A 218,966-nucleotide genomic window follows, 5' to 3' on the forward strand; every position below is an offset into this window, starting at 1 on the left:
CAGTTGTTAGAGCATTTAAGCTCAAGCAACCACATAGAGGTAAGAAGTTTCCTACCTGAAAACTGGGGGAAAAAAAATTATTTAAAAAAAGCAGAAAAATTAAGGCAGTTTTGAACTCCCCCTTTAAAGCAGTGGATGAAGGGTCTTATATGGGCAATGATCCTAATTCAAAGGAGGACAATGTAAGTATCTGAATGTGGGGAGTCAGTGAGAAGGAAGATTTGAAAACCACTTCTAACCATGGATTTTCTGGGAACTGGGAATTATGGATGTTATCAACACTGACAGGCATGTTTAGAAGAAAATCATTTGTAGACGGGAAAAACATTATCTGGCCAGTTTTTGCCATATAAAGATAACATAAAGGAAAAGACTTGACATGAGAAGGGAGTGCCAGTCTGGAAAGAAGAGGTAGATTTTGTATCAGTTCCTTGTTCTCTTACAAAACAACACAACATCACTATTGTAAATGAAAAAATCACGATTATATTTTTTCTCATATATCCAGTATTTTTCAACAATCCAGTGACTGGAAGTATAGCTGAATTAGAAAGAAAGTGACTTTATATATTTCAATTATTTCATTTAACCAATTATATTATTGCAATATTCGTACAACCCTTCCTCCACTCTAAGAACATCTAGATTATGGCAAGGCTACTTACCCTGAACTTCTCATGCCCCCTCTGGAAGCAGACTGAAAATAAGTAAGTTTGTTACTCTAATTCAGGAAAAAATGTGAGATAGGTACCTTATAGGAACCATAAACAAAGGAACTAATTACCCAGTGCAAAGACAGCATGTAAAGAGCTGCTTGATTGTTTGCAGGTATGTCTTTAAGAATCAGTGTGTGCCTTTCTATGTCTTGCAGCATAACCAGGGAATATGTTTCTTGATTTTTAAAGTGTCTTTCTGGAGGTTCATGCCATCCCTTCTGAACTAGTGAAGGTGGAACTTAATGCTGTTAAAGAGATACTGACACCAGAAATTAACCCTTTTTTTAAATCTATCCTAACATTGTCTTGGCATGATATTTATAAATTTGCCATAAAAGCATGTCCAATGCATCTCAATGTGGGGGCAGCCATAACTGTGCATCAGGAGTCCATTAGCATTAGAAGCTACAACTGACAGGTTATAAAGGGACAGTCAGATTGGCAAAACAGTCAGGTTTAGGAATTTCAAGTAACAATTTCTTACAAAAGCAGTTGTATCAAGAAAAGCAATCTACATGATCTAGGGTAACTTTTAATGTACATGTAAATGTCAGTATCACTTTAAGAGCCTAGGGTGAATTCATTATGAGGGCTCTGGCACACGGGGAGATAAGTCGCACGCGACAAATCTCCCTGTTCGCGGGTGACTAATTTCCCCGAATTGCCATCCCACCGGCGAAAATGTAAGTCGCTGGTGGGATGGCACACGCTGCGCAGGCGATTTCGGCAAATCGAAGTTGCCTCGCGAGGCATTTTCGCCGATTTGCCGAAATCGTGCCACCGCGTGTACCATCCCACCGGCGACTTACATTTTCGCTGGTGGGATGGTAGTTCGGGAGATTAGTCGCCCGTGACAAGGGAGCTTTGTCGCGGGGGACTAATCTCACCATGTGCCAGAGCCCTGAATGGTGTTTCTAAAGTGAGACTTATTAAGGTAATCTCAATGATAAGACCGTGTGATCTCCCTAGGCTATATAAGAATCTGCAATAGACAGGATTAAAGGACAGACTGACAATAAAATTCCAAAGGAATGTGTCAGTATTAGTGATGAGGGAGTCTGTCCTTTTGGACAGATCAAGTGTAGTATCGAAAGAGAAACACTTGGTCCTCTGGCCATTAGGATGGCAAACAGAAGCTAGATGAAAGCAGAAGAGCTTTGTTCCCATGAGGGAGAGCACCTGAATTATTTTTAGTCAGGGGCTATGCACATGCACCTTCTGCCTAATTATGCTTCACTTCCTTTGCCCCAGCCATTGGCGGGCAGGAAGTTTTTTTTTTTCTTTTTTCTTTCCGCTCGCCAGCTGGAGCCTTACCAAAAGGCAATCAATGGCATTGCACCCACACACTTCAGCACTTTGTGTTTGATTTGTGCACCAATGGATGGGTGTCATGGTCCTTTGGGCTTGACCCCAGGCCAAGACTTACGCCCTGGGGAAGCTTTGGCAGAGCGAAGGGCAGTCCAAAGACCTGGTGGAGCTCACCCTAGCTTCTGCGAAGGTGGACCATGTTGTCCGTTGGCTGGTGCCTGGAACACATGAGCATCGGAGTCCATGGGGGGAATTCACAAAAGTGGTGAAATTGAGACAAAATAAAAGTGGAGATAGAATTGGCGGATTTTCCACCTTATTCACAAACCTCTATCTCCACTTTTGTGAATTTGTCTTTTAAACAGACAGTTTTCAGATTTTGTCATTTTACCAACATTTTTTATGAATTTGCCTTTAGCTCTTAGTAAATCTGTCGGTGCCATCAAACCCAGTCCCACATCTGCATGAGCCTTGGGGTAATGATTTTACCAGCAGAATTTTGCATTTCATATGCAATTTGTCATTTCATTTTGGGGGCATTTCCTGAAGGGTCATTTTAGTTTGCCCAGTGAAACTATACATAATTTTTTTCAGGACAAGCTGGGCTTTCAAATGTTTTCTATATTTCTGTGTAATTCCACTTCTGTAACAAGATTTAAGGGTCTAAATACCTTATTCTTTAGCCCCTACTCATTACTGGTCAGCAGCAATCCCGCCCCCACACCAACATACCCGGTGAAAAGAGGTCTAACGGGACTAGGACCCACTGGGTTTTTATCCAGTGCCCTGTTAGGCCAGTCCAACCCTGTACCCCAATATCCCAGTTCGGGTGCCAGTGTGCCAATATGGCTGCTGGGAACAGAAGCGACACAGTTAAGGTGGGGGGCAAATGCTGTCTCGTAGCTCTGTAGTTCTGGACATGCTATGGGGGCACAAATAAGTTGGGGCAAATGTCAGTGAAGTGATTAAAGAGGGCTGCTACTAAAACTAAAAATTTACCTGGGAGGCTTTACTTTTCCTTTAAATAAAAATGTATACAATATATTCACTCAAAATGTCATTGCCTCATTCATTAAACTAAAACTAGCATAACAATGCAAATGTAAGGTGAAAACTTTTCATAAATATAAGATATAAACTTTTTTTTTAATCAGTGTTTTACTTGTTTATAAAATATTAATGATGCTTTTTGCACCTATTGTTACATAGTAACATAGTAAGTTGGGTTGAAGAAAGACATACCTCCATCACGTTCAACCATAATGCCTATATATAACCTGCCTAACTTCTAGCTGATCCAGAGGATGGCAAAAAACCCCATCTGAAGCCTCTCTAATTTGCCGCAGAGGGGAAAAAATTCCTTCCTGACTCCAAGATGGCAATCGGACCAGTCCCTGCATCAACTTGTACTAAGAGCTATCTCCCATACCCCTGTATTCCCTCACTTGTACTGAGAGCTATCTCCCATACCCCTGTATTCCCTCACTTGCTAAGAATCCATCCAGCCCCTTCTTAAAGCTACAGTGGAGGAAATAATTATTTGACCCCTCACTGATTTTGTAAGTTTGTCCAATGACAAAGAAATGAAAAGTCTCAGAACAGTATCATTTCAATGGTAGGTTTATTTTAACAGTGGCAGATAGCACATCAAAAGGAAAATCGAAAAAATAACTTTAAATAAAAGATAGCAACTGATTTGCATTTCATTGAGTGAAATAAGTTTTTGAACCCCTACCAACCATTAAGAGTTCTGGCTCCCACAGAGTGGTTAGACACTTCTACTCAATTAGTCAACCTCATTAAGGACACCCGTCTTAACTAGTCACCTGTATAAAAGACACCTGTCCACAGAATCAATCAATCAAGCAGACTCCAAACTCTCCAACATGGAAAAGACCAAAGAGCTGTCCAAGGATGTCAGAGACAAAATTGTAGACCTGCACAAGGCTGGAATGGGCTACAAAACCATTAGCAAGAAGCTGGGAGAGAAGGTGACAACTGTTGGTGCGATTGTTCGAAAATGGAAGGAACACAAAATGACCATCAATCGACCTCGCTCTGGGGCTCCACGCAAGATCTCACCTCGTGGGGTGTCAATGATTCTGAGAAAGGTGAAAAAGCATTCTAGAACTACACGGGAGGAGTTAGTTAATGACCTCAAATTAGCAGGGACCACAGTCACCAAGAAAACCATTGGAAACACATTACACCGCAATGGATTAAAATCCTGCAGGGCTCGCAAGGTCCCCCTGCTCAAGAAGGCACATGTGCAGGCCCGTCTGAAGTTTGCCAATGAACACCTGAATGATTCTGTGAGTGACTGGGAGAAGGTGCTGTGGTCTGATGAGACCAAAATAGAGCTCTTTGGCATTAACTCAACTCGCTGTGTTTGGAGGAAGAAAAATGCTGCCTATGACCCCCAAAACACCGTCCCCACCGTCAAGCATGGGGGTGGAAACATTTTGCTTTGGGGGTGTTTTTCTGCTAAGGGCACAGGACAACTTATTCGCATTAACGGGAAAATGGACGGAGCCATGTATCGTGAAATCCTGAACGACAACCTCCTTCCCTCTGCCAGGAAACTGAAAATGGGTCGTGGATGGGTGTTCCAGCACGACAATGACCCAAAACATACAGCAAAGGCAACAAAGGAGTGGCTCAAGAAGAAGCACATTAAGGTCATGGAGTGGCCTAGTCAGTCTCCGGACCTTAATCCAATAGAAAACCTATGGATGGAGCTCAAGCTCAGAGTTGCACAGAGACAGCCTCGAAACCATAGGGATTTAGAGATGATCTGCAAAGAGGAGTGGACCAACATTCCTCCTAAAATGTGCGCAAACTTGGTCATCAATTACAAGAAACGTTTGACCTCTGTGCTTGCAAACAAGGGTTTTTCCACTAAGTATTAAGTCTTTTTTTGTTAGAGGGTTCAAAAACTTATTTCACTCAATGAAATGCAAATCAGTTGCTATCTTTTATTTAAAGTTATTTTTTCGATTTTCCTTTTGATGTGCTATCTGCCACTGTTAAAATAAACCTACCATTGAAATGATACTGTTCTGAGACTTTTCATTTCTTTGTCATTGGACAAACTTACAAAATCAGTGAGGGGTCAAATAATTATTTCCTCCACTGTATATAATGTATCAGCCAGTACGACTGATTCAGGGAGGGAATTCCACAACTTCACAGCTCTCACAGTAAAAAATCCTTTCCGAATATTTAAATGGAACCTCCCTTCTTATAAACGGAGTGGGTGCCCTTGTGTCCGTTGGAAGGACCTACTGGTAAATAAAACATTAGAAAGGTTATTATATGATCTCCTTATATATTTATACATAGTTATCATGTCACCTCTTAAGCGCCTCTTCTCCAGTGTAAACAGACCCAACTTGGCCAGTCTTTCTTCTTAACTGAGACTTTCCATACCCTTTACCAGCTTAGTTGCCCTTCTCTGGACCCTCTCTAACTCAATCATGTCCTGTTTGAGCACTGGAGACCAAAACTGAACAGCATATTCTAGATGGGGCCTTACCAGCGCTCTGTAAAGGGGAAGAATAACCCCCTCCTCCCGTGAATCTATAACCCTTTTAATACAGCTCAAAACCTTGTTTGCCCTTGCAGCTGCTGCCTGGCATTGCTTGCCACAGCCAAGTTTATTATCTACAAGGACTCCAAGGTCCTTCTCCATTATGGATTTGCCTAGTGCAGTCCCATTAAGGGTATAAGTGGCTTGCATATTTTTACATCCCAGGTGCATGACCTTACATTTATCTAGGGTTAGACAGAAACTTGTCCCCTAACAATAGTCTGCTTATCCCCATTAATATGTTAATGACCCCAATGAGACCCCTACAGAGGTGTGAAATGGAGACTGGGTGAAACAAAGCAAAACAGAAGAGCTTAGAATTGGTCTGACAGAGTGAAACTGAGCTTTGCTCCATTTTGAAAATGGCCGGAAAAAATTTAGTTAAAACGACATATAAATGCAGTTTAAACGACAAATTCACAAAAATGTCTGTAAACTGTTTTTTTTTCACCAAAAATTGAAAAGGGGTGGTTGAGTTGGAATTTAGGCGGATTTCTGTTTGTGAATCTGGAGAAAGTGTTTTCCACCAGTTTTTCTACCGCTTTTACTACAAAAAAGGGCTCTCTCCACTTTTGAATCCCCCCCCCCCCCCATGTCTTCAGGTTGGACTCACTCAATATCATCTGTCCTGAAAAATTAGTGACATGCGGCTATGTGATCAGTGCCGCGACAAGTAGCTACTACTAAGTAGCTCCATGTGTCTTCACCCTAAGGAGTGTTTGTAAAGTAGTTGTTATCTGTCCATTAAGTTGGTTCCCAGGGATCAGGCATAATCTATTAAGAGAAATGGGACATCTGTAGAAGTCATCTGAGTGGTACATAGGGTGATGGTTCCAAGTAAGAGACAGTATTAATAAGCAAACAAATTAAGCTGTTTTACAAAAATCATGGTAAAGCTAAAATTGATTAATTTTCCTTATTTCCTTATATATCTGTTTAGCAATATGTTTAACATTATGGTAACCACAGTCAATAGCTCATATCATTTCTGTCCTATTTTAGAATTTATATTATGCCTTTAGCAAGGAATCTTAATGGAAAAACTGTAAGTCTTCAATTACATGCTATGTTGCCTGGCTCAGGAAATTAACTTTGTTCAAGTGAATATACACAGAAGGTTACTCAGCAGCAGAAGACCTTTTTTTAAAATGATTCCCTACCAGTTTAAACCATCTGGAACACCATTTGTTGGCATCATTTCAACATCAACTTGTGAACATTATATTGATGTAAAAATTGACTAATACTGTCAAAGTGTTATTTTGCACAATATCTGCATAAAAATGAAACTGCAAATAAAAAGGCTGGTGTTTCATGCATCAAATAATTTATAATACATTATTATTTTGTAGCTACTTTTGTAATAACATGTACAAAAAAGGGAGGATTTATCCTAAGCAGTCTGGTGTGCACATTTCACTGAGTCAGCCTTATGTAGAGTTTAATTCTCCTGGATTTATCCTCTGATTCTAAATTCTGTTGACCATTCTTTTCTATTGAAAATGATCTGTTCTCTTGATATCAAACTGCATCCTGATTCTCTTCCTTCATTTCAAAAAGCATTTTCTAGATTTGCTAACAAACCCTCCTTCAGGTTCAGCTTAGTGTGCAGGGTCTTTCGGGTTTGGGTACTTGGCCACCTGTTGTTCTCCCCATACCTGAGAAATATGTTGTCATTTGGCCTTAAATATCACTTATGTGCAGATAACATTCAGATATATTTAGACACCCCTTCATAAACCTCTGACATTCAGACCCAGATCTCTGTCTGCCTCCTAGCCATCTAATCCTGAATGAACCAATGTGATCTCAAAGTGAACCAAGCTAAAACACAGTTCACTGTCTTCCCACCCAAACCTAGCTCTTATCCTCCTGTTTTCATTACTGCTGACCATTACTTACTATTAAAGTTGTTAATTAAGTATATTTCCTGGGAGTTATGTTTCAGTCCCTATCCTTGCTCAAAACATATTAATGCTATTGCCAAAATCTGTTGTTTTTCCTTGTAATTTTGACAAGATGGGCCCCTTTCTTTATCAACTAACTGCTTAAAAAATATCCATGCCCTTATCTTATTCAGCTTAGACTACTGCAACCTCCAGTCTTCCAGACTCCCACCTCCCTTCACTGCAATCAGTCTTAATCTGCTGATAGAATCATCCTGCTCTCTGCTAAGAGGGACCTGTGCACCCTATGATAAAATCTCTATCATGCCTGCTTGTTAAGAAAAGAATAGCATACAAAATCCTTTTGTTAAAATTTAGAGCCCTTCACTCCTCTGTTCCTCACTATATTTTTGTATGTCTTTCTGTACATTTCTGCCTGTCTCCTCTGCTTCTCCTTGAGCCTCAGTCTTTTCACCAATTCGCAATCACTACCATCTACCATCTCTCATCTTAAATCATTCTAGGTTGCTGCTCCTCACCCCCTGGAATTCCATCCCAGAAACTCAAACACTCAAACTTTTGGAGCACAAAACATTTTCTGGTCCAAACTTAGCACTTTAGGGCCAGATCTGCATATCCTAATAGCGAATTCAGAGATACATACATTCATTCAATGCACATTTCCTGTTTATGCTTTGCAAGTACATACTGTATATTTTCAAACACTGGGATTTTTAGTTGCAAGTTTATAATCACTGTATAATAGTCATACTTTTCATTATCTTGTGCTTGAATTCCCTTACAGCAGAGAATCCACACCTATACTAAAAATTAAAACTCTTATTTACTAAACTTTTATATTGATCTTGCACATATGTTTACTGTATATATACATAGGTTTATTGTATTGCCTATACAATATGACCAATAAAAGCAGGCAAGTTAATTAATCTTTATGCTTGTATTTGTGTCTCTGTGACAATCAGAAACTCTTACTGAAATTATTCTAAATCTGAGATTATAAATGGTATCTTAGTTTCAAAACAATAAACATTTTGAAACTCAGTGGGGCTTATTTCCTAAAAAAAAAATACTTTTATTTTTCTACCAGTACTAGGTTGAGCTAAGCGGTGATTGCCTACTGGATAATTTAAAAGGGTTGCTACCTATGACACCCCTGGTAACTTGATGGTTACACCATCATGAAATATGAGAAAAGAGAACTATGCTTGTCAGTCAGTATTTTTTATTTTTTTAAAACGTAAAAAAAGTATTAAGATTTTTTTTTTAATCACAACCCTTGGTTGGTCAAGGGTATGAGGCTACAAATTTTAAAGCTGTATCATTCTTTTTATAAATGCATTTTTCTCCTTTTCTGGAAAAAATGGACTTCCTCACTCTATCACTCTTGCCTATTAATAAATTGGCATCAAGAGTTATCTTTTCTGGCTAGGACTGTAAAATGTCAGCCAGATGGCAACTAATGCCAAAATCAAAAGCAGCACAGAATCTATATGGATTTATATAAGAATTCGCATCTTATCCACCTACATGCAAGATTTACATTTCTTCTGTTTATTGCTGGCCTTTATTCACACAGAATCTTTTCTCCTTATTTATTATTTTTTTCAAGCATTCTTGCTTGTAATTTCAAAATATTACCATTTGACACTTTTTCCTTTTAGTCTTTGTGTCACTAGTTAAGAACCCTTCTGCGATTGTTCCCAAGACTACTATAACCTTGACAACACATTTACTTCACATTTTATATTACTTTCTGATTTTGCTGTCACCATGGTTACTATTCCTGTTATATTTTTCACATACACAAATCTTTATTCTTGCTAGGAACTATATTTATTGACTTGCTAATTATGCCATTAAGTGCACAGAAGGCACCATTGTGCATATCTTATGTATTGGGAATGTAAAAATAACTTAATTTGGTAAAATTCATTTTGGAGCTATTTAAATCATTGTATAGACAGATTAACTGAGATAAGGTTAGGAAATTATAGTTACCAAATCAATGAATACTTATTGAAAGGGAAATACCTATTCAGTTTTGTACAGGTTAAGTTAGGGATTTTTGGGTATGATCAACAATTTCTATGCCTAATATTGAATTAGTTACTATTTTTCTGCAGGTTTACAGTCTCATTGAAAACTCATTGAAACTGAGTTGGCCTAAATTTAGATAGGGAAAGAAATACCTGTACAGTGGAGCAGGTGAAAGCAGGGAAGAACCTGTAAGGAGCACCGTGAGGCCGGCGTGTGTTTCTAGGCACAGGGCCCCGGGCTCGTTCTTTGAGGCATGCTCCGGTGCGCACTGGCCCAAGGCACGCATGTGCAGTAACACTGGCACTTGGCGCTGCATCATGACATCAGCGTACCTGCTGCCATCATGTTTAGCGCAAAATTTACATTTAAATAACTCTTCTTTGCTTGTTTTAGTGCCCAAGCTGGTTTAGAGTATTCTGACTTGTGCTAAAGCCTTTCTTTTTTCTTGGATGTGTGTAGGATCCCTGTCAACTCCACTGCAGAAAGTCCAGGGCCCCAAATGGGCGTCGGTGGATACCTAGGTTGGCAGGGCTTCACCACTTTGGGAACAAGATGATCCCCTAATTCAGTGCTGTCCAACTTCTGTGGTGCCCGAGGGCCAGAATTTCTCTAGAACACATAGTGGAGGCCTGCTAATGGAAGCCAGTTTCGACCACTTCCCTTTTTAAACCACACCCACTTCAAACCACACCACATGTGTCATGCCTCTCTCATCTGCACTTTGGACAGGATGGATGGGATGAATTGGGTCATCCAGGTCCTCAGCCACAAAACCAGGTAAGCCATGCCGGTTAGCTACATTGTGCAGGACAGCACAGGCTACAACTATCTGGGCAACTTTAGTGGGGCTGTACATGAGGCTGCCTCCCGACTTGTCCAGACAGCAGAAGCGGCTTTTAAGAACCCCAAAAGTTCTCTCACAGACCACGCTCTGACATGTGCTTCGTTAAAAGCACATTCAGCCCGTGTACGTGGTCTGGGAGTGGGGGTGATCAGCCACCTAGAGCAAGGGTAGCCTCCTGAAAAAAAATAAGATGGAATAAGTTGCTGAAAACAAATAAGCTGCTTCCAGTCTCCCACTGTGAAAAGAGGGCCCTTTTGCAACAGATGTGATAGTGTGAGACTAATAGCTGACACTACAAGTAGATGCTTTGACTGTCCCACTTCAAAAGAGGGCCCTTTTGCAATTGCAAACCATGCTTATGGCAGGCAGGCCCCGGTTGTGCTAGACATGACACAAATACTTACCTAAAAGCCACCCGTGAGGCATTTGTTCGGTTTGAAGCCCATCAAGTCTGGACTGCCTTCGGATGTAAGCATCGTGTGAGGAGCCTGGAAAGACACGATGCTCCTGATGTTCATGTTAGCATCACAGACCACTTGTATATTCTGTGAATGGTAACTTTTCCTGTTCCTGAATACATGCTCCCTGTCTTGGAGGGGATTTAAAGCCACGTGGGTTCAATCTATGGCACCCAACACATTGGGGATGCCACTCACACCATAGAACTGCCTTCTGATGGTGTTCCACTCATTTCTATTGGTGGGAAATGAGATGTAATTGCCAGACACCGAACATATGACATCCAGGAGCTGGCAAAGGCAACATGAGAATGTGAGCTGTGCCACTCCCCCGTAGATCCCTCCAACCTTCTGAAAACTTCCCGTGGCAAAAAAATGCAGGGAGCAAAGTTTAACCATGCCAGGAGCATGGCTTCTGCGTGTTAGTGGCTGCAGGTAAGGCTCCAGTACCTCATACAGGCTGTATAATGCTGCTCTATTTAGCCTGTAGCGCCTCACTATTTCCTCCTCGTATAATCCCTCTAGAGTTGACCTTTCCCTGAAAACTCTAGGATGCATCACTCTAGGACGTTCACATACTTGCTGATCTTTTCTTCCAAATCCATCAAAAATCCCAGTGCAAGCTTTATCGTGTCTTCACAAACGCTCAAAAATCGCAATGTTGTTTAAGTACCGCCTCCCTCAATTAGGTGTTAATATTAGCACTGATATTTTGCGCGTTTAACGCTTCATATGCTTTTGTAAATCATGCGTTAGTATTCTTTCTATTTGATAATTACCGCATTGCGGTAATGCGCTTTTTAACACATGCGATATGAGTGATAACGCATGCGAAATAACATTGATGAATCGGTACTCATTTATCACATGCTTTTTAACGCAAAAGCATGCGATAAGCGTTATCGACCTTTAGTGAATTGGCCCCAAAGAGTTAAAATCCTTCAAAACTATATATAGTTTTTATAGAATATAAAGTGCAATGTCTAGTGCAGAATGGGATAGGGGAGGATGGTAGATGAAGCAACTGGAGGTGAAAAAGTTGCGGCCAGAGTCTATACAAGGATGCCTGATCTAATTTGCACACAAAGGACAGAGGGTGCTAGTCTGGAGGGACCCATGGCACCTGACTCGAGTATAAACCGAGGGTGACTTTTTCACACATTTTGGGTGCTAAAAACTAGGCTTATACTCGAGTATATACAGTACCTAATAAGTTGATCTACTAGTGTATGGCCAGCTTGACATTTGGCTTATTGAGCTACAATCACATGGCTGGAAAGTGATAGACCCATGTGTACAAGGAACATAGAAGCTGAGCTTACATGTCATGTATGTAAAAGTCAATTTAATTTAGCCTGTGTGAAAGTAAAATACAAGACATTCTAAAGCATTTGGAGAGAAAATACTTGGAAAGGAAAATAAATATGACTGACCCATTTACTGTAGCAATGTTCTGACATAATTACTACATTTTTGTGAAAGTATGGGAAAGAGATATTTTTAATAAATGTATACTTTTTTTGGGTCAAAATTCACTTGGATTTCTTAATGCTGAGATCTACTAATCCTAATGGATCTGTATGCTTGTATATGATTAACATTTTCTTGCTAAAGAAAAATGCCAAACTAAATAAATTGTTAGTTTTGTACACTGTCTGACAGTACTTTACTAAGAAACATGAGATATGACAGGTTATGTTCCTAGTTTTAAACAGCTTGCCAACTGGCTACAGCAGAATAGGGACCAAGGTGCCATTTATGTGAGTGCTAAGTTTCATGTTTGATTTAAAGGAAACATCAGGGGCACATAGAAGACCTATAGAAATTGAAATATGTATTGTATTTTACTTTTCATTTCTCTGTTTGTGGGTTATATATGACTCATTGCAGATGCCACACACAAATCTGGAAAAGAACACTGTGGCACAGCAGACTAAATTGTGGCACTGCATTATTTCTGACACCATGGTATTTCTATACTTTTTCTATACTTTTGTCTTTTAGCAGAAAAAATGTATACATCTAGCTATACCCGACTAGCTTGGCTATACAGCTTTTTAGAGTAGGTTTAGAGGGAATAGATTTAGTTAGTGGATTAAACTATATTTCTCAATACTAGAAGTAGAATAAACATGTACCCATATGTAGACCTTTGGCAACCAATCTTATGCAAGTTCTGTATGCCAGTGACTACATTGCAAAAACATGGAGAAACCCTACTCTCACAATGTACATCTTGACACTTTCAGGTAAGGGACTAAGTCATACCTTGTTGATTCTTCAAAATGTCCTTTATGCAATGGTGGATAAAGCATTAATGAAATGTCATGTAACAATCCTCTTTTCTTGGCAAACTGCTGTGTAAGCAAGCTGCCCATATTGTAGAGATTGATCACCGGAGTGCAGATCAGTTGGTGTCTCAGGAGAGGAGAGAAAATGTGATTAAATAAAGAAACAGCAATAGGAGCTGACTAAGGTGTCATACATTTACCTTAGCTTCTTTTTTAAAAAAAAAAAACAAATTCTTGTAATAATGAGAGTTATTTATTCCTCCATTATTACCTTATGATTTCAATTCAATATGTTTCTGGTGAGTAAATAGTAAAACTTCATTATATGAAATTTAAAATAAGGGATATAGTAATATTTTAAAAATATTATTGACAAATCAGTGAAAACATATGTATCATTGATGAACTAAGCTAATATAATGCATTAAAAAAATATTGTATTGAAATGATATATTTATGAAAAAAGAATCATAGTTTGCTGTGTCCTTTATTCCAGAATTACCTGCCTATAGCAACGGGGAGGCATAACAAATGCATCCATTTAATCTTACCTATTCCTCATAAAACTTGCAGTGATACCTAAACTTACTATTGTTAAGGTTAGGTTGTATCACTACATAAAAAATAGAGATGTGTTCAGTTAAGTAAGAAACACAGACTGAGACAAATGGCTGCTTGTCTCACTTACAGTATATAGGTTTAAGAGTTAATCTATAATTCTAATAATTGCCTGTCATGATATGCGGGGGGGGGGGGGGGGGGCTGCTCTGTGTCTGTCATGAAATACCAGGGGCCACACTGTGCCTGTCACAAAATGAATAAAAATTTAGGGCTGTGAATATACTAACAGCTGTACACCAGAGTGGGGGACTTCACTAGCTACCTCCCACCTCCTTCCCTGTTTAGCAGATAAGCCAATGCATTCTATTTGCAACAATGTCAAAATTCACATAAAATGTATCCTGCCATTTGGCCACACTTACTTTCAACTGTGAGAACAAGCACTAACACTCTATCACTAGGATTAAAAGTCCTTACTGTTGCAGACCTGTTTTAAATCCTACTTTGGGCTCCTAAGCTTGGGCCATATGTTCCCTTACTATAGGTAACAAAGTTGAAATATGCTCCTTCATTTGAGCGGTGTGTTCAACCATAGTCTTATAGGGGGTAGACTCTTGTTCCCAAGTTTCCTTAGCAATATCTAGCAGCCCCCTTGAGTGTCTACTATATTGTAACTCAAAGGGTGAGGGCCTGGATTTGTGGGGAGACCTCCCCACTGCTCCGTATGGGAGTTTAAATGTCAGTGCATGCACGTTCGTGGCAGGTGGGGGTTTGTGTTCACACATAAGCGGGGTGGGGGGGGGCTAGAATGGGCCCAGCCTCAGGGCGCCTGGATTAGAAATATGGCACTGCTGTTGAAGCTTTGGGTACCTTCTTGATTTAGAACAACAGAAATGGCAGTAGACAATCCCATTTTTTCCCATCTTTGTCTACAACCTTTTTCAACATGGCCTACAGGGTTTTATTAGTTCTTTCCACCAATCCATTAGTTTGAGGGTGGTAAACTGATGTGCATGTTTAATACCTAAGAGGCGACACAACTCTTTGGTTACCTTGGACATAAACAGGGTACCCTGATCTGTCTGGATCTCTTTTGGTATCCCTACCTAGGAAAATAAGTGAACCAGCTCTTTAGGAATACATTTTGCTGAAGTATTTCTTTAAGGGACTGCTTCAGAATATCTGGTGGCATAATCCAATATGACTAGTATGTGTTGGTGCTCTCTAGCTGATTTTGGTAGGGAACGGTCCTTTCAGATAAGACAGTTCTTTAGCATGGAAAAACAAAACCTTTGCCATACTTGGGCTCTAACTATTACACAGCGTACTTTCCCTCTCTGTTACTGGTCATCTACTGGGATTCCTGGCTAAACCCAAAAATACAACTCCACAGAGTCACCGTACCTTCACAGAGACTTTTCTTTGTTTGGGAGAAACAAGCAGTGCTCCAAGATATTCCATAAGGCCCAGGCCTTCCCTCACTCAGGTCTCAGTTCTCTGTCAGTCTGGGCACTCACACTCTCTGGCTGCAGGCAGATCTAACCTGCTAATTATTACCCTGGTGAGACCTATTTGGGAAATTAACACACTCAGAACTGCTATACATGAGTGAGTAGGAGATGAGCCTAGGGGAAATATATCTCTCTTCAAACTCTTTCCCAGTTACCAGTTCACAATATACAGCATATATATCATGGGTAGATGCAAAAAATATTTAGTGTTTATCTTTACTGTTTATTTAAAATGCTCACAATTCTTTCCCTATAAGATTAACTGTAAATTATATCCCTATGCAGCTTATATACAGTTTATATAAATTATAGAAGTGTTTCTGAAGCAAACACTCAACTTTTACCAATGTCAGGGTAATAGTATGTAATATATTAATTACTTTAATACACTTTCATTTTTTGGTGTTACTGTTCCTGCAACTTTTCTTCCAGCCTGTCCCCTCCCATCTGATTTCCCCAACTTTGTTACTTTAAATGGTGCATTTTCTTGCTCCTACTTCTTCAGTCTCTCTCCCTCTTTCCTTTTCTTCATTATTCTTGCTTTTCCTCCTGCCGTCCATCAATCAGTCTCAGGTCTCTTCGTCTCACGTAACACCTTGGTGACTTCTAATAGCTGTATGTATTACAGATATTATACAGAAAAATACTAATCTTGACTAGAATACTAGGGTAGAGAACCGCAAAAAAAAATGTCTCGGAAAGCTCCCATTGACTTCTACATGACTTTGCAGGCTTTCAGATGGTGTATATTTACATTCTTTTTTTATGCAGTTTTGATGCATAATAAATAGCCAAATATTCATGTTAATCATGGCTATTAGTGCAAAAAATGAAATACAAATAGCAGAAAAACATAAAACCATTGATAAATCTCCCCCTAATTTTTGAAAAAAACATATATCTATGCATAGAGCAAGCATTGCATCTGTGCTGTCATTACCCCTATAGAATCTCAACTATAAAAAGTACCGTCTGACTGTTACAGACATAATAAAGACATAAATAAATTGCCTCTTTAGGTTTAAATGAACTGAAAACAAACACAATAGCCTCTATTACTGTAGCTGGACTAAGAACAATACACTTTTAAAGGTTATATAGTGAATTATGTACACCTATATGTCTGACATTTATTAAGTGCAAAAACCCTGAAAACTCAAATATAAAACTTTGGCATCTGAAAGCTTGTAAATTTATGTAGAACTCAATGGGAGTAGTCCTAGGCAAAGTCAAGCCATTTTTTTCAACTTTGTAAACTCACAATTTCAAGATATTTAATCTTTTTTATTCAAACAAGTTTTCCGTATATGAGTTTTGAGTTTTGAGATTCCTAGAGTCTTTGCTTCTCGTATAGATGTACACTGTACTTAAGCTGCAGGCAATCCATCTTGACTTAAAAAGAAGGAGTTTGCCAGTGCAAGATTGCCAGGTTTTTTCCCAGTGTCTCAGAGGCCCAGTCCGACCCTGGTAGATAGAAGCGATATTTGGCTACAGTCATCTTGTCCTTGAATAATTCTTATAGCTGCTGGTTCAGGGCTGCAATCAGAATAATTTTTTATTCTAGGTCAGTGTACAACTGCAGTTTTTTCCTTGTCCAGGGCCCCAGAATAACCTCATGTAATGTTATACTGTGGCAGCAAACAGCAACCTTGTGCCAGGGGGTAAATCTACAACTGACCACATGGAAGATGCAGCAGGAGCAAATATTTGCAAGAGGAGGTAAAAGAGGAATTTCCTTAGACTTACCCAAGCACATGTAAAGTTGTTGTTACATAGTTACATAGGGTTGAAAAAAGACCAGTGTCCATCAAGTTCAACCCATCCAAGTAAACCCAGCGCACCTAACCCACACCTACCAATCTATACACTCACATACATAAACTATAAATACAACCACTAGTACTAACTGTAGGTATTAGTATCTGTAACTGTAGTAATAGCAGTGATTGTAGTGTTCTGCTGTATTGGGATGTAGAAGGATAACTGTGACAATATTGAAGAAAAAATTGTAAATATACAGTATTTACTGCTGACAATTCTTTATCAACTTTATATAACTGCAGTAAAACTATAGTTAATAGGTCACAATGTAAGATGACAAATGTTGCCTCATAAGTCAATTTACTCTATATAATATGGTCCTGCTTACAAATCATTGCTTATTGGTTTAAGGAATATTGTCACAGGGAAACATTTTTTTTTCAAAACGCATCAGTTAATAGAGCTTTTCCAGCAGAATACTTTGTCATATTTCATTTTGAAATTTCATATTCTTCATTTCCCAAGGTGCCACAGCCATGTGACCTGTGCTCTGATAAACTTCAGTCACACTTTACTACTGAGCTGCAAGTTGAAGTGATATCACCCTCCCAGCAGCCAATCAGCAGAAAAATGGGAAGGTAGCAAGATAGCAGCTCCCAATAAATATCAGAATAGCACTCAATAGTAAGAAGTCCAAGTCTTGCTTGTTACAGTTACATGGAGTAGGAGAAACTATAGGTTACCTGAAAGCAGTTCTAATATGTAGCACTGGCTCTTTCTGAAAGCTCAGAATCAGGCACAGTGCACTGAAATGGCTTCCTACACACCAATATTACAACTAAAAAAAAATACATTTGTTGGCTCAAGAATGGCATTTTAACTGGTAGAGTGAATTATTTACTATGTAAAAAGTTTAAGCATAAAAATCATGGCAGTATGCCTTTAAATATAATCAAATTGCTACCAACATACTTGGTATTAACCTATTAACCTTGCTATCAATTGATAGTACTCCACCAGCCATTTCTTCCTGGGTCCTTTTAGTTAACATATGTATATGTCTTCTGGACATCTTGTGGGAAATCAAGCCTCTCTTTCTAAGTGGAAGAATCTACATTAACGTTTGCTAAGAAAACCCCAGACAGCAATGCTGCTATGTAAACCTCTTTCTTTCTATTATCATAAATACAACTTAGTTTTGTTTGGGAACTAAACTGCTAAATCTTTTTTTGTACCTGCTGTGAACTGTGACACCCTATTTGAACTTCTGTACACTTCTGCATGAATTCAAAGTACCGATAAAACATACTTACCATTACATTCAACCTTAGTGTACTCATTTCTAACAAACTTGTCCACATATTTCAACGTCAAATTGATACAATGTCTCTTGATGAAAGAGCAGGAACTGAACCATTTCTGTGAAATACAAAATGTTTTTCCTGAATCAAATCACCATAGGAGTCATGGAACAGCAGATGGCAAAAATTGGCACATCACTCTAAAATCCGCATGAAGGCCTTATGTGTGACTGCATCCTTGCTGTTCTTGGATTAGTATAGGAAATGGGTTCAACCTGCACTCTACTGGGTTTGGTGGTTGCATGAGACAAGATAAAGATTAAAAGATAGTTGCAGCTAAAGTTTTTTCTTTACTCATGTAGCTGATGACCTGCATGTAAACTGCAAATATGGAAGTGTATAAATACTGTAACATAAACCACACTACCAATAGTTATTATAATGTATACAACATACAATATTACAATATTGTACAATATTCTGTATCTATTTCATTACTGTTAACTAGAATGTGCACTACAAACTCATTTTCCAGAGTATCCATTGTTATATAGGTGCAATTTTAGAACACAATAGCAATGAATTATATATGTACCATCTGGCTGCTACAAATGCTTGAGCTTGCTCACATATGTTCACACAATCACACAGAACCAATAGCAAGAAGAAATTTTTTTTGGCTTTCGTGTATTGTTATTACATTACATTACTATATAAAAGTGTCTACAATATATACTGTAATGGGTCCCATATTAATACCATGCATGATTTTATTCCCTTACACTCTGCACACATTGCGCACTGTTTGTTCAAAGTATACAAAAAGATACATATGTCACAGCAGCCTATAGAGCAAATCATTGTGTCTCTGTTAGTGAGTTCTTTCATTTATAAGAAAGATTTTCTAACCTTTGAAAAAATATACATTTGATGTAATGTTTTCTGGAAAATGCTTTATATTGATTTATGAATGTTGCTCTGTTCTATCTTAGATATTTAATCATCATTGCTTCTTGCAACTATAATTCTAGAAAAGGAAAGGCAGCTTTTATAGTCAATGATCTGTGTTGGAATATGTTTTCTTGCAGATGGAATATTGAGTTTTACCCCTTTCCTACAAATATGTAAAAATAATGTGTTAGGTGTTCTTCTTACATTTGTTGACAATAGCTGCCAATTTAGCCAATCCAGAGCAAGTTAGTAGTTTATTGGCCGTGTATGGGGCCAAAACAATAGCCTGCCTAAGTGTTTTTTATTGGACAGGTATAAAAATCCCATTGGGAAAAGGCCACATTTGCAACTTTACCAAATAAGCGGCTTTGTCATTGTACAGTTTTACAGGTTTAGTTTGACCTCTTTGAGACTATAAAACAACCAGTGTAGGTGTCTTTTCACAAGAATAGTTCACAGATAAGGTTGCATTATGTCATATGTCTTTGGAAGAGAATAAATAAATACATTTATTATAAAGGTAAACTCAAACTGCATAAGAACTGATAGTTTTGCAGCTTTATTTCTGAATTCTGTGTATGGATGTATTTTGTGATCTGTGTTGCATATGATACTGCTTATATAATCTCTTTTTGAAGACATTGTTTGTTTTTTGAGGCCCTAACATGTTTCCTTGTAAATCTTAGAGAAAAAAAAAGTAAAGAAGCACCTATAACAACGACAAATGCACTGAAATACTGAAAAGACATCTGATTGTGGGGGCACAAAATCATTTGGAATTTTGTTATATTAATGTCACAACATCTGTTAGCATAGTGGTTGGTTGTGAGAGAAAAAACACATTTCCATATGCTGGTGGATTTTATCTCCAAAAATAGATGGATGTTGGGTTATCACCTGCAGTCATATGTTTCAAACTTATATCCTTTCTGTTAATAAAGCATTTGTCAATGCTATAGCACCTTCCAACCATACATGTGTACAGATTACAGTAATCTTAACCCGTTTTATTCACTCTCATGTATATATACCAGAATAAAGCTCTCCACAAAGCTGACTTTGTACATAAACAGCTGTTGCATAAAGAGGTAAGGCAATAATGGCAATGGGGATTTATATTCAGTGGTTCCATAGTAAAGGTCCTATGCTCACCTCTCACCCTGACCAGTAGATGCACAGTACAGCATGTGCTGATTGCATAGGAAATATATAACTCCCATCCCCAAAACCTACCTCTGAATTTAGCCACAATTATCTAGCATCGGGCAGGATTTTTTGTTTTAAAAAGTGCAAAATAAAAAAAGCACTGTGAGTAGTTAGGCTTGATTTTATTAATATTTTATATCAGGCTGCCTAATATGCAGGCTTCATTTGATAGTTAACTGCAACTTCTATCAGAACCTGACAGATTTCAGGAGATACTGAGTGTTGTAGCTGGAGGTTATTTTGCCTGTTAGGGCAACTAGAGATTGGTGAATATGGTCTTCATTAGGTCAAATTCAGGCAAATGTTCATGGCAGGTGGCAAACTGTGTAGTCAGGATCAGAGTCAAAACCAGTAGGTTTTTCAATGATTTACAATCTTCCGACTTGTGTGGAGCAGACGTTTGGTTTCTCACCTTTATGAATGAGAGCCAGGATAGGCGCTATGTGAGAAGAGAACCCCTTGATGCATTGTCTGTAGTAGTTGGCAAAGACAATAAATCTCTGTATGGCCTTGATGCTTGTATGGAGAAGCCAATCCTGAACTGCAGAGATTTTAGTGAAACCCATCTCAAACCCTTCATGATCATATAACTGAGAAAGGGAATCTTGACTTCGAAAAAACATTTCTCCAGCTTGGTTTAAAGAGAGTTTTTCGTCAATCAAGAGTGCACTTCTCCACCTGGGCTCTATGGCTGATTAAGTCCATGGTAAACATGAGAACATTGTCTAGATGCCGTTAATGAACTCTTGGAAGACAGCTGGGGTGTTGCAGAGCCCAAATGGCATAACCAAATACTCATAATGCCCCACGAAGATCTAATTTAGTGAAGACCCTAGCTCCTTTCAACTGGTCAAACACTCAGAGATGAGGGGTAGGGGATAATGGTTCTTAATAGTTATCTTGATGAAGCCCCCGTACTCTATACAAGGACGAAGACCTCCTTCTTTCTTTTCTACAAAGAAGAATCCAGCCCCAGCAGGTGAGTTAGATGTCTGTCATCAATCACCAGAACCTGCAAGGGTGTAGACATAGTTAAAGGGAAATACCTAGATGCTTGGCAAAGGCCGAGTCCATGAAATTCCCTGCAGCTCCGGAATCAAGGAAGGCTTGTAAATCAACAGTTCTGAAAGCCAGTTGGAACTGCACTGGAAGCAAGAATCTGTGGGAATTCTTTTGGGGAGAAGGTTCAGTGCTGCTCAGACTCCCCAATATCACCTAGGCATTGGCAATACCCTGGTTCAGAGGGTAGTTGTTGGCAAAATGGATCTTGCCACCACAGTACAAATACAGGCAGGTAGAAAACTTGCCAGTTTCTCTTGTTCAGAGAGGGGTTCCCTTCCAATCTGCATAGGTTCCTCAGAGGAAGGGAAAGGGAGCTGAGGAGCAGATCTATGAAAAGAGGTCTTTGGAATTGCAGTGCTAGGACAGGCTGAAACCTCTTGCCATGCTCTTTTTCTAGCTTGGTGCTTTTTGAGACAGGTATCAATCTTGATGCTGAGAGCAATCTTCCAGCTGCTCAGAAAAGTCTACAGACAAAGTCATCTTTTAACTTTTTAACTTTAACAACCCCTGCCAATAGACCGCCAGATATGCCTCATTTTTCAAGGTGGTCTTCGCAGCCAGAATTCAATGACGTACTGGCTAGCACCACAGTTTCTTTGGCGTATCTGCATGAGGTGTGATGAGGCAGCTGCTACACGGCCAGTGGCCCAGTTAAGAAAGTCTGGAGAAAGGCTTTGGCATCATTGATAAGGGGAGAATTATTTTCCCATTCCAGTGCTTTGCCTTTGTACACATGAAATAGATTTTATGAAGTCCAACCAATATATATATATATATGCTATAATCATAATTAGCCACAGCCTTAAAACATGAAAGAGACAAAACAATATTGGCAGAATATATTTAGTCATTCTATAACAAATATTACCATGCATCAAGTACGAGTATAATGACAATCATTACCGATTAGATTATAATATAATATAAAAAAACTGCAATATCTGAACTTATTAGTGCCATATCACTACCGCCCTCCTGCATGGAGATGACGTATCCAACCGTGGCATGCTCAGAAGCATAATGAAATGGCTGTAATTCGCAAAAGATGAGGCACTGGTTAACAAACCACCTAAAGGCCTAAGGATCCCTGTTGTAGAATTGAGGTGGTAGAATACTAGGTTCCTTGGCTGCTGCCTTTCAGGGTTGAGAAACTGCTGCGGCCAGGGAACTTCCAGACACCGAAGGAGTGGTTGGCATCTGGGAGAGTAGGGCTTCCAAGATTTATGCAAGCCTGCCAGCCTCCATGCGAGTTGCCATGTTGCGTAAAGTCTTTTATTTTATCTTTTGATTTTGAATTTGGTGCCAAAGTGCAACGTGATGACATCACATGCTGGTGTTCTGTTGCTAGGAAACCACGTGTTGCCTATGGGTGCTGCCATCTTGGAGGACGTGCCACTGGGAAGACACAGTTACAGTGTATAATAAGCCTTTCTGAGAGTATGACCACAATGGCTGCTTTTTTTCTATTTCTTGTGTTTTTCATAAAGAAAACTGGGCTCATGTACATCCGCAAGTGCATTTGCAGTCCCCGCAACTTGGTTGCTTGTAACACCACTTTACACCAAAGGTACTTGCATCAAAAATGTGCTCCTTGCACTACTGTATAGTTGCGCTCAGCACCACTCAGTACTTCCTGTCTTCTGTTATGAATTGTTCACTGGACCTATTGACGCAGAGGAACCCTGGAGCTACCGGCACCCCCTGTCCAGGAGGTAGCTCTAGGGTTCCCTTCACATCCAGTGTCAATAGGTGCAGCACACCTACACAGACATCACTCACACACTGAACACTAGTAGTTACAGCAAACATAAACACATCCAACTTGCAACAGAATTTGTGCACAGTTCCGGTAATTTTGATGAATTGCACGCAAATCCACCAGGCGCAGCACAATTGTGTCAAAAGAATTGCCCCCTGGCGGGAGGAGGGGTGGCAGTTGCACTCAAAATTGCCCTTTGTTTAATGCAGGGTATGTTTATGCAGTCCAAAAACACCTTACCATTGAAGGGAAAAATATATATTACAGCACTGTACCATATCATAAAGCTATGTTTACTTTGCAAGCCCTGAGCAGTACAGAGGTCCAAGCCTAGTTAAAACACCCAGTTAGCTTTTTTTTTTCATTTTATTTTTATGGTCTGTTTGCATAGATGTCTCTGATCAAATAGCTATTTTTCTGTTCCTGCTGTTATTGTTTGAGTGCTGATTGCTGCAGAGATGGTGATGTATACAATTAGCATATTTAAATACATGCTGTGAGACCTAGAGAATAGAAGCCATAGACAAAGCTTCAGAGGCATTCCAGAAAAAGTAGAACCAGTTTTGCCAGAAGAAGCATGGCATTTTGATAGGCCCCACAGAGCGCTAATCAACAGAATCCTAGAGACATTATAAAGTAACATAGGTTAAAAAGACACGTGTCTTTCAAGTTCAACCCTTTATAAACCCAACATTAACCTTCCTAGCTGCTAATTGATCCAGAGGAAGGCAAAAACCCCATCTGATACCTCTCCAATTTGCCTCAGAAGGGGAAACAATTCCTTCCTGAATCCAACATGGCAATCAGACCAGTACCTGGATCAGCTTTATACCAGGAGGTATTTTCAGTAAACACTTGCAAAAACACCTTACAACCCCTTCTTGAAGCTTGTAATGTATTTGCCAGTACAACCACTTAAGCGAGAGCATTCCACAGCTTCACAGTTCTCACTGTAAAAATCCCTTTTCAAATATTAAGATGGAAATTCCATTTTTAATATAAATAGATGCCCTTGTGTCTGCTGGAAAAATGTACAGGTAAATAAAGCATTAAAGAGTTTATTATATGGTCTCTTACAGTATATATTTATTGTGACTTACCTAAAAATGTACAGGAATGTGTGCATTTGAGGTGGATGATATGAACTGCAAGAGGATTCCTAGTGCAGATAGGGTTAATATTCCCTCTCAGTCAGGTAATTAAGTGGCTGCCTGAAGAGGCAAAAAGGGGTGTGTTCCCACACCTGGGGGTCATTCAAAGCAGGGCACATAGCAGGGTAGCTACCTGCATGTGTTAGGAACTCCAAGAGGGGCTGGGGGTGCTGCCTGCCACTGCAAGGAGCAGAGGGAGCCATGACCAAGTGTACAAGAGCCAAAGCATCAGGGCTTAGTGAGAAGCCAAAACATTCCAGAGGCCGGTGAGCTGGTATCCCAGGAAGGGAGAGTCAGCAGGGCTGATTGAGAAGTCAGAGTGTTCAGAAGTGTGAGAGTCACAGCGCATGCGTGAAACTGGAGATGGTGAGAAACCCTAAAAAGGTTCCAGATTGTGAAAGTTACCCTGGAAGGTAAGTCCCAAAGAGGGGACAAGTCTTGAATAAGTTCTGCTGTAATGCTGATCAACTATTTCCTGTGATGTTTAAGTTGGGAAGAGTTTGCCCAAAATAAATGTGTGTTTTTTGCCAGAAGGCATTGTTTTCCCTGCCTCTGTTCTCCAGATCCTATACTTATCTGCCTACCTGTTAGAGATTGGACACTGATTATGAAATCAGAAGCCAGTGTGCTGGTTAACTACCAAAGATTTATTAAAAAAAACTATAATACATGGCAAAAGCAAAACCATAGTCCACAAACAGGCAGAACTTGTAAGGCAGGATATAGGACAGGAACTCAAACAGGATTCAGATAATACAGGATTCAGGTACAGGAATCAAGAGCCACGATTCAGATACAGGATTCAAGAGCCACGATTCAGATACAGGATTCAAGAGCCACAATTCAGATACAGGATTCAAGAGCCACGATTCAGATACAGGATTCAAGAGCCACGATTCAGATACAGGATTCAAGAGCCACGATTCAGATACAGGATTCAAGAGCCACGATTCAGATACAGGATTCAAGAGCCACGATTCAGATATAGGATTCAAGAGCCACGATTCAGATACAGGATTCAAGAGCCACAATTCAGATACAGGATTCAAGAGCAACGATTCAGATACAGGATTCAGGAGCCAATGATCCAACACACAGTGTAGTAGGGAATAATTGGGCTATTGCCTTCAGCTGGATTGGTGGTGTGGACAATGGTAATACTGACAGGGGGAAGGAGTAATGATAAACTGCCGGTTCCCAGTTGCTTTGCCTCCTGTGGCTCAAGCAGGAGGAAGAGCAACTTAACAGGTCCCAGGTTCAAAACTAGGGAGTACCTGACACTACCATAGCTAATTTCCCCCAAAAATTACATGGACAGTATAGGCAGACAGCATGTCACATTATATTGAGTTATCATATTCCTTCTTAAAGGACATGTAAACCCCACACACAAATATGTAATCAGTGAACAGCTTCTTTGAAATCTTTCAATACCTGCAACACTGGTCCAGAGGTTAATAGTAAGGCTGCAACATCTTCTTAATCACTTAGATTTCCTTCTCCTCCTGTAACCCACTCGGCCCACTCCCTCAGGAATTTGCTTTGACTTCTGGCTTGTGGGCATGCTCAGTTGTTCTCACCTCAGATTACTAAACACACCCTCCAGTCTAGCAGCCAGTGAAGAGATGGCATTGCTGGTTCCCATAGAAACTCAGCTCTAGCTGTCTGCTTCAAGTTTTTTCTCCTAACTTCCTCTCCTGAGCTCAGCTCAAACAAATCAGACCTTTTATCAAAAACAGTTCTGCCTGTGTGAGCCTGCATTCTTGATAAAATGTACACTGAATAATGGTCTGTGTGTGTGTATGCTGTTTGCAGATTTAAATGTATCTTATTTTGTATCAGAGGAAAAATGGCCACCGGGTTAAAGCTGCTATGTGCTTTAGGAAAATGTATTGGTAGCTAGTGGAAGGGATATATGCAGTACAAATGATGCCATTTGGGTGGGGGAGACGTGCCCAACTGATAAACATTGTAGGCAAATGTAGGCTTTACATGTCCTTTAAAGAACAAGGAAAGTCAAAATCTATTAAGCACACTATTAAATAGTACTGTGTAAAACGCTATATTTCTGGCTTGCCTAATGAAAGATTAACAGAGATACATTTACTACAAATATTTGTTTCAGTGAACGGCACCACCATCTTTAAAAATGGATGCCCATACCCTTTCCCTTCACATCTCTACTGCGCATGCGTCCCCCCGTCTGCTCCCGCTGGGCTACTATTAGCTGATCCCAGACTACACAGAAAGCAGCCTCTGCACCCCGTCACCCTCCCTGCGTCTTTGTCCGTCTTTGTCCCTCAAGAATGCTAGGAACTCCCTCCCCCCCTTAGGAATGTGTAATCTGAGCCAATCAGCAGTCCTCATAGTCTTACAAACTGAGCATGTACACCAGTCTTGGTCTTGGTGCAGGAGTGAGGCATTGTGGGAACTTTCATTACAGAGCTCAGCATTTTTCCTATGAGGCTTCTGATCATCTGAACAGGAGAAATATGGGGTGACTTAAGGGCACTATTGAGAGAACTGAAGGTATGCCTGCAGCTTGAGATTAACTCTTTATTAGCCTTTCCTTCTCCTTCTTAGCATACTTGAGGGAGGGGGGAGCAGGGGGGAGCAGGAAGCTGAAAGCTGCATGTCTCTGGCAGAGGAAAACAGACACAACTAATCTTTTTACAGAGAAGTCACTGCAGCGTTTCTGTGAGTGCTTATGGCTGCATTTACATAGACCTTTCTGATAAAGCTTACTTAGTTTTTGCCTTTCCTTCTCATTTAAGCATTTCTTCTCTAGTGTAAACAACTTCAAGAAGTCTTTTTTCATAATTGAGACTTTCCATACCTACTTTGAGAATAAAGAGAAAATCTGAAAACCATGAAACCAAAAATCTAAAACCATGACCCTTTCACAGATAGACTTTCAAGGTTCAAAGTATTTTTAATTGCATTTCTCTGATAACTCTCGCTAGGAGGATGTAAAATAATACAATGCCTGAGGTCAAATAATGTTACCTATTGATGGGTATATCCATTCCAAACTAACATGATCTCTTAATGGTGAGCAGTTTTTATTATCACGATAGGGTAAATAATTTCTTACATCTTTGGGACTACTGGCAATACTTTAAAATAGGTAAGATCTTAATGGATACTCACTAAAAATGACCCCGGAATTTGACAAAATTTGGATACTCACTAAAAACATCCCCTCCTTTTTTCCCACTCTAACTACATTTCTACAACTAGTTTCATGGAAAAATTTGCCAATGGTGAAATGCAGAATTTTGCAGGAAACCCATGTCTGCCGAAAAAATGTGCTCATCACTACTGATGACCCACTTCCTTCAAGACTGTAAGTTACCAACACAAATGACAGAGTACCTGGAGTAACTTAACAAAGATTTTACCACTAAAGAAATCCCAAACCCCTCTATTAGCATACCTATTTAACAACTTTTTTAAATGGTAGAATCTACGTTCTGTGGATAAAAGGACTGATCTGCCACAGAATGTAGTTCATAGACTCTGCAGTACTTATGGGTTTGGGAGCGGAGGATGCTTCTAAAGGCACTCCTTTGCTCCCCACTCGTTCCTCAGCCCCTAGGAAACGAGCAGAGACAGGGAACAAGTGGTCCCTAGAGCGCGATCGCCCAAGGGCCCCTAGGCAACAGCAGGCAAGTGGCTACTACGTGCCTGCTGTTGCCTGCATTTCTGCTCCCCCCCCCCCCCCCAGTGTGACTACTCTGGTTCCTGGGTCCCTCCTGCCTCCTCCTACTCTGGATTTCCAGCCTCCTTGTCACCAGGTTAGTATCACATACACACACAAACACACACTTATTACACTAATACATACTCATACTTACACTTAAACACATACATTTTGGGGGGTTTCACACATTCACAGCACTCACACTTACTTGTTCACACATGCACACAACACGCATTTTGCTAAGTATACACACACACACACAATTTTGTGGATTTTTTTTTTTGCATCATTTAGATAGTGTATTCACTAACCGCACTGTGCAATCCCTTTTTATGTTATTTTGGAGCTTTTATTACATTTTCTGTGCTTTAGGTGCATTTTTAGTTATTTTATTCAATTTTCAGTTCAGCATAGGTGTTGTTTGCTTAATTTTGTCTGTAAAACTAATTTGCCCAAGCCAAAATACTCAAACTGTGATTCTGACTGCAGATTACACTAGATCAGGGGTGGGCAAACTACGGCCGCGGGCCACATCCGGCCCGTTTACCTTTTTAATCCGGCCCGCCGACTCCTGATTGGTTGCGCCCCGTGCGTGCACGTGATGTCAGAATGCACGGGGAGCGCAACCGTGTAAAACTTCAGATGCAGCGGGAGCCGGGGGACTGACACAGCCGGAGGAGGCAGGAGGTTGCTGGAGGATGGAGCATGGAGCCAAAGGAAGCTGTAGGTCGCTGGGGGGGGGGGAGCTGGTGGGAGGAGGATGATGGGAAGGATGCTGGGGGGAGCTGCAGGATGCTGAGTAGGATGCTGAGGGGGGAGCTGAAGGATGCTGGGGCGGAGCTGAAGGATGCTGGGGGGAACTGCAGGATGCTGGGGAGTGGAGCTGGAGGATACTGGGTGGGATCCTGAGGGGGGAGCTGGAGGATGCTGGGGGTGAGCTGAAGGATGCTGGGGTGGGGAGCTGCAGGATGCTGGGTGGGAGCTGAGAGGCCCCGTGATTTCTAATGGCGGCCCTGGGCATAACGCTGGTCCGGCCAGGCCCGGCCCGGGCCGTCTGTAAGTCAATGTGGCCCCTGAGCCAAAAAGTTTGCCCACCCCTGCACTAGATAGTGGTTTTGTTTTGGATTTTCATGATTTTATTGCATTTAACATTGTTCTTTGTTACTTGTCCTTGTCCATGCTATATATCAATTTGGTGCCTCTGTACACCACATAGTTCTATGCATATTGAGCATCAAACTGTTCAGTAGAACCCTGACTTTCATAATTAGGATGTCTTATGTTGATACTTTAAAAAATGTGGGGTATATAATGGAGTAAAATGCAAGCTTTGTGACAATTTTCAGAAATTTCTGAAAAACCGCAAGGTTTAGCATAGCTTTGTAGTTTGGTAGTTTGTAGAAGAAAGATGTATTACTGACTCTCACAGTTTGGCTAACAACTCCTCCTGCCTATGACTGGGCTGGGATTCACCCAAGCAGTAACATCTGTAAATAGAAAAGGCCACACACTTGATCTTGTGTTCTATTTAGGCCTCAAAATCACTAGCACAGCTATAAACCCTGTTGTTTGGACAGCCCACTATCTTGTGCACTTTGGTACAATATTTCCAGTTAAAACAATGCAAAATACAGAACTTATAAAAGACTAACTTGTAAGAAAATGGTCATTTCAGAGCAGGGATCCCCAACCTTTTTTTTTTTTTTTTACCAGTGAGCAACATTCAAATGTAAATGCATGAACAAAAGCATGAAAAAAATGTTTCTGGGGTGTCCAAAAGGGCTATGTTTGCCTATTTGGTATCCTCAATGTGGACTGGCATCCTACAGGAGGTTCTGTTTGGCAGTACACCTGGTTTTTATGCTTCAAAAACTTTCCTGCAGGACAGGAATTTAAAAATAAGTACCTGCTTTAACATGTTGCTCCCAAGCCAGTGGTTGGGGATCACTAACCTACCCACAAGAAGGACCCCAACTTACTAGTTGACCTATCTAACAAAATTGTTGTTTCCACATTGGGTGCTATTGCACCTATCCAGGTCAAACCATTTGCTTTTCTCTGCTGAACCCCCTTAGTTTCATAATTCCATGAGAGTAATAAAACAAACAAGACATAGAATACATACAATTCATGGCTGATTCCACCTATGTATTTATGTACAAATGCTTTTCACAGGGAGGTGTTGCTCCTTACTTTGCTGAAAGGTGACTTCAATTCTGGCTGAAATTAAAATTGAAAACTCACTGACTCAAGTTCTCAAGTATATATCAAATTACATCCCCACACAGTAAATAACAAATAAAATGCATGGGTAGTAAATATCAAATCAAATTCCCATTATTCAATAGTACTAGTTAAGAAATTATTAAAATCTTTAAATGACACTGCCCAACCACCTGCAACCTTGACCCAAGCCCAACATTTATATAATTAAAATGTGTGAGTCACAGATCTTAAACCTTTCTTTTCTAGGAAAGGTAATAGAAAAAGAAAAGGCTGTTACTAGCAGGTAAGACAACAACATAGTACTATAGGTAAAAAAAAAAAAAACACAGGTTCATCAAGCGCAAACTTTTTGTCTGAAAAACCTGCCTAACCATCATATTCTAGATGGGTCTTAGTAGTGCTTTGTAAATGAGAAGTTTGACCTCCCACAAATCTATACTCCTTTTAATACAGCTTAAAACCTTGTTTGCCCTTACATCTGCTGACTGGCATTGCTTGCTACAGACAAATTTATTATTAAGTCAAATTTATTAGCACCCCTAGGTGTTTTTCTAGAAAGGATTAATCTTAATAAAGCTATAAATGTCTTGCATATTTTAAAATCCCAGGTGCATAACTTTACATTTATCAACAGACTTGGCTACCCAGATTGAGAGTTTTGTTAGCTTTTGGTGCAAGGATGCCACATCCTGGATAAAATTAATTGGCCTGCATAATCTTGTGTGACCAGAAAACACAGATATATTACTTACAATGTCCACACCCAAGTCATTAAAGGAGAAGGAAAGGCTAATAAAGAGTTAATCCCTTAAGTCTCCCCATATTTCTCCCATTCAGCCAAACTGTAAAGAAAGTTCCTATAATCCCTCACTGCACCAAGAGCAAGACTGGTGCACATGCTCAGTTAGTTAGACTATGAGTCAGCTTCCTGCTGATTGGCTCAGATCACACATTCCTAAGTGGGGGGGAGTGAGTTCTTAGCATTCTTGAGGGAGGGGGGAGCAGGAGAGGGGAGAGAGCAGAGAGCTGTGTGTCTCTGGCAGAGGAAAACAGACACAACAAATCTTTTGATAGAAGGCTCAATGCAGAGTTTCTGTGAGTGCTTATGGCTGTATTTACATAGACCTTTCTGATAAAGCTTACTTTAACTTTAACTTTTACCTTTCTTTCTCCTTTAATGAATTAAATAAAAGTTGACTCAATCCAGAATCCTGTGGGACCCCATTAGGAATCCTACTCCGGGTAGACAATGTACCACTGACAACCTTTTTTTAGAGCCTGCAAGGCAATCAGTTCCTTGTTTCTATTTTTTGCCTTCCTGATTGCTGATTTACTTCATTTGCTGTAGTATTTCCATTCTTTAAAAGCAGCTTCTGTCCCCTCTAACTTGTAGTTTTTAAATGCCAAGACATATAATGTGGTTCTTAATACTTTTAAGTAGTTTTAGTGAGAAACTAGAAAATGAATAGTAGAGGGTCTAAATAGCATGATGAATAATAAAACTTGACAATAACAAAACTGTAGCCTCAGGCAGGAATAGCTTTTTTCTCTTTGGGTCAAGGACTCCCATTTGAAAACAGGAGGGCAAACTAAAAAAATTATAAAAAATGAAGAGCAGTTGAAAAGTTACTACAAATAGGACATGCTATAACATACTAAAAGTTGACTCTGCTTTAAATCCCTTAAAGGACAATGAAAGGTTAATATAAATTAAAAGTAAGTCTAAAGGCATTATTTTTAAGTACTTACTGCATATCTAAATTCCCAGATCCCTGCTTGCTTCTCTGAGATATGGTGCTGGCAGCCTGCAGCAGTGTGAAGACTACAGTGACATCACTGAAATCTCTCTCCCCTTCCTGTAGGCTGCCAGCGGCAGCCTTCCTATTCTCTGAGCATGTGTGTAACTTGATCCTGTCTGCTGTTCTGAGCTACACATGCCCACCAGCCAATCAGAAGCGGATCTGCCAGAGGGGAGGGGGGGAAGAAATGAAACACATTTGCAGTATGAAGCAAGGAGGGAAAGGAAGGGAGAATACCTTTTTAGAGATGGCTGCCTGTTCTAGAAAATGTGAAGTAAGTGTGACTGAGTAAATATTTGATTAGGTGAGCCAAAAGTGTGGCGTTTTTACTAAACAACAGGAGGACTATTGGGCAGTATACTTTTTAAATTTTGACTTGCATTCTCCTTCAAAAAATCAGATTCCCCATATTCCCACTCTTTTCTATTATTCTTCAGAGTTTCTCACACTAACTAGAGTCACACTAAAATTCTTTGGACTTTTTGCTTTTGACTTCACACCATCCACAGTTTGAGAGGGATCTTTTTAAAATTTTTGTCAAAAGAAGATATATCTGCTCATGCACTTCTGATTATAGTAAAAAACATCTCATCAAGTAGTAATGCGTTAAAGGAAAACTATACCCCCAGAATAAATATTTAAAGGGATACTGTCATGGGAAAACATGTTTTTTTCAAAATACATCAGTTAATAGAGCTTCTCCAGTAGAATCCTGCATTGAAGTCCATATTTTTATATTTAGTTTTGAAATTTCACATGGGGCTAGCCATATTCTTCATTTCCCAGGGTGCCACAGCCATGTGATCTGTGCTTTGATAAACTTCAGTCACACTTTAGTGCCGAGCTGCAAGTTTAAATGATATAACCCCCCCTCCCAGCAGCCGATCAGCAGAACAATGGGAAGGGAGCAAGATAGCAGCTCCCAGTAGATATGAGAATAGCACTCAATAGTAAGAAATCCAAGTCTGGCTTGGGACTCCTCCAGTTACATGGGAGCAGGAGAAACAATAGGTTACGTGAAAGCAGTTCTAATGTATAGTGCTGGCTCCTTGTGAAAACTCAGACAATGAGATGACTGCCTACACACCAATATTACAACTAAAAAAAAACATATTTGTTGGCTCAAGAATAAAATTTTAAATGGTAGAGTGAATTATTTGCTATGTAAATCAGCCCAATCCAAACGAGCGGATCTTACAGTGTATGGCCACCTTAAGGCTAATGCCACACGAGGAGTAGGGTGGAAATTTTCGGCAAGCGTAAAAGCACTTGCTGAAAATTCCGCCCTACGTCTCCTGCCTGCACCCGAATTAATGAGATACGTTTGGGTGCAGGCACATGTAGCTGATATACGCATGAAAACGCGAGATAATGCAAAGTCTCGCATTTTCATGGGTATATCGGCTACATGTGCCTGCACCCGAACGTATCTCATTGCAGGCTCATGTAGGAGGCGTAGGGCGGAATTTTCAGCAAGTGCTTTTACGCTTGCCGAAAATATCCGCCTCGTGTGGCATTAGCCTAACATAAAAAGTACATGGCTTGTTCCATTTGGAAAGTTTTCTGTGACTGCCATTCTATGCCTTTTGGCATGGCACAACATCAGTCAATGCAGCTGCATCCTCATTCACTTCACCACAGCAAAACTATGACAGAAAAATTTAGATCCAAGAACGGAAGTGGTCATTTTTATTCGTAAATATACACTTATGATCACATTAATAAAAGATCATATACAATAAGAGGTATACCATAATTTGTAACATCTCAAAAGATAAAAACCAAACTATTTATAGTAAACAAAGGAAAGTACAGTGTACTTTAAGTTGTCTATTTGTAAATGGGATTACTCTTATCATACTGCAAGAGAATAAAATAGAAGGCATCTGAATAGTGCATTAATAGGTAGAATTCACAGTAATGCAGGTTTTTTTTTACAAATTGACAGCTTTCTGCATTCCTCCTTCAAATTATTTTATGATGAAATGAAGTGATTTATTCTACAGTGTCTTGAGCAGAGAAATTTGATTACCCATTGCAGCTGATCTGTATGATTTTACCATTCTTAGGCTGATGCCACACCAAGGGGCAGATTTACTAGACCACGAATCCGAATCCCAAAAGGGAAAAAATCGTATTGAAAACGAAAATTTTGCGACTTTTTCATCGCCGTCATGATTTTTCGCGACTTTTTAGTCGCCGTCGCAACTTTATCGTATTTTGCGTGACTATTTCGTCGTTGTCTCGATTTTTTCGTATTGAAATATAGTAAGCGGCGGAAAAAACAATCTGATATTTTTGCGACAGCGACGAAAAAGTAGTGGAAAATATACTAAAAAGTCGCGCCGGCAACGAAAAAATCACGGGACATACGAAAAAGTCGCGCGGCGACGAAAAAGTCGCAAAAATACAGATCATTACGAAAAAATGCATTCGGACGCCTTCAGACTGTTCATGGATTAGTAAATCTCCCCCTATGTGTATGGGTGATATTTTCGGTAAGCATTTTTTCGCTTGCCGAAAATATATGCCATACGCTTGGTGTGGCATAGGCTCCTACCTGTGTCTGCACTCGAATGAATGAGATACACTCGGATGCAGGCACATGTAGCCAAAATACTTTGCATTCTCTTGCGCTTTTATGCGGATATCAGCTACATGGGCCTGCACCTGAGCGTATCTTATTCATGCAGGCACAGGTAGGGCACATATGGTGGGTATGGTGCATATTTTCGTTTTTTCTGCTTGCCGAAAATATACGCCATATGCCTGGTGTGGCATCAGCCTTAGAGCATAAAAAAGATCACCTTCGTTTTTTCTGAGAAACCAGAAAAAACATGAACTGAATGCAAGTGTGAGCAACGAACACATATATATATATACCCAAATGTGCAATTGTAGAAAAAGTGCATAAACACTATAAACTTTCAAAAATACAAATGTTTGTTACACAGACATACCTGATTTTACAGATTAAAAACAAACCATAATACTTAATAATACATGGTGTCCAACCCCCCCCCCACCCCCCTTAGTCGTACTGCGTATTGCAGCCCCTCCCTGCCTTGTTCCACCGTGAAGAGACATTCTGCTTTCCATACTGGGTTGTGCATAGATTCTTTAGCAGAGGGCCTTCAAGTTCTAGAATTACATAGTTACATAGTTACATACGGTTGAAAAAAGACCAGTGTCCATCAAGTTCAACCCATCCAAGTAAACCCAGCACACCTAACCCACACCTACCAATCTATACACTCACATACATAAACTATAAATACAACCACTAATACTAACTGTAGATATTAGTATCACAATAGCCTTGGATATTCTGATTGATCAAGAACTCATCCAGGCCCCTCTTAAAGGCATTAACAGAATCTGCCATTACCACATCACTAGGAAGGGCATTCCACAACCTCACTGCCCTCACCGTGAAAAACCACCTACGCTGCTTCAAATGGAAGCTCCGTTCCTCTAATCTAAAGGGGTGACCTCTGGTGCGTTGATTGTTTTTATGGGAAAAAAGAACATCCCCCAACTGCCTATAATCCCCTCTAATGTACTTGTACAGAGTAATCATGTCCCCTCGCAAGCGCCTCTTTTCCATCGCTTCAAAATGGAACATGGTGAGGGAAGTGTTGGGTCACTTTGTAAGCCTAAAAGCATGGGGAAAATGGTCACTGTGAGCCAGGCAGACTATCATGGTTTACTTTCAGTCTGTGTAATAAGGTATGTTTGTGAAAAAAAAATATATTTATATTTATTTTTGACAGTTCCGAAAGTATTTATTCACCTTTGCTATTTTTTACACTATTTTATAAATAGAAACAGTAAGAGTAAATGTTACTTAGGCTATTTAGGTGGCTTGCCAATATAGAAATTATGTATCTGTGATAGCATATGATTATTGTATGGGTGAAGAAGTACAGCAGCACTATTCACTTGTTGTTGCTTATGTGTTGCTCTCTTTCTATGGTGCTTCTTTGTAGTAAAGGGCTGAACAAAACAGTTTGAGAAAAAGAATCTTCTTATTTTTGTAATAGATAAGACACACACTCTTGGCATTTCCAATTCTTGAGATTAGCATAATTTCTTTCAGTTTATTCTTACGTGCTTCAGTCCATCTTTGGTCTTTTATCTCTTAGTGCATCACCTAAAAGACACAGATTTAAACACAGCTAACTATAGTTGCCGCAAAACAATTCTGTTTAAATTCTTCAGACTGGTCTTTATTAATTACCAATACAGGTTGTGCCTGGAGGCTGGTACAGTAAAGCCTGTGTACAAGGTACCTTACTTTTAATGTAAATCGCAATTGCCGTTAGGCCTGATTGATAGGGGGAAACTCACAAAAGTGGAGATAGCCCTTTTTTGGATTAAAAGTGGTGGTAAAACGAGTGTAAAACACTTTCTCTATATTCACAAATAGAAATCAGCCTAAATTTCAACTCAACCGTCACTTTTTAGTTTTTGGTGAAAGAAATACAGTTTACACACACTTTTGTGAATTTGTCTTTTAAACAAAATTCAGAGGGGATTTTAACATTTTCCCCGCCATTTCCAAAATGGAGTAAAGCTCAGTGTAACTCTGTCAGATGAAATACAGGATGTTGATTTCTTTGGTGTTGTTTTGAAATGTTGTAGTGTACTAAGTTTTGACACATACAAGTCAGAAATCTCCATCATGAGACATGAAGATTTCTTCTCTCTGTTGCATTTCCACAAAATAAATAAAACATTTTTGACATACATATCCCTATATTATGCAAAAATGGCAATTTCTTTTTTTTTTTGGTATTTAGACTCTTAAATCTTTTTACAGAATTGGAATTACACAAAAATGTAGAAAAATTAGAAAACACAGCTTGTCCTGAAAAAAATGATGTATAGTTTTCCAGGGCAAACTAAAATGACCTTTCAGAAAATGCCCCTGACTAACAAATAAAATGCAAAATCCTGCTGGCAAAATCCTTATTTTCTCATGTAGATGTGGGACTGGATTTGATGGCACACAGACAGATTTAAGCGTTAAAGACAAATTCAGAAAAATGATTTGGTAAGATTTAAACAACAAAATTTAAAAGACAAAATCTGAAAACCGTCTGTGTAAAAGACAGATTCACAAAAGTGGAGATGACTTGGAGTTTGTGACTAAGGTGGAAAATTCCGTAAATCTATCTCCAGTTTTGTTTTGTCTTAAAATCACCACTTTTGTAAATTCCTTCAATAGAGTTAATATTATTGGTATTTTTCATGATGAATACAGGAGTTGATGTTGCTGAACTAAATATTGCATCTTTTGTTAGGTACTATGAGGGCATAGTACACTGTACTGTAAAACCTATTCAACAGTTTACTGACCTTGATTAAATATTAATCATATAACAAGATAACATTTTGACTTGCTTTCTATTTGTCTGGCTGGCAGAGGCAGTGTTTCTTACCTAAGTAAAATACTCAGTGTAATGTCTGTTTAAGTCATCTTTTCATAACTCTTGGGAATGGCTACAATCTTTCAACAGATGTTTTTTAGAAGCCCAATACCATTTGCCTGGCAAGATATTATTGAATTTAGAGGAGCACAGAGCTGAAGGAAAAATATACCCTAATAGCGGTTCCATTCAAGCCTCAACATGAAGTATGATTTAATGAGCATTCCAGATGCAAGCCTGCAACAGGATATTTCATGTGTCAAGTAAGTTCAAACAATCTAGCCCATTTAAAGGACAAGGAAAGGCTAAGACACTTGTGGGTGCCAAAATGTTAGGCACCCCCAAGTGACTTAAATCACCTACCTTGTACTCCAGGCTGGTGCCCCTGTTAGGAGAAAACTGCACCAGCCAGTAGTTGTACAACCAGTAGTTGTAGCGAGTGCTTCCTCCTTCCAGCTTCGTTCTGCCAGCAAATTCCCAGGACCGGCACATGCGCATTAGAGTGAAAAGCCGACTTTATAATTTAAGTTCGGCTTCTTCACTCTACTGCGAATGCGCGCGAGTGAAGCAGGAAGGTGGAAGTACTGCAACTACCCTGGGATGGTGCTTTTCTCTCTGAACAGGGGCACCAGCCTGGGGTAAAAGGTAGGCGATTTAAGTCACTTGGGGGTGCCTAACATTTTGGCACCCCAAGTGACTTAGCCTTTCCTTGTCCTTTAATAGGTCACTTGCCACTTTTTGGGTTCTAAATAAATATGAAAATGTACCATAGATTGGCACTGATGTCACTCTTGATTTTTAAGGGCCCATTATCTTGTTACCTTGTTATTGGTCCTTAATTCACTTAAATCATATATGCATTGTGATGATATGTCACTCTTATTTGGAAACCAAAGGGTTTGAGTTGGCAAGGTAACAATAGCTTTATGGCACCATCCAATTGGCATACTACACTTAACTACATAACAGTTGTCATGCTGGAAATGGCATCTTGTAATAAAATAAAGTGCAAATTGCTATGTTCATAAATAAAGCCTCTCTCCTCTAGTTTTGTTTTAATCAAGTAGATTAGTTCATTAATTAAAAAGTATGCTCCAGCACAGAAATATTGCGGGTTCTATATAGTATGTTTTCATGTCCAAAAATCTGCAGCATGGGTTTAACAAAAATATTGCCAATAAGCTTTATTTGTTGCTAAAAGAGTGATCGATTGTATATAGCATCCATAAAAGCTATAGTATCCTTGCATTGGACTCACCTGCAGAAAAATCAAGTGAGCACCTCTTCTTCTTGTGGATTTTCTCTATAACGCCAATAAAATCTGTGACCAAGGTTGTGCACTATAGTTGGACTGAACTTCTAATTCAACATTATTACATATTGGTGTTCATAACAATTCTGTTTATAGGTGTGTTTAGGTTGGAGGGAGGGCCCCACCCCACAAGTGGTGTCTGTTAATTGTTTTATGGGTTAGGGCTGTGGCACACGGGGAGATTAGTCGCTGTGCAAGAAATCTCCCTTGTCGCGGGCGACTAATCTCCCGAAATGCCATCTCACCGGCTAAAATGTAAATTGCCAGTGGGATGGCATATGCAGTGCGGTGATTTGTCGTGCGGCGACTAATCTCCCTGTGTGCCACAGCCTTTAGGGTTTTTAACATTTGCTGGCTGTATTGGCAAATACAGATTGTTATCTTATTATGTGTGACTTTTAATGTGTCTATTACCTCTGGGGTCATTAGGTGCCATGCTTACTTAAGATTAACACTTCTTCCTCCCTGCCATTTCTGGGATTTTGTGTATACTGTCCAACTACTTTCACTTTAACAGGGAAGTCATGATGAATGCATGTTGTCAGTACCTTTTGGATGCTACATGGTAATATACATCTGCAGACTGCCATTACAAGTAAATTATTGCTGTTATCCAGAACAAGGGTAAGACTCTCCAAAATCTGATTCTAGGAATAAATGTAATGGCTTCCTGCATAGATAGGCATTTATCAGTTTCCAATAAGGAAACAATCTTAAAGGTGTAGTATACCCTACTCAATGGATAGGGCTTGTGCTGGACATACTTTGTGCTTTTTTTATTTCCAAAAAATATATTTGCTATTTTGTGAGCTAAACAGGCCAAACAGGGAAATTAAAGCAACACTGTGATGTTTTATGATTAAGAAAAGTAGACAAATAATAAGTATAATGATTGTTTCTTTCTGCAATTATCAAGTTAAAAGCCTGCAAATACAAATAGATCCCTATCTAAATAACTTACATTTTTCTGCTTCCCAAATGAAGTTGTTCAGTTTCTCTCCCAGAATATAAAACATGTTAATAACAACAGTCACTATGATAAAGAAGACAATTTTTGCTCCTGGACTGATGTACTCCAGAAGGGGGTACACCCACATTCCTGTCATATGGTGAACCCAACACACCCTGAAAAAAAGCACAAGAAAATAATTAATTGCAGCGTATATTAAAGATGGTGAAAGCTACAGATGTTTTTGGACTTAAATGCCTTGAAAGAGACCATTCACGTGGACAAATGCAAAGAATCTGGAGAATCTTAATAGGAAAATTCTTTACTACTAAGTAGCCCATGGAGACTACAAAAACCCTATCTGCAGTAGCCACATAAAAAAAATAATATTTATTTTGTGGTGAAGGCTGCTCAGACTATATGGGACATACTGTACATTTACAAGCTTATTAAACTAAATGAAAGAGTGACTTATGCAACCTAAATTTGTATAACATTTCAAAAAATAATAAAACCCAGCATTTATGACAGTTGATAATACATTACACCATTAAATAACTGTGCATGAAAAAATACTTGTAATGCTATAGGTTCTCATTGTAAGAGATTGTAACTATTGACCACACTCTTCACAATGCTGCCCTGTCATATTGTGACCCAATGCAGGAATGCCCCGGTCAAATCCTTATTTTTTGTTAGTTTAACTAACCAGTGGTCCTCTGACTTGAAGCATACTTAGCTCATAAAATTGAACCATAAAAACAGCAATTCACTCCTTTAGATAAGCTTAACAGTGTGGGCAACCTAGGGTGCTAGACACACAGGGGCTGATTTACTTACCCACGAACGGGTCGAAATGAGTCCGATTGCGTTTTTTTCGTAATGATCGGTATTTTGCGATTTTTTCGTATGTTTTGCGATTTTTTCGGATTCTTTACGAATTTTTCGTTACCAATACGATTTTTGCGTAAAAACGCGAGTTTTTCGTATCCATTACGAAAGTTGCGTAAAAAGTTGCGCATTTTTCGTAGCGTTAAAACTTACGCGAAAAGTTGCGCATTTTTCGTAGCGTTAAAACTTACGCGAAACTTTGCACCTTTTAAGTTTTAACGCTACGAAAAATGCACAACTTTTCGCGTAAGTTTTAACGCTACGAAAAATGCGCAACTTTTTACGCAACTTTCGTAATGGATACGAAAAACTCGCGTTTTTACGCAAAAATCGTATTGGTAACGAAAAATTCGTAAAGAATCCGAAAAAATCGCAAAACATACGAAAAAGTCGCAAAATGTTCGTTTTCAAGTCGGAACTTTTCCAATTCGGGTCGGATTCGTGGGTTAGTAAATCAGCCCCACAGTGTCAGAACCAAATAATTCATTGCTCTCTTTCCATCTTTCCATGCCATAACTGCTGTGTCAGGAATTCCAAAAAGAAAAGATTATATATATATATATATATATATATATATAAACAAAAAGTCCACTTTATTGCAGTTGGACACCTTATGAAAACACATGCATTCATAAAGCTGTATTTTGGCAAAAATCTGGTGCAGAAAGAAGTGTCATCTTCAAAGAAGTTTAAACTGTCACCTTTATGAATGACTGACAGTGTTTTGGATACAGATGGAGTAGAGATTACAATAATATTTAATTTGAAGCACACAGCACACCATTCTTTTAAACAGCAAATACGGTGTGCAGTGCAGTGTGCCAGGCACAAAATTGTCCAATTACAAAAAAAAACACCTTTTCTTTCTCACATTAACACTATGCCTAGTCTGTTGTATCCGTATCTTATAAATATTTTCTGGTAACATGCTGTATTTAAAACATTTATAAAGCTCATTTTGGTGATTCAATCAGTCCTCTATGACTCAGTCTCACAGCTAGTTATTTTATATGTTTTCTGGGTTGGTTTCTAGAAATCCATTACTGGTTTCTAAAACTGAATGAATTCAGCTTTGGCAGATTGCTTCCACAGGGGTTTGGAATAAGCTATTAATGTTGTAAAATACTTTTCCAGACCTATGCTTGTTAATTCTGAATTAATTTTTTGTTGCAAACCATTTTTTTTTTAAAATCTAGCATTTCTGTGATTAACAGATACAACTCTTATTAGCTCACATTTTATCATATAATTCCAATTGAATCCTTTTGCCTGGAATCTGAACTTTATGTTCTTCTCTATAAATTGTGAAAAGGCTTCAAAAAGGAAGGTAGTAGGAGAGATTATAGTGGTAGTTGCAAAGCCCCTGAAACAACAAATTATAGATATGAAGGAATTAGAAATGAAATAAATAAAATAATGGTGCCTTCTTGGTCTCAAAGTTATAGATGCAGATACACTATGCAGATCTGCTCCATATGTTGCCTTCACAAATGCCCATCATTCTCTTAGAAATACATTCACTTTACATAAACATATTTACTTAAGGACATGGTGAATGGGGAAACATAGAAAAAAATAAAGCGACCGATTTTTTTTTTTTTCATCAAGCATTAACTTATTAAAGAAGAAGCTTGAACCAAAAACTTTTTGTCACACATAAGCGAAAATCATATTGTTCCATTCATTTTCAATGAGGCTAAAAATCTCAAATGTTTTCATAAACTGAGAAAATAAATAAATAACGTTTTTTGAGACAATTTCCATTGACTTCTATAGAAACTTGGCAGCTTTTACTTGTCGAGTATATTCTGGCAGTTTTTTTGCCTTCATGTTGCTTAGAGTTGTTTTTTTTTTTATCAAAACGAGAAAAAACAACCCACTTGATTTTTGCTATTCTCCTAAATGTAGCAAAAAAAAAAAAAAAAATACATATTTGTATATTTAAGTTTAAACTTCCTATCTTCTTATCTTAATGGATGTCCTTGCATCTGCTCAAATTTGCTACCAGTGAATAAAGCATTAGGGAATTTATTTTATGGGCTCCTTGTATACACAGTTATCCTATTCCTCTTAAGCACCACTTGTCCAGTGTAAACAATCCCAACTTATCAAACCTTTCATAAATGAGACCTTCCATACCCATGCACTGCAAATTCTAGATGGGCTTTACTGCTCATTTATAAAATTGAGAATAATCCTTTCCTCCCTTAAACCTATATCCCTTTTAATACAGAACAGAACCTTGCTGGCCCTTAACGCTGTTTACAGACATTACTTGATACAGCTAAGTTTGTCCCATTAAGAGAATAAAGAGGTTGCATATTTTTAGATCTCAGGTGCATAACTATACATATTTTTCAAAATTGAATTTCACCTGCCATGTAGCCGTCCACAGTGCCAGTTTATCCAGATACTGTTGCAAGGATGGCATATTCTGGATTGAATTAGTTGTCTGGTATAGTTTTGCCACATGTGTAAACACTGATACATTACTTTAATTATTTCAATGATACATACAATGTTCACACATGTAAACCACCATAAACCATAAAATCTACAGTTAGTATTGATGTTAGTTTATATAGTTTATGTATGTGAGTGTATAGATAGGTCAGTATAGGTTTGTGTGTGCTAGGTTTACTTGGAAGGGTTGAACTTGATGGTCTTTTTTCAACCCTATGTAACTATTTAATACAGTACCACACAGAAGGTTAATGGTAAAATTAAAAAGATATTGGCACAATATTTGTACTTGGATAGAGGATAAATTAGAGAGTGGTGATAAATGGAAAATTTTGTAATTAAATCAGTGTTGGTAGTGGAGTACTACAGGGGTCAATCCTAGGTCCTTTGTTTTTTAGCTCGCTTATTAATAATCTGAAGGTGAGCATTAAAATTGCTATTTGTTTTTGCTGATGACACTACATTGTTCAAAACCATAAGTTTCATGCAGGATGCTGTCTCTTTGCAGAGTTTGTTTTCCTGATATTTTGGGGCAGATTTATCAGTGTGAAATTAGCCCCTTAATACCTCTTACATAAAGGGGTCTGTAGTAATCTTTCCATCTGTAGTAATCGTTCCATCTGTAGTAATCTGCCCCATAAATCTTCAGCACATTCATGCTCCTCCACAATTTAATTCTGAGTTTTATATCAAGCTTAACATACAGACAACAAGTATAATGTACATCCATTTTATTTGTACTGAAACATATGATGGCACGCTTGTGTTATCATAATGCTTTATTATTAATGTTAAAAACATGTTCTGTTCTTCAAAATTCTTTATAACTGTCTGAAACATTTCTCAGTTTTCCAATATATTTCCAGGTTTACACTTAATATACCAGGCAGCTGGATAGTGAGAGCTGAATAAACACTTCCTTTTGGTTGCAAAACAGGGGTGAAGTGAGACTAAAAATCAGGCCTGACATGTTAAAAAGTTTTATTTTTGGAACACAGAGGTGAACAGTGGTTCTTACGGCATGTATATATGGAAAAATATAAAGTATTTACATGTATCGATTACATTTCTCACAAACAGTTATATTGTATCAGTGTGATCTTGGTATAATACAAGATTCTAGATTATTGAAAATATAGAAGGGGAGGTAAATCATAATATTGTTATTTATATTTTCATAAACTTTTCATTTGTAGTAGTTGCCTAACTTTATATAGCCTATCCACTTAACTATATACTGTATATCCCAGTCACTCAGCTAAGTAACTTTGATAAGTAAGGTGCTGCCAATTCGGGCCCTTCAAACCAATTCGGCAAGGTCATCTGCCCATGTCTGGGCATCCTCCTTTAAATTAGCCAGATCTCGATAGGGAAGATTTGATTTTCGGTTGGATCGGTGACTGCATCTGCTCATTGATGCGGTCCTTGATCCGATGGTGCCTATGCCCGCCGTTGTAATTCAATTATTTTGCCCTAGGGCCAAATTATTGAATTGGTCCAATGCCACCCACTGCAGGTGTGCATATTGGGAGAAGATCCACTCATTTGGGGATTTATAATTTTGCAGATATAAACAGTTGGTTTCTGATTGCATCTCAGATTACTGTGGTCTAAATGCAGTAATAGTTATGCAGCATATAAATATACTCTGAGCCATGAAGCATGACAATGCTATTACTCTCAGAAAAAAAAGGAGGTCTATACAACCCATGACACCTGTATTTACATTTAATAATGGTTTAATGATTGGCTAAATCTCATGTTCATTACCCAAATGATTCCCCATTTAAAGTAAGTGCATTTAAATTTTCTAGTGTCTGGCGAGATACAGTGGATATAAAAAGTCTACAATATAATGATAAAATGTCAGGTTCCTGTGCTGTACAAAAATGAGACAAAGATAAATCATTTCAGAACTTTTTCCACCTTTAATGTGACCTATAAACTGTACCACTCAATTGAAAAACAAACTGAAATCTTTTAGGTGGAGGGAAGAAAACCAAAAAAACTAAAATAAAGTGTACACACCCTTAAACTAATACTTTGTTGAAGCACCTTTTGATTTTATTACAGCACTCAGTCCTTTTGGGTATGAGTCTATCAGCATGGAACATTTTGACTTTGCAAGATTTGCCCACTCTTCTTTACAGAAACAGCACAGCCCTCTTCAGATCACTCCACAGATTTTCAATCGGATTCAGGTCTGGGCTGTGGCTGGGCCATTCCAAAACTTTAATCTTCTTTCGGTGAAGCCATTCCTTTGTTGATTTGGATGTATGCTTTGGGTTGTTGTCATGCTGAAAGATGAATTTCCTCCTCATGTTCAGCTTTCTAGCAGAAGCCTGAAGGTTTTGTGCCAATATTGACTGGTATTTGGAACTGTTCATAATTCCCTCTATCTTAACTAATGCCCCAGTTCCAGCTGCAGAAAAACAGCCCCAAAGCATGATGCTGCCACCACCATGCTTCACTGTGGGTATGGTGTTCTTTTGGTTATGTGCAGTATTGTTTTTGCGCCAAACATATTTTTTGGAATTATGGCCAAAAAGTTCAACCTTGGTTTCATCAGACCATAACACCTTTTCCCACATGCTTTTGGGAGACTTCAGATGTGTTTTTGCAAAATGTAGCCTTGCTTGGATGTTTTTCTTCGTAAGAAAAGATTTTCGTCTTGCCACTCTAGCCCATAGCCCAGACATATGAAGAATACGGGAGATTGTTGTCACATGTACCGCACAGCCAGTACTTGCCAGATGTTCCTGCAGCTCCTTTAAAGGAGACATATCCTATAAAAATTAACAATGTACCAGTGAATTATACTCCTCTAGATATAGAAGGAATGTGCTAAAAAAGTTGTGTTTTGGACTGAGAAATTCGCCCAAAACCCCACTAGCCCCGCCCATCCGTTTCACTTCCTGCTGGCTGAATTCTCTGGATGAGCTGGGGAGCCGGTGGCCCTCAGTACACTGCAATGTAGGATAGGAACCAATCAGCAGCTAGGCTGACCTGATAGGGAACTGAAGCCTGTCTGTGCTTGTGTGACTGCAGGGCTGTGATTGGCTCTCCCCCTCCTACTGTGCTTCTGGCAGGGACCGTTAGGACACGCCCACCCCTTATTTCAAACTCTGACAGAGAAGTGATATGATCTATAGGGAGCTCCAATAAAGGGGCCATTTTTACAGATAGGATTAATTTTTAGCACAAACTGAAACCAGCACCATATATTCATAATTGCCTACAAAATTAGGGTTTATCCCATTTATCCAATATGTCTCCTTTAATGTTGCTGTAGGCCTCTGGGTAGACTCCCTGACCAGTTTTCTTCTCGTCTTTTCATCAATTTTGGAGGGACGTCCAGTTCTTGGTAATGTCGCTGTTGTGCCATATTTTCTCCACTTGATGATGACTGTCTTCACTGTGTTCCATGGTATATCTAATGCCTTGGAAATTCTTTTGTACCCTTCTCCTGACTGATATCTTTTAACAATGAGATCCCTCTGATGCTTTGGAAGCTCTCTGTGGACCATACCTTTGGCTGTGGGATGCAACTAAAAAATGTCAGGAAAGACCAACTAGAGCAGCTGAACTTTATTTGGGGTTAATCAGAGGCACTTTAAATGATGGCAGGTGTATGCTGACTCCTATTTAACATGATTTTGAATGTGATTGCTTAATTCTGAACACAGCTACATCCCCAGTTAGAAGAGGGTGTGCACACTTATGCAACCACATTATTTTAGTTTTTTTGGTTTTCTTCCCTCCACCTAAAAGATTTCAGTTTGTTTTTCAATTGAGTGGTACAGTTTATAGGTCACATTAAAGGTGGAAAAAGTTCTGATATGATTTATCTTTGTCTCATTTTTGTACAGCACAGGTATCTGACATTTTACCAGGGGTGTGTAGACTTTTTATATCCACTGTATGTGCCACAGAGAGACGATCAATTTTAAAAACAACCCTGCACTGCAGCCTTCTAATAAGAAACAAAAAAAGGAGAAACCCTCAAATTTATTATTGCGGGGTGCTCAGTGTAAAAAACACCAAATTAACCAGATACAGAAGTACACAAAATATGTGGCAACGTTGTAGATTTTTTAAAAAAGTAACCTTTCTTAATTTGTTTAAAACTCAGTGTTTATTATGAAAATTGTTGGTGTTCTTTCTCGATTTGGGAATAAATGTGGCAAAAAATGCGAACATGAATATACGTATGGGTATTTTCTAAAACCTTAAATAGTTCGATAAAGAAATTTGATAAAGAAAAAAATGTCAGCAGGTAAAAACTGCCATTTTTCAATAAAAGTTGATGGCAACTAACTTTTTTATTTCCCTACTTCATTAAATGATTCAAGATTTTCAGCCTCATTAAAAATTAATGAAACAATGTCATAATTATTACTTGTGTAAAAGTTTTTTCTGAATATTTTTTTCTTTTAAAAGGAGAAGGAAAGGTAAAAACTAAGTAAGCTTTATCAGAAATGTCTATGTAAATACAGTCATAAGCACTCACAGAAACGCTGCACTCTGTAAACGCTCTCTGTAAAAAGATTAGTTGTGTCTGTTTTCCTCATCCACAGACACTCAGCTTTCAGCTTCCTGCTCCCCCCTTCCTCAAGAATGCTAAGAGCTCACTCCCCCCCCTTAGGAATGTGGATCTGAGCCAATCAGCAGGAAGCTGACTCATAGTCTTACTAACTGAGCATGTTCACTTGGTCCCGGTGTCTGTGCAGGAACGAGGCATTATGGGAACTTTCTTTACACAGCTCAGCGTTTTTTCTTCCTGTTTAGCTTCAGTTCTTCTGAACAGGAGAAATATGGGGAGACTTAAGGACACTATTGAGACAACTGAAGGTATGCTTGCAGCTTGAGATTAACTCTTTACCAGCCTTTCCTTCTCCTTTAAATGAGGTAGTCATTACAAACAAATGTAACCATGCGGATGCTCCAAAATTGTTCCTATATATAACATATATGCTTTTCTTCCATTAGCCTGAATTATTTTTAAATACCTTTAATGACACGTATTATAACAAGATAGCCCATAATTCACTTATAAATGTTAATATGATTAATTTTTTTTATGCTCTTGTAGGTAGGGCGAAGCGATTGACCTCCCATCTGATGTGAATATCTGAGGTTCCCAGATACACATCTGCAAGATCTATCTTTGCCATCCAATCTCCATGGCAGATGTGTTGTGAGATTTGTGAGAGTTCTGATTGCATCCATCTTGAACATACCTACCAGGAGCCGTTAGGTTCAAGATGACAAAAAACTAATTGATTAATTGGCTTTATTTTCAGAAAAAGATGGGAATAGATTCTCCAAAAAGTTATTGCTTGGGTATTTCTGCAATGACCCCCTTCTTCAGGAGTTCTGACAGGATGGATTTCAATCCTTGAACTGCATCTACTGATCTGTTCTTTTCTGAAGAAATGAAGCTTCTTTTGGGATAATTATTAACTCCAAAGCATATCCCTCCAAAATAGTATTGATTACCCAGGAATCCTCTGTATATTGAGCCCACACTGTCCCAAATGCACTCAGTCTGCCCCCCTTTTGTGATAGAGGGGTTCGCGCATCTTCATGCCAACTTGTCTGTTTTTTTGTTCTCTCTTTTCTGAATTCTGGAATCTAGATCTCTATGGTTGTCAAGAGAGGGTTTGCCTGGTTTGGAATCCCGAAAGGCAAACTTTTATATGTCACAATAATATATTGTATATGAAACTGATTTTATGTAATTATCTAAAATTAACTACATGCAATCTAATTTATCTTTGTAATCACAATTTATTGTTTTTAAATAAATGGTGTTTTCATATTATGTTGTGAATAATATATTTTGTTTATTTAAGCTGATAAGTATTGACTTTGATAGACAATGAAAGCATTACCAATGACTAATAATTTTTAAATAACTCATTGGGGCACATTTACTAATCCACGAACGTCCGAAAAGCGTCCGAATGCGTTTTTTTTTAGTAATGATCGGTACTTTGCGACTTTTTCACGAATTGTCGCGACTTTTTCGAGCTCTCAATACGAAAGTTGCGACAATTCGCGAAAGTCGTAATGGCTATGAAAAAGTTGCGACAATTCACGAATGTCATAATGGCAATGAAAAAGTCGCGACAATTCACGAAATTTGTAATGGCTATGAAAAAGTCGCAACAATTTGCACAAGTCGTAACGGTTACGAAAAAGTCACGACAATTTACGGAAAAGTTATAACGGCGACGAAAAAATCGCAAAAAATACGAAAAAGTCGCAAAATGTTCGTTTTCCAAACCGAATTTTTCTCATTCGGATTCGGATTCGTGGATTAGTAAATCAGCCCCATTGTATCAAGCAAAAAAAATACTAAGCGTTATAGGGCTTAAATATTTTCACAATTATTTATGCACAATTAAAATATATTCATGCAAAACAAATAATCTGCCTCAGGATATGTGAGGTTTGTGGCACTTTTAGACATACACTTCTGAGGTATTTGTGTAATACTAGAATGATTATTGCTAACGTCTGCAAATACTTTAACTTAAGGATGCAAATGAACATGTTACTGAATATAGTAAATTACATTAACAATCTAGACAATGTAGATATCTTACCATAATATATAGCAGATGGAAAACAAACAGACTGTAACAATGCCACAAGTCCTACTTGGATACTGATGATGTGTAGTCCTCATCTCAATTAAAATGAAAGGCAAAACTGTAGTATGCTAGAAAAAGAATAACTATTTTATTTGAAATCAAAATTATATATCTCACCATGTCTGATCTGCAATACACTGTAACATAAAATATGAAAATACAGCAAAACAAAATTGCACAAAATTACACTACAAATGAAATATGCTAGTGGCACTCATCATCATTATTGTCAGTAATAATCTCACAACGGCCCCTGTCACCATTCTAGAACAATGAAGCAAGGCTCAAAATCAGAGCCATAAAAAAGAGGTAAGCTTAAATTAGTTTGATTTTGTTTCAAGAATGAACATTTACTTAACCAGCATTCGTGTATAATTGGAATCACAATAATAATATACAAAATTACACACAGGGAGGACAAGTATTATAATAAATACAATAGATAGAATAGTCTAAATACACAAGATCAACTGCCATGTGGTATGAGACAGTAGGGTGGAGGTCCCTGCCCCGTAGGGCTTACATGAATGTTTATACAGGTATGAGGCCCCTTATCCAGAAACCGGTTATCCAGAAAGTTCTGAATTACGGAAAGGTCATCTCCCATAGACTCCATTATAAGCAAATAATTCTAATTTTAAAAAATGATTTTCTTTTTATCTGTAATAATGAAACAGTATCTTGTACTTGATACTAAATAAGATATAATTAATCCTTATAGAAGGCAAAACAAGCCTATTGGGTTTATTCAATATCTAAATGATTTTGAGCAGACTTAAGGTATGGAGATCCAAATTACAGAAAGATCCCTTATCCGGAAAGCCCCAGGTGCCAAGCATTCTGGATAACAGGTCCCATATGTGTACTGTCTGTTTTTCAAATTAATTTTTATAAAATTCAAATGAATTAAATAAATCCCATTTTTTTTCAAAAAGCAGACTTAAATTTAAATTCTATAAAACAGGAGTGGTATATAGCATGAAACCTTTTTAATAGTATATAAATAAAAAGATTGCCGCACACAATTTAAAAGCCATCATAGTGTTTTAAAACAGTCTCCCCATAGGTGTCCGCATCTGTTCCACTGGTTAAGGTGTTGTAAGCACTATGGTTAGTCCCTAACTTGCCTGGCTTACTGTTGTACAAGTTAGGGAATTGGTTGCACTTACTTGCCTCCCCTACCTGCCCCTCATTAATACAGTACTGATGGACAAAGCCAGAGTTGTATGCACAAATGTAGCTAGTCAGCAGTGTAGCAGCTGCTTTGGGGGAAAAGATGGCTAGCGGGTTGGAGGAGATTTTAAACTAGGAGTGGGGGGGGAGGGTGCAGTGGGAAATTCTGTGGTAGACAGGATAGATGAGGTAGTGGGCATAGTAAGGGAAAATGGGGGAGGAGACTTGCTTCGGGATACTGATAATGGCAGGGAGGCCCATAAGTTGTTTACACGTCATTCTCACGCCGTAACCAGTATTAAATGTATGTTTACCAATGCAAGGAGTCTGACTGGTAAAATGGGAGAGCTGGAGGTACTGGCGTTGGAGCGGAAATATGATGTGATTGGAGTTGCTGAAACTTGGTTGAATGAGTCTCATGACTGGGCTGTTAATATTGGGGGGTATACATTGTTTCGGAGGGACAGGGGCAATAGAAAAGGAGGAGGAGTGTGTCTGTTCATTAAGCAGGAATTAAAAGCAAATATTAGGGAGGAAGTGATGGGGTTAACAGAGGGAGCTGAATCCTTATGGGTTGAGCTTCTCACAGATAGTAAAGAATCTACCAAACTAATTGTAGGGGTATGCTATAGACCCCCTAATGTAAGCGAAGAGGAGGAGGCCCAGCTCCTGTTGCAAATAGAAAAGGCTGCTAGTTTGGGGCAAGTGATAATAATGGGGGATTTTAATTACCCTGAAATTGACTGGGGCAATAGTACTGCCAGGACAGTAAATGGGAACGAGTTTATAAACTTGCTGCATGACAACTTTATGTCACAAGTTGTTGAGGAGCCAACCAGGAACCATGCTATACTAGATCTAGTGATCTCTAATGACCCAGAACGTATAGCAAATGTGCAAGTGGTTGAACCCCTGGGTAATAGTGACCATAATGTTATTTCATTTGATGTTTGGTGCAGGAAACAAATTTACACGGGGGCAACAAAGACAATGAATTTTAGGAAGGCAAATTTTAGCTCCTTAAGGGCAGCGCTTCAGGGCATAGATTGGGGCATTATGTTTTCTGATAAAAACACAGAGCAGAAATGGTTGTCATTTAAAATGATATTAAATCATTACTGTTCTCAATTTATTCCATTAATAAGAAAAAGTAGAAGTGTTAAGAATCAACCTATGTGGCTTAACTCTGAGGTAAAGAAGTTAATAGGGAAAAAAAGGAAAGCTTTTAAGAAATATAAGTCAGAGGGGACAGTAGATGCGTTTAATGATTATAAACACTATAACAAGTGTTGTAAAACAGCAATCTGGAAGGCAAAGATAGAAAATGAGGAGCGCATCGTGGCCGAGGCCAAGACTAACCCCAAAAAGTTTTTTAAGTATATTAATAGTAAAAAGATGCAGGTTGAGGGTGTGGCCCCATTGAGTTATAATAACAATATGGTTACAGCGGATACAGAAAAGGCAGATGTGCTTAACCAGTTCTTTTCTTCTGTGTATACAGTAAAGGAGCCAGTGGGCCAAGTCCCACCCAATAGCTGCACTGTTGCCTCAGCTCCAACTACACAGTGGTTGGCACAGGATATGGTGCTTAAAGGGTTACACACGATAAATGTAAACAAGGCACCTGGGCCAGATGGAATACACCCTCGGGTACTGAGAGAGCTAGGGGCAGAATTGCAGTGGCCCTTGTTTCTGATATTCTCAGACTCTCTTTCATCAGGTATGGTACCTAGGGATTGGAAGAAGGCGAATGTCATTCCCATATTTAAAAAGGGAGTAAGATCTCAGCCTGGCAATTATAGGCCTGTAAGTTTGACATCCGTGGTGGGCAAGTTATTTGAAGGCTTGTTAAGGGATCACATTCAAAATTATGTAGTGGAGAATGCCATTATGAGCAGTAATCAGCATGGCTTTATGAAGGACAGGTCATGTCAGACCAATTTAATTGCTTTTTATGATGAGGTAAGTAAGAAGCTGGACAGTGGGGATGCAGTAGATATAATCTATTTGGATTTTGCCAAAGCATTTGATACCGTTCCCCACAAACGACTGCTTTCTAAGCTAAGGTCTATTGGTCTTAGTGAAGTCGTTTGCACATGGATAGAAAACTGGCTACAGGATCGGGTACAGAGGGTGGTTGTTAATGGTACATTCTCTACTTGGAGTAAGGTTCTCAGTGGGGTCCCTCAGGGTTCTGTACTGGGTCCACTTTTGTTTAATTTGTTCATAAATGACTTAGGGGAGGGTATTATGAGTAATGTATCAGTGTTTGCAGATGACACAAAACTCTGCAGACCAGTCAATTCTATCCAGGATGTGACATCCCTGCAGCAGGATCTTGACCAACTGGCAATCTGGGCAGCTAAGTGGCAGATGAGATTTAATGTGGATAAATGTAAGGTCATGCACCTGGGATGTAAAAATATGCAAGCCCCATATACCCTTAATGGGACTGCACTAGGCAAATCCATAATGGAGAAGGACCTTGGAGTCCTTGTAGATAATAAACTTGGCTGTAGCAAGCAATGCCAGGCAGCAGCTGCAAGGGCAAACAAGGTTTTGAGCTGTATTAAAAGGGGTATAGATTCACGGGAGGAGGGGGTTATTCTTCCCCTTTACAGAGCGCTGGTAAGGCCCCACCTAGAATATGCTGTTCAGTTTTGATCTCCAGTGCTCAAACGGGACATTATTGAGTTAGAGAGGGTCCAGAGAAGGGCAACTAAGCTGGTAAAGGGTATGGAAAGTCTCAGTTATGAAGAAAGACTAGCTAAGTTGGGTCTGTTTACACTGGAGAAGAGGCGGTTAAGAGGTGACATGATAACTATGTATAAATATATAAGGGGATCATATAATAACCTTTCTAATGTTTTATTTACCAGTAGGTCCTTCCAACGGACACGAGGGCACCCACTTCGTTTAGAAGAAGGGAGGTTCCATTTAAATATTCGGAAAGGATTTTTTACAGTGAGAGCTGTGAAGTTCTGGAATTCCCTCCCAGAATCAGTCGTACTTGCTGATACATTATATAACTTTAAGAAGGGGCTGGATGGATTCTTAGCAAGTGAGGGAATACAGGGGTATGGGAGATAGCTCTCAGTACAAGTGAGGGAATACAGGGGTAGGGGGATAGCTCTCAGTACAAGTGAGGGAATACAGGGGTAGGGGAGATAGCTCTCAGTACAAGTGAGGGAATACAGGGTTATGGGAGATAGCTCTCAGTACAAGTGAGGGAATACAGGGTTATGGGAGATAGCTCTTAGTACTAGTTGATCCAGGGACTGGTCCGATTGCCATCTTGGAGTCAGGAAGGAATTTTTTCCCCTCTGCGGCAAATTAGAGAGGCTTCAGATGGGGTTTTTTGCCTTCCTCTGGATCAACTAGTAGTTAGGCAGGTTATATATAGGCATTAAGGTTGAACTTGATGGACGTATGTCTTTTTTCAACCCAACTTACTATGTAGTCAGCAAATCATGTGGCAGGGCACAAGTATGAAAAAAACCTGGTGGTTATTTTCAGTACAATAATAACTTCTTGGAATGCTTAGATTTTATTTCACCAATTCTAAATAACTTGTGTAATTCATGTCCCAAGTTATCCAACAGTAATATATAGATTAGCAAAATGTCTGCTCTCATTGGCTCTCGCCTTTGTCTGTAGGGAGTGGGGCCAAAATGGAACATGGATAAATAGAAATGATTATACAATAACTATTTTTCCTGCCAAAAAGGTTTTCTGTCAAGGGGATGAATTGGAAATAATGTCAGAAGCTTGTCACTTGAAATGTTTGCCAACATATTTCTCCCCTCAACATGCTAGGCAGAATTTAGTAGTTCATGATTCAAAAAAAGAATAGTTTTGCTGTAAGTGTGGGCAAAACACATACTAGAAGCCTGTGACATATATATATATATATATATATATATATATATATATATATACACACACACACACACAGTATATATAGAAGAAAGGGGAAGTTGCTCTCACCACTAAATTTTAAACCATTAGGTGGGGGTGCAATGAGGCATAACAAATATTTGACACTGTATGCTGGCTGCAAGCTGCAGCTAGTTACAGTGGTGTGTCAGTGCATACTAGAGTGGAATGTTTTATGCTTTCCTTTACAGTTCATGATAACGAGCATATTCACTGTTGTAAGCAATTGGTTTTCTACTTCTCTTTGCCATATAAACAAGCTTTATTTTCTGTCCTTTTACTATTTTACAGAACCCAACAGAACCAAAGAACATAATCCTGATACTTTGCACGTTTTGAAGGCCCTCGACTTGGCAGAAAGAGAGAATCTGCTTGAAAGACAAATAGAAATCCATCATGGTATGTGGAATAATGTACCCCCTGCAGTTAAATATAACAATACTAGAAGGCACCAAGAGGTTCTGTGACCATATAAAGGTACAATGCCATCCTCTGAAACGTAGTGAAACATCCATATCAAGGACAAGGCTGACTTCTTCACAGTAGATCAGCTTTAAGTAGTCATTCCCTGTTCTATTTAATAGTGAACATGGCTTAAGGTCCCCATACACAGTCCGATTAAAGCTGCCGATATCGGTCCCTTGGACCGATATGGCAGCTTATCGGCCCGTGTAGGGGCAGAACCGAGGGGCCTGGCCGACTGATATCTGGCCTGAAATTGGCCAGATATCGATCGGCCAGGTTAGAAAATCCAGTCGGATCGGGGACCACATCGGCTCGTTGATGAGGTCCTCGAACCGACTGCCCCATTGCCGCGTGCAGAATTCGATCGTTTGGCCCCAGGGCCAAATGATCGAATTTGCCTACATGCCTCCCCGATATCGCCACCCGTAGGTGAGGATATAGCTGTATGGCCAGCTTTACATTCTGCCTGTCTGCCTTAGCCAGTCACTGTCATGTTTCATATCACTGCATATACTGTATCATTTGTTTCTAGTATCCTCATCAATGAGGATTATGTGGTTGTGATTGTGTGGAGGAAGCTTGTCTGGATTAATTATCTAATATGAATTCGAACTTTTTACTGGTCATTGCTTAGTATGTGGCTGTTATAAGAATGCAAGAGTGAAAAAAATCAAATAACTATTGTTTTTGCTGCAAACACTTACAGGAATTACATAGGTCACCATTTTCTGGCAGAAGTACTTTCACAGAAACTTCTTCTCTGTTTGCATTTAGTGTGCACTTCTCTGCATTACAACTATTTACTGCTTATCCCAAGTGGAAACAGAACCAGGTGGTTTTAATTTGTATCTTGTTTATCATGATGCAAATGGCATTCTGATTGATCTGTAAGAGTTTTGAAAACCACAGCAAAGACAATTAGCTGTGACATTATCAAATTTATCATCAGAAAGCTTGCATCTTAATGCCTCTCTCTAAGTTTTTTAGGTCAGTCCTTCACACAAAAGCATTAAGTTAATGCTGGGGAAGCGAGTTAGCTGAACTTGGCCCATCCTAATTAATCAAGGAAATTTGGGAATAAATGATCTCTAAGAGGGTATGGATTAGCTGTCTCTCTGTGGTTCCTTGTGTTGGTGTTCCGGTTCTGTGATGAGGTGGTGTCCTTTCTTACTTTCTAATCCTTTATCTCTTTATTACGTTGCTGCCATATATTCAATGACACCTGCATCCATTTATGTCTGCAAAACACTATTGTGGAGTTTCATGATGTCCTGCTTGATTAGACTTCAGGATAAGAAATTCCAGCACATGCACATGGAAGCAAATGCTTTTTTTTATATTATTTTTTGATTTATAAATTGTACAGTTGTGGATTTTTCATTAAAACATAATACATCCAGTTATGCTGACACTAATAAATATATTTAATACATTAGACAACAATTGATATTCCAATAATCTGTGATGTTATACAAACTTTGGCCTTTACAGTACCCTTCCAGCCATTGTATGAAGTAGTCCCGAATGATCATGTAACTTATATTTCAGCTCAATAGCTGCCTTCCCAGACTAGTACCAGTAGAATATGGGTTACACTGTACTCTCTTACCCAGAATGGGCATTCACTATGCAGAAAAATGAAAACAGAGGGCGCCAGAGATTCTTGCAAATAACAAAGTAATAAGTGTTTATTGAACATCCACAGGGTTACTCACAATACAGCTTCAGAGGCCAGTGGTACAGGCAACACATACAGAGTGTAATACAGACTGACACTCCCCTGTGGGCAGACTGGCAGGAATCTCACTTCACCTCTGCGACACACCCCGTAGTGGATCCCTCAGGGAGTTCTCTATCCTGATTCCCTATATTCACTTGGATCCCTACACTACAGGCAATGTGGCCTGGGAGAGATATCTCCAAAGCTGCAAGTCCTATGCAGGAGCTCAGTGCTGCTCATTCTAACTCAGCCCAAACTGCCTTACACTCCTAGAGTGTACTAAAAAGGAGCTACACCTGCCACTATCTAATGCCTCATTCACAGGGCCCTGTTCCCCGACTTCAACTGGGCCAGGGCTCACAGCACACATCCACCCTGTCCCTCAGGTGGAAGCAAACAGGAAGGTGCCACTCCTCTGGGCACTATACCAAAGTGAGGCAAGATGTGGTCATCATACCTTCTAACCAATAGCACACATATGTTAATAAACTCACTTAGATACATTCCCTTCTGCCCAGCAACTAAGGGAACTGAACCTGTAGGGATTTAAAGCCATAGGGGCCATTTAACCCTATGGGTCCCCAACAATCATTTCCCATCATTTAAAATAGTTTAAAATGTGAGCTGGAAGTAAAGGGAACTAGGTGTAGTTTACTTCCTTTGCTGTTCTCATTTTAAACATATTCAAGTTGAATAAACTATCACAAGTAATATGATCTCAGGATCTTATTAAGCCAATGGAATACAATGATTTAGTGGTGGCTCTCCCATCATAGAGTGCTATATAAACCTCAGCACAACAAGTGATCAGCAATGCTGGCTCAAACTTTTACAAAAGGATGCACAGAAAATCCTAATATTTCTATACTAATTAGTAATTAATTTAGATGCTTTCTTTCCTCTGCATTAGACCCTAAGCAGATATTCATCTATTGTAATTGCTACTTTCACTTGCAGCATGAAAATTTTTACATCTAACTTTAAACTCCCAGCTCCTGGGTTGGCAGCCTAATTCATGTGGTAAATTGATGTGCTGCTTCTTGCATAACTAATCAGATATATGTAGATATAGCATGCTTCAGAACACTAATGATACCTAGGCTGACACTCCAAAAAAAAGACACAATTCACTGAAGGTATGTTTTATTTTACGCTGTCTGGTGCTGTTATTTCCACCCGGAAGTCACTAAAAAAATGCATTAAAAGATTATGTTTTTTTACGCTTCAAAATCTGTCAATGTGTGCAGTTTTTTATACTGCATGATAACTCTTTCCCTATAAATAAATTAAACATCTTAACAATATTGCTACATTTAAAATAAGTCCTAAAAAGTGTATTTTTTGGAGTTGGTGTGTTGCTATGTTTAGTATGGTGTGTTGAGCCCCCTACGCTGGATGGCTCTGGGAGCCTAGCGCCTATAATAGGCAGCGGTGCCAGACACCCCCCTTCGAAGTTGGGGCCCAAGGCACAGGATGGGTGAGTACAGGAGGAGCGTAAGGTTCCCTCTGGCCTCCTCCGGCCCACCGCGCAGAACCGCAGAAGCGGGATGGAACAGGGGCTATGGGCTCCCTCCTCACATGGGAGAACTCCCCCCCACACACACACGCAGCGGACAGGCAAAGGGTCAACGGGTAGCCCCGGTCTACTCCCTCCCTGCCTTCTCACACGGCCCACTACCTGTCGCGCGCCGCGTGAAGGGGGAAGCTGAGAGAGAGAGAGACGGAAGGGTAGGTCTACAGCGTGCCTCTCCGCGCACTCAGGAGGTGCACTTGGGACTTCCGGCGGAAAAATTTAAGGGGGTGCAGAAAGACCCAGTTTGCAAGTCCTGCACCACTGCTGCCACAGACGCAGAGCTCCCCACACCACAAGTCCCTCCGGGTACCCCATTAACAGGCCAAGGGGAGAATGTACAGGCAGCACTAGAGAAGAGGCGCTTAAGAGGTGACATGATAACTATGTATAAATATATAAGAGTATCATATAATAACCTTTCTAATGCTTTATTTACCAGTAGGTCCTTCCAACGGACACGAGGGCACCCACTCCATTTAGAAGAAGGGAGGTTCCATTTAAATATTCGGAAAGGATTTTTTAGAGTGAGAGCTGTGAAGTTGTGGAATTCCCTCCCCGAATCAGTCGTGCTGGCTCATACATTATATAACTTTAAGAAGGGGCTGGATGGATTCTTAGCAAGTGAGGGAATACAGGGTTATGGGAGAAAGCTCTTAGTACAAGTTGATCCAGGGACTGGTCCGATTGCCATCTTGGAGTCAGGAAGGAATTTTTTTCCCAAATTAGAGAGGCTTCAGATGGGGTTTTTTGCCTTCCTCTGGATCAACTAGTAGTTAGGCAGGTTATATATAGGCACTATGGTTGAACTTGATGGACGTATGTCTTTTTTTCAACCCAACTTACTATGTTACTACGGTATATCTAGTATAAATAAATTTGAAGCAACTGGACTTGTTTGGTAATCATTGAAGACGTTTCACTACTCATCCGAGAGAAACTAGTGTCACCTAATGTAGTTAAGAGCACAACTAAGTGTAAGTGCCCATTACCTAATTTCCTCACCTGAGTCCCAGTCCGACCAGGAAGGGCTCAGCGAAGGGGAACTATCCCCCTCCACATCTGACGGTGAGTCTGCCTTGACAACCCCTGATTCTGCCAGATCAACAAATGACCTAATCGTGGCAGTCCTTCAGGCCCTAAAAAGTGAGGACCCTGATAAGGGGGCCAAGGCCGCCAAGGGCCTCTTTGGCAGAACAGCCTCACACGAAATAAACTTCCTGGCCCATGAACAACTCCAGGCCATCATCCAAGAGGAATGGAACCTTCCAGAACACAAGTTCCAAGTCACTCGAAAGTTTTCAAAACTCTATCCCTTTCCTAAGGAGGCCTTAGGAAAATGGAGCACTCCACCTTTAGTGGATGCTCCGGTATCGCGACTGTCCAAGGCTACCGCTCTACCCATTCCTGACGCATCCGCCCTTAAAGACGTGACCGATAAGAAGCTGGAAGGTTTCCTTAAAGCTATCTTTACCTCAGCAGATACAGCCTTTAGACCCGTTCTCGCGATGGCATGGGTAAGTCGAGCTCTGGAAGTCTGGTCTGACGCCATCCTCACGGGCCTACAGAGAGAAAACTCTGTAGAGGACGTGGAGTCCGTCGCACTCCCGCATCCAGGAGGCAAGCTCCTTCCTCGGTGAGGCCTCACTGCACGCTCTTAAGGTTCTGGCTCGCACCTCTGCTCTCTCAGTAGCGGCCCGCCGCTCCTTGTGGCTTCGACTATGGTCAGCTGACCTTAGCTCAAAAAAGTCTCTTACCTCTCTTCCCTTCAAGGGTTCCCGCCTCTTTGGCGAGGAACTAGAAAAAATTATCTCACAAGCCACGGGGGGTAAAAGTACACTCTTGCCCCAGCAATGGCCCAAGGGCAGACCAACTACCACATGCAGGATGTTGCCGCTTTGCAAAGCAATTTGACAAAATTGGAAAACTGGGCAGCAAACTGGAAAATGAGGTTCAATGTTGATAAGTGCAAAGTTATGCATTTTGGTAGAAATAATATAAACGTGAACTATCTACTGAATGGTAGTGTGTTGGGGGTATCCTTAATGGAGAAGGATTTAGGGGTTTGTGTTGATAACAAGTTGTCTAATTCCAGGCAGTGTCATTCTGTGGCTACTAAAGCAAATAAAGTGCTGTCTTGTATGAAAAAGGGCATTGACTCAAGGGATGAAAACATAATTTTGCCTCTTTATAGGTCCCTGGTAAGGCCTCACCTTGAGTATGCGGTGCAGTTTTGAGCTCCAGTCCTTAAGAAGGATATTAATGAGCTGGAGAGAGTGCAGAGACGTGCAACTAAGGGGTTAAGGGGATGGAAGAGTTAAACTATGAGATTAGACTGTCGAGGTTGGGGTTGTTTTCTCTGGAAAAGAGGCGCTTGCGAGGGGACATGATTACTCTGTACAAGTACATTAGAGGGGATTATAGGCAGATGGGGGATGTTCTTTTTTCCCATAAAAACAATCAACGCACCAGAGGTCACCCCTTTAGATTAGAGGAACGGAACTTCCATTTGAAGCAGCGTAGGTGGTTTTTCACAGTGAGGGCAGTGAGGTTGTGGAATGCCCTTCCTAGAGATGTGGTAATGGCAGATTCTGTTAATGCCTTTAAGAGGGGCCTGGATGAGTTCTTGAACAATCAGAATATACAAGGCTATTGTGATACTAATATCTACAGTTAGTATTAGTGGTTGTATACAGTATATAGTTTATGTATGTGAGTGTATAGATTGGTAGGTGTGGGTTGTGTGTGCTGGGTTTACTTGGATGGGTTGAACTTGATGGACTCTGGTCTTTTTTCAACCCTACAGTATGTAACTATGTAACTATGTAACATCTTCGAAGAGACAGCGCTTTTTTCCATGGCCAAGGATCACGCTTCTCAAAAGGATCTTCACCATCCAGATCCTCCTCTTCCTCTAGAGGTGGTCCCTCCTCCAGAGGCAGAACAACCTGGCAGTCTCGCAAACCATTCACCAAGACCTCCACCGAGAAGAACTCCTCAGCATGACTGGCCGGCCACCACTCGGCCATACTCTGAGGTCGGGGGCAGACTAAGGCACTTCGCCACCACCTGGGACAAACTCATAGAAGACTCCTGGGTCACAGACGCAGTCTCTTCCGGCTACAAAATAGAATTCCACAGAACACCCCCGCAGAGGTTCTTCATGTCTTGGGTTCCCATGGAACCCCAAAAACAAGCAGCCTTCCTCTCCATTGTAAAGGATCTGACCCAGACTGACGTAATTATCCCGGTTCCTTCATCACAAAGGTTTTAGGAATTCTACTGGAACCTCTTTGTGGTCCCCAAGAAGGACGGCTCATACAGTCCAATTCTGGACCTAAAACTTCTCAACAAATGGGTCTTCTACAGACGATTCAAAATGGAATCACTGAGATCAGTAATCCGGCCACCATGGCAGCCTTTCTCCGAGTCCGTGGGGTGTATATCATTCCATACTTGGACGATCTTCTAATCAAGGCGCCTTCACTACATCAGGCCCAGGAGGATCTAGACCTGTCCATCCGAATTCTCCAGAGCTTCGGCTGGACGATCAACTTGACCAAGTCATGCCTTGTCCCATCTCAGAGAATACAATTCCTCGTGCTCCTCCTCGACACCCATCAAGGGAAGGTTCTCCTACCAGAGGAAAAGGTCCACAAGACACACTTGCTGGTCCGGCAGCTCAGGTCCACTCCAAAACCTTCCTTCAGGTTTTGCATGACGGTTCTGGGGATCATGGTTGCTTCCACGGAAGCAGTCCCATTTGCACAGTTCCACCTGAGGTCCCTCCAAAGGGCCGTTATCTCAGAGTGGCGTCGACATCAATCCACCTATCGACTCAGACGATCGATTCCCTGAATTGGTGGCTAACCCCACCTCACCTGACACAGGGGAAATCCTTTGCGGACCCAGACTGGCATATCATCACAACCGATGCCAGCCTGTCCAGCTGGGGAGCCACATTCCACAATCTTTCGGCTCAGGGCCTATGGACCACAGGGGAAGCCAAACTGCCGATAAACATCTTAGAGATCAGAGCCATAATCAGAGCTCTGACCCACTGGGAATCCCGATTGGCGGGACTAGCCATACGGATTCAGTCCGACAACGCAACAGCCGTAGCGTACCTCAATCGTCAAGGGGGAACCAAGAGCGTGGCAGCGGCAGGAGAAGTCAGCAAGATCTTACGCTGGGCAGAGAAGAAGGTTCCACAAATCTCTGCAGTCCACATTCCCGGTCTTCTGAACTGGGAAGCGGATTACCTCAGTCGCTACCACATAGACCCAACGGAATGGGAACTGAAACCCGAGGTCTTCAACCTCGTAGTGAAACAATGGGGCGAACCAGACTTAGATCTAATGGCGTCTCGCCACAACCGGAAGACTCCATTATTCATCTCCAAGACCAGGGATCATCTTGCGGTAGGGGTAGATGCCCTAACTGCACTGTGGGGAGTCCCGCTAGCCTACGCCTTCCCTCGCATTGTCATGCTCCCACGCCTCATAAAGAGAATGAGAAAGGAAAGGGGCACATTCATAGTAATTGCCCCAAATTAGCCACGGAGGTCGTGGTTCACAGACCTTGTGAATCTCTCAATCGATCCGCCCATAACTCTTCCCATTCGGGCAGACCTACTTCGCCAGGGTCTGATCTTCCACCACAACCCTTAAATGTTCCATTTGATGGCTTGGCACTTGAGACCGCTATTCTAACCCGAAAAAGGTTTTCGGCAGTAGTGGCACAGACCATGATCAAGGCTAGGAAGGAGGTATCCTCTAAGGCTTACCATAGAATCTGGAAAATTTTCATTCGATGGTGCTCTGAAAAGCAAGTATCTTATCAGAGGGCAGGGGTCCCTCAGATTCTCCAATTCCTTCAGCACGGCCTGGACAAGGGCCTGAGCCTGGGGTCCCTAAAGGTTCAGGTTTCGGCCTTATCCATTCTACTGCAGAAGCAACTGGCAAGGCTAGAAGACGTAAGAACATTCTTACAGGGTGTAGCTCACGTGTCACCGGCTTGGAGGCCCCCAGTACCACCCTGGGACCTCAATCTCGTCTTGACAGCATTGTTGGAGGCCCCCCTTTGAGCCTATCCAAACAATTGAGCTCCCCTGGCTTACCTGGAAGATTGTCTTCCTGACGGCCATGTCTTCAGCAAGACGCGTTTCGGAGCTAAGTGCGCTGTCGTGCGACCCTCCTCACCTGATTTTCCATGAGGAAAAAGCAGTCCTGCGTACAGTCCCCACCTTCCTTCCGTAGGTTGTGTCACCCTTTCACCTAAATAAGGAGATAGTGCTCCCATCCTTTTGTAGCTCGCCCAAAAATCCTAAGGAAACCAAACTACACAAACTAGATGTAGTTAGATCAATGAGAGTCTATGTAGACAGAACAGCCCACTTCTGCAAGGTCAGAAGTCTTTTTGTGATTCCGTCAGGCAGCCATAAGGGTTGCTCAGCTTCTAAGGCCACAATTTCTCGCTGGATCAGGGAAACTGTTCGCCAGGCGTACATATCCCTGGGGAAGACACCCCCCTTTGGGATAAAAGCACATTCCACTAGAGCACTCGGGGCATCCTGGGCATGCAGGAACTTGGCCTCTGCGGAACAGTTGTGCAAGGCGGAAACCTGGTCCTCTGTGCACACCTTTGCAAAGTTCTATCGCTTTGATACCTTTGCCTCGCCCGAGGCAGCCTTCGGGCGAAAAGTTCTGCAGTCTGTAGTTCAAGGTTAGACTGCAATATGTTAATAGCCCTGTTTCCTCCCTCCCAGTTGGGGACGGCTTTGGTATGTCCCCATGGTGCCTGTGTCCCCCAGGACGCATGAGAAAAGGGGATTTATTACTTACCGTTACATCCTTTTCTCTTAGTCCTATGGGGGACACAGGCCACCCTCCCTGGAAACCGGAGAGACATGCATACCTTCTCACTCAGCCATGTTATAGTTACTGTTATAATTTCTATTGTTAAGAGCACTGTTTGCTTGGGCTTGTTACATAACTGAGGTGCCTGGGAGTGGGAAGAGGGTTATAAAGAGGGAGAAACAAAAATTGTAAAGTGTCCTGCCTCCTGATGGGAGGGATTTAACCCCATGGTGCCTGTGTCCCCCATAGGACTAAGAGAAAAGGATGTAACGGTAAGTAATAAATCCCCTTTTCCCTGTAGACAGAATTAGATTAGAACATTCTGAATTTTAAAGCAATGTAAAGTACCTTATTCAGTGCCCCACAAAAAGCTGGGACACACAGTCTAAGCAGGGCATTTATTACTGTTTGATTTTTCTTTTCACAATTCGTATTTTTTTGCACAAAAATATGATTTTATCAGTGGCAGTCAATGACAGCTGTCCTTTTTACAACTGGAAGATCTTTCTTTCCTTTGTGGTTTTAGAGGTTTTCGGGGTATTTTACGCTTTCATTTGTGCAACAATAGAAAATGCTGCATTTTTTCCACATCTTTTTTCAGTCATGCATTTTTAATTTAGATCTTTTAATAAATGACATTATGGCTTTAGTGGAAATTTGTTTAGTTGTGGTTTCCAGAAACTCTAAAAGATTTAAAATCTGAATGAAGAGATCAGATAGAACTAGAAAGGGAAGTTTGGGAACAAACTTCATGTTGGTTTGAAAAAGTGAAGTCACTGAATGCAATCTGATTGGCTGTTGTTGGCTACAGACAGTTTTTCAAACCTAAAAATGCAGTCCTCTAGTGACCCTGGGGTTAATACTGCGAGAATGGCAGGAGGTTGAATTTCCCCATTGAAAGTTAATAGGTAAAATCTGATTGGCTGTTGGTGGCCCCACCTACTTTTTCTATCTCTGAACCGCAGTTACATGGTGACTAGCTCTGCAAAGTTTGGGGGACTTAATATTAATATTTAAAGAATGACAACAGTTTAAATTTAAACGTATGAAGTCTATAGGTGCAATCTGATTGGCTGTTGTTGACCCTGCCCACTTTTCTAAACTTGAAATGTAGCCATCCAGTGACAAACTGTGGAAAGTTTGGGGACCCTGACATTAGACGTGTGAGAATGACAGCAGTTAAAATTTCCCCACTGAAACAATGAAAGAAATGTGATTGGCTTTTGGCAGCCCCATCCACTTTTTTTTTAACCTTACGTACATAGTCACCCAGTGACTGACTGCAAAGTTTTGGGAGCGCTGGCATCAAAACAATTAAATTCAATAGGTGAAAACTAAAGCTGCAGTTTCCTAGTGACCAACTGTGAAAAGTTTGGGGACCCTGATGTGAGAATGCCAGCAGGTTGAATTTCCCCCATTAAAATTCAATAGGTAAAATCTGATTGGCTGTTGATGGCTCCACCCACTTGATATGTAGTCACCCAGTGACTGGCATCAAACCAATAAAATTCAATAGGTGAAATTAGATTGGCTATTGGTGGCTCTTTTTTCTAACCTTGAACCACAGTTACCTGGTGCATAACTCTGCAAAGTTTGTGGACCCTGGCATTATTACTGTGAGAATGGCAGCAGGTTGAATTTCCCCCATTGAAAGTCAATAGGTAAAATCTGATTGGGTATTCACAGCTCTGCCCACTTTTGGATATCCAACAATTATCAAATTTTAATTCAGGCTGACCCCATGACTATGAAATTCAAGTTTGGTGAGTGTAGCCTCAAAGCTGTAAGATTCGCAGCAGTTCAATTTCCCCAGTCAATGGGTGAAATTTGATTGCTGTTGTTGGCCCCTCCCACTTTGTGTCATCCAACAAATGTCGCTGTTTCATTTGAGGTGACCCCGTGATTATGTTATTCAGGTTTGGGGAGTGTAGCTTCAAAGTTGTAAGAGTGTCAGCAGTTTGAAACTCTTCCCTGTCTTAGTCGATGGGAAAATTGGGGTGTTCGGAGCGGCGCCACAAAAAGATGGGGGGCAGGATCGCTTAGAAAAGCACAAGCAACCTGCTCTGCTATTGGTTGAAGAAGTGTGGAGAGTCTGGGTTTTGTACCCCTAAAACTGTAGGAGGAGTAGCGTTTAGAAAATGGGGGGCGCTAAGAAGAAGAAAAATCGAAAGAATAAGCTGAAGTCAAAGAACAGTATGTTGGGTTTTTCAACCAAATACAGTGGCTTGCAAAAGTATTCGGCCCCCTTGAACTTTTCCACATTTTGTCACATTACAGCCACAAACATGAATCAATTTTATTGGAATTCCACGTGAAAGACCAATACAAAGTGGTGTACACGTGAGAAGTGGAACGAAAATCATACATGATTCCAAACATTTTTTACAAATAAATAACTGCAAAGTGGGGTGTGCGTAATTATTCAGCCCCCTGAGTCAATACTTTGTAGAACCACCTTTTGCTGCAATTACAGCTGCCAGTCTTTTAGGGTATGTCTCTACCAGCTTTGCACATCTAGAGACTGAAATCCTTGCCCATTCTTCTTTGCAAAACAGCTCCAGCTCAGTCAGATTAGATGGATAGCGTTTGTGAACAGCAGTTTTCAGATCTTGCCACAGATTCTCGATTGGATTTAGATCTGGACTTTGACTGGGCCATTCTAACACATGGATATGTTTTGTTTTAAACCATTCCATTGTTGCCCTGGCTTTATGTTTAGGGTTGTTGTCCTGCTGGAAGGTGAACCTCTGCCCCAGTCTCAAGTCTTTTGCAGACTCCAAGAGGTTTTCTTCCAAGATTGCCCTGTATTTGGCTCCATCCATCTTCCCATCAACTGAGAAGCTTCCCTGTCCCTGCTGAAGAGAAGCACCCCCAGAGCATGATGCTGCTACCACCATATTTGACAGTGGGGATGATGTGTTCAGAGTGATGTGCAGTGTTAGTTTTCCGCCACACATAGCGTTTTGCATTTTGCCCAAAAAGTTCCATTTTGGTCTCATCTGTCCAGAGCACCTTCTTCCACATGTTGGCTGTGTCCCCCACATGGCTTGTGGCAAACTGCAAATGGGACTTCTTATGGTTTTCTGTTAACAATGGCTTTCTTCTTGCCACTCTTCCATAAAGGCCAACTTTGTGCAGTGCACGACTAATAGTTGTCCTATGGACAGATTCCCCCACCTGAGCTGTAGATCTCTGCAGCTCGTCCAGAGTCACCATGGGCCTCTTGGCTGCATTTCTGATCAGCGCTCTCCTTGTTCAACCTGTGAGTTTAGGTGGACGGCCTTGTCTTGGTAGGTTTACAGTTGTGCCATACTCCTTTCATTTCTGAATGATCGCTTGACCAGTGCTCAGTGGGATGCTCAAGGCTTTGGAAATCTTTTTGTAGCCTAAGCCTGCTTTAAATTTCTCAATAACTTTATCCCTGACCTGTCTGGTGTGTTCTTTGGACTTCATGGTGTTGTTGCTCCCAATATTCTTTTGAAAAACAACCTCTGAGGCCGTCACAGAGCAGCTGTATTTGTACTGACATTAGATTACACACAGGTGCACTCTATTTAGTCATTAGCACTCATCAAGCAATGTCTATGGGCAACTGACTGCACTCAGACCAAAGGGGGCTGAATAATTACGCACACCCCACTTTACAGTTATTTATTTGTAAAAAATGTTTGGAATCATGTATGATTTTCGTTCCACTTCTCACGTGAACACCACTTTGTGTTGGTCTTTCACGTGGAATTCCAATAAAATTGATTCATGTTTGTGGCTGTAATGTGACAAAATGTGGAAAAGTTCAAGGGGGCCGAATACTTTTGCAAGCCACTGTATAAACATGGCCTTCCTTTCAATTGCAGGAAATTCTCCCAAGCTTTTTCATTGTCCTTACAGAAGGGTGCTACGTACCTATAAGGTAGCAGGAGCCTTGACGGTGCTAGGAACAGCAGGGGGAGTGGAGAAGGGGTTAATTAATAGAGGCTAAGACTGGAGGAAGGAGGGCTTGTAAAGTAAGAGGAGGGACCAGGATAGGGAAATTTACAGCAGAGGAAGAGGCGGTACCATTACTTCGTGGATTGTCCCATCTGCCTGCCCATGAATACAAGTAAAGTGGACTGGGTAACCTCCTCGGACAAGGGTCCCAGGAGAGTAGTGGATTCTGGTTGCCTGCTCTCACTTGCCCACCTGAAGCTGCTGCGGAAGGTGGCCGGCATGGCAGGCAGCCATGGTTGGTGGTTTAGAGTGGACAAGCATTCCAATGGGCATAACATGGATGGTTATTGTTAAAATGTTGATCATTTTATAAATTATTTTGTATTTATATATTTTCTGTTAATAAAGCTGTGGCCTGTTATATCCCATCCTGGACGTCATTATTGTCTCTGAGGTACAGGGGGTGGGGGATTAGAGCTAATGTAAGGAAGCCTGCGTAGTTGACACTGCACTGTCAAGATGCCACAAAACTATTGCAGCATAAACTCTAAGCCACTTTTGGCAGGAACATTTGAGGTAAGACCATTTACTAAAGTATTATCATGTAGGTTAATTATTAATAACTCAGTCCATGAGAGGATGCTCTTTTATTAGATACTAAGATGCAAAATAACAGAATGAGGTTGTGTTATGTATGCAAACAACATATAAACACACCATATTCTGCCAGGTAGCTGAAATAAAAATATGTTTCTGATTCATGTGGGATTCACAAAGGAGATAAAAGCATCCGTCACAGTCACATGTAACAAATAAATTGGTTGTGAAGTATGTTATGACTTTTTTCTATTTTTACCATGTTAAGTGGCAATAAATGTTCTAGGTGACAAGATATTTTGTCATGATGGCTCCCTTGAGGGCTTTTGAGGCCATACCTATGATAGGCAATCTATCTTTATCTATAGTAGCTTAAAACATAAAAAATAGCTCTGAAAAAATAAGAAATATTCTTCTCCTTAATAAAGCCATATACGGCAACTCTAATACATTTAAACAAATCTAGTGCAGTGTTTCTTATTTAAATGAGACCCAGAATTAAGATAGTTAGACCCAGGGTAAAGTTAGGATTATCTGACAGATTGCTCCATTAGTCACATGGTTGAATATTGTGCAATTTAGTCATCCATGGTGATGGAAAAATAGCTGTATTCCATTCACTAAGGCCAATGGTAAGAACAAGTATATTTGACAAAGATTGAGATGGTAGTGCTCCATGATTCAATAATTTATCAATGCTCATTTGTCTGCAAAACTCATATGTTTATTAATTAAATATGTTATAGCTCTAGGGATTACAGTCATTCATGATAAGGAGTAAATAGGCAAGAGAAAAAACTAAGAGACTAGAGAGACAACAAATACTGGTATATAAGGACCATGAACAAATAGAGGGAAATGAGAGGTTTGACTTTATAACACAATACAATCCTCAAAGTAAGGAAATAAAAAAAATAATCAAAAAACATTGGGAAGTCTTGAAATTAGATACAGATTTATATCAACAATTACCAAGTGAACCGGGAATAATATTTAAAAGGGCAACCAACTTGAAACAAAAGGTGACAAGAAGCTGTATACCACCGGAAGCAAAATCAAAGGATTAAATCATAGTGGGGTATTATCCATGTGTCACCTGCAAAGCGTGTAAATATGGCAAGAAAACAAAAAAATTTACATCATAAGTAACAAATGAGGAGTTTCAAATTGATACAATAATAAGATGTACAACTAAGAATGTTATCTATATGCTAGAATGCCCCTGCGGCCTACAGTATGTAGGAAAGACAAATCGAAGCATAAGAGAGAGACTAGGAGAACACATTAGTAATATTAAGAAAGGTCTGGAGACACATTGGGCCTGATTCACTAAAGTGCGATAAAAATTATCGCACGCTTTTTTGTGTTAAAAAACGCAAAATAATTTGCGCGCGATTCACCATAGTATTATCGCGTGCGAAAAATCGCCATTTTCGCATGGGTTATTTCTTGCACTAGTTTTACCGCATGCGTTAATTTCCGCGCTGAAAAGAATACGATCGCATGATTCACTATAACTTTTGCGCTAAATATCGCATTCGGCTATGCGAAAATTAACACCTACTACAGGCAGGCGAAAAATTATACAAAAGTACAGTAAATGATTTTTTGCAATAAAATATGGACTTACAGTGTTATTTATTCAAGTATGTGTTTCCCCTAGAGTGACGCAGCCGCCAGTTTGCAGCAAAATGTTCATTTTTAATACAGTAATTTTCTGCAAGTATTGGCGTGTATGGCTAACATGGTGTGCGTTCATTTGCGCTACTATTTATATTTGGCTACAAGTGATGAAATGTTTCGCCAGGCATGGATTTGCAGCGAATTTTTGGACGTGCGTTGAATTTTTTTTGCGGCGGATTTTTTCATACGTTTCGCAAAACAATCCGCCAATGGCAAAACTCATGAAAAAATTTGCCACGCAAAAATTCACCGCACATACAAAAATTTATACAAGCGTCAAAAAATAATAGTCACAGCAACAATTTTTTTGCCCGCACAACATTTTTGCCGTTTCGTGGATCTTTCGAAAGATTTGCTAATTTTTCACTAAAGATAACCAGAACACATTTGCTCATCACTAGTGGCTACTATTTATATGTGGCTACTATTTATATGATACCATTTATATGCTACCATTTATATGTGGCCAATATTTATATACACCATTTATATGCGGCGACAATTTTTATACACTATTTCTAAGCTACCATTCATATGCGGTGACTATTCGCGGGTGTAATTTAGTACATGTACCAGCAAATACCGCATTGAAATAGTCTTCGCGAGTTAAATAACGCATGCAATATCGCGCATAAAAAAGCGCGAGTATGCTTATAGTGAATCGTGTGAAAAATCGCCAAAATTAAGCCGCGGTAAAAATTTTAGCGCACAATAAAAATAGCACACGTTTTATCGCCCTTTAGTGAATCAGGCCCATAGTGTCTCCAAACATTTCAAACTGGCACATAACCAAAACCCAAAGGGGCTAATGTGCTACGGTATAGAGATAATAGAACCAAATTGGAGAGGTGGAGATATAGGGCCCGATTCACTAAATTGCGAAATAACGTGCGCTAAAAATTTTACCGCTTCTTAATTTTGGCGACTTTTCGCACGATTCACTATTAGTACACTTGTGCTATTTATCACATGCGCTAAATGTCGCGACATTACGCACGCGACAATCGGCAGCATAAAAATGGTGACATTTTGCCCTGGGAGAGCACAGAGTGCTAGAGAGTTGTTGTATAAATGTTTATTTGCAAAAAAACCCCCCAAAAGAACAATAAAAATATAAGTAAGAAAAAAAAAGAAGTGCTAGAGATAATAAAATGGGGGGGGGGGGCATTTAAGAATATTTAGCCAAATACTTAGGGGTCCGTTTGCTAAAGTGGCTTAAATTAAGTGGGAGATTTTAGACACAGAATAAACGGCAAATATGTTATGGGCACTTTATTAAACGGGAACAAATATAATATTGCAATTATTCTGGCAACACACTCGCCAGAAAATACGCTACATACTAATTAACGCAAGTTTTACTATTCAGCAAAATGGGCTAAAGACAAAATTGTTGCCAGAATATTTGCAAACATTTAACCCATAAAGCATATTGATGCTGTTACTGCTAAATGTAAGAGTGTAGGGGAAACTACATGAAAGTATAGAATACCATATCAAGGAAGGATAAATAATGAGACATTACTCAGTTCAAAAGTATAAAAATCTTTAATTTTACTCTAACAATAAAAGCTTAAAATAAAAATAAAAAATGGGGAAGGGAAAAAAAACTTAGGGCTTGCTGCCCTTGAGTTCCTCAAAGTCCCTCCTCAGTTCGGCCACTTCCCCCCCGGAGCTGGACCAGCTCAGCCTTCATATTGTCCAGGTCGTCCTGCATGGACCAACGTGATGGGCCTTTCTTCGGCAGGAGAACCTGGTGGCTGGCATCCGGGGGGCTGGGAGGGGAACTCAAGGGCCGGGGAAACTGGGGACAAACTGGGGGAGGAGTAAAGGGGGGGGTGTCTGGGGCCTCCATGGCCTCCTCGGCCTCGGGGGCCTCCTCCGCCTCATCAGAGTCTGGGGCCTGGGTCAGTCCTGGGGCCTCAGGGGCCTTGCTGGGTCCTGGGGCCTGGCTTGGTCCTGGGGCCTTGCTGGGTCCTGGGGCCTGGCTTGGTCCTGGGGCCTGGCTTGGTCCTGGGGCCTTGCTGGGTCCTGGGGCCTGGCTTGGGCCTGGGGCCTTGCTGGGTCCTGGGGCCTGGCTTGGTCCTGGGGCCTCGGGGGCCTGGGCAGGTCCTGGGGCCTCGGGGGCCTGGGCAGGTCCTGGGGCCTCGGGGGCCTGGGCAGGTCCTGGGGCCTGTTGAGCCTGGTCTGCCTGGGGTTGTGCCTCCGGAGGGAGGAGAGGCGCAATGTCGATGTTGAGTTCTGTGAGACAGTATTGCAAGATGTTAGTTAAATCTATTATACATATATAGTAAGTTGGGTTGAAAAAAGACATACGTCCATCAAGTTCAACCATAATGCCTATACCTAACCTGCCTAACTACAAGTTGATCCAGAGGAAGGCAAAAAACCCCATCTGAAACCTCTCTAATTTGCCTCAGAGGGGAAAAAATTCCTTCCTGACTCCAAGATGGCAATCGGACCAGTCCCTGGATCAACTTGTACTAAGAGCTATCTCCCATAACCGTGTATTCCCTCACTTGCTAAGAATCCATCCAGCCCCTTCTTAAAGCTATATAATGTATCAGCCAGTACGACTGATTCGGGGAGGGAATTCCACAACTTCACAGCTCTCACTGTAAAAAATCCTTTCCGAATATTTAAATGGAACCTCCCTTCTTCTAAACGGAGTGGGTGCCCTCGTGTCCGTTGGAAGGACCTACTGGTAAATAAAACATTAGAAAGGTTATTATATGATCCCCTTATATATTTATACATAGTTATCATGTCACCTCTTAAGCGCCTCTTCTCCAGTGTAAACAGACCCAACTTGGCCAGTCTTTCTTCATAACTGAGACTTTCCATACCCTTTACCAGCTTAGTTGCCCTTCTCTGGACCCTCTCTAACTCAATAATGTCCCGTTTGAGCACTGGAGACCAAAACTGAACAGCATATTCTAGATGGGGCCTTACCAGTGCTCTGTAAAGGGGAAGAATAACCCCCTCCTCCCGTGAATCTATACCCCTTTTAATACAGCTCAAAACCTTGTTTGCCCTTGCAGCTGCTGCCTGGCATTGCTTGCTACAGCCAAGTTTATTATCTACAAGGACTCCAAGATCCTTCTCCATTATGGATTTGCCTAGTGCAGTCCCATTAAGGTTATACGGGGCTTGCATATTTTTACATCCCAGGTGCATGACCTTACATTTATCCACATTAAATCTCATCTGCCACTTAGCTGCCCAGATTGCCAGTTGGTCAAGATCCTGCTGCAGGGATGTCACATCCTGGATAGAATTGACTGGTCTGCAGAGTTTTGTGTCATCTGCAAACACTGATACATTACTCATAATACCCTCCCCTAAGTCATTTATGAACAAATTAAACAAAAGTGGACCCAGTACAGAACCCTGAGGGACCCCACTGAGAACCTTACTCCAAGTAGAGTATGTGCCATTAACAACCACCCTCTGTACCCGATCCTGTAGCCAGTTTTCTATCCATGTGCAAACGACTTCACTAAGACCAATAGACCTTAGCTTAGAAAGCAGTCGTTTGTGGGGAACGGTATCAAATGCTTTGGCAAAATCCAAATAGATTATATCTACTGCATCCCCATATATATATTCATACACAGAGGGCCACCATCCTAAATAACGGGGCCCCTCACAACAACATTTTTTGGGCCCCACTCCTCCCATGCCCCCACTGGCCCCTCCCCCTGTGAACCCTCACATCAATCCAAAGGACACACAGACATTGTTAGCCAGGGCCCCCTAAAGCATTCGTGGCCCTTCCCCCAAATGACTCATACTATGGCCCGCTCCCTGCTGCTTCCCCCCTGCTTTTAACTCATTTATGCATATGTATTAGAAAATGTGTGTGTGTGTATATATATATACACAGGTATGGGATCCCTTATCCGGAAACCCGTTATCCATAAAACCCCAAACTACGGAAAGCCCGTCTCCCATAGACTCCATTTAAATCAAGTAATTCATAATTTAAAAACTGATTTCCTTTTTCTCTGTAGTAATTAAACAGTACCTGTACTTGATCCCAACTAAGATATAATTACCCCTTATTGGGGGCAGAACAGCCCTATTGGGTTTATTTAATGGTTAAATGATTCCCTTTTCTCTGTAATAATAAAACAGCACCTTGCAATTGATCCCAACTAAGATGTAAATAATCATTATTGGAGGCAAAACCATCATATTGTGTTTAATTCATGTTTTATTGATTTTTTATTAGACTTAAGGGATGGAGATCCAAATAACGGAAATACCCCTTATCTGGAATACCCTTGGTCCCGAGCATTCTGGCTGTATATATATATATATATGTGTGTATATGTATTTGTTTTTCAAAATGCCACAACATATTTAAAATTCCCTCTTTATTGTCAACTTTATTGTGTATTTTTTTTAAAAACATGCATATATACACATATATATATATATATATAGAGAGAGAGAGAGAGAGAGAGAATATACATTTCAAGTTCAAATTACTTGCTAAATCTTTTAAGAAACGTATTGTGTAAAACCATATTAAAGTAGAATAATTACCTTCAGCTATTTCAGCTATCTCCTGAAAGCTCCTGCGCTTCAGGTCTGACCAAATCCGCTGGAGCAGGCGGAGGTCCATTTTGAGGCGAAAGTCCCTGCGCAACCCAGCTATTAGGTTGTGCAGGATAGCCCTCTTCCTCTCATGGACCCCTATTGGCCCCAGCGGCAGCCTGTCATACCCTGAGCGCAGGAGGAACTCTATAATATAGCGCCTCTCCTCCATTAGCAGCTCTGACACCCCAGGCATGATGCTCTCAGTGTGGTGACAGCAGGTTCAATGACACAAAATGGCCACAAGTCGCACATGTCACGAGATTCCAAAATCGCCACAAAATGGCCGCAAGTCGCGCGTGATTACGAAGTCGCAACAAATCGCCAACATATACCTAGTAATGTATTTTGTGCGACTAAATATTTACCGCTATATAGTACTGTATAATATCGCGATTAAATATTTACCACTATTGTACTGTATAATATCGCGACTAAATTTTTACTACTATTGTACTGTATATTTTGGCGACTAAATTTTTACCGCTATAGTACTGTATATTAGTAGCGAAATTCCATACATGCCAAGACTTTAGTGAAATTGAGTAAAAAGACACATACTTGAATAAATAACACTGTAAGTCCATATTTTATTGCCAAAAACTCATTTACTGTACTTTTCTATAATTTTTCGCCTGCCTGTAGTAGGAGTTAATTTTAGCATAGCCGAATGCGATATTTAGCACGCAAAAGTTATAGTGAATCATGCGATCATATTCTTTTCAGCGCGGAAATTAACGCATGCGGTAAAACTAGCACGAGAAATACCGCATGCGAAAATGGCGACTTATCGCATGCGGTAATGCTGTAGTGAATCGCGCGCTAATTGTCGTGTCTTTTTTTACCGTAAAAAAGCATGCTATAATTTTTATTTAGTGAATCAGGCCCATAGTGAGAAATACATTGCGTAGAGAAAGCTGGTGGATATACAAAATAAAAACATTAAACCCGCTAGGCCTAAATATTGATTACAATCTGAGGGCATTTTTGTGATTCCTAAAAAGTGTTTTTAAAAAAATGTAAAAAAAATTTATGAATGGGTTAAAAAAAATGTTTTTACATGAAAGGGTTAAAAAAATTTTTTTTGGCTATTCTATGCTGTTTTGTGCTGATATGGAAATCTATTGGTTTTTTATGCTGTTTTAATATCTATAAAGTTGGAATTAATTGAATTCTCTAAGCACAAAGTGAACACATGGACTTAGAGACATTGTGCAAACAAATGGTACAATAAAGTTTGGACATTTTGAACTGTGGGATATTTAAGCATAGCCAGGATGTAGTGAGGTCATCGCTCAGGAGGAAGCCGGAAGTGGCGAAACGCGTCAGCGGTGAGAGAAGACGCAGAGGAGGAGCACTATACAGGGCAGGACTGCTGAACCCAGGAACGACACTGCAGGTCGGGAACAGGGAAAGAAAAAGGAGCAGCCACCTGATCCGTACCAGTGACTCCTGACATGCGCATCCTATACTCTGTTTGTGAGTGTATTGGGAAGTTTTATTTATATTAAAGTATTACACATATGGCGTATGCATTTATCCCACAGTAAGTGCACAGAAGGGGAAGGGAAACAGAAAGGTCGTGGAATTAACCTAAAGTTGCTAAAGTTGGAAATTTACCTATGTGAAGTGGTTCCTAACACTGCCTAAAATTAAGAGGTGGGAAACAGAGAGTCGTGAGCTACAAGCGAACCAATTGGATGCCATATAAACCCAAGGGGGTCTGTAAGTAGATTGGCAATCGGAAAGGGATATCACAACTGGGCACAAAAGGGTGATATAAGTAAAAGTCATCACTGGGACCTGTACATGTACCTTTATTGCACACTTTTATTATATTTAATATTTGTTTTTTTTTGTTTTTTTTATGTAAAGTTGGGAGGAACACGGGTCAAAAAAATTTCATTACAGTAATGATGCTTCATTGTTATTTGTATATGACAATAAACTTGAAACTTGAAACTTGAAAAAGCACATGAGAGTGCACATTGTGAAGTAATAACAGTATTACACTATATACTATTATATAGTATATATAATATTAATTATAATTATAATATTATATTTTTTTTTTCTCTTTTTTCTTTTCCTCATAAGACCTCATCGCTAAGTCTAAAGCAGAAGAGGGCACTTTGGAGTAATTTATCAGAAGCCACATGTTAAGAGTCTCTGCCCTAGTGGGCTGCATGTTATTCACTGAAGGAATGTGATAAACTAGTAGAAGTGTAGTAAGTTCTTGAACTATCGACAATTTGTATGTATACAGTTTGTATAATTATGGTATTACTGCTACAATGTAGATATTCTATGCTTGTTGATTTCATTTTATGACTATTACCTGAACATCACAAAAAGTCACTTTTTGTTACTATTTGGTAAAGTCATTAATAATTAAATGTACATCTGGCAACCTTAGTATATGAGGTTTATTTAAAAACTATGCATACTATTACTATGCATAAACAAATGTAAATGTACATACTAAGCTGAATTATGATAAAGCATAAACATATTCTGTTTGTCCTACTATAAATAGTTTAACATATATATGTGTATGGATTGCTTGGAACTCTTATTTGTAGAAAGGGTTTTATTTTGTTTTAATTAAAATCTGAGCATTTTATTCAGACTTTGATGATGGTCAGCACTACAATACAGTTTACACTCTTGAAAAGAAGAAGGCTTAAATGAGTTTCCCTGAACCCTCTTATTAACTGTGGGGTGCTAAACTATTGACCCCGCCTATCTTTCTTCCATGTCGTATGATGTATAATCTCTGTAAAGCACTAAGGTATATCATTGCTATATTAATAATAAAAATAGTTTATTTTACACGTTATATATTTACTTATCTTTCTTATTTTAAATTACTTTTTATACTATAACTTCTATCCCACCAGTTCATTTTTTAAAAGACTCTTTTGTGCCAGAAATGTTAGTTGGTCTCACCTCCCCTGGCTAAAGCCATATTTAATCTGATGTATAAAGAAAGCTCCAGTTCTGTTAGGATAAATGGGTGAAACTTAAATATACTGTATATTTTTGAACTTTCCCTGTAAATTCTGCAAAATGAAACTAGATATTTTTAAATACAAATGTCATTCTTTGTAGAAATGAAAACACATATTAAGCGGTCATTATATGTAAGGCAAGTAGTCACGTGGTGGTGACAATATACTGTAGGAACACACTTGAAGTTTGTAGTCACTAAGAGATTAGTTACTGTTTACACATAAAAATTTTGCACACTTCATTGACTCTTGGCATTACTGACAACCTTATAGTTTAACATAGGTGCTCACTTATGACTGAAGTAGCAATTGCTTTAAAGAGCTTTAAAAACTTTAATGATTTAGACTTTAAGGATTTAGTTTGGGTAAACACTTGGGAGGGTATTTACTAAAATTAATATATTTTTTTTTATGATTCCTAATTTGTTATGATTTATTAAGCTTAACCCCCCCCCCAAAAAAAACAGTAATACAAAACTATGGCATCTTAAAGACGTCAAGGTCATGTATAAGTCAGTGGGAGTTGTCCTAGGCAAATTGTAAAAATCTTTATTAAACTTGCAGTTTTAGATTCGTGGAAAAATGAAAAATGTAAAACCCACAAAAAATGTGTGGCTTTTGTGTTCCTTTTGTTTTCATTCTGTGTTTTAATTGGCTTGTGGGTTTTTTAATTTGGATCTTTTAATAAATTAGATTTGTGGTTTTAGGGAAAATTAGTTTAGTCGTGGTTTCAAAAACTCTAAGACCATGGAAATCAGAATGTTCATAAATGTGCCGCCCCAGAATCTGCTTGGTATTGATTCTATACATAATTGCAAATAAAAAGAAAGAGAGCAGGCATCCCCTGTATTTACATTTTTTAGAGAAATATAAAGAAATATTTTGCCTTGGCAATGGGGGATGAGAACAATCAATGAAGTGCCATAAGAAAGGAGCACTTAAAGCCTATTAGCCTAAATACCACCTGAACACTTGATGATCAAATGCCTTTCTTGCTTCACTGCTCACTACCAAGGTTAAGGTTTGAGACCTTATTGCTAGGTTAGTTAAAGCTACCCTTAAGGCTAATGTCAGACCAGGCGTATGTCGGTATTTTTGGCAAGTGTTTTTCAGGTTGCCGAAAATATACGCCATACGCCTGGTCTGACATTAGCCTAAACTATAACTAAAATGTCACATGCACTGCTTACATTAATGAATCCTGGTCCATATAAATTCATTTTGGCAGATTTTAATTTAATGAGGCTGCAAGGAGTTTTATGAACATTTTCAAGCCAAAATTATGGAGATCATTGTCCTGTAATTCTTTTTTGTAAATCCTTTTATATATGAAACTGAAAATATTAATCAGTGTTCCTGTCAGAAATTCATATCATATATATGAGTGCCATACATCTCTCTCTCTGAGAAAAAGTTATTTGATTGTCTTACAAGCATAATAAGCATCTAGAGAGAGTTACAGTACACTTTCAGAACAGAGCCTTCAGTGTGCTAGTCCATTGATTATTTCCATTAGCAAACATCTCTGCACAATCTTTCAAAGATCCTTCCCCCAAATCTAACATTGGCAGCATGCATTCTTCCAGTATAGATGTTCCAATAAAGTCATTAAACCCCATGTCAAGCCAGGGGAGAATAAACAAGCACGTATATCTTGATCATCCTATTTGTGTAGGGCCTATGGAGTTATAAGACATTTTCCAAATGATTTTTTGTTATGAATTAAGAATACTAGAGAAGCAGACCTGTTATTGGAGAGACTTGGATATAAAATCTGTGCTGAAAATTTTTGATGTTATGGTTCCTTTAATTACTGACATTTGGGGGTTTGCTGTATTTTGTTGAATCTGATGGGTAAGTATCATAAATATCCACAATGAAAGGCATGCTTTTGCAACAAGAATCTAAATTAATTTTTAATTAGCTATATAGCATGTTTTGTTTGAATTTTGGTTGAAAATACCTAATTTATAAATATAAATTCATTCAGTTGCGCTTATGTAAAAAAAGTGCAGAAACGCTCTCCAGACAAAAATAGATTACCTCTTGTATTGGTTTTTTTGTTGTTTTGTATCTTTTTTATGTTTAATGTATACACTAGTGATGAACAAATTTTTTCACCAGGCATTGAATATTTGGAATGCGGAATATGTTGGCATTTTATAAATAAATGTTAATTATAATATGTATGTATGTATATCTTTATTTATAAGGCGCTATTTATGTATGCAGTGCAGTACAGCAAAACAATAAATGAATATAACGAACAGGGGTTGCTACAATAATACATAAATACAAAGTATTATAATTAATACAAATAAATATAAGGCACAGTTGCAATAAGTTCAGAATCAAAGAGACAAGAGGATAGAGGCCCTGCCCCATAAAGCTAACAATCTAAGTGGGAGGGTAACTTACAGACACAAATAGGAGGAGAATAGTGCTGCAGGTTACATATTACACAGACATATCTGATTCAACAGACTGAGAAAAACCAAATAGTGTGCCTAGTATGAACCATCTCCAAAACCCTGACAGGGTCATTTAACTCCACATTTACCATTGTGAAGTGATTGAATATAGGACTTGAAGTCCTCCTGCTTTCCAGAGAATCTGTACACCAACTACTATAGAAAGCAGCTTTAAGAGTTACGCTAAGCTGTGGAGTCTACACCCCTCAGTATGTTTTACAGGTCATACTATATTCCTCAAGTAAAGAGATACTAAGTATACATCCAGAAGCCCCAGAAGATTTCATAAGATGAAAATTTACTTTTTATAAGTGTTCAAGTGAAACTAAAATAAATTATAGGATTTCAGAATAAATGGAGTCACACAACATGTTATAAATTAAAGGGGACCTGTCACTCTGAAAATTATTCCAAATCTTTTTCTATTATGTTAGTTGAGCAAAATAAACAGATCCCTTTAATACAATCTTTATCAAGCTTTATCTCAATTTATTCTGACAATAGTAGAAAGCAGAATGAGCAGATGGTTGAAGAACAGAACAAACTCAATCAAACAGATAATGGAACTCTACCAAAGACAAATTGCCAGAAATATCTTAGTATCCTAAGAGTAACAAAAGCAAATAAAAGGGCTCCAGAAGGTGATAGAGCTGTGGGATTCTCTTTTGCAGCAAGGATAGTATACATCTCTTTTGGTTACTTCATTAAATGCTCTGTTTTTTCATTCATTATACAGAATTAATTTTAAATTTTTCTTGATTTAGATTTAGCTGACTGCAGAAACACATTAATTATAAGTGAAAATGAGGGCAACATCATTCTCACCAATAATTTATATTATTTGTATTTTAATGTATTGTTATGTGTATTGTTAATGTAATGTATGTGTTAATGTAGCATTGTGAGTACCAAATAGTTCCCCAAGCCATTGCCTTGGGGAACTATTTGGTACTCACAATGCTACAGGCATGCATTTTGCACAGTTATCGCAATTCTAGGCAACTTGTACTGTAATATTCACAGCTGCATTGTATAGTATATAGACTTAACCAAATATAATGCATTATTTTCAGTTTAAGCTTTATTATTCTTTCTATGGTGGTTGCTTTTCATTTTCTCTTAAACATATGCTATTAATATTATATAAGTTCCAAAGTTAGTGATGAAAAATCTCTTATTCCAGTCTGCCACAATCCAGTAACATACACCAAAACACCCCTTCTTCAGTTTGCTTCGGGGGGTAAAATAAATATCTGTCCTGACTTCAAGATAGCAATCAGACCTGTTCCTGGAGATATTTTCAATAACCATGTATTTTCTCACATGCTAAAATGCTATCCAACCCCTTCTTGAAGCTTTCATATGCATCTGCCAGTACAACTGATTGCCAGAGAATTTCCCAAATATTAAGCTGGAACCTCCTTTCTTCTAATTGATATATATACCCTTGTGTCTGCTAGATAGATCTACTGGTAAATAAAGCATTAAAAATGTATTATACGATCCCCTTATATATTTATACATAGTTATCATATCCCACCCAAGTGCCTCTTCAGTGTCAACTACCCCAACTTGACCAGTCTTTTTTCACAACTGAGACTTTCCATACCCTTTGCAAACTTAGCTGCCAATCTTTAGTCTCACTCAAATTCAGTAATAATAATAATATCCCGTTAGAGCACTGGAGTCCAAAACTGCATGGCATATTCTATATGGAGCCTTACCAGCACTCTGTAAAGTAGGAGAATGGCCCTCTACTCAATGTAAATCTGTGCCCCTTTTAATATAGCTCAAAGCCTTGTTTTCCCTGGTAGCTGCTGACTTGAAATGGCTGGGTTTGCTACAGCCAAGTTTATATACAAGGAGTCTTGTATATATATATATATATATATATATATATATAGTCTTGTAAAGAATCGGCACTCACCAGTATCGGGCACAGGCTGGGTGCTGACAAAAATAATGCATCAAACTCAACAGTAGAAAGCACTCACAGCTACAGCATCAATCAGGTCAGTGATTTATTTCAGCATACCATTTACGGTATAGAAAATCACATAAAGAAAATTGGTGGGCAGTTGGATGACTTTCCATTCCTGTGTGTACTCAATGTTACACATAGCAGGACCATTTTTACTCAACAAAAAAATACCTATGCCGCATAGGTTACTGGTCAGCATAATGTGTTTGGTACACAAAAAGATAACAAACTATCTAATAACACAAGGATGTGAGTTTACTTTTATCTATAAGGTTTGAATTATTTGGAAACTGTAGCTTTGTCAGCAGTTTACCCATTCTAACAGAAGCAATAGATTAAACTTTAAAAATAGAGTATAAATAATATAAGGAAATAACTGCCAAACATTGTCCTTTATTGCCAGTCAATGCTAATAAATACTTTTACAACTCAAAATTCTGTTTTGAGGTGTAATGTGAAAGTTATTTAATATTTTGTAAATTTTAATATTTTTTTTTCATTGGAATATTGGAATATAAGTAACAACTGCAGTTTTGCAGTTTTTTTTAGGTGGGCCACCATATAATTTCATCTGCATGTAAAACCAAGCATTTATGAAGTTTCTAGAATTTTTCAGTTGCAAAACCATGCAAAACCAAAACAGAGACAAATAAAACTTGTGACCAACATCCACACCCAGGCCTGACCCAACTAATATTTGAGACTGATAGGTCAGGATTTGGTTGGGTTTGGGCAGTTAGGGCAAATGTGGGTCAAAATTTCACACACTTGCAGATCCTCAAAAACAAGTAAAAGTGAATTTGATTGCAAAAGCTGCCCCACTGCTAATTTGCTTTCAGGCCTTTGTTCCAGCTCTGTATTCAGCTGCAGTGCAATTACCAAGAGAAAATTAACCATTTGTTCCTCAGACAAATCTTTGCAACCCAGATCAGGCACCATAAATCCACACATCTCTATAAATTTCAAGACCACACATACATGTTTTCTACATTGTGTCACATATTATCTACCTCTGTTTGACAATTGGAATAAAACACTTGCAACCCAAAAAGAAGGGGTTAGATTTAATGGTTATTTTTCACACACTTAGGGGCAGATTTATCAAGATGTGAGTTCAGAGCTTAATGCATAAAAACTCACCCACATTCTATTCATTCCTAGGGGATTTTAAGAAGTGTATTTATCAATGGGTGAAAGTGAGAGTTCACCATTTGATAAATTTGCTCCTAAAAATCCCATAGGAATGAATAGAATGTGGGTGAGTTTTTATGTATTAAGCTCTGAACTCACATCTTGATAAATCTGCCCCTTAGTAATAGAAGTGTAAAAGCAAAAACTACAGTTACTACAGTCTATTTTGCTGCATAAGGTGCAAAGTGCAAAATACTGGGTGTAAAAAAAAAAGTCCTGGGAGCCCTGGAAAAAACACCTGATTTTAGGAAGTGTTACTTCCAGGCACCTTCTGTGTGTTGTATCTACACAGGCAACTTACTTACCTTATAAAGACTCATGCTGACATTGGGTTCTGTGCTCCCCTGCACTGCAGGAAGCAATGCACCCCATTCTTCCTTACAGGGGTGTACTCACAAATACGCAGGTAAGCACCAAATGCAACGAGTACCTAGCTGCATATTTGTTCCAAACATAACCCTTTATGCTATAATATTTTTTAATGTATGTCAAGCGCACGAAAATGCAGCATGTTGAGTGTAACAAACCACAATTAAACATGAATGAATGAAACGCAACTTTGGACACTTAGGAGTACAGCCAGGGAAAATACAATGGAATCAATTAACTGATGCGTTTGGGTGTGCTCAAACCTGCATGTATGTCATATGCACAAAAAATGCCGGTGTGTAAGAGCCCTTATTGTCTGTTTGGTTATATTTTGCTATTGAAAGTAGACGTGTGTATACAGGAGACAGAATTCTGTTAATTTAAAATATCTCTATCTGTGAAAAATGTTGGTGTTTATTGCATTTTTTAAATAGTATAAACTATTCAATTCTCAAATTACTGCAATAGTTCATATAAGTAAACAGAGTTAATTTCATTAACTGCATCCATCTTTTCTCTCTGTTCATTTGAGGGACACCCGAGCTACACTGAAATACATTTGTTTCTTTTTGCCACTAGATGGTAATGTAGAGCTCGCACATAATGGTTACTAATGACAAAATTAATCAGCAAAAAGAGTGTTTCCAAAGTTGCAATCCATTTTGGTAAGCTGGCATATTCTGCGTTTAATATTAAGTACTCTCTTCTTTTGTAATTAATTTTGTCTGTGGCAAAACTTGGAAATAGTGAAAAGAATCTGTTTTTCTTGTATTGTCCTGTGTATTTAAATACAGTTTCATTAATAAAATAGTTGTTGATTTACCATACAAGTTAAAATTGTGAATGTTATTACAGGTATGGGATCCCTTATCTGGAAACCCATTTTCCAGAAAGTTCCAAATTACCAAAAGGCCATCTCCCATAGACTCCATTATAAGCAAATAATTTACATTTTTAAAATGGTTTCCTTTTTCTCTGTAACAAATAAAACAGTACCTTGTACTTGATCCCAACTAAGATATAATTAATTCTTATTGGAGGCAAAACAAGTCTATTGGGTTTATTTAATATTTAAATGATTTTTGGCAGGCTTAAGTTATGGAGATCCAAACTACAGAAAGATCCCTTATCCTGAAAACCCCTGGTCCCGAGCATTCTGGATATCAGGTCACATACCTGTACTTGTATTTGTATACTACACATAAATAAGAATTTAATCTGTGACATGAGTGCTGCTGCTGATCATACACAGTAAACCTGAATATTTTATGTGCTGCTTTTAATTCTAAAACCAGTACATGTACATGTCAGGGTTTTATATATCGTGTTTCCAAAATGCACTTGCAAGCAGCAGTCCCTGACTTCTAACACAATAGATGGGAAGTGGCCAATGATCAGGAATTAATTTTTTAATTGTTAGACCCATAGGCCAGACTGTCCTCATTCGCACACAATCAATCATGTGCTTTTAAAAGAAAAAAAAGAGAATTGTACAGTTCACTGGCCAGACAAACAATTTTACATCTGGCAAAATCCCCAATGCAGTTTCCTAGCTCTTAAAAATACAGTATGTGGCCCTAAACCTGGCTTAAACTTAAGGTAATCACAAGAGTAGTCTAAGTTAACTGGCTGCTAACTATTTTCACACTATCTAGTCCTGCCATCCAATAAAGCACTAATTGTAACAAATCACTGGCACTTTATGTAAATACAGTGGCTTGCAAAAGTATTCGGTCCCCCTTGAACTTTTCAACATTTTGTCACATTACAGCCACAAACATGAATCAATTATATTGGAATTCCACGTGAAAGACCAATACAAAGTGGTGTACACGTGAGAAGTGGAACGAAAATCATACATGAATTCAAACATTTTTTACAAATAAATAACTGCAAAGTGGGGTGTGCGTAATTATTCAGCCCCTTTGGTCTGAGTGCAGTCAGTTGCCCATAGACACTGCCTGATGAGTGCTAATGACTAAATAGAGTGCACCTGTGTGTAATCTAATGTCAGTACAAATACAGCTGCTCTGTGACAGCCTCAGAGGTTGTCTAAGAGAATATTGGGAGCAACAACACCATGAAGTCCAAAGAACACACCAGACAGGTCAGGGATAAAGTTATTGAGAAATTTAAAGCAGGCTTAGGCTACAAAAAGATTTCCAAAGCCTTGAACATCCCACGGAGCACTGTTCAAGTGATCATTCAGAAATGGAAGGAGTATGGCACAACTGTAAACCTACCAAGACAAGGCCGTCCACCTAAACTCACAGGCCGAACAAGGAGAGCGCTGATCAGAAATGCAGTCAAGAGGCCCATGGTGACTCTGGACGAGCTGCAGAGATCTACAGCTCAGGTGAGGGAATCTGTCCATAGGACAACTATTAGTCGTGCACTGCACAAAGTTGGCCTTTATGGAAGAGTGGCAAGAAGAAAGCCATTGTTAACAGAAAACCATAAGAAGTCCCGTTTGCAGTTTGCCACAAGCCATGTGAGGGACACAGCAAACATATGGAAGAAGGTGCTCTTGTCAAATGAGACCAAAATGGAACTTTTTGGCCAAAATGCAAAACTCTATGTGTGGCGGAAAACTAACACTGCACATCACTCTGAACACACCATCCCCACTGTCAAATATGGTGGTGGCAGCATCATGCTCTGGGGGTGCTTCTCTTCAGCAGGGACAGGGAAGCTGCTCAGAGTTGATGGGAAGATGGATGGAGCCAAATACAGGGCAATCTTGGAAGAAAACCTCTTGGAGTCTGCAAAAGACTTGAGACTGGGGCGGAGGTTCACCTTCCAGCAGGACAACGACCCTAAACATAAAGCCAGGGCAACAATGGAATGGTTTAAAACAAAACATATCCATGTGTTAGAAAGGCCCAGTCAAAGTCCAGATCTAAATCCAATCGAGAATCTGTGGCAAGATCTGAAAACTGCTGTTCACAAACACTGTCCATCTAATCTGACTGAGCTGGAGTTGTTTTACAAAGAAGAATGGGCAAGAATTTCAGTCTCTAGATGTGCAAAGGTGGTAGAGACATACCCTAAAAGTCTGGCAGCTGTAATTGCAGCAAAAGGTGGTTCTACAAAGTATTGACTCAGGGGGCTGAATAATTACGCACACCCCACTTTGCAGTTATTTATTTGTAAAAAATGTTTGGAATCATGTATGATTTTCGTTCCACTTCTCACGTGTACACCACTTTTTATTGGTCTTTCACGTGGAATTCCAATAAAATTGATTCATGTTTGTGGCTGTAATGTGACAAAATGTGAAAAAGCCACTGTAAACCACTGTAGGGTTGCTACCTGGCTGGTATTCTACCAGCCTGCCAAGTAAAAGTGATAAGCTTAAGATGCTGTCTGGTTGCCATGTTTGTTAGAATCTGGTAACACGGGGGCCTTTTTTCTATGAAGAACAGTTGTGGAATAGTGGAGCAGAGCTTCAGCAATGTAATTTCCTCTTCCCAATGACTCCAATGCATTTTAGCAAAATCCTCTGTGGTTTTGCAACTTTTTTTGTAAAGCAAACACCACAAGTTTACTCACCATTAAGTGCAGGCCCTTGCACTCCAGACTGAAGCAGTGCTGTATATATGAGAGGTGTTCATGGGAGATGAGTTTGAGCAAGGTTACAAAATCACTTCAGAAATAAGTATACTAAGGGGCAGATTTATTAAGACACAAATTTGAATCCCGAATGGGAAAAATTCGATTGGATACGATAATTTCTGAAGATCGCAAAAATCACGAAAATGCTTACGAAAAAAATGTATTAGTCACGATAATATCATATTGGCGAGCCAAAAGTCACAAAATTTTCGTACAGAATGATTGTAAACAGCGGCAGAACCTTCCCAAATTTTTCACACTAGCGTACGAAAAAGTTGCGCAAGCGTACGAAAAAGTCGCGCGGGCGTATGAAAAAATGCTCCAAGCATTAGTGTCTTGATAAATCTCCCCCTAAGTATAATAAATGTTCCTGGGCTGCACTGATTGCTTTTAAAATAAATCATGTGAGTGCAGCATTTCTTTGTAAATTTTTTTGTTATGTGGTAATGGCGATTTGTTCTTGTTATGCCTTATTGCTATATTGCTCTCTGCACTACAAAAGCCAATCGGAATTTTGATTCTTTATGTTACCAGGAGCAGCATTTTGCGATCCTTAGTAACTTCAGGGGTGCTGCCAACTGAGGCAAGTTTCTCAACTTGCCTCCTTGCAGTGGAGCCCCTATGCCCGATTCTTTAGCTGCATAGTCCCTGCATCTATTAATTCAGGTCACTGTGGAAACCCTGAAGCCAATTGCAAGCAACATTATGAGTGATATTGCATAGCACCAAATCAAGCTACAAATTAGATAATAAAGTCAGAGGTCTATTGGTCTTAATGTACTTGTATAATGAAGTGCCCTTCTAGCATTATTTAGTAGGGGGAAAGAAACAGAACAAGAAATAAAGTACTGTAATTGACTGTGGAGTGCAGCCATGCATGGATCATATTAAATGTCAAAACCAATGGTGTGTATATTCTAATATCATTTAGTTTTAAATGACAATACTGTCACAGCAAATAGTGTGACAGTCACACTTATTAATAACTATGTAGATATACATTAATACAATTCTGTACCCATATGAGAAATGATAAAATATTTTGTAGTCCATTAATTTCAGTGTTAGTATTTTGCAGAAAAGAACTATATTCCCCATGGACAGTATCTCTTCTCTTTCTAGTACAATATGTGTTACATATATATAAGTTCTTAATTGCCTGGCTTTGTAATCTACATTTCAATAAGTCAAAGGGTTAAATCGTAAATTACAAGTAATTGATTCACATATAATACAAACCAGTTGCTTTAATTTGAAGCAGCGTAGGTGGTTTTTCACGAAGAGGGCAGTGAGGTTGTGGAATGCCCTTCCTAGTGATGTTGTAATCGCAGATGCTGTTAATGTGCTGGGGTTCACTTGGAAGGGTTGAACTTGATGGACTTTGGTCATTTTTCAACCCAACTTAACTATCTAGTATGAAGTTTTATGTCGGTAACTAATGTGGGGGATAAAATGCTGTAAAATTAATTAAGAATTAAGGCGATTTTCAGAAATTTCATGAAAACTTAAAGGGGTAATTCAACTTTAAATTTACTTTTAGTATGATATAGACAGTAATATTCTGAGACAGAGTGCAATTGTTCTTTATTTTTGTATATTTTTATTCAGTTATTTAGCTTTGGTTTTTCAGTTATTTATCTGGTTGCTATCTTATTTCCTGAGCAACCAGACTGGTTTGAGACTGGAATAGATATAGTAGAGTGACAGAAAAAGTAGATAAGCAATAAAAATAACAATAACAATAAAGCCTGTAGCCTCATAGAGCAATTGTTTTTGGCTGTTGGTCTCAATGACCCCTTTTAAAGCCAAAAAGGGGTAGAAGAGGAAGGCAAAAAACTCAAAAGAATAATAAAGAATAAATAATGAAGACCAATTGCAAAACTGGAAGGAATAGGTCATTCTATAACACAGTAAAAGTGAACTTAAAGGTGAACCACCCCTTTATGCTTTCCGCTTTGGTAGTTGGAGTAGAAAGACATTTTTATCCATTTTGGATTTGGCAAAACATGTACTATCCAAAAATATTTCTGGGGTTAAAGTATTTTTTGTGGCTTTACCCCAAGTAAAATACAGTATATGTGTTCATTTTGCATTTTAATTTTCAGGTCAGTAAGCATAATGGGCACCAAACTGTTCAGCAGACCCATGGTGTTCATGTTTACAAAGTTCTATCTTTGTATATAATGAAGTGGGATATAAGATGCTTTAAATGTTGTTATTATTATTATTATTATTATTATTATTATTTATTTATAAAGCGGCAACATATTCTGCAGTGCTGTACAATAAGTGGGTTTCATATATTGGACATACAGAGTAATATATAAATCAACCAATAACCGATACAAGAGGTGAAAAAAGCCCTGCCCAAAAGAGCTTACAATCTACAAGGTGAAAGGGTTGAGACACAAGGTGTGGAAGTGGGCAAGACCAGAGGTGTGGCACAGGTTATTGCTTTTAGCAGCACACTGAGGTTATGTTAAACTAAATTAGGGTAAGCTAAAAATGTGTTTTTAGAGATTTTTTGAATGCAGAGAGATAGGAAGAAAGTCTGACAGATTGTGGGAGCGAATTCCAGAGAAGGGGGGCAGCCCTTGCAAAGTCTTGAATGCGAGTGTATGAGGAGAGAATGAGAGAGGAATTGAGGAGCAAGTCAGTAGAGGAGCGTAACAAGCGGGTTGGTTGGTATCTAGAGATAAGTTCAGATGTACGGTGGGGCAGAGTTATGGACTGCTTTGAATGTGAGAGTCATTAGTTTGAATTTTATCCTGGATGGTAGGGGAAGCCAGTGCAGGGATTGGCAGAGTGGCATGGCAGAGGAGGAGCGGTTGGAGAGGTGTATGAGCCTGGCAGCAGTATTCATTATGGACTAGAGAGGGGACAGTCTTTGTAGGGGAAGGCCAATTAATAGGGAGTTATAGTAGTCCAGGTGAGATATTATAAGAGAGTAAATGAGAATTTTGTCAGCATCTTGGGTGATAAATGATCGTATTTTGGAAATATTTCTTAGGTGAAAGTGACATGATTTGATAAGTGTCTGAATATGAGGAGTGAAGGACAGGGCAGAATCGAGGATAACCCCAAGGCATCCAAGTAAACCCAGCACACAACCTATACTTACCAATCTATACACTCACATACATAAAATATATATACAACCACTAATACTATCTGTAGATATTAGTATCACAATAGCCTTGGATATTCTGCTTGTTCAAAAACTTATCCAGGCCCCTCTTAAAAGCATTAACAGAATCTGCCATTACCACATCTCTAGGAAGGGCATTCCACAACCTCACTGCCCTCACCGTGAAAAACCACCTACGCTGCTTCAAATGGAAGCTCCGTTCCTCTAATCTAAAGGGGTGACCTCTGGTGCGTTGATCGTTTTTATTGGAAAAAAGAACATCCCCTATCTGTCTATAATCCCCTCTAATGTACTTGTACAGAGTAATCATGTCCCCTCGCAAGTGCCTCTTTTCCAGAGAAAACAGCCCCAACCTCGACAGTCTAACCTCATAGCTTAAATCTTCCATCCCCTTTACCAGTTTAGTTGCACGTCTCTGCACTTTCTCTAGCTCATTAATATCCTTGTTAAGGACTGGAGCCAAAAACTGCACTGCATACTCAAGGTGAGGCCTTACCAGGGATATAGGGAAAATTATGTTTTCATCCCTTGAGTCAATGCCCTTTTTTATACAAGGCAGCACTTTATTTGCTTTACTAGCCACAGAATGACACTGCCTGGAATTAGACAACTTGTTATCTACAAAAACCCCTAGCCCCCAACAAACTACCATTCAGTAGATAGTTCGCGTTTTATATTATTTCTACCAAAGTGCATTACTTTGCACTTGTCAACATTAAACCTCATTTTCCAGTTTGCTGCCGAATTTTCCAATTTTGTCAAATTGCTCTGCAAAGTGGCATCATGCTGCCTGGAACTTATAGTTTTGCACAATTTAGTGTCATCGGCAAAAATAGAAACAGTACTCTCTATGCCCACCTCCAGGTCATTAATAAACAAATTAAAAAGCAAAGGACCAAGGACTGACCCCTGCGGTACTCCACTAACCACACTGGTACAATTAGAAAATGTTCCGTTTACCACCACTCTCTGTAATCTATCCTTCAGCCAGTTCTCTATCCAATTAAAAATATTATGTTCTAGGCCAATAATTTTCAGTTTGATCATTAACCTTCTGTGAGGTACTGTATCAAATGCTTTAGCAAAGTCCAAGTAGATGACATCAACTGCCATTCCAGTATCAAAGTATTAGTAGTGAGTAGTGTTTAGCAGCACTTACCCAGAGTGTAACATTAGGATTGAGTACATCAAGCTGTGGTTTGTGCTGTAAGCACATTATTAAAATTGTGTACTTTCCAAAAATGTATGAAGGGGTAAACCTACTGTTTAGAGGAATTTTTGGCCTTGCAGTCTCAAGTATGTTGATTTATGGAGTGGCGCTTTAAAAATATCAGATGTCAGAAATTTCCATAAAACTATAAATATTTGGTATTGGCATATTCAGGAGTTAAGGGACTTTCCAAAACAGTTGTGTTTTCATGCAAAATATGTTTCTCATATAAGTACCTTTTTAGTATTTAGTGCCTTATATATTGTTACAGATGTGGAATTACTCAACAATTGAGAATAATGTGCTCACTGCCAGCAGGAATATTATCAAGGGATGGCTCATCAAGCAAATGCAGAGAGGTCTCAGCGGGAGTTAGCACATCTCTTGAATGATTTGTGCTGGTGGTTTTGGAGACCATGCACCATTTTTGAAAATGGATTTATAAGGGGGAACCATGTGATTTATAGACAGGAAAATATATTAATAAGCATATAAGTAATAAGTATTACCCATGTATGAGATTGTTTGGCCTGTGTGTCTGTTTGGCATCTGTTTAGTATAAATTTAATCAAGAGACTGGTAGCATTATGAGGATACATGATTGAGAGCAAGTGTGTATGCATGTCCTTAATTAAGAATTACTTGCTAAGAGTTGTGTATATTATTTGTTTCTATATGAGAGAAAGATGTCAGATAGAGAAACAAAGTTTGAGTGTGTGACATTTGTGTAGGAATGCACAGTTATAACATTAATCAGTAATAGGGCTAGGGCAAACTAGAAGAAGGAAAGGGTTAACGATTTTAGAGTAGCAATGGGGATGGGGTTACTGTGCGGGGAGAAGGAAGCTCTCAACCAGAACTCCTCGCTCTGTTCAGCAGCTTGTCGGTGCTGCCTCGTGCACTTGTCTTTTGCACTGGCTAGCCAGGCAGGGTCTGGGTTTTTGGTAGTAGGGGAATGCTTTCTAGAGTGTGGAATGGGCAGTATTCCCCTATTGGTAGAGTTGGTTAGTACCGCTTTGGGTAAGGGTCCCGGGAGTTAAGGTTTGAGCAAGGCTATCTTCACTGTTACTTGTCCTTCCAAGTGCAGCAGCATTTGGATGGCCAGCATGGGGGTGGTCTGTTCACTCGGTGAAGGTTTAAGCGAGCAGAGAAGAAGAGAAATATAGGGATTTAGTAATAATCCCACACATGACAAGCTTCTTATTTCACATAAAATCTGATGTGTCACGTGGGAGAAAAATAAATATTGTCAAAGGAGTTCAATAGATGTCAGATCCATTGATGGCATTGATGTTAAACTGTGTTAGCATTTCTCTGAATTTAGAGGTACAATAGTATTCAAAAACCATTAAATTCTGTAATTCTATTTCATAAATCCAAGTTTCAAATATAGCATTGAAGAGTATTAAATAAGCTGAAAGATGGGACATTTCACTACTAATCATTTTAAAAGTATTGTTCAATGACTGGATTATGTTTTCTTTGCATGTTGACATTATATGTGCTAGGAATAGTATTTTGCATGTTATAGTCTTGCAAATAGAGACCTGGAAAAGGGTATTGTACAGAGTACATTCTTAGTATACAGTTTTACTTTGGTTGTAGATCATATTTTTTTTACTGTACTCACCATACTGCATATAGAATATTGTTACCAGTGTCGATCTAAAATAATAAAGAAGGAGGATTCTATTTGGGGCTTCCGTTATGGTACAGTAGAGGTTCTAAAATTTAAAAGGAGCAGGGCTCCAGCTTGGCAATGGAGATTTCTTACAGAAATAGCACAGAACTATTTGAGTGTAGGTATTTGCCTATACTTAGTTACGGGGACCAATATTCATTTATAAGTATTGCATACAGAGCAATATCAGTTATCATTCATTCTCCTCATGTATTTTGCTATCTTACAGACTTAGCACAGATGAAAAGAATATTCATGCTGATATATTTATAATTCCACATTGATACATTTCTGTCTGCTTCCTGACACTGAAATAACCTGGACCACTAAAGCCATAATTATATGCCAGCGTTCTAAATTTTTACTGCCCAGTTGTATACACTAGTACGTCTTCATCAGACTACTCCAACATACTGTTCATGGTGACCTCACTGTCCAGTTCATGTATTAAATTCGCTGTTGACATTTATACAGAAGTAAATATTTTGCAGTTTCCCTTATTACTCAGGAAATGTGGGGTTTCTTATTGACATGAATATCCCTTGGGCCATTTTCCTAAATTAGTTAAATAGCATCATCTGATTTTACTGAGACACTTGCCAACCTTAAATTACACTTTTAATAGTCTTTCTGCTGCAATGTAATAGATGCTACAAAGCCATCGAACATACTAATTTCCCAAATTAACCTTGGCTTTTAATGAAAGCTCAAAGCCAGTCAAATGTGGTAAAACTTCTCACTACAGTGATTAAATCCAATCATTTTTGGAGACTCATGCTTTGCTTGAATGTATTATGCGTAAGTTAAATTATTGTTCTGTGTATTTAAACATATCCGGTACAACATATACAACATATACATATATACATATATATCTCTATATACAGTATATACTCATAGGTATAACAAATATGAGTGCAATGATTTCTGTTTAATAAAATCATAATCCTAGGTGTAATCAGCATGAACATTTGTTATTTAATGTGATACATTTCCATCACATCTTTTCCTGCTAATATTCTGTGTTCTGAAAAAAACCCCTCCTTTATGATTACATAAAAAAAGCACCAAATGTAATGCATGTGAGAAAGGGTTGGTTTAATCAACATAACCGAAAAAAAACACACTGGCCGATGTGAACTGACATGTAAGTGTGCCCTTCATTTGTTTGTGTGCACTGTACATAGTAACATAGTAACATAGTAAGTTGGGTTGAAAAAAGACATACGTCCATCACGTTCAACCATAATGCCTGTTTATAACCTGCCTAACTACTAGTTGATCCAGAGGAAGGCAAAAAACCCCGTCTGAAGCCTCTCTAATTTGCCGCAGAGGGGAAAAAATTCCTTCCTGACTCCATGATGGCAATCGGACCAGTCCCTGGATCAACTTGTACTAAGAGCTATCTCCCATAACCCTGTATTCCCTCACTTGCTAAGAATCCATCCAGCCCCTTCTTAAAGCTATATAATGTATCAGCCAGTACGACTGATTCGGGGAGGGAATTCCACAACTTCACAGCTTTCACAGTAAAAAATCCTTTCCGAATATTTAAATGGAACCTCCCTTCTTCTAAACAGAGTGGGTGCCCTCGTGTCCGTTGGAAGGACCTACTAGTAAATAAAACATTAGAAAGGTTATTATATGATCCCTTTATATATTTATACATAGTTATCATGTCACCTCTTAAGCGCCTCTTCTCCAGTGTAAACAGACCCAATTGGGCCAGTCTTTCTTCATAACTGAGACTTTCCATACCCTTTACCAGCTTAGTTGCCCTTCTCTGGACCCTTACTAACTCAATAATGTCCCGTTTGAGCACTGGAGACCAAAACTGAACAGCATATTCTAGATGGGGCCTTACCAGCGCTCTGTAAAGGGGAAGAATAACCCCCTCCTCCCGTGAATCTATACCCCTTTTAATACAGCTCAAAACCTTGTTTGCCCTTGCAGCTGCTGCCTGGCATTGCTTGCTACAGCCAAGTTTATTATCTACAAGGACTCCAAGGTCCTTCTCCATTATGGATTTGCCTAGTGCAGTCCCATTAAGGGTATACAGGGCTTGCATATTTTTACATCCCAGGTGCATGACCTTACATTTATCCACATTAAATCTCATCTGCCACTTAGCTGCCCAGATTGCCAGTTGGTCAAGATCATGCTGCAGGGATGTCACATCCTGGATAGAATTGACTGGTCTGCAGAGTTTTGTGTCATCTGCAAACACTGATACATTACTCATAACACCCTCCCCCCAAGTCATTTATGAACAAGTTAAACAAAAGTGGACCCAGTACAGAACCCTGAGGGACCCCACTGAGAACCTTATTCCAAGTAGAGAATGTACCATTAACAACCACCCTCTGTACCCGATCCTGTAGCCAGTTTTCAATCCATGTGCAAACGACTTCACTAAGACCAATAGACCTTAGTTTAGAAAGCAGTCGTTTGTGGGGAACGGTATCAAATGCTTTGGCAAAATCCACTGTGAATCATATGATCTCGGGGGCAGCCCTTAATACTTAAAATAGCAGTTTTGCATTTAGGATTACCCAATGGCACATAGTACTAAAAAAATATTTTTTTATGAAAAGGGTTTATTTAGCAGAGTTTTACATATAAGATGCTTTATGCAATATATTTTTATAGAGACCTACCTGGTTTGGGGGTATAGTTTGCTTTTATAAACCCTTTCATAATTTTTCTAAAATATCTAATAATTGGGGCCTTGCAGCAGTGGGGTTTAAGTTTAGATTTCAGCCAGGGCAGTGTGTCAGTATGTTCTCCATATGGAAAATTTTTCACATGGAAAGTGATCAGTTTACTCCCTTGATTTTAGGATTATGTTCCGATGTAAAAAAGGTGCAAAAACATTATCTGAACTGCCAACTATAAATATACATATATACAGTTAAAAATAAAGGTTTCGGCTCTCGTTGCTAAATTAAATATTTAGATAATTTTGCAAGTAATAAGTTGTAAATAACTGCTGCAGGAATCAGTGTGGTAAAGAACAACATATTTACAAATGTTAATGCACAGTAACATTTTAAAAAATGTGGACACCTTAGTAAATCAGAATTGGTAAAGATTAGAGTTTGTAAACACCTTGTCTATTTTCAATTCTTGTAGAAAATTTTTGGCAACTCTTCTTGATACATCTAGAACCTGACTTCAACACCTTTAATTTTCCACTTACTGTGGCTTTTCATCTTTTATTACATAACCTAAACAAACACATTTATGAGGCAGATTTATGAGACCAAGACCCTCAACATCACAGGAAAGAAAATAGCAATATCTTTGTTGATCAGATAAACTGTCATTCTTTAGCTATCAAGCTATGATAATACAAAGGCATTAAACCATATTCACATTGAGTAAACTGCCCTGTGTTTAACAACAGTAATTTTTTTGCTAATAACTTAATTAGGGTCACGAAAACAAAAACAGTGTTTATTTCTGGGCAAGTGAATCAATGTCCAAATTTTTGCACATGTACAATTACTATTTTCTTTGTTATTGTGTTTTAAAAATCAAAAAATAACATGTAAATTTTTTGAGTAGTTGCAGTAGTTGTTTACTACTTTTTACTAACAAAATGAACTAAGTATGTAGAAAATATATCAATATGTCTATAGATAGACAGGCAGTGATGACATACAAAATGATGTTCTGGAGAATTGCATTATGAGCAGTAATCAGCATGGCTTTATGAAGGACAGGTCCACTTTTGTTAAACAATGTTTAAAAATCATAAATGACTTAGGGGAGGGTATTATAAGTAATGTATCAGTGTTTGGAGATGATACAAAACCCTGGAGTCCAGTCAATTCTATTTATGATGTGGCATCCTTGCAGCAGGATCTTGACCAACTGGCAATCTGGGCGGCTAAGTGGCAATGAGATTTAATGTGGATAAATGTAAGGTCATGCAGCTGGGATGTAAAAATATGCAAGCCCCTTATACCCTTAATGGGACTGCACTAGACAAATCCATAATGGAGAAGGGTTAGAGTCCTTGTAGATAATACACTTGGCTATAGCAAACAATGCCAGGCAGCAGCTGCAAGGGCAAACAAGGTTTTGAGCCATATTAAAAGGGGCATAGATTTGTGGGAGGGTGTTATTCTTACCCTTTACAGAGCGCTGGTAAGGCCCCATCTAGAATATGCCATTCAGTTTTGGTCTCCAGTGCTCAAATTGGACATTAATTATGAATTAGAGAGGGTCCAGAGAAAGGCAACTAAGCTGGTAAAGGGTATGGAAAGTCTCAGTTATGAAGAAAGACTGGCCCAGTTAGGTTTGTTTATACTGGAGAAGATGTGCTTAAGGGTTGATATGATACCTATCTATAAATATATAAGGGGATCATATAATAACCTCTTTAATGCTTTATTTACCAAAAGGTCCTTCCAACTGACACTAGGGCACCCATTCTAATTAGAATGGGTGCCGAATATTCGAAAAGGATTTTTTACAGAGTTGTGAAGTTGTGGAGTTCCCTCCAGTCTTACTGGCTGATATATTAGATAGGTTCAAGAAGGGGTTGGATGGCTTTTTAGCAAGTGAGGGAATACAGGATTCTGGGAGATAGCTCAAGTAGAAGTACAAGTTGATCCAGAGACTGGTCCGATTACCATCTTGGAGTCAGGAAGGATTTTTTCCCCCTCTGAGGCAAATTAGAGAGGCTTCAGATGGTTTTTTTTGCCTTCCTCTGGATCAACTTGCAGTTAGGCAGGTTATATATAGGCATTATGGTTTCAGTCTAACTTTATCATTTAGTTTACAAATCACTTATCCTAGATGAATGTAACTACTCCTCTGATGGTCTGTTTTCCCTTAATGATACAAAATATAAATCCTGAACTACATTTCCCTGATACATACAAAATAAAAAATATCTGCCAAACTTACTTCTTGTTGAACTTTCTGGTGTAAACTGAGATTATAAACCAGAGTACATATTTCTCTAACACATTTGCTTTTTATTTTTTTTATCACTTTATATTTCCTTCTCAGTTTTGTATTTTTACTGTGTTAACCCACATGCCTTATTATTTTAGAGTACTCAAGTACTTAATTATTTTTTCAACATGTTCCTAGTTTGTATTTATTTGGGGAATGCAACCATGCTGCCTAGAAAAGCTCTATTTACAGCAATAAAAACTGAATTAAAAGAAAATAATTAGTTTAAGACACTGATTGTTTGTCTAATGATTTAGAGTTGTTGTTTAGAACTAGTGATGAGCGAATCTGTCTCATTTAACTTTGTTGAAAAATGTATTGAAGTTGTTTTTTGTGGCAATATTTTCTGTACAAAATACATTGGAGTTTGTAGGTCGTTTTTCTGCAAAGACCTTTTTTCACACACTTTTTCCGTGCAGATTACATTGGAGTCTATGGGCATTTTCGTGGTGACTTTTTCAATAGGAGTTTTGTCACGGTGTGTTTTTGTGGTGAAAATTTTCGCCGCAAATCTATACATGGCAAAATATTTTACTTATTACAGGTACTAGGTAGCTCAGCTGTAGCATCTCATCAGATGACACAAAAATCCAACAGACTGGGTAGTATGCAGTTTAAGTCCCAACAAGTACTTAGATAGGTGTATCTATATCAAACAATTTTTTAATACCTCTAATAGTAGTGCAAAGTTGTCACCATTAAGCCAAGGAAAGGCAGGATTTCCATTTAACTTAACTCCTCCCTTAGTTTTATAAATTTGTATTATCCATGCTACCAGAATATTTATGTATATCTGCAGAGATTTATGTAAATATAATAAGATCCTGATGCCAACTCACAACTATAAAAAACACCATAAGCCCTCAGTTAAGCAAGGTTCCATTAAACATTCAAACAACAACAAAATACATATATTTAATTTGGGTGGCATTTGCTATTCTTTATATTATGATATTCACTGCCAAAATGCATGAATATTTAAAATTCTGTGTTTGTTTAAAAAAAAAAAAAAAAAAAAAAATGTACAGCCAGTTATTTTTCTCATTCTCCTTAAACAACAACATGTTTTATTTCCATAACACATTATATTCTATGCATAACTGTCAAAGCTGATATTTAATTATTTCTAATTCTTACACTGAAATAAAATATTAATAAGTAACTAAATATTTTTAAAAAATTTAAAAAGTTGAAAAAATATTTATACCTGTATGTGTATTTTGTTTTACATTTCTGTTTCAGACTGCTTTTTTTTACCATTGGTACTGTGATAATTCAAATTGCTTATTTATTTATTCCAGTTCTGCTACCAAAGAATTCATTGCAATAGTTGCTTTATTGTGAACAATGAAAAGCTCTGATTGGTTATTTGCTCATTCAAGCCATGTCCACTAAAAATGATGACAATATAAGAAATATCTCTCTAAATGCAGATTGGACTTGGGGATATTCCAGGTTTATACTCTGGATATTTATTATAACAGACATGAAGATTAAACCTGAACTGTACATATAGCTAATATCAGCAATATTATAAATGTATAGAAATTTGTTGTTTTTAATAGTGCACTGATTTTGTTTTTTAAACAGCCATTTCCTATTCACAGAACATACCGAATTCCTGCAATTAGGACTAAAATCACAACTAGGAGAAAGGCACAAAGCCTCTGCCTGCAGCTGTCACATTGTGTCTAAGCCAGGCAGCTGTGAGAAGGGGAACCTAAAGACAGAACCCTGCACCAGCCTTTTCTACAATCTGCATACAGAATATTGATTGGGTGAACTTTGTGCGTATACTTATATACATTTATTGTCAAGTACAGCAAGCTGGTGATGGGAGTAGTGAAAAAGCTGAAGTAAAATAATAATAGTATATAACTGTTTTAGGAACTTCAGTACAATGTGTAGCCTTGCGTTCTCCTTTAAATATATATTAACCAAATCATTTACATGTCTTCTCTTTAAGGAATTCAGAAATAATTTAAGATAATAATGTTACAATAGTTCAAAGAGTGCAGTAAGAGTAGTAACCCATAGCAACCGCATGCTTGCTTAAAAACAGTAGACCAGTAAATGTTACATGCTTATTCGTTATTATGGGTTTCTAGACCTAAAGCAAACTTTTCATCTTTTATTACATAACCCAAACATTTTTCAAAATCACAGTTTTATGAGACCAAGACCCTCAACATTACAGGAAAGAACATAGCAAGAATATTTTTCATGATAGCTATGATATTACAAGCAAAGACAGTTAACTACCTTCCCATAGAGAAAAACCATCCAGTGTTTAACATTAGTGTGAGTAGTGAAGTAGAAGGTACTTTCTTTCAAACAGGCTACCAGACTGTCAGTATGTGTGATTTTATGATAACAATTTTCTGTGTGAGGTTGCAATTGTGCAAACTGTATTTTTGTATTTAAACCAATATTTTCCATACCAAAATGTGTGTAAAACATTTGGTAAGGGCTATATCAAAATGCTCTTCATGTTTCATTTGTACTATTAAAAAAATTCCATGCAAGGATATTTTCTTGGAAACCACTTTAGCGCCTGAAGTGTAGAAGTCCAACTTATTTTTGTGCCTTTGTCTGTGTTCTGAATTCAGTTTTGTATAATATTTTGGAAAATGTTATCCATTTCTACACTGAGCCGAGTAAATATTTTGTCAGTTGTTAAGGATGAGCTAGAGACTTAATGGTGTATCCAAATTCTGCAGTGACTGTTGGATCAGATTTGGAACTTTTTTTTCAGTTTGTGTTTTGTAATGTGATTACGGAGCCAGAAGAAATACCAACTCCCAGCAGCAAGAGGGAAATGCTAAAGAATCTCCACTAAAGAAAAAGATTGTTTTATGGGTGGGCAAGAAAATTTGTCTTCAGTTAACTAATAAGGTTTAATTTAAAGTTGGGAAGACACCTTAGCATCTGGCAGTTCTCAACCTGTAAGCAATTAAGAGCCATATTTTTTATAGTGTGTAAGCCAACATCACCGGTGATGTTGCCCATAGCAACCTATCAGCTCTCTGCTTTTGTTTTCTATAAATATGTATTGAAACGCTGCATGTAACCCTTCCCTCTTATTCGCCTTTCAAATAAATAAACACAGAAAGAAAGTGTATAGACTTAGCTGCAGAAAACAGTGTGACTTTATACCTGCCTTTTCCAGAAATGCATCATCAACAAAAATCTTTGCAGTTTGAATATATTTAATAGTGGGAGTTTATGTAGCGTAATTAATAAATAAATCAAGAATAATATGTTCATTATGTTGTTTTTCTCCTGCATGTTATTTTTTGTTGTATTGAGCTCAAGGAGCAACATATTTAACCAGTAACAGGTGATGAAATGCTTCTTATCTCAGTGGCTTGATCAAAATATTTTTCCAGAATATTGTGCAGTTATATTACATCTATGGGCATATTTAGCAATTTTTGAATTTGTGAATTCTAATTAGGAAAAACTTGCACTTTGAATGCTTGCTTATTTAATAATATGGAAAACTCGTTCAGATAACATGACTTGGGGTGGGGTATGATTTCTTCCTTCTAACCACTGCATATTTAAAGTTATTCCACCTGTTTTCTCTTTATTATTTTACTTTTTTAAGGGTTACAGTATTGGGCTCTTTTCTCTCCTTGATTTTATTTCCTTTTCTCTGATGCCTCATCAATCATTCTAGGTGATGTTAACATACCAGTTAACAATTGTAATGTCTGTAAACTGTCTGAGACTAACATCCTTCTTTGGCTTATCTCTATGTTTAGAATTCCTCTCTCACTGCAGTGGATGATCTTGAGCTTGATCTCTATTCTGAAAAAGCCCTCTCTTGATCCCTCCAATCTTGCCAACCTGCTTCCCTCTCTAAACTACTTGCGCTTAATCTACAACCAATTTATGTTATTCTCCTTTGACCATAATCTGCTGGACCTCCTACAATCAGGCAACAATACTCCACAGGAACTTCTCTAACTCAGCTAGCAGATGACCCGTTATCAGCTAAAGACACTAAAACACTTCTCACAATACTCTTGATCTCTCAGCTGTTTTTGGCACTGTTGAAAAAAACCTCTACTCCTCCAGTCCCTCTATTTTCTTGTCCTCTGTGACACTGCCCTTTACTGGTTTTCCTTGTACCTCTCAAATTGCTTTTTCAGTGTCTCCTACTATGGAGTTTCATCTTCTCCCTTAAATCTCTGTTCAAGTTCCACAAGTCTCTCATCTAGGCCTTATTATATACTTTATATTTCCTCTCTTGGCAACCTCATCAACTTAAATGGTTTCCAATAACATCTTTATGCTGACAATACACAAATCCATCTCTCTTCTTCAAATATCAACCCAGTGCTTTTAACTCAGCTCTCTTATTGCTTGTCTGCTATCTTTACCTGGATGTCCCAGCTATACCTTAAATTACACCATTCCAAAACAGAAATTGTTCTCTTACCCCCATCCAACACCCATAATTTCTCAGAAGTGTCTATCACAGTTGACAACTCCTCAGACCACAGAGCTAGCGGTAAGCCCAAGGCCCCATTTCGGCCTGTGCAAAATAATGGCAGATTGCCACTTTGAACACTGCCTTATGCAACACAAATTATTGTATAAGGCATATTTTAAAAAGTAGCTCAGGTAAAGCAAGAACTTACTGATTTAGTTTATTTTGGAATGTATATGTGTAAAAATCTAAATGCACTAGAGAAGTCAGTATTTTACTTTGTTGATATTGGCTACAGAATAAAAGACAGATTATATTATGGTAACACCTGAAAAGGAAAACATACTTTATGTACCCACAAATATTTTCTAATAAATTCAAGGGTTTTAATAAAATGTATTCTGAATAGAGGAACTTAAAGATTGTGGGCATGTAAATATACCAAAAGTGCAGAGAGCAATTTATGACTAATTTAGAGATTAAATTTATACATTTGTATTTGTTCAAATTAAGAATTGTATTAAAGTACCAAAGGTTTAAAGAAATAGTTGTGAATTTTATAGAAATATAGTTTTAAATTCATTTTAAAATGATCATTAGGAGGAATTCTATAGCATTCATTGGCACAAACAGTATACTACTTTAGAAAGTGTGAGAAACACATGTACTAGGTACTCAGCAAACTTGTTTGGCTAATAGAATAAAGGAGTTTAACAACATGTTTCTTTCACTCTAAAATTCATCGATGGTGTGGTATGATGGGAACTGCAGCTCAGTAAAAGTTTTTGACCTTGTTTGATCATAGCTTTGGTTGAAATGTGTGCACCCACTCTCAAGTCAGGGTATTTCATATGCTATATGAATGTTTCTTAGAAGTAAGTGCACAGTTATATAATAATACCGCCGTGCATATCACGGTCAGTGACTGGAGTCAGAACGGAGGGAGTTGTGACATGAGGTGTGGACATAGCAAAATAAATCCTTTTGCAGCAATGACTTGTGTAGTACAATTTGTAAGGTAGCGACAATGTATTAATGAATGCTACTGCTGAGCTGTTATGCTAACTTTGTGTCAATGGTGTTTTGTTTTTTAAAAACAATGCAGTACTATTAGTAAAATTATATAATGTGCAGAAGAATTTTATTTAACACAATGAACAAAATCCGTATAGGTACATACACAAGTGCATAATTGTATTTACTGTCTATTCATGTGCATCTTAATTGTACAGTATACCTATAGGGATTTTTATTGGTAAAAACTTAACAGATAATAAAATCTCAAAACAATGTACAACTATTTACAAACTGTTATCAAAAAAATTAGCCATTTTTACTTGATATTGCCTTTCCATTGTCCATGGGATAAAGCACTTCCATACAGTACACATCCCCATTCCCCTCACAAACTGAAAGAGCATAAACTGCAGTTTACCTATAGGGCTAAGGTATTTGCAAGACCAATGCACCAATCATGAACAGTAGGATAATGCACTTGAATGCATTTTAAATCAACTAACTAAATTAAACCCAGGTTTAGTATTTTAGTGCATCTGTCATTTGCCAATCACTGGTCCTATATAAAGAACTGCTTGCATACTGGGTGGATATTCATGGTGCACCTACAGGCAAACACTAAAGTATTTTGGTTGACCTAGCCTTAAGGTGGCCATACACGAACCGATTCCAGCTGCCGATATCGGTCCTTTAGACAGACATCTGCTGCTGACAGACATCTTGCCTGAAATGAGCCAGTTCTCGATCGGGAAGGTTTGATTCTTCCGTTTGTGATGGTGCCTATGTCCGTCATTAAATTTGATTGTTGAATTAGCTAGATATCGCCCACCCGTGGTTGGGCATATTGGGAGAAGATCCGTTCACTTGGTGACTTCGCCCAATGAGCAGATCTTACAGTGTATGGCCACTTTTAGGGACCTATTTATTATGCTGTGTAAAATGAAATTTACCAAAAAAAATGGTGTAAAAGTGTAAAATAAATGGAGAAGTTTACCATCCAAACAACAGATTTTACGCTGTTATTAATATGGCAGAGCCTGCCATTTTTTACACATCGTCTTCCAAGGTAACCTACTATAGCAGATTTTCAATTCACAAATTGCTAGTAACCATGGACAAATACATATAGGTAAACTATATGAATAACAGATCATGAACAGACAATGTGAACTGTGGCAAAGATTTTGCTACATACAGTGGGTCTATGTTCTGTTAATAGTGCTTGGTGGTATGCAGTAATTGCACTAATGACTACTTATAATTATGGCCACAAAATACACGTCCATTTAAGAAAATTAACATCATCCCTTTCTAAATACTAATAAAGGCAGGTCAGTAATCACCATACCATACCTGTACAGGGACCATCCTTTTGTTTGAATCATGAAGCCAAATATTATGCACTGTTTCATATGAAAAACAAAGCCTACTTTTATGGGGCTGTATTGTAAAAGAGGGCTTTTGATAGTAAACCGAGCAATGGATAAATGGTTTAAAGAGTGGTTTTGTAGACACATAGTAAAATCAAACAGCAGGCACAGCTGCAGAGCTGTCAACCTGAGATATATGTTGATGGTGGGGGGATGCTGTGGTGCTCTCCAAAGACCGGAACTGATGTCATACACAAGCAAGCACCCTCAGAAGGGACATCACACGCATTGCACAAATGCGCCACTGATGCTGAAAAATTGCTTATGCATGTGCAATTGCTTAAGATAACATCACTGTGCATGCATGCCCAGAATTTGAGCAGAAATTTGGGACTTTTAAGAAAAATTGCCAGGAAGACTGAGGGAGGGGCTCCAATATCAGGTAATGCCCAATAATATGTGGGGGGGGGGGTTGACAGCTGTGCAGCTGTCCCATCTGCAAGATTTAGAGCCGTGTCTCCATTTATTAGTTATGGCATGAGATAGAAATACAGTCTTTCTTCCCAAATGATTCAAAATCCCACTAGAAACTAATAATACTTATTACAATATTTAACGAAAAAAAATTATCTGAATGCACTCAGCAGCCTTGCCATTTTTTTGTCTGACCACATTTTTCCAAAATACATTAAAAAATGTCAGAAATGCATAGCCTTAAGTTTTGAAAATTATCTGTTATTTGTAAAAATTGTTAAAACTATTTTATGGAAACAAAGACAAAACTTTTTAGAAAATAATCAAATGTAAGACTGGTATTTTTACTTTTATGCTTATTAACATGATATTAAAAATATAACTATAATGCTAAAGTGCATTTTTTATATATCTGCTTCATAAAATTGACTTCCAAATTATTTTGGTTTGGTCTCCTAGATCAGTATTAAAATTACAGCAATTAAATCAAAGTGCATAATTTATTTGAAACCAATTCTTAGGTCACAATCTCCAAGGCTTAATCTTGGCAACCTAAAAATGGGTAAGAAAACATGATTAAATGCACAAACATGATATTTATATATTATATACAGAACAATCAGCTAAAGAAACGGTGTAGTGTCTTTGATAAATATTACAGTGTTTCAGACAAGCTAGTGAGTTATATGTCCTCTATAATAAACTAGCACATAGAGAACAAACGATAGACTTCCATTTTAGTTATGTTTATACACACTGTAACCTAAATTATATTTCTACATAATGGTGTTTCCAGAAAAAAGCAAAGTACATATTAATGGAAATATAAAAGTATGCAGGTATCCATGGCTACAGTTGTGTACTCAGTAACATCTTTTATACAGCTGTGAATATTTGTTCTTCTGCCAGGCCATTTAAAGACGTTCCTTTTTCTTTTAAAATTAAAATGAGGAGTCGAAGAAATAAAACCTCCTATTTTATTTCAGTTCTATATGGTATATATTTATAGCATAATTGTTATCTATAAATGCCCGTATTAGTGAACTGTCCTATTCAGGTGCTTTCTGATTAGAAACTGTTTTACATAGAAATTGAGCAGAATAACACCAAATCCAATTTTGCAACACATCAAAAATAAATACAGTCTCAAATAAGGAACATGATCAGTTTCAGATTAAGACTGTTTTACTGGTAACTCCTTAGCATACAAAAAAGTGCACATCTAAAATTAAGAGGCATTTAAATGTGAAGTTCTTGTTAAAACAAACATGCATAATAGAACATTGCTTTGATTTCATTAAATTTGATAATACTATTTTGGGGCCTAATTGCAGATATTCTTTTATATAACATAGTAAAGCTGAGAATTCCTTTGTTTATTTTCATAGTAACATAGTATGTTAGATTGACAAAAGACACACATCTACTGCGATTTAGAAGTCAATGGTAGATATTCCTTTTACAACTGGAAGATCTTTCTTTGGTTTGTGGTTTCAGAAATTTTTGACACTCGCTTTTCTACGTCAATACGAAAAAGTCATGGTTTTCCCGTGTTTTCCACATTTTTTTCATTTAAGCTTTTTCAATTGAGATTTTTTTGATAAATGACTGACATGGATGTGGAAATGAGTTTGGTTGTGGTTTCAAAAATCTGTAAAACCATGAAAATCCAAACATTAATAAATGCCACTGTTATGGAAAAGTCTGATACCAAAGGTCATTTAAGGTAAAAAGGTAGGTCCATTAGGTGGGACATAGGAAATCTGCCCCCCCCTGCCACAAATGTGTACGCCTTTTAATACAGCTTGTAAACCTTGTTTACCCTTGCAGCTGCTGCCTGGCATTGTTTGCTTCAGCCAAGTTTATTATTTACAAGGACTTCAGTTATGTGTAGTGCCTTCCCATTAAGTGGCTTGCAAAATTTTACATTCCAGGTGCATGACCTTACATTTATCAATACCGACACATTACTTACAATACCCTCAATCCCCTCCAAGTTATTCATGAACAAGTTAAATATTTATTGTTAAATTTTGGACCCAATACAGAACCCTGCAGTACCTAACCAAGGACCTTAGAGAATGTAACAATAACAACAACTCTCTGTTCCCGATCTTGCAGACCGTTTCCTATCCATGTACAAACAACTTCACTAAGACCAAGAGACCTTAGTCTAGACAGCAGTCAATTGTGGGGCTCATAATGCTTTAGCGCTATCATTTTCCATAAGCAATTTTTCCTATTATATGTGCTTGTAATACTACCCACTTTCAGCACCAACCCTCTCCATATAGGCTATGCATAATATTTTCTGTTTAGGTGGTTGTATTCTGGTCATTATATGTATAATTTATTTTACTATTTGTTAAAGATTTTCTTTCCCCCTTTGTTTAAATATTTTCATCAGGCCTGGACTGGCTAGTATTCATAGTATTACATATACATAGTATTCTGTACAATTTCTAGTACAGGTATCGGACCCCTTATCCGGAAACCCATTATCCAGAAAGCTCCGAATTACGGAAAGCCTGTCTCCCATAGACTCCATTATAATCAAATATTTAGGATTTTTAAAATTGATTTCCTTTTTCTCTGTAATAATAAAACTGTACCTTATATTTGATCCTAACTAAGATATAATTAATCCTTATTGGATGCAAAACAATCCTATTGGATTTAATGTTTTATTGATTTTTTAGTAGACTTAGGGGCCCATTTACTTACTCACGAACGGGCCGAATGTGTCCGATTGCGTTTTTTTCGTAATGATCGGTATTTTGCGATTTTTTCAGAAAATTATCGCGACTTTTTCGTTACCAATACGATTTTTGCGGTAAAACGAGTTTTTCGTAGCCATTCCGAAGGTTGCGATTTTTTCGTAGCGTTAAAACTTGCGCAAAAAGTTGCGATTTTTTCGTAGTGTTAAAACTTGCGCAAAACTTCGCGCCTTTTTAAGTTTTAACGCTACGAAAAAAGCACAACTTTTCGCGCAAGTTTTAACGCTACGAAAAAATCGCAACTTTCGGAATGGCTACGAAAAACTCGGGTTTTTTCGCGCAAATCGTATTGGTAACGAAAAAGTCGCGATAATTTCCGAAAAGTCGTAAAGGCGCCGAAAAAATCGCAAAAAATACGAAAAAGTCGCAAAATGTTCGTTTTCCAATCGGAATTTTTCCAATTCGGTCGGAATTCGTGTCTTAGTAAATCAGCCCCTTAAGGTATAAAGATCCAAATTACGGAAAGACACCTTATCCGGAATACCCTTGGTCCCGAGCATTCTGGATACAGGTCCTATACCTGTATAATCATATCTCTTTTTAAGGCTCTTAGGACTGGAGATTACACTATAATTAAAGGAATACTGTCATGGGAAAATATGTTTTTGTTTTTTTAATGCATCAATTAATAGATCTTCTACAGCAGAATCCTGTATTTAAATCTGTTTTATAAAAGCGCAAACAGATTTTTTTTCTATATTTAATTTTGAAATTTCACATGGGGCTTGCCAATTTCCTCATTTCCCAGGGTGCAGTTTTCTCGTAACAGGAGCACCAGCTTGATTAGTGCTACTTTATCTGAAGCTGCTATTACTCTGCATTACATTAAATTTCATATTTAGCTGCTGCTTTTTATGGTGCCAATGTCAGGTGTACCCAAAATGTTGGGTGCCCAAAACCTTATTACCAAAGAATACACAATAATGCATAACGTTTATCCAAAAATCATGAGACAGAATATACTAAAGCATAATGAACAATCTCTACACAACACCACTATGTACACCTTACAACTGACACCAAAACATCAACAGTAAATAATAATATCAATTGAATATATCCATTGTCTTAGATACTAAGAATCAGTGAAATTTTTCTCCCAAGGAGAACTTTTCTCAGAAGGCATTCTGGGAGTCCCAGGATTACTCTTGAAATTTATTTTACATGGAATACCCTAGCTTTGCATACAAATGGGGATGGTATCTTCTAAGCCAAAATGCTTTTTAGGAGTTCTCTTCTCCTACCACTTGGGAAATTTGAGGCTGACATGAAATCTAAAGCATATGCATCGTATTTCCCTACTGAAGGTTGTATAATTATAATCAAATATCAATAAACAAAGGTTCTTTCTTCATCAGCGCATTAGACACATACTGTTTTATTCTGTACATTTCTGGCTTGTTCAGTTGCACTTAAACAATGTCCCTTCTATATCATTTACCTTTGAACTTTCAGTATCTCATTCCTTTCAAATTCCTCTGCAGACTTCCTGCATTACCTGCATAATTATTCTACATTGCACTTTCCTGTATTCCTACTATTAACACCGGAGCTTTGACTCCATCAGTTACAGCAATTAAATATTTATAAATTGCTACTTATCAATTATTTAAAAAGTAATGTATTGTTAAAGGTCAGGAAACTGTTTAAAATGATTTGGGATCTGCATGCTCTGTAAACATATACAGTACAGGCAAACAGATTCTGCTTCTATAATAGTATATTTAAATATAGACTATAGAAGACCTGGGTTCATTTCATGTTTATGTTTCTATATCCTATTTACAGTTGGCAAATTATACTTCAGGCATAAGATTTAAAATACATGGAAACCTTTCATTTTCCTACCATGTATACAAGTTGGGCACATCTCACCCAGCAGCCATTTTCCCTCGCACACATCTTCAGTGAGATGTACATGTGCAAACAGATGTAAAGTTCATGCAATGAAGAATGCAGGCTTATACAGGCAGAAAATACTTTGATAAAAAGTCCTGCTTGGGTTGAACACTGTAACAGTTAAGCTGAGCTTAGGAGAGGATCAAAACCATGTTTCTTCAGCATAGTGCACAGCTAGAACAAAGTTTCTGTGGAATCATGTCACCTCTTGGCATTTGTGAGAAAAGAAGGGGTGTAACAGCTCTGCCCCTTATGTCCTTTATGGTACATAAGGTTATGTGCACCCTGAGGAAGGCACTGCTAAACAGGCTGGCACACAGACAGCAGGGGCAGTATGCCGCCCATAGAGCCTTCACCTGGATAAAACATATTGGTACATAGGGCAGGTCCCTATAATATATGCACTGGTTCTACCCAGTCCATATGAGCATGGGATGGGGCTATTGAGGCACTGCACTGGGCATGAAGAGGCAGGGGATGATTTGGATTTAAATCTAGGGCAAACCTGCCCTCTGGTTCCCGGAGGCGCGACTTTTCTATGCTTCTGGCTGAAAGCGTGGCAGTGATCTTTCCCTTTAATCTGGGCTCCTATATGTGTGAGAGTCACCTAACAAAGGGCCCTCACCACCCCTCCCTCCCAGTTGCACCCAATTTTGCAGGTTTAGGTGCAATCATTGGCCTCCCTCTGACCATCAGACCTCTCAAATAAGGGTGTCTTTTTCCTCTCTCTGGGTCTTGTGACATGCAGCTCCCAAAACGCAGGCACAGAACTGGCCCCATTGGGCATTGCCTGGACACAGTGTCGGTCAGCCCAGAGCTGCTGCACCCCTAACAACCACTGCGTACTGCACTTTCTCCTTGCAGCTATGATGGTAGGTGAGCACCAAGTACCCACAATTATAGGCAACAGGAAGCAGGCCTGGGTTAGCAGGTGCCATGGGCCCACAAGGGTAGGAGCCCATCAGGTTTTTTCCCAGTGGCCCACCGGCCCAGTCTGAAACTGCCGGGAGATAACGTCTCCGACATGTGGTTTGAGCTACTTAAATACCATGGCATTCAGTGCAACTGAAATTGCCCTCCTCTGCCATAGCCCTTAAATCTCAAATGTCAGACCCCCCAACGCCATCTTGGCACCCCAAAAAATATGCCATGGAACTGGGAAGGTACATCTATGGGTGCCAACTAAGAAGGTTTGCCAAATACTTTGTGGCACTGACAACTGGCAGAATGTGCTACCCTGGCACTACTATGGGAAGTCCTTTCTAAGGGCACCAATCCCAGACCAGCAGATTTTATTACGGAATATAGGGTGAATGTAAGCTGTGGCTCCTCGCCCTAAAGTACCTGACATTCAGGGTTGGACAGGGCCACCGGGAAAAAGGATTTGGGGTTCAGCTGAATACCAAAATAGTGGATTCGGTGCATCCCTAGTTTCATTAATGTTTATATGATTTTTTAGTAGAATAAAGGTATAGAGACTCAAATTACAGAAAGACCCATTATCTAGAAAACACCAGGTCTTGAGCATTCTGGATAACAGGCCCCATACCTCTACTTGCTTAACACCTAACTGTTAAGGGTAGCATATTCATTTGAGTTATCAAACTATAAAAACTTAAAAAACTGGAAATATTTTTAGAATTTGGCTTGACTGTGCCTATGCTATCTCCACTTGACTTCTATAGAATCTTTAACATGGCAAATTTTTACATTCAAGTTTTCTGTTTTTTGCAGACATTTGGGTTTTCGAACCATAACTCGAAATCGAGTTATTAAAGCGTAAAAAAACTTGAAAAAAAAATCAAACCCAGCTGTTAATAAATCACCCCCTTAGGGGTAAATTTTTACAATTCAAGAAAAAACAGTGAAAAACACAAATGTGACTCAAGAATATTTTTAAGAGCCGCGAATAGTCTGTATTTATTAAAGAAAAAATCCTCCCATAGTCGGCAGAAAAAACTTGACAAGTAAAATCTGGCGAGGTTCCATAAAACTCAATAAAGAATTGTCTTTATCACCTTTATTTATTTATTTTCCAAGTTATTAAAACCTTTGAGTTTTTTAACATCATTGAAAATGAATGAAACAATGTTATTCTCGCCAGCTAGCTTATTTTTCACTTCTGCGTTTTTTTTATGAACTCGAATTTTGACAAATCTTCCGTTTCTTTTCTGTGAAAATTTTATCTACTAAGCTCTTAAAAGGTTACTAGTGATGAGAAAAATTTTTTGCCAGGCATGGATTTGCAGTGAATTTCCGCATTTCGGCATTGGCGAATTGTTTCGCGAAAGTTCCGTGAAAATTCGCCACTGAAAAATTTGTTGCACAGAATTTTTTTGTCACGCGGGCGACAAAAAATAGATGCGGGCGACAAAAAAAAAAATAGCCGCGGACGACAAAAAATACACAAGTGAAAAATTGCGCAACAAATGTGTTTTCGAATTTTTCCCCGTCTCACTGATTTTCTTGCCGTTTCGCAAATTTTATGACGAAGCAAAACGGGACAGATTCACTCATCACTACAGGTTACAATATTGTTATGCACTATAACCTTACCAACACCTGGCTCTAACTGGTCTATTGTATTTGCAAGTATTTGTGCTTCCCTGTGTTATCTTAAAAAAAAGAAGCTCTCATTTCAGGGCCTAACAGAACCATATGTTACACATGTACATCATTCAACTGACACTGAGGCAGGTTTGCACACTCAACCATTTATTGAAACAGGAGGTAAACACTCACATCCAGTCAGGTCTCAGTGAAGGCATTTCAAACCACATCTCAGGCACACAATTCCAGTAGCACATCCACCTAGCAGCCCTAACAGTATTTCACTTAAAAGAAAAGGAAAGGTGAATTCACTGGGGTGCGCCTAACATTTGGCATTCCCCACCCCCAGTGATATCACCAATTCTTCTCCTTTAAGTCTAGTGATATAATTGTAATAAGATTCCTGAATGATAAAAAAAAAGGTTAAATAATTTGTATTTTTTTATCCTTGCCTTTTTAGCAGGAACTGCCACACTGACCTCTGTGCTGACTTACTGATTTTCATGGCTGATAATATAAGCAGGGATATTTCATGTTAGCTTCAACTTGATTTAATACAAAGTAAAGTTAGTTAGCCTAAGGACAGAAAAACCGAGGGATAGATTTACAAAATGTCTTTGTAAAAGGAACATTTGACTACTGTTTGCTAAAATTATTATTTATTGTTGCCAAATTACTGTTTTAATATGCAATTTTGTAAGTCATACAAAAATATGAAAACACAATGGAGCAATGAAGGTGGAGTTTTTCAAAGTCTAGTAACCCTTGACTGAGGATATTTTCTGTTTATTATTAAACACAGTTCACAGCAGTCCATAAAGTACTACCTTCTAATTTGTTGCTATGAGTTACAAGAACAGGAACAAAATTGTAGCATAATTATCCCCTGTGCAACTAAAGCACACTCTACAAAAATCTAAATTGTAAGCTCTACAGGGCAGGGACCTCCATCCTCTTGTCTCTTTGACTCTTAACTTATTGCAACTGTACCTTGTATTTATTTGTATTTATTTTTATACTTTGTATTTATCTATTATTATTTTAATAAACCCCTGTTTGTATTAATCTATTCTACTGTACAACGCTGCATACATAAGTAGCGCTTTATAAATAAAAATATACATACATACAAAAGTATTTGGCACACGGTTATGTTTTTTTTTCATTTCACAATTGTCAGGTTAGAATACATTATTTTTTTTATTATTGTTACCAGTTTATGTTTATATTAACTTTTTTTTTAGAAAATTGTTAATACTCAGTGAGTTCTGACATGGAGTTTTAAAAGGAAATATCTTTGCAGAGAGGTAATTAGCCGAGAATAAGTAATAAATAAAGTGTTTATATACAAAATTTCTGTGCTCTGACCTAAAAATTGTGTGTATGGTATGGGAGGGAAGCAAATAAAAAATGATACAAATCACCTGCATATATTTAGACTAGAAAATCCAAAATAGGAAAGTAAAAATTAATAAACCGTAGCTCTTTAAGACACTGAATGGTATAAATTTATAAACAGTTTTTTTTCACATAATTATAAAATTACATAAGAGATTTTAAATGCATAAGTTTTTCATCCAGAGCACAATGTTCGCAGAGAATCCCTGGAAAAACAAAAATATTAACTCTCCCACCTGCCCTGTTATTTTTCCTTAGCAACTTGTAACATTTGCTATGGTTTTTCAGCTGGAAAAGCTGCATGAATTCAGCATGAAGGAAATGCTGGAAATTCAACAGAGTTCAAAATTGTCTGTGAGCCAGTTTAATAGCTGTAATTCTTTCTGTTCCCTAATAAAAATGGTTGTGACTGGGTACATGGTGATCATATGCCCTATGGGAAGGAAACATTTGCAAACGTGTATTTATTATTGACTAGGCTAGGCTTAACCCTTGCCATCAAGGATTGAGTTCAGAGTGTATTGACTTTTTACCAATCTGCTCCATTTGTTCTACTTTAATTTATATATAGACTTTCATCTGTATAACTATATTCTTTAAAAATCTATTTAAAATCAGTATGCCATTTTATATGCAAATGTTAGAACCAGCTGACGGAAAGGCACCTTAAATTTCCCTCATGTTACCTCCAACAGACTTGAATGGGATACTCCTTTTCAAGTCAATGGGAGCTGGTAGGAAGCTGAAATCTCAGCCAACTAAAAATCACCAATAGAATCTGCAGGCACATTGTCTAACAACACGTGATAGAGTATAGACAGCCAAAATCATTATAGCCTGTACAGAGAGAAACCATAACATTGAAAAGCTTATTTGGGGGGGGCAAGATGCAAAGCTCAAAAAAGGGGACTAAGGGGCACATTTACTAATCCACGAACGTCCGAAAGCGTCCGAATGCGTTTTTTTTGTAATGGTCTGTATTTTTGCGACTTTTTTGTCGCTGTCATGGGTTTTTCGTATTTTGCGCGACTTTTTCGTTGGCGTTACGCCGGCGCGAAAAATTCGGATTGGTTTTTCTGCCGTTTACAATTGCTCAATACAAAAAAACCCGATGGCAGCGAAAATGTCGCGACGCCAACGAAAAATTCGCAAAATTTTGGTTTCCAATGCGATTTTTTCCCTTTCGGGATTCGGATTCGTGGATTAGTAAATCTGCCCCTAAGAGTCATGATTTATGCACATTGTTCTACTTCTTCTGCCATATGTGCTCCTATAAATGTATTAAATAAAAGGTAGAATACCTATATGTAATAAAATGCACTAAGTTTGCCCAGGTGCAGTAACCCATAGCAACCGATAACATGTTTGCTATCAAACATTTGACCAGTAAATGCTACTTGCTGATTAGTTGCTTTGGGTTTATACACCTGGGCAAACTTAGCACCTTATATTAAATAACTCCTCTTACAACAGGCTTCCACCAGAGTTACAGAATGTAGTAGGGTAGAAGGTACAGAATGGTAGTAAGGGCTGGCAGGCAGAAGAGGTAAACACATAGGGGCTGATTTACTAAGACACGATTTCGAATCCGAATTGGAAAAATTCCGATTGGAAACGAACATTTTGCGACTTTTTCGTATTTTTGCGATTTTTCGGCGTCTTTACAATTTTTCCGTAAAAACGCGAGTTTTTCGTAGCCATTACGAAAGTTGCGCAAAGTCGCGATTTTTTCGTAGCGTTAACACTTGCGCGCAAAGTCGCGCCTTTTTCGTAGCATTAAAACTTAAAAGGCGCGACGTTTCGCGCAAGTTTTAACGCTACGAAAAAATCGCGGCTTTGCGCAACTTTCGTAATGGCTACGAAAACTCGCGTTTTTACGCAAAAATCGTAAAGACGCCGAAAAACTCGCGTTTTTACGCAAAAATCGTAAAGACGCCGAAAAAAATCGCAAAATTACCGATCATTACTAAAAAAACGCAATCGGACGCATTCGGCCCGTTCGTGGGTTAGTAAATGTGCCCCATAGCGTTCCACCATCTAGGCGCGTTTTAATAAATTGCCAATATTGTTGTGAATTATCTTTTTTGGCAAAAATATGTTGAAAACTTGCCCTGCCTTCAGTTCTGCCTGCTTTTAGGTGGTGGTGCTGCTGCTTTTAGGTTGTAATGTAGGTGGGGGCCCTATGGGCATCTCATAGGAGTCTATATTTAATGTGTCCATTGACTCATTAATGCAAATGTAATGCGAAAAGTGCAATTTTGGATGCAAATTGACATTTTTTTTTTACATGTAAAGCAACTTTTACCCTGTAATTACAGAATTTGCAATTGCACTTGCAATTTGCTGCATATTGTACACATTTGCACTTATGATTGTCTGAGTCTGGATGGCATTATTTCCCATGCTCAATATAAAAATGGCATTTGCATATTCATTTTAGGGGCAGATTCATTGACATTTGAATTAGATTTTTTTTTATGCCCTAACAAATTTGAATTAAAGTTTACAAAAATCGAACTTTGAAGATTTATTAAGCGCAAAAAGCTGACAGATTTGTGTAGGAGTCAGTGGAAGTTGTTTTAGCAATTTAAATTGTTTTGAAAGTTGATAGATGAGTAGAATGCGATTGGGCTGAGTATAATGCTGGTATGTCTGGTATGCTCCCAGCCAGGGATAGGGTAGGTCTCTACTATACTTACTATACTTTACTGGGCATGCCACAGATAAATACAATGAATTAGGGCAAACTTCTTGCAGGTGTCATGGGGCAGACAAGAGCACAATTATAGACCAGAAAAGGAGAATTTCACTTCACTTCTTGACGTAAATTCTATTTCTTCTAGTCCCGACATGTCAGTACACATGGTAGCATCGCCCCTCCCCCACAGGAGGTAGGACCTATACCAAGCCAATTAAAATGAATCCTGCCCTATAAGACCACCTGACTTCCTCCTCACCACTGTTATACATTTGCCATAGCAGTACAGGAAGCAAAATTGGGATGGGAAACCTGTACTGACATGTCGGGACTAGAAGAAATAGAATTTACGTCAAGAAGGTAAGTGAAATTCTCCTTTTCTTTTGCGTCCCTCCATGTCAGTACACATGGAATCTACCAAGCCATGCCCCACAAAACAGTAATGGGTGGGAAACAAAAAGGTACAAAACCCAAAAGAGTTAGAAAGGCCAAAAACAAGGTCAACATCCCGTAGAGGATACAGGGACACTAATGAATCCCTGAAAATGAGACAAGAATGCTGAACAACCAAAAGAACAACAACAATCCCCCCAAGGTATTGGTAAGTGGCTAACAACCAAAGCTCAAATTCCAAACTACTGCAATTAACATAAAGAGAGAAAAGCAAGCCAGAAAAATAAGTGTCCATTCCCTGCGACAGGGGGTTCCCTCACAGACCAGAGGGCCTTTCACAAGACCCAGATACTCACTGCAGATGACCATAATCCTGGCAAAACCAGCTAAAAAATATCACTACCCTAGCACAGCCAGCAGGCCAGAAAAACCACACCAGAAACTGGCAACAACTAGGATAATAAACCCACTAGTGCTGGGGCTAAGAAACTGACCCTAAGCCCCAAACAGTGGCACTAGAAAATAAAGCTTGTCACCTGCAAGCATCTACTCCACAGCTCAATGGGAGCAGCTCACAAAAAAAGTGGACAACTGTCTACACCTACCCAAAAGAAGACCCAACAAGCGCTGATGCAACATGAAGAAGTCCAATTGTATAGAGACACTGCAGCACTCAAAGCCCACTAAGCCCAACCAAACTGGGGAACATAAGAAGCTAATAAACCAGCAACACTGGTATAAGCACTGTGCAAGCAAATGCTGCTGCTAAAACAACTAACAGTCTGCACACCATTCTGGACCAAAAAGTCAAAATGCATATAGCCAATGGCACAGAGGCCAGGCAATGCATATCAAAACAATGTTGCACAAACTACCTGGCCTGAATGCACAACTGGTGTGCCAATGCAAAAACACAGACAAAACCCTGAGAGGCAAGGCTGCTAGCACACACGCCATAGCACCAAAACAACCAAACATTGCCAAACACCTAATGTGAATCCATGTATGAGCACTCCCGCTGCAAGCATGCCAACTTTTGGAGCACTGAACCAAGTCAGAAGTCCCGGGAGGCAATGATCCTAGTCTTCTCTAGAACTGCCAGAGAGCAGACCCATGGCACAAAAGACAACAAAAGGCTATAACTAAGGCAAAGCCCAGAATCCACATGCACCAAGGGCCACAGCAAACAAAATCGGTCACCAACACCAAAGGCTATCCTGAGACCAACTAACACATGAGCCAATCCCCCAAGAAAAGCTCAGCAACCACAAGGATCCAGGGACAAGAAGCCACAACAGCAAGGACCGCAGCCATGCAAGCAAAGGGCCAACCAAAACCCCTGGGTGCATGAGTCAAAGGCCACAACAAGGGCCCATGACCACTAAATTCCATAGGACAACCCAAGTGCCAAGGGCAATGGCAAGGACCAGCACCACACAAGCCCAAGCAGGCAAGATCAAGGGCTAGTGGCCAAATGAACCAAGGTCACCAAGACCACCCAGAGCCCACGGTCATGCAAAGCAGACCCACCAGCAGACACGTGGGCCAAGGGCCACGCCACACACCAGCGGGCCAAGGGCCACGCCACACACCAGCGGACGCGCGGGCCAAGGGCCACGCCACACACCAGCAGACCAAGCGCTACAACACACAGCAGCGGACACGCTGGCCACGACACACACCAGCGGACACGCGTACCAAGGGCCGCGCCACACACCAGCAGACCAAGGGCTACGACAGGGGCCAGCGAATACGCGGCCCAAGGGCCAAAACAGGGGCCAGCGGACAAGCGGCCCAAGGGCCAAAACAGGGGCCAGCGGACACGTGGGCCAAGGGCCAAAACAGGGGCCAGCGGACACGCGGCTCAAGGGCCAAAACAGGGGCCAGCGGACACGCGGCCCAAGGGCCAAAACAGGGGCCAGCGGACACGTGGCCCAAGGGCCAAAACAGGGGCCAGCGGACACACGAGCCAAGGGCCAAAACAGGGGCCAGACACAGGAGATAGAAAGGAAGCAGTAGTACCTGCCTATCCACCCAAACATGGGATTCCTAAGGAGGGTGGGAACCAGGCAGCCACCAACACTCAGTGGGAGAGGTTGAACTACAACTAGGCTCACACCTGATCCACCAGATAGAAAAGAAATCTCCATAGAGAAACATATGAGTAATACTGTAAAAAAGCACAGTACACCTGTCTGCCCCGAGGATTCAGGCTCAAAATAAAACTTAAAATGTCAAAGACCCAAAGGAAAACAAGCTCCTTACCAGATAGCACTGGCTGGAAAACATAGTGGAAACTGAGGAATCATACTCACCGGATTCAGGCTAGGCTGACACTAGCCAATATCCATACCCATGGAACTTAATCATTTCACAGGGCAGGAGTCCTTAAAGCCTCACAAAAAAAAACATAGGAAAAAATAGAGGCTAAGTTAGCTTACAGGTAAAAATGTGAAAAAAAAACCCCCACACCTGTAGCCTACCCAATAGGCATCAGTTTGAATACTGTGCGTAGTTGGGCGTAGCGCAGGGGGGCTATTTTAGCACAAGGCTAGGACCATGGGTATGCCCACACCTGCATTCCTTCCCAATAGGCGTCAATTTTAACATTTTGCGTATATGGGGCATCAGGTAAATTCTTCTCCATTACCCGGGAAACATCCCTCTGTGTCTACACAGAAGTACAAAATAAAAAAGGAAAAGGAAAAAAAAAAAAAAGTGAGGAGGGAGATCCTAACTACCTGTCCAGTAGGACAAAAAATAAGAGTGGTGAGGAGGAAGTCAGGTGGTCTTATAGGGCAGGATTCATTTTAATTGGCTTGGTATAGGTCCTACCTCCTGTGGGGGAGGGGCGATGCTACCATGTGTACTGACATGGAGGGACGCAGAAGAAATCATGAGTAAACTATAGCTACAGTATGAAAGATCTGCACGCACAGCACATTCTCGCTCTCTCTTTCTGTACTTGTCACAAGCCTCCAATACCTCTGTCATATGGTTAGCTGTTAAAGGGGCTCCTTCTCCTATTGTTGCGCGTCATTTTTTTTTGACGTGCGTCATTTTTGTTGATGTGCGTGGTGAATCCAGTTTCACTCATCACTAATGAGCTTCTCTCAAGCTATCTTACTATAGCTTCACCAGATTCTCAATAACCTGTCTATACACTCCAGTTCCCTAACTGGCACACCATCACCTGGGACCTCTTTCCCAAATACTCATTCTTCGTTGGGGCACAGACTGTCCTTGCTAGCTTTCCTATCTATCTCTTACTCCTAGAGCAAGCTCATAACAATCTCCTTTCCTCTCTATCTAGTCCAAGCAAGGTGCAGCTTCCCACTTTGTTTGGCTTGGTATTGTCTGCCTCTCTTGTTGATGTTCTTAGGCCAAAGTGACTGGCTACTGCACTTTCTTATGTAGGCTCCTGAAGGGTAATCCTCCTTAAAGCCCAACCTTAGGGGTTGGTGCCACCTGGTGAAAAAACTAAATATAGCCTAACTAGATACACAAATTATATTTCACATGTTTTTGTGTTTTTGAGTTGTTTTTTTGTACGTAATCAGGTTTTTGATATTCAAGTTTTTAAATAAATAAGTGCACATCCGTGTTTCTTGAGTTTGTAAAGAAAAAAAAAAGAAACCTCAAAGTTTCTAAAATGTATTTTTGCTAAATACAATATGCTTCCCTATGCGCTGTGCATATTAATGTAGCCCTTCAAGGTGGTGGTAGCTTTAGAGTTTCCCTGCAAACATAGGCTCTTTTGTGCACATGATTAATCTAAACAAACAAGGTAAGTGCAAGTGCAGGGATTGTGTATAAGCACAAGTACATTTAATATATGACCTCAATATGCAAATCTGCATCAAGTTTGGCATGACTGTTACTGCGATTGTTGTCCTAAATGAGCCCTCAGGTATTGACTAAATTGCTCCTGGTGCATTCCTATAATTTTGCAATCAAAAGCAGCTGCACTCTGGTTTCTTTATCCCATGGATGGTTTAGTAGTAATTTTTGGTAAAGAAAACAGATTGCGACCTTTGATTACCTACACTTCTTACTATTAAAGGAACATGTCAGTGTCACTTTAAATAAGTTACCAAACACAATACTCACAGGGTAAGAGTCAGCCATGATATTATTTATTACACCCAAATTAATTAAAGGTGGGGGAAAGACAGATAAGTTGAAGTTTTAGGATATCCCACCTAATTCTATTAGGTTAGCTATTAAAATTAATTAAATTAAAATAATTAGTGTTGTTAAGCAGTGCATGCCATATATCTTGACCAAGGTTTTCTGAAACAAATACTTTATTTTTGTTTTCATATTGTTTTCTCCTGAATGCTCTGTCATGTGTTGCAGAGAGCTCCAGAACACATTAGTGGGCATTACAGGATAATTACTACATTGTGCTAGGTGAATGAAAAAATTATTTTCACCATAAATAAGAAAAGGTGATTCGTTTGTTAATGCTTACATGACATGGAACAAACTAAATACCACTAACAGCTTAATGGTGGCTACTTAGTCCTTATACGTGCAAAAAACAGATTTTTTTGTAATAATAGACAATATTATTCTAAGCAACTTTCCAATATTGATTAATGTAATTTTTTTGTGATGCTTTTTCATTATTTGTTATTTGTAAATCTAATTGCATCTAATTGTTTATCCCTTTATCTTCTCTGACTTTACCTGACTATCTGACTACCTCTGGTTCACTGTTGAAATAATGGAGCATGTTTACTAAAGTTCAAGATTTTGAGTAAGAGCACAAGAAAGAATTTTTGTCAAGAGAGAGGATTTTTACTATTATAAAGATACAGTAGATACTTTAAATTTAATTATCTACATCATCTTCCCACATATTTCTTTACAGCGTAAAATGTTTACTAAACTTTCCCCCTTACAAATCTATGTGAAAAAAACACTGATGAATTTTGCAACATTTTTCTTACAACAGCATACTGTAAATATCAGATGTTGTTGTGAAAATACAGGTATGTATTGAGACGAAGCTTGGCAGTGAGGTGAAAAATTCATCCTTTAGTAAATATGCTCCACAGTAGCAATAGTAATTGCTCCTTCCCTTCTAGACTGCACATTTAGCCTTGCCTAAGCAGCCATTATCTGACTGTAGGCTAGCCACAAACAAGTTCCTTAACAATCACAGGACAGGGAGACGTCTCATGGGGAGATTTATCACCTGTAGTTAATTCTGGGCTTACTGTGGGCAACAAATCTCCCCAGAATGCTTTTCCCACTGGTGATAAAGTGAATCAAAGAGTTAAGCAACTTTGAAAATGAAGCTCTAGTTATGTTTTGCCATAAGTGATTCACCTTATCATTGGTGGGAAAGCATTCAGGGGAGATTTGTCACCATGGTAGTCCAGATTTAACCATGGACAACAAATCTTCCTCTATGTCATCTCCCTCCAGCCATGGAGGGGGCTCTGTGGGAAAGCATCACTGGGACATAGTTATGCCTATATACAAAATATATAAACATATAAAAAATATATGCAAAAAGTAGCTATTAGTTTTATTCTCACTGTCCTGTTGTGCCTGTTATAATTCCCATAAAACAGTGAATGTAACATGGTATCTTGCAGCTAAACAGAGTAAAAGTCAAACACTGAGAGGTTCTACTTACTTGTGAAAAATGTTAGCAGCATAGTTCTTAGACACCTTTGTATTTTTTACTGTCAACCCAATTCCATCTTCTCGCTGAATTGCCTTTACACATGGGAGGCTTATTTTAGCAATTTACGTGCACAAGCAGGCAGAGAAAGTGGCATAATCTATTTTATTTGTCTCCCTAAGCATAATGAAATTGAACATCGGGGCCAAAACTAGCGGTAGGCAAGATAGGCAGCTGGCTAGGGTGCAGCTGGTGGGGAGAGGGCCAAAAAAACCCAACATAATAAAGTCCGCAGTGGAGCAGGCGGGCAAGGAGCATGTTAGGACAAGAGGTGCTTCCCTTAAGAGCAACTATTATAAAATGCATGCTCTGTCAGTGTTTTTACACAGAGACCGAAAAGCAGTGATACTAATTCATACTAGTGATGTGCGAGCCGGGCCTAAACTTGTAGGATCCACGGGTTTACTCATGGGTTGAGCGTGTTTGGGCTAAAATCCACACAGCTTCTGTGGGTCACAGCAGGCGTTCTGCCTTGTCAGGAGGCCCAACGGGGGAAGGGGGGTGTAAAATATGCAGGTGCTGTGCTTCTGTCATTGTATGCCAATCCCACTGGTTCTCACCACTTTCCCCTCTGAATATGATGTGTGCATGCATAGTGAGCAATCTTTGACTTTAGAAAGGAATGGTATAATATGTGTGCATGCATGTGCCCACTTAATTTAGATGACCATAGCAACCAACCAACTAAGTGATAACCTTTTTGGAATATGTCTAAAAAAGGCCTGAATAGAAATGTGCCATAAACATATATGCAACAAAGGGTAATATGCCAAATTTATTACAGCAACCAGTATGCCATCAACATGGTAACACGTACTATACATTTTTTCTACCACTGCATTCTGTAATGTTTGTCTTAGAATACCTTAGGTACCATGTAGAATTTAAAATTTCATGTTAGAGAAAGGTACACCTGTAGCTGTTAACAGACAAAAAACAATAGCATATTGAAAAAAAATCTAATGCATTTAATGATTAAAATAAGTGAACAAATAAATAAAATTTGCATCAACATTATTATTTCCACAGTCAGTTCAGAAAAAAAGTTTTGTGTTGTTTCCCACAGATAGGAGCTAAACTCAGTGGCATACGAAGCCAACCCTACCCCAGAGCAGAGGCCTCTAATAGTAATGTAAATACCTCCCATGACAGGTTGATAGGTAAGCATTTCACTTTGCAGAAAAAACATATGTCTTCAATTCAGAGAAATGCGGCCTGCCAGGTCTAAGTAGATCACAAGTCTGAACACCCAAAGGGGTGGAATGCTGTAACCATGGTTGCATGTCAAATAAACAAATGAGATACCTAGGGAAGCTTCCACATTCTTGTGGTCTGATTAAGTCATTTTTACCGTATGCTTGTATAAAAGCAATAAAGCTTTAACTACAGGACCATAACAAAGTGTTCCATGTTTCCACACCCATATGGCACAGTTAAATACTCCAGGGTGGAAAATACCCTTTAGTGTATTTATTTATTTCTTAAACATTATAAGCAAATCAATGTCCTCACAATGCCCTCCGTTTACGTTCACCCTTGGCAGTTGTAGATGTGTCATTTTACACTGCACACACAGTCATTGTGTGGTGCTCAATGAATAAAATACAACTCATTTTTAATTTGTTGTATGTTTACTGCAAAACCATTTCTTATCCTTTGTAAAAGACCATTTTTAGAAAAAAAGAATCAATGTTAGTTGGTTATGTGCAAACTATGTAACAAGGCTCAGCTAAATGTAAAGGTTTTTATGTAATTTCTGAAAATTGTCTCAAAGCTTGCATTTTACACCATTTTATACCCCACATTTTGTAACATACTAACATAACACATTTTAAATATAAACGCCAGGGGTCTACTGAACATTTTGATGTCCAATATGCATAGATTTATTAAACTATGTGGCCTACAGAGACACCCAAACGAAAATAGTTGAATGAATTGAATAAAAATATGAATTTTTATGTCTGACACTCTAGCCATAAGACCTCATAACAGTACAGAAACCATAGAAAACCATATATTTTCCAAAAGTAAACATTCTGACGAAACTAAAATGGATAAATACACCTCTCTCCTGCAAACTACCTAACTGCAAAGCTATGCTAAATGTAGCATTTTTTTTATAATTTTTTTTTTAATATTGTCACAAAGCTTGCGTTTTACCTCTTTATACTCCTCAAGTTTCATAACATACCAACATAAACAATTCTAAACATGAATGCTTGGGGGTCTACTGAACAGTTTTATGCCCAATATGCATAGTTACCTAACTATGTGGTGTACAGAGGTACCCAAATGAAAATAGCAGAAATAAATTTTCGTGACACTGGCTGCGGCAATATAAGCACCCAGTATGTGTATTATGTGCCATAAGACCCCCTTAACAGTAGAAGACCAAGGAGCCAATTCATTAAAGGTCGTTAACGCTTAACACATAGTTTTAAAAAGTGTGCGATAATTAAGTACCGATTCATCAAAGTAATTTCGCATGCGTTACTACTCATATCGCATGCGCAAAAAAACACATCGCAAAGCGTTATTTCCATTGCATTGCGGTAATTAGCAAATAGAAATAATACTAAAGCATGGTTTACAAACACATATGAAGCATTAAACACGTGAAATATCGCGGTAATCTGTGCTAATATATTAACACCTACTTGGAGTAGGCGGTATTTAAAAAACATTGCGGTTAGTGAGCAAGACAAGATGCAGCCGGATTTTTGTTGCCTTGTGAACAAGAGGATCAAGTATGTGATTGCCCTAGAGTGATGCATCCTAGAGTTAATGCTGGATTCTACTAGGGATACTAGGAATCCTGGATTCAGTTTGGGAATCGGCCAAGATTCAGCCTTTCTCACCAGGATTTGTATTTGGGTGAATCCATGGCTCTGGCCAAACCGAATGTGAAACCTTAAAATCACAAGACTTTTTGTCACATAAACACAGAAGTTAAAGATTTTACACTGCACGTGAAGTACATGGTTCTCGTTAACCCTTCTTTATCGTAATTTGCATATGCAAACTAGGATACAGAATTAGATTTGGTTTAACATTTGGCTGAATCTTTCACAAATGATTTGGGGTTCGGCCAGATCCTTAAATTGTGGATTTGGTGCATAACTACATTTTACACTATTATATGCAAAACATTTCGTAACACGCCAACATAAAACATCCTACATATGAACGCTAGGGGTCTTGATGCCCAATATGCATAAATTTACCAAACTATGTGGCATGCAGAGGCACTTAAACTGATATACAGCAGACAAAAATTCCATGGGCATGTAACAAAAAACAATGCGGAATTCAATAAAATCACTAAAATCGAACAGTAAACAGCACACATAGTTTTGCATGTGTCTACTGTTTCCTACGGGGCCCTGGGAAATCACGCCTCAGGGGCCACTTTTTCTCCACCTATGTTTGTTGCCTAGAGTCTGGGGAACAAAGTTCTGTGGAACTTAAAGGCTTAATGAAGGATTATATTGATGATCTGTAGCATTTGAAGTTCCTAGTCTTTCTGTGTAAAGTGAAGAAGAAAAGTCAGTAGAATCTTTTTTCACATCCAAAGAATCAGGAAAGCCCCTGGAGCTATATATATGGAGGCTGCATGACAAGGGATCTTGTCGTGGTTTATGTTTAGGGTGCAATCTTGATTAATTGAAAAGAAGAGAGTTAAGGCAGGAGTAAGCTGGTCGGGGGGGGGGGCGGAGAAAGACAGGGATGTGATGTCAGAAAAAGCAGCATTACCTTCCTTATCTTCTGAGCAGGTAGAAACATGAGGCAAAGCCCTATTTGTAACAAATTTTCATTAAATAAAATTTAATTCGCTATATACACATTAACTCCTCGCTATACTGCAAGTTTGGGAGTAGAATTATTCAGGCCGGCTGATTGTTAGGCTCTTGCTGTATATTTACTCTTTCAGAGCAGTTAATCTCACTGTACTCACTCAGGCAGCATGGAAGTAAGCCTGGGCCCAAAAAGTATCCTCTGTATTATATTATATAAAAATCCAGGCTTTGACACTGAGCTGCAGCTACTGCTGTCAGAGGTTGACTTTGCTTATATTCTATTTGGGGCAGATGTAGCCTTTTCTTGATTTATCCAGGTGTTCAGGGGACAATGCTGTGGATGGAGGTTGTGAGGTTGTGGAATGCTCTTCCTAGTGATGTGGTAATGGCAGATTCTGTTAATGCCTTTAAGAGGGGCCTGGATGAGTTCTTGATCAATCAGAATATCCAAGGCTATTGTGATACTAATATCTACAGTTAGTACTAGTGGTTGTATTTATAGTTTATGTATGTGAGTGTATAGATTGGTAGGTGTGGGTTAGGTGTGCTGGGTTTACTTGGATGGGTTGAACTTGATGGACACTGGTCTTTTTTCAACCCTATGTAACTATGTAACTATGTAACTATGTAACAGTAAAATCCTCTGTCAGTATGTCTAGTAGGTTTTGATGTACCGATAAGTAATTATATCATACAGAACCTGTCAGAAATGATTTGAATTAAGTCCTGCTCACTACAGCTTTCCTTTGTGTGCCAGGGTTGATGTAGGGTTTACTATATTTATATACATTTAAATTATCATTTAGCACACCCTGGGACTATATCATATAATGCCTGCACAATGATAGCCTTCTCTTTCATAGAGCTCTGTTTTGAGTTGTATAGTTTTCAGAGTAACATTTGGTAATCATCTAGCAACCCCTTTTGATTACACCTTTCGGACCTTCTCAGTGCTATATTGTCAGTCTGTTGTACTGCCAATTTATTTATCTTGGAGTTGCATAAAGCAGTTACGATGCATGCAGTTCTTTCACAAGGTGCTGTTTGGCAATATTGTCAATTTTATGCATAAGAATGAGTCTATTATGTGTGTTTTGTGGACCCTGCACATTGCCAACCCTACATATATCACATTACTCTTAATAGATTAAGGTAACATAGTTATAAACATATCATCTAATGTGCATGAATGCTTTTAAACTTAGGGTTACTGATTGTCAGGTTATAAAATCCCTAGATAGGTTGTTAGTTTATAGTTTACTTGGAAAGCTTGGGTTACATGTGGGGGTGAATGACGTGTAAAGGTGCAAGCAATCGAGAAACTTATGGCCCCCATCCCAGTCATGACAAGATTATTGGTTACAATATTATTTTCAGTGGCTAGTTGTCACTACAGTGACCATAATATCAAAGCTTAACACCATCGATTTTAGCAGGAGCATGTTTAATTAAACTCAGGGAAGTCTAACCCCCAAGGTGGGTGGCCGCAGTGTGGTGGTGTAACCCCCAATGTGGGTGGCTGCAGCATGTCCTTAATGGCTACAGTGATAGCAGCATGTTATAAAGGTCGGGTGAGATTACCCTCTGAGCTGGAAGTTTTTGTGTACAGAGTGGATGGACTGCTAAGGAAGCAGGATGGCAAAGTGGTTGGTTGACTATACCCTCTATGCTGTGCCATCTGAGCTAGGCACCTGCGGCTGGAGGGAGGTCGCTATAGCGTGGATGTACTGCTAAGGAAGCAGCATGGAAAAGTGGTTGGTTGACCTTACCATCTGAGCTAGGTGTGTGCAGCGGGAGGGAGGTCTCTAGAGAGTGAATGGACCACTAAGGAAGCAGCTTGGCAAAGTGGTTGGTTGGAACACTGTTATGAAATTTAAGTGGCTCAGTTTTTAACCAAAATGGAGGAGGGAATCCTTTCAAGAGCTCACCATTAATTAATATTAGCCCAAGTGTATAAACCCCGGCTCTTCCCCAAAGTTCGTGTAGAACCAATAAAACGGTAAAAAACCCAGACCCTCCAACTCAAAGCTTCAAAATAACTTCAAAACCAAAGGAAATACTGCACTCACTGAAGAGATATAGTGGTTCGGGTGCAGGGCGCTGAATCCCTAGCTTGGGGTGTAACATAGAACCGAATTGCGAGAAATGACACACTCCTTGGTCCACTATAAAACTTGTCTTTATAGCTATTTGTATTTGTTTGAGATTTGTGAATAAGATACACATCAGGATTTCATTGTTTTAGACATGCGTGCCATTTCCCTGCAAAGTGGTTGGTTGACCTTACCCTCTAGGTATGTGCAGCTGGAGGGAGGTCTCTACAGAGTAGAAGGGAGGCAGCATGGAAATGACTTTACTCTCCAAGCTGGGCATGTTCAGCTGAGGGCCTTCAGAGCAGATTTAGACTTGCAGGTAGACTTGCACTCCATTATTATTATTAAAAGAGAGGTAAGTTTGGTACCCAGGAAAGAATCAAATTGCCTTTGAATGTCCGTGTAAGCATCCTAGTTTACCACATGGGAAGAGTAAATGGTAATTCGTAGCAAGTTAATGCTTCTATTTTCTAGGTCATGCCCACCCCCCAAAAAAAAATCTTGGCCAATGAAATATTTTTTAAATAGTTGCCCTGGTTGCCCTATTTTTTTGTACTCATCCAGTTCTCTAGCAGTTGTTTTGGTTTGGCATGGCAGGTAACCTAGTCACAAGTTTGCCTTGCTTTAACTTGCCCAACCAATATACAGCCACAGGAGGGTGGCTGGCTTTGCTGGCAGTACACATGGTCATTAATTATTTTAAATGTCAATGTAAATTTTAATAAAGCAATCTATTTATGTTTTTTGCATACATATAATGTTAAAAATATTTTATCATAAGGCTAATGGGCAGTTTTATTTCATCATATGATACAGTATGTTTGATACTTATCAAATATTTTTGTGTATTTTATGACTATTTATGTAATAAACTTGCCATGTTTTATTACAGGTATGGGATCCCTTATCCGCAAACCAGAAAGCTCCGAATTATGGAAAGCCCATCTCCCATAGACCCCATTTTTATCAAATAATTCAGAATTTTAAAACTGATTTCTTTTTTCTCTGTATTATTAAAACAGCACCTGTACTTGATCCCAACTAAGAAATAGTTAATCCTAATTGGCAAAACAATCCTGTTGGGTTTAATTAATGTTTTATTGATTTTTTAGTAGATTTAAGGTATGGTGCTCCAAATTACGGAAAGACCCCTTATCCAGAATACCCTTGGTCCCCAGCATTCTGGTTAACGGGTTTTATACCTGTATATATAATAAGCAATAATTATAAAGGTAGGGTGGGGATGAGCTCATATGAAGGTCTTCAATTGGGCTCACTGTGGAGGAAGGACCTTGCCAGAGTACTGCACAGGTGAGTTTAGCAGAGGGAGAAAGGAGGTTCTCTCCTGTGGCTGCACGGTGGATTGATATATACAAACTCTACTACTGCTTGTGCTAGGTGACAATCTGCTTGGATTTCCTATCATCGAGACACTGCAGATTCAGGACCGGCAGCAGGGCTGCTGAAATGCAGAGTTTGGGCCATACTCTCTGTAGGAAGAGGCAGTCTAATACTTAGTGGTGGATATTGTGCTGATCTCAAGTCTTCAGTGAGGAACAGCAGAGCATAATAGTGATCTCTTATGGAATTCTGGCTTTGAATATTGCCTTGGGGCGAGGCTGGCAAGGTCCTATTTGTTGATAAAATGTGAATAAATGCTGTGGCCATTTTACCCATCTCTGTCTCCTGGTGTTTTTATTAATGTATGTAACAAGGGGGTCAGTGGGTCAGCTCAAGGCGAAGGGTCAATTGAGGAGTCCCCTTGTCAAGGAAAGCCCTGGAGCTATGAGAGGAATATGTAATGAAGGTTAGCATAAAGTTAGTGAATATTAATATTTTGGCATAAAGCCAGACCGATATGGATCTATACTTCTATAATTCCAGGGGCATCTATACCTGTAGTTTGCTGTGAGTCTGGGCAATGGATGGGGTATTCTAGACAAGTAAACATTTATATTTTAAGAATTCTTCCGTTAAGGCAGGTTGTTGATTACCACCCTGTATGCTCTAACCAGCTGTTTGGATTGATGTTTTGGACAGAATAGCCAGGATTTTACTATTCTTCTTAACTTGGTTGAATATTCTGTGTTGAGTATAGAATAACTGTTGTAACTATGTTGTAACTGTTTCTTGGTGAGATTTTGAGCTGTGTAAGAGTTAAGGCTTGTATAGTTGAGTAAATTGCAAGGTGGGTAACATAGTTACATAGTAAGTTAAAAAAAGACATACATCTGCCAAGTTCAATTTTAATTCCTATATATAACCTGCTGAATTGCTAGTTGATCCAGCAGTGTAGCACCCCTGAGCCAGCAGTCAGTTCATCTCAATGAGTACAACTTCCTTTTCAAGCTGTCTTCAGTGTGATTAAATGGCATTTCCCCTTGATGCATCCCAAAGAATATTAGAGGGACAGTAATTTCATTGCCAGCCCAGTCCTGTTGCCTCCTCGCTGGTCTGAAGCACAGATGGCACCTTGAGATACATTGGACTGAAGGCATTTTATATATCTTTAGTTAGTATTTAGATTATTTTGGTATGTGTTTTACCAGGTCCCATACCTGTACATGTATGTGTACACATGTATAAAATAAATTGGTCCAGGCAGACAGCCATATGAGGAAGGTTGATAGTAAAGAAAACATTACATTTAGGTCTATGTATAGATAACCATTTGTGGAAAATGTATCTGCACATTTTTTTGTCTTATTTTTCAGCATATTAAAGTACCTATCACATCCACTTTTGCCATAATGTTTTTAAATGCCAAGCTATACACATTAGATATGGTGATTACTTTTTATATTCTGTTTCAGAAAATTAATGTTACATCAAGATAAATAAATGTCAACAGATCTCTGGACACAATCACATTTTGTCAGTGCTGCACTGATGACAGTCTACATTTAAAACATGAACTTTGCTCACTGGCTACAACCTTGACTCACTACAGTGCTTTCAGTGTTGTCTCCATGATGTATGAAGGGTGAAGCACATTACCAGAGGTGGAAAAAATCCGGCCCTTGGTAACTTCAAGAGGTGGAAATCAGTTTTTCACACAGCGAGAATATGGGACTTTTATGGTTGTCTAAATAACTGGTAATGCTCTAAGTGAGTGCTTCCCTGCAGTATGTGGTGCAGTTATTTTGGTTGCAAGATACAGATTGAGCAAAACCCATAGGATTTGGTCATCCAAACACTAATAATGTTCTTTTATATATTGATCGGGATTCCTTGGGTAAGGATAGACACAGCTTACATATTAACATTTAATATCTGGTTCCATTTTTAATGTATACATTTGGATTTGGGAAGTATACATTATTGAGACGGAAAGTAATCAAGGTGTTTAGGTAAGGTGCTGTCCTGATGCTTCCCCACCCACAGTATTTACTTGTTTTGCACTATTATGGGGGTGGGGCTAAAGTAGGACTGAATGTACTACTTTGTTTACTTTGTACTATGCAACTTGGCATTTAGGTTTTTAAATAATGGGTTTCCAGACTGCAGATCCAATACCAGTATTTTCATTGTTTAGACTTAAAATCTGTTTTCTCATTATTAATTTGTGGCTGTAAATATATTCATTTAAAACTAAAGAATTTAATTGGATTAGTAGCTGACACAAATTTTGAAACAGAAATTCAATGCTTAGAGGTGATCATAGGTAATTTTCAGGTCTAAAGTTTTTCTGTCATAGGCCTATAGTTCTATCAAAACCATATTTACAGTACAGTATTGAAGATAGAAAATCTCTATAAGGTACTGCAGAATATGTTGGTGATGCATTAATAAAGAATAGAAATATAGGGGATAGCAAAAAGTCTTAAAGAAACAATGCCACAGGCCTGGTGGCAGTGATGTTATACATGTTGTAGAACTCCAAAGTGATCTCTATTATTCTCATATTTTACAACAGGAAGGCACATTATTTCTTACAATGAATCATTTGATGAGAGTGGCATATGTCACTTTGTTTCATCCACTCCAATTGGTGATATCACTACATACTAAGGGTGTATTTTATTTATTATTTAAATACAATTTAAAATATAAATATTATATAATTTTTCACATTTTTCACTACACCAGTTCACAAGCACTGGTTCATTCAGGATATGTTTTACCTGTAATTCATATACACTGCCAAAAATATGCACATAATCCAGGCTTATGAAACCAAACAAATGTGTAGATATATTCAAAATTACTGTTATTTCACCTGCTGCCAGATAACTTACTTTGATATATTCACTTTACATTCTTCCTTTAAAAATGTGTAAAAAAAAGACTTACCATTCCATGATTTAACCATGGAGGGATGAAGTTATCCAGCAACTTTGGATAAACAAGTTCTCTGTCATATATGTATAGGATCCAGAACATTGTCACAACAAACTAGATATAAGGAGATAAAATAACATATAATAACATATATACATCATATACCATATTAATGCAGTCTTACAGTGAAGATTTTCTAAAATGCATTGTTTAAAAATAATTAAATTAGAAACCATATGAATAATTACACTTGACCAATCTAGTACAATTAGAATACCTTGAGAAAATATTCTGAGTTTCAACTTGAATGTAATCTTTAACAAAAATAATTTCACTTCTTTATCTAAGTTTCTTCTAGTAAAAAGCAATATTTCATATACAGGTATAGGGTCTATTATTTAAAATGCATGGGGCTTGAGGTTTTCAATGGATCTTTCCATATATTAAATCTGCTAAAAACCATAAATATTAAAGGAAAACTATACCCCTGAACTATGTACATACTATGTACATAAGTACAAAAGACCCAGAGAATCATGTGATTCACAGTGCACACAAACAAACCAAGAGCACACATACATGTTAGGTCACATCACCCAATTAATGGACAAGATTCTGTCTTTTACTCTCAGACTTCTTCCTGTTAAAGTTACAGCTGCATTATTTCCTGTCATGTGATCTCTGAGGGTGCTGTGGGTGGTAGTTGGGCAGGTTAATGGTGCCAGGGGCAAATCCAATGGCCACTAACCTGCTCAACAACCACCCACAGTACCAATAATATCTGCACCCCTGCACACATACCTGCCCAATGTTCACTCCCTTGCCAACCTCTGTCACAGACCCAAAAGGTGGAGGTCTACCAGAATTTTTCCCAGTATCCCAGTGAGTCAGTCCAACCCTGTACATGTGATATTGACCTCCCACCTCTCCCTTGGCTTACTCTGTTAAATCCAGTCACTCTCTCTCCCTGGCTGAACATACAAAATGTTTGCACTCCTATTCATGATGTGCTGAATGCATGTAGAGCAATCCCATGTGCAAGCATTTTTTATTTATTATTAAATTCTCCTGTCATGCCTCTATTTGCCTTGTCAAAGGCCAAGCAAGACTACTATAGTACTCTGATATAACCAACAACAAATCCATTTTATGATGCCTTTTTCCATATTCAATACCCTTCTACATCCTTCACCAACTTTAACTTCCTACACTCTCCTCAGGACTTTAATGTCTTCTTTAAAAACAAAGTAGAGTCCATCCATAAGCAGATCATCAAATCAACCAACAAAAACTATCTTCTTTTTGAGCCCCTTTATTCCAGCTTTCTTTTGATCCCGTAACTGTCTCTGAAATCTCAAGACATCTCTTGCCATCTTTACTCACAATATGTTCTCCTTATTTTATGATTTCTTTTCTATTCAAACACTGCTGCTGACTTTACTCCACCCCTTATTAACATCTTCAACTCTTCACTTGCATCTGGAACTGTCCCTTTTCAATTTAGACTGGCCTGTATCAAGCTTATTTTTAAAAAGGCTACGGTTGACTTTTCTGGCCTCTCTAACTACAATCCTATCCTCCTCTTACTACTGTTTACAAGGTAACCCTTTTGAAATAAAAAATAACAAAAGTCATATAAAGGTAATACCTTTATTGGCTAACTAAAATAATCATAGCAAGCTTTCAGAACATTTTAATTGCTTTTTCAAGCTGATCAGTACTGCCAGGACAGAAAATGGGAACAAGTTTATAAACTGGCTGCATGACAACTTTATGTCACAGGTTGTTGAGGAGCCAACCAGGAACCACGCTATATTGGATCTAGTGATCTCTAAAGGCCCAGGGCGTATAGCAAATGTGCAAGTGGTTGAACCCCTGGGTAATAGTGACCATAATGTTATTTCATTTGATGTTTGGTGCAGGAAACAAAATTACACTGGGGCAACAAAGACACTGAATTTTAGAAAAGCAAATTTTAGCTCCTTAAGGACAGCGCTTCAGGGCACAGATTGGGGCATTACGTTTTCTGATAAAAACACAGAGCAGAAATGGTTGTCATTTAAAATGATATTAAATCATTACTGTTCTCAATTTATTCCATTAATAAGAAAAAGTAGAAGTGTTAAGAATCCCCCTATGTGGCTTAACTCTGAGGTAATGAAGTTAATAGGGAAAAAAAAGGAAAGCTTTTAAAAAATATAAGTCAGGGGACAGTAGCTGCATTTAATGAATATAAACTCTATAACAAGTGTTGTAAAATGTGGCCCCATTGAGTTATAGTAACAATATAGTTACAGCGGATACAGAAAACGCAGGTGTGCTTAACCAGTTCTTTTCTTCTGTGTATACAGCCAGAAGTCCCATCCAATAGCTACACTGTTGCCTCAGCTCCAACTACGCAGTGGTTGACACAGGATATGGTGCTTAAAGGGTTACACAAGATAAATGTAAACAAGTCACCTGGGCCAGATGGAATACACCCTCGGGTACTGAGAGAGCTAGGGTCAGATTTACAGGGGCTTTTGTTTCTGATATTCTCAGACTCACTTTCATCAGGTATGGTACTTAGGGATTGGAAGAAGGCGAATGTCATTCCTATATTTAAAAAGGGAGTAAGATCTCAGCCTGGCCTGTAAGTTTGACATCCATTTTGGGCTTGTTAAGGGATCACATACAAAATTATGTACTGGAGAATGGCATTATAAGCAGTAATCAGCATGGCTTTATGAAGGACAGGTCATGTCAGACCAATTTAATTGCTTTTTATAATGAGGGAAGTAAGAAGCTGGACAGTGGGGATGCAGTTTATATAATCTTTTTGGATTTTGCCAAAGCATTTGATACCGTTCCCCACAAACGACTGCTTTCTAAACTAAGGTCTATTGGTCTTAGTAAAGTTGTTTGCACATGGATAGAAAACTGGCTACAGGATCGGGTACAGAGGGTGGTTGTTAATGGTACATTCTCTACCTGGAGTAGGGTTCTCAGTGGGGTCCCTCAGGGTTCTGCACTGGGTCAACTGTTGTTTAACTCGTTCATAAATGACTTAGGGGAGGGTATTATAAGCAATGTATCAGTGTTTGCAGAGGACACAAAACTCTGCAGACCAGTCAATTCTATCCAGGATGTGGCATCCTTGCAGCAGGATCTTGACCAACTGGCAATCTGGGCAGCTAAGTGGCAGATGAGATTTAATGTGGATAAATGTAAGGTCATGCACCTGAGATGTAAAAATATGCAAGCCACTTATAACCTTAATGGGATTGCACTAGGCAAATCCATAATGAAGAAGGACCTTGGAGCCCTTGTAGATAATAAAATTGGCTGTAGCAAGCAATGCCATGCAGCAGCTGCAAGGGCAATCAAGGTATTGAGCTGTATTAAAAGGGGCATAGATTCACAGGAGGTAATTCTTCCCCTTTACAGAGCGCTGGTAAGGCCCCATTTAGAATATGCTGTTCAGTTTTGGTCTCCAGTGCTCAAACGGGACATTATTGAATTAGAGAGGGTCCAGAGAAGGGCAACTAAGCTGGTAAAGGGTATGGAAAGTCTCAGTTATGAAGAAAGACTGGCCAAGTTGGGTCTGTTTACACTGGAGAAGAGGCACTTAAGAGGTGACATGATAACTATTTATATATATAAAGGGGATCATATATTAACCTCTCTAATATTTTATTTATCAGCAGGTCCTTCCAACGGACACTAGGGCACCCACTCCGTTTAGAAGAAGGGAGGTTCCATTTAAAAATTCGGAAAGGTTTTTTTTACTGTGAGAGCTGTGAAGTTGTGGAATTCCCTCCCTGAATCAGTTGTGCTGGGTAATACATTATATAGCTTTAAGAAGGGGTTGGATGGCTTCTTAGCAAGTGAGGGAATACAGGGTTATGGGAGATAGCTCTTAGTACAAGTTGATCCAGGGACTGGTCCGATTGTCATCTTCGAGTCAGGAAGGAATTTTTTCCCCTCTGCGGCAAATTAGAGAGGCTTCAGGTGGGTTTTTTTGCCTTCCTCTGGATTAACTAGCAGTTAGGCAGTTTATATATAGGCATTATGGTTGAACGTGATGGACGTATGTCTTTTTTCAACCTAACTTACTATGTTACTATGTAATTTTACCCACCCACTTAGATTGTATGCACTATGCGGCACGGACCTGTTCCTTTTGTCTCATCTCAATCAAGCAATTGATCTTGAATAGCGATAAATAAAAAACAATATACAGTACATACAAAAAAATGTCCATAGTAGGAAGGGGCCTTTAAGACCTAATTTTATTTTACTTCAAAAGTTAGACACAATCTACTGTTTTACTAGGTTCTTATATTTTGTTGTGGTTATTAATTATTTTGCTCATGCACCTCTTCAGTTTGGGATTTCAATTAATATCCTTTTGATATCTTCCTCTAGCAGCCAGATAATGCTGAAAACAACAAACATTAAGAGACACAGAAGAAGATCCTAATAAATTTTAACAATAATAAAAACATAGTCTTTCTGCCTGATGGTTACGATGGTTTAATTTTGGGTTGAAGTAAGCCAGAATAAGAATGCAAATGATATTTAACCTCTACTTCTTAAACAAAGCACATGTACAAATTGCAAATTGTCTAATGCTATTTTCTTTTAGTAGTTAATAAAATGTCAATTCATTTTGCTTTCAGTCTCATTCTTCAAAACAACAACACCATACTTAAAAATTACTAATTTAAAATTTACAAATTTTAAAATGTCTCCCTGAAGAAAAAAAACAGTACAGGCATGGAATCTGAAATATGTTATGTTTCCTAATGTTCTTTTTAAAGAAACGTTTCTTTTTTTCTTACTATTTGTTCATTTTTCTAAAAGAAAAAACATTATGGGCCTGATTCACTAAAGTGCGATAAAATTTATTGCACGCTTTTTTGCGTTAAATTAGTCGCAATATTAGTGCGCGATTCACCATAATATTATCGCGTGCGTTAAGTCGCCATATCGCATGCGTTATTTTTCGCGCGACTGCATGCGCTAGTTTTAACACATGTGTTAATTTTGGCATTGAAAAGAATTCAATCGCATGATTCACAAACACTTAGGCGCGCTAAATATCGCATTGGTCTATGCAAAAATTAACACCTACTACAGGCAGGCGATAAATTATAGAAAAGTACAGTAAATGAGTTTTTGGCAATAAAATATGGACTTACAGTATTATTTATTCAAGTATGTGTCTTTTTACTAAATTTTACTAAAGTCTTTGCATGTATGGAATTTTGCTACTAATATACAGTACTATAGCGGTAAATATTTAATCGCCATAATATACAGTACTATAGCGGGAAATATTTAGTTGCGATAATATACAGTACTGCAGCGGTAAATATTTAGTCGCGATAATATACAGTACTATAGCGGTAAATCTTTAGTCGCGATAATATACAGTACTATAGCGGTAAATATTTAGCCGCGATAATATACAGTACTATAGCAGTAAATATTAAGTTGCGATAATATACAGTACTGTAGCGGTAAATATTTAGTCGCACAAAATACATTACTAGGTATATGTTGGCGATTTCTTTGTCGCGACTTTGTAATCTCGCTGAGATTTTGTAGCGATTTTGTAATCTCGTGACATGTGCGACTTGGGGCCATTTTGTGTCATTGAGCCTGCAGTCACACTGAGAGGAGCATCATGCCTGGGGTTTCTGATCTGCTACCAGGGGAGAGGTGCTATATAATCAGCTTTTTCCTGCGTTCAGGATATGACAACCTGCCGCTGGGGCCCTTAGGGGTCCACGAGAGGAAGAGGGCCATCCTGCGCGACCTCTAAGCCGGGTTGCGCGGGGGCTTCGGAATTGAAGTGGACCTACGCCTGCTCCAGCGCATATGGTCTGACCTGAAGTACAGGAATTCCGACCTGATAGCTGAAATTGCGGAAGGTAATTATTGTACTTTATTATGCTTTTACAGTATACGTTCAGTAAAAGATTTAGCAAGTAATTTGAACTAAAAGTACAAATGTAAGAAATGTCAGGGATGACGAAAGTAACATAGTAACATAGTAAGTTGGGTTGAAAAAAGACATACGTCCATCACGTTCAACCATAATGCCAGTGAGGAACTGAAACGTTGGTCACAATAAACCTCTGAATATTATTTCACATCTTCGTGACCTTGTGAAAATCCTGTGTGTGCCGTCACCCCATGCCTGTCTAGATTTTGTTTTGCCACAGGCACCCAGGTATTATTGTTCCTTATGGTGTGCAGCTTTCCAGCACTTCGTATTGTATATATATATATATATATATATATATACACACATCTATTTTCAAATACATATGCATAAATGATTTTAAAGCAGGGGGGAAGCAGCAGGGAGCGGCCCATAGTATGAGTCATTTGGGGAAGGGCCACGAATGTTTTAGGGGACCCTGGCTAACAATGTCTGTGTGTCCTTTGTATTGATGTGAGGGTTCACAGGGGGAGGAGCCATTGGGGGCGTGGGAGGAGGGGGGCCCAAAAAATGTTGTTGTGAGGGGCCCCGTTATTTATGATGGTGTATGAATGCATATATATATATATATATATGTATAATATATTACACAAAATAACATCTTGCAATACTATCTCACAGAACTTCAGCTGGCGCCTCATCCCCAGGCACAACCCCAGGCAAACCAGGCTCCTGTGGCCCCCGAGGCCCACCAGGCTCAAGCGGCCCCCGAGGCCCCAGCAGCACCGGCCCCAGAGGCCCCACCACCAGCGGCCCCAGAGGCCCGACTACCAGCGGCCCCCGAGGCCCAAGAACCAGAGGCCCCCGAGGCCCAAGAACCAGAGGCCCCCTAGGCCCAAGAACCAGAGGCCCCCGAGGCCCAGGGTCCCCCGAGGCCCCGGACACTACCCCCCTTCTTTCCTCCCCCAGTTTCCCCCAGGCCCTTGAGTTCTCCCCCCAGGCCACGGACTCCCCCCAGGCCAAGCGCTCGGCACCAAGATCTCCTGCAGGCGAGGGAACATCACGCCGGTCAGTGCAGGAGGACCTGGATTACATCAAGGCCGAGCTGGCCCAGCTCTGGGGGGAAATGGCAGAACTTAGGAGGGACATACAAGAACTCAAGGGCAGCAAGCCCTAAGTTTTACTTTCCCTATTTTCTTCCCCTTTAATTGTTCAAATAAAAGTTTTTATTTTTCTACTTTTGAACTGGTTAATGTCTACTTATTTTTCCTTCCTTGATATGGTATTCTATACTTTCATGTAGTTTCTCCTACACTCTTACATTTATCAGTAACAGCATCAATATGCTATATGGGTTAAATGTTTGCAAATATTCTGCCAACAATTTTGTCTTTAGCCCATTTTGCTGAATAGTAAAACTTGCGTTAATTAGTACGTAGCGTATTTTCTGGCGAGTGTGATAACTGCCAATCAAATGTTTTGTTGCCAGAATAATTGCAATATTATATTTGTTCCCGTTTAATAAAGTGCCCATAAAATATTTGCCATTTATTCTGTGTCTAAAATCTCCCAGTTAATATAAGCCACTTTAGCAAACGGACCCCTAACTATTTGGCTAAATATTCTTAAATGCCCCCCCCATTTTATTATCTCTAGCACTTACTTAGATTTTTATTGTTTTTTGGGGGGGTTTTTTTGCAAATAAACATTTATAAAACACCTCTCTAGCACTCTGTGCTCTCCCAGGGCAAAATGTCGCCAGTTTTATGATGCCGATTGTCGCGTGCGTAATGTCGCGACAATTAGCGCTTGCGATAAATAGAGTGCATGCGAAAAATACAGCGCATGTTATTTATCGCGACAGAAATATCACATGAAATATCGCGCGTAAAATAGCACATATATATATGCTTATAGTGAATTGTGCGAAAAGTCTCGAAAATTTAGCCGCGATAAAATTTTTACCACACGCTATAAATAGCGCACGTTTTATCGCACTTTAGTGAATCGGCCCCTATGTATTGTACACATTATAAAAACAGATTCACTTTACACATGACCTGAGTAAAAATAGGGATAAATAAACACGTGTAACATGTATAGATAAAGAGAACAGGTTAGCTATGCAAGATTGATTGATCCTCTCTAGATAATATAGCTAAAAGGCAATACTGTTGTTGACATATCCAATTGGGATTGGGTTGGGTAAGCAGTCAAAGTACAATAGGTACAATAGTATAATAGGTTATGGTTCCTAAGTCTCTCCATCATATTGGTTTTAGCAGAAGGTCAGAAGGGAGCCCAGATGTCCATATATGACTGCACTGTGTCTTGGATTTGTGTAATTGACCCTCATTGCAGTAAAGTCTATTATGTATTTCACTAATAGCTGGGCGGAGTTAGAAGTCCTCCATTTAGAAGCAATTATTTTGCAAGCTACAATTAAACATGGTCTGTTAATTTGGTGTAGACCTTCGAATAGCTAGCTAAGTAGAAGCTCACCAGGCCCATATGTATATCTTTACATATGATTTACTTAATAAGTCAAAATTTAAAATGCAAGTCAAAATTTAAAAAGCATACTGCCCAACAGTCCTCCTGTTGTTTAGTAAAAACGCCACACTTTTGGCTCACCTAATCAAATATTTACTCAGTCAAACTTACTTCACATTTTCTAGAACAGGCAGCCATCTCTAAAAAGGTATTCTCCCTTCCTTTCCCTCCTTGCTTCATACTGCACATGTGTTTCATTCCCTCCCCCCCTCCCCTCTGCCAGATCCGCTTCTGATTGGCTGGTGGGCATGTGTAGCTCAGAACAGCAGACAGGATCAAGTTACACACATGCTCAGAGAATAGGAAGGCTGCCACTGGCAGCCTACAGGAAGGGAAGAGAGATTTCAGTGATGTCACTGTAGTCTTCACACTGCTGTAGGCTGCCAGCACCGTATCTCAGAGAAGCAAGCAGGGATTTGGGAATTTAGATATGCAGTAAGTACTTAAAAAGAATGCCTTAAGACTTACTTTTAATTTATTTTAACCTTTCATCATTATCCCTAGCGCTGAGGATACTGTCTAGCCTGCTAAGTGTTGCAGGTTTTTAACCAGAAGGTCTTACAAATGGATGAGAAATATATTGGTGTAATGATGCCTAATATCCCCTCATTAACATACGGCAAGTCAATAAAACACAATAGGGTTGATTCACTAAAGTGCGATAATGCTTACCGCATGCTTTTTTGAGTTAAAATTGACGCGAAAAAACCACATGATTCGCTAAAGTATTATCGCATGCGTTAAGTCGCATATTGCGTGCGTGCGCATGATTCACAAACACTTAGGGGCTGATTTACTTACCCACGAACGGGTCGAATGGAGTCCGATTGCGTTTTTTTCGTAATGATCGGTACTTTGCGATTTTTTCGTATGTTTTGCGATTTTTTCGGATTCTTTACGAATTTTTCGGATCCAATACGATTTTTGCGTAAAAACGCGAGTTTTCCTATCCATTACGAAAGTTGCGTAAAAAGTTGCGCATTTTGCGTAGCGTTAAAACTTACGCGAAAAGTTGCGCATTTTTCGTAGCGTTAAGTTTTAACGCTACGAAAAATGCGCAACTTTTCGCGTAAGTTTTAACGCTACGCAAAATGCGCAACTTTTTACGCAACTTTCGTAATGGATACGAAAAACTCGCGTTTTTACGCAAAAATCGCATTGGTAACGAAAAATTCGTACAGAATCCGAAAAAATCGCAAAACATACGAAAAAGTCGCAAAATGTTCGTTTTCAAGTCGGAACTTTTCCAATTCGGGTCGGATTCGTGGGTTAGTAAATCAGCCCCTAAGGGGCTGATTTACTAAGACACGATTTCGAATCCGAATTGGAAAAATTCCGGTTGGAAACGAACATTTTGCGACTTTTTCGTATTTTTTGCGATTTTTTTGGCATCTTTACGATTTTTGCGTAAAAACGCGAGTTTTTCGGCGTCTTTACGAAAGTTGCGCAACGTCGTGATTTTTTCGTAGCGTTAACACTTGCGCACAAAGTCGCGCCTTTTTCGTAGCGTTAAAACTTAAAAGGCGCGACGTTTCGCGCAAGTTTTAACGCTACGAAAAAATCGCGACTTTGCGCAACTTTCGTAATGGCTACGAAAAACTCGCGTTTTTACGCAAAAATCGTAAAGACGCCGAAAAACTCGCGTTTTTACGCAAGTATTGTAAAGACGCCGAAAAAAATCGCAAAATTACCGATCATTACGAAAAAAACGCAATCGGACGAATTCGGCCCGTTCGTGGGTTAGTAAATGTGCCCCTTAGACGCGCTAAATATTGCATTAGTCTATGCGAAAATTAACACCTACTTGGGGCAGGCGGTAATTATAGAAAAGTACAGTTCATGAGCTTTTGGCAACACAATAAGGACTTTGCAGTGGGATTTATTCAAGTATGTGTTGGCCCTAGAGTGATGTAGCCCCCAGTTTGCGGGGAAATGGTAATTTTCAAAAAAAGTAGTTTTACGAATGTAATGGTGTGTATGGCTAATATAGCGTGCGCGCGATAAGTAACGCCCGTGTGTTAATTAGCGCGCTGCGTTAATTAGCACGCGTTGCATCAAATACCGCACAAAAATAGTCTTTGCAACTTAAATAACGCAAACAGCATCATGTCTAAATTAACGCAATTATCCTTTTAGTGAATCGTTCGCTAAGACGCGAAAAATAAGACACAATAAAATTTTTAACGCATACTATAAATAGCGCTCGTTTTATCGCACTTTAGTGAATCAACACTAATATCTTAATTGCATCATATTAAGATGATTTTTGCATGTATTGATTCATTTTAGCTTTGTATTTATTTTGTAATTTGCTATATATAAAGAAAATAATTTTTAACAATACTTTACTTTGCTGCAGTATTATTTGTATGCAAGCCCATATCAGGGCGGGAATTCCACATCTTCAGCTTTCACAGTAAAAAATCCTTTCTGAATATTTAAATGGAACCTCCTTTCTTCTAAAAGGATTTGCCTAGTGCAGTCCCATTAAGGGTATAAGTGGCTTGCATATTTTTACATCCCAGGCGCATGACCTTAAGTTTATCCACATTAAATCTCATCTGCCACTTAGCTGCCCATATTGCCAGTTTGTCAAGATCCTGCTGCAAGCAGCGCCGGATTTGTCTTGCCAGCGCCCCTAGGCCTCCCCCATTGCGGCGGGGCGCCCCTAAATTTGTGCCGCCCTAAGCCCGGGCCTTTGTGGCCTCGCCACAAATCCGGGCCTGGCTGCAAGAATAGACATGACTGGGCTGCAGAGTTTTGTGTCATCTGCAAACACTGATACATTACTTATAATACCCTTCCCTAAGTCATTAATAAACAAGTTAAACAAAATTGGACCCAGTACAGAACCCTGAGGGACCCCACTAAGAACCTTACTTTTTAAGTAATTACTGTATATCTAAATTCCCAGATTACTGCTTGCTTCTCTGAGATATAGTGCTGGCAGCAGTGTGAAGACTACAGTGACATCACTGAAATCTCTCTCCCCTTCCTGTAGGCTGCAATGCACATGTGTGTAACTTGATCCTGTCCCCTGTTCTGAGCTACACATGCCCACCAGCCAATCAGAAGCGGATCTGCCGGGGGGTGGGGGGGGAATGAAACACATGTGCAGTATGAAGTAAGGAGGGAAAGGTAGGGAGAATACCTTTTTAAAGATGGATGCCTGTTCAAGAAAACAGATAGAAAATGTGAGTAAATATTTGATTAGGTGACTGAAGTGACTGGGGGGGCAGCATGTGAGGCCTGCAGACCAGAGGTGTTGGAGGACAGGCAACCATGATGGGAAAACAAGATAACCTTTATTCTTTTATACTAGTGGTAACAATAATGTAGATTTCGCAATTAATTTGTAACTGTAAAGAGTGTAAATATTGTTTTTGTTTAATCACTTAATTGTAACAATCGATTAATTTATTATTCAATATATTCCCTTTTATATAGACTAATTGGTGTGGATTTTTGTCTGCTTCTCAAAGGAACCGTGAGCCTAGTAAGAGGGGTGAATAATATTATTATTCATATTATATTAAAACTTACAAGAGTAGCCTTTTAAAGACTGGCAAAGTAGCAGAAGTTGGAGAAAAAATGAATATATGAGTAAGAGCTGGGACTGGAGCACATTGTATAAGCTATGAAGAGAGCATAGTTTGATCCAAAATTCAACCAGTCGCACATACCAACATGTAAACTGGGGTTCTTCCTAATTCCAAATAGATTCTACTCATCAGTCATAAACTGATAACATCCTGTTGATGAATTTGGGTCAAACTGACTGTGTATAAGAATTGGAAAAGTACAGATAGCTTAGCCATAGACTTTACTAATGCATATCATGCACAGAGCAAACATGGCACACCCTTCATTCAACAAATGTAACATGTATGCCAGATTAATCATACAACTATTTGCATACATTTAACCAAACAATCTGTAACTATTTTTAAATATTCAATGCTAAAACGCTTTATTCACTCTAGCTAAGAGTTAACCGATTTTTATCCTATGTGTAGGAACCCATAGGGTTAAGCTCCCTATGGCTTTAAACCCTTCCTCTTCACATCTTTACTGTTATTGGGCAAAAGCTCTTGTACTCAGGTTACAGTTATGAAACTATCCCTTATTGGTTTAGTCAGGTTGTTCACACCCCCTGCAGACTGATATAGTGTCTAGCAGGAGGGTGTGACTTCCTCTTTGGCTGCAGTCTGCCTTCCAAGCAAAAGCTCCATTGAGCCTAGGAGCAGACATTAAGCCCCAGAAGCCATTTGTACCTCAGAGGATACCATCCCTCTGGAGAAAGTCGGGGACAGGGAACCGTGAACGAGGTTTAAGTAAGCACAGCAGACTTTGTAATAGCACTCTCTAGGAGAAGTGAGATAGCATCTAGCAAGCAAGGGCAGCCTAATAGCCCCATCAAAGGAGAATTAGTGTTCTCCAAGTACCCTTCCATCCCACAATGTTGCCTCAGCAGTAGGGCCACGGAGTAGAGATAGGAGACAGGTTAGAGAATAAACCCTGATCCCTACTCACACGGAGGACTCTCAAGCCCTAACCTGAGGAATTAGGTATCTATCCAGTCCTATATCCAAAGGGGTATTCAGCTGACAGGTGCATTTACCCTGCCCACCAAGAGGTGGGATAAACCGGTGTGTACCCTCCTTTGCTTGTCCTAAAGAGATATTGTCATCTACCCTCTATATCTGCATGCATCCATCCCACAATGTTGCCTCAGCAGTAGGGCCACGGAGTAGAGATAGGAGACAGGTTAGAGAATAAACCCTGATCCCTACTCACACGGAGGACTCTCAAGCCCTAACCTGAGGAATAAGGTATCTATCCAGTCCTATATCCAAAGGGGTATTCAGCTGACAGGTGCATTTACCCTGCCCACCAAGAGGTGGGATAAACCGGTGTGTACCCTCCTTTGCTTGTCCTAAAGAGATATTGTCATCTACCCTCTATATCTGCATGCATTGTGAGTATCTGATAACCCTGTTTACTATCATTTTCTCTGACAATAAACGTGTTCATAGTTCAACAGCAAGAACCTTTCTGGTGTCCATTCTTACCAACTGCACTACACAGCTTAGTGAGTTGTAGTCAACTACCCCCTCATCTCCGGTCAGGTCTCTTCCACCTAAGCAAAGGCCCATCCTAAGAAATAGAGTCACATGTAACACATGCTCTCATATCACTACTAGCCTGGTTTAACCCTTTCATAGCCAAACAAGTGTTACATATGTTTATTTGAACTTGTTATATACTAAACTATTTGCATAAATGTAACCTAATAATCTGTACATATTTGTAAATATTCAACAAATGTAACATGTATGCCAGATAATAAGTCTGAGATGTCCAGGTGAATCATACAAAACTATTTTCATACATTTAACCTAATAATCTGTACCTATTTGTAAATATTCAATGTCAAAAATCCAGGAAAGTTTTATTCACTCTAGTCATAAGAGTTAACCAATTTTCACTTCATGTTTATTTTAACTTGTTATACCTGTATTTCTAATATTAATTAGCAGTTTGAGTCCTTTCTTCTATATACAAATCTGTTTTTCTCCAAACACTGCCATCAAAACCGTAAAAACTCTAAACGTGCTGGCTGGTGTGTCTATTGAATTACCCTCTGTCCTTGAACTATACTATACTTACACAGGCAAAGTGTTTGTTCCTATGACAACTTATCACTATGAAAAAATCCTTAAGATTAAGAGGAAAAAGTTGCAACATGCAAACAGGTTACTTGGGAGAAATCCTTGCTGTCACCTTAGTTTAAACTCATGTTATTAATACAGTACAACTCATATAAAAGCATGTGGTTGGAGGGTTGAGATTCTAGATATGTACCTCTAGATATGTACGCATACTAATTGCTTAGTCTCACACATGCACTTAATGTAAATAATGTTTTTGGACGTGATAAATTAATTTTCCGTGAAACATCGTTTTCTGAAACATTGTATTTGGTCAAAGCTAGTAGGCATCACAAATATATACTGAAACTAAAACTAAACAGAAAAATAATATGGCCATTTGAGGCAGTGATTTAAGGTGATAAAAATATTTAAAGAAACATGGGTTTAAAAGCAAATCTGGAACAAGACTGTAAACTGATAATGTAGAGCTACTGTTAACAAACTTTGGGAATTTAATTAGAGAATAAATTTTGGTCTGTTTATAGACCTTTGTTTAGACATGAAGATATCCCAAAGGAACACAAATACATTTTCTAACAAATTACATGTTTCTACCAGTGTGCAGTGCATGTACTAAATTTCCTTACTGAAAAAGTCATTTTTCAACCGCAAATGCATGCCACCTTTCAGCTGTTCTTTTTTCTTTGTTCTTATTTAAGGTAATTATTCTTCAATTTTCCACTTCTATTACATTTCCCCCTTAGCATTATATGTGGAAATGTAAAAAAAAAAAAAAGCAATCTGTGACTTAACCCTTTCCCTGCCATGCACGTAGGTACTACGTTGTTTTAAAAAAGGCAGTTTCCTGCCAACACCGTAGTACCTACATTTTTTCTCCCTAAGTGATTCTCTCTGCATCGGTGGCAAAAGCCGCCAGTGCAGAGAGACAGATGTGCCCCCAACCCCTTCAGCAACGAGCCGAGGGGGTTGGGGGATGGTCCTGCGATGCGATTGTCGCAGGACCATCCTACAAGCAGCAGATGCTGCTTGTACTGCTTCCTGCTTCCCCCCCCCAGCGCCACCTCCCACCTACTTCCTCCAGGACTGCAGCATGGAGGAGCAGGGAACCAATCTGACCTTCAGCACAGGTAAGTGTGATTTTATTTATACACACTTTTACACACACATACATACATTTATATACAATTATACACACATACAACAGAATTTAGCACAGGTTTTTTTGGGGTTTTTTTCCACTTTGCACACCTATATACACTTATATACACTCATATACACTCATATACACACAACTTTTACATGTCCACATGTATACACAAACTCACAAAAACTTAAAAAAAAAATATTTTTTTTTCATTTTACTTCTTTTTTTTTTTTTATTTCCCCCAAAACTGTTTATTTTGACAGCGTGACTATTGGATCAGATATTCTGACCACTAATTATGCTGTCATGTGACTTATTTTGTTGTTTCATTGATTTGCACAATTTTTGCATTTTTATCCCTGTATGTGTAACTTTGTTGTACAAAAATAACTTTACCTATTTTGAATTCATCAGAATGTGTACTTTCCAAAAATATATGGTTTTCTGGGGGTCCCTGAGTAGTTTTGGGGTCTTACGGCACATAATACGCTGTCAGGGGGCTTTGTATGCAAAAGCTGAGTTGGCAGGCGAGAAATCCATATGCGCTATTTTCATTTTGGGGTCAGTACATACCACAGACTTTGGTATATCTATGCATATTGGGCATCAAACTGTTCAGTAGACCTCTGGTGTTCCTATTTGGGGTGACTTGCCTTTGTCCGCAAGAAATCGTGTGAGATAAATGCAGCAAACTGCAACATTTTTATGCGATTTTCTGAAATGTCATAAAAACCACTAACTTTAGGAAAGCTTTGCAGATTGGTACTTTGGTGTAGAAAGGACTCTTTACCCATGTTGGATTTGTCAGAATGTGTACTTTCCAAAAATATATGGTTTTCTGGGGGTCTCTGTATAGTTAGGGGGGTTACGGCACATAATACGCTGTCAGGGGGCTCTGTGTGCAAAAGCTGAGTTGGCGAGAAATCCATATGTGCTATTTTCATTTTGGGTTCAGTACACACCACAGACTTTGGTATATCTATGCATATTGGGCATCAAACTGTTCAGTAGACCTTAGGTGTTCCTATTTGGGGTGATTTGCCATTGTATGCAAGAAAATGCGGCAAACTGCAATATTTTTATGCAATTTTCTGAAATGTCATAAAAACCACTAGCTTTAGGAAAGCTTTGCAGATTGGTACTTTGGTGTAGAAAGGACTCTTACCCATGTTAGATTTTTCAGAATGTGTACTTTCCAAAAATATAGGGTTTTTCATAAAACTGCCATGTGTTTATGTCAAACTGTTCAGTAGACCTCTGGGGTTCATATTTAGGGTGTTTTGTCTTGGTACCTAATGACCTGTAGAAAATAAGATGCTGCATAGTGGAAGTTTTGAGGTGATTTTTGGAAATGCCATAAAAATCGTCAAACTTAGGAAAGCTTTATGGCTTGGTACTTTGGAGTAGAAAGACATGGGTACCCATTTTAGATTTGGGGGAATGTGTACTTTCCAAAAATATTTGACTTTCTGGGGTGAATGTACTTTTTACTAGCATTATCCCACATACAGTGGCTTGCAAAAGTATTCGGCCCCCTTGAACTTTTCCACATTTTGTCACATTACAGCCACAAACTTTGTCACATTACAGCCACTTTGCAGTTATTTATTTGTAAAAAATGTTTGGAATCATGTATGATTTTCGTTCCACTTCTCAAGTGTACACCACTTTGTATTGGTCTTTCACGTGGAATTCCAATAAAATTGATTCATGTTTGTGGCTGTAATGTGACAAAATGTGGAAAAGTTCAAGGGGGCCAAATACATTTGCAAGCCACTGTATGTATATATATATATATATATACAAGAAACATGAATCATCAAAGGCCATGTTGATTTCATGTACTGTAACCATTATCACAGTATAAAATCTGTGCTGTGTCAGAAAGTCATGCAGAAATCAATGCATGAATTAGGAATTGTTCAGTGTAAAAATGAAACTGGGTAAATAGGCAGGCTATGCAAAAAAAAAATGTTTTCAATGTAGTTAGCCAAAAGTGTAATCTCTAAAGGCTGGAGTGAGACATAAGAACATACAGTAACTGTCACAGGGACAGAAGTGGCTAGTGGTAGTGAAGACTTTGGTGTAAGCAGATCCAAGACTGCAGTTGCATTGTGTAAGAGAAGAACTTAGTATGAAGTATGAAATATAAAAGCAATTTTGAAAGGAATGACTAGTGTTTGGAAAGGGGTAAAAGTCTTGTTTGGCAAAGTCTTTTTTGTCCTCTAAATAGGAAAAAATTCCCTTATTTCCTTTCCCTCTTGATACTGTGCACCAGGCTAAAGTTTTTTTTGGAGGAGCCAGGGTGCGCTGGTGAGTTTTTCTTTATCCACATTGCTTGTATAGCCAAGTTTATTATCTACAAAGACTCCAAGGTCCTTCTTCTTTATGGATTTGCCTAGTGCAGTCCCATTAAGGGTATAAGTGGCTTGCATATTTTTACATCCCAGGTGCATGACCTTAAATTTATCCACATTAAATCTCATCTGCCACTTAGCCGCCCAGATTGCCAGTTTGCCAAGATCTTGCTGCAAGGATGCCACATCCTGGATAGAACTGACTGGACTGTAGAGTTTTGTGTCATCTGCAAGCACTGATACATTACTTATAATACCCTTCTCTAAGTCATTAATGAACAAGTTAAACAAAAGTAAACCCAGCCCAGAACCCTGAGATACCCCACTGAGAACTTTCCTCTAAGCAGAGAATGTACTATTAACAACCAACCTCTGTAACTGATCCTGTAGCCAGTTTCCTATCCATGTGCAAATGTCTTCACCAACAGACCTTAGTTTAGAAAGCAGTCCAAATAGATCACATCAACTGCACCCCCACTGTTCAGCTTCTTACTAACCTCATCATAAAAAGAAATTCAATTTGTCTGACATGACCTATCTTTCATAAAGCCATGCTGATTACTGCTTATAATGCCATTCTCCAGAACATAATTTTGTATGTGATTCCATAAATAACTTGACTACAATGGATGTCAAATTTACAGGCCTTTATGGTTGAACTTGATGGACATATGTCTTTTTTCAACCTACCTTACTATGTTACTATGTTACTAAGGGGCTGATTTACTAAGACACGATTTCGAATTGTAAAAATTCCGATTGGAAACGAACATTTTGCGACTTTTTCGTATTTTTTGAGATTTTTTTCGGCGTCTTTACGATTTTTGCGTAAAAACGCGAGTTTTTCGGCGTCTTTACGATTTTTGCGTAAAAACGTGAGTTTTTCGGCGTTAACACTTGCGCGCAAAGTCGCGCCTTTTTCGTAGCGTTAAAACTTAAAATGCGCGACGTTTCGCGCAATTCTTAACGCTACGAAAAACTCGCGTTTTTACGCAAAAATCGTAAAGACGCCGAAAAACTCGCGTTTTTACGCAAAAATCGTAAAGACGCCGAAAAACTCGCGTTTTTACACAAAAATCGTAAAGACGCCGAAAAAAATCGCAAAATTACCGATCATTACGAAAAAAAACGCAATCGGACGCATTCGGCCCGTTCGTGGGTTAGTAAATGTGCCCCTAAGTGTCAGGCTGAGATCTTAATCCCTTTTTAAATATAGGAATATTAGCTTTCCTCCAATCCATAGGAACCATACCAGATGAAAAAAAGTCTGAGAATATCAGAAACAGAGGCCACTGAACCTAGCTCTATCAGTACGCAAGGGTGTATTCCATCTGACCCTGGTGCCTTTATGCACCATATCCTGCGTAAACACTGACTAGTTTGAGCTGACCCAACAGTGCAGCTATTGCGTGGGTCTTGGCATTCTGGCTCCTCTACTGTATACACTGAAGAAAAGAAGAACTTGTTTAGTACATTTGCCTTTTCTGTATCTGTTGTAACCATATTGTTACTACGGTATAAGTCAATGTGACCACACTCTCAACCTGCATCTTTTTACTATTGATATATTTAAAAAAACGCTCTGGGGTTAGTTTTAGCATCTGCCACAATGCTCTCCTCATTTTCTATCTTTGCCTTCCATGTTTTACAACATTTGTTATAGTGTTTACAGTGGCTTGCAAAAGTATTCGGCCCCCTTGAACTTTTCCACATTTTGTCACATTACAGCCACAAACATGAATCAATTTTATTGGAATTCCACATGAAAGACCAATACAAAGTGGTGTACACGTGATAAGTGGAATGAAAATCATACATGATTCCAAACATTTTTTACAAATAAATAACTGCAAAGTGGGGTGTGCGTAATTATTCAGCCCCCTGAGTCAATACTTTGTAGAACCACCTTTTGCTGAAATTACAGCTGCCAGTCTTTTAGGGTATGTCTCTATCAGCTTTCAGCTTTGCACATCTAGAGACTGAAATCCTTGCCCATTCTTCTTTGCAAAACAGCTCCAGTTCAGTCAGATTAGATGGAAAGTGTTTGTGAACAGCAGTTTTCAGATCTTGCCACAGATTCTCGATTGGATTTAGATCTGGACTTTGACTGGGTCATTCTAACACATGGATATGTTTTGTTTTAAACCATTCCATTGTTGCCCTGGCTTTATGTTTAGGGTCGTTGTCCTGCTGGAAGGTGAACCTCCGCCCCAGTCTCAAGTCTTTTGCAGACTCCAAGAGGTTTTCTTCCAAGATTGCCCTGTATTTGGCTCCATCCATCTTCCCATCAACTCTCACCAGCTTCCCTGTCCCTGCTGAAGAGAAGCACCCCCAGAGCATGATGCTGCCACCACCATATTTGACAGTGGGGATGGTGTGTTCAGAGTGATGTGCAGTGTTAGTTTTCCGCCACACATAGCGTTTTGCATTTTGGCCAGAAAGTTCCATTTTGGTCTCATCTGACCAGAGCACCTTCTCCCACATGTTTCCTTTGTCCCCCACATGGCTTGTGGCAAACTGCAAACGGGACTTCTTATGGTTTTCTGTTAACAATGGCTTTCTTCTTGCCACTCTTGCACTCTGCAACTTTGTGCAGTGCACGACTAATAGTTGTCCTATGGACAGATTCCCCCACCTGAGCTGTAGATCTCTGCAGCTCGTCCAGAGTCACCATGGGCCTCTTGGCTGCATTTCTGATCAGCGCTCTCCTTGTTCGCCTGTGAATTTAGGTGGACGGCCTTGTCTTGGTAGTTTTACAGTTGTGCCATACTCCTTCCATTTCTGAATGATCGCTTGAACAGTGCTCCGTGGGATGTTCAAGGCTTTGGAAATCTTTTGTAGCCTAAGTCTGCTTTAAATTTCTCAATAACTTTATCCCTGACCTGTCTGGTGTGTTCTTTGGACTTCATGGTGTTGTTTCTCCCAATATTCTCTTAGACAACCTCTGAGGCCGTCACAGAGCAGCTGTATTTGTACTGACATTAGATTACACACAGGTGCACTCTATTTAGTCATTAGCACTCATCAGGCAATGTCTATGGGCAACTGACTGCACTCAGACCAAAGGGGGCTAAATAATTACGCACACCCCACTTTGCAGTTATTTATTTGTAAAAAATTTTTGGAATCATGTATGATTTTCGTTCCACTTCTCACGTGTACACCACTTTGTATTGGTCTTTCACGTGGAATTCCAATAAAATTGATTCATGTTTGTGGCTGTAATGTGACAAAATGTGGAAAAGTTCAAGGGGGCCGAATACTTTCGCAAGCCACTGTATATATTTATATATATTATACTGCATCTCTGGTATAGATTTTGTTTAAACCTTTACCAAATGTACACTTAAGGGCCATGATAGATGAGGAGAGTTGCATTGACAACTCTTTTCTATTACAGCAACTAATTTCTTCCAAAGGCTTACCTACTAACGATAATGTAAATTGTTGGTGGGAAAATATATGCATCGTTTCGGCTTTCCAAAGTCGCCTGAAGTTCCTTTGTGAGGATATCTGCGCGACTTTTTCGTACTTTGGGCGACTTTTTCGTACTTTGCGTAAAAAAACGCGATAATTTGTGCAACAAAAATGTATTTGTCATGCCGAGTACAAAAGTTTTGGATTAATTCAAGTTTCGGTATCGTGACTTTCCTTGGGCCAGGTTGGAGCTGCAGAGTGCCATTAAATCATATTGGAGGCTTCCAAAATTATGCACAGAAGGATCAAAGTCAGAAATCTTTCCTGCCGTTTACGATCGGCAGATACAAAAAATTTGTACTTTGCAGAGCAAAGTACGATTTTTTTGTACTAGTATATCCGATTTTTTCATATTTTAAAAAGCACAATACAAAAAAATCGTATTTTGATAAATCTGCCCCTTGGTGTTGCTAATTCATACTTCAAATTGTTAATAACTTCTTGTTTCAATAGACTAATACTTGATGCATCCTGCTTTTTCCAATGTCCTGCAATTAATACTGCATGCGCTTAAGATATGAAAGGTAAGTATTTCCAGAGTTCTTGTTGGTAGCTTATTGTATTTTTAGAAGCATTGCTTCTGGAGGTTTATTAAACTTGTTTTGAGTGAATTTGGAAATTAATGAGAAAGCAGAGTTCCAGAAATTGTGAATATCATAGTTCCACCAAATATGTATCATGCCTCCTTTATCCTAACTATACTCAGTAAACAGGGTATAAGATAAATGTTTTGCCTCAAATGATCCTGCTTCTTAAAAAAGTAATATATAGTATACTGTATCATTTAGTTTTACCACCAAGAATGTAAGATGGTATTTATATATAAACAACCACCCACTTACAACTCCTACAGGGAAGGCTAATACAGCCATCACCCAGTCCCGCAGGGAGATCAGCTTCTTTAACTGCCTTTCTTGTTCCTGGTTGTCACTTCCCTTTGTTAGAAGACTAGAGAGGTCAGACAGCACACAGATCCCAAAGAAGACAGCCTGGATGACCTATGAAAAAATGTACAAGTTAAAGTGAATACCACAGTGTGAAAAATATTCACATTTCCAGAGAGAACATGGATCAGGCAACCAAAATGTTAACTCCCTGCCTTTGTGGATATAAAAAACATAAGTTATAGTTTGAATCTTCTCAAGACAAACTGATTTAGGGACAGTGAACTGTCAGCATTTTGATTCATGAAGGAACAACTGTATTTGCTTTGTAGTAATGTTCAGATTCTCTCTCCAGACACATTCTTACATGAGTATGATTACATCTGGCAATATCAAACAAATGTTTAACAATGCACTCAATTTAGAAAACAGCAATGTGTGTTCTCTAATAGATAAACATTACCAGTTTAATTTAAATTGATTTAATAATATGTGTTAGTATGGTATGGTATGAGATCCATTATCCAGAAAGCTACACATTATGAAATGAGCATCTGTCATAGGCTCCATTTCAAATAATTCAGATTTTTAAAAGATATTTCCTTTTTCATTATAATAAAATAGTACCTTGTATTATTTCCTCACTAAAATATAATTAATCTTTACTGGAGGTAAAATAATCTTATTGGGTTTTTATAATACTTAAATTATTTTTAATAGACTTAAGTTAGCAAGACCCCTTTATCTTTAGTACAGATGTTATGTCTACAAGAATGAATCAAATACCTGCTGAAAACATTTATACTGAAGTATTATAATAGTTCCAACTGTCTCATTATAATAATACAACTGTCTCAGTTCAGCTAAGTTATGAGTTGGCCCATATCACATGTATTTCACAAGGGGCTTCTTGTAAGAAAATTGGCTATTAACAGTGAGCCAGCCATTATAAAGCGAAGACTTTTGCCATAAACACTGTTCCTTACAAACTTTAAGCCAAATCCTGCAGCTGGCTTTATCACTGGTGAATTATAACAAAGGAGTAAAAGCAATTTTAACAATTTATTTTATTATTCTAAAGCATTATGGCTTACTATTTATATTTATATATTTGCAAAGTATGTGTAATGTAGTTATGATTTCTTCCCAGCATTTTTCAAAATTGGACTCTTCCAAACTCTCCTGTGTGCTATGTAAATTATTTGGCTAATTAGAAATATACTTCATACAAAGTGATTATATGGTGTTATAATAAATGCAGCTGGTTTAAAAACGTTAATACTAATAATTTTAATTATTCTGATTCATTTTTGTATTTATGTAAACTGCCTGCTGGTGCAGGAATTTCCAAATATAAGAGGGGTTTTTTTCTGTGTGTACAGAACATTGAGCCTGTGTATGTATAGATGAAAAAATATAATTTTGACTGGTACAATTTTGCATCAATTTTTGCTCCACAAAATATATGGGTAAACATACAGGCTCAGCACAAAAATGTGGACAGAGAGAGGAAGGTCAATTCTACCCCAGGAAGTAATTTAACTAATAATGGGGCAAACATAGTCCTACTGGGTGTATCACTATTATATACTACAGAGAAAGTATATTTATAATTAACACTAAAGGTTAGGTTAAAAATAAAAAATACCTTTATTAGTGGCCTTTTAATTTATATTTTAAGGAAAAATAAATGTAATGGTTTAAGTTCCTTAAAGGAATAGTCAAAATTTTCAAATACATCAGTTAAGACAGCTTCTCCAGCAGAATCCTGCACAAACAGATTTTTTTATATATAATTTGGAAATTTCTAATGGGGCTAGCCATAGTCTTTATTTCCCGGAGTGCCACAGTCATGTGACTTGTGCTCTGATAAACTTCAGTCACTCTTTACTGCTGAGCTGCAAGTTGGAGTGTTATCACCCCTACCTTTCCCTATTAGCAGCCAATCAGCAGAACAATGGGAAGGTAGCAAGATAGCAGCTCCCTGACACCTGTATTATAGTAGATATCAGAATAGCACTCAATAGTAAAAAATCTAAGTCTGGCTCGTGACTCCTCCAATTAAGTGGAAGTAGAAGTAACAATAGGTTATCTGAAAGCAGTGCTAATGTGTAGCACTGGCTCCTTCTGAAGGCTCAGAATCAGGCACAATGCAATAAGATGGCTGCCTACACACCAATATAACAGCTAAATAAATATACATTTGTTGATTCAAAAATAAAATTAAACATGGTAGAGTGAATTATTTGTTACGTAAACAGTGTAATTTAGAAATAAAAAGTTCACCATAAAAATCAAGACAGAATCCCTTTGAGGTTTTAAGAAGGAACCTTTAATGAAGGTCCAATAAAGGTTATAATAAAATTGTGAATTGTCAGTGCAAATGAATGCAATGAATGTGTTATAAATCTTTTCACTTATAGATATGTTCTCTGAATATTGAAAGGTTTATGGGTTTGTTCCCTCTGCTTGTTTTTTTTTTTTTGTGCTACAATGAACTCCTGGAATCTGTTTATTAGATCCAAAAAATGCAATAATGTTACAATATATCGTACTGCAGAATTGTTCTTAGTACAGGTATGGGATCCCTTATCTGGAAACCCCTTATCCAGAAATTTCCGAATTACGAAAAGGCCATCTGCCATAGACACCATTAAAAGCAAATAATTCTAATTTTAAAAAATGATTTCCTTTTTCTCTGTAATAATAAAACTGTACCTTGTACTTGATCCCAACTAAGATACAATTAATCCTTATTGGAGGCAAAACAAGCCTATTGGGTTTATTCAATTTTAAATGGTTTTTAACAGATTTAAGTTATGGAGATCCAAATTACAGAAAGATCCCTTATCTGGAAAACCCCAGGTCCCGAGCATTCTGGATAACAGGTTCCATACCTGTACAGAGTAAAAAGGATCTGGAGATTCTTGTAGATAACAAGTAAAGTGCTGTCTTGCATTAAAAAGGGCGTTGAGTCAAGGGATGAAAACCTAATTTTGCCTCTGGTAAGGCCTTTCCTTGAGTATGCAGTGCAGTTTTGGGCTCCAGTCCTTAAAAAGGATATTAATGAGCTGGAGAGAGTGCAGAGACGTGCAACTAAACTGTTAAAAGGGAAGGAAAATTTAAACTATGAGGATAAACTGCCAAGGTTAGGATTCTGAGGGGACATGATAACGCTATACAAGTACATTAGAGGGGATTATAGACAGATAGGAGAAATTGTTATTTTATGTGATAAACTGCCACATCTACGGAAGAGCAGTAGGGCCACCAAAAAAAAAAAAATTACGGTGAATTATGACTTTTTAAACTCATAATTATGACTTTTAAACTCATAATTATGACTTTTAATATCATAATTATGACTTTAAAAAGTCGAAATTATGACTTTAAAAAGTCATAATTAGGACTTTAAAAATTCGAAATTATGACTTTAAAAAGTCGAATTTATGACTTTTAATCTCATAATTATGACTTTAAAAAGTCATAATTATGATTTTTAATCTCATAATTATGACTTTTTAAAGTCATAATTATGACTTTAAAAGTCATAATTTTGACTTTTTAAAGTCATAATTATGAGATTAAATGTCTTAATTTCGACTTTGACTTTAAAAGTCATAATTTTGACTTTTAAAGTCATAATTATGAGATTTTAAACTCATAATTATGACTTTTTAAAGTCATAATTATGAGATTAAAAATCATAATTTCGACTTTTTAAAGTCATAATTATGACTTTTAAAGTCAGATTAATTACTTTTTAAAGCCATAATTATGAGATTAAAAGTCATAATTTCGACTTTTTAAAGTCATAATTATGAGTTTAAAAGTCATAATTATGACTTTTAAAAGTCATAATTCACCGGAGTTTCTTTTTTTTTGGTGGCCCGTATTACGGAAGAGCAGTAAATCCGGTGAATTATGACTTTTAAAAGTCATAATTATGACTTTTAAACTCATAATTATGACTTTAAAAAGTCGAAATTATGACTTTTAATCTCATAATTATGGCTTTAAAAAGTCATTAATCTGACTTTTAAAGTCATAATTATGACTTTAAAAAGTCGAAATTAGGATTTTTAATCTCATAATTATGAGTTTAAAAAGTCATAATTATGAGTTTAAAATCTCATAATTATGACTTTAAAAGTCAAAATTATTACTTTTAAAGTCAAAGTCGAAATTAAGACCTTTAATCTCATAATTATGACTTTAAAAAGTCAAAATTATGACTTTTAAAGTCATAATTATGACTTTAAAAAGTCATAATTATGAGATTAAAAAGTCATAATTATGAGATTAAAAATCATAATTATGACTTTTTAAAGTCATAATTATGAGATTAAAAGTCATAAATTCGACTTTTTAAAGTCATAATTTCGACTTTTTAAAGTCATAATTATGACTTTTTAAAGTCATAATTTCGATTTTTTAAAGTCATAATTATGAGATTAAAAGTCATAATTTCGACTTTTTAAAGTCATAATTATGAGATTAAAAGTCATAATTATGAGTTTAAAAGTCATAATTATGAGTTTAAAAAGTCATAATTCACCGTACTTTTTTTTTTTTTTGGTGGCCCTACTGCTCTTCCGTACAGCATAATTTACCAAGAGGATAGAGTACCATTTTCCATTTATACGCAAATAAGTGATTTAAAGAATAAAGTGTCTGTTACATTCTTTGGAAAATTGTGTAATTATAACATTTTATTTCACACCGTTGTCTTCTTAGAGGGTTTTTGGTGGTCTGCTATAATCAGACATTTACTCTGGGGAAACCGGTTGGCGCCTACCAGGAAAATACATAGTAAAAGCCAGTCTAGCCCTGGCTTTAACTATGCATGCTTCTGTTTAGTCATCAGTGCCAGGGATCTGCTATGGGTGAATTTGTACAGCAAGGGTTAACCCCTTCACTGGTCAGGCAGCATTCCTAAGTACATCTCCACAGCCCAGCTATAAGCACAACCTGCCTGACTTGAAAGTATTCTGCTCTCAAGCTAGCCTTGGTTACTACTACCATGGCCTTGAAGACAGAACCGCCTGTTTGGCTGTAAGAGCAGTTCTGTGCTGTGAAGAGATATCTCTATGTTATCTTACTAGTAATGCCTATACTCATATGTTCTTGTCGTGTGCTCTTGTGTCACAAAGTCTATATGTTGTGTACCACTAGAGGGAGTTGCATGCCTAATTGTTGTTTCACCAAATATGTATTCTCTCTGTTAGTAGATGTGTTTTTTCTAGCTTGCTCTCTGTAGTTTGTTACACTTCCTGCTTGCAAATGTCTGTACATAGTTAGCCATGTTGGAGCTCTAATAAATAATTTGTTAAAGGAGAATGCAAGTCAAAATTTAAAAAGCATACTGCCCAATAGTCCTCCTGTTGTTTAGTAAAAACGCCACACTTTTGGCTCACCTAATCAAATATTTACTCTTACTTCACATTTTCTTGAACAGGCAGCCATCTCTGAAATGGTATTCTCCCTTCCTTTCCCTCCTTGCTTCATACAGCACATGTGTTTCATTCCCTCCCCCCTCCCCCCTGCTAGATCCGCTTCTGATTGGCTGGTGGGCATATGCAGCTCAGAACAGGAGACAGGATCAAGTTACACACATGCTCAGAGAATAGGATGGCTGCCTCTGGCAGCCTACAGGAAGGGAAGAGAGATATCAGTGATGTCACTGTAGTCTTCACACTGCTGAAGGCTGCCAGCACCATATCTCAGAGAAGCAAGCAGGGATCTGGGAATTTAGATATGCAGTAAGTACTTAAAAAGAATGCCTTTAGACTTACTTTTAATTTATATTAACCTTTCATTTTCCTTTAAGCGTTACCATTAAGTCCTACACAACTTTCACTGTGAACCCAAGACTTTTTTGTGGCAACGAGGTTTAGAAATCTACTGTCTCACTGCAGACATGGCTACCCTGGGACACATGAAGGTATTTGATCTAAGTGACCCTGCTTCTTGGGACTCATATGCAGAGAGACTTTCCGACTTCCTAGAAGCAAACACTATAGATAACCCTGAGCAGAAAAGGCCAGTGCTGCTGACTGTCTGTGGGCCTAAAACATTTGCAGTCATTTGCTTACTCACTGCCCCAGCCTCTCCAAAAACAGACTTATGAGGAGTTACTAGAAATTTTAAATGCATATTTTTCTCTGACACCATCTGCCATTATACAGATATTTCACTTTCACAAAAGAAACCAAAGAGCAGATTAAATAATTTCTACATATATTGCAGAATTACTGCACTTAGTAGAGCACTGTCAGTTTGGGGAGTTCCTAAATGATATGCTGAGAGACCAATTAGTCTGTGGTGCTCAGGATTAGGGCCTTGCAGTGACGGCTTCTTGCTGAGCCTAAACTCACACTTGCAGCTGTGCAGGAGAAGACCTTGGCTGCAGAAAATGTACTTTTGCACACTAAAAAATTCATCATACAGCACCCAGTGTGAACACCATAACCTCCAATGGCATTAAATTTCTAAACGGCAAACCAAAAGAATTTTTTGTAACAACTGCGCCACATCATGTATTGGATGTGGTGGCCAGCACAGACCCTCTGCGTGCCCTTTTAAGAATACTCCTATGTCTGCTGTCTGCAAAAAGAAGATGCTGATGCTGATTAGAAATCAGCATCCAAGGTATCCATGTTGGCACTGGGGAATCAGTAAAGAAGGCCATTGAGGAATTTGCAAGTTTTTTCAGATGAACTGGGTACTTACAAGGGTCCACCCGTGTCACTCAGATTAGACCCTGCAATATTACATACACACATTAAATCCAGATCTGTGCCATATGTTTTAGGTCCAAAAATTGAAGCTGAGCTAAATAAGGGGTCCTTGAGCCAGTGACATATACTCAGTGGGCAACACAAATTGTGCCAGTCCTTGAACCTAATGATAATGTCAGAATCTGAACATTAAATAAAACACATTTGTTGGTTTCAGAATAAAATTTAAAATGATATAGTGAATTATTTGCTATGTAAACAGTATAAAGAATCAGAAAGTACACCACAAAAATCATGACATAATCCCTTTAAAGGACAATGAAAGGTTAATATAAATTAAAAGTAAGTCTAAAGGCATTCTTTTTAAGTACTTACTGCATATCTAAATTCCCAGATCCCTGCTTGCTTCTCTGAGATATTGTGCTGGCAGCCTACAGCAGTGTGAAGACTCCAGTGACATCACTGAAATCTCTCTTCCCTTCCTGTAGGCTGCCAGCGGCAGCCTTCTTATTCTCTGAGCATGTGTGTAACTTGATCCTGTCTCCTGTTCTGAGCTACACATGCCCACCAGTCAATCAGAAGCGGATCTGGCAGAGGGTAGGAGGGGGAGGGAATGAAACACATGTGCAGTATGAAGCAAGGAGGGAAAGGAAGGGACAATACCTTTTTATAGATGGCTGCCTGTTCTAGAAAATGTGAAGTAAACTTAACATTTTAGCACACCCAAGTGACTTAGCCTTTCCTTCTCCTTTAATATAATGTACTGTTACCCCGCACTGGTAAAAACTTGTGTTTCCTTTAGAAACAGTACTAAAATATATAAATTAGCTGTTGGGGCAGCCATTAAATTCTAATAGAGCAAAAATAGCAATGTTTGTAATTCTGATGTTTGTAGTTCTGATACAGTACGATAAACAGGGATAACACTCTATTCTCTACAAAAAAAAATTCCTGCATTTCTGTTTAAAATAAAATGTCATAACATATTAAAAAGATATAATTTGATATGTTATGCCAGCTTTAATAGTGTTCTGTTATATTAAAGACTAAGGGGACCTTTTACTAGCAGTCATATTTTTTTTCCCAATTCAAATTTTTTAGCTCTAAAAGTTGCCGAAAAAATGCAAACTCCTTTTAGGGAATACATGACAGGCATGTTCATGTAGTATGAGCAATGTTATGAATACCTCTGTGTCTTGAGTTTAAGATTTATTGTGACTCCACCTGTTTATCAGAGCACATTAACATGGACTTTTTATGTAACACATTGTTAAACAGGAAAGGCAGATCTGTATAATCAGGGCTAGTTGTCATAGCAGCAGTAAATATTTTTATATTGATTGTTTAAGTGACTATCTGTGGTTGCTTGGCTTATGAGCAAAAACAGCAGCTCATGGATCTACAAGTATATATCGTATGTCATTATCTGCTTGTAATTGCTTAGAGCTTGTCAGGCAAAATAGGTGAGCAAGAGTAAACTACAAATATAGAACGTGATAAAATATCATTGGTATTACTGAGAATTGGAGGGATAAAGCATGTCCAACATTAGGATGGACAAATGGGTTAAAAAAGGTGGGAAAAAGTATTAAAAAAGTTTTTTTATGAAAAGCCAAAATAAAAGCCATAGCACTTGAGGAGTGTGTTTGCAATTTTGATACAGCTTGGCAAAATATTACCAAAAAAGCATTTTCATTGGTGCATGCTACAAAAAAAGAAACAGAGATGTGCAACTAAACTGATAAAAGCAAGAGAGCAATTAAAAAAGAGGACGACTAGTTGGGGTTAATTTCTCTGGAGAAGAGGCGCTTGAGAGGGGACATCATAACTGTTTGCAAATATGTTAGAGGGGATTATAGATAGATAGCAGAGGAATTTTTTTCATTAAGAAAATAACAGTGGACAAAAGGCCCCCCTTTAAACTTGAGGAGCAAAACTTTCACTTGAAGCTATGCAAAAGGTTCTTTACAGTGAGCGCAGTAAGGTTTTGGAATACTTTGGGTGCACAGGCAATGACTTGCAGGGGCCAGTTTACTAAAATTAATTTTTTCTGGCCTTGAAAGTTGTATAAACTCGACATGGTATAAATTCAAATTAAACTCAATCATTGTTCTATTTATAAAATGTCACAGTGATGCTTGAATCAGTCGTATGATAATTTCGAGTCTACATTTGAAAATCCCACATTTTTCGAGTTGAATGTATTGTTAAAACTCAAAAAATTTTAGTTTAAAAGGACGTAAGTTTCCATAATTCCTCTTTTTTTCCAAACAGGAATTGCCCCAGCAGCCATTTTAGGAGCATTGGCACTCATTCTTGAGAAACAATGTGTTTAATTTTCCCTTGAAACTGTGTGAAACAGAAAACAATGAGGGGATTAACTAAAATAGTCTGAAATGTTGCTACACCTTTATTCCTTTATTGCACCACTGCCCTACAATGTGGCTCAGTTATAAACACTGGGCAAATGTGCACCTTTGTAGTAACCCATATAAACCAAGCCATGATTAGGCAGCTGCTGGTAAACCAAATCCAATGTTAAAAAGCAAATGGCAGATTGGTTGCCATTGGTTACTGCCCAGGACCAAACTTGCCCAGTATTGATAAATCAGCCCCAATGTGTTTTTATGGCTATCTTTAACCGTGGGTTTCTGAATCTCCATGTGCCTCTATAATGTTAATAACACTTGCTATATATATACTGTATATATACAGTATATGTAATGTAAACCTTTTGTGATAAGATAGGTAAGTGAACAGCCCTACATTTCATTAGTATTTCTGAGTTATACAAACAGTTTGTACTGGGTAGACACCCAGACAGCCTAGTGTGGGCTTCTTCAGTACTATTAATGCTATATGTACGTAATAACTATTTAAGCATGCCAATACATAGGAATTTCTCTGGTTTTAGGTTTAAAGCATTTGCTTTAATAAAGTCCAAAAGTATCTCAAACACAAAAGTTCAAAAAAGTAAAAAATCATTATTAAAAGCATACAAACCCCTCAAAATGCCACCTAGGGATACTTCTGGACTTTGCTGTTTGTCTTGCCTTTTAAATCTGGGGGCTGTGTCCCATTTGCTTTGGCTCATTTTGACTGGCCATTGAGTATCCCTCTTTTTGATATTGTATAAATTAAAGCAAATAATGGCTTTTAAGTAAGGACCATCGATTTTTTTGTGATGTGAAGCCTGTTGTTGCAGCTCATATGGATACCCTGGAAGTACTGTCATAGTACTGAGTATGGATGGCAGATCTAAAATTTCAAACTGAATTTGTGCTGACAGCATCTTTGACTGAAAGTATTCAGCTGTGACAAACCTGCACCAGCTTCAGGACTAACCCATAATGAACTGGTGTAACTATAGAGGAAGCAGACCCTTTGGTCGTAGGGGAGCCCAGACTTCAGGATCTTCTTACTAAAATTAAGAAAATCCCACCTCTACAGCTGCTCTCTTACCTCTGTGACAGGTGGAGGGGGAAGGGTTGCTGTGCTTGATGCCCCTCCCCCCTGGAGATTCTGTGGGGGGGAGCAGCACCTTATAGATACACCCACTGATCAGCAGCTGCCTATGATAGACCAACAAAAATCCTCTCCTGAAAACAAGATACTCAGTTCTATACATTTAATTTTTTAGGTACACATTTATGTCCCTGATTAGTTTTGGGGGTCATATACGCTGTCCCATCTTTTGAGAGTATAGCCTCTCTAGATTAAAAATGGGCAAGAAGAGGGAGGCACTTAGGCATCCTCCAACCCCTAACTTGATGTCATTTGCATATGCAAATTAGGGGGTAGAAGGAGATGAAGGTCACATCGGGGCCCTGTACTTACCATCTGGCCAAAGGCAGGAGGTAAGGTTGATGCATGGCTTTGTCTCCAGTTGCTGCTCTCTGCACCAAACACCAGATTTCCAATCTAGCACACTGTACAGAGAGCTGCGACCCCAGCGGGTGCAAGTCCTGTTAAATGAGAACTAATAGACTTGATATTACGCTACTGCGACACTGGATAAATTGAATGTGCCACTCATAAAAGCACGGTTAATGTGAATATTCAAATTTCCTTATTACATAAAAATTCTACCCAAGCAGAAAATAAAAAGACTTTTAAAAACTTGCAGAAACAGGAAATGAGAAATATGTTTATCTCTATCATTCTATTTAGAAAAATGAATTTTATCCTTTCGACTTCACAGGCAGTAATGCAGTAAACAAGCTTCCTCCTCCATCTTCTCAGCACAGTTGTAGTCATGCTTCCCACACACAGCTGTCACTACCATGAACATTCAAGTATTCCATCTGGACTCGACATACAGTACCTTGATTACCTTCCTCCACCAGAAGCATGCATCCTACTCAGAAATACAAGGACAAAAAAATGACCTAATTTATATTTGCATTCTGCGGGGGGATGGAAGTGTAGGAAGTCCTTCTTAATTGCATTGTGGTCTACATTTCCATAAATTGTTTATTGTGGCCAAGATAACTTAAAAAATACAAAACAAGCAAAGCTGATTATTATTCTCATTACCGAGCTGTAATCCTATACAATAATCTAATAACTCCCATTCTCTTTCTTTTTGTTACCAATTTAGCAGGTTTCAGGCAATAGGTCTGTTATTATGATAGTATCAGACAATAGATAAATATTTTGAAGAAGGTTATCTATTGTCAGATACTGAAATCATTCTAATAAATAACTTAATATAAGCTACCTTAAATAAGGAACTATTGTTAAACTGTACATTTAATTTGATCTTTAGCTCATGTTACTACTAGCTATACAGCAACAGATAATGCTAATTTGGCTAATATTTAATGAAACTGCAATGCCTGCATGTAAAAGTCTGAGCAGAATTTCATGCTAAGAAAAAATAAATTTTTTCAAAAACCTTAAAAGACATTCATCGTTCTATCTTTCTTGATATTTTATCTTAACTATTTAATTTTCTATAAATAACAGAAAATAATTGTAATATTGTATGTCCATGTCAATCTCTGCCACTGCAATTGCTTATTATTATGGAAATTTGTTAAAACGTGATTTTTGGAAAGAAATTTATGCAACAAAGTTTCCATGACAATGCATACACAGAAATCTCGACTATTTCCACCCCAATAAACAGTGTACATGTGGGCATCTGTGAGGTAGGCAGGATCTTCGTCTTAAAGAAACAATTTAAAACAGTGTAAAAATAAAAGTGGGTAAATAGATAGACTATGTCCCATATGGCCCCCTTCAAGTCATTGATTGGTTACTGACTGGTAACAGGTAAAGCTGGCCATACACGCAACGACAGTATTGTACAAAAACCTTGTTTCGTACAATATTCGGTGCATGTATGGTGGATCGATGGATATTTGGTTGTTGCGTCGTGACACCAAAACAAAATCTATGTTAAGGGCTGAATAAGCAGATGGAGGTAGAATTCCTATTGTTTCTACCTGATGATCTGATGATTTAGCCCTGAAAGTCAGTGGGGGAAATTAATGTTTAATGGTCGCAGGAAAGACCATAATTGCTACGTGTATGGCCACCTGCGAAGGAAGATGTAGTGTTTTTGCTATTATTTATGTTAGACATCAGTTCACTCCTGCATTTATAGATTACATGTTTGGCTAACTAACTATATTAAAAACATTTTTTTATTTTGCACACCCTATCTACAGTATTTACCAAGCTTTGTTTTTACACTGAACTGTTCCTTTGAAAGTGGGACCAATATTCAGGGCCACCATCAGGAATCACAGGGCCCTGTACTATTTAGTTATCAGTGCACTCACTCCAGGTGGCCTACAGTTATTAACCCATCACTTTCCTGGAGACCTGCCAAAAAGTAGAATGGGGCCCAAATGGGAAAAATGGCCCATAAAAACACTGTTCATTTTATTTTAGTGCAAAGTGTATATTAAGTACTGAACTACAGAGGTCTATTACAACAATATATAGAGTTACTGATTACTAGATACAGTATATTGGAAACCTACTAAGGGCTTGTAAGTACCCACCTGGCTACAGAACAAGGTTTAAGTACAGAGGGTGGTTATTAATGGTTCATTCTCTATCTGGATTAAGGTTCTTAGTGGGGTCCCTCAGGGTTCTGTATTGTGTCCATTTTATTTAGCTTGTTCATTAATGACTTAGGGGAGGGTATTCTGCAGCCTAATTTATTCTATCCAGGATGTGGCATCCTTGCAGCAGGATCTTACATAGTTACATAGTTACATAGGGTTGAAAAAAGTTCAACCCATCCAAGTAAACCCAGCACACCTAACCCACACCTACCAATCTATACACCCACATACATAAACTATAAATACAACCACTAGTACTAACTGTAGATATTAGTATCACAATAGCCTTGGATATTCTGATTGTTCAAGAACTCATCTAGGCCCCTCTTAAAGGCATTAACAGAATCTGCCATTACCACATCACTAGGAAGGGCATTCCGCAACCTCACTGCCCTCACCGTGAAAAACCACCTACGCTGCTTCAAATGGAAGCGCCGTTCCTCTAATCTAAAGGGGTGACCTCTGGTGCGTTGATTGATTTTATGGGAAAAAAGAACATCCCCCATCTGCCTATAATCCCCTCTAATGTACTTGTACAGAGTAATCATGTCCCCTCGCAAGCGCCTCTTTTCCAGAGAAAACAACCTCAACCTCGACAGTCTCACCTCATAGTTTAAATCTTCCATCCCCTTTACCAGTTTAGTTGCACGTCTCTGCACTCTCTCCAGCTCATTAATATCCTTCTTAAGGACTGGAGCCCAAAACTGCACTGCATACTCAAGGTGAGGCCTTACCAGGGACCTATAAAGGGGCAAAATTATGTTCTCATCCCTTGAGTCAATGCAGTTTTTTATACAAGACAGCACTTTATTTGCTTTAGTAGCCACAGAATGACACTGCCTGGAATTAGACAATTTGTTATCAACAAAAAACCCTAGATCCTTCTCCATTAAGGATACCCCCAACACACTACCATTCAGTAGATAGTTTGCGTTTATATTATTCCTACCAAAATGCATAACTTTGCACTTATCAACATTGAACCTCATTTTCCAGTCATTTTATAGTTTTGCACAATTTTGTGTCATCAGCAAAAATAGAAACAGTACTCTCTATGCCCTCCTCCAGGTCATTAATAAACAAGTTAAAAAGCAAAGCATCTTGACTAACTGGCAATTTGGGCAGCTAAGTGGCAGATTTAATGTCCATAAATGTAAGGTCATGCATGGATATAAAAATATGAAAGCCACTTATAGCCTTATTGGGACTGCACTAGACAAATCCATAATGGAGAAGGACCTTAAAGACCTTGTAGATAATAAACTTGGTTGTAGCAAGCAATGCCAGGCAGCAGCTGCAAGGTTTTGAGTTGTATTAAAAGGGGCATAGATTCATGGGAAGAGGGAGTTATTCTTCCACTTTACAGAGTGCTGGTAAAGTTCCATCTAGACCTTAGTGCAGTTTTGGTCTCCAGTGCTCAAACGGGATGTTATAGAGTTAGTGAGGGTCCACAAAAAGGCAATATTAAGCTGGTAAAGGGAATGGAATATGGGTATGGGAAAAGACTAGCTAAGTTGGGGTTGTTTACACTGGAGAAAAGCTGCTTAAGGGGTGATATGATAACTATGTATGAATATACAGAGGTATCTTATAATAATGTCTCTAATGTTTTATTTACCAGTAGGTACTTCCAGCACAAGGGAACCGATTCCGATTAGAAGTAAGAAAGTTCCATTGAAATATTCGGAAAGGGTTCTTTACTGTGAGAGCCATGAAGTTGTGGAACACTCTCCCTGAATCAGTCGTACTGGCTGATACATTAGATAGCCTCAAGAAGGGGTTGGATGGCTTTTTAGCAAGTGAGGAAGATAGTTCATAGTACAAGTTGATCCAGGGACTGGTCTGATTGCCATTTTGGAGCCAGGAAGGATGGAATTTTTTCCCCCTCTGTGCCAAACTGATGAGGCTTCAGAAGGGGTTTTTTGCCATTCTTTGGATCAACTAGTAGTTAGGCAGGTTATATAGGCATACAATTTTAAACTTCATGGAAGTGTGTATTTTTTTTCAACTGCATATTTTTGAGCTTTGTGTTTGGTCCAGAAACCTATACTTGGGTTTTACGCCCACACCTGCAAGAATGTTGTCACCAGGTAGATGTTGGGCATTATAGCCACTAGGGTGTGCCCTTGTATATAACTATATTGGTGATTATACTACAACATACATAAAATAAAAAAGAACAAAAAAATGTTTTTTAAAATAGCTAACCACGTATTGAGTAATATGTAATTTACTACAACTGTGCAAAACACTTAGGGCTTTGTGTATCCATAAAGATTTTGGCACCCACAGTGTTTGTACCTTTCATTCTCCTTTAACTAGAGGCACCAGTGTGTAGGCTGTGCAAAGGTGGTACACTTATCTTGCAAAAAGACAAGCCCAAAAAAGCCAGATCATTTTCTGGATATTTCAAAAGCTGTACAATAATAAATAACTTCATAAATGCTTCATACACTTTCATCTCCTACATGGTATTCACACAAGCACAGGTGTAGTGCTTGCAACACCCAGAGGTAGTACTCACAGAATGGTGGACTAGTCCCCAGCACTAGCAGATGCTTCTAGTGGTATATTACTCCAGGAATCACCTATGGCTGAGCCTGACCAATTGAGTCCCTATAATGGCAGGTGACACCACAGGCTACTAACCCTTCTAGCCTCCTTATTGGAGCCTCTGACTTCTCTACTAACTACTGTACCCCTGCCTCTTATTCCTAGAGTATTCCTCCTTCCAACTGTAAAACAGGCCCAATATTTAACAGGCCAAAACCTGTTTGAAATACAGGTTAGTAAACCCTTATTCTAATTAGATTCATATACCCTCTGATAAAACCTCATAAATCACATATTGGTTATGAGTACCAGTTAGGAGGGATGGGTTCTGGGAAGCTGGATTTTCAGACACTTGTCATGTTTGGTATCAGTCTAATTGCCCACCTATGACAACAGAATTCTGATGATATTACAGGTATGGGATCCGTTGTCAGAAACCTGTTATCCAGAAAGCTCTGAATTACAGGAAAGCCATCTCCAATAGAGTTCATTTTCGTAAAATAATTCACATTTTCCTTTTTCTCTGTAATAATAAAACAGTACCTTGTACTCAATCCTAACTAAAATATAATTAATCCTTATTGGAGGCAAAACAATTCTATTGGGTTTAAATAACATTGAAATTGTTATTTTGGAGACTTAAAGGAGAATGCACGTCAAAATTTAAATAGCATACTGCCCAATAGTGCTCCTATTGTTTAGTAAAAACGCCACACTTTTGGCTCACCTAATCAAATATTTACTCAGTCACACTTACTTCACATTTTCCAGAACAGGCAGCCATCTCTAAAAAGGTATTCTCCCTTCCTTTCCCTCCTTGCTTCATACTGCACATGTGTTTCATTCCTTCCCCCCCCTCCCCTCTGGCAGATCCGCTTCTGATTGGCTGGTGGGCATGTGTAGCTCAGAACAGGAGACAGGATCAAGTTACACTCATGCTCAGAGAATAGGAAGGCTACACAGCCTACAGGAAGGGAAGAGAGATTTCAGTGATGTCACTGTAGTCTTCACACTGCTGTAGGCTGCCAGCACAATATCTCAGAGAAGCAAGCAGGGATCTGGGAATTTAGATATGCAGTAAGTACTTAAAAATAATGCCTTTAGACTTACTTTTAATTTATATTAACCTTTCATTGTCCTTTAAGGTATGGAGATCCACATCTTGGAAAATCTCCTTATCCTTAAAAACTCCAGGTCCCAAGCATTTTGGGTAACAGGTCCTATACTTGTAATTGGTACTGGGAAGTTCTTATGCTATACTGCATAAACAGGTAATAATATGTTGTAAATTACAGGTTCCTTTGTACTTGTACCTCATGAACAGGTAGGGTTGCTACCTTAACCTGTTAGTGAAATCAGCCAGGGGGCAGAGGAAAAATGTCATTTGGTGGGGTGATGACATTTTAAGGCAGTTTGATTTGCCTCCAAAATCTTAGAATGTCTTCTCCCGTTCTGTTGGACCTGCTGCAATCTGTTTTTCGGGCTGTGCACTCTACTGACACTGCATTGTGCAGAGTTACAAATTATTGCCAAAGCCAAAGGTAACTTTTCTATACTAATCCTCCTCGATCTATCGGCTGTGTTTGATACGGTCGACCACTCCTTCCTGATGCAAATTCTGCATTCGATTGAAATACATAATCAGGCTCTAACCGATCCTTCACTCTCTCCTATGAAAACAAAACCTCATCTCCAGTTCCACTTAATGTGGGGGTACCGCAAGGCTCTGTACTGGGGCCATTGTTGTTCTCCCTCTACACACAGTCCTTGGGAGATCTTATCCACTCATTTGGCTTTAAATATCATCTTTATTTTTTGACCCCTTCATTAACAGTTGAAACTGAGACTCAAATCTCTAACTGCTTCCTGGCTATCTCCAATTGGATGAACCAACACCACCTCAAACTGAACCTAAAAAAACTGAACTAATAATCTTTCCGTCTAAGCCATTGATCCCCAACCAGTGGCTCGTGAGCAACATGTTGCTCGCCAAACCCTTAGATGTTGCTCCTAGTGGACTCAAAGCAGGTGCTTATTTCTGAATTTCTGGTTAGGAGGCAAGTTTTGGTTGCATAAAAACCCAGTGTAATTGCCACACAGAGCCTTCTGTAGGCTTTCAGTCAACATAGGGGCTATTAAATAGCCAATTATAGCTCTTATTAGCACCGCCAGGAACTGTTTCATGCTTATGTTGCTCCCCAACACTTTTTCTATTTTAATGTGGCTCACGGGTAAAAAAGGTTGGGGATCTCTGGTCTAAGCCTAGTCCTATCCCCCACCCCTCCTTTACCATCTCTATCGATGGCACGCTCATCAACCCTGTTGGTTTGGCACGTTGTTTGGGGGTGATCTTTGACTCCTCTCTCTTCTGACCATATTAACACCACTGTCAAAACCAGTCACTTTTTCTTATACAATATTGCCAAAATCCCTCCCTTTCTTTCTAATGCAACAGCTAGGCTGCTCATGCATGCTCTCATCCTAGACTACTGTAACCTGCTATTAACCAGCCTCCCTAACTCCCATCTCTCCTCCTACAGTCTGTATTAAATACTGCTGCCAGAATTCTCCTCCTCTCATCCAAGAGAGTTCAGGCCCTTCCACTGCTAAAGTCCTTATCGTGGCTTTTCATTAAACAAAGAATATCTTACACTCCTTCTCTTAACCTTCAAAGCCCTCCATTCCTCTGCTCCTCACTACATCTCTTCTCTTGTGTCTCCATACGTTACTGACCGACTCACAGAGCAACCGCTTGGTTGCACCCCCCACTACTAATGCTGTTTCCTGCCTTACAGCTGTGACACACGGCGAGATTAGTCGCCACGCGCCACTGCTGATTGGCTCAGATCCACATTCCTAAGGGGGGGGGTGAGTTCTTAGCATTCTTGAGGGAGGGGGGAGCAGGAAAGAGCAGAGAACAGAAAGCTGCGTGTCTCTGGCACAGGAATTACAGACACAACTAATCTTTTTTCAGACAAGTCAGTGCAGCATTTCTGTGAGTGCTTATGGCTGTATTTACATAGACCTTTCTGATAAAGCTTACTTAGTTTTTACCTTTCTTTCTCCTTTAAACCTTTCTGCCTTGCTGTCCCCTACATTTGGAATGCCCTCACTGATTTCCTCTGGAGAGAATCCTCCCTCAGTCTTTTTAAAACTAAACTTAAAGACTACCTCTTGGAGCACTCACACAGCACCTGATCTGGGAATTAGCACTTATATATTGCAGTGTCACCCACTGTAACCTACAGCACCTATATTTGCCTATTTGTGTCTGTAAGTTACCCTCTCATCTAGATTGTAAGCAAATACTCAGTATGGTCCCAGGACATACATGCATCAACCAAAGCATGTGACATCAAAGGTCTTATTGAGCCCCTTTAGATGTCATGTTTCTACACTAAAAATCCAATACACATCCCTATGCCACAATTTGTAAACAAAGGGGTGTATTTATTAACACTGGAGACAAACATCACTGGTGATTTTGCCCATAGTGACCAATCAGATCTTTGCTTTTGTTTTTAAACTTGTGACCGTTCAAATTTAATTACTGATTGGTTGCTATGGGCAACACCACTGGTGATGTTTGTCTCCAATGTTAAAAAATACTCCCATTAATCTTCACATGTGTATGACAGAAGGACCCTCTCTTGTAATTCCACATTTTAAATGTCCTTCCTGTGACATTGCGTGAAAAATCCTTGGATACCCGCATATGCTCACATTACACACCTAGTGGCTCCACAACATACAACTACCAGTTGTATCCAACCATGTTCCTACTGATAGTCTAATGGCTATAACACTTGGTGAGAGAGCATTTCCCAGAGTGGGGGCTCAACGAGCTACAAATCTGCAAATTAACAAGACCTCCTTTACTTCCATCATTAAATAAAACTGGTGTTTGTTAACTGTACCCTGCTCTCATATCTTTATATATATTATCAGCTCATTTTTTTCTACTAAACGATGCAATAAACATAGTAGCATCAGTCTTTCTCTTATTGCAGCAATATATGCCTCTCCCTTTCTATATTGGCTGTCAATTACAGTCTTGTGGTAGCCTCTGCCTATAAATCTATATGCTGGCAAAAAAGTGAACCCTATGTGCCTAAAATGATTTTGTAAATCATTTGGTTTTAACAAGAATTCCTTCTCCATACTACAAATACAGTGAAGGGGCTAAAATTGACCATATAGGATTTCACTGAACACATGCCCAGGATAAGAAGAATCGGCCCTCAAAAGTGTTCTCTCATTACACAAAATTGTAGTGACCACTCTATCCCTTTCACCAATCAATAATAACAATTACTTACAAAATAAAATTAATTACAAAATTACTTACAATAGCAAACTTATTGGTGAAAAATGTTTAACGTGACCTATTGGTAACTTTTTATGTAGAGTAATATTTTGAAAATGAACAACATGGAGAAAGGTGCAAACTGAAAAACACAGGCAAACCATCATGCTTTTCACATTTTATACCATTGGCTCAGTACATTGCTTTTTCTGGAGCAAGAACTGATAAAAGCAGACTACATTGACTACAGCCTTATTTAATCAAGCTGAAAAGTTGAACTCTTCCCAGCCAAACATTCACATTTTAGCTTTAGTTCTACCTCTCTCTCATTCAGTCCTTTTAATCACATTCAGCCCATTTCTTATATCACCAGCACCTAGTCCACCAAATTACTTCATAGCTATGACCTTGCTGTACACATCAGTGTCTTGAACAATGAAGGTTTCAACTTTTACTTATTGTTACAGACATTGCTCTATAACAGTGTATATTGACTTATTATTAGTCACATCTAAAGGGCAGTACAAAGAGGTCCCTTAACACAAAAGGCTCCATTTACTTTAGTAGTACAAGTATGGAACATGTTATCCAAAATGCTTGGGACTTAGGGTTGTCTGGAAAAGGGATCTTCCCATAATTTGTATCACTATGCCTTAAATCTACTAAAAAACATTTAAAAAAAAAAACAATGGGATTGTTTTGCCTTACACAAGGATTAATTACATCTTGTAATCTAGTTGGGACAAATATAAGCAATTCTTTTATTATTACAGAGAAAAAGCAAATCATTTTGTAAAATTTGAAGTATTTGATTATAATGGTGTTTATTGGAGATGGCCTTCCCATAATTTGAAGCTTTCTGTATAACAGGTCCCATATCTATATACACTGCAAATATACCAGCACTACTTGCCATGTATATTAACTACAATTTAAGACTCTTTCCCACAATTGTGCAAAATTTTGTGCCGGATACTGAAGGCACAATGTTTTCTGGCACACAAAATTAATGCAGCTTTTACCTACATGGAAAGGGGCTGCACCTGGGCAAGATTCCTGTACTTTATGGTGAAGAAACTCATAGAAGATCCTGCAACATTAATGCTTAAAGAAACCCATATCCATTCAACCATGTGGTTTGAAATTCTGTTATAAAAATTATTCATTTGTAATTTCTCAGCTTTTATGAAAACATGAAATATACCCTGGTTTATTTACTTTTCAACTTTTACAAAAAACAAGTTAGAAGTAAAATTATCAGTATAATACTGATATCAGTATAATACTCTTTAACTAATAGTTTTTTAACGTTTCTCAAGATGATTCTAATTTGTGCCAAAAGCAGACACAAATGCACAGTTTTGATTAAGAAATACACCAGCTGTGCTGTATTCATAGGCAAATTTATTAAACTAGCTATTTTGCACTATTGTGCTTCTATACATACATACATAGTTACATAGTAATAAAGTTACTTGAGCTATAAAATGGTGCACTCCATCAAATTTAACATTTTGCACAATAATACAATAGCTGTTGCTATGCCTTATAAGAAAGTTTGAGGGACACTAAAGTTCCCTGTATCACTCTGATTTGCCCTTAGTTCTCACTAAAATTTAATTTAATTTTTTTCAGAATCAGAGTGTAGCTCTGGCTCTTTCTGAAAGCTTAGACTCAGGCACAATGCACTGAGATGGCTGCCTACACACCAATATTACAACTAAAAAAATAAAAATAAAAATTTGTTGGCCCAAGAATACAGTGTGAAATGGAGTGAATTTTCAATCACCTTTTTAATTGATCTCCTTTTCTGCTTTTTTTTACTCAAAGTATCATAATGCAGCATGGTTTCATCTGCTCTTGAAGCATTTGTGTTTGAAATGGTATTTTGCGCAACTTGTAAGGGCTTTAGTAAACCACCAACATTTCTTGACAACGCTGACTGTTAAGTGGGACCACAATGTGGATTCCTTTCTTACAGGTAAGATATAGGCAAATTATAGGTAATATGCACACAAGCTGTCAAAACAATGCTCCACTACTATATTCAATTTTATAGGATGTTGAGGTTTTCTTTTGCAAATTTTGTAAATTGTCTGCTTACATGTGCTCTATCTACAATCTAAAATTGTGAGTAAAAATAAACATTTGCAAAAGTCTTACACTGAGTCATTATTCTAATTTGCAAGTTTTCTATTTGATTTCTCTGTGTCATTGTCTATAGCTTACATTTTTATATTTCAGTGTTATAAAGTGAATAGGAACAAATGTTTTCTTCTTAAAGCTTTAAGCTTATTTTCTGTAAATCTAAAGACAATGTACATGAGTTTAGATTATGCAAATATTAGGCTAAAAATAGGTAGCAGATACTTGCTTAAATGTATTCTCTTAAAGGAAAAATACCCTAAAGACTCCTTTTACTGAGAAATTAGAAAAAGAACAAATATTTCTGATTCAATGGAAATACTTTATGTAGCATTTCACGTTTCCATTGGGGGTGTCAGGTAATGCACTGAAATAAAAGTGGAAAATGTACATAATATGCATACTTTCACAATCATATGAAATTTTAAGGCATTGTATTTTTGTTAGCCAAAATCACTATAATATTTAATGTAAAACAGCAGTAACATTAATATAACTAGCATATTATAACAGTTTTTAACTTGGGACCCATCTTCTCTAGGTAAATTGCAGGGAAGTATATGTGGAATCTCTCTGCAAAGGCCTGAGAATATTTTCCTTTCAGAGAGTTTCTACTATGTGTATTTCAGCATTTGTCTGGTCAAAAACTTTAAATCCAAGCATGAAATAAGTCCAGCCCCAGTAGGTTTGCTTCATTCTCAGTGACATCAAATGTAAAGCTTTCCAAATGCATGGTGTTTAAGGGGTAATGTTACTTTGCCCAAGAATGAAGTTTGGGTATTACTGTAGCCCAATAAGCATGTTAATGCATCTTGGAGAGGGTAATGCCAAAAATGTGCATTGTTTGTGGCAGAGTTTACAACAGAAACCTTTGCCCCAGTGTCCAAAAGCAGTAGAATTGTGTTGTGACATTAGCAAAAACAAAGTGGCAGAGATTCAAATTTCCTTTATCCGTACCCACAGCATGAATCTGAATATCATCAGATACACAGTCATATTGCTCTAAATTATAAACTGATGTGCCCAGCATGGAGCGGCAGAATTTAGCGAAGTGGTTCATTTTTTTACAGGGCTTGCAGCATTTTTTCCCACCTTTATGGCGGCTGCCTCCACAACTGCATTAGATATAATGTTTGTCAGTCTGTGTACATGATTGGGTACCTCACTCCCTCCTGAGGGGCCATTTCCATTTGGCATCCTACATCTTTTTGTAAAGTAAGTGTATCTAGTTCTATAAGCAATCTCTCTCTAAGTTTAGGATTTGTATTTTTTTCAATGGAGCAGTGGGAAGAGGATGTTCTAAAGTTTCTGCTTGTCCAGTCCCCATTGCTCCATGTGCAAAATTCTTTGTCTATCACTGATGCAATGCCTACCACTAGCTAAATTTGCCATTACCTTTGCTGTTCTGAGACCCAGACTCCTGGTGACCTCACGTCCTTCTGGGGAAAGAGGATGTGACAAGTACGTTTCTGCAGGGAGTGCTACTAAAGGTCTACCCCTGTGGCCAAATAAAGTCATAGTACTATAACAATATATGTTGTAATCCCCTCGCAAGCAATGTTAAATCTTTAGGTTAAATCACTGTTTAGAGTTTACTGTCAAATTCTCAGGTTCATGCAGTAAAATTACATTTTCTATGTCTGTCACTGAATTCATTCAGCCTGTTAGACTGTTCTAGAAATTATAGGGAAAACTAATACAGGAGACAAAACTAACAAATTGGCAACAAAAGCCTCAAAAAAGGGCCTCACTAACTTAAAAATTCAAGTTCTTAGTAAGTACACAAAGTAAATAGTAAATATTAATTACCTTAGGAATGTAGTAAATATTCAAGCAAATCTTTAGTAGCATTATCACTATAAGTAATTTTATTCACTCTAAACTTGACTTCTGGTTTTACTAACCAAAACGTTAGGTAAGTTCTGCACGTACGGTGAAGACACACAGAGCTACTAGTAGCAGTTACTTGTTGTGGCTATATGTGTTTTAGCAGAGGCAATGCTCAGTATGGTCTATGGCAGGGTATTTTCTTTAGTAGCCATGACAAGTAGCTGCTACTAAGTAGCTCCATGTGTCTTCACCCTTTGGGCGAAGACACACGGGGCAATTAGTCACCGTGACTTTTTAAAAAGCTGCAGCAACTAATCCGCGAAAAGAAAATGAGCACGCAATTAGTCTCAGCGACGCAATTATACTCTATAGGCTAAAAGACGCTGCGATAAGTCACTGTGACTGGGTTCATTAAAAGTCCCGGCAACTAATCGCCCGTGTGTCTTCGCCCTTAAAGGAACTCAGTGCCCTTATCACCCCCTTTAGACACACTCCAGTAGGGGTTGTCATGCAAAAAGTTGTTTTTCAGTCACAACATGTTGGTCTATCCAGGCTATGCAGCCCTCATATTGGCAACTTGTTCAGACAGGTTCAGTTTTTAGACAACGTCTGACAATAAACATGGTGGCTCCCACATGGAGACACAGACACTTAGGGGCAGATTTATCAAAACAAGAGTTCGAATCCCGAATGGGAAAAATTCGGATTGGAAACGAAAATTTCTGAAAGTCGCAAATATCACGAAAATGCTTACAAAAAAAATCGTATTAGTCACGATAATATCGTATTGGCGATTCTAAAGTCACAAAATTTTCGTACCGAAAAGTCGTGCAAGCGCGAAAAAAATCGCAGAGAATACGCTCGGAGCGTTCGTATGCATTTATATATATTTATTGTATTTACTGTATTATAACACTTGTCCTCCCTGTGTGTAATTTTGTATTTTGTAAGATTACACAGCGCTGCGTACCCTTGTGGCACTTTATAAAGTCACACATACATACATAAATACATACAGTGGATATAAAATGTCTACACACCCCTGATAAAATGTCAGGTTCCTGCGCTGTACAAAAATGAGACAAAGATAAAGCATTTCAGAACTTTTTCCACCTTTAATGTGGCCTGTAAACTGTACCACTCAATTTAAAAACAAACTGAAATATTTTAGGTGGAGGGAAGAAAACGAAAAAAACTAAAATAATGTGGTTGCATAAGTGTGCGCACCCTTAAACTAATACTTTGTCGAAGTACCTTTTGATTTTATTACAGCACTCAGTCTTTTTGGGTATGAGTTTGGGTATCAGCATGGCACATTTTGACTTTGCAAGATTTGCCCACTCTTCTTTGCAGAAACACTCCAAATCTGTCAGATTGCAAGGGCATCTCTTGTGCAGCCCTCTTCAGATCACCCCACAGATTTTCAATCAGATTCAGGTCTGGGCTCTGGCTGGGCCATTCCAAAACTTTAATCTCCTTCTGGTGAAGCCATTCCTTTGTTGATTTGGATGTATGCTTTGGGTCGTTGTCATGCTAAAAGATGAAGTTCCTCCTCATGTTCAGCTTTCTATAAGAAGCCTTAAGGTTTTGTGCCAATATTGACTGGTATTTGACTCCAGTTCCAGCTGAAGAAAAACAGCCCCAAAGCATGCCACCACCATGCTTCACTGTGGGTATGGTGTTCTTTTGGTGATGTCCAGTATTGTTTTTGCGCCACACATATTTTTTGGAATGATGGCCAAAAAGTTCAACCTTGGTTTCAACAGACCATAACACCTTTTCCCACATGCTTTTGGGAGACGTTTTTCTTCGTAAGAAAAGGCTTTTATCTTGCCACTCTACCCCATAGCCCAGACATATGAAGAATACGGCAGATTGTTGTCACATGTACCACACAGCCAGTACTTGCCAGATATTCCTGCAGCTCCTTTAATGTTGCTGTAGGCCTCTTGGTAGCCTCCCTGACCAGTTTTCATCAATTTTGGAGGGACGTCCAGTTCTTGGTAATGTCACTGTTGTGCCATATTTTCTCCACTTCATGATGACTGTCTTCACTGTGTTCCATGGTAAATGTAATTCCTTGGAAATTCTGTTGTACCCTACACCTGACTGATCCCTCTGATGCTTTGGAAGCTCTCTGTGGATCATGGCTTTTGCTGTGGGATGCGACTAAAAAAATGTCAAGAAAGACCAACTAGAGCAGCTAAACTTTATTTGAGGTTAATCAGAGGCACTTTAAATGATGGCAGGTGTATGCTGACTCCTATTTAACATGATTTTGAATGTGATTGCTTAATTCTGAACACAGCTACATCCCCAGTTAGAAGAGGGTGTGCACACTTATGCAACCACATTATTTTAGTTTTTTTGGTTTTCTTCCCTCCACCTAAAAGATTTCAGTTTGTTTTTCAATTGAGTGTTTATAGGTCACATTAAAGGTGGAAAAAGTTCTGAAATGATTTATCTTTGTCTCATTTTTGTACAGCACAGGAACCTGACATTTTACCAGGGGGCTGTAGACCTTTTATATCCACTGTACATACAAAGAGGCATGCCCCACTATAGGATGGTAATAAGAAAAGAAAGCCAGCACTTCAAACACAACATTTTTAAACATCAGTATGATTTTAAATTAAAAATGTTAAAGCTATAGGATGATCCGAAACCTTTGGATGCCTTCACTAGTAAGCAATACTTATACAATTATTGTATACATAAACACCATAGCTAATCTGTAAGTATGTAAGCTTCAAGATGATATATAGTATTAGCTTAACAATTACAGATAGTCAGAAACATAATAAAATACAGTTTAAAATAAATAATACACACCCAAAAACAAAGTACAGGATTAATAATGACTGTAATAAAATAGTTTTATTTTAATTTGCTTCATATTCAAAATGCATCACCTGCTAAGAGACAAACACACGCACATGATAAAAAATTTTGTATAATCAAGAAAAAAAATCTGGCTTTATATGCAGCAGAAGAACTAGAATACCTAAAGCCTTGTTCTATAATCATACAGCACTAAGATGAAAAAGTATATTCTTGGTAATGTTCTGCTAAAAAGGTCAGTTGATTTTTTTTCCAGTTCTAATACCATGATTTCAGGCTATACTGCTGTGAGACTATACAGCAAAATAAACATTTTCCTGATGATTCATATAATCCAAAGTCTTCATTGCTACAGTCTGAGAGTGAAGAACTTGGGCTACATGCAAATTGTCAAATCCATGCACAGTTTTTTTTGCAAGGAAATTAAGGTCAAGCACATTTTCACAGCATGCCGTCTTACTTTCTTGGTGATCTCAATGGAAAAACTAATATAAACCTTTTATATCTGCCACAGCATATGGTTTATAATTAAATTCTGTTTACAAAAATTCCTACAGAGTTTAAATGCAGTGTTAGCAATCAGAGATGTACCTGCAGAACACATCTGATACATACTAAACTGTAACATTTAGATCTCTAAACATGAGCAAACATGTTAAAATAAAATTCATGCCTAAACATAAGTGCCTAAATTGAAAGCTAAATATCTCCAGTACTACTGGTAAAAAAAACAAAACACTGAGATATACTCCAGAGATAAGGAAAAGCAGCATTCATCTATGAACATTGAAGGGCTCATTAATGACTGCATGTTCAAGTGCATCTAAGCTCAGATGGACACAAGGCTGTGTGTATGTTGGTCCTATTCATTAAAGGTACTTTTACATCCAAACATGAACCTATTTGTCAGTTGTGCTCAAGAGCATATACTGATGCAAGGTAACTATACCTACTAACGCCCCACAATGTATTTGGCTGTAATTTCAGGAAAAATGTATGTTATTATTATTGTAGAACGCTCATGCGATTGCATTTGTTTTGATGTATCAGAGACAACTGTGACAAACACAATGCTGCCAAAATGATGTCAGAAAATACATGACCCTTTAGAACTGCTACTCCTGCCCTAAATTAGCCTAAATGCGCAGTGTCTCCTATCGCTTAACTATTATATGTAATTCTGAGTTAAATAAATTTTGGTAGATCAATAAGTTACACATCCTTTTATCTGTGGTGATTGTGTCATGACATATTTTTATTCCCTTCTTCCATAAGGCTAGATGACAGTGTGTGGGCACACACTGCCCCCATTCGTCGTCCCCAACCCCCCCGTGCGCATGCGCATTCGAGAACACACACCCCTCACTTCACCGAGAGCGCAGACATTTAAACTCACGTATGGAGCAGTGGGGAGAGGCCCCCAATGCTCCATATGGGAGCAAAATTTCTAAATTTCGGAGCGGCGGGGCACCCATAAATTTGTGCCACCCTAGGCCTGGGCCTTTGTGGCTTCACCACAAAACCCCTTGTCTTAAACCTATTTGATGCAAAAGTGATAAGGTGGGGGGTGGTGAGAATCAAGGCAGTGCACAGAAAATCCCCCTGCACAATGGACTGCTACTTTAAAAAGAGTCAAAACAAAAGTAGATGGGCGGGTGTTGTATATCAGTATTATACTTATCTACCTCACAAGGACCAAACATGGAGTAGCTTTGATTCCACTATTTGCCCTGTGCTTAGATATTTTGTGATTAAAACACAAAGCAAAATCTATATTAAGCACAAGTTCTATTAACAGAGTTCATGTTGAACAAGGGGGTACACTGCCCATTTAATAAATAGACATTTATTATATTATATAATTATTATATATATTAATATATATTTTTACTAAGAGTAAATTGTTTTTAAGTGTAATAATATAACTTGCTAAATCCTTTAAGGATTCTTAGAATGATTTGCTTCCATTTTAGAAGCAAGCAACTTTAGTCTTTGAGAGGTTATATATTTTTTAAATATTGCTGTTGCTATTAATATTTTTTGCTCGCACAACATGGGTCTATTACCCAGAACTGTATAGGTTAAGTGAAATGAAGACAGTATCATCTAATATCTAGAAAAGTGTATAAATACAACTATATCTTATTTATTATATGTATTTATTATTTTATTTTATTAGTCATAAAATAAATTTCTGCACACAATGCACAGATAGCTAATTCAAAGAGTTGTATTGCCTTTTAACCTTCAAATTTAAATTACATTTTTTCTGTTTTATTTCATTGCTGACAGTACATTCATTTTATTTTCTATGAATCACTTTCACCGTGTCATTCTATGCATTAGTTCACACCACCTTGAACCTCCATTTCTGAATAGCAAACATGATTCATTGCTGTTACTTACAAAATATTGATTTGAGGTTTAATAACAGGAAGATGCCTCACCGTGTGAAACAGTGACATGCCATTTCCTGTTTCAGAAAGTTATACAACTGAGAATAAACATGAAAACATTTTGCAGCAAAAATCTGATTACTACTGTAACCTATGAGAAAGGGGGGGTTGAAATATCTCCCTTCAAACCACAGGTTCTAAACAGTAGAGTTTCATTGCAGTCTTCTCTCACAGCTGAACCAATGCTAGAATTGTCTTGATTCATTTGTACAGCACTTGAAAGGCAAATATAAGACACAGACAAGAAGGATGTAAACACACACACCCAGCCAAAGAGGAAAAGGATAAAAGTGTAGTCTCACCAACATGATATACGCTACAGTGAAATTGATCCTCTCTAGTGGAAACCTCTTAGGGGGATAAGTAATAGCCCTAAGTTAACCCTACTACTTTTTTGGCAGAGCAAAAAAGACTGTTCTTGCTTGCTAGCCCTGACTGTTAGATCCCTGGGGTGTAATATGACAGCATGTCTTTCAACTGCTACATTTACTGGATCCCTGATGCCCCTACTTCACTAAGAATTGAGAATCTTGTACTGAGACATATTTCCACCCCTAGCTCTCTGGCAGATTCTGCTATGTTGTCTCCCCCCCCACCCCTTTATACACTAGGTAAGGGGAGCTGGTAAACAACCTTGATCCAATGAGGAATACCTTCCTTCGCAGGGAATAGGTTACAGATCAGGGACTTTCTGAGTAGCAGGAGGAAAGTTGAACCCCTAGGTCCCCTACACTATTCCAAGACCATCAAACTTAGAGTGGTTCACCTTTAAGTTATCTTTTAGAATGTTACAGAATGGCCAATTCTAAGCAACTATTCAATTGGTCTTCATTATTTATTTTTTATAGTTTTCTAATAGTTCTTCCATTACAGTATCACAGACCATCATCCATCCTTTGTTATTATTAAATATCTCAAGGCACACCAATAGATTAAAATGAATCCATGTTTATTATCTTTCTATATTCCAAGACTGCATGCTACGTCCCTGCCAAAAGTTTTAAGAGCAAGGAGTTTAAGTTTTCCTTTATTCTACTCTAGAAACAAGAAAAGCCTTATCTTGACAAAAGGCCTCCTCAATGATTTTTACTTGTAACTGGAAGACATTAGGGTTGATTTACTAAAGTGCGTTATTTTTTATCGCATGGTTTTTGCGTTAAAATAGACGTGACAATTAGCGCGTGATAAAAAAGAGTATTACCGCGTGCGTTGTCGCACATTGCATACGTTAATTTACGCACTATTGCATGCGTTAATTTTAACGCATGCGTTAATTTGCGCACAGAAATGAATATTACCGCATGATTCACAAACATTTAGACGCGCTAAATATCGCATTAGTCTATTCGAAAATTAACACCTACTTGAGGTAGGCGGTAATTATAGAAAAGTACAGTTAATGAGCTTTTGGCAATAAAATATGGACTTAGCAGTGTTATTTATTCAAGTATGTGTTGGCCCTAGAGTTATGCAGCCTCCAGTTTGCAGGGAAATGGTCATTTTTAATACAGTAATTTTACGAAAGTAATGACATTATTATGGTTCTATAGCGGTGCATATTTTGTCGTGAATATTTAGTCGCCATAATATTCGCTACTATAGAGGCGAATATTCGCACAAATACATTACAAGTTATATTTTGGCGACTATTTGGTCGCGACATGACGTTGTTGGAATCTCGTGATAGATGCGACTTGTGCCCATTTTGTCTCAGAGCCTGCAGTGACACATAGAACCAACATGCCTGGGGTATCAGAGCTCCAACCGGAGGAGAGGCGCTACATCTGCCGCTACCTCCTGCGCGAATCCTATGACAGGCAGCCGCTGGGGATCATAGGGGTCCATGAAAGGAAGAGGGCAATCCTCTGCAGGCTGATGCAGAGGTTGGAACAGCGGTTTGCCCTCCAAATGGACCTCAGACTTCTCCAGGGGATATGGTCGGATATTAAGAGCAGGAGTCCAGATTTAATCGCTGAAATAGCGGAAGGTAATTATTGTACTTTATTAGGGTTTTAAAGAATACGTTAATTAAACATATATATATATATATATATATACGGACAGAGAGCCGCACACACAAGGACTTGGCAATAAAGTGAAAACATTTATTGAAAAAAATCCAACGTTTCGAGTACTGACTGTACTCTTCCTCAGGGACAAACAGTCAGTACTCGAAATGTTGGATTTTTTTCAATAAATTTTCTCACTTTATTGCCAAGTCCTTGTGTGTGCGGCTCTCTGTCAGTATATTTCCTCATTTTAGCCAGCACCCAAGGCATTTGAATTTCTATAGGGTGTGCTCCACTCTTCCTTTTATATATATATATATATATATATATATATATATATATATATATATATATATATATATATATATACAGTGGCTTGCAAAAGTATTCGGCCCCCTTGAACTTTTCCACATTTTGTCATATTACAGCCACAAACATGAATCAATTTTATTGGAATTCCACGTGAAAGACAAAGACACAGTGTGGTGTACACGTGAGAAGTGGAATGAAAATCATACATGATTCCAAACATTTTTTACAAATAAATAACTGCAAAGTGGGGTGTGCGTAATTATTCAGCCCCCTTTGGTCTGAGTGCAGTCAGTTGCCCATAGACATTGCCTGATGAGTGCTAATGACTAAATAGAGTGCTCCTGTGTGTAATCTAATGTCAGTACAAATACAGCTGCTCTGTGATGGCCTCAGAGGTTGTCTAAGAGAATATTGGGAGCAACAACACCATGAAGTCCAAAGAACACACCAGACAGGTCAGGGATAAAGTTATTGAGAAATTTAAAGAAGGCTTAGGCTACAAAAAAATTTCCAAAGCCTTGAACATCCCACAGAGCACTGTTCAAGCGATCATTCAGAAATGGAAGGAGTATGGCACAACTGTAAACCTACCAAGACAAGGCCGTCCACCTAAACTCACAGGCCGAACAAGGAGAGTGCTGATCAGAAATGCAGCCAAGAGGCCCATGGTGACTCTGGACGAGCTGCAGAGATCTACAGCTCAGGTGGGGGAATCTGTCCATAGGACAACTATTAGTCGTGCACTGCACAAAGTTGGCCTTTATGGAAGAGTGGCAAGAAGAAAGCCATTGTTAACAGAAAACCATAAGAAGTCCCGTTTGCAGTTTGCCACAAGCCATGTGGGGGACACAGCAAACATGTGGAAGAAGGTGCTCTGGTCAGATGAGACCAAAATGGAACTTTTTGGCCAAAATGCAAAACGCTATGTGTGGCGGAAAATTAACACTGCACATCACTCTGAACACACCATCCCCACTGTCAAATATGGTGGTGGCAGCATCATGCTCTGGGGATGCTTCTCTTCAGCAGGGACAGGGAAGCTGGTCAGAGTTGATGGGAAGATGGATGGAGCCAAATACAGGGCAATCTTGGAAGAAAACCTCTTGGAGTCTGCAAAAGACTTGAGACTGGGGCGGAGGTTCACCTTCCAGCTGGACAACCACCCTAAACATAAAGCCAGGGCAACAATGGAATGGTTTAAAACAAAACATATCCATGTGTTAGAATGGCCCAGTCAAAGTCCAGATCTAAATCCAATCGAGAATCTGTGGCAAGATCTGAAAACTGCTGTTCACAAACTCTGTCCATCTAATCTGACTGAGCTGGAGCTGTTTTGCAAAGAAGAATGGGCAAGGATTTCAGTCTGTAGATGTGCAAAGCTGGTAGAGACATACCCTAAAAGACTGGCAGCTGTAATTGCAGCAAAAGGTGGTTCTACAAAGTATTGACTCAGGGGGCTGAATAATTATGCACACCCCACTTTGCACTTATTTATTTGTAAAAAATGTTTGGAATCATGTATGATTTTCATTCCACTTCTCATGTGTACACCACTTTGTATTGGTCTTTCACATGGAATTCCAATAAAATTGTTCATGTTTGTGGCTGTAATGTGACAAAATGTGGAAAAGTTTAAGGGGGCCAAATACTATTGCAAGCCACTGTATATATATATTATTAGATATGGTACCCTCGGCAGGACATTGGGGCAGAAAAACAGAATTTACCAAAGCTTGCCAGTTGCTTGGATTTCCATCTTATCATTACTATCCTTACTTAGTATGGCAGCTTTCTTAGCCGTCCCAAACTTGCCTGACAGTTAAAAATAATACTTAGCGGTAGTATGCATACTATGAGTAATTTGGGGAAGGACCACAAATGTTTTAGGGGGCCCTGGCTAACAATGTCTGTGTGTCCTTTGTATTGATGTGAGGGTTCACAGGGGGAGGGGCCATTGGGGGCGTGGGGGCCCCAGAAAATGTTGTTGTGAGGGGCCCCGTTATTTATGATGGTGGCCCTCTGTGTATGAATGTATATATATATGTATAATATATTTAAATAACATCTTGCAATATTATCTCACAGAACTTCAGCTGGATGTAGCGCCTTATCAACCCCAGGCCCCCCAGGCTCCAGAGGCTCCAGAGGCACCCCAGGCTCCAGAGGCCCCCGAGGCCCCCCCCCGGCTGCAGAGGCCCCCGAGGCTTCCCCCCGGCTGCAGAGGCTCCAGAGGCACCCCAGGCTCAAGAGGCCCCCCAGCTGCAGAGGCCCCCCCCGGCTCCAGAGGCCCCCGATGCCCCAACGGCTGCAGAGGTTCCAGAGGCCCCCCCCCGGCTGCAGAGGCCCCCGAGGCTCCAGAGGTCCCCCCGGCTACACCACCGGCCCCAGACACTCCCCAGGCCCTGGACAACTCTTCCCCGGCCCTGGAGTTCTCTCCCCAGGCCCCGGACTCTCCCCAGGCCGAAGACTGTGCACCAGGTCCTCCTGCAGACGAGGGACCCTCACGACAGACTGAACATGTGGGGACCCAAACAACACCTGGGTGGACTGACCCCACATGCAGGAGGATCTGGACATCATCAAGGCCCAGTTGGCCCAGCTGCAGCAGGATGTGGGGGAAATCAAGGCCAGCAAGGCCTAAGTTTTATGTTTTAAATTTTGAACATTTTTAAAAAAATTTATAGTTAGAATAAAAGTTGTTATTTTTGTTCTTTTGAACTGAGTAATGTCTAATTATTTTGCCTTCATTAATATGGTATTCTTTACTTTCATGTAGTTTCTCCTCCACTCTTACATTTATCAGTAACAGCTTTAATATGCTATATGGGTTAAATTTTGCCAAATATTCTGGCGACAATTTTGTCTTTAGGCCATTTTGCTGAATAGTAAAGCTTGCGTTAATTAGTTCGTAGCGTATTTTCTGGCGAGTGTGATAACTGCCAATCAAATTGCAATATTATATTTGTCCCCCTTTAATAAACTGGCCATAACCTATTTTGCAGTTATTCTGTGTCTAAAATGTGCCACTAAATTTAAGCCACTTTAGTAAACGGACCCCTAAGTATTTGGCAAAATATTTCTTAAATGCCCCCCCCATTTACTGGCCACAGCTTTGAGGACATAAGTTACACACATAATAATAGGTGTGCCATACATACATTACATACAAGTAAAGTAAGTAGGAACCAAAGGCTATTTGTTGCAAAGGCTTGCTATTTATATGCAGCTACTATTTATATGCAATTTATATGCACTATTTATATGCGACTATTTATATGCGGCTACTATTTATACTCAGCGACTATTTATATGCGGCAGCTATACGCTGGCGTTGATTAGCGCATGTACCGTCAAATGCCGCACAAAAATAGTTTTCGCTACTAAAATATCGCATGCGTAAATTAACGCAAGTATGCTTATAGTGAATCGTGCGTTAAGTCACGAAAATTTAGACGCGATAACATTTTAACGCACGCTTTAAATAGCGCACGTTTTAGAGCACTTTAGTGAATCAGCCCTATTATGTGTAGCATGTATGGTTAGTAAATTAACTGGAAAAAATGGTTTATCTGGTTTATCTGTCAATGTACCTTGCAAGCTGGCCAAAATAATGACTGTAGTATTAAGAAAAAGAGTTGGTTCACCTTTATTACAGTTTAAAAAAAAAATAAGGAGATTTTGTCATTTACATTTTATTTGCAATTTGTATTAATTAAAAAATATGGCTTTTTTTCAAAATATCTAAATGCAAATTCAGTGTTGCATAGATCCTTAGGTCTCTCCTCTCTGCCTAAGTGAGCGGGACTGACTGGGACTGACTAAGGTCATGGCTGGCTAAGGTTCTGTCTACATCATGTTGATGTTCCAAGCAGTCTGGAGGAAGCGCAGCTTAAATTATTGGAGAGCACATACCCGGTCTGGATGCCAAAGTCCACTGTGTCCTGTGCTGCGTCATGGCCTTTTGCCACTTCATCAGAAGTGTAGGTATTGATCTCTACTCAGGCCCATATTTGTGGCTCGGCCACAAAGGCCCGGGCCTAGGGCAGCATGACGCCTGGTGCACCGAAATTTTGCAAACAGGGGCGGCCTTAAGGCTCCCAGATAAGAAATCTGGCGCTGTCCCTACTGCACATGTGCCCTTCATAGCATATCTGTGATCTGATTGGCTGACACAATTTAGCCAATTGGTGCCTGCCCCTCCCTGCTATGTGAGACCCCTGGCTGTCAGAGTGGAGATACTTACTGCAGCACTACCACATTAAACCAAATTGCAAATATCATGTAAATTACTATATCTCCTTATTGTAACCAATACGGGGCAAACCACCCCTTTAAGCTATCACTCTTTCCCTATAAAAGGGGCTTGCCACATAACTGTAGACATGAACACTTCAGGACATATATTACACCATTTGATTTACTATTTTAAATGTATTCACCTCACATTGTTTATTTAAATTGGCTGTACAAATGATTCCATCTTAACCACATTTCTATATAATTGACATCCTTAACATTGAAAGCAGCCTTTGGTTGATAAGGTAACCAGCAGGGCCGGTCTTACCAACTGCGGGGCCCAATTGGAACCATTATTGTGGGGCCCCCTTAGTACATTGTGAATTATGCTTAGTACAGGGGGAATCCCTATGCTGCCATAGTTTTATAGTTTTTCAAGCTGTTCCTGCTGAATTGTGCTTAATACAGGCACACCTCCCAACATTTAAAAAAATGTAAATAGGGACAAAAAGCTCTGCCAATGGAAAGAATGCAATTTGCCCTGCAGTGTACTCCCATTCCCTGACTCACCCAACACTAGCAAAACAGAGCAGCACTGATCAGCTTTCATGTAGCCATCATATGGAGCAAACTTAGGGGACTGTTTCTGCTGAATTGTGCTTAGTACAGAATCCCTATGCTGCCATAGTTTTATGGTATCTCTCTGTACAGGCTATGAGCAAACTTAGCAAACAAAATTTTCTGGGCCCCCCTCCTCCCACACCCTGCCCCCAATGGCCCCTCCCCCAGTGACAAAGGACACAGACATTGGTAGCCAGGGCCCCACCTAAAACATTGGTAGCCAGCCCAGGGCCCCCTAAAACATTGCCTCACACTATGGCCTGCTCCTTCCTGCTCCCCCACTCCCCCCTACATCCTCCAGCCCCCCCCCAGCATCCTCCAACTCTCCCCCTAGCATCCTCCAGCTCCCCCAACTCTCCTCCCAGCATCCTCCAGCTCCCCCAACTCTCCCCCAGCATCCTCCAACTCTCCCCCAGGCGTCCTCCAACTCTCCCCCTAGCATCCTCCAGCTCCCCCAACTCTCCCCCCAGCATCCCCCAACTCTCCCCCCAGGATCCTCCAGCTCCCCCAACTCTCCTCCCAGCATCCTCCAGCTCCCCCAACTCTCCCTCCAGGGGTCCTCCAGCTCCCCCAACTCTCCCCCCCAGGCGTCCTCCAGCTCCCCCCAACTCTCCCCCCCAGCATCCTCCAGCTCCCTCAACTCTCCCCCAAGCATCCTCCAACTCATTCAACTCTCCCTCAGGCCTCCTCCAGCTCCCCCCAGAGCTTTCTGCCCAGCATCAACCTGCTTCATCCTGTTGCTTCATCCTGCTCCCCGCTGTGTCAGCTACTTCATCCTGCTAGGACCGGCCCTGATAACTAGCTTTCTTTCTTCTGGTGAGAGCAGTAAAAATGAATAACTCTAAATATGACTCCCACATATGGCACCTCAGGGGTGCTCTAGGGACTATACTCCAATTTTTTTGTGGGCTCCAGGCACTGCCACCAACTGAAGCAGCCTGAGGCAATTGCAATCTTTGCACTAGAAGAGCCAAATTTTTGCTGCCTCTGGTTATTTGCCACACGCTTCTGGGTGAGGCAAGGTTTTTACCTTGCCTCATGGTAGAAGCAGACCTTATGGCACCCATTGTGCTGTTACACCGGGACATTCTGGATTTCACAGTTTTTTTCTAGTATACTCCAAATGTGTTTTCATCAACATTTTGATGACCATGGACTTTATATCCTACACTGTTTGCTGCAATAGCAGAGGGATGTCTCCCACCTAGTTTCTATACTTTAGATATGGTGATATATTAATTTTTTGACAATAGCTGATGCTGTTTAAATATGTGTGAATCAGGTTGTTGATAAGTTGTTTTTCATTTAGGTGACTGAACAAAAATACTATTACACAATAGATACTGATTATTTATATGCATTGCCATATCATTGAAAATTAGCACTCTGGCTCATATAAAGCAATTATATATGGTGTAATGCATTTATATTTTTAAATGGCTTTTTTACCTTTGGTTTTCCTTACAAAGTGATTGCAAGGCCTGCTCTGATTGCCATCTTGGAGTCAGGAAGGATTTTGAGGCTTCAGAAGGGTTGGCTTTCTCTGTATTAACTAGCAGTTAGGCAGGTTTTATATAGACATAAAGGGTTGAACTTGATGGATGTGTGTAATTTTTCAACCTAAGGTGCTATTACTATATCATGCCCATGCATGGCACACATACAAGTCTGTTTAAAAATAAAAAATATAAATTAAAAAACACTGCTGTGCTTTATTTTAAGTGATCCTGCCATGAATTACGTCTTTAAAGGCATGTGTGAGTATCACTGACAGGCATGTGCCAGTCACACATTTTTCTACAGCTACAACAATACAATTGTAAAATACTAAACCGAACCTTAGCATTTGTAACCCCTATTTGGCTAAAATAGTCAAAATGTCCAGCAAGTAATAGAGCATGGGGTACACGCAACTTGGTTTCAGCAGGAAGCACCTTCGCTATATTGAAGGTTCTTAAGGAGGGTGTTGTATAACTACACCTCCCACTGCCAATGTGTAGTGAAAAGTGCAATAATTAAGTAGGTGGATGCCAGGGGCTCTTGCAAACAAAGAGAACTGTTTATTTGTACAAGACAAAAGTTGGTAATGCAGGGCAAATCAATACTCACTCTCAGATGAGGTAAAATAGGATTCAGCAATACAATTGATGTTAAAGCAGATTAAACAATGAAGTATGGTGTCCACCGGTTTCTCCCTTCTCCCTTCTCATAAAGAGGTTGGGCAGGGTAAGACAGCCAACAGACTGACAGGAGGCAAGCTCACCGGTTTATCCCTTCTCATAAAGAGGTTGGGCAGGGTTAAGATGACCAAGAGAGTGACAGGAGGTAAGTTCTCTGGTTTATCCCTTTCTTATCAAGAGGTTGGGCAGGGTTAATGCCTGTCTCACTTTCCTAGAAAATGCTATGATGTTAATTAACCTGTTCTAGCTTCACCTTGTTCAAGGTACTTGTCCCCTTAGGGCCTAACCTTCTGGCCCTGTGTGGATCCCAGGCTTCAAGAAACATCCACACATTAATTAAATGTTGCAGGGCAAGAAGAAAGATCCACCCCTTTACCTAACACTATATTAAAGTGTGGTAGGGTGTGGTCTAGCCTTGGGCCAATAATAAGGTAAATACCAACTAGATACATTAAGCCTTGCCTAGTGACAAGAAGAAAAGGAAAGGTTAAAGCCATAGGGGCACATTAACCCTATGGGTCTCTACACATTTTTGCAGTAATAATGTATATGGTGTACATGAATAACATCTGCTGCAGAGCAAGTTTTACTTCTCTTGTGTCCTTGTATGGGATACTTGAATGTCTAAAGATGTGATAAGCGAGTGCACACCAAGCATTTTTACATTTTTACACCAAACAAGAAATCTGAATTTTAAATCAATTTAATAATCATGTTTAAGAAAAAAAAGTTTGTCATTAGGAAACAGTATCAGTCAAATATTTACTTTATTTATTGTATTTAGAATATTCCGTTTCAAAAACATTACCTTTAATGGGACAACTAACTGGGCTTTTATGCATAGCTATGCAATGTATGTTTTTGGTGGCTGGTTACAATTTAATACGCTACGAAAAAATCGCCAGATTTTGCGCAACTTTCGGAATGGCTACGAAAAACTCGTGTTTTTTCGCACAAATCGTAAAAACGAAAAAGTCGCGATAATTTCCGAAAAGTCGTAAAGGCGCCGAAAAAGTCGCAAAATGTTCGTTTTCCAATCGGAATTTTTCCAATTCGGTTGGAATTCGTGTCTTAGTACAGCGTTTTTCAACCGCTGTTCCGAGATGTTGCCTGGTGTGCCGTAGGCAGGGCCGCCATCAGGGGGGCACAGCGGGTACAACTGTCCTGGGCCCGGGCAATTTTTACTTTCAATTTTTACACAGCGGGTACAACTGTCCCGGGCCCTGTCATTGGTTGCGCCGTGTGTACGGGTGACGTCAGTACGCACGGGGCACAACGTTATAAAAGGGCCTGTGTGCGGTCGCGTGTAGGCAGAAGTGCAGAGGCGGCGCGCGTGAGGGGAAGATGCTGCTGAAGCCGCCGAAGAGCAGAAGTAAAATGCTGCTGAGCACCAATGTATTAGGGGGGGCCACGGGGCACACTGACTTATGGGGGCACTGCTGCTGGGCACCAATGTACTAGGGGGGCTGGCTCTTGGCACCAATGTACTAGGGGGGCACTGCTGCTGGGCACCAATGTACTAGGGGGGCACTGCTCTTGGCACCAATGTACTAGGGGGGCACTGCTCTTGGCACCAATGTACTAGGGGGGCACTGCTCTTGGCACCAATGTACTAGGGGGGCACTGCTCTTGGCACCAATGTACTAGGGGGGCACTGCTCTTGGCACCAATGTACTAGGGGGGCACTGCTGCTGGGCACCAATGTACTAGGGGGGCACTGCTCTTGGCACCAATGTACTAGGGGGGCACTGCTGCTGGGCACCAGTGTACTAGGGGGGCACTGCTGCTGGGCACCAGTGTACTAGGGGGGCACTGCTGCTGGGCACCAGTGTACTAGGGGGGCACTGCTGCTGGGCACCAGTGTACTAGGGGGGCACTGCTGCTGGGCACCAAATCAGTGGGGGGGTGGGTTTATGGAGAAAATGTCCCGGAAAATACTTTCTTTGTGTTTATTTGATTCCTATTCAAGAGAATTACTTTATATATAGTCAATATAGGCACAGAGTTAAATTTTTTAACATTTTCTAATGGTGGTGTGCCTCGTAATTTTTTTCATGAAACAAGTGTGCCTTTGCCCAAAAAGGTTGAAAAACACTGTCTTAGTAAATCAGCCCCTAAGTGTCATTTATAAAGATATAATTTATAAGACATTCATGGTTCTTTTGCATTATAAGGAGTGAAAGTTAAAAAAGAACTCCATGACCATATACAAGTACTAGGCTTGCAGGGACTCCATTATTTCTTAAAATATAGACATTCCCATGAGTCATGTGACAAAAATGAAATCACTTAGTACCATTTATAATGAATGCCATCAATAATCACCATTTTAAAGATATATTTACATAATATTTACAGACTATTCCTAGCATACAGAGAATACAAACATCAAAGTCAAAGGGTATTTGTAAATTAAAATAACACTCAGTAATACTGTAAAAAAAAATAACATAAATTCTATGGCACTGGCTGTCAGCAGCAGGCAAAGAGTTTAAACACTAATGCCATTATCACTGCAAATAAAGATAAAAGATTGTGTTTATTTGAAGTTATAGAGAAAGCCAGCTGTAGTAATTGTAAGACATATTAGGGGGTCAACACTGGAAGCAAGTTGGCTTCTTGAACCCTGCGCCCACTGGAGTCCTCTAACGTGTGCTGTGAAAGACATGCAAATGAGAGGATGGGTAGAGGATAAGGGGAACATTTTCATGCCTCCCCTAGTCTTTCTTTCATAAAAACATATTGCTCTGCCATCTGTAAATGAGAACTTTTCTGTTCTGCAGACAGTTGCTGTGCATGTTCTCATGTACAATAATCAAATGCCTCAAAATATCTCGCTTCAGGGAGTTAGTACTAGTGATGAGTGATTCTGTCCCGTTTTGCTTTGCCAATAAATTTGCGAATCTTTCAAAAGATTTTCGAACCGGCGAAAAATTTGCAAAACAGCGAAAATGTTGCACAGAAAAAAAATTATTCTTTGACTCACAACTATTCTTTGACGCCCGCGACTATTCTTGTGACAATTTTTGGATGCGCGACTATTCTTGCGACAATTTTTGGACACGGGGCGAATTTTTCCTCGCCAAATTTTTTCATCCATTTCGCGAAACAATCCGCCAATGGCGGAATGCAGAAATTCACCGCAAAACCATGCCTGGTGAAATATTTGCCCATCACTACTGAGTACTATCTTCCTTCTTCTTCAATTTAAATGTGCTTTGTGATATTTGGAAATATGCAAAAAGTGTCTTTATAATGGACACTACTCTGCATTTGTGAGTGTTAAAAGAAACATGGGGGGCATGTGGGGGATGGGACATTTATATTCCCGCATTAACTGATCTTATCTTTTAATAGGTTTCTTAAGGTGGCCATACACGTGGCGATCCGATGATGTTTCGTACGACCATCGGTCGCACGAAACATCGTAAGATCCGCCACACACCATTCAGGGCTGAATCGGCAGGTAAGGAGGTAGAAACAATAGGATTTCTACCTCCTTCTGCCGATTCAGCTCTGAAGGGAGAATTTTGGTCAGGCGCCTTCTATGGCGCCCGATCAAAATTTTCAAACTTGTCCGATCGGCGAGTCGTCCGATATCGGCAGCTTCCTGCGATATCGGTCGACTCGCCGACATGCCATACACGCACCAATTATCGTACGAAACGATGTTTCGTACGATAATATCGGTGCGTGTATGGCCACCTTTACTTGGAGAATTAACTAACCTTTCCTTGTGAATATTACTCTAATATAATGTGTTAAATGGAGTAGCTCTGCACTCCTCCAATAAGAGGTGGGGGTGTAACAAATGAACAAACTATGCAAAACACTGTTACAATCATGGATTACTAAAATAATATTTATATACATATCCCATTAAATTACTTTACTTGCTCATCACCTAACCCCATCTCACAGTTATTTACTCAATGTTAAATAGAAACAAGCAATTTTCTACTTAACCAATATACACAAATGCAGTTCCAATAACTTGATCTCCAACATTCCCCTTCAAATTGCCATTCTTAAAAAATGTACAATTCAAAATTTGCTGAAATACTTTTGTTCCAATACTAACTAAATATGCCTTGCAAGCTTCTATTCAAAGAAGGTTACTGAATTTATAACAGAATGCTAAGTTTACAAAATTTCTGCATACTTTGCAAGTCCATTTTACCCAAGAGAATTTACAATAACAAGCAATGCATGCCAAGAGACAAGATCCAGCATCATGTTCAACAAAACTTACAATATTCAGCATATTTCCTAAAAAAGTTTGCTATTTCATAGAAGCATTGCACACTATAGGTATGTGATCTATTATCTGGAATACTAGGGACATTCCAAATGAAAAATAAAGTAATAGGATTGTTTTGCCATGAATGCCATGGAATTATGTAAGGTTTTTTATTATTAAAAAGAAACAAAAATTGTGGAAAAAAATACAAAAACTTTATCTGTTTACTTTTATAGGACAATTGTATACAATACTGTATATTATAGGATATATTTGTGGAGAAGAGAGGGCTTACGGCAGCCCGTGGCTTAAAGGGGACATATAGCATAGCTGAAACCCCCAAATATCTTGTGATCCCAATGTAAGCAGTAATGAATATTGTGTCATTATCTTTAAAATGGATCTTCCCAATAGGTCCGTTAAGGTCCTTGTCTATGTTTTAAATGAGGGTGGGTTCTAATGGTCCCTGCCGAAGCACAGTTGGAAGGGGATAGCCAATCACAGTCCTGCAGTAACACAAGCAAAGACTGGCTTCAGTTTCCTGTCAGGAAACAATCCTGCTGATTAGTTCCTACTGCACAGTGCAGTGTGCTGAGTGCCGCCTGCATACTGCACAGCCTGGGATAGCAAGCAGCAGGAAGTGGGACAGATGGATGGGATTAGTAGGGTTTTGGGGGAAATCAGCCAAAACACAACTTTTAAGCGCATTCCTTTTATAATTAAAACAGTATAATGCCCTGACAAATTCTTGCTTTTTACACAATATATCCCATTTTATAAAAGTGGTAGAAAATATATTTAAGTATATTTCTACACAATTTCTATAGTTGCATAGGTGCATTTTTAAACACTACAGGGCCCAATGAGAGCCTTTTGGATAGCAGTTTCTGGATAATGGATCTAATATCTGTATACCCAAACAAGTTAGTGAGGACCAGATAGAATATTTATTGCTCAGAACCGAGGATTGTTTAAATCACCATGTCTTCTCTATATCCACTGGTACTGCAGGGGTACTCTAAGAAGAGAAGGTTGGAAAACAAGTACTTAATCCATTCACATTGAAGGGTAAGTAAACACCCTACAAACAACAACCAGATAGTGGTTGAACAAAAAGTGAAATAATTAAAAATTGTAAAAAATAAAGAATGAATGTCAGTTAAAAGCAGCTAAGAACAGGGCATTCTACAACTTACTAAAAGTAAACTTAAATGTGAAATACCCATTTAAGACAGCAATAAGCACTGATTTAGTAAAAGAAAAGTATAGTCTTAGTTGCTAAGTGGCTTGTTACATTACTGTATTTGTAACTTACATCATAGCTGCCTTAACTCAGGACAGAAACACAGGTTTCAAGGGTGTCTTTAATCATCCAATGCAGCAGATGGCAGTGAACAACATAAGCTGAGTTTTAGGCAAACCAGATTAAAAAAAAAACCTTGATAACCAGACAAGTACATGTTTGTGTCTTTAAACACAAAACAATGATAACTGTCAAACAATAATGGGAAATTCAATATGCATGCATTATTAAAGTCAATATATATATATATATATATATATATATATAATATTCTCTTTCAGGGTGTTGTTAAGTTGCAAAAATATTTTATTCGGTATATGTTCTTTTTAAAGAATCATACATATTTGGGGCGAATAAACAAGCATGGTCTATATTACTGTATTGGCAATGCACAGTTTGTACAAGCTAGAGAAACTGTTCTCCGCTCCTCACTCACCAGGTCAATGAATGTGAGGAATTTCCAGCTGCCCCCATAGGTCTGATGCGCTGGCATCTCTATGGCCTTGTAGTGGCACAGCACCGACAGGTAGGAGAGCAGGATGGCGGCCCGCAATACCTGGCATGGGATAAGCGCCATTTCAGCATCAGAGTGAACGGGACAGAAGGAGCCAGCTCTCTTCACACCTCCCCCACCCTGCTAGAATGCGGCCTGTGGCACTACTTATTACTATTTGACAGTAGGCTAGAATCATGTATCCTGAGAAGGAGGATAGGGATACGCGGGTGTCAATCAGCAGGGAAGAAGAAAGGAGAACCGTTACTATGGAAACCGCTCTGGTACTTTCTTCCTTAGAACTGTGGTTGGTACGGTTATTTGGTGAGGTCGTCCTTAAGGGGCGGAGTTTTACGCTGCATTCTTTTGACTCAGACGCTGAGAACGAACACCGAGCGGAAGGGTTGTTGTACCTAATAATATTTTTAGCTGAGAGCTTGAGTCGGGTGTGCCTGTGTGTAATGCCTGCTAAAGAATTGTTACAATTTGTGCAATTGCAGATGGATGGACAATAGTCCATATATGTGAAATAAGATTTTGCATTGTGATCACAGAATCTAGTAGGAACAAGTAATCAATGTATTTATGTCAGTGTTTATTTTCTTTACTGCCTGACAACCTCACTTTAAACCTATAACTCTTGGATTTCTGCTGGACACATTCATACAGGTAAGAATTTCTGGTTGAACTATTGGTGGCACAGCACCACAGCTTTGGCATCCTAGTCAAGAATCTCCTAAAACCCTTGTAAGGTAGGGGCAATAAATGAATGCAGTGTTTTTATAGTGATTTGTTTTTTTAAAACTGCTATAAACCCCAATGTTTTCCGAAAATGTTTACACTTTAGGTAGAGGCCTGTGCTGCCTACACCTAGATCTGGCCCTGGTGCCACTCAGATACTATTTCTGCTTCATTTCTAGTAAAGTCAATACATATTTTTACTCATATATTTTGCATAAAATCAGTTTTATAAATACATGTTATTTTACACAATAAACAATAAGGCCTTAAAGTAAACAATTAGACAAAGTATGATGTTTTTAAAATGTTTTTTTATCCCTTTATAAATATGCGTCCATGTGTTCCCTGTGTGGGGTTACGAAAAATTAATATAAAGTGATTAAGAAATTTCATGGTTAAACAAAACCATCTCTAATTATATACGTTTATACACATATATATACGTCTATCTTTATAAACCTAGATACAAATAAATAGTTGTGAGATAACTATTGTTCACAGTAAAGTAATGGCCTTGTATTAAGGGCTAAACTGCACACGCGCTTTTAATCAGCTTTTGTGGGTCAGAATTTATCTGATCTTGTCATGCAACACCATGAGATTTTGTGGGATCTCTATATGCTGTAATGTAATGTTGGATCAGATAAAGTCTGATGTTTTCTGTATCTACATCTGACAGCCAATGTATTTTAATGAAAAAAAGTCTTTCCTGCTCCATCAGATGTTATCTTGTTGGATGCAGACGCAACATGCATCGTTCATATCCCACAGGCACGTTGTATTGGATGGCAAAAAATTACATGTAGTTTACACATCAGATTTTTCTATCAGTCCTATTATATTTTGAGTCACGCAACTACATGCAACTTGTCGGATGCGTCTGTCGAACCAACACCATTATTATTAATTATTATTATTAACATTTATTTATAAAGCGCCAACATATTCTGCAGCGCTGTACAATAAGTGGGTTTTATACATTGGACATACAGAGTAACATATAAAGCAATCAATAACCGATACAAGAGGTGAAGAGGACCCTGCCCAAAAGAGCTTACAATCTACAAGGAGAAAGGGTTGGGACACAAGGTGTGGGAATGGGCACGACCAGAGTTGTGTGAGGTGTGGCACAGGGTATTGCTAAACTAGATTAGGGTAAGCTTCTCTAAATAAATGCGTTTTTAGAGATCTCTTGAAGGCAGAGAGATTGGGAGAAAGTCTGATAAATTGTGGGAGCGAATTCCAGAGAAGGGGGGCAGCCCTTGCAAAGTCTTGAATGCAAGCGTGTGAGGAGGGAATGAGAGAGGAGTTGAGGAGCAGGTCAGTAGAGGAGCGTAACAAGCGAGTTGGATGCATACCTCCCAACATTTGAAAAATGAAAAGAGGGACAAAAAGATTTGGTGCGTGCAGCGCGGCACCACGCCCACTTTTGTGGCCACGCCCCAATTACCACACCCCCTTTTAAAAAAATACTCCTTTTATATAGATGAAATGGCGGGATCAGACGCAAATGTGCTATACCCTCATACTGTACTACCTAAGGAAAACAATATAGCAACTCCTACATATAAATACAAATATAGAGAGAAGATAGTCAGTTATAAGTGAGTTATAACTATGTATCAGCTTTGCCCCCCATACACAGTAGCCCCCATACACAGGTGCCCCCCCCATGCACAGTAGCCCTCCATACACAGTACCCCCCAATACACAGAGCCTCCATACATGCTGCTGCTGCTGCTTCATCTTCTGCAGCGTCTCCTCTCTATATGCGGCTCCTTGTTCGGCGGAGCCAGGCCCTTTTATAAGGTTGCGCCTGTGTGTGCGTGTGACGTCAATACGCACGGGCACAACCTTATAAAAGGGCCTGGTTCCGCCCAACAAGGAGCCGCATATAGAGAGGAGCCACTGAAGAAGATGAACGCCTGACTGCAGCCAGCGCATCCCGCTGTCAGGGATAGTTCCATGAATGTCCGGCATTACGGAAATGCGGGACATTCATGGTACTATCCGGGACAGCGGGATGCGCTACCAAAACCGGGACTGTCCTACAGAAAGCGGGACAGTTGGGCGGTATGATTTCTTGCCATATTAACAAGGCCTAAGGTTCCCAGACTTATAAGGGCCCCTTTAAAATGTCTGCTATATTTTATGAATGAGCGATACCTCTTCCCCTGCATGCTGTGCTCTGCCAGAGATTCCCAGTGAGTGAGAGATATATGTTAGGGGTGGGAAGGTGAAACTGCCCAGCACACAAATAAAGGCAGCAGCCTCTTCTGCCTGATAAAAGACAGAGCCCCCTCAGCCCCTGAACCACTGAGCAGGAGAGGAATGCAGCCAATGCCAATAGTTAACCCTTGCCTGTCACAAATGCTCCTCGCAGGACAATTAAACATCAAGGTAAGGCTGTGAGCTTGGGGTAGCAGGGGAGATTGAAGAGTTAAGGGGGCGGGGCTTTATTCCCCAGAGCAGAGCAGGCACAGCAATCAATTAAATGGCAAAGCTGAAGAGCGGGACATCTAAAGGTGGCCATACACGTGGCGATCTGACGATGTTTCGTACGACCATCGGTCGCACGAAACATCGTAAGATCCGCCACACACCATTCAGGGCTGAATCGGCAGGTAAGGAGGTAGAAACAATAGGATTTCTACCTCCTTCTGCCGATTCAGCTCTGAAGGGAGAATTTTGGTCAGGCGCCTTCTATGGCGCCCGATCAAAATTTTCAAACTGGTCCGATCGGCGAGTCGGCCGATATCAGCAGCTTCCTGCGATATCGGTCGACTCGCCGACATGCCATACACGCACCGATTATCGTACGAAACGAGGTTTCGTACGATAATATCGGTGCGTGTATGGCCACCTTAACAGTGAATCCGGGACAGCGGGAAGTGCCATAAATATCGGGACTGTCCCGCTGATAGTAGAATTGTTAACCATTATTATGTGGTTTTCTGGATAAGGGGTCTTTCTGTAATTTGGATCTCCATACCTTGTCTACTAAAAAAATAATTTAAACATTAAAAAAAACCAATAGGATTTGCCTCCAATTAGGATTAACTAACTTAGTTGGGATCAAGTACAAGGTAAAACCATATGGTATAGGACAATTGACATAAGTGTATGAAGCTTATATTATACTTTTATTTTCTGAAGAGTTGCCTTTTAAACTTTATATACTGGATTTTATAACTGTCAATATGGTCTATAATTTGGTAAATAATGTCAGCTTTTAGAACAATTTGTATATTCTTATTTAAAGTTCCTTCTCTAATTTGATAAAATGCAACTATTTTTGTGACCAGTATCTAATTGTATGCGCAATGCAAAGCCTGAGAATATCGCTGGCAGTCTTTTCATGGAACTGTTGTGGAAACACCCTTTAACTATTATGCGTTTGATGTTTTTTTCTTTTGATGGAATATTTATAAAATAAAAGTGGGCACATTTACTGATGATTGGCCAGGGTGCAAAGTGCAAAAAACAGCTGCCATGCCATTTGTAACCTTCCCCATCATCAGGTCTTGTGGCTAAAGGTTAATTCCAAGACCTGCTGTCCTTGAATTCAGTGTTGCCAAGTGCAAAACCAGCAAATACATTAAAGAGTGGTTGAATTATATTTTAGCAATGTTGGTATAAAGTTGATCCAGGCAATGCACCTGCACCCCACCCCTGAGACTAAATTGAAATTTTTTTTCATTTGGGTTTTTCAGCATTTTTAACCTTATCTATGACATGATTTATTTAAGATAGACACAAATACAAAGTTATATAAATTAAACCCATAGCTCAAGACAATCAGAAAGGCTGGGGGAAACTGTCAAACTGTTGTTTTATCACAATAATTTGTATAGTGACTGTAATGTGCATGACTGTATATACCCTTATATCTGTATAATAGCACAGTAGTCAAGAATTATACTATTCATAGACTTATTGATTTCTTTTGACCAATTTCACTAACTTAAAAACAATAGTGGAAAATCAGGTAAATAAGTATTAGCTATAAATCATGTTAAAAAATTCTTCTAAAGACATTTGTTGAGGTCTGAGTAAAACAGGTGTCCACTCCAAACAGTGTGTGAGTCACACTTTGTGTAGGAGGAAAGTAAGGAATGCTGTCAGGAAAAGATCTTTTTAGAGAAAATCAGATGTGAAACATATTCTCTACAGATGTAAGCCTTTGGATACAAAAAGCAAGGTAAAACTGAAGCATTGCATTTTTAAAACATGCAAAATAGTCATCTCAGTTATTTCATAACAAATATATTAGTAAAGATAAAACTGTTATTTACCATACCATCTGCATGTATTGATTCCCTGTTTGTGTTTATGTTTGGTAATATTACTTCTTCATTCTTTTGTTTTCATACTAAGATAGTATTTTTCTTTAGTGCAAGCACTGATAGCATCTGTGTGTGTATTGATACTGTATTTGTAACAATAAATGTGTCACACAATATGAAAGCAAGATAAAGCAAATTTGTAAGAACATAAAAGTTTCAGGAAAATGAAGGAAATATATTAAGGCTTAGCAAGGAAAATTTTATTATTTATTGTAGGTTCTGCACACACATACTAGCTATTAACTAACCTACTACTAACTAGCTACTAACTAACCTACTAGTAACCTACCTACACCTACTAACTACCACATTAAAAAACATGGTGGATTTTTTGAAAAGTCACAAATGCCACTTGCCTTCTTACTATGTTGTTAAACTAGAATTCCACTAGCTGGACCAGGTATGGAGAGTCTCACTGAGTAAATCTAAAAAGAGTAAATACCACTCTCAGATTTTTTTGTATTAATAGCCTTTAGATAAATTATAAAGCATATTATAGGTTTGTTTTTGGGGATACTAAGAAGAGAAATGTGTTTATTTTAGAGTTGCACCACATCCATCATTTTTGTATTTAACTGGAATACCAAATCCAATACAAAAGATTTAGCTAAATCCTAATTTGCATAATACAATTTAAGAACATATTTAAAAAAAATGCATCAGTTATGAAAAAGTACTGTTAGATGCAGTCATCCAGAGATTTTTTAAAGTCATATAAATTTAAGAGTTCAGATTCGGTTGAAACTATATATAAAATGTACAATTGTATATATGTTGTGGTACGTACTTCAATTTTTAATGTAAAATCAGTAAATCAGATCAGGATGACATATGCTGCTCAGGAGTCTTACTGTATTTATCTGCAGTTTTGTTTTTAAAGGAGAAGGATAGGTAAAAACTAAGTAAGTTTTATCAGAAAGGTCTATGTAAATACAGCCATAAGCACTCAAACGCAGAAAACGCTGAAATGCTGCACTGAGTCCTCTGTCAAAAGATTTGTTGTCTCTGTTTTCCTGTGCCAGAGACACGCACTCTCTCTTCTCTCCCCTCTCCTGCTGCCCTCTCCCTCAAGAATGCTAAGAACTCCCTCGCCCCTTAGGAATGTGGATCTGAGCCAATCAGCAGGAAGCTTCCTTATAGTCTTACAAACTGCACATGTACACGGGTCTTGGTCCTATTGGTGCAGTGAGGCATTATAGGAACTTTCTTTACAGAGCTCAGCTTTTGATCATCTGTACGGGAGAAATATGGGGAGACTTAAGGGCACTATTGAGAGAACTGAAGGTATGCCTGCAGCTTGAGATTAACGCTTTATTAGCCTTTCCTTTTCCTTTAAAATACTTAGGGTGTTATATAATAAAAGGCACTATGTTTGCCCAGGAGCAGTAACTCATAGCAACCAATAAGATGTTTACTTTTAAACAGGTGACCAGTAAATGCTACCTGCTGATTGATTGCTATAGGTGACTGCTTCTGGGCAAACTTAGTGTCTTTTATTACGTATGAGGTATAGAGCCTGAATACTCCTTTTATTTTTAACCATTTGCTTTCCTTGCCTTTACCTACAGTTTGTTCTGTCTGTTTTATGTTTTTCGTCACTGCCCCAGTTTAATGCTGCATATTATTATGACTTTTTGATATTGGCACCATTTGCAGTTTTTGGTTTGCAGATGCAAATATTTTATTTGTGCTAAGGTACCTGTATAATGATCAAACCCCTTTGGTATCGTGAGTTTATGTTTAACGTGTGCAGATTGGCAACATATTCATTGCCACCCTGGGGTGTTGGAATTGTAGAGGGCATTTAATGGCCCTCCCTTGGAATTGTGGCAACACTGAATATACCAATAATATATGTAAACTAGGATAAAATAGTATATATATATATACCTGTATATATATTTGCAGCACTGGCTTTTTCTAACTTCCTACAGCTTAACAGCTCATCTTTTTTTCTTAAAATATAAACAACAGTACAGCCACATAAGGACTGAATACACTTGAGAGTAAACTTTGAACCTCCTTTCAGCCTATCCAGTGCCCAAGTGGCTGTACCGTTGCTTACGCTTTTGGGGGGGGGGGGGCAGTAGGAAGTTAGAAATCATGAGTCCTTCTGAAATTACACCTGTCACTCCACTTTCATTCACTGTTATATTTAATGTTTGTATATGTTTGTAGCTAGAGGTTATAGTGTTCAGCATAGGTATGCCCTATTTTCATTTTAGGTCCCTGCAGGCTGCTTACTTGCAGGGGGCAAAACTAAAGAGGCCTATTATAAAAGTAGGTGTGACTTGTAATTGTAGATGGGGCTTGTGTTTGCTATGTTGCAGAACTCAAACCTAGTACCAATACATAGTCCAACCCCTTATTCCTGCCAAGTTATTCATAACATACTTTTATTTACATGCATACAAGAAACACCCAGTAGTACTCAATACTTTATAAAGGGGATAGATACTGGTTTTAAACATCAGCCATCTACATTGCTAGAGACCTGTTGCAAGCAGTTAAGCTTCTCTTTGTTATGTAAACTTTTTTTATCCCATAATTATGAAGAACCACTTAAATATGAGTAAAATGGGAATAAGATACTGCCAACCTATTTTACAAAGTCACGTATGTAATATGTATTGTCATTTCTAAGACTTCTCCGAATACTGCCATTAAAGAATCTGCATCTAAAGCCAAAACTATATGGAGAAACATAAATTTAACCCCTCTTTTTCCTCAACATGCTTTTGAGGTGAAAATTTTCACCTAGAATAAGATTTTTCACCAGAATATACAAATGACTATCCACCTAGCCCTTTTAACACTAACTAAGAAATTAATATTAAAATAGGCATTTAGCCCTTGGAAGCTGCCAGGATTAGTCTGGCCAAACATTGGCTACAAAATGCTATTGCTAAACATTGTATTATAGAAAGGGTTAAGTACAGAACAGATTATACCTTATGGCTCTTGGCTAAAATAGACAGCTAGTGACAGAGCATGGCTTACATTGGATTCCTATAGGTCTTCGCTAAGGGAAGGAATTCGTTAAGAATGGTGTGGTGGAATTTTACCGCCCCACTGCCAGATGTAAGTACATGAATGAAATGAAAGATAATAAGGACTTCATTCAGCATAACTGAAGTAACATTTAATTTGTCCAAAAACAAATAATTTAAGTGCAGGGTTGACAATACTCACAGTCTGATGTAGATGTGTAGCAATTATCCAGCAGGTACAATGCAGAGCAAGTAGAAAGGTATAGTGTCCACCGTTTTATCCCAACTCAGAAGAGTGTGGGCAGGGTAAAGACTACTAAACAGCCCAGCACCACCATGGGGAATAGAAAAAGGGTAGTTCAATAAATCCTCTGGATTATCCACATTGAAGGAGAAATATCTATGTAAATCCAGCCAGAATCACTCACTGCAATAAATCCTCCAAAAGAAACACAGCATTTCTTGTCTTCCTTTGTGTAAACGTGTTCTTCGGTATCAGACTTCCTCGCTCAGAAAAATCCTTCATTACCGAGGCCAGCGTCTGCGCCGCTCTCTCCTCTCTCCCTTCTCCCCCTCCCATAAGAATTCACTCCTCGTCCCATCAGAATGTGTGATCTGAAACACAGAAGCTACTGAGACCAAGCTAAAATGACAGCTTCTATCTTAAGCAAACAGATGGAGCTTCTAGGGCTGTTTAATCAGGTATAGCAAAGCTTTCTACAGATTAAATTTAGCGTTCTAGGTGGCACTGATGTGGCTAATTTAGTAACATTAAAATGCCAAAATGCCTTGACGTGAGCAACGTCGGATCTTGACCCGCCTTTCTCCCAACCTTAACCCCTTTGCCTCTTTTACTTACCAACCCCAATAAACACACGGACACCAATTCTTGGGATAAAATGGCCGCAGAACATTTATTAATAACAATTAGGGTTTTAATTTAAAACATATCATAAGAGCAAATAAGATACAAAACAACTCATGAACACAATACAAATGTTTGTATAACAAACAACCAACTTTGAATAAACATAAACCATAACATACACCATAACAAGCCAATAACTGCGCAGCGCAACTGGCGCTGCCAGCTGCCCTTCCAGCCCGGAATCCCCTACCCAACAAAAATCACCTCCTAATCCACTTACTTACCCCTGAGGTTCCAGGCATGCCATCCCCAAACAATTAACAAACTCCCTTCCTAACCCAACCATTGTTTTCCCCCAACTCAATCACCCCGCCAACACCAACACCGCCAACACCTCCACCTCTATAGGGAGGGAGGGTGGGCGTTTTCCTATGCTGCCTAAAATGGGTGAGGAGCGGGAACGTTTTCCAGCTATTTATACCCCAATACGAAACAACCAATCAGATAAAAACTGGGAGTGGCTATGTCTGCCCTACTGCTACGTCATGCCCCTGCTTCCCTACGTTTCCCTACGGGTCATTGGGCTACTTTACTTCTCTTTTAAGTGGTCTGGATTCCTTACAGCAGATATTGATCAGGGATAGAGTAAAGCCTGATACTCTTGTCACTACTGTGGTCCTTCACTAAGGCAGCAGAGGCTTTAAGAGACTACTCCTTTAGCTATCCTCTCCTAGCTGGAGCCGAGAACTGCTCCTGGCTGGAGCCGAGAACTGCTCTTTCTAACTAAGTACTGACTGACTCACTTTCTTAGAAAGTGCTATAACAGAATTAACCTGCTCTACATAACCTCGCACGGGGTCCCTGCTCTAAAAGTGATGAGTTTCCTTAGGGCAGAATATTTCTGGGCTGTGTGGCTCCCAGGCTCCCTAGAGCACATCCACACAAGAAAGCGGCTGAAGGCCAAGAAGAAAGATCCACCCCCTTCTCAAACACTATACTAAAGTGTGGTAGGGTGTGGTCTAACCCAGTGCTGTCCAACTGGCAGCACGCGACCTCCCTCTGTGTGGTCCCCCACCTGTCTGGCTGCTTTGATGGCTTATTTTTTGTATAAGCTTTAAATGGCATTAGTACTTAGATTAACAAACCCCCTGCATGGTACACACCTCAGATACAGGCTGTAAACCTCTGTGTTGTTTAAACATTTATTCCCCTGTGTTGTTCACACCTTTTAGTTTCATTTTTCACCCCCTGCATTGTTCACACTTCAGACTGTAAGCACCAACATTGTTTACCTGTATGTTGATAAACATATAGAAATATAGTCACCGTGTTGACTGCATATTGTAATTTCCCATACTAATTCTTCCTGCACATTTGATGACTTTGGTTATTATTGTCAGTTTTAACTGCTGCCTGGTAGCACTAGAACTGAAGTTATACTATGCTAAATCATGTTTTATTGTTATGTGAAAATTGAAATAAAAGAAATTATAAAGAATCAGTTTTATTTGTTTACCCAAACAATCTTATGTATGCACAGCTAACAGTGCTGGTTATGGCCTCCCAGTGCTAGTGCTAAAGGAAATGGCCATAAGCATCTAGCACTTGCTCATGTGGCCTGTCCCTAAGCAAACATGCATTAATCTACCTAAAGTTCACTGATTCTTACTATTACTAGGAATTTTACATGGGAAATTTTCTCAAAAGAAGATTTTGTAAACCAGTATGGGCTAAGAACCCTATATGATATCCAAGGTGACGCTTCACTTCAAATTCATCTGATATGTCTCAACAAAGGCTATTAACTTGAGATATGATATCTCTCTAGCTCTGTCCTTCTAGTTAAAGGAGAAGGCAAGTCATTTTAACCTTTTACAGCCAATAGATTCGGCACATTAGTGCCACCGAGAACTATATATTTAATTTGCAGAAAGCATTGCCATACCTGCGTTAAGAAGTTTCCTCCATTTGCTTAAGATTGCAGCTGCCATTTTAAATAGCTTCTTGTTTGCAGTCTAGCCCTTATAGCTCAGATCACACATTCCTAAGGGAGTGGAGAGAGAGAGTTTTTGTGGGGGGGGGGGGGCAGGAAAGGGGAGATAGGAGAGAACTGCAGACTCTGGCCACAGGAATTAAGGATTTTTCTGAGAGAGAAAGTCAGACACCCAAACAACATGTTTACAAAAAATGAGACAAGAAATCCTGTGTTTCTTTTGATAGAGGGCAGCGTTTTTTGTTCTTATGGCTGTATTTACATAGACCTTTCTGATAAAGCTTAATTAGTTTTTACCTTTCCTTCTCCTTTAACTGGACAGCTGATTCTTATTTAGTCTGCATTGGTTATTATGTGGTCTATGCTTTATGCATCATCTGGTAAACCAATATCACTTAAGACCCAGTTTTTCTATATCACATGGCACATGGATTAAGTGTGGGAGTCAGCTTCACGAAGATATAACAAAATATGTACAGTGCGAATATAAGACTTTCTTGATATTGTATTTTACACTGTTGAAGAATTGCAGCAGCCTCTTGCCTAGACTTACGTTCACTAGTGTTCACAGGACCACCATAAGAGGGACAGTTATCCCCGGCCCTGTGTGTTTTGGGTCTTCAGGGGAGCACAGCCTTGCAGCACTAACCAGGCCCCCCTGCTGACATAAAGCACTGATGAAGAGGGCATGAAGCTCTTAAAACATTTGGTCTGTATGTGCACTCCGCAATAAACATGTTGGAGGTATCTTTTTACACCAGCAAATCGTTTTGTTTGCTTTTTCTTTTTTTTTTTGTGCTCAGACATAATGCAGCAGACTTTGGAAGGGAGGGTGGGTCATTGGGTGTTTTTTCCCCCCCTACACAGCTTTCTGCTCTTTTGTTTGTCAGTAAAGTTAAGTCCCAGTAAAGCTGAATGGGGATGCTGGAGGGGAAGATTAAACTTCTCAATCTCTGTGCGGCTATACCGAGACTAGGGTTGCCACCTGTCACGTTTTGACCCGGACAGTCTGGTTTTAGCTAGAGCTATCCGGTCAAAAGTACCTGCCCAGTTTTCCCAATTTGTAAAACTGGGCAGGATTCTCTAAGATTGATGCAGCAATTGGCCAATCACCACGTCATAGCCCCACCCCCGTGACATCACACCCCACGGTCCCTGCCTAGGGTTCCCGGGCAGGAGAGGTGGCAACCCTAACCGGGACTTAAACTTCTGTGACAACCAAGCAATACTGAAAGCTTTGTAGGAGGAAAGAACATGCAAGTGCCAGAGCCCTGAGGGAATGCTACATTGAAAAAGGGAACGAGAGGTTCCCGAAACATCTGTATCCTTCTCACTGATTGCTCAAATAAACCTGCATGGAGGCAGTTTTTTTTGCACCTACTGAATCGTGACTGACTTCCTTTTTTGTATTTTGCACTTAATATATTACAAAAAAGTTTATTTTTTAATGGAGAACCTGGGACTATAAGGGCCCCTGACCACCAATGTGTGTTTTGGTTTATAACCACTATTTTCCCAGGGGGGCCCTGATAATTTTGTTTGTTGAATTCTGATGGCAGAGCTGGGTTTGCAGACTCAATTTTAACATGACAATCCATTTTTTGGCCCTAAGGTAAACCCATAGGTTTAGAACTCTTGTAACAGACGAATAATATCTTACTATGAATAGAATAGTATTCCTAATCTTTGCTTCTTGTAGACAACATTACCCAACATGCTTAAGCAGTCCCAGTAAAACTGAACAAAGGAGAAAAACACTGGATTTCACGGAAAGAAATAGGAATTAATTTACAGCATTACACTATAATATTCATTTACTAGATTGTTGCTATATGTTTTTATGTTTTTTAATTCATAACAGAACACATGACAACACATGACAAGCAAAAAATATTTTTTACAACCTACAGAACATATTGAACAGTATGTTCCACATTGGGAAATTATTGCATCAGTTCAACTTTTTCCTCGCTAACAAATTCCTAGCAAAAGAAATATGTTAAGTGAGCACAGTTCTCATAATTATATGACCGGTTTTGTTGTTTTACCATGGAAATGATTTGTAGAGACATTAATATTGGATTGTTCTAGGAAATGCCGAATTTGCATGTTTGCCTTCTAACAGAATGTACAAACTAAATTTTCACAGGAAATCATATATATATATATTTTTTAAACTCCAGTTGGGGGAAACAATAGTTTTCTAGCAAAAAAATTGCCCCCACCAGTACTAGGCTACTCACACCAAGAAGGAAAAACTATTGTTTCAGCCAGCAGGTATGCTATCCAACTGTTCCCTGTTTTAAACCACGCCCATGTTATCACAAGAAATTCAAAGAACATAGCCACATTAATGGCAGTATAAAACAAAAAACCAAATAGTTGGTGATTACTGCAGGGATATTACCCATCACTCATATGTGAAAAAAAATTTAAATCCATATGCCTCCTCCTCCTCCCCTGTGGATAGCCCAGCAACCCCCCCCCCCCCACATAATTAAAATTAAACACCTTCGGGACCCCCTAACAACTAGTTCCAAAAGCTAACAAACTCCACCAGGCTCACCTTCCACAGGCAGCATAGGGCAGGCAGAATATAACACGTCATTAAGTGTCATGTCACTAAGTACCTGATCGGTGATGAAGGATCGGTGGATCTGAAACATGTTGTGCATTTTTCACTATAAATAAATTTTGAATTGATTTATGCAGTTCTCCAGAGTGATATTGTTGTTGGCAGACAGAATATGGCACACACAAGCAGCGTAGGGCAGGCAGATTATGGCACCCCTAGACAGTGTAGGGCAAGCAGAGTATGGCACCCACAGGTAGACAGAGTATGGCACGCACAGGTAACATTGGGCAGGCTCAGGCACAGCAGGAGGCAGGGAAATTATCAGGACCCTGCAAGTAGCCAATCAGGACCACTCTAAGATAAACAGTATGTACTGTACTATGTAGAGTGACATGATGCTGGTGTCCCTCCTACAGTCTGTTTGAACAATATGGTATTTAGGCTAATGTCACAAAGGGGTGACACAACCCAAAAATCAGCCCCTCCGCTGGCATCAGCCTCCTACCTTTCCTGCACACAGAAGCATTGTGTCAGCACTGATGCAGGCACATGCAGCAGATATCAGCAAAAAAAGTGAGATTGCTCATTTTGAGTTGAAATCTGTCTCATGTGCCTGCATACGGGCAGACACAATGTTTGAAGGTGCAGGAAAAGTTGAAGGCTGATGCCAGCGGAGGGGCTTATTCTTGGCCTGCGTTTTTCAAATGACAAATCACAGGTGCAGCTGTGGTCTCACAACTTTTGCCACAGTGGTTGCAAGTATTCGCACTATTTACTTGTGTCTAAAGCTGCTCCTTGCACCTTGCAATGCAACCTGCATTGTTGAGCTTAATGCTGCTGGTTGTATTATATCTCCTCTTACATATCATAGGCGCTGTGCCTACTCACGCAGGGGAACCCTGGAGCTACCAACACCTCAGAGCACTATGGGAGGCTAAGCCTCCACAAACCTGCTTGGCACCTTACAAAAAAAAACTTCTGCACTGCTCTGGAACCTTTAACATCGGGAAATCTTCTTACATTCCTGCAAACTCTGGTTCTGTTGTAATCAGCTGTGTTCTGATTGGATCTTTATTCTTGTGGCTTCTCCAATCAGAGCACATCTCTCCTGATAGATAGTAAAATTGACCAATCAAAGCACAGAACCTCACCAACTTTTGCTGCAGATTTCTAAAGGCTGAATCAATACCTGAACTGAAATGATTTTTTGTTATCTGGCTTCTATAATATCCCTATTACCTTTGCTCCAGTCCTGAATTAACTTTTCCCCTGAAAAGGCTATTTTTTTTGTTTTGTTTTTTTAACTTACTTTTTTTTCTTTTGTCATTGTTTTGTTCATTTCTAGTTAGTAACAGTGGAGCCCTCATGAGACTGCATAACTGAGAGTCAAAATAATGTTGTGTTTCAGTGCCAGTGTTATAGTGTGAGGGCATGCCTGAATATCTGGCATTAGTGTCCACTGCATCTCACTGCATATAATGTGCTGGTCAGTGGCATAACTATATGCTACTGGGCCCCACAGAAAATTCAATTTAGTACCCCCTAAATATTGGTAAGTATATCAAAATATATTAAAATTGCTCACTAATTGGGCCCTTACAGGGTGCAATTGCAGGACCCCTGGTGCTGGTTTTGTAAATATAGACCATTTTTTTAACATTTTGAACTCTTTCACTTTAGGGACCTTTCTTAGAGAGGACTTTTAGTTTACATTGGAAAACAATATATCATTTTTTCAGGACAACCTAAGATTTCAAATTATGCTAGATTATGCTATATTTGTGTAACAAGATAAAGGCTTCTAAATGTAAAAAAATGATATTTTCCATAATATAAACACATATATCAGAAACATTAATTATTTTATGCACAAAAATAAAACTGATTTGAAAAGTATTTCTCACTCGTATAGGTCAAAACATTTCAGCAGTACACTACTAATTTTCCAAAGCACTGCTCCAGAAATCTGCATACTTTAGATTTCAAGGCCAAATATTCCACTTAGAGTAGGTCGCAGAACCCAACTTGCCGGCCCACTCAGCTCATTGCCTAGGGGTTTGGGGCGCACTGGACTCTCTGCACAGGCGGCAAAAGCTGCCAGTGCAGAAAGAGAAACTTGATCCGCAAAGCACGTATGTGCAGATAAAGCCTTTTCTGTGAAGCACGTATCACATACATGCTTGGCAGTAAAAGCGTTAAGTAAGACTTTAGCCTCCCCAAACAAAAAAGTCACACTCCACCTATACTTCTAAGGAAGGCATTACTAGTGGCGTTACAAAAACATTTGTGATGTACTGCACCTACTGATACTTCCCACTGTAGGCTGGATCAATAGGTGCAACAGATTATTCCTAAAGAATCCTAAAGAATCATGCATAAATGTTGTTATAGCACCATTAACAATGCCTTACAGACAAGCTGTGTAGATTCCCACATTTACCAGCACAGGGCAACAGTACATTATATTTTTATTACCTTAAAACATTTAAATTTTTTGGTGTCACTGTTCCTTTAAGCAACCACTTTCATGGGATGCTAAATTGCGATTAAAAAAGAGCCTGTATGGTAATTTCTTTCATTCAGCAAACCAATGTTCAACAAAGAACCTTTAAATCTTGAAGGGAGAGATGAAGTAGATAATTACTATTATGCTTGTCTAAGTGACATGTTAGTGTCCAATCTCTAAATAGCTCACCTCAGGGTAGTAGTATTCACATTGTGGGAGGAGGCCCCGTACGTTGGCTGTCATATATATTTTATTCCCATTCTATATTTTGTACCTCTTATTATTTTGGGTGGCTGAGCAGTTTTTCACTGCGAGGTAATTGATCATCTAGAAGTTGTTAAAGGGGAATGAAAGGTTAAAACTAAGTAAGCTTTATCAGAAAGGTCCATGTAAATACAGCCATAAGCACAGAAAAGCTGCCTTGAGTCCTCTATCAAAAGAAACACAGGATTTCTTGTCTCCTTTTTTTGTAAACATGTTCTTCTGGTATCTGACTTCCTCTCTCAGAAAAATCCTTCATTTCTGGGGCCAGAGTATACACAGTTCTCTCCTCTCTCCCCTCCCCTGCACCCCCCTCCCACAAGAATTCTAAGAACTCCCCTCCCTTAGGAATGTGTAAACTGAGCTATAACCACTAGAGCTATACAGCAGTAAGCTATGAAGACCAAGCTAAAATGGCAGCTGCAATCTTAAACAAACAGAGGGAGCTCCTAGGGCTGTTTACTCATGTGTGATAAAGCTTTCTGCAAAATATAGTGTTCTAGGTGGCACTGATGTGCCGAATCTATTGCCAGTAAAATGCCAAAATGACTTTCCTTCTCCTTTAAAATAAAGTTTATAAGCTTCTGCTCATTGGTAGTATAATAAGGGAGAAGTCAACCTACAAGAGTAAGTTTACGTCTTTAAACAAATTCTTTGATTTTTTTCCAAAAATAGTGTTATAATGGGACATTGCCACAAAATACAAAATGCAAAAACACAGCAGCCCTGCAAGCGCAGCCTGAAATGCTAGCTCTGACCCCCAACTCCTACAAAGTGCCAAAAACAGTTAACAGTGTTTTGCAGAGTAGCTGCCCATCCCTTAATAAAGTCTCTGCTCCAGGTGTTATTATTCTTAATATACTGCACTTTAAAGAGATTACACATTATTAACATCAGTTGCTATCCCTGTGGGGCTTACAGTCAAAGTCCCTGTTTCTTTTACACACGGTCAGTTTTGATCATGAACCATGTAACATACCTCTGTTTTTAGTGCATGGGATGAAAGCTGAGTAGCCAGAGGAAACCCATGCTGTTACATTCTTAATGAAACTGAACATTTAAAAATGTTGGGTACAAAAGCAAAGTTTTATAGGCAAATACACTTTTGTACAGGGTCGGACCCAGTCCGACCCTGCTTTTGTATTATGATGTGGCAATAACTTAAAATAGTCAAGTGTTTCAGAACCAAAAAAAACATGCTTCTAGAAAGCTGAATGCTTTGAACAACTGATGTCTGTGTCTTTTAAAGGGGTGGTTTAGTATGTTGTAGAATGTCTTATTCCTAGAAACTTTGCAATTGGTCTTCAATATTTTTTCTTACTGTCTACAACATCATACAAAAATGTAATTTCAAGGTGAACAACCCCTTTAACTTTAATACTGCAATGGGTTTTGTCATTTTTTATAGATACATTTGTCAATGTTACACAGTTTAAAAAAAAGGTACACCATCTCTGAAGTTTATGCCAGTAAAAGCAATAGTTGTAAATTATGCATACCAAGGAAGCATAATGAGTGTTATTTTAATAACATAAAAACAATAACTGTAGGGAAAATGAAAACTAGAATTAAGAAAGACGAAAAAGGAAGAAAGGACAGAGGTTAAAATATAATACAAATAGTAATTACCACAGGGATAGTGATTAAGTACCGCTTAACCTAAAACTTTTCACATCAGTAGACAGACTCTGTGTTTCAATTCAGTAATCATAAAGATATAAAATGTCTGGGTAAGGACCCATGAAATCTATAATCTATCCATGGCTGCTGTATTTTACAAAAAGACTGATGTTTGTCCAATATAATACTGACATGCCTGTCAATGAAAGAATGCAGGCGGAGAAAAACAGATGATCCACTGCTTTTGCCATATTCCCGATGCCTACCAATTGTTCAGGTGTGTTCAATGATTTAAAGAGAATATGGCCCCTGTGGGTGCTACCCCATTAATGCACCATTTCATAAGTATCATGGAAATCAGTTAAATTAGCTAAAGGGGGACAATATGTATAACTTGAGACACTCAAAATCATTTAATTGAAGAGAGGTTAAAATTATCGGTTAGAGCATCTGGTGTATAAGGAGCTCTAGGGGTCATATAGGACTGTACAGCTAAAACAATAAATACCTTAGTTCCAGATTAATTTTAATATTATTACTCAAAATGTTTTCAAATTTTGTGGTTTAATGGGGACTGGAAGTACCCAAAACAAAGTAACTTTCATTATACACATATACATTATATACACCAGAACATGCTGCTTCTTTCTAAAGAAACATTGTGAAAATCCTCTGCCCCTCCATTGCTAAAACACAGATCCAAACCTTCATGCTTTCCAGGACAGACTACTGTTAGTTGGTCTCCCAAAATTAAATCTTGAACCACTGCATTCCATCCTCACTGCTG

The 218,966-nt window shown here is 39.0% G+C and overlaps 1 protein-coding gene across 2 annotated transcripts; it reads right to left on the minus strand.

The window, feature by feature from the left end:
* Positions 1–33,816: 33,816 nt before the first annotated feature.
* aig1 (androgen-induced 1) lies at positions 33,817–200,540 on the minus strand. 2 transcript variants are annotated; one of them, NM_001100245.1, is given in 6 exon segments: positions 33,817–36,297; positions 39,850–40,013; positions 49,803–49,918; positions 133,925–134,026; positions 155,893–156,048; positions 200,223–200,518. In NM_001100245.1, coding segments are annotated over 6 exon segments (717 nt in total). In that variant the 5' UTR covers positions 200,364–200,518; the 3' UTR covers positions 33,817–36,259.
* Between the last annotated feature and the right edge of the window lie 18,426 nt (positions 200,541–218,966).

This window comes from Xenopus tropicalis, chromosome 5, assembly GCF_000004195.4.
Source record: "Xenopus tropicalis strain Nigerian chromosome 5, UCB_Xtro_10.0, whole genome shotgun sequence".
In the NCBI taxonomy this organism is placed as follows: Eukaryota; Metazoa; Chordata; class Amphibia; order Anura; family Pipidae; genus Xenopus; species Xenopus tropicalis.